This window comes from Lutjanus erythropterus, chromosome 4 (assembly GCF_056507025.1).
Source record: "Lutjanus erythropterus isolate fLutEry1 chromosome 4, fLutEry1.hap2, whole genome shotgun sequence".
In the NCBI taxonomy this organism is placed as follows: Eukaryota; Metazoa; Chordata; class Actinopteri; order Lutjaniformes; family Lutjanidae; genus Lutjanus; species Lutjanus erythropterus.
Window position 1 is genome coordinate 44,307,000 of NC_139320.1, and position 278,079 is coordinate 44,585,078.

General features: G+C 39.0%; 2 protein-coding genes and 55 non-coding genes across 58 annotated transcripts; 2 read left to right on the top strand and 55 right to left on the bottom strand.

Annotated features, from left to right (window-relative positions):
- Nucleotides 1-8,762: 8,762 nt before the first annotated feature.
- LOC146329120 (programmed cell death 1 ligand 1-like) lies at nucleotides 8,763-19,284 on the bottom strand. Its single transcript, XM_084718106.1, has 5 exons — nucleotides 19,233-19,284; nucleotides 15,371-15,399; nucleotides 13,324-13,391; nucleotides 10,830-11,138; nucleotides 8,763-9,661 (listed from the first exon to the last, which is right to left on the bottom strand). Exons 1-5 carry the CDS (start codon nucleotides 19,236-19,238, stop codon nucleotides 9,378-9,380), a joined length of 696 nt encoding a protein of 231 aa, XP_084574232.1. The 5' UTR covers nucleotides 19,239-19,284; the 3' UTR covers nucleotides 8,763-9,377.
- Nucleotides 19,285-26,604: 7,320 nt separating this feature from the next.
- Nucleotides 26,605-191,453, top strand: dync2h1 (dynein cytoplasmic 2 heavy chain 1). Of its 2 annotated transcripts, XM_084718107.1 has the most exons (96): nucleotides 26,605-26,806; nucleotides 27,187-27,360; nucleotides 27,604-27,742; nucleotides 28,177-28,295; nucleotides 28,866-29,010; nucleotides 29,297-29,442; nucleotides 29,610-29,696; nucleotides 30,726-30,860; nucleotides 31,889-32,002; nucleotides 32,106-32,217; nucleotides 37,655-37,779; nucleotides 37,910-38,085; nucleotides 38,283-38,478; nucleotides 38,680-38,775; nucleotides 39,588-39,749; nucleotides 39,926-40,024; nucleotides 40,692-40,831; nucleotides 41,145-41,373; nucleotides 42,079-42,206; nucleotides 44,127-44,242; nucleotides 44,545-44,672; nucleotides 45,070-45,219; nucleotides 45,615-45,820; nucleotides 47,094-47,249; nucleotides 47,350-47,464; nucleotides 47,904-48,074; nucleotides 49,127-49,285; nucleotides 50,688-50,756; nucleotides 50,975-51,129; nucleotides 52,494-52,626; nucleotides 52,723-52,840; nucleotides 53,007-53,119; nucleotides 54,076-54,189; nucleotides 54,418-54,568; nucleotides 58,463-58,668; nucleotides 60,037-60,219; nucleotides 60,466-60,648; nucleotides 61,770-61,993; nucleotides 62,298-62,413; nucleotides 67,950-68,149; nucleotides 68,344-68,475; nucleotides 68,685-68,817; nucleotides 69,012-69,219; nucleotides 69,841-69,970; nucleotides 70,315-70,470; nucleotides 70,695-70,954; nucleotides 72,146-72,392; nucleotides 73,325-73,476; nucleotides 73,696-73,840; nucleotides 75,404-75,506; nucleotides 77,552-77,716; nucleotides 79,698-79,822; nucleotides 81,705-81,953; nucleotides 82,205-82,313; nucleotides 83,402-83,515; nucleotides 84,038-84,180; nucleotides 85,208-85,289; nucleotides 86,218-86,381; nucleotides 87,759-87,896; nucleotides 90,914-91,027; nucleotides 91,171-91,331; nucleotides 93,417-93,540; nucleotides 93,697-93,818; nucleotides 94,150-94,236; nucleotides 96,090-96,216; nucleotides 98,530-98,671; nucleotides 99,867-99,976; nucleotides 101,720-101,740; nucleotides 102,333-102,431; nucleotides 104,078-104,201; nucleotides 107,201-107,364; nucleotides 108,190-108,309; nucleotides 110,741-110,875; nucleotides 112,626-112,769; nucleotides 116,763-116,852; nucleotides 123,901-123,966; nucleotides 124,678-124,728; nucleotides 124,813-124,866; nucleotides 125,181-125,312; nucleotides 125,778-125,850; nucleotides 137,388-137,548; nucleotides 138,921-139,046; nucleotides 150,363-150,473; nucleotides 155,232-155,301; nucleotides 156,069-156,154; nucleotides 162,910-162,985; nucleotides 164,027-164,253; nucleotides 165,601-165,705; nucleotides 172,040-172,156; nucleotides 175,410-175,517; nucleotides 175,907-176,008; nucleotides 182,553-182,642; nucleotides 187,809-187,918; nucleotides 189,552-189,633; nucleotides 190,737-190,853; nucleotides 191,208-191,453. In XM_084718107.1, exons 1-96 carry the CDS (start codon nucleotides 26,624-26,626, stop codon nucleotides 191,367-191,369), a joined length of 12,936 nt encoding a protein of 4,311 aa, XP_084574233.1. In that variant the 5' UTR covers nucleotides 26,605-26,623; the 3' UTR covers nucleotides 191,370-191,453. The 2 variants fall into 2 exon arrangements, with proteins under 2 accessions (XP_084574233.1, XP_084574234.1); XM_084718108.1 differs by lacking the exon at nucleotides 101,720-101,740.
- On the bottom strand, nucleotides 35,703-35,775 carry trnam-cau (transfer RNA methionine (anticodon CAU)). The gene has a single exon. It is a non-coding gene; the product is annotated as a tRNA-Met (tRNA).
- On the bottom strand, nucleotides 132,023-132,095 carry trnam-cau (transfer RNA methionine (anticodon CAU)). Its single transcript has one exon. It is a non-coding gene; the product is annotated as a tRNA-Met (tRNA).
- On the bottom strand, nucleotides 133,339-133,411 carry trnam-cau (transfer RNA methionine (anticodon CAU)). The gene has a single exon. It is a non-coding gene; the product is annotated as a tRNA-Met (tRNA).
- Nucleotides 134,376-134,448, bottom strand: trnam-cau (transfer RNA methionine (anticodon CAU)). The gene has a single exon. It is a non-coding gene; the product is annotated as a tRNA-Met (tRNA).
- On the bottom strand, nucleotides 140,505-140,577 carry trnam-cau (transfer RNA methionine (anticodon CAU)). The gene has a single exon. It is a non-coding gene; the product is annotated as a tRNA-Met (tRNA).
- On the bottom strand, nucleotides 141,238-141,310 carry trnam-cau (transfer RNA methionine (anticodon CAU)). Its single transcript has one exon. It is a non-coding gene; the product is annotated as a tRNA-Met (tRNA).
- Nucleotides 141,707-141,779, bottom strand: trnam-cau (transfer RNA methionine (anticodon CAU)). The gene has a single exon. It is a non-coding gene; the product is annotated as a tRNA-Met (tRNA).
- Nucleotides 143,243-143,315, bottom strand: trnam-cau (transfer RNA methionine (anticodon CAU)). The gene has a single exon. It is a non-coding gene; the product is annotated as a tRNA-Met (tRNA).
- trnam-cau (transfer RNA methionine (anticodon CAU)) lies at nucleotides 145,190-145,262 on the bottom strand. Its single transcript has one exon. It is a non-coding gene; the product is annotated as a tRNA-Met (tRNA).
- trnat-agu (transfer RNA threonine (anticodon AGU)) lies at nucleotides 154,885-154,958 on the top strand. Its single transcript has one exon. It is a non-coding gene; the product is annotated as a tRNA-Thr (tRNA).
- Nucleotides 191,454-198,941: 7,488 nt separating the features above from the next.
- trnat-agu (transfer RNA threonine (anticodon AGU)) lies at nucleotides 198,942-199,015 on the bottom strand. The gene has a single exon. It is a non-coding gene; the product is annotated as a tRNA-Thr (tRNA).
- A 279-nt stretch (nucleotides 199,016-199,294) lies between these two features.
- Nucleotides 199,295-199,368, bottom strand: trnan-guu (transfer RNA asparagine (anticodon GUU)). The gene has a single exon. It is a non-coding gene; the product is annotated as a tRNA-Asn (tRNA).
- A 205-nt stretch (nucleotides 199,369-199,573) lies between these two features.
- trnat-agu (transfer RNA threonine (anticodon AGU)) lies at nucleotides 199,574-199,647 on the bottom strand. The gene has a single exon. It is a non-coding gene; the product is annotated as a tRNA-Thr (tRNA).
- A 440-nt stretch (nucleotides 199,648-200,087) lies between these two features.
- trnat-ugu (transfer RNA threonine (anticodon UGU)) lies at nucleotides 200,088-200,161 on the bottom strand. Its single transcript has one exon. It is a non-coding gene; the product is annotated as a tRNA-Thr (tRNA).
- Nucleotides 200,162-200,524: 363 nt separating this feature from the next.
- On the bottom strand, nucleotides 200,525-200,598 carry trnan-guu (transfer RNA asparagine (anticodon GUU)). The gene has a single exon. It is a non-coding gene; the product is annotated as a tRNA-Asn (tRNA).
- A 205-nt stretch (nucleotides 200,599-200,803) lies between these two features.
- trnat-agu (transfer RNA threonine (anticodon AGU)) lies at nucleotides 200,804-200,877 on the bottom strand. Its single transcript has one exon. It is a non-coding gene; the product is annotated as a tRNA-Thr (tRNA).
- A 440-nt stretch (nucleotides 200,878-201,317) lies between these two features.
- trnat-ugu (transfer RNA threonine (anticodon UGU)) lies at nucleotides 201,318-201,391 on the bottom strand. Its single transcript has one exon. It is a non-coding gene; the product is annotated as a tRNA-Thr (tRNA).
- A 363-nt stretch (nucleotides 201,392-201,754) lies between these two features.
- On the bottom strand, nucleotides 201,755-201,828 carry trnan-guu (transfer RNA asparagine (anticodon GUU)). Its single transcript has one exon. It is a non-coding gene; the product is annotated as a tRNA-Asn (tRNA).
- Nucleotides 201,829-202,033: 205 nt separating this feature from the next.
- Nucleotides 202,034-202,107, bottom strand: trnat-agu (transfer RNA threonine (anticodon AGU)). Its single transcript has one exon. It is a non-coding gene; the product is annotated as a tRNA-Thr (tRNA).
- Nucleotides 202,108-202,386: 279 nt separating this feature from the next.
- On the bottom strand, nucleotides 202,387-202,460 carry trnan-guu (transfer RNA asparagine (anticodon GUU)). Its single transcript has one exon. It is a non-coding gene; the product is annotated as a tRNA-Asn (tRNA).
- A 205-nt stretch (nucleotides 202,461-202,665) lies between these two features.
- trnat-agu (transfer RNA threonine (anticodon AGU)) lies at nucleotides 202,666-202,739 on the bottom strand. Its single transcript has one exon. It is a non-coding gene; the product is annotated as a tRNA-Thr (tRNA).
- A 441-nt stretch (nucleotides 202,740-203,180) lies between these two features.
- trnat-ugu (transfer RNA threonine (anticodon UGU)) lies at nucleotides 203,181-203,254 on the bottom strand. The gene has a single exon. It is a non-coding gene; the product is annotated as a tRNA-Thr (tRNA).
- A 363-nt stretch (nucleotides 203,255-203,617) lies between these two features.
- Nucleotides 203,618-203,691, bottom strand: trnan-guu (transfer RNA asparagine (anticodon GUU)). Its single transcript has one exon. It is a non-coding gene; the product is annotated as a tRNA-Asn (tRNA).
- Nucleotides 203,692-203,896: 205 nt separating this feature from the next.
- Nucleotides 203,897-203,970, bottom strand: trnat-agu (transfer RNA threonine (anticodon AGU)). Its single transcript has one exon. It is a non-coding gene; the product is annotated as a tRNA-Thr (tRNA).
- Nucleotides 203,971-204,248: 278 nt separating this feature from the next.
- trnan-guu (transfer RNA asparagine (anticodon GUU)) lies at nucleotides 204,249-204,322 on the bottom strand. The gene has a single exon. It is a non-coding gene; the product is annotated as a tRNA-Asn (tRNA).
- Nucleotides 204,323-204,527: 205 nt separating this feature from the next.
- trnat-agu (transfer RNA threonine (anticodon AGU)) lies at nucleotides 204,528-204,601 on the bottom strand. The gene has a single exon. It is a non-coding gene; the product is annotated as a tRNA-Thr (tRNA).
- Nucleotides 204,602-204,880: 279 nt separating this feature from the next.
- Nucleotides 204,881-204,954, bottom strand: trnan-guu (transfer RNA asparagine (anticodon GUU)). Its single transcript has one exon. It is a non-coding gene; the product is annotated as a tRNA-Asn (tRNA).
- Nucleotides 204,955-205,159: 205 nt separating this feature from the next.
- Nucleotides 205,160-205,233, bottom strand: trnat-agu (transfer RNA threonine (anticodon AGU)). The gene has a single exon. It is a non-coding gene; the product is annotated as a tRNA-Thr (tRNA).
- A 279-nt stretch (nucleotides 205,234-205,512) lies between these two features.
- trnan-guu (transfer RNA asparagine (anticodon GUU)) lies at nucleotides 205,513-205,586 on the bottom strand. Its single transcript has one exon. It is a non-coding gene; the product is annotated as a tRNA-Asn (tRNA).
- A 205-nt stretch (nucleotides 205,587-205,791) lies between these two features.
- On the bottom strand, nucleotides 205,792-205,865 carry trnat-agu (transfer RNA threonine (anticodon AGU)). The gene has a single exon. It is a non-coding gene; the product is annotated as a tRNA-Thr (tRNA).
- A 441-nt stretch (nucleotides 205,866-206,306) lies between these two features.
- Nucleotides 206,307-206,380, bottom strand: trnat-ugu (transfer RNA threonine (anticodon UGU)). Its single transcript has one exon. It is a non-coding gene; the product is annotated as a tRNA-Thr (tRNA).
- A 363-nt stretch (nucleotides 206,381-206,743) lies between these two features.
- On the bottom strand, nucleotides 206,744-206,817 carry trnan-guu (transfer RNA asparagine (anticodon GUU)). Its single transcript has one exon. It is a non-coding gene; the product is annotated as a tRNA-Asn (tRNA).
- A 205-nt stretch (nucleotides 206,818-207,022) lies between these two features.
- trnat-agu (transfer RNA threonine (anticodon AGU)) lies at nucleotides 207,023-207,096 on the bottom strand. Its single transcript has one exon. It is a non-coding gene; the product is annotated as a tRNA-Thr (tRNA).
- Nucleotides 207,097-207,374: 278 nt separating this feature from the next.
- Nucleotides 207,375-207,448, bottom strand: trnan-guu (transfer RNA asparagine (anticodon GUU)). The gene has a single exon. It is a non-coding gene; the product is annotated as a tRNA-Asn (tRNA).
- A 205-nt stretch (nucleotides 207,449-207,653) lies between these two features.
- Nucleotides 207,654-207,727, bottom strand: trnat-agu (transfer RNA threonine (anticodon AGU)). The gene has a single exon. It is a non-coding gene; the product is annotated as a tRNA-Thr (tRNA).
- Nucleotides 207,728-208,006: 279 nt separating this feature from the next.
- trnan-guu (transfer RNA asparagine (anticodon GUU)) lies at nucleotides 208,007-208,080 on the bottom strand. Its single transcript has one exon. It is a non-coding gene; the product is annotated as a tRNA-Asn (tRNA).
- Nucleotides 208,081-208,285: 205 nt separating this feature from the next.
- Nucleotides 208,286-208,359, bottom strand: trnat-agu (transfer RNA threonine (anticodon AGU)). Its single transcript has one exon. It is a non-coding gene; the product is annotated as a tRNA-Thr (tRNA).
- A 441-nt stretch (nucleotides 208,360-208,800) lies between these two features.
- On the bottom strand, nucleotides 208,801-208,874 carry trnat-ugu (transfer RNA threonine (anticodon UGU)). Its single transcript has one exon. It is a non-coding gene; the product is annotated as a tRNA-Thr (tRNA).
- Nucleotides 208,875-209,237: 363 nt separating this feature from the next.
- On the bottom strand, nucleotides 209,238-209,311 carry trnan-guu (transfer RNA asparagine (anticodon GUU)). The gene has a single exon. It is a non-coding gene; the product is annotated as a tRNA-Asn (tRNA).
- A 205-nt stretch (nucleotides 209,312-209,516) lies between these two features.
- On the bottom strand, nucleotides 209,517-209,590 carry trnat-agu (transfer RNA threonine (anticodon AGU)). Its single transcript has one exon. It is a non-coding gene; the product is annotated as a tRNA-Thr (tRNA).
- Nucleotides 209,591-209,868: 278 nt separating this feature from the next.
- On the bottom strand, nucleotides 209,869-209,942 carry trnan-guu (transfer RNA asparagine (anticodon GUU)). The gene has a single exon. It is a non-coding gene; the product is annotated as a tRNA-Asn (tRNA).
- A 205-nt stretch (nucleotides 209,943-210,147) lies between these two features.
- trnat-agu (transfer RNA threonine (anticodon AGU)) lies at nucleotides 210,148-210,221 on the bottom strand. The gene has a single exon. It is a non-coding gene; the product is annotated as a tRNA-Thr (tRNA).
- A 277-nt stretch (nucleotides 210,222-210,498) lies between these two features.
- trnan-guu (transfer RNA asparagine (anticodon GUU)) lies at nucleotides 210,499-210,572 on the bottom strand. Its single transcript has one exon. It is a non-coding gene; the product is annotated as a tRNA-Asn (tRNA).
- A 205-nt stretch (nucleotides 210,573-210,777) lies between these two features.
- On the bottom strand, nucleotides 210,778-210,851 carry trnat-agu (transfer RNA threonine (anticodon AGU)). Its single transcript has one exon. It is a non-coding gene; the product is annotated as a tRNA-Thr (tRNA).
- Nucleotides 210,852-211,291: 440 nt separating this feature from the next.
- trnat-ugu (transfer RNA threonine (anticodon UGU)) lies at nucleotides 211,292-211,365 on the bottom strand. Its single transcript has one exon. It is a non-coding gene; the product is annotated as a tRNA-Thr (tRNA).
- Nucleotides 211,366-211,728: 363 nt separating this feature from the next.
- Nucleotides 211,729-211,802, bottom strand: trnan-guu (transfer RNA asparagine (anticodon GUU)). Its single transcript has one exon. It is a non-coding gene; the product is annotated as a tRNA-Asn (tRNA).
- A 205-nt stretch (nucleotides 211,803-212,007) lies between these two features.
- trnat-agu (transfer RNA threonine (anticodon AGU)) lies at nucleotides 212,008-212,081 on the bottom strand. Its single transcript has one exon. It is a non-coding gene; the product is annotated as a tRNA-Thr (tRNA).
- A 440-nt stretch (nucleotides 212,082-212,521) lies between these two features.
- trnat-ugu (transfer RNA threonine (anticodon UGU)) lies at nucleotides 212,522-212,595 on the bottom strand. The gene has a single exon. It is a non-coding gene; the product is annotated as a tRNA-Thr (tRNA).
- Nucleotides 212,596-212,958: 363 nt separating this feature from the next.
- On the bottom strand, nucleotides 212,959-213,032 carry trnan-guu (transfer RNA asparagine (anticodon GUU)). Its single transcript has one exon. It is a non-coding gene; the product is annotated as a tRNA-Asn (tRNA).
- A 205-nt stretch (nucleotides 213,033-213,237) lies between these two features.
- On the bottom strand, nucleotides 213,238-213,311 carry trnat-agu (transfer RNA threonine (anticodon AGU)). Its single transcript has one exon. It is a non-coding gene; the product is annotated as a tRNA-Thr (tRNA).
- Nucleotides 213,312-213,751: 440 nt separating this feature from the next.
- On the bottom strand, nucleotides 213,752-213,825 carry trnat-ugu (transfer RNA threonine (anticodon UGU)). The gene has a single exon. It is a non-coding gene; the product is annotated as a tRNA-Thr (tRNA).
- A 363-nt stretch (nucleotides 213,826-214,188) lies between these two features.
- trnan-guu (transfer RNA asparagine (anticodon GUU)) lies at nucleotides 214,189-214,262 on the bottom strand. Its single transcript has one exon. It is a non-coding gene; the product is annotated as a tRNA-Asn (tRNA).
- Nucleotides 214,263-214,467: 205 nt separating this feature from the next.
- On the bottom strand, nucleotides 214,468-214,541 carry trnat-agu (transfer RNA threonine (anticodon AGU)). The gene has a single exon. It is a non-coding gene; the product is annotated as a tRNA-Thr (tRNA).
- Nucleotides 214,542-214,818: 277 nt separating this feature from the next.
- On the bottom strand, nucleotides 214,819-214,892 carry trnan-guu (transfer RNA asparagine (anticodon GUU)). Its single transcript has one exon. It is a non-coding gene; the product is annotated as a tRNA-Asn (tRNA).
- A 205-nt stretch (nucleotides 214,893-215,097) lies between these two features.
- trnat-agu (transfer RNA threonine (anticodon AGU)) lies at nucleotides 215,098-215,171 on the bottom strand. Its single transcript has one exon. It is a non-coding gene; the product is annotated as a tRNA-Thr (tRNA).
- Nucleotides 215,172-278,079: the final 62,908 nt, after the last annotated feature.

Below are 278,079 nucleotides of genomic sequence, written 5' to 3' on the forward strand. Positions count from 1 at the left end.
GATCAGCTCCCCTCTCCCTCTGTGAATCGATGCCTTGTGCTCCGGCTCCCTGCACTAAAACTAATCTAGTTGACTTTCATAACTAGAGTAATCAGATTATAAATCCCCGGGTATGGACTCCACACAGAACAGTGTGGCAGAGGTCACACGCCTCTCGCTGAGAAATGCCAAAGGACTGTGTCCTGACTGAAAAGGTTCTTCATTAAGCAGGAGATTACACACTCTGCTGCGTCACTGGAAAACAGAACAGCCCGCTTAGACCGTTCATAGTTATTAGGTCTGCTTTCTTTGCCTTGATTACTACTGTAATGTCTCTATAAAGACTTTCACTCTTACATGTTTAATTCCATCTGGAAACTAAATCATGAGCTTAAGTTCAGAGCTCAGTCTCTCAAGTTCTTACTATCCTCTAAAACGTTTGTATATTTAATCTCACGATGGATTTGTCCATATTTAAAGTTAGTTTACACTATCTGTGATCATCAAAGAATACAAATGAAATCCAAGGCTTTGCTCATTATTAAAGATAAAAAAAAGACTTTCATTCCAAAGACTTGATGAAGAAAGAACTGGCAAAAGCAAATATTTTGCTTTCATAGATAACTTGTTCATTGAACAAACCAATGGAAAACTGTTTTTTTTATTGTTTTCCTATGGAGTCCATTGTTGTTGTTTTGTTTGATACAGTTGCCCCATTCCACTAACTTTTTTTGTCTTTACTACTATGAGGTGCCTATGAAGACTTTAATTCTTACATGTTTAATTTCATTTGGAAACAAATTTGAAGGCTAAAATTCAGACGTAAATACTATACATACTATTACACTGTTATCGAGCTTTACTTTGAAAGGGGTCAGTGCTGTGTTCATTGGTAATGATAATGAATGGTATTTTTTTTATATTAAACTGTAACTTTATTCATTCATTGCTGTACATCCATGTTGTTTATGTTGTTCTTCTACTTTTGCTGCTACTATCTTTGCAACCTGTATGCAGCATGCATGGTACACTGTAAAACATCAAATTTTGATATTGCCGACAAAATATTAGCCCACAATTCATCACGTGGCAGTTCAGAAAAGGTGCCCAACAGTAGAAATGCTCTATAGAGAACACTTCTGATCGTTCCATTGTTAGAGATTTGGCCATTATTTGGATCTGATATTATTTGTGGCCAGCCCACAGCAACCTGATCAATTTCTCATGTGGCCCCCCATTGAAAGTAATTGCCCACACCTGCTCTCAATTGTGTATTTTTTTAATCTCATAATGGATTTTATTCAATTATGAAGTTGGTTTACATTATAAATGATATTCATCAAAGAATACAGATGGAAGCACTCCTCACTGTAAAAGTGATCAAAAATATTTAACATCAAATGCTGGAATTAAAGAAAATCTGGTAGTACAGTACATACAAATACTTACACGCACACATGCACATATATTTGCAAAGTAATAGATAAATTACAGGGAATATCGTGCAGATTTCTCTTTTAAGAGGAGGTAAGAAATGAAAGAAAAGGAGAAAAAACTGCAGGGGGATTAAAAAGATTATTTAAAGAGGAAAATAAGGGTCATAGCACACATTTGTATATAATGTACACTGGATCAAAATAAAATAACATAATTATCAATTTCCAGCGTCCTTTCTTGGCCTCTATTATGTTGTTTGCAGTTCTTTTATAGGTTCTGAATGTCTTCATTGAACATACCAAGTTTTTTTATTTATTGTTTTTTCTACAGAACCCATCAGTTTTAGTATTTCTTTGATACAGTTGTCCCATTCTAAGGAATATACTTTGCCAATATACACCAAAATATACTGTTCCCTGGTCTGATTTTTGTATATCCAGCGGTGAGTTTTAGCATTAAGATATCATAATAGTAGCTCTATCTCATGTTGAACTTAAGCGCCTCATATCCTTTTCCAGTCCCTCAAATTGACTAATGTTTATGTTTAAACTCAGTCTGACATGTGGTGTGTTTCTTCCACAGCCACCACAGAGGAAAGTCCTGCCTGGTTTGTTTGGGTTAGACAGCAGAGGAATGAGGGAGGGAGGACAGGGAGATGGGGAGAAAAGTGGGAGGTGAGGGGATGATGACAGGGGAATGGGGGTGTGTGTGTGAGTGAGTTTGGACAATGCTCCGTGAATTTTAAAAAGGGGACAGAAAAAGGCGAGAGAGAAGGGGAGTGGAGGGCCGGAGGAGAGAAAGGAGAAAGGGTGGTGTGAGGAAAGAGGAGAGAAAGGTGGCAGAAGGAGAGGGGGGGTGAGGGGGGGGGGTGATGGGGCAGATGGGAGGATAATTAGAGGGAGGAAAGGAGCGGAAGGGAAATGACGGAAGAAGGAAAAGAAGGAAAGTGAGGAGAAGGAGTGAATCTGTGCAACGAGGGAATAAAAGAATGAAGGAGGGAAAGAAAAGAGGTTGGGAGAAGGGAAAAGAGGAGGAGAAGGAGGAGGGCAGGGACCTTGGGGGTTACATTCCTGAAGTGCAACCAGCCTGGTGCTGCTCTGCTGCCCAATGTAAACACGGGGCAGAGAGGTGGACTGACAGCCTGTCACAGTGACTCATGAGAGCGAGAGAAGGCAAGCGAGGAGGAGAGGTGGAGGTGTGTTCTGAAAGAATAAACTGTGTGAAGAAGGAGAAAGAGAATGGGAGCAAGAGAGATATAAAGAAGAGGAAGAGGAGGAAATAATTTGCTCACAGTTTGTTGTGATGTGTATAAAAATATAAACGCAACACTTTTGTTTTTTCCTCTCAAAGGATCTGACTCTTTATGCACACAGAGGGTTTATTTCTCTCAGATTTTGTTCTCTTAAATTCTGCTTGTGGGTTCTTCTCTTGCAGCGGTATGTAGGAAACTAGACTAATGGGACCAGAGCAAGGATGCTCAGCTCGCTTTACCCAGGGGATGTTTTCAGAGTCAGTGCCAGTTAAAGTTTGTGTGAAGGAAAAAGGGAGTTTTTCTTCTAAACACAATATGTTAGAAAACAGTTGCTGAAAGACTGAGAACTATGGAGTACTGAATTGTGGCGTTAGTTAAACTGTTGTTCACAGTTTCTGTATTCAGGATTTTTTTTTTTTTTGGTGGACCTGAAATATTTCTTGGTCACATGCCAGTTACAAATGTACTTTCAGTGACTCTCTCAGTCCAAATCAGCCCAGCAGTTCACTGCAGCTCACTTCAGTTCCTGACAGCCCGACACAGAAGAAAAAAAAAAAAAAATATATATATATATATATATATGTCTCCGTCCTCTGGCTCTGGTGACGCTAGTAATGTTCGACACTGAGATAGCGGAGCGGACAAAACTGCTAATTTTTTTCCAGATTTTGAAGCCTTGTTTTATATACTTACAGAGGATGAACTGTCTTCCTGGGAGAAACATCAATTTATTTTCATTGTGAATTAGAAAATGGGCGGAGAGCCACCTGACACACTGTCAGGGGCCAGACTTGGCCTGCCAGCTGCAAGTTGTTCATCCCTGTCCTAAAGAATACCATGACCTGGACTTAGTGAGCTTAGTGAGCACATTTTAGAGTGACCTTTTATTGTGACCAAGACACACCTGAGCAATAATCCTGCTGTTTAATTAGCATCTGGATTAACTTGGCAAAAGAGCAGAGCTCACCAACAGAGATTTTAACAAATTTGTGAATAAGATTTGAGAGAAACAACAACAACAAAAGCACGAGTGTTGCACTGATATTTTAATGTCGATGATATCTTACAACAACAATCAGACAATATTTTGATGTTTTACCTTGTCGACTTCAATGATTGTTGTTACTCTGAATTTGTATGTAAGAACATCTTTGACTATTCAATTATCAAAACCTTATATCACATTTGTGTGACGGCCTGCAGCAGTCTGATCATGATCATCCTCCACCACCATGTAAAATAATTGCCCCCACCTGCTCTTGCCTCCTCTCTCATTGTTTCATGTAAGCAAATGTCGTCGTACGTCTCTCCTTCCTCCTTTGATGTCATCTCACCTCACACTTCCCTTTTCTTTCAAAAAAAAAACAAAAAAAACAAAGGGCTGGTCTTCCTTTTCCTGGCAGGTGGCCACATACTGAGGTCAGACGGAAACGTCTTCTATGTACCTCTTTTTAAAAGGATTGCATTCACATTGCTCTGATTAAACATCATGTACTGAATGCATAAACACCATTCCATTCCTCGAGCAGGCAGAAATGACGTTTCTGAACTTTTGCAGGCCAGCTGACAAATGTGATCAGGCTCATGGACGTGGTTCTTCAGAATAATATTCTGATGTTACAGCGGACACAACACCAACCACAACGATCAGCCATGACAGCAGGAGATTTGTCTCACGTCTGTGGTGTTACTGCAACATCTAGTGGCAATTTAATTGCATTGCAGCTGAAAAAGTGGTGGGTGAAGTTGTATTTATAGTTTTTTTTGTAACTAAAAGCCTCCATCAATATTCTTTTTAAAAAGTGTAAAATGTCTAAATACAAAATACTGCAGGAGTTCAAATGACATATTCTGACCATATAGGGAAGTGAGAGAAATTCTACTCACAATAAAACACAATAAAATGTAATTACACAAGTTTTAATAATTGTACATCACTAAAGAGAAACAGGAGACATAGTAAGCATAGTAAAGTTTATCTAAATGTCAAACAGACATGACAAAGTTACTAAAGCCTTCAGTGAGGAGTGTTTTGTACAGATTTAGGAAATGAAAGCAGCCTTTTAAGACTATTTGGAAATTCTGAGGAAGGAGGAAGAATCGAGGTCTCCTTCCCATAATGTAAACAGGATAAACAGTATATAGTTAAATATTAAGACAGAAAAATAACACATACATAGAATAAATATATAGAAAAGCAGCATACAAAACATTTATTTCACACAAGAACAGTCACCTGAGAAAAAAATGGCAGAATTATGGAGAAGTCCAAAATCTGAATCGTGAGGGCAGCAGTAATTTAAGGTAATAAATTTAATTTAAAGCTACTACAAGGAGTTTCAACTAGTTATGAAACAGTCTCAGTTTAATACTCATGCCTATCAGATTTATATGTACTACATAAGTTAACAAGTAGTACTTTAGCCAGTTAAAAAAAAAGTAGAAGAGACTTTTATTTAGATCATTTTATTATGTTTATATTATTGAGAATTGGGACAAAGCCATACTTTGAGGGGGGTTTGATTTTATTCTCCAGTTATAAAATATATTTTAAAGACAAAACCCTTGGGTATTAATCCCTGTAATGGGCCAACGTCCTTGTGATTATTTATTTTTTGGTTAAATGATTTTATTGATGTAACAGAGTCGACATTTTTCATTTAAATTTTTCATTATTCATTTTCATTATACAACAAAGATGATTGTAACAGCACATTTTTATACCTATGCTATCAGTAGGTATTATTAGGTTTATATATTTTTTAAACTGTCTGAAGTTGTGAATTCTTGTCTGGGACAAGAATATTTTCTGGCTCAGAGAAAGTTTACAAATTAAACCAAAACAAACCAAAACATTTCAAAAATTGCATAAATGTCATATATAGAAATCCTTAAAGAATACATTTTCACACACACACAAAATAATTAGAATGTTGGTATTTAATAAATTTTAGAGTTTATTTATTTAAGTATTTATGTATGTATGTATTTATTTTTGGTAGGACATGATTTGTCCCAATTCTCAAAAATGGGTGGGTTATTACAGCTTGGAAACACGACCTCTTTTGTCCAAAAGGGACCTCAAAATCAATAAAATAATAACGTTCCATCTAGTAGCTTTAAGAAAAATATAATATGAAAAGAGGCCTCTTCGCTTTGTATTCAATATTGCACCTCACAAGGAACACTGTAGTCTTTCGTGGAAGTAATCACTTAAATAGTAAAATGCATAAAACAAATTCATATGCAAACACATTTTTAGCATCCATAATTTTTCACAGTTATTGCTTATACCTGATGGACAAAACTAAATAAAGCACAAAACCCTGGACACAAATTAGGGAGCTGAAGTATCTTTCGATCGCTTTCAAACTAATGTTGACTGTTCTACCATGTGCCTTAAATAAAATTGAAAAAACAAAACAAAGCAAAAGACAACATGATATTGTAGACAAAATATAAAGAGGAATTCTAAAGTGCAACAATAACAACAATATACTGTTTTAAAACTGTAAAAAACACAGTCCAAAAGTGACACATATAACCTGAGTAACAGATTCCATGTCGCCCCAGTGTCAACAATAAAACATACATGTCATCAAACTTTCCAAACAGTCTTTCATGCTTTTGATTTCACTGTCACAGTGCCTGGAAGTGTTTCCCTCAGAGACTGTTTTCCATTATATAACAACAATCTCGCCACAAGCCACTGGAAAAGTCCTTTTTTTGGGAAGTCAGCCATTCTCAGTATACAGGCGTACTTCATCAGTACCATGATAGTGAATACTTCCCCAAAAACACTCAGAAGTCACAAGTGTCAGTGAAACGTCAGCAGCAGTCAGTCACCGACTCCGGCGGTCACAGGCCATTCCTGGATTGTATGAAGCCAGTCAGTCACAAATGTAACGTACACCTGCGTGACATACAGTCATAGTTCTAGATCTTAGATCCTGGAGTGGTCAGGGTGCTTCTTCACATCCATTTTTGTCATTGAGGTTCACTGCCTCCCTGGAGAAAATGAAAAAAATCCCAAGGATCATTTTGAGACAAATAGGACTGCACACAATCTTGAAAAGCAGCTCCTTATCAGCTTATATTTTACATTACTTTTGAACAAAATCAAAGTATTGCGTGGTGTTTTTCTACTCAAGATCTTGCTCGTCTTGACACTTTTTGACATTCTCAGTCTCATCTTGGAATTTATCGCAGCTTTACTCGATCTCAGACAAAGAGGGCTTTACTTCAAGACCGGTCAAGACCACAATTGCTGACATCATTACTGTGATTGAACATAAAACTTCCTGCTTCAAATGCAACCAATAACTTAACTAATTTCTAACCTGAAGTTTGTGTTACTGCTCATGGCTGTAATCCCTGCCCGCTCCCCTTCACTACCAGAAAATAACTGTGTGTATAATAAAACACACACCAGTGTGTAAATTCTGCAATGAAATGCTCACTGAGACAGCTGGGACCATGTCAGCACTCAGAAAGGAAACATAAAGAAAGATAAGCTAAATGTAAGTGAGAAAAACCAGCTAGGTCTCGTTAGCAAGCTGCCTCTGTGCCAAAACTCTTTAGAAACCTCTTGCCATATATTGTATATATTACATACGTGTACTGTTTGTTTCAGGGCGTTAGTTTCAGTTGCTTGCCACATATTTGCGACCAAGCTATGTGTGCAAGCTACGTGCTTTAGTTAAAATATTGAGGGACATAAGCCGTGTTAGAGATTGAGGGGACAGCGTGGACAAATTGCTTGTGACAAATAAATATATTAAGATATGTTACATCAGATGGGTGAGAGCGCTAGAAATGAATGTATATTTAATTTATTAATTTAATTTAAATTATTACATGATTTTTTATTGTTATTATTAGTATTCAATTATATATATTATTATTTTTATTATTGGATTAATTTATGTTATTTTTGTAATCATCATTATCATTAATGCTTTGGCAATATTGTTCACAAAACATTCATGCCAATAAAGCATATTGAATTGAAACTGATGTGACAGCACTTGGTCTTGACTTGGCCTCGCCCTGTCTTGGTCTTGCCTCTGTCTCAATACACTCTAGTTTTGGTCTCAGTTTAGATGGTCTTCACTATAACACTGGTATTGCCACCTTATAAATGTGGGCAGTTGTGCAGGGTAAACATCCACTCACCCCTCAGATACACTTGGTCTCCACTCGAGGGGCACATTTCTTCTTTGTCCTGGAAACCAGCATAGAAAGTGCTGTGAGGTGTTTGTCCATGACTTTAGAGTCACTCTGGCATCTTTGTACATGCAAGTGTGTGTAGAACAGCGACATTATCATATCTGTCCTTACCTTTCTTGCATTTCCACCACAGCACCATCGCCACAATGATGCAGAAAAACCACACTGTACAGATGGCTGCTATAACCACTGTAAAATCAGGTGGATCCTTGGGTGTACCTACAGTGGAGAATGAATGCTTATCATAATCAGGAATAGATGAAAGGGGTCTGTTCAGTTTAAAGTATGAGGCCAGCAACATTCAATATTTTTCTTACTGTCAATAAATCCCATTAAAAGACCAAAATTAAGACTGTTTGTTAGTCGATATTTTCACTACAATGTCTGTGGTCTCAGCCCCATACCTATTTGTTCCTTCTGAAGATGTAAATCACCACATCTCAAATATATAGCTTCTTATTTAAAGCCTTAATAATTTGCTAAAAGAGCTGATTTTCAGATTTCAAATTGTGCTGTGGCATTCTTAAGTTTGGCTGTCACTTCACCCCAAATACAAGCATAAAAAAAAATCTGTCTTAATGGTTTAGCCATGCAAATAGTGCTGGTGTTATTAACCCTGGTTTTGAGATTTCCATCTTTGAAATTCCTATGTCCTTCAAACTAGTGTACCATGAATGTAACTTTTCTTTGTGATGCTGTCAGTATTATAAAACTATATTTACAAAGTTGCATAGCAACAGTAACAATTTATCACTGTCAGAATCAGTGTAACCATTAGAAAAAATTAGGAATCACATTAAAGGATCTCAAAACTTGGACCAAACCAAAATAATTTGCATCTGACTTAAAGTGAGACAACAGTTATCACCTACAAAAGCACAAAAAAGTATTTTTATATTTGATTACACCAAAGGGCGGTGTGCCGAAAATGGATGATGACAAATCTTACTCAGGGATTTTTTTGTGCTGGACAATGCCTATTTCACATCAGCCAAATACATGTGATCCAGTGGCATTTTGGCAGATTTTAAGTCATGATAGCAGGGTTGGAACTTTAATAACTTTGGTGGCTTTTCTCCTAGAACCATCTTCAGGTGAAAATGTTCGTTTTGTAACATTTTATTTCTCTGATTCACTGCTTTGTTCTCATTAATGCCACTCCTGCTCAACCACTGCTGCTGTCACTCTCTGACTCGCTGAGCCTGGGGAGGAGGGGGCGGCTTTGATTTAGAAACAGCAACCAACAAATCCTGCATAATAATCCTTTAACATTTAAAGTGTCTTTCTGGAAGGTCTAATGTGAAAGTCAAACAGTCCATCATTGATAGGATATAAAAGGTTGAAAAATTTCCCTCACACATTCCTGAAAAAGTAGCCATCAAAGGGGATCTATGTGAAGGGCTTTCCGTTGCCTTTCACACTTCCCAAAACTTGCCCAGCATAAAACATATTTTGCTACAGAAACTGATATTTCTTGAGTTTAATACTCACAGACTGAAAACGGGTCCGAGGTGACTTCGCCCACGGAGCAGCTGAGGTGCTTCAGTTTTCCTCCGGAGCAGTTGACGTACAGAGTGCTGAAACTGTCGAACAACATGGTGGCTAAATTGGGCCTTTCACTGCTGTTCAGAACCTTCACCATTGGATTCTCTGATGCGCTCCACGTGATCTTGGTCTGTGGATAGCCGCCATATGAGGCACACGTCACATGGCAAAATAAACCATCACTACACGTCTGTGTGACTTTAGGTTTACTGTAGTTTGCTGGAAAAGAGAGAAAGAATAAAAAAAGCACTGTCAGATAGTAGACTGCCTTTCAACGTTAATTTCTTTTTGAAAGACGTCTCTTCACCCTCTTTTCAACTCGCTAAAATGCGGTTACAACATCAATGTGTCACAAAACACAAATCTGTTTAATAACAATGTTAATTTTGAAACTTGAAGGTGGTCTGCCGAAGATGTGATTTTGATGCATTGATGATATGAAGTATACAGCTACAAGAAGTAGCCTCTAGAATACTGTAATAGGAGAAGTTCTTAATATAAAATAAAGAAACAGCGCCTCTTGCTGTAGCCTAACATGCGTGTGCAATTACTGAGGCATTTTGGTTACCGCTTCAACCATTCCAAAGGTATTTGCCATATTTTAGGTCCACCCAAAAAATCCTGAACACAGAAATTGTTAACAACAGTTTAACAGTCTAACTCTACAATTCAGAACTACACACTCTGATTTCCCTTTACACAGACTTTATAAGCAGACAGGAAGTGGTTGTGGTTGACTGGATAAGTGACAGCACTTGAGGAGGGTGGGGTGTGGAGGAGCAGCGTTGCTTGTGGAGCTCATATAGTGTGAGCATTAGAAGCAGAGCACTGTGACTCGGGCTAGAGACCTATCTGGACCAAGTAACTTTTCTGGGTTTCAACTGAGAAATTTCTATGTATTTGCCTAATTGCGCTCCAAAGTGAAACAGGTTTTCATTTACACATTATAGAGCATGAAAATTTTCACTGATACAAATAAAACATGGTTGAAATGTCAATGTTCAGTCAATATCTTCAAATAGTTGGCGAAAAACTTTTGAACTAATTCTCAACATCTTTTCACCAGTGGCCATAGCGGTCTTTCAACATCTTGTCATCTGAAAAATGCTCACTGGGTATAAACATTAAATTCATAAGATGAGAAGAGATGAAAATGCTGTTGCCTATTACTATAAAAGTGTTTTTCTGCACTAGTCCTGTAGATGACCTGTTTAGAAAGTTTCCTTGTTTGCTTGATGGTGGGCATGAAGAAGACACAGATGGATGACATAGGTCTTCAGCACTATTCCATCATGGTATTGTAAAGTGTTAGAAACCAAAACTCCTATCAATCAAAAACCTTAACAGTCAAATACATTTTTATATGTTAAAATTAATAGACTCATACCTGTGATACTGAGCTGAACAGCGATTTCAACAATGTTGGCCTCACTGTACCGGATATAGCAGCAATAGTCACCACTGTCTGAGATCTCCAGACTGTACATGTGCACAGTTGCTGTGCCTAGATCCACTCTGGTCTTGTTTTGATTTCGTGGTATATATCTTGATGCATGGTAGCCATCCACAAACTTTTCCCCTGTACTTTCCTTCTTCTGAAGGTAGAACAATGTGATGTTCCTCTGTTTGTCAAAGGGGCAGTCAATAGTCAGATTTCCTCCAACCTCCCCTCTGAACTGGATTGGAGTAGTACTTTCTGCAAAAGAAAAGTAAGCAGGTGCACAATCAGAAACAATTTTGAGCTGCTTAAAAAAAAAAAAAAAAATGTGTGATCGCTAATTGCAAATTGTGTGTCATAGGAAGCCTATTTCCAGCAAGGGATATCATCAGCTTTGACAATACCCCAAATATCTGAGTTAGTATCATTTTACATTACATGTATATAAAAGTGAAAGTGTAGATTGATTGACTCATCTGTGTAGTGAGTAGGAAAAACAAAAAGAAAATTAAGAGGGGGATCAGAGTTGTTTTGCTGTTCTGAGTCAAGCCAAAACACTGATTTGTAAAATCAATGCAGGATGCAAGAGCTCTGCAGGACATGCACAACATCATAATTTGACAATAACAAGCAATGGTGAATCCTAGTCTGTAAGCTGTTTATGACTAGCAATTGTCTGTCGATGTAAGATTAAGCCCATTATCCTGAAAACAAAAGACCCCTGCTTCGAAAATACACACTCTGGGCTTTGAGTTAAGTGGCTGCCTGTCTCACTGCCTGCCAGACTCCATTCACATATCGATGAATTTTACTGTTACAAACATCTACAGCTACTGAAAGATTATTAATGTTTTCTTACTCCTCATAAACAGACATTTACTCATTCAGCGAACATTTGGGATGAATTTCAACTCTAATTAACGGGAAACAGACAAACAATTCTGGCAGGGATTTGAAATTTCAACTTAACGTATTACTTTAGTCTCTGATGAGAAATTGTGAACATTTTCTTGTTCATTACAATAAAAAATGTGACAGATTTGCTGAAATCAACATAGGCAATACATGTTGTGTAAAAAGTCTTAATTTAGGCTGTAAGTGGGTGTGAAGGTCAGGAGTTTATGGTTTTGAGAGCTCCGCTTAATGACGTAGTAGACTGATCTCAGTTCCTCTTCACCCTGTTTACCCTTGTATGAAGTACATTACTAGTGGTGTCCCCTTCATGTTTTACATGCTGTAAAGGTCACAATATCAAAAGTGGTGTTACAGTGAGCCAAAAGTTTCTCTTTTCATTATCACCTTGTGTGTGGGTGTTTCTCGTCACTTCATGAATGTTTTAGCTCATTTTTTTTTTCTCATCAATTACTGAGGAAAATGTTTTTTGTCTTGGTTGACAGATATTCAGCCTTTTTCACCAGCTTGTCACTAACTTTGCCTGTTTGAAGTTTTGTAGGGGACAGGTAGCTTTTAATATAGCTGATAATGAAGATATAAATGGGTTTGATGAAGGTGGTGGGACTGTGAAAGTAGATTTATGGGCCTAAGAATAGTTGAGGAAATATGCTTGCTCACTCTCTTGCTAAGAGTTAGATTGATACCACTCGCAAAAAACTGGAAATGGGGAATCAGCTAGCGTGGCTCTGGTTTCCAGCTATCATGCTAAGTTAAAGTAACCTGCTGCTGGCTGTAGCTTCATATCAAACATGAAAAATGTTTTTACTGGGTGGAAATTTCACCATTATTTAGTCTTTAAATCAGTACAGTTATGTTTTAGATGTGAAAGTGCTGTCATCATCCAAGGACTCAATATCAAATTTAAAGAAACCTTTCACATCAACTTTAGAGGTAAGGCTAACGTTAGCTACATAGACATTCAGTTAGCTAGCTAAGCTGTCAATAATACTACTTCTACTACTTCTACAGCTACTAATTAACAATATTTTGGGACTGTAGGTGATGATGCTGGTGACCAGGGTGGTTTGTGGATAAAAACACAACCAGTGTTAGCAGTTTACCTGAAGTTGGAGTGTGAAGTGAATAAGCATGCTTTAACAAAGTAGGCTACATTTAAATGTGCATAATTACCAATATTAATCTAAATGCATAACAAAGGAAAAAATGCGGTAGAAACAATTAATAAATCTAACAATGAACACAAAACATTAATTTCACCATATTTGGTTTGCAAAACTAAGAAAAAGTAATCAAATCACATTACTTTAATACTGTGATACTTGTGTGTGTGTGTGTATATATATATATATATATATATACATATAATATGTATTATGATATGTTTGGTATTGCTTTATTCATGTGCAGCCAAGCATTCTGCTGTGATACCACAGTTCTCATGCGCAATTATTTAGTTAAATAACTGGTTTCACTGTAAAACAAAATTTAAGGTATGTTGTTGATGCAAGGTTATGATGCAGTTGCTCACCTGTGACCACAAAGTGCCATGTCATCATGAAAACCAGAGCCAGGAAGGGGAGGGAAATCCTTTGGTTTCTTGAAAGACAGAAGGGGGGGGTTAATGAATTGTTTAGGTGATTACCCAGATACCACTATGAGATTACAGCAACACACAGCCATAAAAACAACTTCATCCTCACAGAAAAAAATGATTCTTCTCTCTGGCCTTATGCCCAAAGAAACTGTTAACAAGTGGTTTGGTTGACTGCCTCTTGAGCAACACGTGCGCTCATATTGCTTGATCAAACCTGACTTGAACTTGCCCTCTGTCACCAACCATCATTCAAAAAGCTGAAATTAAACTGTGCCACTCCTCTTTAACAAAAAAAAAACAATTAGTCATAGTTCATCAGTATGCATATGTGAACGAGTTTCTTTCTGAATCCATGAGGAGCGCCATATCAAAAGTTCCTTCCGTTGTTTATCTCGAAACTCAGTTTGAGAGTTAGCAGTGTTATGAATAATATGGTAGTGTGACAACCCCACCCACTGCGGTTGTTCCTGTGGCTTTTCATGCTAAAATGTGAGTAGTTAGAACAAAGTTGCTGTAAACACGCGAAAAGACTGAGAACTATTTAATACTGAATTGTTGAGTTAGACCTGTGGACATTCATGGCCTGGTGACATGCTGGAGACATTTTCCCTCAACACCACGAGCCCCACAAACTGACAGACAAACAACATTGCACTTCAGCTCACTTCAGTTCCAACAACCCAACACAGAAGAAAATAATACCATCCAGTCAGCATCCCCTGGCTCAAATATGTCTGGACATGTCCAGTAATGCTACTAAAAGGAGCATCCATATTTCTGTCATGGTGGTGTCTGACACTGAGACAGTGGAGTGGACACACCCCCAGTGTTTCAGAGCAGAGAAAACATTTTTTCATGACTTTGAGACCTGATTTTATATATTTGATCATTCAAATTTGGCTTGGTGGTTAATAACACATTTGTCTGTGGTGTGACAAGCTCAGAACACACATTTATCGTTGCTCTACAACATCTTTAATGTATAATTCCACTTTCTTCAAAAATCACCTCAAAAAACTTCAGAAATCCCATATCATGAAGTAATGAGGGACTATTTAGTAACCACTAAGTATCACGCAGCACTTGACAGGACAAAAAAAGACTAATGATTAAGTAACCAGAAATTAATGAGTTGTCAAGTTTCTGCAACTTGGGCTGGTTCAGATAGTGTTGATTCACAGATATTTATTTTTAACAGTGATTACCTTCTGATTCATTAGTTTCTGTCAGTCTGTTCTCAGCAGCTCAAATCACAGATCATTATCATGTCGTTCCTGATTAATTCATCACTTGTTCCTAACTACTCACATTTTTGTGTTACAGAGTTATGGATAGAGATATGCATTACAAGAAATAAATTTAAATCTTTCAAGGTATGGAAAAAAGTTACCCCATCAGATCATTTGGATTCATGTTGCTGTCATATCTTCATTGCACTGGAGCTTCAGTTAATAACCCATGACACAGGCAGAAATACCTCCAAGGTCATAGAAACCAGTTATTTGTGCAATGAAAAAACGTGTATGTTTCAGTCAGTTCTTAGCCCACTGCTTATAGTTGTTTCCTGGTAATCTTTTGTGGGCGACTTACAGTAAGAATGAAGACAGCATTGAAAGCATCTTAGATGCCCCACCCAAGAAGGTGCTGGCAGTTGGAAATAAGCTAATGTTATTTGCTGATGATATCATTCCCTGCGTGCAAGCAATGAAAAAGCCTGTGAGTCACAGCATTGTAATGCCCACAGCTGACATTTCAAGATCATAATATTGTAATACTAAGGCCGGAGATATACTTGCTGTTTAACCATGCATTTGCATTCGCGTATGCATCGGACACACGAGGCAGCCATGAAGTGTAGGGGTGCGTAGGGGTGCGTAGGGGTGCGTAGGGGTGCGTAGGGGTGCGTACACGAACACGTAGTTAAAAGCAAGTACATTTCCAGCTTAATACTAATGATGTAGGTAATGATAGGTGTACTTACAGAGAACACTGTGGGTTGAACGGTGATTCCTGTTGAAAAGACAAACCAGTTAAGCATTTGTGTTAGCATTTATTATCTTTTAATTTAATCTTTTAAATCTGTGCACTGAAATATCAGTCATGTAGGAATCCACTGGGCCGGCAAGTTCATAGTAGAGCGCTCAAGCAAGAATGAAAAATGGCCTGTGAGGCTGAGACGATTTGCCTTTGTGTATCAGATGAGGGCAGGGGGTTATTTGTTAGAAATCTAAACCTTAGTCAGGTGTTTGACTTTTAAATTTATATACATTTATACGCAGATACTGACTCTGCTCAGGTAGCTGGGGAGAACTTAAACACCCTCCCAACTGCACTTATTGATCTTAAACATGCATTGAATGCACATAAACTAAGTTTCTGTAGTTCTACAGATCAAGAGATATTTCTACTTCTATTTGATCTAATATTGAGAGAGTATTGATACCATAGTACTTGGGCTGATGACAAATTCGCTTGACCGCAAATTATGTCAAAAAATGTTTTGCTGTACAGATAAACTAGCTTTCCTATGTTTTGTAGGAAAATTATTATTAAATCTTCTTTGTGTTATGGATTGTGATGATGTTATTTTATAGGTATGTCTCTGCTTCTCCTCCAGGTTTACTGGTGATAGTTATAGTGCTCATCTTTGCATTCTGTATAAAGTTGGGTGATCTTCTCTATCTGAGACACAGGATAAGGATATATTTGTAAATTTACGAGGCTCTCTTTGGGAAGTTTCCACCTTACACCTCATCTTTGTTGGTTTGATCCTGTGGACCACATCAAACATAATTCAATGACTGGCTTACATTAAGAGTCCCTTGAGTTTTTCCAAGCAGAGAAGATGTTTTGTCCTCCAACTCCCTGGAACTCTTTAAAAAACACCCTAAAAATCAGTGCTGTTGGTGACTTTAAATCCATAAAAAAGCATTCAGCTTTTGTTTTGTTCCTTTTTTACTTGAATTGTTTTTAGTATCTTGTACTTTTATGAACAATATTGTTTTCCTTTCTTTTTTTACGTGTATCTTTTATTTTATTATTATTTTTACATGAGGGCTAGTCCCATATACACACACACACACATATATATATATACACATATATGTATACATGTATATATATACATACACACAGACAGACAGATAGAGTAGGAAAAATTATTTCTGTCATCTGACAATCACATCCAAAAAAGTGCTTTCAACAGTCACCAGTTAGAGGAAAGTCCCAGTGAGTATTATCAGAAAAAGACTGTTTGTGTTGAGGGGTGTATTCCTGTACCTGCTGGGGGAATCTGGCATCACACACAGACTGTCTTTGAGTTTTTTTTTATTATTATTATTATTTTGTATGTGGTATATTATAAATACCATATAAAGATGTAGTTTTAGTTAGCTCACACTTGTTTTGGTGTGAAAGGGAATCAATTTCCTTCATAAACTAGCAGCCAGCTACATCTCAACTCTCAGGAAACTCCCAGGTGGTAAACAGAATCTCAGTTGTTTTTGTTGAAGGGTTTGGTGTAACAGGAAAGGGACTGTGAAAGCTTTCTGCCAATCAAAATGTATCACACACTTTGTCTTCTGAGACACCTAGTATCACGTTACTCATACTAAACAATGTAGAAATTACATTTCATGCTACTTTCACTCCTTTGAGAGAAGTTCTTTGTATTGAAATGTACTTAAAACACAAATTAACAGAATCTTATAAGCAAAAATAGCTTTAAGACAAAAGAGGACTTCCGGGGAAACACACTGTGATTCATTCTAGTTGGCCTTATTGCAGCAGTGTCTCTGTCCACACCAGAAACCACATCAAGGAAATTCCCATGGGCCGTATAATTACCCAAGTATACTGTGGAGTACAGAAAGTGTCAGGTTTCAGGAAGAGTGATACCAGATGGGCCATGAAAGTGATATTAATAACTATGGAATTCTAGATTTATTAACGTGCTCACATAAAACCACAGACATCATGTGTTTGACTATTAAATGACCGTGGTAATTCTGATTTATAGCAATACCTGGCTCATGTCTGATACACCAGCACCTCTGATATAGTAATTATCCAACATAACAGCTCTACAGCTCTACAAAAGGAGGAGGTCCTTCAGCTGTAGTCTGCCATGTCGTACTGCCATGTTTCTACAGTAGCCCACAATGGTCAAAACAAACACTGGCTTGAGATATGGCTGTATGATAAATTGTAAAAAAAAAAATAACGACCTCATCTATGCAAGCTGATTTCTAAATCACAATGATTCATTTGTTCCTGTTGGACAAAAACACAGCAGAACGCCTCAGATCACACAAACCTCAATAATACAAATTTCATACAGTGCATTGCCATTCTGTATTTTCAGAAGCATTTAGGTTAATCAATTTGATTAAGTGTTCCTGTTTTTTTTTTTTTCTAGTTCTAGTGTTTTGCACTTTGATACATGTTGTCTGTTTAAAGTCCTGTCTAGAGAGTCTCAAACATTTACTTGAGTGTCTAAGCTTGCAGTAAATGCTTTTGTTGAAAAAAAAAAAAAAAAAAATCATGTGAGAGAATGCAGGCCTCGATCTAGATAGGGCCTTTCTCATCATCTTAGGTAGGTTCCCCTATACACTTGGAAGGGGAGGGTGAGATGAGTTGGTTGCAGTTGGATGGTTGCAAGTTCACTGGCACTAAATCCTACACACTGGTCCTTTAACATGTTACACTGCTATTTATTGAAAAGTTATTCCTATTTTTTGTCTTCTTGTATGATGGTGAGAGACGAGTTTTGGAGAAAGACCTCATTGGTATTAGTTGATGTTCGGTTTCTTAAATGAGTGATGAATGGGAATTCCCACATGAGGTAACATGTTTGTACAGAACACGAGTTGCCCTGCTGTATTGTTTCGAGGAAACAAGCACATGCCATTAGTTTTTGGCTGAAAGATAGCCTACGCACATCCCACATCTTTAAATGGGATAGCCGTGTGATACTTAAGCTCACTCACATGGGTAAAGAATAGAAAGGACTGTAAATGACTGTAGGGTGAAACTGTTAAACCTGAGGTGAGAGACTTGCGGCAGGAGAGGTTTAGTTGTTTAGCTGCCGTTGGTACACACTTTTTCTTTCAACAAAGACAGAGAACACAGGCACACTTTCTATTTCCCCTCTCATTTTCATTGATTTCTCATTCGTTTCTACAATGTTAGTTCACACAGTTCACGATGTTATGAATACTGGATAACAGTTTCATAATCAATTCCCATTCCCAGCACTTGTATTGTTAACTTTAGTCACTTGGGCACTTTATCCTTTAACTAAAGCAGTCGTGTATGTAATCAGCAAACACATGTATTTACACTAGTAGCAGTGATTTATTCTGTTAACAGTCCTCCGTTTGTCTTAGTCATGAATGTTGTTACAAATACTAAGCAAAGTGTGAAGAGCACGTTTGTACATGTCACTCCTACTATCAGATAGTTACTCATACACATGCCAAAAAGATATTCTGATTCTGTTGCATGCAGATGTTAGTTTAACTGTGGCTAAAACTTGGTGAAGTATTGTTTACTACTCCTGCTGCATGCTATGATCTAGCGACTAAGATATTTATTTTGAGAAGCTATGATTCCCCTCCCCTCCCCACACACACACACACACACACACACACACACACACACACACAAACCCACACTACTGAACAACATCGCTCCTCAATGCCATTTCGGGTATTACTTTCATTCAGAACTATGTCAATACATACCAGACAGTCTTCGTCTCTGACATTAATAAGATAAGCACCATGTTCACAACAATAAAAGGTATTGACTTAAAAAGCCACGGGAAAAAAAAAAGCTCTTACCTTCATGCTGTCTTGCCTTACAAGAGCCCTACGGAGAATGAGCAGTAACTTCCTCCTTCAGAGACAAGTGAACCACTGGTGGGTGGAGCTGAATGAGTCATTCAGTAAGAGTACATAGGACTTTTTAAACAGTCAGCAGTATAAGAGAACAATCTGGTGTCAACCATACAGTCCTTAGTTTTTTCTACCAAACTTGCAACTTTGAACACAACAAAAGAGTAACAAATATAATACTGTATGTAACTGATGTTTGTTTTGCTGAGATTTAACTGAAATATGTAACTTACTGTTGAGTAACTTGAAAAAGGCTTCCACTGAATTGTGTGGGTGTGAGGATTGTGTGCATGTGTGTTTCACTACATTTGTTGTGACGTCGGTATTACAAAGGTTGACAGACTTCCTTGTTGGCTGACCAACCCAGTCTGATCTGACCAGCGTGACATGAGTTCTCTGGAAGAGACTGCAGTCATTTAATGTCACTAAACAACTGTGTTGTATCCATAACGTTCTGTTGGAATTTGCTTTTACACGTCACAGATACTACAGTTACTACTGCTAAGAAATGCTTAATCAACAAAGAATGCTCTGCAGGAGGAAGAAGAAGCTAAAGATCAGAGTTAACTCAAGTTTAATGACCCAAGCAGCTATCATCCAGTCTTATGCTAGGACTTAGCTCTGTATAAGATATGCCACATACAAAGAAATGTTCCTTAAGATAGAAGTAAAATTGACTTTGTGGGTTAAAATTTGACAAAAATCCCAGACATAAGAGGCAGCTTGAAGAAGGCAAATGCTTCCCCAGTTTGGAAAAGCAGCAGGAGTACCAGTGTAGAAAGTTAACGCTCTGCTGTGGGCAGGGTCAGCAGCAAAACGTATTTTAGCCACATAGAAAAGGTCCACCTAAAAAATGCAATGAGTGCAGCAATCCCTCTCTTCCTAACTTACATACCGACATTGTGTCATCGTCCCCTGGCGTCTCATAGTGAAGCACAAAGTACCCTTTAGTGGCTGTGCCAGAAAATCTTGTTAAGGCTGCTGTCAAATATGCGAATGCATTGGAGTGGCCATCGACTGCCGAGGCAAACGTCACAAATTCACACATATGTGACCACGGCAGAACATGTGGTTAACATTGTGAGACAGTGGTTGCAGTTTGGGTTGGATTACGCATGGTAAGTACTTCAGTAAGTTTAGGATAAGACCATGTTACCACTTTACAGCCTTTTCCAACAGAAAACTGACATTACACAAGCCAGATCTCTCTCTCTCTCTAAAGCCACCAGACTCCTTTTGCAAAAGCAGTAATTTATTTTGCAGAACACAAGAGTTGCTGGTCTAATGCTGCCTTGATGGGTTAGTTAGCAAGTGTTATTGTGTGACTTCGGTGAATCAGAACTAACCTATTAACCACAACAACACAAACAAGCTAGCAACGATCACGGCAGCAGGTGACCAGCAACTCCCATGTTCTGCAAGGTTAAATTACTGTTTTTATCACGGGAGTTTGGTGGCTTTGTGGCTTATATGACAGCTTCAGTTTCCCATCGGAAAATGTAGTTTACCAACCAGGTAAAGCAGTGAAAATATTCTAAATATAGTGTACACTTAAACAGATTTTTTTTAGGTAGCTAAAACATGTTTTTCTGCTGACCATCTCCACATTGTTTAGCTTCTTACACTGGTACTCGTGCTGTTTCTTCCAACTGGGGGCCATTTCAAAAAACTTCTTTAACACTGTAAATGTAAGATTGCACTGTATGCAGTCTGTTCATCCATAAGTATTTCCAGTATCTCTAATCTGTCATTTTCCAAGTTGTGGTAATTGGTCTGAGGAGGATGTATGCCACAAAAACGCCTCTCATCAGATTTTCACAAAACAGCATTTCTCCACTGCGGCACCAAACTTGGCGCTACTATTTACACCATACGTTTTTCCTCAAACTGTGAACTAGAAGACATCTTCCAAATTATGGTTTATCCATGAAGATCGATTTTTTGCGAGTCTTTTATTTTGTTTGAGTGTATAATGGAGTATTGTGAACTGTGGCTCTCAGGTCAAAGTGGCCTATGTTTAACATTTTGTGTCTTAAACACAGGTGGTGTGCTATTTTTTCAAAACCATACAGTACACTCCCACAGCTGTTTGCTTCATAACACCTCTGCTAAACTAACCACAGTGTTTCACATTCAGGTTTGTTCTTTGTTCTTTTCCCACATTCGGTGGTAGAACAACTTTTCACTTCTGTTTCTCACTCCCTTTGTTGTGTGAAATGATAAATACTGGAAAAAACTCTGAAATTATAAATTTTCAGTACCTACTTCATTCCTGTTAAAGGACCAGTGCGTAGGATTGAGTGGACTGGAAATAACTCACTTTACCCTTCCCTTCCAAGCATGCAGGAGAACCTACAGAGGCCACGAAAATCACATGGCCCTATCTAAAGTCAGTGTTTGGTTTGTTCGTTCTGGGTTACCATAGAAACATGGCAGTCTAACATAGCAGCATCCTCAGTTTGAGGGGCAGGGCAAGGCTGAGGGGGCGCAGAGCCACAACCCAGGAGAAAAACATTGCTGCATCACCTCTGATTATCCCAGCCAACTGAACATGCCTCAGTGTAGGAACTGGACAGAATCTCTTAATGTATTAACTTTGATTTTAATCAAAAAATAAAGTGTTTCTCACCCACAGTGCATGTCCACCCAAACCACACAGTGTTAGTCCAGTGATATTCTCTTTGCACTTGTAGTCTTTTCTTGTAAGTTCTCCTTTATGTTCTCTGACCTCATGATGCTTTCCACTGAAATGAAGAAAAAGTGCTTATGAAACAAAACTACAGTATAAGAGCGTAAGAAAAGCCTGAATTAAATAATGCTGCTTTTGAGATGAAATGATTGATGATTTCTGGGAAGCTGTGGAATTCCTGAATTTAGTCACAACAGCAAAATTTCTGGGCATACAACATCAAGATTCCAGGTATTTTCCATGTGTATCCCTTTTAAGACTTTAGAGAAAGAAATGCCTCATCCCACACTTGTCCTTTCACATGACTCACCCCTCTTATTTCCATTTAGCCTGTTCCATCACTTTTTCAATACTGAAGTGCCCTTCTACTCACAGGCTCCCTTACAGTACACCTTTGCTTTGGTGCTGAACGCTGTGGCCAGTGTTTAGTATGTGGGTGGAGAGGCTCTGAGACCACAACCAAAGAGTTCATAAACAAATCACTTCTCATAATTCGGGGGAATTTTTAAACCCAAGAGCATTTAAACTACTACAAGCTTTCTTTAGTAACATTCACTTGTTCATTCAAACTGAAACAAAAGCACTGCATGGTACTGCAAAGTCTGCAGCTGGTGCCTGTCTGCCAGCTATCTGCTTGTCTCTGAAGTACTCTAAATTAAAAAAAGGTGTTATGATTTACAAGCAGACTGTGCATCAGTCTGGGAAAGTTATTCACACTCAGAGTCAAAGTACAACATCACACTGCTTTAGTAAATCGGGGGAGTATGCACTGCACACATTACACAGCTGACAGCTCAAGGGATGATATCAAGGAGATGTTTAGAGGCTTTTATGAGAAAGGCGTGAGAGGAGATATGGCTATCAACACTGTTATTGTTAAACATCAGGTCGGCAATGAAGATAAATGCCATCATGATGACTCCACTAATCTGCCAGAGCTTTAACTGTTCTGTAAGCGTACAGTTGGGTTGAAGACACTGTGTGACAACAGTGTCCTTTCTATCTATATAAGGTCAGTCACAGAAATGAAACTTCAATTAAATGTCAAGGGAATCCCTGAGTGTTTTTTGTGTGAGGCCGAATGAATACTTGATTATTGTGCATGCTTTAAGATCCTGGACTATCTGTTTTTTAAATGTTATCATAAACAGCCATAGGCTTTGGGTAGTGTGGACAAAAATCAGTTGTTAAAGGTCCTGATCTCAGATTGAGAATCGTCACTAAATCATAACTCCATTCTGAGCAGTTTAACGTAGGGTAGTGATGGGATATCCCCCTTCAACTAAGAAAAAAAAAAGATCTAAGTTGAAGCTTAAAAAAAAGGTCAGCACAATAGGATCAGAAAACTCCTGTATTTTTCCCTTGGTCATCCATGTGGCCCCTACAGTGGCTCCTTACAGATGTTATCGGGTGTGTTTGAATTCAAGGAGCAAACTGGTTTTGATAGCTAGTCAAAAGATTACAGTCAACAGTTGTAAACAATATATATTTTGCATGGTTCGTCAATCCTTGTTGACTTTAATAATAAAATGCCATTTCAGAATTGGATCAGTTTGTCTGTCTTTCATATCATATTAATATATTATGTAAAATGTTAGTGAACAGTAGTTGACTATCGGTATAGTCATCAGGTCTCTGAATGAAATCGCCCCACTAAGTTTGTTACTCAAATAAATGTTTAGTTAAAAAGAGTTAGGAGTCACAAAAACTTCATGGGTTGCAGACATGTTCTATTAATTTTGCTCAACTTACCTGGTTTTGCTGGTTATTGAGCCTGCTTATCCTCTTCTTATCTGACACTATCAGGAGCACGGTCATAATGTTAGTGTCATACGCTAATCCTTAAAACACGGTTACTTTACGGCCTGCCACATTTGAAAGAAATTTGACTGCTACTGTAAACATACTGAACAAGACATGAGACACATGTAACAGCTATCTAGTCCTGGGACAATGACAAAATGGCTGGCACTGATTACATTAGAATGTAACTAGTTCCAAGTAATGGTGAGAAATTACCAGATTACCAATATACTCTGGAGGAACACACTAAGCCACAGATCCGGAGAAACTCATATGCTGTGTCTCAATATGGAGTTTGGCAGCCCCGCCTCTTCAAGATGGTGGCCAGTGTTCCATTCACAGCGTTTTTTTGTTTTGTTTTTTGTTTTTTTTTTTTGTTTTGTGCACTTCACACTTATGCACTCAAAACAGGAAGTTTAAGAATGTATGAAGAAGTATGCAAATTGAGACAGTCATAGAAGCACACAACTTAACTTCATTTCCTGTAGCCTCCTGTGTCGAGTTTAGAAGTTTGCAGAACTCTCAAGATCGTGGTTTCAGCTAGAATGATCAATATTTCAAGATTTTTCTTGGGGCTGGGGTTCCCTTCTAGACATAATCGATTGAGGGGAGGAAGAGAGAGACCTATACACTGTTTGCAAATCTGTCACTGCTTGCTTTTTAAAAGTTGCTAAGAGGGTTGAAGCAGGGCTAAATCTGTTGCTAACACGGCCTGTGCTATGTGAGCAAGCACTGCTTTCTGCCTCATAGCTGTGTGCCCATCTATGTGATGACATCGCATTGAAACCTGACCATAATATACATTACATATTTAGATTCTAAATCAGATTAGGGTTGTATACTATTTTTAAAACTTCCATCAGTCAAATTCACTATTTAGGTGTAATCAATGTCCTTGCCAACAAGAAAGGACACAAAAGTGCCCACTGATGTATCAGGTAAGTTTTAATAATATTATGTTTTATACATTATCTGCATCTGCTGCTCATGCTGTTACAGTTAACACTCACATTTGCTTCAGCTGTAATGAACAAAGGGTTAAGTAGGGATTGTGCAGCTCATTTTGTGGATATAGCCTGTACAATTTATTTAACACTCATACAGAATGAGTCAACTTAAACTGTCTATTGTTTATGAATTAAAAACCATGACATGACATTATCTCTTTAGAAGCCACTAGACCACAGAAAAGGAAACAGGTGTCTCTCTCAGCTGCACTGGATCTAAAAGTGGCTTAGTTTGGTAGTGCTAAACGCATGTAAGCTGCAAGATTTGTCACATACATTTGTAAAATACAACCTGCTGTGAGCAACTGGCATGATGTTAAAACCCCAATGGGAGCTGTGGTTGATGAATGCTTACAAATAGATCTTTTTCACAACAGCCATATTGATATAAAACAGTAGGTGTTAAAAGTGATACTGATTAAGGTGGCACAGATCCTTACTTAGTATCACTGTTAACACCCGTGTTTACCATAATATTTCATGTCAGTACAGTTCCTGTGAAAGAAGTCTTTCCGCGTTCCTCTGCAGCTATTCTACGTAAATGGCGTAAGTAAACTGCGTAGGGTTGTCATGTGATACAATGGACCGTAGTTGCTACCTGGTAACCACGCAAGCATAATCCTGGCGAACGCAGACACGAGCAACAGATTGCAGCTTCACCACATGAACGAAGCAACCAAAAAGCTCCGAAAGTAAAGCCTTTGGTGACAAAACGGTATGAAGCTAAGCTCTCTATTAGCCTGAGAACGAGTCTAGCCCGCTAGCTAAATGCTTAACTTTAAGCAGGGGCTATGAGCTAACGGTAGCTAGCGTTAGCTAGCTGATGATTTTAGCCCTCCTGTAGCCATTGCTTAGTTATAATACTGCACTACAACTTTGCAAGCATTATTTTAGCCCTTCCCATGCAAACAGAAGACGTGTATTAGATAAAGTAGATTTGCTAAATGCAGGCTGGTTTAATAGAGTAACACTGTTTCAGTGTGAGCACATTTAAGATATAAACGTTAGCTAACTTCACAGTTTGGTGGCGACATCAGCACAGATAGCACTGCTCGAACGCATCACTTGTCATCACAGATGCTAAATGTTAACTAACGACCTTAACGGCAGAGTAACTATTTATAGCTGGATATAACCGTGAATCTTGAGCGGTCGTTTGGATCGATGTCTGTTCTAAATGCTGGTCTATTGCCGTATTTCTGCGTGGGCATACAAAGTTACATGACGTGATAGATGAAAGCGCGTCCAACGCTATGTTTACCCGATGTTCGCGACATGTGCCTTTTCATAGGTTTTCAGGCACAAACTGAGACAGACTCTGATGCCACAGAAAGTAATTGGCTGGTTCTAAGTTGCTAACTTTAAGTAAGAGAAATAACAGTGTCCCATTTCAGGGTTAATAAATTGTGTGGTATCGGATCAGTGCATAGACCAGCATACTCACCAGTGCCATTTTAGGCAGTAACTGAGGCATTTCCTATTCAGGTATCAACAACCCTACTTTTCAAAATATTAAAATTCACTGTGCAAGATAAGAAAACTACAGCTGACGGTTTTTTTTTTGCATATCACTTTAAAAAACTCCACACCGCAGGCATTTATGCACATAATTAAGTTGCTATCCTATGTTGTGTGAGCAGAAATGTTCATTTCAGGCAGATACTGATACAGATAATTCATTTTAAAGTCTTAATGACCGATACCAGTGGTGTTCATCCCCAATCTGTTTTACACAGCAGCTATCATTAAGCCATATCTTTCCCATAGTGTGGTCCTTCACAAAGTTATTTTTGTGTATTACAGCTTTCTCAGCATCGGTGTGTTATTGCAGCTGAAAGATGCCCCATGGTTCAGATGATGCTCGTAAAAAGTTTATCCTGACCACAACTGGAAACTTCTATGGAGTCAAGCCTTCGTCATCCCTGGCCGACAGCCCAGAGCTGAATAACTTCTTGGATGATGGAAATGAATTCGTCCTGTCCGTCAGCAGACATGACAATGACCTTCACTTGTCAAATAAGGTAGCGCAATTTTTTTTTAAAGCATTATTACTATTATTTTAAGTTGTCCTAATGTGGAGCAACACATGTTATCACTTATAAGGCAAAAATCCCAATCTTAAACTTATGTTTGCTAATTGGTTAAATTACACACCATTTAATCAAACACGATAGAAAACAAACATTACTCCAGGAAATAATCTGTGGTATAGATATAAAATTAACAGTCCTTAACACTTTTCACTGTACATGTCAAATGAATAGCTTGGCAGTATGCACATATACAGGTCATGCAACTTTATGCATCAGTCATAATAAAAAAAAAACAATTAACCATCATATGTTGACTTGAAAATGAAACTCTTTTTTCTCTTTTTAAACATTTAATCTTCCTTTGTCAGATTGAAGCATCAGGGGACAGCAGAGAGAAGGTGTTGGTGTTCTTCAAGTTGCATCCCACAGTGATCACAGAAGACAACCTCCACCAGAGTCTCCTTGTGTCATCCATGCTGGAGTCTCCCATCAACACCCTGTACCAGGCTGTAAAACAAGTGTTTGCACCTGTACTGCTAAAGGTGAGCCTGTCCTCGTACATTAAAAAATCCAATAGACTCATCCCGTATAATTAGTCAAAACATTTCCTATATATGTAGACTATTAATACTGAAAAGGGAGAAAAACCTGTGAGAATTGAAAGCAAATACGGCTTTTTTAATAGGAATTTGGGTGACCAAATAAACCAGGAGCAGAAAACAATACTAATGAACCTTTTAGACAAAATATTCTACAAGTTGTGCCTCTCTTTCACTTCTCTCAAGGATGAGCGGTGGCGTTCAGCATTTGACCCTAAGCTGGCAGGCCTACTGACTGAGCTGGAGCTCGGCCTGGGCTCAGTGGTTCGCCACTCTGGAGCACAACCATCAGCCAAGAAGGGCCGCACAGATGAGGATGTCCTTGGTATGCATAAATGTATTTTTGCAGAAAGAATTACTCAGGTCAGGGCTGTAATATTTGGATTTTGGAGGAACATAACATTATGCATGCTGTTTGATAGAACACCTTACTAGTATGTGTTGAAGGAAAGTATTTAGCATACTTGTATATTATGCACATGTAAATTTTAGATGGAACAGTTCATCTTCACAGCTGGATGCTGTAAAGATTTAAGCTATTAGATAAACCTTTAAGGACAGTTACACAAGAATTCATTTTTGACTTTGAAATTAATATATGCACTTCATTATAATTTGTTTGCATGATTTGCATTAGTTAACTTCACTAAATGAAGTTCTCTAGTTAAACATCAACAACAACAACTCTTAACTGAATCTGATATGAACCAGGTTACTTTCTTATTTTTTGAAGATGTTCTCCGATTATTTTCTCTGCAGGCATTCTGACTCCCAGTGATGAGTTCCAGTACTGGTCCGATCTCTCTGAGTCTGCGGAGAAGAACAGTGTGAGAGAAAGGGCTGCACATTTCACTGAGCAATTTAAAGACATACAAAAGGTATGATTGAAAACATTTATATATCGGAACTGGTTGCATGATGAAAAGACATAGTTTTTTTTAATATACAGCATAGTTTCTAACTGAGTGACAATTATTGAGAAGAGAATTAAGTCTGTAAAAGTACTAAGGAGCGATTCCACAGAGACAGACAGACACAGTCTTAACAATAACGTCATTTTACATATTGTTTTGAATTGTGTTTAATGATTGTTCTGGAAGCTGATATGTCAGTTAGCAGTGAACTCACTGGGAGACTAAGGCTAAACAAAAAAAGTAAATTAAAGGGCCTCTGTGGACAAAATATCCACAAAAATATTTCATAAAAACAAAATTATCTAAATAAAAGTCTCCTTCTTTTTAAGTGGCTAAGGTACTTTTTACTGTAACTTGGTCTGGGAAGATATAAACAAAACTCATTTCATCTGATTTCACAGAGAATCTGACCCAGTGGCAGGCATTAAGAACAACTATATAAAAGGTCTTGTTTGCTCATGCAGGTGATATAGAAGCATCAGTAATGAACTGAAACTGCAGCACAAACTATGTGTCTCTTTGTGTTTCCACCAGGGGTATGGTGGTCTCGATGGCATGTCCATGCCTGACGTTGTGGATCTGGTGGAACAGAGCAGAGAGACTCTGGATTATGTTTGGAGGCAGACTGATTTGGAGCCTTATCTTGAAACACGCATGGTCCGACTCATGGATGTTATTGGTGAGTCTCGCATATACGTGCGCGCACACACACACACACACGCACACACACACAAACCAAAACCAGGAAATGAAAACAAATATTTGCTGATGTTGTTTTTAAGATACAGTGTGAGTCAAATCACCCATGTCACAAAGATGAAAGAAATACACATGTTCTGAGAAATGAAACTGATTTTGTTTTCCAAGGAGCTCAAAAGTACACATTACCCATTGTTTATGCAAAAACATGTCTAGCCAGTGATTAAATGTTTATCATTGTGTTTGTTTGTATTTAAATGTACAAGGTGGAGCCCTGGGAAGATATGTGCAGAGGAAGCTGAGCCGTCTTAAAATTTTTGAAGAACCATTTGTATCGGTGAGAGAGAACCTGAGAACAGGTGTTGCCATCTGTGAACAGTGGGTAGCAGCTTGTGAGCATCTGACTGGACAGGTAAGGGAGATTTCAGAACGTGGGAAAAGTATGCACAAAAATGGTTTCACAAGCACTCCTCAATTCAGTTGGAAAGAATGCAGTTTAACATTAAATTTAGGCGGAAGAGATCACCATTTTCATTTTGTTTAATACAGAAAACATGTTTAATTCCTTTTTTTTCTCAGGTGTGGAAGAGACATGCCCCCCACCCCTGGAAGGGAAACAAGCACTGCCCACAAACCCTTCATTGCCTCGGAAAGAGATTAGATGAGGTGAGATATGGTTCTGATTCAGGGTAAAGGAAACATTTTCTGTAGAGCAGACATAATTTAATAGTGCATATTTCCCCTTTCCCACATAACATCGTGGTGCAACAATAGTTGGATCACATTTAGTGCTAAAAATGAACTTGTAAATATCCTTTTAGTTTGTCTTTCCTTGTTTCTGCTTATTTGTAAAGGAGATGTCACAGTGAAGTGGAATTCCCACCTAAAGTTTATTAGTCCACAACAAGGAAGAACAAGTGCATCATAAATAGACTAAAGAGATAAAGAGATGCACCTTTTTATGAGTTTTTAAAGTCTCCTTAAAATACTTACTCCTTGAAAGGACCTTATTGGTCTAGAAACTAACGCATTCACATTGGAAATTTATGAAACGTTCATATGCATGGATCTGATTCTAATTTTTGTTTTTATAGTATCATTGGTAACGCCTGTATTTACCCTCTTTTGAACTTTTATGGGGTCAAGGGAACCTTCGGAATAGGACAGCTTTATCAACCCGATATGACATGTTTTGTCTTAAAATGCAAACCATGAAGGAGTGAGACTCTACCCCTGGTAGCTGTTTGTATGCATGACAGTGTTTGCGGAACAGGATTGTTCCCTTATCACCTCTCAAGACTACTGCTTCACTGACCTGTCACAGTTTTTGTTCTTTACCACAGACTTGGGAAAGTGGCTACATTGATCCAGAGACATGTACCCACTGCCACATACATGCAGATGCCTCTTTCCTCTTTACAATAAATTGTATTGCTTCCCTTGTGGATGGAATATTAAGGGTGGGAGCTGTCTAATATCTGCCTTGTTAGAATTTTCCATTGAGCATATGGGGTGTGTCTCCCATACCCGAATACACAGCTTCTTAAAATTAGTCCTACAGTCAGATAAATTACAAATTGTAAGTCATGTTGTTGACTCCTGTGAGAATGATAACCAAACACATACATAAAACTATAGACATAGCACTATTGAATACACTCATATGAATACATGCACTCTGTTTATGTCTACCAGGTGGTGACTCTACGCATGGTTCATGAGAAACTGCTGCGTTTGCTACCAGGAGGGAGACAGCAGGCTCTGACATCGGATCGTGTTTTTGAACCTTTCTCTGGACTCAACCCTGTGCATTACAACCCTTACACTGAGGTAAGCTGTGGGAAACTGAGAGTGTGTGTGGCTGCTTGATTTCACTTCCATCAGAGAGAGGGAACCTCCAATCATGCTAGCACTCACTTGTGAGCATTTGGGAGGTGCCTACAGTAAATTTCCACCCAGCTCATCCAGAGTGAACTTTGATCACTTATGTAAACATTATATCACTTATTCTTGTGAACTAGTGGCGTTTTGTTTTTTAAACTTAAATTATTCTGGGAAAATTGATTATTAAACTTTGTAATGGGTCAACCTCCAAGTGTTTACATTATTTATTAAATGTCAATGTGAGATGGAAAATATGATGGATTTGCTTCTCTTAACGCTAATTAAAACACTTTTTTTTAAACCATTATTCTTTTTTAGTTTGATTTAGAAGGGTTATGGAGTTGACATGTTATGGTTGAGACACATCTAATAGTAATATTACTTAATGAATTTGATGAAAAACTGAAATCTTATAAGTACTTGAGCAGTATCCCTGCCCTTTTTTGATCCAGGAAGTGAGACAGGGGAGCTTAGGGTGTAGCTAAAACTGTTTGTACCCGATTAAATCATGTTTTTGTAGAAATTTGACAAGATTGAAGGAAATCTGGAATACAACTTTAAAGGGCAAAAATTTTCATAGAAGATATGTTTTAAAACAAAGATGATTATAATAGCACATTTTACATCTATTTTATCAGTAGGTGTTGGTAGTTTTTAAGGCTTTTAACACATTTGTAAATTGTCTGAAGGTGTGAATTCTCATCTGGGACAGGGCAGTTTCTGGCACAGTGCAAGTTTAGAAATTAGAAAAATTAAAGCAAACCAAAACATTTCATAAATTGCATACATTTCATATATATAAATTATTGGTAGGACATGATTTCTCCCAGTTCTCAAGAATGGGTGATATACTGTACATTTATAATGGTTATTTTGGTTTTAAGTTGCATTCTTAACTCAATCAATGTAGACAAGACTGAAAGATGCTTCTTTAACTTAGGGTACAACTGTCTGTTGTATGCTTTTCTTTGTAGCCACTTTGGAGAGCAGCAGTGGCTCAGTTTGAGCGCCTAATAGCTCCGTCAGAGCAGGAAGTTGCTGGCAGACTAAAGAGCTACATTGCTGACGTACAGGACAATCCGCAACAGGTAGTGAAACTTCTTAGATTTAGGTTGTAAAATATTTTGTGTGGGTGTGTGTTGATGAAGGAAATTAATATATGCATCTGTGTGTGTGTGTGTGCCTGTTTAGCTGTTGCAGGTCTTTGAAAAGCACAAGGAACTGATCAGACGGCCCACCGTCAGCAAAGAGCTTCAGTCAGAAAGAGAGACATTACTGGCCAGACTGCTGGACTACAACAAAGGTACACATTTCTGCCTCAAAGCACCTCTGTCTGTCTCTGCTTCAGACATAGAAACAGAGTCGGTCATTTTTAAGACTTCTTGTCCATGTAAGTTTAACAGCTGACTGTGTATGGTTACACTTGAGGTCGCACGGTCAGGGGCGTTGAGTGCTTAGTCCAGCAGCAGGCGTTCCCCAAAACTGTCAGAAGGCCGGTTTCAAATTTCTGCAGTTATAGAAAAAAATCAGCAAATAACAACGCAGTCCTACGCTCAATAACAACAATGAATCTGCACACCAAAATATTGACACAAAGGCTGATCAACCTCAGATTCTTGTGTCATGATGCATCACTAAATCCATGACAAAAGAGGGGGAGCACAGGCTGAAGGAATCACAACACTAAGAATACAACTACAACAAAGAAATAATAATACACTGCATGTGGTGGTCTGTTTAGTTTGTGGGGAATGTGTGTGGATGGATCATTATTATTATTATTATTCTTAGTTTTTGTTAAACAGTGACCATGCATTAGCTATTTTCCATCTGCTGTTCCAGGGCACACAGAACAATCACCAGAATCTAAAAACACTCATTTACATATAAACCATTTGATAGTTTCTATCACTCAGAACAGTCATACAGACAAATCTCCAAGCACACATCAACTGAAAAGATGAATGTTGAATGAATAATTGGTTTCTCAGAAGCCACTGTTTCACACCGTGGGAAAAGCACAAACATTTGTGCAGGTTTTAGCTCAGATATGAGCATGTTACACTGTTTGATAGTCATATATGAAAAAGCAGATTGAACAAAGGCAGTCTGTCACAGTGTGATGTTTAAGTCTGAGTTTAGAGCAGATCATGAAGTTAAGCTAATTTGCTCAGAGCAGAGCTGAAAAAAGCTCTTCGACTGCCAAAAAACAGATTTTCAAAACTTACAAGATTATATTTGGACAAAATGCTGCAATGATGATGATTTAATGATTTCCTATAAAAACGTTTTAAGGCTTGTTTGAAAAGAATCTCAGTTGGTTTCAGGATAGTCCTGCTGGCCTGGGACCAATTTTACATCTTCATTACCTACAGTAATTATGATGTAAAAAAAATCATAGCATGCAAAAATGTTTTTGATAGTTTTTAGGTAGTGAATTCCGAATATGTTGAAATTTAACAAGATTGCACTTCAGTGTTTTACTCATCTTTTTAATATGGCTTTCAAAAGCCAGACTGGAATCTAAGATCATATGTAAATATTTAACCTCACTGATATTTTTGGTTATTTGTCCACTGACACCAAGCTGTGGATACAGCATTTGTTTTTGTTTATTAGCAAAATACATTGTTACTCTTTTCTTTACATTCAGATGAGTTTTAGGTAGGGGTGTGCGATATGACGATATTAGATCGTGAAGGATTAGAATGTGTAGACGATCTGCCAAAGTGAGGAGATCGTATGGATCGTTCAGGGGTCCCTAACAGGCGGACCCACACGCCGTCCTATACGGACCCGGACCTATAACGAATAAACTATTAAGAGATTTTAAATTTTAACGGGACGCTTCTATTTTAGACAAACCAAACCTGGATGTCCACACAAATAAAGTCTTTGTGTGAAACACTGCAGAGTGTAACATCGTGCTGTTTACAGACAGTCTGCTGTAGTTTGACAGAGAGACAGAGAGGGTCGTGTCTAGAAGGGAACCCTAGACCCGCGAAAGATCGCGCGAGTTTGATTATTTTAGTAGAAATAACGGACACAAATCTCGCGAGAGTTGCGCAGATAAAGCCTTACCTTCTAGACATGACTGAAAAAGGTGTGCAGCTCCAAAAATAGAAAATCATGTCATGGTGTCGATGTTTTTAATGTGGCGGGCCACAATAAATAAAACACTATTCACTGATCCACAGAGAGTCACTGAAACACTGATCACTGACCTGATGTGATGAAAAAAATACTCAGATTCTTTACTTAGGTATTTTTATATTGTAGTATTAGTGTTTTTACTGAATTACAATTTAAAAATCTTGCATGTTATTGTTTCCTTTTTTTTAAAAAATAACATTTTTATTGCTGTTGTACTTTAATGGTATTCTTGTTGGTATTTTTTGATGACTAAATACAGACCTGCAAACTCATAAGAGGAGAAAAAGATGACATGTTGGTAAACCAGTCCTCTGTCCTCTGTCCTCTGTCCTCTGGGGGTCTGGGAGCATCTGTCCTGCTCCAGAAGAAACATGTTGTGATTTTAACATGTTAATAAAACATTCTGGTGACTGTTTCAGTTAAAAGAGTTAGTTCACTCTTCTGTTTGTGGTTTCTGCAAACATTACTACCTTTACTTTTACCTTTGTGCTTGAAAAAAATGTAGAAAGTAAAGTAAAAACAGTAAATGTAAATCTAAATACATAGCATAATACATAATATAAATACATATAAGATCGTGATAAAATCAAAATCGTGATTTTCTAATAAAAAAATCGTGATATGATATTTTTGCCATATCGCCCACCCCTAGTTTTAGGTATGATGTCAGCTGGCTAGCGTAAAACAAAGATGACTTAATTAAGCACTATGGATTTAATTTTTAAGCAACTCTACTGGTTTCCCTTTGAGTTAATAAAACCTCTGCTCCGTGTGAGGCTCGAACTCACGACCTTCAGATTATGAGACTGACACACTGCCTACTGCGCCAACAAGGCTTAAAAAGCTCTTCTTTGTGATTGACAGGAGTTTGCACAGTTGTATCTGTGGATTAACTTGATTTTTTTAAACGTCTGCTTACTGTGCCAATGAGGCAGTTAGAGCTCTTGATACATATTAAAAGGTGAGCAACAGTGATTCAACTTGGCAGTCCATTGTTGACCTTGGAAACAAGTAGTTTTAATCACACATGATGAATTGCTCTGTCGGCATAAAACTGATGTCTGAACCCTTCCAGTCTATGTTAGCTTATGAACTTACCGTTCATGGTTTCACTCAAGGTGGCTTATGCACTTCCTGATGCACCAACAAGACTTTATTCTTTACCGCGGAAATAGCACACACAACATAGCACAGACACAATGATTTTAACACAACATACACTTATTTGCATTTTACATTCTTCAAATTTTGTACTGGGGAAACCCAAGACTGAGAATATAACTACAGCACAGAAATAATAACACAGTGCATGAGGTAGTTAGTTTAGTCAGTGTTAAATGTGTGTGAATGGATGAGTGTCAGCTATGATGTCAGAGACACTGGAATGTATAAACCAAACAAAGATAAGCGGGAGAGACGCTTGACAGCAGCTCTTGGACTTTCAAAGAAATGCAACCAATAATGAAACACTACTGAAAGGATTCTGATATATTGGTAATGTATTTAGACATAGAAAGACAAAGACAGCATGCAGTTCGTGTCACCTCTAGTTTATATTCTGAGGTTATAGAGTTTAATGAGAAAGCTTTCCCATGTGCCTGCCTCATTGTGTTGTCATCTGGATTTAAAACACTCTGCCCCGTGTGAGGCTCGAACTCACGACCTTCAGATTATGAGACTGACGCGCTGCCTACTGCGCCAACGAGGCCTGCAAAGTTACATTTTTGTGATTTAGACAACTTGTCACAGTTGAAACTAACTTTTGTTGAAACATCTGGATATTGTGCTAACGAGGAAGTTAAATCTTTTGATATATAGAAAAAGTTGAGCAATAACCATTCAACTTGACCTCATCCCTGTTAGCTTAAGGGCATGATATGCAGCATTCTCTTTAAAAAAATCTCCTGAGACCCTGTGTGACTGAATGGTCACACTCAGGTGACTGACATGCTGCCTGTTGCACCAATGAGGCTACGAAAGCTTCTCCAATTATGGAAAACAGACTAATAATTCAGTCTCTATGCTCAATAACAACAGTAAAACTTGCACACCAAAATATTGACACAAAGGCTTTGTGTCATAACCCGGCACTGAAGTCATGACAAAGGAGGGGGAAACAGAAGACAAGGAATACAACTACAGCAAATAAATAATAACTCAGCGCACGTGGTTGTTGTATGTTTTTCAGACTGTGTGTACTGCCTTGCTGTCATCTGACTTTAAAGCACCTGCCCCTTTTATGTAAATCTACTGCCACTGTACATGTACCATGTCTCTTCCCCATTGTGTTGTGGCGTCATCTGACTGGAAAACAGCTGCCCCGTGTGAGGCTTGAACTCACGACCTTCAGATTATGAGACTGACGCACTGCCTACTTCGCCAATGAGGCCTGAAAAATTGAGTTTTGTCATTGAGAGTAGTTGTCATAGTTGTAACTTTAGTCTAACACTTTTTTTTAATGTCTGCTTATTGTGCCAACAATGCAGTTAGTGTTCTGGGTGATATATAGATATCATATATATGTTCACGAGAGCAGGTTGGAAAAAACAAAAGACTAAAAACACAATGCACGTGGTCGTCAGTTTAGTCATTGTTACATGTGTTTCATAAATGAGTGTGAAGTTATGGTGCCAGTGATTTACACTGCGTAGCATAAAACAGACAAAGATGAGTGGGGCAGATACTTGACAAAAATACGTAAATCTAGTTCATGATCAGTGATCATAAGTATCTTAAATTCAGGGTTCAGACAGTGTGGGGAGAGTTGAAAGGGGGCATGAAGGAGGAGATATGAGGCAGGTGTTGTTCAACAAGTTATTTATAGAACTTTTTTATCAACATGGTTATCACAGCAGCAGAACATTTACACACAGGTCACTGGGGTTAAAAAGTACTGTAAAACTCTTACTTCCTGAATGTCGCAATGTGAGTCATAAATCACAGTCATAACTGAGATATATTTAGCTTTTATTTGTTGACACAGTTAATTGATTTTGTCTGAGGGGGTGCCAACACTGCCAGACGTTGCATCCTACAGCCCCACCCCTACCACTAACCCTATGGAGCTGCACCTGGCATCTCCTCTGTTTTGCTAGCTAATCACCGTAACTTGCTACATCTGTCTTCTCCTGTGGGCTGGGCATCGCTGCTGATGATATGTATGGTGCTGCGGCCCCCTCGACTAACAGGACAGGTTCCTTAGGTTTATGACGTCATATACCCAGCCTGACTGAATCCTTTTTTTGAGACTAACCTTGCTCAATGCAGTTTCAAAGCAAGACATGCTCACACATGATGTTTACTGCTTATTTCACTCCTGAGTTGGCTTGTAACACATGGTAAACACCACATGGACAGTGGAGGAGCTCTTTAAGAGTAAATGTCTTGTCATGAAAAGACTCTCTGTCTAAAATATATTCTTAAGCTGAGGCACTGGCTGCTCACTCATAATAAATGATTTGTAATTTAAGTGTTACCTGAATGCTAAATGTCAAAATGATATGTGTGAATGATGTAAGAAAAATTCATGGTGACACATTGTTGTTCCTTCCTCTTTGACCCCTCTCTACTCTATTGGTTTTCTTAAGGTCTGAAGACTGACTTTGAGAGTCGCTGCCATGGAGGCCCTGGAGACAAGTCTGGGCCACTCATTGGCAGGAACCTCCCTGAGGTGGTCAATAAAATTGTCTGGGTCCGACAGCTCATACACAAGGTAACTGAGTGCACTTGTCTGCGTACTTTCACATATACCGTGCTACATATGACTGACCATCAAATACCAAAGAGTAGTGTGTACTGACTCCTTTCTCTTTTATTTTCCTGTGCTTGCGTTCTTATGTTAGGTTGAGGACTCTGTCCGCATAGCTGAGGCACTGCTGTCAGACCTGTCTGGGTTCAAAGGGTTTCTGCATTTCTGTGATGACCTGCTGGAAGTTCTGAGGGCGTATGAACAGGAACATTTCGAAGACTGGTCAAGAGATATACTGTCCGGACTGGCTGACCCAAAGTCAGGGATCAGGTTGGAAACACTGCACACTGTGACCTCAACTAGCAAGACATACAAGAAGAGTTCAGAACAACTCTGAATTTCATCTTAAATTTGTCATCATCTCATTCAGCTCATTGATCAAGGGCACTGCAGTTGGAATGGGTTCTGGTTTGAGTGGATTTTACATTTTGTGTTTCTCTAATTTAAGTCTCTCTCTCTCTGTGTAGTCTCCAGGCTAGTAACCGTGTGATGGATCTGGACCACGTGGACGGCAGACTGAAGATCCAGTATTCAGACAGACTGGTCAGTCTGCTCAGGGAGGTCAGGCAGCTCTCTGCTCTGGGCTTTCCCATCCCAGCCAAGATACAACAGGCCGCTAATACTGCAGACAAATTCTACAGACAGGCCATTGTTCTAAAACAGGTGAGTGTAGGTCAGCAGACACACACACGCACGCACACACGCACACGCACACGCACACACACACACACACACACACACACACAGACACACAGACACACACACACACACACACAGACACTTTCCTCATTTATTTGTTGATTTCTGTCTCACCCCTTGTGTTTTAGCTCATATTGTTGTTGTTTAACTGTGTTGTTGTTGTAGGTGGCCCATTTCTACAACACCATTGACCAGCAGATGATTCCCTCTCAGAGACCTATGATGCTTGGTCTTGCCCTGGCCTTCGAACAGGTCATCAAGGTACTGTGCACAGCTGGAAATGGTTGTTTCTACTTTCTGTTCCTTTCATTTTAAATATTGTAAAAATATTACTGTGCTAATTATTCTTTGTAACTATGATGTCATAATTATGACTTGACAGTGCCTATTTTTTATGCTGTCTGTCCCGTTCTCATGAACAGGATATCTCAAGAAAGGAGGAGGGACTGTCCTCAAACTTGACACAAATGTCCACTTGGACTCAAAGATGAATGGATTAGATTTTGGTGGTTAGAGATCAAAGGTTTGGGTCAATGTGACCTTACAAAACATTTTTGGCTAAGAATTCATGCGCTAATCATGCCAAAATTACACACAAATATGTAATAATAAAATAATAAAATGATGAAGTGATGATGATTTTATATCCAAAAGGTCAAAGGTCAGCTTCACTGTGACATTGTAACGTTCAGCTGTACTCCTCTGTAAAAATAGTCTGTAAGTGAAGACAGCGTGTTTCTCACTGGAATCACACATGTCAATATAGTGATATCTTCCATTTTCCAAAAAATACACTTTTAAAAATTACCTTTAATAAATTCCGCCAAAATCTTCACTGTGTATATGAGTGTGGACAGACATAAATGTAAACTGCAACTTGATTGGTTGGCAGAAGCATACAACCACGAGGTGGTATTTCTAGTTGTTTTGAGTATGAATCAGGCAAAAAAAGTATGATCCTTTTCTAGGATTTTAATTTTTATATACTTTGTGTAAAAGTATAGGAACCTGAATTTTCCAGAACACAACAACATATTTGGGTTTGGACTGGACTTTCTGTTTTTCTCTGGCAGAATCCTCGTTCTCAGTCAAAGGAATCAGGTGGTAAACTGCAGATCACTTGGGACAACCCCAGGGAGCTGGAAGTTTACATTACCAAGCTGCAGTCTGCTGCTGAGAAACTCTCCACCGAGAACAGGAAATTACGCAAATGGCACACTGACTTTATTGACAAGGTTGTAAAATGCTCTTTTATTTTACTCCAGTTGTTTTACTAAATCACTGAATACAGACGTACTCATTTGAATCATTATTTGCATACCCATTTCTCTGGAACCACTACCTGTTAGTAGAAACTAATAACTTGCTCTTCTGTGTATTTTTTTTGCATACTCCTGCGTACATTTTGCAGGTGGTGACGCTGATGAATGTGGACTTGCTGAGACATCAGCAGCGATGGAAGGATGGCCTTCAGGACCTCCGCACTGGCTTTGCCACTCTGGAGGCTCAGGTATCAATTAGAGTCAGAAATATACTGGTCTTTTCTGCTTGCCCATGTATAGTGAATAAATAATTTCCAAAAAGAAAAATGGACAGTTCAACCCCAAATCAAAAATACATATTTTTGCTCCTGTCTGTAGTGCGATTTATCCATCTATGCTATTTTGCTTTGAGTTGCAGAGTTTGTTTTTTTTTCAAATAAATTTCTAATAGAATAAATGTAGTTTCTACACGAATCTGCTCACAACAAGATCTGTGGATAGTCTTGAGTAATCAGGTCATGATTTTTGGAAAGAGACACGCATTTTGAATTTTTGACATGTATTTTTTGGTGCTTTGAGCACCACAACCTGAGTGCTATTTTGTGCTATTATGTTGGAGAGAAGGCAGACATCTCTACCATCTTGACTGATATCTCCAAAATTCTGCAATTCACACTAAAAATAAGCAGCAGCAATAAACAGGACTACAGGCCAGGGGAAAAATATAAATTTTTGATTTTGAGACGAACCATCCCTTTCATGACTAAAAGGATCTTTTGTGTTGTGTGATCATCATTCTCAGTAACAATGATTCAGAAAGATTTTAGTACTCATCACTAAGCTTTCATTGAACTTTACACAACTTGTGTGTGTGTGTGTGTGTGTGTGTGTGTGTGTGTGTGTGTGTGTGTGTAGGGCTTCAGGTCTGATGACATGCGAGCATGGCGTCAGCACTGGAACCATCAGCTGTACAAGGCCCTTGAACACCAGTACCAGACAGGACTTGAAGCTTTGAACAAGAACCTGCCTGAAATCCACATAGACCTCACTTTCAAGTCAGTGCACACACTTTCAGTTGTCCAACTTTCTATCTCACTCTCGATGTCTTTTCTCGTGCCTTGTAACTCCCTTTCTGCATGGGTTGTCATCATTTTCTCTTCCACCTACACATTAGTTTCCACTTATCTTAAGCCACAAGCACGTCTGATTTTCTTTCCCCAGCTCTGTCACACTTGGCCATGTTACCAGTTCTCTCTTTGCCGGTCTGTCTTTCTCTTTCTTTCTCCTTCTTACAAACACATGGTAGATTACTGTTGCTTAAAGAAAAAAAAGTACCCTTGTCCTTTTTCCTCTCCTTCTTGTGAAAAGGCAGGGCCGTTTGCAGTTCCGTCCTCCATTTGAAGAGGTGCGAGCACGCTATTTCAGGGAGATGAAGCGGTTCATCTCTATCCCAAACCAGTTTAAAGGGGTCAGTGTCCAGGGGGAGGAGCTTATCTTCAGCGTCATGATTGACAGGAATGCCTCTGGGTTCCTGACCATCTTTAGCAAGGCCGAGGACCTCTTCAGCTGCCTGCAGGCTGTGCAATGCAAGTTCAAGGTGCCTGAATAAAAAATGATTTTGGCATGAATAATGATTATAATTAGATTATCAGTCAAGCATGCTGTGGAAAAAAAACATTTATATAATGTTTGGAGAAATGTTTCATTCTGTGGCAAACCAGCTTTTGTTTGAGGTCAAATTTAGTAGAACCTAATTGTTGTAGAATTTAAATTGGGCAGTAAGTTTTTCTGGTTGATAAGGATTTTTTTTTGATTTTTTTATTTAACTTCTTATGGCTACACTGTGATGCTGTATTGCAACATCTGTCCACATATTTTACACAAATGACACACAATTACACAGTTGATTAACCTTTTTTCTACCTTTTGTTCATTGTATTGAGCCATTGCTGTGCTGTTGTCTTTGAAAGCATGCTACTTGGATTAGTCATGCTTCTCTATTTCTGTACTGAAGCTGTTTGTGTTGTCATCGACAGCATTTTCCCCTTTATACTACCTTTATAGAACAGTGAGCCCAGTATATCGTCCTTTCCCCTCAGTCTGCAGCCATGCATAATTAAATTGTAGGGGGAAGCCCTCCGCCACGACTGAAGTTCTCTTTTATCCCCCCCTTTACTTCTGTTTTTATTTAGTGATCGTGTTGTTTCATGTAGCTTCTGTCAGATTTGACACGGACACAAGTAAAATTAGGAAATGTGCACTGAACCCAACCAGTGTGATTCTGAGTATCTGTATGTTGTAGGAGTGGGTGGTGCTGGGCCAAGTCGATTTAGAGAAGTTAGTGGAGAAGCATCTGAACTCTGTGCAAGACTGGGAGAGAAACTTTAAGGCCCTGAAAGCCAGAGGGAAGGAGTCAGAACGTCTGCCCAGGTACATATCACATGTAATACACACAAGTAAATGTAACAATGTTAACACAGCCTGAATATAACGCTGTTTTTTTTTCAAAAACAATGTTGAATTTATTATACTTTTATGAAATATATATCAGGAAAAAACACACATCATGATGCCTAAAATGTAACCTGTCATTATACTAGCATCAATTTTACATGAATGAGTGAAGAATTAACAAAGTCTGGTCACAGGGTCTGTGGGAACAACATGAGAAGGTTTTATTAATCATAATACTGAAAATCAGACATCAAACTAAAAATGGAATTTTAAAAAATTCCAAGCTCACGGATCACTTCTAATATTTCATTGTCCTTTGCACGTCCCTGTTTTTTTCTGTAAAGACTCATCTTCATCTTGAAACTCGGAGTTCTTCTTAAGCCATTTTTAGCTGACATTTAATTTCCCCTTGAGGGATTAAATTCACTTCATCGGGTCAGTGCTTAAAATGAAGGATCACATGTTGATTGATTGAACAACAAATACAGGAAATTTACTCCCCAACAACTGTCTTACTGACACTGATCCTCACCTTCCTTTTCTGACTGGAGAAAGGAGACTATTTCAGTCGACTCTTAGCCAGTGGAAACCAGTATAAAAGTTTGTGACTCAACAGGAAACAGCATTATGATTTGATGTATTACTGTAATGTCTGTGTAGTTCCTGCTTCCATTATCTGCGGATATTTTGCATGTCTACCTTTGTATGTTGGAGACAGCAGCGGCCGTCTCAGGACGCTCTTGAGGAAATTTCTTCAATTTTGGAACAAATGTCCGCTTGGATTTAAGATGAACTGATTAGATTTTGGTGGTCAAAGGTCAACGTCACTCTGACCTCACAAAACACTTTTAATAATTCATACAGTAGTTATGACATAATTTTACAAAAATGTACAATAGGATAAAATTATGACGTGATGGCATTTTATATCTATAAGGTTAAAGGTCAACTTCACTGTCACATAATAATGTTGTGCAAAAATGCTTTTCTGGCCTTTATTCAACACCAGAACTCAGGAACAGTTGGAGACTGTGACCATATTTCACATTTGGTGGGATACTGAATTGATGACACTAATCATAGGTGCCCACTGCTGGATTCAAGATGTGTGTGAGGCACATTTTAGAATTTGTTGCTTTGTTGCAGCAGCATTCATATTTGAAGCCTTGTAATCCACCATAAGCTCATTGGTTTTGCTAATGTTGTGCTTCAGGTGCACCATGGGTAAAAGCTCTCCATCACTCCTCTGTCAAAAACATCTCAAAGTGAAGATAGCATGGAAATTATTCAGTGGAGTCATACATGTCACTGAATATGATAATCTGGTAATCATAATCTCAGCCCTTCGATTCTAGAAAAAAATACACTTAATACCTTTCATTAAATCCCTTCAAAGTCCATTATATGAATGTGGACAGACATGGATGTAAAATGCAACTTGACTTGCTGGTGGAGGCATACAACTATGAGGTGGTAATTCTAGTTTTGTATTTAAAGCTACTGAGTATTATTATTAGACTAACATGAAATGATGAGAAAAACTGTATAACTCATGGTCTCCTCCCAATTATACTATGGCTCAGGGTAATGTGCAGTGGAACTGCCCCAAACGTGAACTTCTATAAAACCCCCTTTGTGAAATCTCATGCTCTTCTTAGAAGACCTTCAACTTGATCCTGAAAATTCTTTGTTCAACTCGCCTTTAGTTCTCTGCTGTGATTAATCTTTAGCAGATGTCTCAGATTTCTTCCTTAGCCACTTGTGGCTGATATGTACTTTCCCCATTGGAGGATTAAATTAGTTTTTTTGATTCAGTTCTGATGTTGACAAATGTGAACTGATGCCACAAATGCAGGAAATTTACACCCTTTCCGACCTTTCTGCTTCCTCTCTCAGTCAGGAGAAGGTTGACTGTATTACAGTCAACTGTGAGCCAGTGAAAGCTGTCATCGATGATCTCATCCAGAGGCTGTTTGACCTGCTGCTCTTATCACTCAGGAAATCCATACAAGGTTCATGACAGAAAACTCCATTGTCTTTTTACTTTCAGCTTTTTTCTGCCTGTGTTTTACATGTATGTTCTGACTGTATTCCCATGATTTTTCTTGCTCCTTTACAGCACTAAAATGGTATTTTGTAATAAAATCATCCAATCACATATCCAGTCTTTCCCCTTTTCCTTTTCTTTTTCTGTTCTTGTTCGTTTGATTTTTGTTTTCCATTCTCTTGACCATACAACATCCCCTTTACTCTTACTTTCTCTTTCCTTTTCTGCTTGTCTTAATTTGTGCGTCTCCTTCTCTATTTATTGCAGGCCACACACAAGCCATAGACAGTTTTGTTTCAGAGTCAATGGAGGCCTTGTCCAATCGACCAGAGAGCATGGAGGAGATCGGTGCGGCCAGTGGCAAATATAACCAGATACTAGCTCGCAAACCTGAAGTAAGACAAACACAGTCATACACTCTGGCCACTATGTTTTTGAGTGGTAGTACTGATGCTTGATGTTTGTGCTAATAGGTTTGTCCTTCCTCATCATTCAGCATGGTGATTTTCAAAATAAAGTTTCATTTTTCTACATTGGTCAAATCTTTACCTGGCAATGAAATTTAAAATGTTTTTGACATTTTGACTTCTGAAATGTTTGCATATCAGTATGGAAATTATGTTTTGCCACAACTGTCAATAACATGAATGCATGGATTCATAAATGTGTGTACATTTATGCTGTATGTCCTGTTATATTTTTGATGTTTTGATGTATAACACTATCATGTGATGGGAATGCGATGGCCCAGTGTTTGACATTAAACTGACTATACTGTATGTATATGCACAGATCCTGCCTCAGTTCCAGTATGCTGAGGAGAAGAACCGCTTGCTGCGAGCAGTGGCTGGGGCTGGCATGGACTCGCTGTCCTCATTGAGGGCCAAGTGGGACAAACTGGAGCTTGTCATGGAGAGCCACCAGCTCATGATCAAAGAACAGGTGACCTAAACTCACACATCCACACGTTGGGTCATGAAGTTCTTATCACAAATTTCTGCAGTAGCAGCTTTTACTGCTACTTTTACTATATTCTGTTTTATCTGTTTACTGTCATAGGGGAATAAAGAAACCAGAAAATATTCTTATTTAAGAGAATTTTGACTTTTGTCTCTAAAAAATACTCAAACCAATTAATAATTACCAAAATAGTTGGTGATTTATTTAATAATTGGATTATTATTCACTTAATTGTTGCAGCTGTGATTATTATTATCAATACTTATTTGTTTAAAGTCTTTCAGCTCTTTTTTTTCTTCTAACTTTCTTTTTCTTTCCTTTCTGTCCCCGGCTGTGGTCTTTTGCTGCTTGCTTTCTCCTGCCCTGACCTCCCTCAGGTGGAGGCGATGCGCAGTAACGCTGCTGGCCGTATTGACGCCTACAGGGCGGATCTAGAGCGGTTTAAGGCCCGCTGGGACCAGCTGAAGCCTAAAGATGAGATGCTTGAGACTGGTGATCATGCTGCCCTTCTTGCTTGCCTCCAGACCATCAGGGACAAGCAGGAGGAGTTCCAGGAGCTGGAGCTTGTGCGCAGTAAACTGCTGTAAGTTCTCTTTTAACATGCTGAATCACAGATTTTTCCTTAGACTCAGGACAGCTGAGAACGATGTTTATTGCCTGCGTCTTTTCAGAAAATATTGTAATTAGATAAAGATACTCTCAGTTTTTTTCTCTCTGTAGTTCCTGCTTCTGTTATCTATCAATATTTTTCATATTTAATGCTGCTCTGTAATATTATGGATGTATTTTTATCTATGCTCCCAACCTGAAAATGAAGACGCCACTGTTACAATTCACTAGCGGTATTGGTGCCTGAAAGTGATATAAGGCATTCATCAGACATCAGAGGCAACATGGATCCATATTCCAATCAAAATTCCTCAACGCCATGTGTTTCCCACATACTCTACTTGTAAACACTACATTACACATTACATTACACAGTGCAAACTGAGCATTAATTAGCGTTTCTTCCATTCTACTCTGTATGTGATATAAGGGAAACTCATTCCAAATTATTTTGTTACAGTACAGCTAGAGTGAAGAAATTTAACAGGCATCCCACTCATGATGTGACAGTAAACCAGTACAAAAATGACAGTTACCAACATAAACCAAAATAAACCTCTGTGCTCTGGACATAAAGTAACAAACCCTCAGCAATGCTTCATGGCAAATTATACAAATGAGGGCTGTCTCTGACTTTCATAAGCAAGAATCCTACAGCACCATTACAGAAGTTACATTAAAGCGATAGTTCACCCAAACATGAAATTTCTCTCAATATTTACTCACCCCTGTGCTGATGTGAGGAGTGAAATTTCATTTTTGGGTGAACTATCACTTTAAGTGAACTACACAAGCTTTCCAGGCTTACATTTCAGCCTCATGTAATCTTACCAATGCTGCTATGACTACTAATAATATAATAATTCTAATAATAAAATAACAATCATAATCATCCAGAAAAAAGAGGGCTGGTATTAGTATTAGCCAAATTCAAATATTGAGGAGAAAAAAAGTAGATTGGTAAATCTCTACCTCCTCCCAATGACACTATAGCCCAGGGCACTTTGCAGAGCAGCTGCCCCAGGCTAGAAGTTCTATAAAAGTCTGCTTGTGATGCCTCATCTTCTACCCGCAAGACCAAGTTTTATTGCCTTTACATCAATTCTCCACACAGTCTTACTCCTAGTTTTAACTTCCTAACTCAATGAGTATGTCATTATTCCTCTCCTCTCCTCTCCTCTCCTCTCCTCTCCTCTCCTCTCCTCTCCTCTCCTCTCCTCTCCTCTCCTCTCCTCTCCTCTCCTCAGTGAGGACTGCACCTATTTCGACCTGGAGGCTCCAGATTTCTCTCTGGCAGAAGAGACAAAAAGAGACATGGAGGAGTACAGCCAGATGTGGGGTCTGTATGAGGAGTGGCAGCAAGGCTTCACAGAAAAGGCCCAGGAGGACTGGATCACATTCAGGTAGAGGTTTATAATTTGGCCTCTTGTTGATGGATCTCAGTTTTCTTCATTTAGAACTGTTAAGTTGTGTGTTACCATGTATATTTCTGTTTGCTTACAGGAGTAAGACATACCTGTTTGAGGAGTTTCTGTTTACGTGGCAGGACAGACTTAGGAAGCTGGAGCAGCCCACTGCCATGTCTGTTAAACTGCAAGGAGAAGTGGACAAATACAAGGTAGACGGTAGTACGGTTGATGAAATAGCATTTGATTGTCTTTTTTCAGTTTGAGTCTAGTTGTTATAGAGGAACAAGGCTACACATCTACCTCCCTTCAGAAGACAAAAAAAGTTCAAAGCTCAAAATTATTTCTGTCATCCTTGAAGTTTCTGTTTTCCGTCATCAAAGCAGTCAGCAGGGAGGACAAGAGACTAATTAAGGTTGAGATCCAGCACTTTTTGTGTGAGCCACAGCAGCGTTTGTATGGGAATAACCCCAAAAATGATGAGGTTTGAAAGGAAAACAGGGCGCTGCTGGGAGTTACAAGTAATTTAAATGTATGGAAACAATATTGACACAAGAAAATTACATTATTTCTGAATAAATTACAAACTTTCATCTGTTTTTAGTGTTTGTTTGCACTTTTATTTTCACGCTTTTCCATCTGCATTTCTAGAACATGATCCCAGTTCTGAAGTATGTGCGTGGGGAGCACCTGTCCCAGGACCACTGGTTGGACATGTTTCGTTTGCTTGGCCTTCCAAGAGGGACGACTTTAGAGAGACTCACCTTTAATGACCTCCTCGGTGTGGCAAATACCATCATAGAAAAGGCCTTAGAGCTCAAGGTACGCAAACACTCACACGAATATGTATGCATACTGGGTGGAAGCACACACTTCTATAGGGACCTTAATGTGAGGGCTCGATATTTTCACAAGTTTAATGTAAAAAAAAACCCACAATTCATAAGTGCATTTCAGTTTTAAGTGCTGTGACAGAGGTTATTTTACGCCACTGAGTCATTTCTGAATTGTTTTACTGATGTGGTGCACACAACAAGAAAACCCCTGGTCCCTGATGAAGACTGTGGCCAAGGTGAAGCACTTTTGCTGCTGATGGATTGAGAGATTTGTTGCAGAACAGTTTCTGTTCTTGTTTTTGTCTATAGGGACACACACCTCTTTAAATCGATCAGATTATTTTACGTCTTTGTAGGTATTGGACGGAGTTCAATAAAAAATGTAAATCGTTATGGTTACCAGCATTACCGTAATAAGTGAGAAGGGACACTAGGGGGCAGCAGCAAGTAAGAAATTGCACATGTATTGATACAGAATTGCTCATGTTTTGCCTTGTTTTGTCTGTACTTTTTGGACCATATAGGTTTATTCACAAATGGTCTATGATTGTGTTTGGCATGCTGATGAAGTATAAGCGTTTTTTGTGTTTTTAGAACAAATCCTTGTTAAAAAATCAATACCTTTTTTACTGCTACACCTACAAATGTCAGTCATGAGTGCACATCTTTGATTGCAACAGAAAACACTGATATTTTAGACTAAGATACTAACTTTCAGTAAGTCTGGGAAGGATTGCAGGTTTCCTAATTTTGGTCAAAGTAATTTTACAATGAAGTTTCATATCTCTGCATACAAAGGTGTTTCTCTTCTCTTAGATTTCCTGTGTCTAGAATTATATTCCTGGCAAACCATATATAATATCTACATATTTACGGTTATAATTTATTGAAAATCTGACTAAACAGGTCTGCCCTCCTAACCCAGAGGATATAATGTGATGTCTTGTAGTGGTTTTTATAAAATGTGTTTATTATGGTGAATAATTTATAATTTATCTAGGTGTGTGTTTGTGTGTGTGTTTGTGTGCATGCATTTAGGACCTGAACAGTCGTGCTCAGGCTGAAGTGACAATCAGAGAAGCACTGAGGGAGCTGGATTTGTGGGGAGCCGCAGCTACCTTCAACCTCACTGAATACACAGACAGCAGCAGGCGCACTCTCACCCTCATCAAGGACTGGAAGGATATAGTCAACCAGGTAGACACAAAAAAACTAACAGATATAGACTGTATATTAACGCAAAACACACACTTGAAGTAAATTAATGAATTATTCAAGTTTTGTATTACTCGCACTTTTATTAATTGTGCATCCCACTAACTGCTCTCATGCTGACCCATGGATTGCTCAAAATCTGCCTTTTTTGAATAACTTCCTACATTCTGGAATAGTATGAGCCAGATGTGCTTCAATGTCTATTCTAGCTCAATTGTTCCTCCATAGGATCAAGACAATGTAAAAGATGTCTCAGCCTTGGTCAACTGAAGAGAGCTATAATTTAAATGGCTAATTTTATTTTGGAATATTTCACATTTTATGTTCACTTTGATGCACTAAGATTTATTAAGCAGTTTATCACTGCAGTTAAATTTTGAGGGCGCAGTATTTTCCCAGGTTTAGTGGAGAAAACACAAATAACTCTGACGTGCTTTTTGCTTCTAAGTGCTGTGACAGAGGTTTCGATTCGTCACACCACAGACTCATTTGAGTCACGAGGTGCAACAAGAAAACCCCGGTGCTTGATGAAGACCATGGCCAAGGGGAGCCACTTTGTCTCATTCTCTCAGCCATATACCCCAAGAAATTCTTTGCAAAAGTAGTTTCCATTTTTCGTTTGTTACGTTTAATTTAAATATGCAGTTGTTGAACCCATTTTGAAGAAACACTCTCTTGATCCAACAGTCCTGAATTAGCTTTCCTGTTTAGCACATTAGCAACTTCTGCATTTTCTTTTTTAGACTTTTTAGTGATGTTTCAGAGCTGCTTGTGATACAGAGATGACAACGTCATTAAAACGTCATTACTGCAGGCAGCTGACAATGATCAATACTTGGTTTTATTTCTTTTGGATGAGGGAAGCTTGTTGAAGTCATGTTGAACTTTACAATGAGCTTTAGAATTGATTTGAAGATGCTACTAAACACTTCCAAAGTACATGTCTGCCTGGTTCCTCATTATATTTCTTAGTTTTCTTCCCCTCACTTAACAGGTATGAGTGTGAGGGACCACAAGATGGTCTGAAGTGGTAAATTTAAAAAAGGTAGTGGTGCAGATAATACAGATAAATATGATAGCCTGATCACTGAATTATGTAATTTTCATACAGGATGTGTATGTACATATTTGGTTATATATTTATATATAAATAATAAATATAATGGGCCAGAGACACTGGGCTTTGACACGTTTGTCATCACTTTTTACACTGTCGGAATTTCCCCTTGTGTCTTTATTTTTTTGATAGTCATTATGTCAGGCAGATTGACTTGAAAGACACAAAAACATCGTCAGGAAAATGTAAGCCTATCTACTGGCACCATTAAATGAAATCTTAAGGATTAGCAAACATTGGCTTTATCACTTCTCTGTGTCCATTCAGGTGGGAGATAACCGCTGTCTGCTGCAGTCTCTGAAAGATTCTCCCTACTACCGCAGCTTCCAAGACAAGGTCAGGTCAATCTGTGAAGAGACTTTTATAATCTCTTTGTGCTTCATTTTTATTTTTCTAGAGAAGAAAGTCTCCCCCAGACTTCCTGTTTATTAAAACGCAACAAGTGTTCAATTAATCAATTGTTGCATGTTTTTTGTTATTCGTGGTTCACGCGTAAATCATGATTTACAAATCCTTGATGATGCCGCACTAACTAATGTTTCATGTATATTCAGGTCAGTCTGTGGGAGGTTCGTCTGTCAGATTTAGACGAGTACCTGCTGAGTCTGAACGCCATCCAGAGGCGCTGGGTTTATCTGGAGCCGATTTTTGGACGAGGGGCATTGCCCCGAGAGGAGGCCCGCTTCAAACGGGTTGATGAAGACTTCAGGTACTGTACGTGTGTTTGTCTGTGACTGCATCACATCACATCCACAGCTTTTGCTCTATAATTGTAAATTGGTTGTCAGCCAGAGTAATGCGGGTACAATGTGCTGTTAATCTGTTAAATTTGACCTGGCCACTCCCAGATGAGTATTCAAATTCTATACCTATATCCTGGAATGATGGTACATTATTTTTTTTTCACATATGTTTTGGTTTCCTACTCATTTTCTGTGAAAGTTTCAGGATTTTTTTTAGCTGATATTTAGCATCACACAGTGACAGTTTGCTGGGAGAAATGGACAAGTAGAATTTATTTATTTATTATTTTATTTGTGGCGGTCCGCCACAATAAGAACATCGGTTGCCACAAATTGATTTTCTTATTTTGGAGCCATGTGCACCTGTCTCCTGGTCATGTCTAGAAGGGAGCTGTTGATTTTCAAAACTCTCAGGAGATTTGTACTCATTTCCATAAAAAGGAACAGTCTCTTGTTCTGTTATGGTATTGGGGTTCCCTTCTAGACTCGACCCCTCTCTCTGACAAATTCATGACAGACACCCGTCAGTGAACATCACGTAGTTACACGCTCACAGTGTTTTTCACACATAATCTTTGTTTGGATCGCTGCCCAAGTGTATTTTGTGACCCATTTTTGCATGTTTTATTTTTTTTATCCATCTGAGAGAACAGCACCATCCGCGACCGATCTACCCTCAGCCCCCCCCCACCTGTTTACTCTGCTATGTGAGAGGTTCTAACAGTTATATTGCACACGTTCTGCTGAGAAACACAGAGACAGAGTCTCCTGTTTAATGTACACTATAGGCCTACTTGCATTTGTTTTGTAAAAGTTTGTAAGTGCAGCTGGTTGGTGTTGATGTCATTCAGTACCACGTCAGTTCCGATCATAGGCTCGTTAATGATGGAGCCTGCGGCTCAGCTGCTGCTGTGAAACTGAATTGTGGGGGAAAAAAATCCAAAACTGGAGTTGCGTTTTTGATCAACTTTATAAAACATCCTGCTGTTGAAGAAAATCAACAGATCAGACCCATGCAGGGAGAAAGAAACGGAGGGTGTGTGTCTGTGTGTGTCTGTGTGAGTGAGTGAGGGGAGAAGAAGTGAGAAAAGAAAAGTGAACAGACTAAAATAGTTTGGGACTAAACAGTAATGTAAGGTGGAGAATTAAATAGCAATAAGATGGTAAATTAAGAAATAACTTACTAGAAGTAGGATAATGTATTCATTGAAAAGCAGCAGTGAACCCCCACCCCCCACACCGCAGGGACCGTCCCGTCACAGTTACACTGTTATTCTGTGGGAAAAACTGCACATACAGTAACAAAATACTTCCTCTTTATGTGCAACAGGTCTATAATGTCAGACATTCAGAGAGACAACAGAGTTGTTTCCCTGTGCTCAAGAGCAGGCATCAGAAACTCTCTGGTCACCATACTGGATCAGCTGCAGCGCTGCCAAAAGTCACTCAATGAGTTCCTGGAGGTACACATATGTTTGCATTATTTGTGTGCAAAGGGTACATCTGTATAACATGGGAAAGCATCTCTCACTTACTTTTTTTGTGTGCGATTGTTGCAGGAAAAGCGCTCTGCCTTCCCACGCTTCTATTTCATAGGAGATGATGATCTGTTAGAGATTCTTGGCCAGGCAACCAACCCAACTGTCATCCAGTCACACCTCAAGAAACTCTTTGCAGGTCAAAAACCTTTGTTTTGTTCTTTTCTTTTGTCTTATGCTGTGCTCTTTTTTGTTTTTATTGTCCTTTGCTCTGTTGTCTTCTCTCTTCCTTGTATCCTTTGTAGCCTATCACAGCACATTCTGCTGGACAGTGAAGGTAATCTGTGTGTGTCTTATCTGTGCAGGCATCCACAGCGTTGTGTTTGATGAGCAGTGCCAGCACATCATCGCCATGTGTTCTTTGGAGGGAGAGATAGTGCCACTCAGAAAGCTCATTCGCATCTCCAGCCTTGTGGAGGTAGATATATTGTGCAGAGTTTTGTATGAATATATAGACTGAATCACATATATAATTTTAACATTTAAAGATATGTAGTTAAACGAGGCCGTCTGGGTTTTTTTTATGTACTGTGTTGTGTTGCTAATGTCTGTAATAAACCACCAAACAGTGACATCTCACCTCCAGTCGGATGAACTGCTAGTTTTTGCTAAACTCTGTAGCCCAACAGGTTAATTTGGTTTTCAGTGTACAAGAAAGTGTTGTTATTAATGTGATATGACAGCATAAAACATGCATTTTAGATGAACGAGTTGTATACAAAAAAGACAGCATTCGACATATTGCTGCTATTAAATTGTATGTGCTTACGTAGTGGTTTTCCACCTGGAGGTTATCATAAAGAAACATTGTGATTGGTTCTATATACTGTGTTCTGTGTTGGATGTACAGTATGTCTGATTGGACACTTGATGATGATGCATGCAGCCTATTTGTTTGTTTCAGTGTGTTTAAAATAGAGTATATTTTATTTGTTTTTTTAAAAGGAAAGATTGATGCGTATTAAAATGCTGTGTATTTTAGCTTAAAACGTCTTAAACTGTCTTAAATATGACATTGGTAGATATGTAGTTTAAATCATGAAGTTAATGTTATTTTTATAAAGTTGGATTTAACTTTGGTCTTGCTTTCAAGTGTGTTTTTGGAAAAAAATGGTATCTATCACACTGTAACAACTACAAAACAAAAGCAACACTGAACCAATAAACACTAATGCAAACAGTGCCTGTACTTTTTTGCCAGTGTAGGCATGAAATAATAAATTACTTTCACAACAGCCTTAAAAATTAAAAAAAACTCTTGAATTTAACTTGTAATAACCTGCAGAAACACTGTACTAATCTAAGAGTTTTAGACACTCATTTTATTCGTATATTTATTTGTTAATGTGCTTCAACTGTTCTCCTTCTTTTTAGGAGTGGTTAAGTGAACTGTCTGTGGAAATGAAGGAGACTTTGAAGCACCTGCTATATGAATGTATTTCAGCGGGGAAAAAAGGGTCAGTAGACCCCTCACGCTACCCATCACAGGTACATACACACATTTTCTAACAATCCGTTTGTTTTTGAAGATATATGTACAATATCTTTTTTTCTGAGTATTCCTGAATGTGTTTGATGTAGTAAAATGTTTCTTCAGTGGCAGCTCAACTGGAGCAATACTTTGTTCAAGTTGAGATCCAAGACCACATATGCCACAGAACTTTGCAGCAAGAACGTCTCCTTAATTGCTGTGAAACTTTCTTACTTTTGGTGCAGATTCTGTGTCTCGCTGAGCAAATCCAGTTTACTGAAGATGTGGAAAGAGCTCTGAAAGAGCAAAATTTGCAGCAGCTGGAGCTGGAGCTCAATGCCAAATTAGAACACTACACCACGGTGGACACCAGCTCAGATGATAACGCTAACACAGGTAATTCTCTCAGTGTGTGTTTATAGATGTATTGGTGAATGTGTGCTCTTTCAGACTGGTGTCACTTATCCGGAACTGCACCAGATACTAGTTTTAGGGACTTTTACAGTAATTTTTACTTCCTTTAGGTAGGTAATGCTTCTAGAAAGAGAATGTTGGCCACAGTCTCTTAATTTCAGCATGAACAAATTAGCTAAAATGCAATTCTCAGCCAACAGTAGCTATTCTGGGATAAGGTTCCCCTTAAACTGAAAAAAGTTTCTGAAATAAGGTGGTGGTTTTTTTTGTGTTTTTTTTTAACTCAAAGCTCCACTCTGTCTTCAACCTTATCTCATTTGAAATTTGACCTCTAAGGTATTTTTGCAGTCTGTTTATTTGCAGAAAGCAGCCAAACTTAGTCAAACTTAACTGTAGCTGTTAGCTAAATAGCAGCATACCTACTGACTGTGTGTATGGAGTGTCAGAACTTACCAGCATCTTTGTTTTTTGTGGAAATTTCCTGTAGACCTGTCTCCTTCTGTCTCTGTACGTTCATAAAGCGCATCCACACGGCTTCAGGGTTATCTGTTGTTTTTCAAGTTGAAGCATTTTGAACTTGTATGGATTTGCCTTCACCTCAGTTTCACCCAGAGAGAATCTGCATGTTTGTGTTATCTCCCATCTTTTCAGTGACTTTGTACAAGACAGTGCCACCTGTGAAATTTGCTTTATGTTCAGTTTGACTCTGAACACCCAAAGTAGGTCATCGTTCGCTGACATTTTAACCATAGCAACTTTTTAAGATGATACTATGTCGGGTCTGTGTGACTTGTTTTGGTGTTTTTCTGACCACTAGTGGCCAAAATAAATCATTGCCGTTTTAAACCAGTACAGGATGCTGATGTCTGGAAACATTTCACACATGTTAAATAAAAATAGCTGAATGGAAATAGAGATGGCATTAAAGGAGAACTTTGATATATATTTTACTGTAGGAAATCATAAAATGACTGTGTTATATCATAAGCATTAAAAGAAGTAGTAGATGAAATTGTCGCTGAATTGAGCAATATGTCAGTGGAGTCTGGCAGGCAGGAGTGCAGGCAGTTACTGAACTCCAGCTCCAGATTGTGTATTTTCAGAGCGGTGGGCTTTTGTTTTCAGGGTTACGGGCTTAGCTTTACATTGACAGACAGCTGACAGTTTTAAACAGCTGATCAGATTACAATGGAGGACCCATTGCTGTTTGTCAGCGTCAAAATATGACACTGTGATCATCTTGTGCTCCTGTTCATTGTCCCTGCCGCCTGCAGGCAAACCTGAGCTTTGATTCAGGGGAGGAAACAACTCACTTCAACCATAGCTTGTGCATTAAAAAGGGATTCAACCTATTTAATATACCGTCTGTGGCTCCTGTTCACTATTTGGACTGCTGTAGTGATTTTTGAACGCTTTCTACTTTTAGAAAGTAATGTGTGTTTGTGTGGGTTAAATATATAGACACCGAGTTCTTTCGGTCATGTGCTTAGTATCAGTCTCTCTCTGTTTCTCTGTCTGTGTTTGTAGTTTTGTTTTAGTACATGCAAAACTCTCTGACCTCATTCATAAATATATTCAGTCATATACTGCATCTGCCTGTGCTGGTAATGATTAAACTCTGATCATGTCTTTCAACACTGAGAAGATAAAACAACTTCTGATGTGAGAGGCTGAGAGAAGCAGTACCATACTCTGTGTGATGTTTTTTGACCAGAGGTCATTGTTTACACCATTTGCAGCATGCTTAAAGATGCGCAGGGTGTTGTACTCCTCTTTTACTACTGTTTTTTTCTGTGGCAGAGCTTTCTGCTTTTTTTGCTTGCTGATCACATTCCTGACAATATTAACCTCTCCAAATTGCCTTGCTGGCCTTATAAACAACTGCTATTTGACACTTGCTTCTTGTTCCACCATCCGACTCCCTCTTGAGTTGTTAATGATTGAGCTCTGATCAAAATCTTGGGCTGTTACTGAGGACTGAGAGATTAATGCTGAATGACTGCTCTTGTGTGAATCTCTTGATAGCGAGTAAAACACAAGAGGCCGCAGCAGAGGGGCAGTTCCCTTTAAAGCTGCAGATGCAGTAGCCGGCAGGCTAATTTAATAACTTGGGGAGGAATATATGCCTATATAAAGCATGACAGCTGAGTTTTTTCACAGGACTTAAATTTGTAAAAGAGACTTTTAAATTTAAATCAAGGTTTCTTATTCATGCATGAGATGAAAAGCTCCCTCATAACCCTGCTAGTTGCATAATTTCACGGGACATTGCTAGCAAATTCCAGATTTCTGTGTCATATGATAATGTATCTAAGGAAGGAGAGAATTACTGGGGCCAAATTTTCTTCATCAGTTACTTAGATTTTGTACTTTTCTGACACGAATACCAGGTCTTTATTTCGGCTCATCACTGTTATGGAGGCTGTTGTATTTTCAGATAATATAGCTCAATTTGTGACCATCTTGCATTCAAAACTCTACCATCCACACCTGAAATAGCGCTCATCTCCATGATAACATCTCATTAAATTACTGCCCCCCTTAAAACAACCAGGTAGGCTGGAGAAGCCTCTGAGTTGCAGTACTGATTAAAGTAGCTAAAGTAATGGCAAGAAGGATAATCTAATTACCCAGTCTACATTAATGGGCCATAAACTCAGGCGGGGGGAGTGGGAGTGATCTCCCCTTTGGCACAGAGACAAGACAGAATGGTGTACATTTGGCAAAGTATTTTTTTGTGCTCCTGCGGTGAGGCTGACATCACTGATGCACTCCTACACACACAGCAGTCAATGCATCGACCTAACACCTAACAGTTGAACCCACTGGAATTTAAAATATGAATATGAATATGAAACTCAGAAAAGGAACCCACAAAGAATGTGTATGACTCAAACATCTAAGCCTAAAATTTCTGTATGGAAAGTTCTTCCTCACTATATCCTCATTGCAATTTTGCAGTAGTTGGTTGAATTTGGAAGTAAAAAGAAATTGTTTTTATTATATACAGGCCATTAAACTAGTCATTTTATATATGCATATTTATACATTTATACACTTATTTAAGTTTGGAGTCATCAAATACTTGTTGAAGTTATTGTGACCAAGATATGCACGGAGACAGGGAATGTTCAGTCAAACAGTAAAACATAATGTAACATTCCTGCTATATTTTTGTTCCTTTGTATTTTCTCTTTCATTTTTGCTCAGTAGTGGCATCACTCTCTTCTCAAACTGCAGAGGATACTAAATAATTAGTGCTGGCAGACAAGTTAGTAATAATGACACTGTTTCTAAATTGCCACAAGTGCATCAGTTCAGTATCAGTGTGGCTGTATTGATACATGACAAAGTTTCTCTTTATTACTTGTTTAAAAATGACACCTGAGATGTTTGTTTACACAGTGAGTGGTCCCATTTATTCTTCTCACCAATCAATACAATTCAGCACTTTACTTTAAAACAGTTTTTCTACAACTGACAAAAGCTGTGATTTTATGGTGACATAAAACCTATTGCCATTCTGTCTGCCTAAAAGTAAAGCCTTCCATCTAAACAGCAAAAATGACACCTGGTGGGGTTATCTAATAACCTCGGGTAATATTAACACCAAATACGTTAGTAATTAGTTTGCAAGTTTTGAAAGTAAATATTAATAAGAATATTAAATATTTAATTTAATTGTTCGAGAGAAGGGGGGCACAGTAAAGTATATTACAGAGATCCTGGAATGGACTTGAAAAATAGTTAGTTAGTTAGTGTTTACTCCTGTGTATTTTTATCTTTTTTATTACAAATGATCCCCTTTTATGATCAAATTTGTCATAACTTCAGAAATTCTGCCACCTCGATACTGATGCATGTCATCCTGTACAGAGTCCAGTGTCCTGCAGCTGAAGTTGAAGGCCTTGATCCTGGATATTATTCACAACATCAGTGTGGTGAAGCAGCTTCACCAGGCAGGAGTTACCAGCCCTAATGCCTGGGTCTGGAAGAAGCAGCTTCGCTTCTACATGGGAGGAGACAAATGTTGCATCATACATATGGTGGACGCACAATTCAACTATACATATGAATACCAGGTGTGTTAGCATGTGCTGTAGATGTAAGTCGAATGCACTCCTCGTTTGTGATTGAAAAAATGTCTATTTTTACTTGATAAATGAGTAAAAATTATGAAGTAATTGTCAAATTGGATGATCTGTATCATCACCTAGGCACAACTTTATTTTGAAAAAGAGTTCGACCATAAAATTGTTGATTCAAAATTAAGTGGCTTTTGTGAGTTGGCATAAATGTAACAGAATGTGTTAAATGACCACATGATATCATCTGATGACGATTGCAGACCCCTGAATTGAGTCAAGTCAAAATCATATCACCCGTTTTCACCGTCCTTTATTCTGTGAAAATTCTCAGTCATCCAGGTCGTGGTATTCGCAGCAAAGGTTGTCGTAGGCAACTGGACAAGTCCAGTTGTCCATGACAACCTGTGCTATAAACTCCCCCTTACCTGACTCACATTCATGATTCACATTTCAGTGAGGCTGCACAATGAACAGAATTATTAGCGAAATATGCAATATCCAAATTGCAGAAGCTTAAATTTCTTGATAAAGGAAAAATGTGTGACAAACAGTGTTGTAATGAAGTACTGTGGTGCTGCATATGCACTGGTCTACAAATCATACTTTACAGTTGGAAATTTTTGTTAGGTACAGACACCAACAAATGTCACATAATCATAATTCTAATATTATTTTGTGATCCAACAATAATTTTATTAACAGTACCGTGCAGCCATACATTTCAACAACCTGTGACATTTTCCATATAATTAAATACTGTGCGTGCAATTTATATTTTCTTACTGTAATTCGTCAACAAATATGTATTAGGCTAAAAATTCTCATGCATGTCCAATCTATTTTGTCAAACTCTGATAGAACAAAGCAGAACACAGACCTACATGCATACATACCAAAGCCACTTGCAGTTTCACACAAGTTACTCAGGCACCCATATATATTCATACATGCTTTACTTAACTTAATCCGCAATAACATTTTAGATATAGATAGTTTCTTTGTTTCTTTATTTCCCAGATATACTTGAAGTTCTTACTTTTATCCTTTTGAGGGCACTGTTTATACATAGATGAGGAGCAGTGAAGATGTCCCCTCTGCAGTTCCTTTAAAAAACACAAGCTGGTCTCAGTCATTTTCATTTTGCCTGTCCTTCATTTGTTTTTCATTCCTCCTTTTCTTAATCCATCATCTGTCTGCCTTTATCCTCTGCTGGCTTCTTTTCCCCTCTCTCTTGTGCCCCACCACCCTTCCCTCACTCCCTGATATCTTTATTTCTGTCTGGCCATCTCTCTGTGTTTCTGTCTGTTCCTTTCTCACTTTATCGCTCACTTTCTTCTCCGTCCTACCTCTGCTGTCTCCCAGGGGAATGCGGCTAAGCTGGTACACACTCCGCTGACTGATAAGTGCTACCTGACTCTGACCCAGGCCATGAAGATGGGGCTTGGGGGGAACCCCTATGGGCCTGCTGGCACAGGCAAGACTGAGTCGGTCAAAGCCCTGGGGGGGCTGTTCGGACGCCAAGTGCTAGTGTTCAACTGTGATGAGGTATAAAGATGCTCCCAGAGTATGGATATGAGTATGATAGATTTTAACATACCTAAAACTTTATATTAGTGATCATTATTTGAGAGTAACACACATATGCAATGAACATATACCCTGTATGCATATTTCTGATCATTCAACTTTTGACTGCACACACAAACACACACAAAAAGAAGACAATGAGAACACACAAGAAGGTATTCTTTCTGGTTTGCATCTGTCTGCAATGTCTTGTCTCTTTTTCAGGGCATTGATGTGAAATCAATGGGACGAATCTTTGTGGGCTTGGTGAAGTGTGGAGCATGGGGCTGCTTTGACGAGTTTAACCGCTTAGAGGAGGCCGTGTTGTCTGCAGTTTCCATGCAGATTCAGGCTATTCAAGATTCCCTGAAACATCACAAGAAAACATGTGATCTGCTGGGGAAAGAGGTAGGAAAATAAGAATAAATGCAAACACATTAATGTTTCCAAGCCCACTTTCTGTCTTTTTGCAGATGTTTCTCAATTATTATATCTTTCTGTTTAATGCACTAGTTTGGATGCACACACTAGGGATAGCTTGGATAATCTAGTCTTGCGTGTTGTATGAGGTACTTATCAATAGTTGTCAGCGCAACTCCAGTTTGGAGGAGTAGAGAGGGGCACCAATGTGGAAGCTAAGCAATGAACATGCTGTGGACAGTGTCAGCAACAAAACATATTTTAAAAAAATCAATATCAGTATAAGTGTATGCTTATATTTAGAATTCACTTTTTTACCGTATTGTCAGACATTCTTTTTCAATGTGAAACAGTTGTTATATAAGCCAGACATCGCTCTCTCCAAACCAGCCCAACTCCATTAGTGAAATCAGTAATTTTTCCTTGCAGAACACAGGAGTTGCTGGTCCCCTGCTGCCTCGACCTGTTAGTTTGTCTTTGTTATTGTGTGACTGCGGTGAATCCAAACTATCTTTTTAAAACACCAAAGTCACACTATACTCCAAACAAACTAACAGATCCAGGCAGCGGAGGACCAGTAACTCCTGTGAGGTAAAATCCCCGATCTCACCCATGGTATTTGGTGGGTCTGGAGAGAGCAATATTTGGCTTGTATGACAACAATTTCCTGCCCAGAAAGGCTGTGTGATACCAAAGTAAAGTGGTAAAAATACATTAAATACAAAACTGATATTGATTTTTTTTAGGTGGACCTTTTTTTAAGAAAGTAAAATAGGTTTTGCTGCAGACCCTGGCCACAGCACTTCATCGCTTGCTTTCTGTGTTGGTGCCTGTCTCTGTTTCTCCTAACTGTGCTGCATCTACTGTAGGTAATGCACTAACTATAGATAGGTACCTCATACAACCTTGCATTAAATAATCCAAACTATCCCTTTAAACACAGAGAGTGTAAGTTTTTATCTTCAGCCTTGAAAAGTTATTTATTCATCCACTGTGTTAGAGATGGCTGGGTCATTAATCATCAAGCAATCAATCAAACTATATTCCTGCTAGTATAACACATATATTATTAATGAGACTAACATTTCCTTGTTCTCCTCATCCTCCAGGTGGAACTGGACCCAAACTCTGGGGTGTTCATCACACTGAACCCGGCAGGGAAAGGCTACGGAGGTAGACAGAAGCTCCCGGACAACCTGAAGCAGCTGTTCAGGCCTGTGGCCATGAGCAGGCCAGACAATGAGCTCATTGCTGAGGTCATCCTCTACTCTGAGGGCTTCAAAAATGGAGAAATGCTGGGCCGCAAGCTGGTGGCCATCTTCAACCTGGCTAGGTAAAAATTGTGTGGTTACCTTTTTTTTAGAAGGAGCAGGAATATGAGACTTATTGCATCATCCATAAACATTGTCCATAAACTTATCAGCGGACTACTATTCATGCAATATTTGTGTGACCTGTGTTTTGTGTAGGAGTTGAATTTATCTTAAATTATCTACACCGCCACTACAGTCTATTGCAAAATATTGATTTTGTGCATAAGTTATCCTCTCCCTCCCACCCATTAGCACTACATCCAGTACCAGTCAATGCAGAGTATGTGAGTATGTGTGAAAATGTGCCTTTATTTGTGCATCTAGGGAGCTGTTGACTCCCCAGCAGCACTATGACTGGGGTTTGCGTGCTCTGAAGACGGTGCTGAAGGCCTGTGGCAGTCTCCTGCAGCAACAGAGGAGGAGTCATGAGAAGGACAAGAGTAAGACCCCCTCTAGCTATTTTTTTATTTTAAGGTACAATATTTCTGTGAGGCATTTTTACTTTTCCAATAGCAGAGCGTGACAGGAAAGTTAGGAGAGAGTGGGCTCTTCTTTGACCATGACCTCAAGTTACATTCATTGCTACCAAAAGTACATAGTACCATAACTTGTTGTGTTGGGGAAACACAACTGCACAACACAGCACATATAACGCATTTGACAAATGGGACTAGTGCAGAGAGCAACAGGATTTATTGATTGAAATAAACTGCAACATGTCATGATCTACAATCATATATCATCAAGGGCTGAAAAAGGGCGTGCTTTCATCCTATCCAAACACAACACCAGTGTTTTTACTGACGACCTGTGTGATGCAGAAAAAACATTTGGTGCTGATCATGGGTGAATACAAAAACTTTTAAAAGACAAAAATATTTGCTCTCATCTGTCCATGACATACTTCAATGAGCCTGCCACAGATGTTGCATCTGGTCAGAAGTGGGGCTGCACAATTAATCATAATATTATCAAAATTGCAGTGTCACCAGGTGCGATATCCAAATTGTAGAGCCCTGGAATTTGAATTTGATAAATGAAAAATGTGTGACAAAACACCATTATAATGAATCTTGTTCTCCAGATGTAAAAGAAAAACGTTTGTTTGTTGCAGACCCCAACAAATGTCACATCATCGTGACTTTTAATAGCTTTTGGTCAGTGAAAATTAAATTTGTAATGCAAAAATGACCATCCCCACTAATCATATTGCATATTGCAATCACAGTTCCAGTCAGAATAATTGCAGAATGACTTATTTACCATATCTTGTGGCCTTAGTCAAAAGCTTGCTGACAATTTTGCTGTTTTAGGCAGGGAACAATCTTTTTCAGTGACATTAAGGTTTACTGAAGGTAAGTTCTAAATACTATATCCTGACGGATACTGGGTTTTTGAGGCAGATACTTACAGTGATTAGGGCTGTATCTAACTCATTTCAGGGCATACCAAACTCTTTTATCAGCCTACATGAGTTTGTTTTACCGCTAAGACTCATGTTTTAATGCCTCTCTTCATCGTTGGTGATGTAAGAACATGTCTACACAGACAGACAAAGTAAAAGTGTACTTCCTCCTGCTCATAGTTCAGTTTTAGAATCTTATCTCCATGGCGCATCTCTCCTGCCAGACTGTAGCCGCTGTCCAACATCAGCTGCCCCCCATTTCTATCAGCTTCACTCACAGTTAATTTTTTTGTTTGTGATGATTTTGAGACCCCTTTATAAAGTTTACAGCCTGCCATGCATACATGCAAGAGCCGAAACTTGTTTACCAGCAGCTCATTTCATCTTGTCAGTTAACCAGTGCCTGTTGTTACAGGAATTCTTATAAATATGTACACAAGCTAATATAAAAATATACTTATGACTCCCCTTATTTGCAATTCCTCATTGAAATGTATTCCTGTGCATTTTTGTAAGCTTCTGTTTTCTCCTGTTATTGTAATACACATTGATAAAAAAAAAAAACAAGGATCACAGTTGATTTAAAGGTCTCCAACTGATGTTTCCACTGACTGATTTTCAGGGGGAAGCCCTACTATTTATGTTGGGAAATTAACAAAAACTGATAGTGATATAACTGCAGCAAGTTAATATATTGGCCCCGACTAAAAACTGTTATGTTTTCAGTTAGTTAATCCTCAACACAAAACACACAGCAGGACAGTACACACAATCAATTCGTATTTGAGCAGCCATTCCAGACAATTAACTGAATGTTTGTGTAACAAGTGTCACTGTAACTGTCTCCCAAGAGTCATCTAGTGTCAGTAGTGACAACTGATAATAAGAGCTTCTAAAAATTACAGGTTGGTTTGATATGTCTTCAATACTCAATACAAGAATTTATTCATGCTTGATAGGTGGAAACAATAACACAGTAATAGAGTAGATATCCACCAAGTAACACAAGTAGACACAATGGACTAATTGTGCATTTTACATACAGAAATGGTTAAATCATATTATATTGTCATTGTGTACTATTTTACTGTTTCAGAGGATTTAAATGTGTCCCATGATAGTAAGAAAGCATTTATAGACAAGGTGTCTAAAGTCTAGATGTACTAACCCAGCAGTGGTGACTGTAACTGACATCAGTCTGCTGCCTCATAACTCCACAGAAAATCATCCCCATCAGAAAAGCAGGACCATTCAATTACCAGATACTTCATTTATATGTTAAGAGCTGACCTCAGGACATCAGCCATTGAATCTGTTACATTGAATTAGTTCCAAAACACCCCCAGAAAGCTCAGTGGTAATAAAGTAGTATTTTTAGTGATAACTCCTAAAATTATTGTTTCAACATGAGCTACCTGATGAGATGAGCAAATCTTTGAATACCCTGCTCAGTGGTTCAGAAACCAAATTGTTAAATCAGTAGTCAAATAATCCTGATTCCTCCTCTGGCTGGTGACAGCCTGCTCAACAAATCAGAAATAAATATACCACTAAGCCTGAATAGACAGTACTGTACTGTCATATCACATAACACATGGCAGACTGCCAAAAGCTTATTGAAGTTTATCAACGTTTAACGTCTGTGTAAGATTTTTTTAAATTAATAATTCATATTCACACACTTGTTAGTCCACAATGTCAAACTGACTGTACTATATTTACATAGCTTATAATGTTTCTGGAGTTAAGTAAAATGTCCCAATAGACCTTTTTCACAGCAGACATATTGGTATGAAATCGTAAGATAAACACAGGTGTTACCAGTGATACTAATTAAGCTCCCGTTCCATTTAGTCTACCAGAGCCTTTCCAGTGAGACAACATACACAGTATTAGCACCCTGTCTGTGTTTGACCTGAATGGAATGGGACCTTAGAAAGTGTCATAGCAACAGCAGTGTTTACCCTTAGATGTATTAGATACTGGAACCAGTACGCAAAGATGACACACATTCAGTCCATTAAAATTCTTTACCTGATGCGTGAGCCAAAAAAGTGTTCTAGCTCCCTGGTTTACTTCCTGGATATATGACCCACTGAATATGTGCAGTAGTGCCCCCCCCCCCCCTTCCCCCACCCGCGAGTTCTGCCCATTGACTTTACATTGTGATGATGTTGCAGATTTGAAATTGCTTACAGTTACAAATATAAAACCTCCATGGATCAAAAAAGAAAGAGTGTTAATTGACCTTGTTTGCATTTTGAGTTGCCCTGTCATCAGTTTTACAGATATCTCTTTTATAATGGTGGCTTATGGGGGAAAATGCTTTTTGGGCTGCAATACCAAGACTGGCCACAGGGGGAAAAAATGGAGGCAAAACTGACCTGCAGTGCCCTTTCTAGGTTTACATATTACAATCAATGTGTTTTTCCCACTCTTTCATGTCAGAAATGGTGCCGTGGAAAAGGTCTGTTGTTCCACAAAAAGTCAATAATTTTAAAACATACATTAGCGTCTCTAAAAAAGCTGGAACTGTTGCACTGATAGTAAGCATCTGACCTGAGAGATGGAAAGCTGTTGAGCTGATTGAAAGGATTAGAGGATAAGGTGAAAATTCGGCTGGTTTGGAGATGCTTATCCTGTCCCCAACAGGGTCACACTACAAAATGTTTTGATAATCTGTGTCTCTGTGTGTGGACATCTCTTAAATGCTGTCTGAGACACACTACGCATGAGTGTGCTTGAACATCAAAAGGCTCTATTGACCAGCACTTTCTGTGTATACCTGCTGTTGTCCTTGCCCTCTAAATCCTCTAATACAGACATGCCATCAATTGACATTTAGCCCAAATGCTCCCCTTAAAAACTTTCCTTCCCTTGGGCTTTTTTGTACTTTTGTCCTTCTCCATTCTCTCATTCCTAAACACTTTGCTAGAGTTCTGTTGTTTACCTCTTCAGCACCTCTTTCCCCACCTCCTTCCCCCTTCTTCTGACCTCTTGTTAGCTCTCTCTCTGATACCTGGCTGTCGATGCCACTCTCGTCCCACTCGTTCCCACTCGCTGCCCTCTGTTTCTCAACCCCATCTCCCCTTCATGTCTCTGCTTTTCAGCCCCCCCCCCCCCCCCCCCACCTCCTCTCCCTTCATTTTCCTCCGTCTGCCTTTTCTTGAACCCGTCCCTGTCTCTCTGTTCCACCACACGCCCTTTATCTGTCCAACACACACATATACACACACGCGCTACATGCACCTCCTGTCTGGCGATGAGTCCCCAAGGTTTTCTTGTGTTTATCTCTGTGTGTAGTCTGGCCAAGTGTTCCTCCCTGCTGTGAAAAAACACCACATTTGTGCCTGAGGGGAAGGCCAGCATCTTTGGAAAAGAGAACAAAAGTATTGACAAACTCTTAAATCATGACAGGCTTTAGTAATTAGCACTTTTATATCAGAGGGCAGGTGCAAGAGCAAAGCAATAATAGCTGGACAAGTTAAGTTTCAAAACCCTGTGTTTTCCTTTATCAAGCCTGTATTTATTTCTTTGTTTCTCTGTCTGCATCTTTCTTCACCAGCATAAAACAATTTGATAATACTTTACAATATAACTACCCTCATAAATGATTTCTAAAGATTCATAATTTGGTTGTTAATTATGTTGTAAACACTTTATAAATCATTAATAAACACAACATAAAAAGTGCAACAGTGCCCGGTTACTTGCCAAATAGTGAGCCCATGTTTATCTGAAGTTAAGCCTCAGATCTCATTGCTTACTGAGCTGACTTTGTCTTCTACATCAGCAGCATTTAAACCTGTCACCTCTATCAGATATTTGTTAATAAGTTACTGCATTTAACTAGGGCTGCAACAGCTATTTTCATAGTCAATTAATCTATTGATTATTTTCTTTATTAATAGTTGTTTGTTTTAAAACATCGGGAAATGGTGAAAAATGTCAATCAGTGATGCCCAAAGCCTAAGATGACGTCCTGTAAAGTCTTGTTTTCCTCACAATCCCAAGATGTTCAGTTTGCTGTCATAAAGGAGTAAAGAAGCCAAAAAATATTCACAATTAAGAAGCTGAAATCAGAGAATTTTGACTTTGAAAAATTGACACAAACAAACAAGCAATTTTCAAAATTGTTGACAATTAATTTAATAATTGATTAAAAGTTTAATCATTGCAGGTCTACATTTAACTACCTTCAGAATATCTTAGTAGTCAAAAAGTTTGATTTGGCATCAAATTAATATATCAAATGTGCAGATTCAAACACAAAGGCTTTGGCAGTATTGTTTACCTTAATATTTTCAGTCCACACACTGTACAATTGGCACCTTTTTTCCAATTATAAATTTTAGTAAGTTATTAATAAGTGCTCATATATTTGTATGGATCATGATTAATAACCTAATTATAAACCATTCATAAACCATGCATACTTGTTATCAACAATTACTATTTAATTAATCACATTCTTATTGAAGATTTATTAAGATTATAAGATTTTTTTTTACGTGCCTATTCTATTTGCAGCTGGAATGGGAATTAAATTGGTGTTTTTCATCTGCATGCAGTTCAGGAGAGCAGTCTGGTGGTGCAAGCGCTGAGACTGAACACCATGTCCAAGCTGACGTTTGCCGATAGCTCCCGGTTTGATGCTCTTGTCCGAGATGTCTTCTCTGGAGTTAATTTCACTGATGTGGAGGACCAGATACTAACACACGCACTGGAACAAGTCTACAAGGAGGCACGGCTTGAACTTATACCCAGCCAGGTGTGTATGAAAACATTTATATATAAGCTGAATATGCACATTATTATAATGACACATGATGCAAGCTGGTATTCAGCCAGTGTTTGGGATCACCGTATACTACAAAAAGTCTAAACACCAAGACAAGATTTGGATAGTTTGAAAAATGGTGGAAAAGCAGATTAAATGTGGGCTGTTTTTCCATCTCTGCGTAGCTGAAGAAGGCATTGGAGCTGAATGAACAGCTGAGACAACGCATGGGAGTAGTCATCGTAGGGCCAAGTGGAGCAGGGAAGTCTACACTCTGGAGGATGTTAAGAGCTGCCCTCAGCAAGACAGGCAAAGTGGTGAGTAAGAGACAAACCGCCTACTTGGATTTGCATTCATAGGTTCATACTGTGCATAACATTTCATTAAATGTGAAACTTGTAAATACATATTAAAAGCGTTGTAAATCTACCTTGTGTAAGGCTTGGATTGCAATGTTATTTAGCATTTTTTGGGTCAATTAAAATAAAACCTTCCCCAGTTTTTGACGAATGCTGTACTTCTGTAGGTGAAGCAGTACACAATGAATCCTAAGGCCATGCCCAGACAGCAGCTGCTGGGACATATAGACATGGACACCAGAGAATGGGCTGATGGTGTCCTCACACATAGTGCCAGGAATGTGGTCAGAGAACCACAGGGTAAGAAGTCTTGCTTGGCCAGTCTTTTAACCGGAAAAGTTCTTGCACTGCACCCAGCACACTCTACAAGGACTGGGTACAGTTAACCCGAAGTTGTCTGTATTTGTGATAGTCTGCTCTGTATCTACTCATGATAACGTGCTCTATGTATCTGCAGTACAGTATACATGTTTACATATTTTTACGTCTTCTAGAGGTGAGCTCATGGATTGTGTGTGATGGCGACATCGACCCAGAATGGATTGAGAGTCTGAACTCTGTGCTTGATGATAATCGTCTTTTAACCATGCCCAGTGGAGAGCGCATCCAGTTTGGACCCAATGTTAACTTCCTGTTTGAGACTCACGACCTTAGCTGTGCCTCACCAGCCACCATTTCCCGCATGGGCATGATTTTTCTCAGGTCAGTCCAACTATACAGGTTCCCTACAGGTCCTTAAAAAGTCTTAAAAGGTCTTAATTTCATATTTGCTACATAATAAAATGCCTTAAAAGTATTAAATAGTCTTGAATTCAGTTTGAAATAAATATTTAAATATTTATTTATTGAATGCTCTAAGCATGATCTAAAATTCACTTCAAATGTACAGTGTCTGTACATTTAATCTTTGGTGATTTCAGTTATTTTCAGCATAGAAACTGACATTATACCTTGACATAGTCTAATTTCAGACTGTCTGTAGGACAGTTGTAGTGACTAATATCCTTAATAACAAATATATTTTTCTCACACCAATAAATACATTAGAATAAATGTACTTTAACTCAACCAGTTATTGTCATTTTGCCTTACTTACAATACACATATTTAATCAGAATATTATGCTTATATTTTCACATTTGCTGTTTAGTTTTATTTTAGAATTGGTCTTGAATTTAATTAAAGAGAGGCATTAAAATTCTTACATTTAATTTCCAGAGACAGGTAGCAGACACACTGTATGCGGGCAGTTTTTAAGTGTTTCCCAACTAGCTTGTCTCACATGTTTTTGTAACCTCTCCCTTTTTTCACTAATGTGTTTAGCGATGAGGACATTGATGTGGGTGCCTTGTTGAAGTCATGGTTGAGGAGTCAGCCGGAGGAGTGTTGCAGTAATCTTGAAAACTGGCTGGGAGACTACTTCCAACGAGCCCTAGACTGGGTCCTCAAACAGGTAACCTTTGCCCTCTCATACTGTTACACACTGGCTCAAAAACAAACTGTGCTGGATTTTAAACACACTTTGAACTTGTGGTTTTGGCCTGGATGCTGAAACAATGCTGATATGATTTTGCACATAACGGCAGTATAGGACTTTCTGGGTAAATTACCTCCATATATACTCATGAGTGTTTGTTATAATAAGTTTAATGGGTGACATAAAAGCGAAAAATCAGCAGGCTCATTGGATAGAGACAGTTATCATATCATTTTAAGTTAACACTTACATGCTGGCATTCTGTTTTCCACCCTATTTATTCAAACTCTTTTGTACATTTTTCTCTCTCCTTTCTTCAGAATGACTTTGTGGTGGAGACTAGTCTGGTGGGTACAGTGTTTAACGGTCTGTCGCACCTCAACGCTGTGACAGAGAGAGGCCAGTTCCTTGTTGGTCTTCTTCGAGGTTTGGGAGGAAACCTCAACCTTAAAACACGACAGGAGTTTGCCAAAGAGGTAAGGACCCCTGTGTTTTTTGTAGAGGCAGAGAGTGACTACATGCACAGTTAAATTTTATTAATGTCTTATGTCTCTAAAATAAAAAGATGAATCATGATACAACTGTTAATGCAAGATATGCACCTGTTTGAGAACTGCTATAATGTCAGTAATGTACTGACAAAGATTTCAGCCCTTTCTTAGTTCTTAACGTGTGCTCTTATTTCTTTGTACTTCTGCAGCTGCTGAGCTGGGCCAGGGAAAGCCCACCAGACACCAAAAAACCACTGGATACCTACTACGACTCTGACAGAGGCCATCTAGCAGCCTATACATTCCAGCGTCCCGAGGGTCTCACGCTGGAGCATCTCTCTCACACACACACACTGCCTGTTATTGAGACTCCGGACATGCAGAGAGGTCTGCACTGCTTCTCCCCGTGGCTCACCGCTCAGCACAGGCAGCCCTTCATGGTGGTAGGGCCGGAGGGCTGCGGAAAGGGGTAATTACACACATGCAGAAACGCATTCACACACAGAGCACAAACATTTACATCATCAGAAAAAGAGGAGGCGTTTGCATACACACTGACAATATGTAAACAGAGACATAGAATACAGTATGTATACACTTATTCACAAAATTACACACAAGCCCAAACTCAGAATGCATTTTAAAAACATTCATTGCATTATTGTGATTGCTGAATAACTGTTACAGTATGTTACATTCACTCATTTAACATCATTTCCATGATTGTTTCATATCTTTTATCAAATAGCTGTCTGTGTGTTTAAAGAGATAATCTGGATTATTTAATGTATGAAGTACGATAGTCAGTTTATTACCTACAGTAGATACTGGTTGGTGTGCTTCCAGTTTGGGGAGGCAGAAAGGACGACCAGCACGGAGGCTAAGGCTAGAAGAAGGGCTAGTGAGTTCACAGTGGAAGAGTGTGCATTATGGATTGTGATGCAGAGGCACTCAAACGTGGACACTCAAAATGACACAAGCACACAATCAACACTGACATCAAAGCTTGTTTTATTCAAGACTTGACCTTTCATGTAAAAGCACAGACGAGTTAGAGAAAGGCTCAGAACTGCGTGTGCATGTGTGTGTGGCGTATGTGCTCGGGCATGTGTATGTGTACACAGAGAGTCGTTGCCTCAAAAGTAATTGCTTCCCTCCTCAGGGGGTTGAAGAACAAGGGTCACTCAGTTCGCCTTTCACACTCCAGTTGAGTCTCACTCAAAGTCTCCTTTTCCTTTCCTTTTGTCTTCGCTCACTTTGTCTGAAAGATCACTGTGCCAATGAGGCACTTGGTTTGTCAGTTTACTCTTTTGATTTCTAATTAATTTTCACACACATACACTGGAATTAGTCTACATGCACATGCATGCACATCATTTACTTTCCAATTATTTTCTCTCTCTGTTTTGTGCCCTCTCAAAATGTCTCTCTTTGCCTTTGGGTCTGTTCTGACAAACATTGTTCTCTAGAACCAAAGTGGTGGTAAATACAGCACTAACTCTGATCCTTTCCTGTGATATTGGCCCCATCCTAAACATATATGAGAAGTATAAGAGTCACAGCATTTATACATTTGTCTAAAACTGGTCTCTTCACACCTTCAAAAATTAAGTGAGTGTGTGATTGTTGATATTTTATCTATGTATTGTTTTCTGTCTAGAATGCTCCTGCGCTATGCCTTCTCTCACCTGAGGTCCACACAAGTTGCCGTGGTTCACTGCAGTGCCCAGACCTCGTCTCGTCATGTCCTACAGAAGCTCGGTCAGACCTGCCTGTTGCTCAGCTCCAACACCGGCCGAGTCTTCAGACCCAAAGACTGTGAGAACCTGGTGCTCTACCTAAAAGACATCAACCTACCCAAACCTGACAAGTGGGGGACCAGCAACCTAATTGCCTTCCTGCAACAGGTAATGAGGATACATAAACAAAAGACAGATAGGCTGATAAATTAGTGAATTGATGATGTGGATTAAAGGAAGTATTGCAATCCCAGTGCTCAAACTAAAAAGTACTTGTGTCTCCTACCAGACTTGTTAATACACTGATTCTCAACATTTTCAAGTCAGAACCTCCCAGAATCATGAGGTCTGCCTGAGACTGTTCAGGATTACCTTATATCACATGAAAGCTACTAAAGTCACTACTACTAAAGAAATGGTCTACTAAAGAAAGAGCATTTCTTTGACTCTCACACACTCAATAAAATCTATTCTAAGGAAAATAACATTACTGTTATAGGTGATGTAATGTAAAAAAAAAAACATTCCACAGTCTAAAATACAGCCCTTCGCATCATGCTTACTGAACCAAACTGTTTAAATCTGGTATTTTATGTTACAGAATGTAAATGGTAGTAGTTGTAGTAGTTGTTAGTGTCTGTGCCTATTCAGAGCATGATGGGTTATGTTGGTATTTTTCATTTTTGTTCAGGTTTATAGCACTCAGCAGTGAGGGTCCACAAGCGAAAAACCCATTCATAATCTGAATAAAGGATTTAGATTATTAGCCACAATGTCATAACCATCCAAGGTAGACTTACCACGAGCTACAAGATTAGGAAACAAAGGTTTATGTTCTTGTAGAAACCACAAGTCCATATGAGATGAAACTTGTTTCAAGAAAAACATGTTTTATTTGCGATGTCATGGAGAAGTACTACACTACCCGCAATTCTGAAGTGTAACAGCATCGCTTTATTTCCACAGCAACATATTGCACATTCTCTGACAGCATTACGTAGCCTGTGAAATATATAAAGGGCTACATATTGCTCGCAGCTCTGCTGTATCTCCCACCTCCTTAACTTAAACTCTCCCATCTCTTTCTGTCGTTTCTTCAGGCTTTGACATATAAGGGATTTTATGATGAAAATCTGGAGTGGGTGAGTCTTGAGAACATCCAGGTGGTGGCCTCCATGTCAACAGGGGGTGCTGTAGGAAGCCATTCGCTCACCTCCCGCTTCTCATCTATAGTTCGCATCTGCACTATAGAGTAAGTGTGATGTAAATGTAGTTCACACATTGCCAGACTGCCTGCTATTACACATGTATTTGCATGTACGCACCCTAAATTTTGTTTCCCAACACCACCCCTCATCTCTCTCCGTTTCCCCCCTGCACTGTCGGCCTCCCTCTCACTCTGACCCCGACGCCCTCCCTTTTCACTTTCCTGCATCCATCTGTTTCTCTGCCTCTTTGCCTCTGCCTTCAGCTATCCAGACAGGGAGCAGCTGCAGACTATCTACTCGGCATACCTGCAGCCAGTTCTCCAGCACAGCCTGGGCAGTCAGGCATCCTGGGCCAGCACAGGGAAAACACACCAGCTGGCTGGCTCTCTTGTGCAGCTCTACGAACAGGTATTGACTTGAACAGGGTGTTCATTCATGTTCACATTTGTATGTGTAGCAACATTGCCTTGCTGGAGACATTGAAAGCATAAACAAGTCATTGGAGACTCTGATTGGCGTTTGAGTGATTGCACACTGAATCCATGGTTGCAGCAGAAGTAAAGCACACACAGGCTGGACATGGACTGATGAATGTGATCAGGAAGAAATCACTACATCCATTTGCATAACACTGCCCAGGTCCTCGTATGCTTTGATTTCATGGGTTTTGGTTGAGTGCCTACCAGTGTTTGGGGAAAGCACACCAGAATTCTTTAGATAACTATTGCAAGTCTCCAGTTAATGAAAAACATTATATTGCAGAGATTGTTATATATAGAGAGCATGATGCGGTAGATGTTTTCCGTAGGCGGTGAAAATGTCAGACTAAACGTTGTACTTTTACAGTAGATGAAAATCAATTCCATAAGCATGTCTGACTCCTTTATTTAACCTCATGAAATTGATTTTTTTGAGCATCCTACTGTGTGTAACGTCACACATCTCACATAATAACCTGTGAGACATTTTTAAGTAATAATTGGATGCACTTATTGTCTCTCACAGTTCTCTTGCCATCTTCAGTTGTATGTAAATGTCAAGGCAAACTTATGTAGAACATTACAGGTATTGCAGTATTTAAACAAAGCTGCCATCTTCTGTTAAGATTATTAACAGAACCTGTACTGTACCCATATGATGTGTTCACTTCAGACCTTAAAAGTCTTTAAGTCTGTATTAGAATTTTAGGCTTTAACTTGTCTTTTAGATAGTTTGCCCAAAAATTAAAGCAGCAAAAATGTAGGAACTACTTTCTTTCTACTTTTTTTCTGTATGTAACTTCTCACAAGGTGTGTAGATTATCTTGAGTACCCGGGTCAGTGTTTATGGAAAGGGACATTGTTGTTGAATTTTTCGAATGTATAATTTTTTTTTCTTTTTTTGGTGCTTAAGGCATCAGCCGAGACCCATTTAGTCTCATTATAGGGAGAAGAGCAGACATCTCTACAGCCGATATCTCCAAAACACAGCAACTCAGGCCAAAACGATCTAGATGGATAAATAACACTACAGGCCAGAGGAACGATGTGTATTTTAAACCATTCTTACATTGTTAAAACCATCATACTTTTTATGCCAGAATTGTTGTGAAATAGGTCTGAAATTACAATCAAAATTGACTTAAAATGGTCCTAAAAAGTCTTAAACTTAACTCGTGTAGACCTGCAGCAACCCTGTTTTGAGTTTTTTTTTATTGTGTCTAGGACATTGTGCAAGAATAGGCAGTGAATGATGCCAAATATGGTTTCAAATTGCCACAATGACTGACACCAATTTTGCTTTTAGAGGTAGAATATCTGTGTCATGCTTGATTCCTTTTAGAAATATAAACGCTTTTTTTCTATTTATTTTGTGAATTACTGTAAATTTGACCATAAAGTCAACATATTGTCAATTGCCTCTTAACTTTGTGCTATATAGATATGTGTGTGTGTGTGTATCACTTATTTCTTTGTGTATCTTTATTCTCAGGTGAAAGCGAAGTTTACAGTGGATGACCACAGCCACTACCTATTTACCCCCTGTATCCTCACAGAATGGGTCCTCAGCCTGCTGCGATATGACCTCACTGCAGGTAACCAAGCACAAATGCAAGAATGCACACATATTAATATGTGTGTGTGTTTGAAGACTTTTTCTACAAGAGTAAGATTGGTGTAGTAACCAGGGACACTCTGACCTTTTCTAAGTTAGGGAAAGTAAAAACTTTCAGCCTCCATTGAGGCCCTGAAAAATATCACCCTTTTTATAACTTTTATAATGTGGGCAATCTCAAGAATCAGACCCATGGCACATAACAGTCTTTTTCGGTTTCAGGAGGCACTGTTGTATGCAAACAAAAACAGAAAGGTGGATTTAATGACCCACTGGTTGTCTACTAAATCCTTCGAGTCCTCACATAACATAACTTTGCTGTCGCTGAGGAACATAAAGCATTAATAACTCTGTCAGTTTTGATGCCAGAATCAAAAAGACAGCACCAGATGGCTAAGTTTCTTGTCAGTATTCTTTTAGCTCAGAGCAACTGTCGGCAACTCTCACCTTTCTCTTCATTCGATCTCTCTCTCCCTCCCTCCATCCTCTCTCCTCTCTTTCCTCACTTCCTCTCTGTCACTTGTCTGTCTCCCCCTCTTTTATCATCCTCTCCCTTTGCTGTCCTTTCATCTCTCCTTCTGTCACTCTTTCTCTCCTTCTGCAATGTGTTCCTGCTGTGATAGTGAGTCCAATCATTTATTTTAATTAAACACGTCAGCGGACAAACTTCTCTTTTCCTGTGCTCATCATTTTTTAACTTACTCTTTCTTTCCTTCCTCCATGTTTCTCCTCTTGCTGCTTACCTTCTTTTTGGTATGTAAAAGTCCTCCTCTCTTCATCTTTATTCTGTGACTGTGTTGATGTTCCTGGTGAATTTGAGTGTGCATGTGATCACAATGAATATATTAACAACATGTCTAACTTCCATAACTTTATGAGAAGAATGTATCAAATGACAATGTAAATACAATGTGAGAGTGTGAAAAGAATCACTAAGTAAAAGAGAAAGTAATACTATTCAGCCTTTGATTTCAGTTATTTAAATTTAGAGCTAATTTCGTTTTGTTTGAAATTGTCACACCCCTAATCAGTATCAGCATATATATCAGCCAATAAGTGACTCAAAATTACAGTACAAACATGCCAAAGATAAGATATATTTAAGGGTCATTAAGATGTTGCCTTTACGTAAGTTTTTTTTTAACACTTGGTTGCAATTCTCTAATAACCAAATTTAACGGATTCTTTCCAATGTTTTTTTATTTATATTGTATTTGCTTTAATAAAACACAATTTTTATTAACAGATTTCTTAATCTCTCAAATAAAAATATCAGTACTTGTCTTAAAAATCCTTTATTGGCTCTGGTGGTAGAGTCACCTCTGATGTGGCTTTTGTGCAGGGAAATCATTTGAAAGCCATAGGCATAGAAAATGTTTAGCATGACAACTTGGCACTTTAAGTGTTTTCTTTTCCTTAGTGGTCTTTAAAATTTAATATTCCAGGAAAACCCTGGAGTGTCAACTGTGTCTCAGTTTGACTGTCTTCCTCAGCTCTTGCAATATAATGTGACAGACACTGTTGAAGCCAGCGGCCTATGAGACCACGATTTTGGCTTGTCCCCATAGCGCTCTCTTTTTAGCTAGCAGCACTGTGCTGATTCTTGGGGGAATTGAGTAAATTTAGTCTCACCCCGGGAGGTGCTTTTTGTCATGCCCCATCCTGCCAAAAACAGCCCTTTGACTCATGCTGAAGCCTGAGTCATAGTGTGACCGCTGCGCTTGTGTCTGTGTCTGTACTTTCTGAAACTTAAACAACTATGACCGATATGGACAGATTACAAAACACTCATTGTGTGAGTTACGGTGTAAGTGAGAAGCATGTTCTTTTGCGGATGAATCATTGAAGTCTGGTATGTAGCCACTTCAGTAGTTTTTCTGCTGTTTCAAGAGTCTGATCACAAAAAAATTTCAAAGAAAATCAACAAATCTCATCCTGTGTGTAAATGCAGGCATGCCCATCTTAGCATATCCTGCTGGGTATTACTCAAATATGTGTGTGTTTATCTCATACATTCTCTTTTAGCTCAATCTAATGTGACAGACAGCGTGTTGGAGGTGGTAGCATACGAGGCCAGGAGGCTGTTCAGAGACCGGCTAGTTTCCTCCAAAGACCTTCACACATTTGATAACATCCTCTCATCCATCATACGAGGAGACTGGGGCTCTGACGCTCTCGACAACATGACCGGTATGAGATAACTCTATTCTCTGACATTTTCAAATCAAACATACACGTAGAAAACAGTTGTTTTCAGGCCAGATAGATTCAGCAGCCCAACATTGATGCAAAGCAGGAAAAAACTCCTTTCCTGATTGACTACTTAATGCAAGTCATGCCAACATTTCCAGGTTGCCACTTATTCCTAAATGAAAGCAATTTTTGTTTGGCTCTGTTCTTTGGCAGCTCTGTGTTTATGGCAGCTTCTCAGCTAATGGTCTGTTTGCTTATTCTAAACCAGCATGACATTAATAAAATGTTTCCCTTTTTCAATTGGTTTGACTGCTCGCAACCACTTAAAATTGTAAACAAAACTCCTTGTGCTTAACAATGTTTCTCATTCACTGACCAGGAACATAGTGTCACTCGCAGGTAATGACATTAGAATCTCTTGGTTATAGCAGGGCTAAGATGTTGCCAACTGGTTTTAAATCCTGGATGGAGCTGGCTAGATTCCAATGCTGTACTTGTCTGCCAACTCCCAGTGTGACATAAATAAGAACAAAGTCACACAAGACCCAAGAGTCATACCAGAAATGTCTAGTGTTGTGCACACTGTGCAGGAGGTGTCTTTAGTGCTCAGAGAGGGACAAGAGTAAAAGATACAGAACTGGCCCTCCTCAAATATAAATGTACTCACTGTAGTAGTTATACTAATATGTACTATACCTTGTAATAGTCTGCACAGCAGCACATGAAATACTTGCCAAATGCCGGCAAGAGGAAGACATAGTCAGTTTTCTTCATGCAAATTAAGCTCAGAAGCCAGTTAAAAAACATGCAAAGACTCCCCTTTTTCTTTCTTCTTTTTTTTTCAGTTTTCATTTCACCTATAATATTATATTACTGTATTGAGTATCAGTATCTTTTCATGTTAACTGTTTATACCTAAACACTCATAAAATTACTGTTTTTTACCTTTTTGGCTGTACCATTATTATATATTATTCTAGTTATCCTTCCCACAGTTGCTGCCCCTGGCCTAGATGCTACTTGTTTAACCTAAATTACCTTCTGTTTACTATACAAGATTAGATGCAGTGGGGAAGTGGGTCGGGGAACCTAAAGGGCACAGTTGATTGTTTATATTCCAAGGATTGTCATTATGTTGTTTTTATACTGTTCAAATTAAATAAAATTATTAAACAATATTCAGTGACAGCTGGCTCAACTCAAAGAGGTGTAATGATCAAGAATATGTCCTGGTTGCTGAATAAACACAGTGACAAATCTATAATCAGGGGCCTTGAAACTGCCAAACAGTACTGGCAGTTAGACTAAAGACACCAGTGAGACAGAGGCCTAAAGGATAAATTATTGTCATAACACCAACAGGTCCAAAATGTTCTTCTAGCTACAGTGTCATACCAAGAACCAAATTCACCAGCAGTTTAAACTTGAAATCATTGGTGGGGTATAACACCAGAGCTCAGTGACTAACAGACACGAAGCCGCAGCATCCCAGAATGTGGCACCTGGCAATGATTGCAGAGACACAGCGATGCCTTGCAAGTGCAATAGCTTTTTCCTTATTGGTAATGTCTAGACTGCTGAATATAAACATAAGCAGTCTGCATTTATTTTTAAGCTGTGTGAGAATCTCAGTGAAAAGCTGGCACTGTGTAGCCTTAGTGAGGAATTCCTATTCCAAAGTGTGGCCGAACATGCAGTCTGCCTGCAAAACAAACACCTACCTGCCTCTCCGCAACATCTGGGATGATAGCTGTGGGATTACAATTCAAAATGCTCATAATAAAACATTCAGATGCACGTTTGATTTGATTTCTACATGCATTTGACTGGTATTGGTTCATTTTGTGACGGTGCTGCGTTTGCAGTACTAATTTTTTTGTGTTTTGGCTCTCCTCTCTAATCAGCCTCTATGCTGTGTCATTTGATGTGCACATATATAGGTGTGTTACTAACAGTCTAATATTTCCCCTGCATGCAGATGGTTTCTATGTGACCTGGGGAGCCTCTGAAGGGGCTGTAATGGCTCCAGGACAGTCTCTGCCTCCTCATGGTAAACAACTCGGTCGTCTGGATTCAGCTGACCTAAAACAAGTTATACAGAAGGTACGCAGCGGGAACTGTTTTGTAGGGCTCTAGATGTTTTCGGAGCTTTGTTAATAATGTTGACATTCAAATTCTAAATCAACAGTTGAATGCTGCACAGCTTTTCTTTTTGGCATGTCTGTTCATTCTGTTTACACCATGTATTTCTGCACAGTTGAAGGAAAAGATTAGGCTACATTATTATTATTATTAGTATTACACTATTTGTAGAATTAGATTCCAGTGGTGGCTGTATAGGATTATTTACATCTTGTGTGATCCAAAACATTTCCAATAACTCACGGGTTGCTGTAAAGTCCGGAAGTCAAAGTTTATTGAAAAAGATAGATGTACTCATTTCCAAAACTTGCAACGTTTCGATCTGATGAAAATTCTGCTTCAATTCATATTCGTTGCCATGTAGCCTTTCAGAAATTTTCACTGCAGTCAAAAACTGTTTGCTCTCACACTTGAAATAACACAGCTGTCTAGCAGATCTAACAGCAACATAAATTACATTTATATTGATGAAACTGTTGTAGCAATCAAAGAAAGTTGACTTAATAAAAACAGACTAACACATTTAATCCAATGAATCACCTTATTAAAACTGAAGAGTTTGTTTGAGGATTTTTTTTATTTCTTTAGGATGATTACATGATATTTTATTTAACCTTCATTTAGCCAGGGAAAACCCACTTAGGCTGAGGTCTCATTTTCGATGGTGCTGCCTTCTCCTAGCAGCCAGAGATGGCCAGCCAACTTCTTGATAAAAATTGCGATGATATGTTCTAAAATTATCACCAGTAATAAAACAAAGTGCTGACTGATAAACAGTCTCAGTGTGTTTCAAGGTGGTAGAGGTAGCATGCATATAAATAGTCACCATAGTACAGACTGGAAAGTAAATTATTCTAGCTGCTTTCTGATTTGAGTGGAAAAACTTGATCGATGTCTAAAAGAAACCCAAGATTCAGCCTTAACATTGTAGCTAGCTTATCAACATGTGGTTTGAAGGAAAATTTTTCAACAATAAATACCCCAAGGTACTTGTATGAAGACAATTTCACTTTAAGAGCCATCCAAATTTCAAATGTTGCAATCAGCGAAGAGCTGGACTGCATGTATTTTGTTTTTTCCCTCCATTTAACACAAGGTTGAGCTCTTGAAGTTGGCCCTGGAGTAGGTCAAAAGATGTCTGCAAAATCAATAATGCTCCTGTTAACATAGAAGCAGATGAATAAAGCACAGCATTACCAGCATAGAAATGCACCTTGCAGCCATTATCAAAAGAGGCTATGTTATTGATATACAAGGTGAAAAGTAATGGGCCTAAAATTAAACCCTGCGGCACACCTTTTGTGGCCTTCAACATGGGTGAGTAAGTAGAGTCAGCAACAGTGCATTGGATTCTGTCTGCAAAATAGCTTGTAAACCAATGGTAGATATTCTGATCGAGGCCCGTGGAGGCTAGTTTATCCACTGAGAGTGTATGATCATTTATGTCAAAGGCTAGTGACATCTGAAGCAAAAACCTCAATAGAAGCTTTTATAGTAAAAAGAATGTAATTCAGTATAGTGTATCATGTGTGGTCAGGGCTGTTGGAATGAATATGTAAACATGCATATGCATATTTTGTTGTTTAGCTACAATTATGAAATTCTGGTTAAATGCAATACCTATATGGTAATAACACTCTGACAGAGGCTAATCTGTGTAATGAGAACTATTGCTTTTGATGTTTTTGCTGATTAAAAACTTTGATATGTTTAGAAAACTAATATTTTTAATGCAGGACTTTCATGCTATTTAATGAAGCATTGCGGCATTTTGTTTGTCTTTGTGTGAGTGTGTGGTGCACCTCCTCACCTGTGTGTGTGTTCCTCTGTTTTCTTGCTCTAGGGAGTAGTGCTGTACAGTCGTGATAACAGGGAGCTGGATCTCCTCCTGTTCTGGGAAGTGTGTGACTTTGTGTCCAGGGTGGATCGTGTCCTGAGCAGACCCGGTGGCTCTCTGCTTCTGGCGGGACGCAGTGGAGTGGGCCGACACACAGCCACGTGCCTGGTGTCACACATGCATGGATACACGTTGTTCACGCCCAAAATCTCCCGTGGCTATATGCTTAAGCAGTTCAGCAATGACCTCAAGACGGTATGAGCGGATCATCTTTATTGGTTCACACTGTGCCAAGCTAACCACTTTTTGCAGGATGCACTTAGAGATAATTGCAGTGTACTGGCAAGCTCTTTAATTCTTGTTTTTCAAACTGACTGTTAAATGGCACTTGTAAGCAGCAGTTAAAGCAGCAATGTACAGATCGATTTCTAAAGGCCCTTTGTTGTCCATATATATGTGGTGTACATGTATGTATATGTGTATCAAATGCATATGTGTGTGTGTAGGTGATGCAGCTGGCAGGTCTGGAGGGCCAACAGGTGGTTCTACTGTTGGAAGACTATCAGTTTGTTCACCCAGCTTTCTTAGAGATGGTCAACAGCCTGCTGTCATCAGGTTTGTATTGTGTTTGTGTGTCTGTTTTTCCTTACTTTCATTTTGATTAGAAGAGGTTAGGCTGCTTGGACCATAAGCTTCCAACTTCTTTGTAGAGTTTAAGCAAAAAAAAATTGGCACTTTCTATGTGGCTGTCCAGTCAGGGTTGATAGTAAATGTAGTCAATTGAAGAAATAAATTCCTCAGTATGTGCTATATTGACCAAGAAAACTGAGCTGATGAAATTTAGCTGTCTAGCTAACTTTAGGGCATTCTGACTGCCCATTGTCCCTGTGAAATAAACAAATAAAATAAATCAAAGTTCTCCCGCTCACAGGTCTGTGCAGCAGTGCCTGCATGTACCGAGAAGCATTGCGGGTGAATTTCTGATAACCACGCCCATGTTGCTGTGTTATCATCACCTTGTGCATTTTTGCTTTTGTTTTTCAGCAAACAAATTACACTCAAAATATGTAGGGTGTAGGGAGGTGGATAGATACAGTCTGTAACCATAACTGTAAAAAAGTGTACAAAAACTGTATTTACACTTAGTGAATAGTGAAAAATCAACCATATGAACTGATAAAAGAACATTTATTTTTGCGTAAGAGACCCTGGATTATTAACACAGTATTAGCGTATGTGTATTATTAACATGATTTAAGTATTTCAGTTTGTGAGAATCACAGTTATTGTCAGTACTGGTATATCACACCTATGCTACTGTTTTATTTCTAGGCAGCTTAAAGGTGATGACAAAACTCCAGTGAGCAACCAAATTATTCCTTTTTCTTTTTCTATTCTGCCATTCCTCATTCTTTGGTCAATTTTCACCAAAAATAAATAATGATTTTGGAATACTGTATGTGTGCACTGAATCTTTTACATAGTCAACACATTACAACCCTTTGTTTTGGAATATACATGGTCTGCATTTGAATCACTACTATGAACTAGAATGACCACAATAACAATATAAATAATTTTAGCAACAACTAGGCTGTAAACCAGCCATAGTTTTTGCCCCTGCTATGTTTTATTTAGGTTCTTCTGAGAGAAGTGTGTGTAAAGAAACACTGATCATTTCTTTGTGTGTGTTATGTTTTCAGGTGAGGTTCCAGGTCTGTACACCCCTGAAGAACTGGAGCCTCTCCTGTCCTCTCTCAAAGATGCTGCTTCCCAGGATGGATTCACCGGACCACTCTACAACTACTTCTCCTACAGTCAGTACTGAAACTTTATCGACAGTACAGTCCCTCTGTCTGTCTGCGTGCTATGTATTATTTTGTCTGCTCCCATCTATGTGATGTACTGTACGTGGGTCCCTTGTCCTGTTGTCGCTGTAAAAGTCAACTACACGTGTCATTTCTTCTCGCTGATTGTTCTATCTGTTCTCCTCTGTGATTGTGTCTGACTCTGTTCCTCTGCCTCCCTGCTGTGCAGTGGTGTGTGTACTGTTGAAATAGTGTCACTGAGGTTGAGTTTGCCGCTAGAGAATCAAATCAATAGCTCTATTATTGTCAAAGTAAACCCACTAAAGAGCTCCCTGCTCACCTTCACTATCTAACTCTGTCGGGGACATACAAGCTAAAAGGGACAATATCAGTTACACAAAAACTAGTGTCTGTCTTCACATGGTCCCTTACTGTTTTTGATTCCCTCAAACAACATTTTGTGATGAACTCCTCCACTGCTTTTATTCCCCAACTGTTCTGCTGTTCTTTGTGTATCACACCCCCCCTCAGGAATCCAGCAGAACCTCCACATTGTTCTCATCATGGACTGCTCCAACTCTAACTTCACCATCAACTGTGAGAGCAACCCTGCTTTCTACCGCAGGTGTTCTGTCCAGTGGATGGAAGGATGGTCTGAAAGCAGCATGAAGAAGGTTAGAGGAGGAGGAGGAGGACGGGACAACAAGTACAGCAACAAGATCAAAAACCGATATTAAAGCTACTGCAATAAGTTTTTAACTGGCTAAGAAACAGGCTTGCTGATACCTACATAAGTTAACAAGATCATCCATGAGAAGATTGACTGTTCCTGTATAGCTGCTCTTATATCTGCCACCAAATTGGATCCTCTGTGAAATCAGATGAAACAAGCCTGTGTTTATATTTTTCACAGGCAAAGTTACAGTGAGTCGTATGTTAGCCTGTTAGTGTTAAAAAGGAGATATTTTTCAGATAATTTTATTTTTGCCATTATATTTTGTGGTTATGCCAATGCCACTGACACATCTTACAGAAAAAGCTCAGCTTCACCTAGTGCACCGAAAAAGCAAACGATTTTATAATTCTGGTACCAGAAAGTTCAATTCACATTTGCAAAATTGATCATTTATATTATAAAAGATCAATACTTGGCTTCCGTTTATTGATACAAAATTGTCTCACAAAATATTGTGATACTGTGCTGTATTGATTTTCTCCCCCCACCCTTGTATTTGAGGTCATTAAATCTGGCTAAAAGTGTTGAGTATTGAGATTTACACATGCCTGAAAGATTGAAAAGACAGACTTGTGTAACTCAGACTTATAATATTTCTGGCAAGCTAACAGATGCTCTGCTATACTGCCTAATCTGCTGCAGAATATAAATATGTACTTTTATGCTTTACCAGTATCCAGTGGCTCCAGATCCAATATTGACCCTACCACTGTTAGGCTCAAGAAGTAAATTTACTTACCTGCAGCATCTGAAAGTTAAACTTGGAAAACACGACACATTATTTTTAAAAAGCAGGTTAGAGAAGAAAGTTTTTAATATACGCATCAGTGCTTTCTATCTAAATTTCACATCTGGTGTGTGTGTGTGTGTGTGTGTGTGTGTGTGTGTGTGTGTGTGTGTGTGTGTATGTGTGTGTGTGTGTGTGTGTGTGTGTGTGTGTGTGTGATATCTTGTCACATTGTCAGATTCCTGAGCTGCTGCTGGCAAAGACAGAAGGTGGAGGAGAGGAGAATGATAGAGAAACAGCCACAAAGGGGAGAAGCTCAGGTAAGAGCATGTGTTCTCATAGAAGAGGTCTGTAATTATATAGAAAATTACCTACTTTGAATAAATCACCTTACTGAATTCTATGAGTACGTTATTTATAAATATGATGATGTTATTTTTGTAGTTCATCCATGTCACCCCCAATTTAAAAAAATGTAGATTTTTGCTCTTACTTGTAGTGCTGTTTATCCGTCTAGATAATTTTAGTGTGAGACGTCTGCCGTTTTTCAAATATAATGAAACTAGATGACACTTTGTTTGTCGTGCTCAAATCACAAAAATATATATTTGAAAAACTAAAATGTATTTTGATGATTTTTTTTCCAGAAAGCATGACCCAGTTACTCAGGTCTGATCTACAGAATTTGTTTTGAGCAGTTACATGTAGGAACTTTTTTTCTGCCACTCTACATGCACCAACCGCATCACTGTGCAGAAGTACATGTGCAACTACTCATGAACGAGAGGTTTGTGCTTTGAGACAGAGTGGGATGTAAAGATTAATGGCTTCCTCCTCAGCTGAGATGTACCATTAGCACCACTGAGCTAGCTGAAAGAGAGTGCCATCACTGTTGAGTTTTTCAAATGTATTTTTTGGTGGTTTTAGCATCAAGTGCCATCTAGTTCTGTTATATTCAAAAGAAGGCAAACATCTCTATAGCCGATATCTCCAAAACTCAGCAACTCACACCAAAACAATCTAAAGGGATAAACAGCAAAACAGTTAAGAGGTAAAATATGGATTTCTGATTTTAAGGTGAATTATGCGTTTAACCACAAATTCTGCACCTTGGAAGACCTTTGAAATGACCTCGGAAGCTTATTAACATCGTTTCCAGCTGTGTTTGGCCATGTTTCATGTTATGAACTTGACCTCCTGATTTTAAACCAGTTTGTGCTCTCAAGCCTCACCACCTTCTGCTCCCAGCAGGGTCTGGGCAGGGAGACCTGTGTCGTTTGTTCCTGATGGTCCATGAGTCATGCAGAGAACATGGTGCGACACCAAGCCAGTACATGGCCTTCCTGCATGTTTACACTGCAGTATACAGCCGGAAGCAGAGCCAGCTCACTACGAGACAACAGCATCTGCAGGTACAATATCAGCAGTGTTACAATATGGGCCTTGTGTTGTACAAGGTCAGTATGCACCAAGAGCTAAGATGTAAGCAACATGTGCTTCTTTGATTGTGTGATTATTTCCCACATGTTGATTAAGTAGACAGACAAAAAAATAGTCAGGTTTTTTGTACTTTGAAATATAGAGAGTACAAGTATGTTGATTACTAACCCTGTTAAGAACAACCTGTTGTGAAGCACAGATATTGTATGGATAATGCTATGGTGTCAACACATTTTGGATGAATGCTTTTGCTGTTTACACAAAATAAGGACAACTCAGCTTGAGTCTCACTTGTCACTCTGCACGTGTGGCTACACTTAGTGTAACCTGTCTGTTTTTTTTTTTATTTGTGCCCACTGATAAAACAGTGAGTGGGAGGCTAACAGATGAAAACATGCCGGGGGGGGGGGGGGGGGGTGTTGCTGTTTCAATGACTGTTTGGGGTTGGAAATGGATTTTGGGTTTTATTGAAATTTAAGTTATTTGTCCTGTGATTGTTTGAGTAATTGTTTACTGACTCAGCCAGTAGTGTAGCCAGTACCTATATCAAATGCCAAGTCTACTTACAGACAGGTAACACAGTTTGAAACATGAAACTTTATTGTGTTTTCCTTTAATTTGTCATCCCTCTGTAGTATTCTCTTATGAAACATAACTTTGGTTGTTTATAGCACAATAATGTCTGATCTCATGAAAAAAAAAGAAATAAAGTCTTATAATTTTGAGCATATATGTGTATATAAATATGGAATTTTCCACTGCTGTAAGATGCTGGAAAAACTTCAAGAAAAAAATTACTTGAAAAGTTCTTGATTTTGCCTTTGGAAAAGATGCAAAAACCCCATGCTTAATTATTTTCATTTTATTATTTGTATTTTATTTTATAAAATGACTGCTAATAGTTTTATTTTGCACTTCTGCATACATAATTCAAACATTCACTGCCAAATACAATTCATGCCAATTATTTGCACATACTTTGATCATGGCTGTCTACTTCTACTTTATTTTATTAAAGAGGAAAGACAAAGGCACTTGACAGCATGATTTTTCTTTGTTTTTGTAATATCACAATAAATATCATACAATCATACAACATCATATCATGGTGTTATTGTACCTTGGGTTTTCATTATGGTTACGTCCCCAGTCATGTAGCATATTGACAAAACGCCATACATTGACAGTTTAACAATAGCAGAGGCATATGTATTTCAAATAGATTTAACCAGAAAGTTGAGCAAAAGGGTCTGTCTTTAGCATTCATTATTTATCGTTTCTAATTGCAAATGCAGTGTCTGCAAGTGTGCAGAATTACAGTAAGAGCACTGTGGAACTTGTGTCTGCAGGCAGGAGTATCAAAACTGAACGAAGCCAAGGCATTGGTCGATGAGCTGAAGAGGCGGGCTGCAGAGCAGAGTGCACTGCTGAAGACTAAACAACAGGAGGCGGATTCTGCCCTGCAGGAAATCACAACCTCCATGCAGGTATGTGTGTGCTGTGTTTGTGTGTGCATAGGTGTGTCTGTGACTGTGTGTATGTCCGTGTGTGTATCTTTGACACTCAGTGGCAGGGAGGACAGAGGTCCTGCAGGGTTTCATGTCTCCTCCAAGTTGCATCTGTCCTCCTCTCAACTCTCACTGTGGCCCTCCTCCCTGCTGGCCATCTTCTCTTCTCTTCTCTTCTCTTCTCTTCTCTTCTCTTCTCTTCTCTTCTCTTCTCTTCTCTTCTCTTCTCTTCTCTTCTCTTCTCTTCTCTTCTCTCATAGTCTCTTATCTTATTTTTGCCTCTCTCTTTCAGTCCTCTTCTCCTCATCTCCACTGTATTATACTAGCTTTTTTCTAGATTTCCCATGGCTGTGTGTCCCCTGCTGTGAAGACATAGTTTGTTTGTGTGCGTATGTGCATTTGTTTGTTCTGCGACTTCACATCCATTGTTTTCTGTCTCCCAATATGCATGTCTCCATTTCCTCCTGCTGGCTCTGTCTGGAGGATGGATGGATAGATAGATGTGCAGAGGGAAAAAGGAAGCTGAACCCTGTTCATTAGCTATGATATCCTTCTGTCTCTCTATCTGTGGGGAATCTGCTTTTTGAGTGAGATGGAGGGAAAGAGGGAGACAGAAGAAACAAGAGATGGAAAAACTGTCAGCGTCAGTTTGTCAGTTTGCAGAATGATAATTAACAACTAGACTCATCTGTTTGGGCTGTAGCAGCCATTTCTCCTATAGAGATGGAGACAGCAGGGGAGGAAACAGGGTGAAGACTGGGACAGAGAGACGAAGAGTGAAACAAACCAGGTGTGAAAGTGATAGAGGTTTGGTGAAGTTGGAAACAGAGTAGGAAGCAATGGCGAAGGAAGGAAAATAGGATTTGGAGAGGGACTAAGCGAGTAAATATGTGATATATAGAAAGGGGTCAAGGCTCGACAAGGGGGGAATTTGAAGCCTGTGGAGATGAAGAGAAGAGACTGGCTTTGGATGAGAATGAGATGTGTAAGATGGATAGATTGTAGGAATACAGAGCTGAGACAGAGAAAGTGCTGGAAAATGATACTGCCAAATGCTTATCCCCTCTCTCTCCTTTCATCCTCGATGACCAACCAAATCTTTCATCTTAACTCAGAGGAGGACTGAAGCTGGACCATATGTCTGACTCATCTCAGAGCTGAAGCACTGAACAAGAGGAAGTCTTACATTTTGCAGGATTTTTTCCCATTGCTTACACACTTGTTGTGTCAAAACTTTACACATGAAACAAAGACGCCACAACACTCAGAGAGAAACATCTCACTTCTATGCCAGTAGAATTACAGTACAGTAATAAATACAATATGTCCCTCATCATTAGGCCATGATATTGCATTACAGTGTCCATCAAAGTGGTCCTAATGTCAGTGGAAATATGTTTCTATCTATTGCCTGGTATCCATCTTTTTTTGTCTTCGCCCTCCTTTCAGTCTTCCTCCTCCTCGCTCCTGTTTGTGTGTGTGTGTTCCCAAATTCAGGTGTTTTGGATTTTGAACAGAAGTGCTTTCCCAACGATTGCAAGGCGTTTCTTTCTCGAACAAAGTGTCTAATGTCTGAAACAGTGTGTATTTTTGCAAGATCTGTGCTGCAGAATTGCAAACAAAGCGTGAAACAGAAAATGTGTCAGTACTTTGTTGGTGCCTTTGTTCAGGGCCTGGTTGTAAAAGTTTAGATGTTTTTGTCTAAGTATTCACTTTTAGCGTGTAAGCAATTGAAAAAATTTGTAAAAGTTTTGTGTAGAGAGAGCTGAGATAGGACACCTTTATGTCTGGGGTCAAGTTTTCTTGTTGAAAAGCACGTTGAGGGGAGTATTCTGTATATAATATTCCTCTGTTTCAGAATGTGAAACATTTGAAGGCTGTATTTTCAATCCAACACAATTACAGTTTCCACAATAGCTAAGACACATTTCTTGAACCCTTTCACCTTTTTCTCAAAACTGTTCCAAATCTTCAAACTACATTCACAGAATCTGACAAAATCAAACAATGCTTTCACATCATCCACATAGTCAGTCAATGTATAAACACTCACTCATTACACACTACATAAAACAATGGAAAACACAGTGTTCAGAGCATGAAGCTGCAGAAAAAAGCATTTTATCACAGTATAAACACATTCTGCATTTTCAAAAAAATAATAAAAAAAAAAAAAAAGTAAATTCACAGCTTAGTACAGAATAACCCGGATCAAGTCTTGACAAGACTGCACGCCTGTCACCACAGGCCAAGTCACTGCCTGTGAGATATTTTCTGGATGAAGGAGTTCCAGCCACAGATGGTCCACTGCCATGGTGGGGAAAACTATTCTATTGGGTTAAGAAACTGAAATATTCTGTAAGAAAAATGTTATGAATTATTGGTTGATTTTGAAAAACTCACATACTCTACTCTAATAAATTGGTTTAATCATATCATCATTAGAAAAAAGTGTGAACAATTTTAAATTATTGGGTTTAAACGATGATAGTTTTTTGGTTGTCACATTCAGCTTCTACCACTTGAGTTTACTATTTTGCAAAACAGTTGCATCAGAGTGCAAAATGTGTTTCAGTGAGTAAGAATCTGTTTAGAGTTTTGCCAAAATAGTGAATGATTCGATAGTTAAAGATAGATAAAGTTGGTACACTGGTCAACGTCCTCCTTTTCCTGTAAAAGCAACATTTAGGGTCACACATAAAGGTAGCTAATGTTAGAAAGCGCTGGCTAACTAGCTAACTAATGATGTAGATTAGCTAGTCAGCTGGCTATTGTTTTGCAAACAATAGCTAAGATCCCCCAGCTAAATCTTTGAAATGTCAAATTTTGCTTTTCTTCATACGATCCTAGCACATAATATATGTAAGTACAGAAAACAGGAGAGGAGAGAGTTGACTGAGATACGAAGCTTGCTCAACAGAAAAAAAAGAGGCGGGACTTAGGATGGGTCCATTGATTTAAAACTTTAACATCACATGATCTTTTTGGCTATCTAGAATGCCAGTGACCAGAAGACAGAGATGGAGAAGATAAAAGGGAAGATGGCTCAAGAGGTGTCCAAGATTGAAGAGAGAAAGTCCAAAATAGATGATGAGCTGAAGGAAGTGCAGGTAAGTTGTCTGACTGACTTGTGCAGTCAGTATGATTCTGTCAGTTACTATAGATACACATACATACAACTGCCCTCTACAGATGTACTTATCCCTTCTTTACCTCTGTATCCCTCCCTCTTCTTATCGCTGCTGCCCTCCAGCCTTTGGTAGATGAAGCAAAGCGTGCAGTTGGAAACATCAAGCCCGAGGCTCTGTCTGAGATCCGCTCCCTCCGCATGCCCCCTGATGTCATCAGAGACATCCTGGAGGGCGTGCTGAGACTGATGGGCATCTTCGACACCTCCTGGGTCAGCATGAAGAGGTGAGAGGATGAAGGCATGGGAAGAATGTGTAAAAGGATAGACAGGCCAACAGCGAAAAAGAAGGATGGATAGATAGATGAAGAGAAAGTTACCCCGTTGGGAGTAATTAAACTGACGAGGATCTTCAGCACCTTTTGGGTTATCAAAAAGAGGTGATGGGGTGTTAAGGGATTGATGGAGACAGAGGAAGAAGAGAGGAGAAGGACTGACATGCAAAGAAAGGATGAAGAGAAGGAGAAGTCTATCTATCAGTTGGTTTCAAAATGGAAAATCACCCAAATCATCAAACTGTATTCAAGCTAGCATATTCTATTTTTTCATCTCATTCAAACCAACACTATTATTCTTGACCCAGTACAGTAATCCCTATTTTTATGAATATTCTTCCACCACTTATTTACATGGCTGAAGAGAAATTCAATCATACGTCAAATAAGAAGTTGTGGTATATTTAACATAGATAAAAGTAGATATGAGGAACTTTAATTTTGTGTTGATTTTTGAGGCCACTTTGGACAAAATCAGTTGTGTGTCCACTGCCATAGCTGCAAAATATAATGTCAAAATAAAATTACCCAAAGAAAAATCTCTTTCTGCTTTCTTTTAACTGGCCACAGTACTAACTGTAACTTCGCCTGTGAAAATATAGTGTAAACATGGGGTCTTCTGTTCTGCATGCCTCAAATAGTTAAGTCTGATTTCAAGGAGAATCTAAAACAGTGGCAGGCATTAGTCAGTCCCTCCAGGATTTTGCTGGCTTTTTTGCAACTTTTTCAGCCTAAATTACTTGATATCACTTTCAAATTTCATTAATTTATGAGTGAAAATTGCAAATAAAGTTGTGTTTTTTTTCATTGAAGATCAATAAAACTCAAAGGCAACTTATTTCAGGGAGAATAAAACCATACTTCTTAGTGTTCCAAGTAACCTTTCTGACAAGGCTAAGGATTACAAAAAGTCTAACAAAATATGTGTTATTTGCAAATTATGAAGTGTACCTTGGGAATATTACACAAAGAAGCAAAATCATTTCGAACCTCAAACTCAAAACAAAACAACAACTGCAAAGCTATAATTACAGAAATGGACAAAGCATTGATAAATGTCAGTTTACAGTGACAAATCTTGTGTTCTTTTCAGGCGGTTCATTGGGGCATGCATGTGTGATGTTTGTGCGAGGGACTGCTGTGATTGGTGGAGCTTGCAGGAAGCTACAGTGACTGGTCAGATTTGTGGAAGAGTGATGGTTATTGAACCAAATTGTATGGTTGTGCAGAACTGACAGGGATGTGGTTGAATTTGTATTAATTATTGTGATCACAACATCACTTCTTCCTGGAGGGACAGATTAATGATAACTATATAGAAATCACCAGTCCTCTTGCTGATGGTCTTATTTGCTTATGTGGGTCATATGGAGGCTACACTATTAAGACTGTTTCATAACCAGTTAAAAACCCCTTGTCGTACATTTAAATAATGAATAAATGTCTCATGTACTTGTGCATTTACTGCATGACTGTGTCGATGCAGTTTCTTTATGTTCCAGTGTTGATCTAAATTAACTTTTGGTACAAATCACTCATCTGACCATGGGCACCTTTAGAGGGGATCAGACAGACAAAAAAAACATTCTGCCCTGCTAATGACTCGTGTTAATTGGGTGAGCAAACTCCACTCTGAGCACTGCACAAGTAACAAAGAGTGTGTGTGTGTGCGTGTGTGTGTGAGAGAGACAGACAGAAGGAGGGAAGGCTGGTAGAGATGGATTTGCCAAATATGAGTAACAAAGAGAACACGTTTCTACTGTTTGTGCTTAATTAGAGATGAAAAACATTAAGTCTCATAATTTCAGGCTTGAATTAACATTAATGTAATCATTTCTGGGTTAAAGGTCACTTTATTCAGTCACTCTTTAATGATCTGTCTTTCTGTCGCTTCTTTACTTTGCCATGACACGTAACATCAGACTCTCTCATGAACAGCATCTTTTCTGTGTCATTCTTTTTTTCACTGCTTTATTTCTCAGCTGTTCATGTCCAGTCCTCTCCTTTATTGTTTTTTTCCCCTCTTTGTCCCTGTAGCTTTCTGGCTAAGCGTGGTGTGAGGGAGGACATAGCTACATTTGAGGCCAGGAACATCACCCCTGAGATTCGCCAGAGTGTGGAAGAGCTGCTCAACAGGAACAAGGCCTCTTTCGATCCCAAGGTCAGCCAGTCACAATAGCAGAATAAAAATGAGATGTGTGGCTGCTGAACGTTATTAACCCCTTGTTGATTTTTTTTTGTTGCAGTCCGAGGATGGTTTTGTGGCTGTTGTGTTATAATTGAGTGGTTTCTGACTTGCTGTTGTTTTTATGGTCAGAATGCAAAGCGTGCGAGTGCTGCAGCTGCTCCTCTGGCTGCCTGGGTCAAAGCCAATGTCCAATACTCCCACGTCCTGGAGAGGATAGAGCCACTGGAGAGAGAGCAGGCTGGACTACTGGAGTAGGAACACACACAAACGCGCAAAGGCTGCAGAAGAAATCGCCTAAGAATGATAGCGATTGATTTCTTCAACACAACCACACTACTGGCCATAAGCTATATGCAAAACACAATGCACAAACAAAAAACAGATCATTCAAACTCTTCTGATTTAGTTTAGATTAAGTGATTTTCATATTGATACGTTGCTCGTTCGTGAGCCTGTAGTCTCTTATGCACATAAAGAACAATTAAAGATGCATATAGACATATTCTTTTCATGATAAACATACACTCACATGAGATAACGTTCTGGATTTGTGTGTGTCTGTGTGTGTCTGTGTGTGCCCAGAAACCTGAGGAAAACAGAGAGTAGGAAGAATAAACTGGAGAACCAGCTCAACTCTGTTGGGGCCAAAGTCAACGAGTTGAAAGAGAAGTATGCCTCTGTCTTCCATGTCTTCATCCAACTTTTGATTCTCCCATTTTTACTCTGTTTCAAATGTAGAGAAATATTACATTTACCTGTTTAATGTTTTTGTAATAAACCATAATTCCATTTCTCTAATTTCAGATTGTCCGCCATCCCTTTATGATTAACCATGACTTGAAGATTCTTTAGATAAAAAACCAAAACAAAAAGCAAACGGATGTAATCGGGGGCAATACAAGAACTTGCTCATTCTTTCGTATGATGTAGCCAAACCAGAAACAGCAACTCAAAATTCTTGTTCCTTCTAAGGTCAAAAGCAGGCATGACTGGAAATAATACAGCTTTTAATAAGCTTCTGGATTTAATTCGGCTAGCAGGCTAACAGTAGCGTTCCACAAGAAAGAAATCAACACTTTTTTGTAATTGCCTTCACAGTCTTGCAGCATCCCTCATTCTCACTGTGTAGTTACATAAACAGAGATAAAGACAGTCTTTTCCACCCAGGTCAGCATTCAACAGAGGTGAACTTCATACTGAAAGTGTGACTTAGCTCACTCGCTCTCTGTGTCGCTCTCCTCTCCAACACCTCAAACCTTTGCTCTCTTCAAACGTCTGTCTTTCTATTTATCTTCTGATCCGTCCCTGTTCCTACAATCATGCACCAGACATATCCTCTTCTCTACTTGCTTACTCTCTTGGCGTCTCACCTCATCTCAACTCCCCTCGCCTTGCCTCACCTCCAGGGTTCCAATTACACAGTGACTTTCTGGAGAGCCCTATTTTCCGGTGCGCACCGTTACTAAACATGTCACCGGCATGCGCATACATGGAATGCATGGAAGTGTACGGTCAATTGCAGGGTTACTGCAAAAAACTTTCTACTACTGCTACCGCTGACAGGTAATACTGTCAGTGAGAAAACATTAAATCAGCAGGGGGTTACAGAGACAATGTTTTTTCAGCTTCTCATATTCAGTTTTTCAATAGTCACACATCACAGGCTAAAACAATAAAGCTGAACATCTGTTAAACATTGTTCACCAAACTTGCATTTTTTAACTACAGAGAAATAAAGAAATTGATTTTAGAGAGGTTGGTATCAGGTATGAACATTATCATTTGATCTTTGTGAATGTAAATTAATTGAAAGAGTTCTTGAATTACAGTTAAGTCACTTAGACGTTTGTTTTTACATGAGAGGACTTTGCGTTACTTATCACCAGAACCAGCTGTTTGTTGCTTGCAGTTCTCTGTCTCCCTCTGTGTCGCTCTTGTTGATTATCCCTTTACTTCCCTGTCATTTCCCTTTTGTTTGTGTGGGCCGATACAGTGGGAGGACAATAGAATTGATCTCAGAATGATGGACAGTACACATAACAAACAGTGTGCACAACATTATGTTTATTAGTGGAGAAATATGTTTGGAAATTAGAATGTAATAAATGAAAAAAAACATACGACATATTTTTATTATTGTTATTTATTTAAGGAACTTCAATGCACAGAAAATAAAATTTAACTTAAAATGAATGATGTATTAGAACTCCCCCTAAATATCTCAAAGTAGGCTTTTAGGTGAGCTCCCCGAACTCCTTCATAATTCAAGCCATGCTCACCTCACACTGCCTTGTATGATAGATTCCAGGGCGTATATACAGAATTGTATAGTGATTTTACTAACATGTAAGGAGCTACACATTAATTATACATCAGAGAAATGATGATAAGTTTACAGTCTATCAGTCTGTCTTATGAAAATTTAAAAAATATCAGACTCTCAGTCTCTGAAATCTCCACTGATCCCATATCAAAGAAAGAAATGTATCTACTTCCTGATCTTTTACTTACTGTTTCTTCAGGTTCCAGTGTCATACAACAGAGGCGGCCAAGTTGGAGGCTGAGGTGACCAAAGCTCAGGACACGATCACTGCAGCGCAGAAGCTCATATCGCAACTGGATGGAGAACACACACGGTGGAATGCACAGGTAGTTTTGAGATATGGGTGTGTTGATATGTGTATTGTGTGGGAGGTTATACACATTTACTAAGAAAGGGGCTCATTTCCCATGTAAGAGCAACAGGAGGTGTGTGTGTGTGTGTGTGACAGGGGGATGTATCCTGCTGTCTTGAGTCCCTTCTGGCTGTTTTTACTCCTCTCTACAGCATCTGTCTGCACCTTAATTAAAACACTCAATCTCTTCCTGACACACACACACACTCACACACCCTCACACTCACTGCCTCCCCCAAGGCCCGCACCAAAGAGCCAGTTTACTCTCTACTCACGTATTTTCATATACTCGCGCATACGCTCCCTAACTCTTGTGCACACTATGCAGTAACTGTGGTTCCCTATATCCAAATCCGTTAAAGTTGTTTAAGTGTTTCCAACGGAGGAGAACCACATATAGAGAGGGGTACCACCTACAGAGTAAGCGGCGCAGGATAAGACACATGTTTTGAGCTGAACTGTAGAATATGACAGGGTGTTTGACAGTTTCAACAGTAGACCAGAGAGGTATGCATGGTTCCTTACAGGATATTTTTAGATTTCATGTGCCCATGGAGATAAACAAAGTATTCTTTGCACTGCTACTTCAAAAATGGCTGAAAAGAGATAAATAGTTATTGAATAAATTGCTATTGCAAAAAAGGTCCTTATGAACTTTAAATGCATGGATGGACATTACAAGGGAGAACATTACAGCATATGTTAAAGGGACAGTTCGCCCCACAATCGAAAGAATATATTTTTCCTCTGACTTGTAGTGCTATCAATCCATCTAGATTGTTTTGGTGTGAGATGCAGAGTTTTTGAGGTATCGGCAGTAGTGATATCTGCCTTCTCTCCAAATTATGTATTTTTGATTTTGGGGGGGGGAACTGTCCCATTACCATGAAATTAAAATGACATGTGCCACATTGGGAAGAACTGGTTTAATTCTGTAACACCCCGCAGGCCAGAAATCTATGTTTTTACTGTATGATAAGGAACACATCACTCCCTTACTGTACATAGTTTTCTCTGTTTTTGTTTTTATTTTCATTTGAAACTCACTTTGTGTTGGCTGAATGTCAATTAAAAAAATATACTAATACTAAAAAAGAAAACCTGCAGCCTCAGAGATGCGGGCACCCAGGGGTCATAATGCTTGTGAATTAAAAAATGTAAACAAACAAACAAAAAAGTTAATTCACTGAACACATATGCATGTATTTGTGATCCTCTGACATCCACCCACTCTGAGAGGCCCTCAAAGGAATCCTGATCAACATAGAGATTACAGAAAATTTTAAAATAGGACATTTCAGTCAAACAAATGGATGATATATACATATCATATTTGAAACTCACTTCATGGTAATGTGTTTGCTGAATGTAAATTAAAAAAATGATTAAAAAAGAAAACCCGCAGCCTCAGAGATGTGGGCATCCAGGGGTCATAAGGCCTTGCAATTAAGAACAAGTAGTAGACTACAGTCTGTCTTTCATTATCATTTCAACCAGTTCCTCCAGACCTCTGCAACTCACACCAAAGTGGGGTAGACAGATAAATAACACTATGGGCCAGAGGGAAATATGGATTTTCAACTTTGGGGTGAATTGTCCCTTTAAAAAAATGTTAAAATTAAAAAAAAAATGTTTAGGTAGTTGAAGTGCTGTGCATGTAGACATAAACTGCTGTACAAACATTGCAACTCTGTAAAATTACAAGAGGTAGAATAATATAAACTTAAAAACCACTGTAGGTGTAAACATAAGCTATTGTAAATGTAAACATGACTGCTGTAGATGTAAACATAACAGCTTTAAATGTAGACAAAAATGTAAACGTGTAACATTCACCAAACACACGTGTGTGTATATTTATGATCCCCTGACATCCACTCCACTCCTAGACTGCCTCAAAGGAATCCTGATCAACCTAGAAATTACAGCAATAATGTCAAATCAGCTCATATTGTGCAAGTGTGTATGTGTTCCTGCAGTTGTGGGTTACTTTTATCTTGTGTTCATGTCAGAATTAGTGTGAACATTTTTGGATTATTTGGGGCTATGAGTTGGGTTTACGGTTTATCAGTTTGGAGTATGGAAAGTTACTTACCCTTTTCTTTTTCCTCCATCTTTCTCTTCTTTTATCCCTACCTTTTTTTTTTAATTCCTCTCTCAATCCTTGGGGTGCCCTTTCCTCTCTTGTCTCTCTCTTTTCATACTTTTTTTTCCCGCCTTAATTACCTGTCTGTCTAAACCTCCCTCTCCCCTCTCCTGTCTGTTTCTTTTCTATCTTTTCTATCAGATGTCTGAGATTAAGAATGAGTTGGACACGCTCCCTATGAGGACCATGCTGGCTGCAGCCTTCATTACCTATCTGTCTGCAGCTCCTGAAGACCGTAGAAGACAATGTCTGGAGACATGGATGGCTCAATCTGGACTGCAGAGTAAATACACTGCTACTTACCCTGCGTTTACACCAGGCGCAGAACGGCTGCGCCGCGGCATGCAGGCAAATAGAACCCATTCTAATCAATGCTGTAATTTACACCAGAAGCGCCGCGGTGCGTCTCAGCAGCGTCCCAGAAGCGGCTCGGATCTCCGCTCCGCGGAGAATACGCAGCAAGTCTATTTTCGACGGATGGCGCGTCAATTGACACAGAGCAGGTCGAACGGGCAGGAAGTCAGGCACGGAAAACGGGAGAATCCGGTTGATTTTCAAAATAAAAGACCCCGTGCAGACTCGCGATCATAAAGACAGACAGAAAATAAACAATTTAACTACGTAGCCTGCTTATCCATGGTAGAAGCACAAAGAGCAAGGAAAGAGGACTTAATCAACAAAATCAGAGCAAATAACATAATCAGACGGGCAAAACGCTCCGCTGCTGAAATGCTTCTGAAACGCTGCTGGTGTAAATTGAAGTAGTGTGCATGAAGGAGCAAATCCGCGGCACAGCCGTTCCGCGGCGCAGGCGCGCCTGGTGTAAATCCCGGGTTATACTTCAGGCCAACACACTAACACCAGCATATACCAACTCCTATTCTAAACATAACATACACAAGGCACAATGCACTGTGTTGGTACATATGGTATGTATACAGGAAGTGCTGACTGAATAAATTGTGTTAAAATTGCTTCACGAGTAACCGCTCCTCCATCAAAGTAACTAACTGACTAACAAAATATTTTCGTGTTTTGTCTTTAATCCATCACTCAGAAAGCTCTTCTATTCTAATATCAATATTCCAGCCACACAAACCAACCTGTAAAATATGTGCAAAGACTCTCTCAGCACTAATTGTTGTCTCATTAATAAATCTGACCATATAATTCTGCTTGGCCGCCTCTTTCCCATGGGGCGTCAGATGTGTATGTAAATCTCAAACAGCTGAGTCATGCACTTGACTAGCTATCATGCATTGAATGGCTTCTCCACAAGTTGGATGTCAAGATTACTTATTGACCCCGCTCATAGTGTAATATAGCGTTTTTGTTGAAGTGGGATTTGTTTCCAGGTGGCTGTTGGAGTGTCCAGTGTCTGAGGTTTGATTAAAATTAGTAATGCTCTTTTTATTAGTGAGTAAATATAAATTTTTGTGAGTAAATATGAGCTTTCGTGTTGTGTGTGTTTGTATCAGAGTTTGACTTGCGGTCATTCCTGTGTTCGGAGAGTGAGCAGTTGATCTGGAAGAGTCAAGGGCTGCCCTCTGATGACCTCTCCATGGAGAACGCACTTGTCATACTCCAGGTTAGACATTTATTTGCCTGTCTGTTCAATCTTTTTGCTCTCTCTACTTTTGTTTTGATTCCCTTGATTACAAACCTGCGCTGACACAGACGGATCGATGTTATTAAAGCAATGAGTCTTCCTAGGTCCCGCCCCTTTTGCTCTGTGCTTCAGTAACAGTTGAGCAAGCTTGGTACCCAGCAGAACTACAATCTAATTTCTCCTGTCCTGTTTCCTGTGTAAGGCTCATCCATGTTAAAAGGATGACTGAATTTTGAAGATGTTAGTGGGGGACCTGTAAAACATATGCTTTGATGTTATTAATACAGAACAGGACAGCATGACAGCTGCCCAAAAGTGAAGCTAGACCATCTCGATTGCCCCCTGGTGGTTGGCTGCAGTATAGGTCATAAATCCTGCTAAACCTAAAACATCAAAGTACATGTCAATTAAATGTTTCTATAACATGGTTTTCTATCATATTAAGTAGTTCTTATCACACTGATGTTTGTTCACGTGTTCATTTGCTGATCAGTTTCACATCATGATTGGCAGCTGAGCTCTGCTTGCGATTGAGTTGGCCGGCTGTGTGGGCGGGAACTCGAAATGCACCTCAAGTACTGGTTGCTACTGCGCACCGTCGGCCTTCAAATGATGTTTCCAGTATAAGAACGCAATGTTTGGATCTGGGATATTTTGGCTTCAGTTTTGTTCAGTGGGAGAAAAAAAAAGTGAGAGGTTGCGGGGATGTCAGTGATATATAATCAGATCTTAAGTAAAACACTACCTAACTTGCTAGCTAATGATAGATGCAGTTTAGCTCGCTAGTTAGCTTGTGTTTTGCTCACATTAGTTTTCAGATGTAACTTGCTAGTGAAGGATTGATGTAGATTAGCTAGCTAGTCAGTTCCTGTCTTGCTTACATTAACTATCACAGTGGTTCCTAAACTTTTTCCAGCATACCCCTCCTCAGAAGTCAAAAAGAGTTCTTGCCCCCCGACCCCGCAATTATACATTCACACATTAACAATGATAGGGGAAACAACTGATTAATAAAAAAATGCATTCAAGTTTAATTTTTGTGAAACAAAGGTTATCATTATAGCTCATATTTCACATACATAAATCATATTTATTTAACTTGGTTTCATTCGATATTTTCCACTAGTAATCCAGACCCCCTGGAGTGGCTCTTTGTCCCCCAGTTTGGGAACCACTGAGCTATCAGATGTAACTAGCTATCTAATGATTGATGTAGAATAGCTAGCCAGTTAGCTGGCGATTTTCTAACATTACCTAGCTTAAGATGTGACTATATGTGACTTTTACAGGTACCTCAGCAACAGTCTGTCTACAAAAATTGTTTTTATTTTCAACATAGACAAGCCCCGCACATCGTGTATTGAAGTACAGAAAACAGGAAAAGGGAAAATCGACCAAGGGTCCAAAACAGGCGGGACATAGGGAGGGTCAGTTTAATTGCCAGTTTATGTCTCTGTCTCCACTGAGTTCTTTTTGTTTTTGTTAGACTGAAGTTATTAAAACTATTTTATATAAGCTTATATTAAGTTTTTGTCTTATGTGTTAGATGTACTTTTTTTTAAGCAGCTTTCAAAGTACAGTATACATAACTACAGCATTTACTTCTAACAGCCAGTCTCCATACAAACAGTCATGTCAAGAATTCTGTCCTTGTTGCCATTCATCTGTCCTCCATTTGTCTGTATTGAGTTTGTGTGTTGTTTTTACCATTGCTGCCTTCAGATCAATGAACTCAAGTTACGGGTAAGAAATTGTTCCACAATTCATCCTTATAGCCCACGCTCAATTTAGTGTAGACTTTCTTTTTCTGTCACTTTCTCTGTGTGTGATATCGCCATTACAAGTTTATGTTTATGTGTGAGTGTGTAGGAAATTGCATCATCTTGAGAAATCACTTCAGTAAAAGTAGTAAATGTACTAGTTGCTGACTGTTAAAAACACACATGGGATAAATGTGTGGACAACTATGACACACACAACCACAGAAAAGAGGTAAGAACAAAGAGAAGGGTTTCTTCTGCCAGTATGCAGAGTAGGATGAGGCTGTTGAGAATAAAGAGACAAATTAACAGGTGTGAGATGGTTTGAGAAAGAGAATCCTTGAGCAAGACACCTTGAAATAGAAGAGCACAGGATCAAAGGAGGGTGGTGGACTTCATTCCTTTGCCTGACATAGGAGTGACGTTGGTCGATAAGCATGACAGCAGTGAGACAGGACTGAACTACATTTACACACACTCCTCCTTTTCCTCACTAACTGAGCCTCCTCCTAAGTAAAACTAGTCTAAAAGAGTGTAACCTGAAACACGGCTCTTTATCATTGTTCTGTACTCAGAGTGTTGCCTGTCCGTTCCTGATCGACCCATCATCCCGGGCTACAGAGTGGCTACGCACACATCTCAAACAGCATAGACTAGAGGTTATCAACCAGCAGGTAATCACACACATCTCTCTCTCTCTCTCTCTCTCTCTCTCTCTCTCTCTCTCTCTCCTCTCTCTCTCTCTCTCTCTCTCTCTCTCTCACACACACACACTCATATCTTTAAAAACACACAGTTGAGATCATTAACTATTCCATTGCATTTGAAAACTTTAATTTATTTTCACACACATACCCCGGTGATTTGCTATGTTCAGATTCAATCAACCTTAAACCTATGAGCGAGGTAACGTGCAGGAACCTGTAAGAAGGAATTCCTGTTGAACATTTATTTGAAGTGCTTCCTTAGATGTTCTTGATTGATCTTTTTCTTTTTGTCTGATTAATAAAAGTCTATTTCAAGTCCATTATTATATCCTCGGCATTTAGTTGCCACCACTTTTTAACAGAGTATATGATTAAAACACCTTTATCTTCCTCATTGATCTGCTCAGTTGTTGATTTGAACAAGTGATATGATTTCATTGATCAATGTCAGACTCTATTACTCATTGCTTACTAATTACTAGTTAGTAACTACAAAATTAGTGTCATTACTTAGTATACCCTTAAAGCAGTCATTTAAATTTTGGAGCTATTAAAAAGATTGAACATCCCTTTTGTCTTCTGTGTGTCTACTATTTTGTAAAAGCACTGTAATCACTGCCGTAATCACTACTCTGTCTGCCAGCACAGGATACCGTAGGTGTTGGACATGAGCTGTACACCACTTTCATCTCGCCTGTTTTGCTATGTTGATAGATATCTATTGTGGTGAATATGTATATCTAAATTGAAAAATTGTATAAAAAATATATGCATATGCATGTGTTTTTGTTGTAAATGTTGCTTTTAGTATTGGTAATTTTGGTAACATGGTCATCACATAACTGACCTGAACTTGACCTGACCACCATGGAGCCCGGATATATGCATTATTTTTTCCCCAAGATTGTTATGCTTAGTTCTGCCCAACTGTGCTGTGATTGGCAGTGGTTTTTGCCTTGAAGGTCTTTGTAATTGTCAGAAAGGCTTTTTAAACCTCTCCAAATAGTCTTCTTTCCCAAATATAGTTTAGTAGTTTTGGTGCATAAACCTCACCACACTGCAACTGAAACCCAAATTCGAAAAACCTAAGTCTTAAGTCTAAAAAAAAGTGCATGGTGACATTTGATTTCAAGCCAGTCTCCTGAGAGAAAGTCCTGTGCTCGTTCATCCACCACAAGCTCTGCTAACTGCCAGTATCTGCACACACACTCACAGCACAGTCAGGTGGGACTAGCACTCACAGTTTTCACCAACAAGTAGCCTACTAGCCAATCACAGCACAGTAGGACAAGACTAGGTATAACACTCTTGGGACAAAAAAAAATGTTGGATACACACACGGCAGACTGAGCCAGGTGACCTTTAGTGCTTGTCTCAGTTAACTGAAAGGACAATCAGTCATATGAGAAAAAAATCCACTGGTCAGTGATTATGAGCTTTCAGCAAAGCAACCAAAAAAGGGAAACATTTTATTTATTTAATCTGTAACTAATAAGTTGTTTTCTAATTGTTATTGGGAATAGTAATGATATTGCTACAATGTGTTAAAGAGTTCTGTGTCGACAGCTATTACTGGAATTCAAGGTATGCTTGCACTTGCCTGTTCCCTATAGGATAACAACTTCATGACATCGCTGGAGCTGGCAGTCAGATTTGGAAAAACACTTATCATTCAAGAGATGGATGGGGTTGAACCTGTGCTCTACCCACTGCTGAGGAGGGACCTCATAGCACAAGGTGCGCACACACGCACACACAAACACCATTTTCATGCAGAGTGGGTGAGGGAATAACAATTGATGCTGCATAACGAGTCTTCTGAGTGTAATTTAGAGGGTTCACCGACCATTGGTTGCTAACTAAAAAGCTGACCATTCGCCTCTGTCTTACGGCTACTCTTCTCTATCATAGTGAAATCCAATTTTTAGGAATATTGCCTGAACGATAAAAACAAGAATCCTGTTGTTAATAAGTGCAAGCTTATTTGCACCTTGACGTTATTAACACAATTTTAAAGGACAATGTGTAGGATTTAGTTGCATCTAGCATGAGCTTGCTAATTGCACACAACTTGTGCAAAATGTGAAAGGTCCTATCCGGAGCCAGTGTTTGGTTTGTTCATTCTGGGCTAATGTAGAAACATGGCGGTTAAACATGGCAGCCTCTGTGGAAGAGGACCTGTGCTCTCTGTAGATATAAACAACTCATTCTAAGGTAGCAAAAACACAATGATTCTCATTTTTAGGTGATTATACACAATTGAAAACATACTTAGAATTATGATTTTCCATTTCTGCCATATTATTCCAATAAATCCCTGTAAATCTTACACACTGAACCTTTAATTGAACTCTTCTGATCACTGTATTGGAACGTCTCCTGAAAGCTTCAATCTGTGTACCAAGAAGAACATTCAGGTTATGGATATGCTTTAATTCTGCTTATAATTGTAAAATGTCACAGTAGATGAATTATTTATCATTGATGATGTTACTGTCATTTTACTATACCGTCAAACAAAATGCAGCGACGAGTGAAAGCCAGTGAACCCTTGTTGTGGAGTTTTATGGCAGTCGACATTTCCTTTAGTGTGTCATAATGTCAGAGGGTTAAAATATCAACCTTTTCAGTCAACTAGTTTGATGTTAAGACATAGAGGATTCTCACTGTCAGCAAATGAATCGCTTTGAAAAGCCTGCCCTATAAACAGACAATTATAATCAAGCCCCGCTTATTTTTTCCAAAAAGAATTCGCTGTGACTCCATATTTGGGCAAGTCTGATGCCACAGGGGCTATAGAAACAGAGAGGCAAATGACAAACTGTGCACTGAACCAAGACACCCATGAGGAGGATTTTTGAAGCGGTAATGAGCATACTGTGGAGAAGCATTACAGATGACTCAGGAACGAAAAGCATGAATGAAGAAGAGGGTTAATAAATACAAATAATTAAAAAAGAAAATCAAATTAGTCATGCTATCAGCGGTATCATTTAGTATCACTCTTTGGTACATAAATTAATAATTGTTTTTCATGTGTCAGTTTGCATTAGTTGTATAAGCACGAGAGCAGACCCCTCTGAGACGGGTTTCAAGTTCTCAGTTGGAACTCATTTTATCGAGTTTCCCTCAAAGTCTTTGTTCCTCTAACTCTGGAATCAGAGAGCTTTTAGAACGAAAGTGGTAAGAATACAGAGCAAATAAGACACTTTTTGTACATAAAAATACATGTTTTGGGCAAAGGACATAACTCGGCTTGACACAGTGGATATCTGATCCCATTATTTAAAACATGTGGCTCTTCATACCTGCATTGTTTATATATGTGGATTTTTTTAAACTGCTGACAAAAGTTGAGAGATTAGTGCTTTTGTGAAAGTTCAAACACTCCTTCCTTGGTCATTTTAAGAGTATAATCTTGCTAATCCAAAATCCTCAGAGAGAGGTGGGTAAAACATTATTTTACAGTACACTAATAAGATGTAACAAGCTGTACTACAAAAAATAGAAATTATATATTCTTTATTAGACAGTAAACAAACACAACTATACTCTAATTAGACCCCATAGACTTAACGGTACACAAATAGTAATATGAATGTGTAAAATTAGACAAAAACTAGAAATAATAGGTTTTTTAGTAGACCCTTTATTACACTTTAATAGAGGGTAATGAAGGACATGCCACAATAGAACTGTACTCTAAACAAAAGTGCATTGTTGCCCACTGTTGGACCCTTATGAGACTTTATTAAAAGGTAATTAGGGATACATTACAGCAAAACTGTACTGTTTACAGTTCTGTTGTTTTGAGTCCCTTATTACTCTTTAATAAAGTCTAATGAATTGCTAATAAATGATTTTAATACTGGTTAATAAAGACATATAAGTACATATTTATTTGTTGTTTGTTTGTTGCAAAGTATGTATTGTTGTATTGTTGTGTGCCGTTAGGTGTTAAAAATGTCTAATGAGGTTATAACTACTATTTGATGAAGAACATATTAAAATTTGATACAAAGTACAGCTTGTTATGTCTTATTACCATATTGTTAGATGTATTATGTCTACTTAATTAACTGTGTTTGTTAATTCCCTAATAAAGAACATAATATTTCTAGTTTTTGTCTGAATTAATACAACATACAGTGGCAGAGAGTGGACACTTAAAAACAACAGTTATTGGAAATATTTATGATAGAAAATCAGCATTAATAACATTTTAAGAGAGAGAGATTCATAAACATACATCTTATGTTCATGCATGGCTGTCTTTACGTATGTCCTTCTGATTTTACCTGAGATATTTTAGTTTCATGGCGTATAGAATCACATACCAATCATAATGGCAAACAGTTACTTTTAATCATGTAGGTATACGTACAAACAGAAGTTGGAAACACACCTGTGAAAATGAGGGTGATTCATAAGGCTGTGAATCATCCAGGGAGAGGTGGTTGTCTATTTGAAACTGAATTAGAAAGAGTGGGGGCAGAGAAAGTGTGAGAAAGGGCAAGTTATCCACTTAAAAGTGATGTTGAACAGGATGGAAAAAAAGAGTCGAGACAACGGCGTGGCAGTGCTGCATTGCAGACATCTAGAAGACAGAGAGCAGAGGAGAAAGTAAAAGGGTGAAGATGGATTTTATAGTGGCCACAAGCCTGTATGATACAATACATGTTGTTAACAGAGACTTCTTCTTTCTGTCCAACCTTGACACACCCACACCCACACAGGTCCTAGATATGTGGTTCAGATAGGAGACAAAGTTATAGATTACAATGAGGACTTCCGTCTCTTCATGGCAACAAGGAATCCCAACCCCTTCATCCCCCCTGATGCTGTTTCCGTGGTTACAGAGGTCAACTTCACTACCACCAGGGCAGGCTTACGGGGACAGGTAACCTACATAACCCACACTCAAACTCAAACACATGCAGAATACAGTCTGTTATAACAGCCCAGCAGTCTACTGTAGCAGCCCTGCAGTGAATGGTACCTTTGTGAATCTGGGTTCATTTTTGTTGGCACTGTTGGAGCAGTGTTGATTAAACTCCAGTGTGTGTGAGGCCATGGTCTGTGGCGGTGTTTTGTAATATTAAACAATACTATGAATGCACTAAAGGCCTGGTCTCCTCCTATTGTGACCATAGATTCAAATATTCTGCAGCCTTTCTGTTTTTTCAGTTTAGTGCTGAGTGCTTCAGGAGCAGACTAAGTGATTTTGTAGTGGAATAATGCAACATATATAAAGTGGGGATGATAACAATTGTTCATTGATTGAGTAAGTGGTTATTAATAATTTGATCATCACATAAAATTTATTCAATCTCTTATCAAATAAAGATCTGAAATATATTATTTTCATGAGAATGTGCAGCATATTGTCTTGTATGTGTTTAATATGTGTATTCAACGTCTTCATAGGCTATGTGATGCTGTTATAGAATAATGAAACATGTTGCTGTAGATATGAAGTTTTGATTGAGGAGAAAAAACACATCTGACATTGTATGATAAAAGCAAAATTTGTACATTTTTCTGTAATTACAATTAATCGACTCATTGCTCATAAATGTAAGTGACTGATTAAGGAATAAGCTAACAATTTGCACCCTAATATAGACAGTATGTACTGTATGTCGTAGCCATACTGTGTGTGTTTCTGTTGTCATGCTGTATGTCAACTTTAGCATTTGTTTGTCTGTGTGTGTCTGTGCGTTAGCTGCTAGCCTTGACCATTCAGCAAGAGAAGCCAGAGTTGGAGACTGAAAAAACAAGACTGCTACAACAAGAGGAAGACAAGAAAATACAGCTGGCTCAGCTGGAAGAGTCACTGCTAGAGGTACACATGCAGACACGCAGCATACACACTGAGAACAAAGTACTTGTCCAGGGTTCAATATTTATGTTTTTTTTCACTTGCTTGGTTTAGCAAGTGGGTCAGAAATTCACTTGCCTAAAGTCAATTTTTACTTGCCTCTATACATATTGTTTTATTTGTTAACAGCTATCAAATAATGCTTTCAGCAGGCCATATCACTCCTCAGTCCTGTTTTTCTGTTAATAAGCAATTGAACTGGAGTATGCAGTAAACAGCTGGGCGGTTTTTGAAACATGATACTCTGTGGTAATCAGTTTTTGGGATTACCTGACTTGCTTCAACGTTCATGTTTCGTACAGGCATTAGCAAGGCCCCAGAAGAGCGGTTGTTGCAGCCCTGTAAGCAAGATGCTGTCAACTTGACCTGCAACAATCAATCAAATATGAATCGATTATCAAATTTATCGCCAACTATTTGGATTATCGATTAATTGGTTTGAGTAATTAAAAAAAAGTTAGCTAGCTTCTTAATTGTGAATATTTTTTGGTTTCTTTACTCCTTTAAAGACAGTAAACTAAATATCTGTGGACTGTGGACAAAATAAGACATCTGAGGATGTTATCTTGGGCTTTGGGACAGACCGACATTTTTTGATAATGAAAAAATCATCGTAAGGAATATAATCATTAGTTGCAGCCCTAATGTCGGCTGTTGCTGCAGCACTCCAGTAACCTTTTTCTTAAATTTGACATGCCTTTGAAAAACATCTATGCAATACAGAGGAATATCACCCACATCCTCTAATGCAACCCAACTAAAGCACGTTTTAAAGGATAATTGAAACAGTCACTTGTGCATCAGCTGGTAAACTTTGCCTTTACCTGTTGTCATTTTCATGCAAGTGTGTGATCGGTACTGTGCATGTGCAGCTCCCAACAGATTAGGAAGGGCTCACTCCTTAGCTACTTCCAGCTACTCTGGAAAAAACAATGTTTGATTCTTTTACTGTATACTGTATAATGTACATTACAATGCCCACTCAGTTGTGCGAGCAAAAGCACAATTACATACCTCAGTGATAAAAATATATCTTTAATTAATGTATGATCATTTGATAATGTTTAGAAAATCAGTGTGCACCTCACTTAGGAATTCTCAGTTCCCCCTGCACTGCAGATCTTGTTGTTGCTAACTCCCACTGCCGGTCTGAGGAGGTTGTTGTAGACAAAGTAAAACAATGTGTTCAGACGAGACCAAGCAGGAGGAGTTGCTTGTGCTGCAACAAGGATGTGATCTGTCACCAGCTTCCCTCCCATGAACACTGCCAAATGTGTTTGATGGAGCACTCAGCCAAGCCAGAAGCACCGCTGCTGGGTATTGAACTCACGTCTCTGCTGCGGTGGAGAACTGCTTTTGACTCTGCACCACCCAACTTTAATAATAATGTTTAGTTCAGGGTGGAAACTTGAACCTTAAACAGTCTAAAACTATTTTAGAACTTTATGCTAACGTAACTTTAATTTTAGGTTGTGCCAATGAATATTCAGTATTTCTAGTTTGAGAACTAGGTCTCTTTTGTACCTGAAAAACAGATGACAAACACAACTGCAGCAAAATTGTCTCCCTGCAAATGTCCTAATATAAAAGTAATATTAGTATGGAGTAAAATGACAAACTTGCATTTCTTATCACGTATTCATGTAATTCAAACATGACTTCAGGAGAATTTTTAGCCAGATCTTATGGCATTTTTCATCCACGATAACAAGAACATGGAGCCAAAACAACAAAACAGTTGTTACTGTCCAAATAGTTGATGGTGTTTCTTGTACTTCTATGCAAAAACAAAGCTTAATGCATATAAACTTTCACAACAAACACACGCAGATACACACACAGTTGATGCCCATTGTGCCACATAGACACTTGACCTAATGATCTTTTCTGCACACAGTCTATAGGATACACACACACGCACACACACACACACACACACACACACACACACACACCCTTATAGATAGTGCCAAGAGCAGGATGTCAGTGCTTCAGTGGTACTAGACATGTAATTATTCTAGAATTGTAGGAGCATATTCGACTTGACATTTCCATGCTCCAACGCTTTCTCATCTATTTTATTTGAATTTATTTGAATAAATTTTATCGGTTTGTTTCAGAGAATAGATTCCACAGGATGAAGTCAGTGAGTCATGGCTCTCAATGAAAGTTTAAAAAAGGCTATTTTAAAAATGACAACTCGTCACTTCTGCAACTTTTATCAGATCGCAGATTTCAGCTAATTGACAGATACATGACAACAAACTGTTGCCTACATCAAGTGTAACCCCCCCCCCAAGTCTTTCTTTTCTCCTTCTCTCTTCTGTCTAATCCACACAATGTCTTTTGTTTGTACCTGTCTGCCCGTCCGTCTGTCTGCTTTCTCCCGTGTCAGACCCTGGCTACAGCTCAGGGTAACATTCTGGAGAACAGGGAGCTGATAGACAGTCTGAACCAGACCAAGGCCAGCAGCGCCCTGATCCAGGAGTCACTGCTGGAATCACACAGGCTGCAGGCATCGCTCGATCAGGTACCGTACTTCAAGAAACACACACACAGTCACAAAATCTGAAAAAATGCCATGAAAATGTGGGACATCTTTTAAATGTATTTTCGTATTTCACTTAATATGTAAAATTAAACTAAATATATAAATATCAAGCAAAACTCAGAGGAGCTGCTTGTCACTAAAATAAGAGTACCAGGCCTGGTCCACCTTAAAGGTCAGTCCACCTTAAAGCTTCTCCAAGTCATTAACTGGTTGTGAAAAATTCTCAATTTAATACTGATACCTCCATATGACTAAAATAAGTTAACAAGGCCATCAGTGAGAAGTTCAGCTGTTTCTGTGTTGTTATTCTTAATGGTTGCCACTAGTTCAGATTCTCAGTGAAATCAGATAAAAGGAGCCTGTGTTTACATTTTCCCAGACAGGGTTAGTGGGTTAGTGGGTGGGACGTTACCAAGTTAAAAAGAAGCGGGTGAAGATTTTTATTTAGATCATTTTATTTTTGACATTTTGTGGTTATTGGAGTGGAAACACTACTACTTTTGTCCACAGGGGCCTGCAAAATCAACAAAACATTGAAGTTCCTTGTAGTAGCTTGACTTAGGACTTGTATGAAAAAGCCTAAACTGAACACTACGTACTGCTGTGTTCATAGTTCCTTACAGGACTTTGCTGCTTGTGTTACAGGTTTACAGAAACACCTTAAAAATACATTTAAAATAAATCCTCAGTACTTAGGCCTAATGGGCAGCCACAATTGGAATGCATGGAAAGAATCACATTTTTAACCAAGGATTTTTATCATGTTTATTATATCTTATTCAAGCTATATCCTAGCAGCATAAATTTAATATGACCATTTCAAACAGAATCAGTATTAACCATGGTATAATAACTTGGTATAATAACCACTTGGAAGTAGCTGGTTTTCCTTTCATCTTCATATCTGCTGTACACCTCTAGCGCACTGATAAGAGAGGAGGAGGGGGGCTGGAGATTGAGGGCTGTGACGGAGCGAGAAAGACAGAAAGCACATGCACACAGCAGAGAGGCATATGAGAGAGAAGGACACAGATAACGACAGTCAGAGATACAGACAGAGACAAGATGTGTTGAATATACAATGACATTTATGCCTAATCTGCAAATGTAAAATGACTCCACTTTTGTGTAATTTTTGGAACAAAGCATCATCTTATACTCTGTACTAAAATGACAAGATGTGAGCTATTATCTACAATGAGGCAGTTTTATCTAGTATTTGGGTGCAAACATTGCAGCCCATTTGAGAGGTCTACAAATAAACAAACTCACAGCAGCTCACTGCACAAACTGCTACAAACCTCAGATTGCACAGGTGCACAACTATTGTAGATGCATTACATAATCATCCTCTAGGGTGCAGTGTTACACTAGAACTGTGTTTGTACTTTTCTCTGTTGTTTTTTTTTATATTTATTTATCTCTCCCCCGTTTCTGTCTTTCTCATATGCACCTCCCTGTTTTTTTCTCACTTTTCCTCTTTTTTCACACCTCATGCTGTCTATCCTCATTTTGCTGTCTGTCTCATTCCATCTTTCTTGATTATAATTAACATTTTCTCGTCTACTTTTCTGATATCCATACCCATACAAGTCCCTTTACCTGCCTTGCATCCGTCTGTTGTATTTTCTGTAACTCTGAAAAATCTGTGGTTATATTTCTGCTGCTTTTTGGTTTCTCCCTCTCTCTCTGACTTTTCTTTTACTCTTTTTCCGTCTTTAAATTTTAGGAGCGGGATGCCTACCTGCCTCTTGCGGAGAGTGCCAGCAAGATGTATTTTGTCATCACTGACCTGTCGAAGATCAACAACATGTACCGCTTCAGCCTTGCTTCTTTTCTGCGCCTCTTCCAAAGAGCTCTTCAGGCCAAGAAGGTGATTGGATGCCACATAAGTCTTACAGTACTTACATTTTCACCCGGCACAGCTTTAGTGAGACCATATTTTACCTGGTTCCACAGTAGTAGTTGTTAACTGTGAAAGCTGAGTCTTCAAATTTTATTGGAATTTGTCTAAAGAATAATGCTCCTCTCTCTAAATTTATCTTGAACTGTAAACTATGTGTCTAACAGTAAAAAAAGCCTGTTAAGCTTACCAATCAATCCACTATATTTTGTCTGTTCAATTTATACAAATACCAAAGTGTAAAAACAACAGTTCGCCATTTTTCAGCGGTTTATTTGCTGTACCATTTTTTGGCTAGGTACAGCAACTTCATAGAGTCGCTGCTGGTTGCCTGGCAACTGCTCAAAGGCAAGAAATAGTCCCCTATGAAGTAATTCTCAACATATTGCCCAAATGTCAAACTATTCCTTTAAAAGACTGTGTGCTTTGGGTTGGCACCAGGTCGTGAGTTATTCAAAATTCTTTCTAGGATTGGCTGGATAAAAAGAAAATTTATCCATGATGGTGGAGTTAAATGCAAATAACAACATATAACATCTTCACCCTTAGTGATGCATGAATGGGCTCTGAGTTCATCCAAGTCGGCATGTATGCATAAATTATCTTCCTCTTTTTTCCAATATTGAGATCTGCAACGGCACCTCTACTGATTCCTGTAGGCTATATAACCTATTAAATTATGTTGAGCAGAGCATGCTTTCAGGTCATTTTGTTATTGTGTAATTTTGTTATTGGCTGCTTTAGGTAATTGTAAATGTTTCTATGCCTGCAGTAAGGTAAATGCACACAGCGTCTCACACTGGAGAGATGCGTCCTATTTCCCACCTGCACTTCTACCCAGTCCCTGTAGGCTATATTGCCTTTTAAATTACATTGAGCAATCAAAGCTTTCCAGGTGATTTCTTTATTGTGAGTTGTCTTGATGTATGAGTGTTTTCTTTAGTGATTTACATTAATGACTAGAGAGGCTGCTTTCAGCATTTTTCCAATGCGTACAGTAATGACACTACAATAAACATTGTTGGACATTTAAGCTGCAAAAGTAAAAACTGTCATCATAAGCTTGACAGAACAGAGGAAATTAATTCATCAATGAAGTTGTAGTGCTGTGCCTCATGCATAAATGCGCATCAGGGTCTTTCTCTCTCTCCATGGGGAAATGCCCCTTGTTTCCCACTTACAACCCAACTACTATTAATCAGCTGGCCATCCCAACCTGCAGATTAAACGCTGTGCCAGCTATAGAAGCTACAGTCTGTGCATCATTGTTCATCCTGTTGTCACTTGCTGTTAATGTGCTTCACTGTTATGCATGACAGTTCAGCCACCCTTTTGATGTTTGAGGAGGCAACAATGCAAGAAATTGACTTTGTGTAGCTTTCCACATCCATGCTTGTATCCTTACATTGTGCATCTTTCAGTGGAAAATTATTATTCATTTATTTTACTTTTCCCGAGATGTAGACATAAAATCATGTGGTATTATTAGTCCACAGTGTTATTTGTATCAGATGTACAAGTAGCAGTTTTTTTTTTTTTTTACAGTTGGTACAAATATACGTGGGTGCACACGGCTTAATTTTATTTACTTTATTCAGATTATTTGACATGAATTTATTTCAGTTGAGATAAGCTTGATTTATTTCAGCTCTTTTTTGTTTTCTTTTGTGAGTTTATCTCAGTCTGACCTGTGCAGCTGCAGAGCATCATGGACTGTCTATCGCACTGCTGTTCTCCATCTGAGCCCTAAACACTGTCTGATAACCAGAGCCTGCACACACACACACACACACACACACACAGTTACACAGACATTGGGTTGAGAGATTGAGCACTAATTCCCCAAATCCTGTGTGGGTTGTTAGAGCCAGTGCTGTCATCCAAGAATGTCACCAGGCAGCAGCTGGTCACCACTGTTATGTGTGTGTGTGTGTGTGTGTGCGTCTATGTAGGTAGGCTTGTGGACACATTCAGTGAATGTGGTCAGAATACAGCTTTGATTTATGGACTCTCTCTCCCTTTCTATCTTTTGTGTTGCTGTATTGAATGAACAAGTTTAATTTGCAGTGAGTTGCAGATGGTTCCCGAGATGTGGAAGAGAATTTTAACCTCTCGTGTCTGACACAACACACTGAACCGCACTCTTATTTGCTCGCACACATACACAGAGACACTTAAGCCATACACAAAGTGCTAACTTGCACTCACTAAACACAGGCGTTTACAGGAAATACATGCTTGCAGAAAACCTCAAACAGAGGTTCAGACAGGAGAAACAGAAGGACAGACATGCTGAATTGGGAATATGGAACTGAAAGAGGGAAATCCATCTGGAATACCTCTGTTTTTCACCATTTCCCTTCAGTTCTCTGGTATTTTCTTTATGTGTCTGATTCTCATGCTCTAATTCTTCTGTTTCACCATTGCTATTGGATTCTCTTCCTCTTCCTATTTCTCCCTTGTGTATCGAAGGGATGTTTCTGTTCCAAACATTTGCTGACAGTTTTACTGCTGTCCCCACCCTAAAGACCAGACCAACACCAACATTTTGGTGGATATCGGTGCCTGATCTCACTGTGGTCAGTTCTATGTCACATGCAAAAAGAATGAAACCATATGAAAGAGATGAAAAAAATTAAAAATGTCAATGCAAACTTTTTTAATCTACTTGCTACTGACACACCTTGCACATATTTAGCTAGAATCAAAAGCACACAATAACCAGACACATGTACTGTATTGTACTAATGAAGGCTGAGGGAAATATAAGACTTTCACCAACAATGATAAATTATTCTAAGATTACTTCTAATCAGATCTTAGCAAACCAATGTTAAAATGATAAACTGTCCAGATTTATAATTAAGCAAAGCTCTGTTGCGCAATTAAAAAGTAGTCTCAGTTTAGTAAATCCAGGTTTAGTGATGTAAACTGAAATTAAATAAATAGATACATTTAAGAGTTTGATGCAATAGGGAGATGCATACTAATGAAAATTAAAATAAATGAAAAAAAAAATCAACAATCAATAAACAGATCTCCCTCTGCACAGCCAGCATACGGGATCAGGTGCTGGTCAGTTGCAGAAACATCTCAGGTGAAAATACCAACATGAACTGCACGCTAAACTGACTTAACTCTGAATTTGCTGTGAAGAAATTTACTTTGAAATAAATAAATACATAAATAAATTCAAGTGCTGTCTGGACCAGGAGGTATAAAAGAGGGGTGAACCGCAAACTTTCGGCTCCAGCTTATCAACTGGAGTGAAAGATAGAAGAGATGCATCATAAAACTAAAAATATATGCAACATTTTCTTAAGCAAAAACATGTATAGACTCATATATTTGTATAATCCCTGTCAGTTGTCACTTATGACCCCCTAGAAGTGTGTGGTGGCTGTATCAGCTTAAACCCTGCCCTCTGCCCAAATTTTCTTATTTTCTCATAATTTGGCTGTGCTTCGAACGTTTTATCAAACCAACACGTCTGCTATTGATGGCCTGGGATTGAGACTCAACAATTCACTATCTGTCTTCTGTCTTTGCAAACAGCTTGGACAAATCACACTGATTCTACCTTTTAAATTAAGACGGGGTCACATTTTAAATTGGAGTTTAAATTTTTGGTGCAACAGAATAATTTAATTAAGGTTTATCATATTTTTCTTAATTTTTCTTGTTCTTTCTTAATTATAAGTAGTTTAGTTTAAATGTAGTTTAAATGTTTGGTGCAACATAATTTAAAGTTAAACCATAATTTAATCAGGTTTAAAAATCTTGAATTCTTGTTTGTGTAATCCAGCATGTCCCTCACATCTTGTCTCATCAATTTGAGTGCCCCTTCTCTTTTTGTCCTTTTCTGTCTCTCATTGTGTGCGTGTGTGTGTGTGTGTGTGTGTGTGTGTGTGTGTGTGTGTGTGTGTGTGTGTGTGTGTGTGTCTGTACGTGTGTGCATTTTAGGAAGCAGAGAATACAGAAGCCAGGATAGCTGCGTTGGAGGCCAGCTTGAAGAATATGGTGTATGAATACGTCTGCCGGTCGCTTTTCAAGGTACACACACACACACACACATGTGGAAAAAGAACAAATGTGGTTTTGAACATCTCTTAAAAAAATTCCTGTCATTCCTCGGATGATTTGTATAGGTGGTAAGTGGGTGGTGACAGCAGGGTTTGAACTGCAAACAAGATGACCCTCAACAGTTTTATTTCTGCCTTGTTGTTCCTTCTTAAGTTGATTCAAATGATGGGATGTTAATCTGAAAAACAATTTATCATAAACCCATCACTCATCATGAGCCAAAGAAATGTCTCCACTTTGTCTATTCACAGTTACAGAGATGACACTAACTGGCAAAAAAAAAAAAAAAAGATTCTGCAAACAAAGCTTAACAGGCAATTTGGCAGAGCACAGTCTAAACTGAAATATGGGCTGAACAACTAAAATACAACATGTATCTCCAACAAATGTTAAGATTTATTCAATAAAACAAGTCGGTATTATCATGACATTTCCATCGTTGAATACCCAAAGGTAAAGAGGCAGTACACTAGACTTGGGTGGTATCTGTATTTTTTCATACCTTTGTACTTTCTTGACATTTTACTGGAGTATATGGTATTACAGCGGAATTTGTGTAAAACTTGTATAAAATGGCTGAACTCAACTCTACTCCACTGCAGAGTGTACTCCTTTAACGTAGGCAGAGCTGTCTGCCATAGCAACATATTCCATTCCATTTGTGCATTCAAGGCTCAATTTAATCACCACTACAATTGTACTTGTGACAATGAAGTCATTAAGCAATTAAATAATGTAATAGGCACAAAGGTAAGTCAGGTAAGAAGAAACAAAGTGCAGAACATCAATACAAAAACAGAAAAGAGGGCAAACTTAACATGATAATTAACGATAACAAAACAGTGAGTTGACCAGGACCTCTCTCACTTTTAAGTCTACCCACCCACATTCACCCCACTAATCTTCCCTTACTCCTCCCAAGCTCTTTCACCTCCCTCTACAATCTTCAACTATCTCAGTCGTTGTGTAGTGTGTGCTAGAATATGTTTTTTCACAATATGACAGTGACAGGTCAAAACAGGTTAAATGGCAAAACACATAACAGTTAAGCAGTTATAACTGAGGTTACATGTTCTGTTGTATATATTGTGTTCACATGTTTAAGCCAATCACCAGCGAACTCCTATTTATATATTACATGACCTCCATTTTCCTTCATGCTCTGATGAAGGCCACTAGGCTGAATTGTTGCCTTGGCCAGAATAAACTGGTGAAATTGATCTTTGTACTGAATGTCTGTGTGTGTGTGTGTGTGTGTGTGTGTGTGTGTGTGTGTGTGTGTGTGTGTGTGTGTGTGCGTGTGCTACCTCTTTGCGTATCTTTGGGTATTCATTGTTAGAAAAATATTTGTTTGGTTTCAACACCACAACCAAAAATATGGGGATAGTGCATACTTTCAAATATCTATCTCCTGTTAGTATGGTATGTTGATTTCTTCACTTGCATACTCCTGCTTTAATCTCCCAACCCTTCTCCCTTCCTACTATCACAATTTGTTATGTCCGGCCTTTCAGCCAATCATAACGCAAGGTTAGTCTGGCAGGCTTAAAATATTTGGTTTAATTTTTCTAGTAAACGGTTGTTTTTTCTCAAGCAGATGAACTGAAATCTTTGTCATGTTGTAGTAGTTGTGGTATAGCAGTATTCTTTAGTGTTTAGACAGAATGCACAATCAGGTAAACACATACATTTACACACTTACACAATCAAACTCTGCAACTAACACAGTAATGAAGTGTCAAATATTGACCTACAGAGCAATCATTGCATCGATCAGGCAGTAAATGGTAAATGTAATTTCTGTGACTGTGGTGGGGGGTGGGAGAGGGGCATCAACGCAACACTTCCACACAAACACACACACATATATATAGTCAGTCACCCCCCAATCATTAGCACAGAGGAAACACTGGACTACATTATCAGTGCTCCTGTCAACATCTCTGCTGCAAAAGAGATAACTCCAAGCAGGAGGCGAGAGAGGTGGGAGAAGGGGTCCAATGAAAAGATAAAGGTTGATAATGAGGGAGAAAAAATGCGGAAAGCATAATGAGAGAAAAGAAAACACATAATTTGATAGGAGGGAATCGAGATTAGAAAACATCATGATATACACATCTTTGGAAAAAAGAAACAAACCACCCCGTATTTTTCAAACGTCTTTGTTTTCTATGTCAGTTGTAGGTCGTTATTCTGTGTTTGTGTTAAATTCCACCACAAACACAACTGATTCAGCTTAATAAGGTATTGATTGAGCATGGCTGGACACATCAAAGCTGTGATAAAGAATCTCTCTACTAAATATTGATTGTTGAACCTCTCATGAGCAAAGATTGTTTTTTTTTATTTGTCATTATAAACTTGCTAAGCTAATGTGATCTGAATTGAAATGAGACATTTTGTATTTTTTTAAACAGCTTTCATTTTCTCCAGATAAATATCCTGAACGAGAATTTGAAATTAAAATGAAATGGGGTCCACAAAAAACAAATTGCAGTTTGCAATCCATGTGCGGGTCAAAAAATGCAGACAGGGCTCCAACGACTTCCAGTGGAGGCTGTTTTGTTAAAATGGAATCACATTTGGTGAAGAAAACATTATGAAACGCTACGTTTAGGACTTGGGACTTGACCTGGGACCAGGACCTGACCGATACTGGATTTGTGGGGCTGATGCCAATGCTGATATTAGGCAATAAAAAAAAATTCTGATATCAATACATTGGTCATTGTGGTAATGATGCCTCAAATGTGGTTATCAAACACTTCAACAGATATGTAATGTAGACAGGATATTTTACAGTTTAACAATACACTTTATTGTCCAAAATGACATCATTACAATGAAACAGTAACAAATAAACAGTATTTTAATAGTTATATATAACCATAAATAAAAACACAACAATCTAAAAACCAAACAGTGAAACAATCTGTATTATGGTCTTTGAAAAAAAAAAATCAGACAACACATATGATAATACTAATATAAGCCACTGTAGCTTTGACAGGTCAGTATCTTCAGTCTTGTCACTCTTGACTTGGGACTCGAGTGCAAAGACTTTAGACTTATTTATGACTTGCAACAATGACTCAGTCCCACCACTGGTGCTGCATGTATGTACTCTACCCCTGCAGTGACCTGAAGTTGTAACTTACTGTGACAAAATAAGTACTTCAGATGTAATGATATGCAGGCTGTGTCACTTGTCTCATCCACGCGGAGCACCTTCACATATCGTCCTGTTTTTGGAAATGTTTGTCCATAGAGAGCTTGTGACAATAACAACTTGAAGGTTTTTCTTTTCAACACAGTGGAGCACACCGGAGGGTTGTACACTGAGGAAATTGTATTTTTAGAGCATTAAAAGTAGTAAATCATCAAAGATTGTAAACAGTAAGATTTTTTTGGTCTTTGTTTGTTAAATATACATGAATGTATATGTGCAAACACTTGTTATTTTAGGTCTTCATTTTTGTGTGGTGGCCAGTATAGACATTCAGGAGATTAACTGTGTGTGTGTGTGTGTGTGTGTGTGTGTGTGTGTGTGTGTGTGTGTGTGTGTGTGTGTGTGTGTGTGTGTGTGTGTGTGTGTGTGTGTGTGTGATTGCATCTCTTGATTCATGCTGTAGTTTGAGTTGGAGTGATGTGCTCAAGGGTGACATATTCCAGGTTTTACTGTCTACTGAGGTTCCTGTCCTGTCAGAGTGTCAGCATGACAGCAGTTCACACAAACATTCACACACTTTTATCCTCATTGCACTGTGTTTGCTTCATTTCTCCCTGACACAGATACACACACACACTCATAAAGAAACACACACACACACCCTCGAAAAACCAGGACATTGTGCCATTCTTTGTTTGATCAGTCATATCATATCGCCAGTGTGCCTGTGTGTGTGCGCTGTCACTTTGGTAGATGGAGTTGAACTTGGCAGCTTGGTGTAAATCATCCAGACATCGGATCAAGAGACGAACCGTGGAGAGGGTCGGAAAGAGGGCATGGTAGTGAAGAGCTCTAGTCCAAATGTAGCCTGAAGGTTAGCCTCACCGCAGCTCAAGCTGGTTCTACAGCTGTTAGTGAATGTACAGAATATAATATTAGCTGTCAGAGAAAGAGAGGTGTGTTATGAAGGTTTTTAAAGATGTGGAAACTGTAGAAGTCCTTAGACCTCGTTTGGTTTGTTTGTCTGTTTATTTTTCAGAGTAGCAGGGGGTTGTCTAACCATTTTAAATGAAAATAGAATACTGTATTATTTCACATTTTTTAACTTCTACAACCTAAGCACACTTTTATTTTGTTAAATAACGCTACTTAGATCTGCAACAATTAGTCCATAATCGACCAGTCAAACAAAAGAAAATTAATTGCTATTTGTTCTGATAATTAATTAATTATTTCAGTCTTTTTGAAGCAAAAATGTCAAACATTTGCTGGTTCCAGCTTCTTAAATGTACAATCAAATTTTCTATTTTTTGTTATTTATGACAGTAAATTAAGAGCCTGTGCGTTTTTGACTGTTGGTTGGACAAAAGAAGCAATTCGAAGACGCTACTTCGGGCTCTGAGAAAGTGTGTTTTCACGTGATTAATCATGAAAATAATCTGCAGATTAATCAATAAGGAAAATAATCAGTTGCAGCCATGATTCTCTTACACTTTCAATTATAGTCTTAAACCCTCATCACAAGTAAACATCAGCTGTAAGATCAAATCACTTCGAGCTGAGATCTACAAATGCTGGGAGGGAAAAGGAACAAGTAAGGAAACCTTGAGCATAATTAGTGTGGGAGATTGAAATCCATTGTATACCTTGAGAAAAAAAAAATGTGTCAGTGTGTGGGTGTAGGTGTTGGCGCTGACTGAATTTTTATATGACACATTACTTGACCCGTATCGCATGCTCACGTCTCGTGTAAACAGCTTGACACAGGAATATTGTGGGTCATGTGGTTTGGTGTACGTGGGTCTCACATAGCTTGATCCTGTGTTTGGAAACAGATTGAAACACAGGAGGTGCAAGGTTAGATTGCATTGGCAAATTGCACTGTAGCACTACTCCTCAAGTAGTAATCTAGTATTGTTGCTTGTAGTACATAGTTTAGAATGCACTTTAAGGTGGGTGTAAAAGACCAATGGGAGCCCAAATCATCTCTTACGTCCACTACATTACTTTGCATGCTGTCTCTTTGGCTAATGTGGTTTAATCTCATCCAGTGATGCTGTAATTCACCGACTATTGAGATTGTAGCCACAGTGGCTACAAAAGAGGTTTTCTCAGATAGACTACCATCTCTCTCATGTACCTGATTTTTCAGCAACAATGCCTGCATCTGGTAGCAGAGATAGCAGCTACACTGAATACCCAGACTTATTAGATTAACACAGTCATTTGACTTATGGCCACATCACAAAACACAACACTGAGAAGTATTATTGAATTGCATGCTCCTTCTAAATTGGTTGTCCTTGCCAGACAGTTGTTAAGTGCATAAAATGAAATTTGCATAAATATACATAACCGGCACAGGAGCAGTGTGGCTGTATTTCAATGTGAATGTCATGAGGCGCACACTGTCTGTTATTATGTTTGGCAAGTAAGTATTGTGGTATTGTTGCAAAAATATCAGAATCAGTTATGGTGCGTACTGTAACTGTAGAGAGAAATTAGATATTAATATAATGCTTTTGGAGGCTCTTCACACCACACAAGTTAATTTAATTAGTCAGGTATGTAAGGAGGAGATTCATCATATTTTAAAGGTAGAATCAAGACAAGTTGTCAGAGCTGTTCTTAAATGCACCAGAAAGAGAACTGATTGTTGAGTCTTATTCCCAGGACATCACATCCTGATGTTTTGGGCAACAAAATAATGGCAAAAAAAATGGAAAGACAGGTAGAGGGCAGAGTCTCTGCAGACACAGACACCACCACACGCTTCTAGTAGGTCACAAGCGATGATTGAGAAGGATTATGTTTATATAAGTCTGTACATTGTTTTTAGGAAACAGAATTCAAATTAAATGCATTGGCATAATCTATCAGATATCAAATATCAGATATACACTGATATAGCTATGAGAGGCCAATATCAGCTGAAAATTTATCAGTCCAATATAATCATACATCTCTAATGTGTAATCTCTTGAACAGAGCTCCCCAAGAATTTAAAATGAATTTCAGTGTTTGCTGACAATAAAGTTGTTTCCTATCCTATCCTGTCCTAGTGTATATGCCATCCTGTCTCCTGGATGAATCTGTCTTCCTGTCAGTTAATCTTTTTTATGCATAAAGTTGTTTATAGCATTTATTTGATTGTTGGCAGGTTTTTCATGTCCATGAGTTTGTTACAAAAAGGTTGAAACCTGTGAGGAAAAAATATTAATTGAACAAAACCTTCCTGCATCATCCACCTGGCGTGTGCGTGCATGTAAATTTGTGTTTGCATTGCCCTGTGTGTGTGTGCGTGTGTGTGTGTGTGTGTGTGTGTGTGTGTGTGTGTGTGTGTGTGTATTTGCTTCCTGCATTCTTTCTCACTGCTTTTTCTCTCTTTCTCCTTCTCTTTCTACCATATTCCCTGTATCCACTGGAGTCTCTTGGTCACTGTCTTTCTGTGTCTCTCTGTGGGTGGGAGTGGGATAAGCATCTTGATTAGTGGCTTTCTGTTATCTCTCTCAAACTCCACTGGCGGACGAGAAAGAGGGAGAGACAGGCACAAAGAGAGCCAGAGAGATGCAGTGTGCAGGGATGATAGAACAGCCAGTGTACTTCTTGAAGTCCCTGGGGCTTTTTTGTCAGTGTGAAGCAGCCCCTTTACAAGCCCTTCGGTTAGGCAGGCTGAGCTGCATATCATGCAATGGGAATAAGAGTGTGTTTGCCCTCTGTCTGGAAGAAATGTGAACATTTTGTACTCTACCTTGACTTTCTTTGTTTTTCGTTGGGTTCTGAGTAGGACAAAATAGCGGGTTCTCATGTTTGTATAAAGCTCTCTGTCCTTCCTTCTGTCTGTTTCAGGCTGACCAGTTGATGTTTGCAATGCATTTTGTCAAGGGCATGCACCCTGAACTCTTCCAGGAAAGTGTGAGTATCTTTGTAGATTTATCATCTGCATTTCTAAGAATTCATTTCGGTGATAAATTAAAGGGATTGTTTGGATTATTTGAAGTGGGGTTACATGAGGTACTTATCGATGGTCAGTGTATTACCTACAGTAGATGGTGGATGGCATATCCCAGTTTGGAGAAGCAGAAAGAGGCACTAGCATGGATGCTAGATAATGTACTGCTGTGGACACGGTCAACAGAAGGTGTTTCAGCCGCAACACTCTATTTAGAATATTTTCACTGCTTTAGCCAAAAACATCACTTTCTCTCCAAACCAACCTCCATTCATGAAAACTGCAAATTTTACCTCACAGAACATGGGAGTCACTGATCTACTGCTGCCTTGATCTGGTAGGTTGTTCATGCCATTGTGTTATTTCAGTGTTTTAAAAGAAGTTCGATTTCACCCAAGTCACACAATAACACAAGCAAACTAACAGATCAAGGCAGTGGTAGATGAGCAACTCTGATGTTTTGTGAGGGAAAATTGCTGATTTCTCCAATGGAGTCTGGTGAGAGTTTCCTCCCACTGCTTCCCCAAACTTGGGGCTTGCTGACCAACTGTAGGTAATACACTGATTATCCATAAGTACCTCATGTAATCCCACTTCAAATAATCCAAATTAAATTTAAATATAGAAATTTAAGCGTTGTTCCTGCCAAACATTAACACGAATCTTTGCTGTAGGAATGGGATGTCTTCACTGGATCCATCGTAGGAGAAATGTTTAAGAAAGAGGTAAGAGTGCATCTTCTTTTTTTCTGAGAATGAGAGACACCATTCTGTTTCTGTTTTTGCCTCATACCTCTGCCCTTGTTTCAGGAGTTCCCTTCTTGGATTGATCAGGAGAGGCATGGAGCAGTGGCCATTTTTAAAGTAAATTCAATGATACACACTGACACGCACATACACACACAGTCAGCAGAAAATTTGTACATTATTACACCTTCTGCTACATTTGAAATGTGTGACAAAAGCATGTCTTTCATGCTTAATAATGTAAGCAAACATTTTGGCATGTGGACATTTTCTCCAGCCAGTAGACATCCAAACAATGGTTTGATGTTTTTTTTTTTTAAAGAATGTCAGTAAAGCAGTCCATGTTGAGCTTAATATAGGATCTATTTCTCAGCCGTTATTTTCTTGACCTGTCCTTCACCCTTTTAACTTTAGCCATCCGTCTTTCACAGGCTACATTCCCAGCCCTCTACCAGTCCCTGTGTTTGAGTGACTCAGACCTTTGGCTGTCCTTCTCTCAGAGCTCACAGTGTGAACAGGAAATCCCGTCCTCCATTGCCAAGAAGATTACTCTCTTCCAGCAGGTAAGCTTTCAATCAAAACCCAGTCATTTCATCAGCAAGATGGAACAACTTCTCATTATTTACAGAGTATATAAGAAGTCCTCACGGTTAAAAAACTTGGCTGTGTCACTGAGCACACCCCTTCACACAGGGTTTGACTGAAAAAAGTTTTAGCTAATTTCATGTCAAAGTATGAGTAATACAGAAGCCACTTAACACTAAAGTCAAGTGTACACACTTGACCATCAAATCAATGGGCTTACTGATTTACTTTGTATAATGTGTTCTCAAAAACATTTTGAAAAAGAAACACCTCAAAGCTTCTGTGATTTTAACAGTGTGTATTTGTCCAAATAAGGATTTTTGCCTCTTAAAAACAGACTTTTTGGGTATTTAACATTTATGTTTGATATGAGTAGGACTGATCATCTGTTCAACAAGTTTTATTGAATCCTCAGTTTATGTTTTTCTCTTTGTTCTCCCCAGCTGTTGTTGGTTCAGGCAGTCAGACCGGACCGACTGCAGAGTGCCATGGCAGCATTTGCCACCCAGGCCCTTGGTAAGTTTTATTCTTTTCTTTTATTATTTCAGTCAATGTTTCCTAAATGAGCTGGAGTTGAGCTCAGAACTGTTCTGTATAAATTGACAATACACATTTATTATTCATAATTTCTCACTGTAAAACAACAAAAACAAATTACATTCACAACATATTCATGCTGCCCTCTGTGCACCTAGCTGCTCTGAAAATGGGTCTCAGCGCATTGATGTTTTTTTTATAGGTTTCTCTTCTTTCTCTCACTTGGTCAGACCAAAACAAGCATCACGTAAATTAATATATACATATCCACAGGAGCTGACCTAGGTTAAACATTGGTGGGACAAAACAATGTTGGATGACCTCATGTGTTGAGCAGACTCTGTGTTTGCTCCACCTGAGTTTGGGCTGTTTCGGGTTGTAATCCATTATAGCCTAAAGGTGCAGGAAGAGTTCCAGTGTTTCTCATGGTGATATTTTTTCACTGCAAATAAAATAAAGTCACAAGAGAAAACAAAAAAATATGTGATCAATCATCTGATCCACTTCTGCGAGACATACACTGCTGCATGCTTTTGTTGTTATACAACACATTTGTTGCTCCACACACGAAGCCAGATTCAATGATTAACAGGGCTACACATATCATTTATTTTAGTAGTCAAATATTAATCCAATTATCCCATCCATTAATCGGGTAATCAAAGAAGAAATACTTTTGTTTTATTAAACTGCAATATAGTAAATACACAAAGGAGAAAATAAGTCTCATAGAATTAACCCAGAATTTTAATTTTTAGAAAGATCAGTACTTTCATATTACTATACAATATAAGCTAGTAATAATCTACTGTATTATAGTATACCATAACATATTTAATATATAATCATACACTATACAAGATAGTAATACTACACTTACTATCTGATCTTCATAAGTAATTTCACATGTAATAGCCAATCAACACTGAAGCCTCAACACAGACGGGGACTGCTCTGCTCTGCTGAGTGAGAGCTGTGTGTTGGAGGAAAGCAGCAGCAGATATGGTTGAAGTTACAATCAACATCACAATCTTAGGATCTGTTTCTATGATGACAAGCACGACCAGTTTCTTTGCTACCACTACTGGGCTGTATACTTGAGTTAAAGGAGGCTTCGATGCATGATTTTCCTTTGATTTTTTTGAGTTATTCAAGTTTCAGCCCTTGTGATTAACATGATTAGACTATGGCAAATTTGCAACTGCATTTTTTTCTGATTTACATCACGACTGTGAGAGCATTGCTCCCCATCTTAAACTACGGGGGAGAGCAAAGAACTCAATTCTCCCTGAAAGATAGCGTCAGTGTACAGAAATTCAACAAACCAACAAATATATTTGGTGAAATGCAAAAACTGAAGCTGTTTTTTGTACAAATCAAGACAAGCATGATGAGCTGTTGAAAAGTGTTTGTGTTAGTTCTCATGAAGGTTCAGTAAACCTTCGCCCTTCTGAATTTGAGTGTGATTGCTCTGAATAATGAGCTGTAAACATCGTGAATGACTAGATCCTTTTGGTATGGAAAGATGCTTTGTTTCTCACAAGCACCTTCTGCCTTCACGCTCCACTCAAGCAAAATATTCTCAGGCAAGGCTTTTATTCTGGCTTTCTGAGCAATACTTCAGTCATCAATGGTGTGATTTTTTTTTTTTTTCCCGTGATAGTCCTGTCCATCCTTTCTCTTTATGTGTCTTTCGTCACTGTGAGAATGCCACTGTCCTTGAGTAAATGCCACATAGATAAACACAAACACACACTTCTCGCTGCCTGTTCTCGTCTCTCATTGTCTCTCGCTGTCTCCCACACTGACACAAACACACATCCCACCATGTACTTGCTCTCTTTCACTCACACGCACACACACACATGCAGTTATGATGTTGTGAGAGAGTGGTTAGTTTATTGTGGCTAATGAGCCCATTCATTCAGTCCAGATAATCCTAATGGTGTGTTGGCTTCTGACTGCACTATCTGGGACGCTGCTAATTGGTGTCAGGTGAAACTAATATGCAGGTGTTAATATATGGGTATAAAACTAATTTTCAGTTGTGTGTACTGTGTGACAAGACGTGCTAATTGACTTTTGATGGTTTTTAGGTTTATAGGTACTGCTTGTGTTTGCTGTGTAGGGTGGTTTTGTTTGTATGAACGAGAGCAGTACATTCATCTGTCCATCAATATGTCGGCGTTTGTGTTTATGTTTCCGGCTGTTTTTCAGCTGCTCACGATGCAGTGAATAATTGATGCCAAAGGTAATTTTCCAGACAGTTTAGTTGCAAGTTAAAAAAAAAGAGAAAAAAATCCCTAAATTATTGAAAGTTTCTACTCTGTTTACATTTAGAATATTTACAAAATGTAACCATGTGAAACTAATTTACCACAAATAACCCCAGCTGATCATCATGAAGCTTACTTTGCATAGCGATACCAGTACCTGGAATTCAGCCCCGGTATCCAAGGGAAACTTTTTCAGTACTTTAATCTCTCTGTAATAACATGTCATTTCAGTCCAGACTTTTCAGTTTCAACATTGTTATTAATTTAAAACATTTCATTATTTATGTATTTTGAAGACCACATGACATAAAGTTTCTCCTACCTCTCTCTCCCCTCCCCTGTCCCTGCAACCTCTGGCCTGTCAGTCTGTCAACATGGTATTTCACTCTGTTGTTTGTGTCTCACAGGAAGCATATGTGATATCCTTCCTGTTATGTTATTGTTATTACCATAGTACCTGTGACTGTAATAAAACCCTGGTAAATCATATGCAAGTCACAAAAATAGGTATCATACTAAGGTTTCAAACATACTAAGAAATCACATACTGATTTCAGAAGCAGTCAGTGGCTGAGTGTTGGCTAATGCTGGTAAACATGCTAAACCAACAGCAGCCAAACAGTGAAAAAACCCAGTTACCTCCAACAACAACTTGCTGAAGTTGTCTTTGCCTCGTTTTAAGTTCTGTTCTGTCCATGAAGGGTTACTTTATACTGTTTAGACATCGCCTGCAGGTGTGGTAATGTTAGCTGCAGCTGCTGTCAGGGAAAAAACAGTGCAGCTTTTAAATATACTCAGCGTGTTGCCCTCACCAGCTTTGCATCTCACATTACAAATATTGCAGTAAGTGTTGTCTGCATCTTGTTTTGAAAAGTTTAACCGCACCTGCAGTAACTTTGAGCTCAACTTGAACAAGCTGCACAGGTTACTCTCTCTTTCCCTATACTCTGTTAGTCTCTCACCTAGATGTGCTCCCAGGTACACAATTTGTCACTGATGAATTCACTAATAGAGTGAATTGGAATTCTGTAGTACCAATGTAATTTGGTCGTTCTTTAAAAAGTACAGAGTTCGGTACCTAACCCTATCTGCTTCTCTGATCAACTCATTTAAAATATTCAGTGGCATTCCTACTATACTATTATGAAGGTTAAAGGAGAAATATATAAGTCCCTAGTCTTCAAAAATGCGAACTCTAATAAACATGTAACTGAGAAAGAAATACTGTTGTTCCAACCCAGAAATTTCAAAGGAGAACATACTGGCTGTAGTGTTGCTGTCAGAGAAGCTGGTATTTCGGCGTAGCATGTTTACTTAATCTCTTATGACATATCATGGTCATTTTATGATTTAGTACAGTAAAAATATTACATATTTCTCCTTTAGTATTGATTTTTGTCACAGCTTACATAATACAACATTTCTAACACAAATTAAGGTTTCTGTTTACTGTAAGTTGGTTCAGTTTTGTATTTTCAATACACACAATTTCTTTTACACTCTGGTCCTGTCTTTGTCAGTCAAACAGTATACCAAATACAAGCATGCATTTTAAAAAGCCTTTCTGGGTGTGTTAACCTTGGGGAAATCTATGGGCTCTGGACGTCAGCATCTTTGTCATATGAATATTCATGAATGAATAAACAATAACTCAAGGCCAAACATTCTTTATTTTAATGAGAAAACCCACCCCTAAGTAGAATTTACATCGTGCTCTTCCGATGGTTTTTGACAGTAAAGCAAATCTCATGAGTTTGTGATGTCATCAGGAAACAGAGGCTCTATTGATACTGATATGGAGTCAAATACAGCCAAATTAATTTTAGGTACCGTAGCCAGTAAAATCACCATTGATTCCATTAATACTTTTTCTATGGAGCAGCCTCAAGATGTGTGTCTAGTAAACTTTTTCTATGCTACTATATTATATTATATATTATTCTTAAAAACCTCACGCAGGAACAATACAGACAATCATTCTTTAATGCGCATTTTAATTTCTTAAGTTTTGACAGAATGTACTGTGGCTGAGGCAGGACCTTTCTGTGCAGAGTTTGCATGTTCTCCTCGTGTCTGTGTGGGTTTTTTCCAGGTTCTCCAGCTTCCTCCTGCAGTCCAAAGACATGCAGCATAATAGGCTAATTGATAACTCTAAATTACCTGTAAGTGTGAATGTGAGCGTGAATGGTTGTGAACCCCACCTGTAACGAAGTGCATTTAGTTGAGTACTGTACTTGAGTACATTTTTTGAGTATCTGTACTTTACTTGAGTATTTGTTTTTGTGGAAACTTATAACTTTAACTCTACTACATTTCAAAGACAAATATTGTACTTTTGGCTCCACTACATTTCTAGGATGGTTGTCGTTACTTTATTCTGCCCCTGAAGCCTGAAAGAAATCTCAGTTATTTAAGAGACTTGGAGAACTCATTACAGTTGGCTTCAATCTAATTTTATGTGGTGATTTTAATACTGTTTTCGATTGCATTTCTATGTTGAAGTTTTTATATGTGTTTCTATAGGCTTTGTGTAGTAGAGTGGTTCTACAAGCAGGTCAGTGCATCATTAGATGATTTCAGAGAGTTACAAGGTTCTGTAAGTGCACTGTGAAAACTATACAGCGTGTATTGATATTAGAAAATGTACTTTGTAATTTGTACTTTTGAATATTTAAGTATTTTTAAAAGCAAGTACTCTAGTACTTTAACTCAAGTAAAATTTTGATTTTAACTTTCACTTGTAGTTGAGTAATATTTGACAAGGATTATCTATACTTAAGTACTCAAGTACTGGGGTTGAGTACTTTGTCCACCACTGCTCTCGCCCAATGTCAGCTGGGTTAGGCTCCCAGCCTTCAGATTACAAGGCTGATGCGCTAACTATTGCACTTTAAAAACTTGCACTTTAGTGAAGTTGTCACAGTTGCAACTGTGGAGATGTCAGCCTTCTGTGCCAACAAGGCAGTTGAAGCTCTTTTCACAGATTAAAAACTAAGCAATAACTATTCAACTTGACAGTTCATTCTTGATCTTAGAAAAAACTGACAATATGCACTTGTTTGCTTTTTTCACTTTTAAAGCTAACGAGGGCAAGCGCATGTTGAATGTAACAAGAGACTAAGAAAATAATTACGGCGAAGAAATAATAAAACAGTTCATGTGGTGGTCAGTTTTGTATTGGCTACTATTCTTGGCTCAATACTTGGCTTTTCACAGTCTCGCTCAAGGTGACTGATGTGCTGCCTGCTGCACCAACAAGGCTAGAAAAGCTTCCACAATTATGGAAATAAGTCAAGAATAACACTTAAGTCTCCATGCTCAGTAACAAATCTGGACACCAAAAATCACACAAAGGTTGTGATCAACCTTAGATGCTGTGTGTCATGACCCAGCACTAAAGCCATGACAAAGAAAGGGGGGGATGCTGGTTGAAGGAAATAACAGAGATTACAACTACAACAAAGAAATAATAATACAGTGCATGTGGTAGTCAGTTCAGTAAGTCGTGACTGTATGTGGATGGATGACTGTGAGGTATGGGGGCAGAAATTTATGCTGTGTAGCATAGAACAGCCAAAGATGAGCAAGAGAGATGCTGAATGAATAATGAAACAGTGCTTAAAGACTGGTGGCTTATTTGCAATGTTTCCAAAAACAAGTTCCACTCTCTAAAGACAAATTATGAGTTCTTACACCACATAATTGGTACATAACTTTTGACAGTATGCAGTTTGTTGTCACTGCTGTGAGGTGATACATTTTTGCAAAGCAGCTGCCCCACATATGCACTGGTTGGATGTTTTTCTTTGTGTTTTAACAACATATACCATACCTATGCCCCATTGTTTGTGTTGTCATCTGACTTTAAAATACTCTGCCCCGTGTGAGGCTCGAACTCACGACCTTCAGATTATGAGACTGACGCGCTGCCTACTGCGCCAACGAGGCCTGAAAGAAACGTTATTGTGATTGAAACGAGTGGTCACAGTTGAAACTGTGGCATAACTTGATTTTTGAAACTTTGCCTACAAGGCAGTTATTGGTGTGATGCATATTAAAATATTGGATTCGATTTGACAGTACATTGTTGACCTGGGAAACAACAATAGACAATAAAACAATTTCAATAGAATATCTACTTTTTTGTTTATTCTGGAGCTTTCAACCATATCACAATGTCTTCATCACAAGACATGAAACTGAAGATCTTAAACTTTAAGTTATTCCAACCATTTTTGAAAATTCTTGCCCATGTTAGCTGAAGACTTGACTGTTCACGTTATGTCTCAAAGTAGTGGACACACTGCCTGCCGCACCAGTGAGGCAACCAAAGCTTCTGCAGTTTTGGAAAAAAGTCAGAGAACAACAATTCAGTGGACACTGAATTTGTACATCAAAATTCACACAAAGGCTGAGATCAACCTTGGGTGCTTTGTGTCATGACCAGGTTTGGAAAATTGCTCCAGACACCAGCCAAATACTGGTAAAATATGAAAGTGTCTGGTAGATTTGAGGCACAAATTAATGATTTACTATTGTGTGGCTGGTGAATTTGAACCTTTTTCTGTCAGTGGCTGGTAGATGTTCTGATTTAAAAAAACTTCATCTCCAACTCTGGTCATGTACCAGAACTAAAGCCATGACAAAAGAGGGGCAGCGCAGGTTGAAGGAAACACAAGACTAAGAATACAACTACAACAAAGAAGAAATAACAGTGCAGTTGGTCATCAGTTTGATCAGTGGTGAATGTGTATGCATGACTGAGTGTGAGGTATGGTGTCACAGACAGCCAAATACAAGTGGGAAAGATGCTGGATTCACAACAAATAATGAAATAGTGCCTAAAGTGTGGTCATTTATTTGTGATTTTTGTGATGTTTCCAAAAAGAAGTTCGGCCATTGAAAGGCAAATTATGTATTCTTACACCAGATAATTGGTATATTACTTTTGACAGTATGTCTCTCCTAGTGTTTATCGCTGTGAGGTAATATATTTTTTATGGAAAAACTGCTTCTGGTGTGACTTCTGTAAGATTCTTAAATTTTCAGCGTCAGTAACATGTTTGACATTCTACTTTTAACTGCACATACCATGTGTCAGACCTATTGTCTTGTTTTTCTTTGTGTTTTAACAACATATACCATACCTATGCCCCATTGTTTTGTGGTGTCATCTGCCTTTAAAACACTCTGCCCCGTGTGAGGCTCGAACTCACGACCTTCAGATTATGAGACTGACGCGCTGCCTACTGCGCCAACGAGGCCTGAAAATTGCGTAGCATGATGGATGATAGTTGCCACACTTTGAACAGTTGAGAAACAGCTGAAATATCTGCTTACTGGATCAATAAAGCAGAGCTCATCACAAATTACATAAAATGGTGACCAATAACCATTCAACTTGTGATGGTCTCAACACAATGTCCTCCAGATTTTACTTAGAAAGCAAAGGGCTTCAGCTCACAAAGTTAAGATCACATGACTGAGTTGCTTCTGGTCCTGGTCTGCCTCATGTGACCACAAAGCAGTTAGGGTTTCCTGACACAAATTAAAAAGTGAGCAATAACCATTCACCTTGACAGCAATTGGCACAGTGATCTCAACACAACGCCAACTTGATTGCTTGCTACACGTTTACAACTTCTTGTCCAGATTTGACTTAAACTTCCATCTTTCATGAGGCTTCAACTTCCAACCTTCAGATCACAGGACTGAGTCGCCCCTATTCCACCAACAAGTCTTGGAAAATGAGTAGAGATGTCACAGTTGCAAATCATGGCCTGGAATTTTAGTGAGGTAGTTTTTCTCAACCCTCAAACAGTTTCACAAATGTTGTTAGTAGGACATTTATAAGAGCCCCAGATGAAAAAAAAAAAAGTGGATGCAAAAAAGGATGGAAGGCAGGAAATATAAGCAGAGAGGAAGAGAGCACTTTGGTGAGCCAGAGTACCATGACTGCCTTGCTTCCTACTGATAGCAAAAGCTCTATTGACTGAAACTCAGTGTCAGCTGTTGTGCAGCTGCTCCGGAGTGCTAATAATAATACTGGCTCATTGAGGGGGACACTCCAGCCTTTTTGTGCGTGAGTGTGTACCGCCTATGTATAGCTGCGTGTAAGGATGTCCATCAGCCGATCTATCTGTCTTTGAAGATGTGAATTATGTAGTATTTGCATATTTGACTGTGTTATAACGTGCTTTCCTCCCGTTTCATTTTTTTAAAAACACCTGCCCCGTGTGAGGCTCGAACTCACAACCTTCAGATTATGAGACTGACGCGCTGCCTACTGCGCCAATGAGGCCTGAAAACTAAATGAAAGTTGCTTAAAATGTGTGAAAACTGAAACAATAACCACTGCAGCTTTTGTCTGTGTGTCATTGTGCAGTACCTGTGTAGATGTTTCATGTGTGTTATCTGTGGCTATCTGTACTCCTGTACTAAGAGTACAGCACTCTCATTCGTCTATCTCAGCATTTCTACGTGAGCTATATGATTCCCCGAAAGCACAAGTGTCACTTCTTTGTCTCCCCTCTTGTTCGTGTGTTGGCAGCTCTAATAAAACACACACTTGTACCTCTTTACCGATGAAGAGAGTCCTCGCACTCCTCAAACGCCTCGTGAACCCACTGACGAAGGTGCGGTGTATGTACAAGTGCATCATGTGGGTGAGAGTCTGTGTGTGTCAGAATGAGAGAATGAGGAAGAGACAGACAGACAAAAAAAAAAGAACAGGAGAGAAGAAGATTTTGTGTGTATGTGTTTTTGGCTGTAAATCAGTATGCTAATGAGGCATGGTCTGTAATCCTCTTACAGCTAATCTCACTCAATCCCCCCAGTCCAGGCCTGGGCACTGCTCACGCACACAGGCATGCCTGGGTGAACACACACACACACACACACACACACACACACACACACACACACACACGCACGCACACACACTGGATTGCTCACTCTGTTTCTCAAAAATACACAGTAAAAACATCTTTCCCTTTGTCTTATCATTAATCGTCCAGACAAGAGGACACTCTTTCCTGTTTAAGCCATCAATCAGCATTTCAATGCAAGTGTATCCCCTCAATTACATTGATTTTAATAGAAAGATAAAAAACTATATTAATAGAAAAACCTCAATACCTATGTCAAGTGTCGTGTGCTGCTCATTAATTCCAAGCCATTCAGTGTGTCCTTCACTTAGCAGTGTTTTTGAACCATAGGGAGATTGTGGTACTGTCTTTTTCTAGGCTCCTCTTTGCCCTGATTGTGTGTCATAAAAGCCAAGGTGAACTTTGCTATTCACAGACAGAGGATGCTGGCCTGCACCACGAATACTGATTACCTGCCCGTGTCAAAGGTAGTTGTGTTTCTGTTTGTGCACGCGCATGTTCTGTAAATGCTCCCCGTTTTTTTTTTTTGCAGTCAGACATCACAAGCCATGTGGTCAGATGACTGTTTTTCTTAGTGTTGCCATGGCGATGCAGCAAAAGGTCGCTCTGAGATGTTCTCTAGCAAGACCTTGCGCGCGCGTGCTTGTGTGTGTACTTGGGTGCAGCAGATTGCATTTGGCAGCAGACACCAAAAGAATGTTCAGGCCGGGGCGGTCGTCCCAACCAGAGAAGACAGCGCTTTGTGTGTGTGTGTGTGTGTGTGTGTCTGAAAGAGATATATCTGCTGATACATGCGCAAATAACGTCACAGTGGAATTTCTAACACAGCCACTCACCCTGTGTGTGCCTGTATCGCCGCTTGTGTGTCACTATTAACTCATATCTGATACGCGATTCAATATATTACAGCAGGATTAGAGCCTAATGCTCAGCGAGGAAATGCACACACGCAGACACACACACAAAGAGCCTGGCTTCTCAACACCAGGGGGCTGACAAGGTATTCTTATGCTATGCGTGGTGAATACTGCTGCATACCTAGCACTCAGTATGCACAGCACATCACCCTCCTAATCTCTCTCACTCTGTCTCTCTCAGTGTCTTCCTCTTATGCCCTCTCTCTCCCTCTCTCCATCACCGCCTCCCCTCTGCTCTCCGTCTTCTACTTTTCTTTTCCTCATCATCCTCCTTTAGGCGCTGTCTACCCCTCCCCATTCGTGCCCTCCCTCTGTCTCCGTCATCTTTTCCCACTTGATTTGTCTACCCCACCTGTGTCTCCTTCTCTGCCCATTTCCCGTCACCAAATGCCCCTTTGCTGTTCCTTAATAGCACTTTTTCCTGCTCTTTTTAGCCTTTTCTTCTCCCCTCCTGGTGAACCCTCTCGCGGAGTGTAAGGAAATATTGATACACTTAAGTATCGCAATGTTATGTTTTGTGATACTGTATTGATTCTCAGAAACACTGAATTGTGATATTGTGATACATGGCAGTTGTTCGTTTTGTGTTGTGTTTAAAACCCCTGATCACTAGATAGCAATGTTGTCTATCTTAACGGGTATCATTGCATAAAAAACTAAACAGTTGTAACTCAGGTTTTTCACACATGGTGGTATGTTGACAGAATGGCAATTTTCTGAAAATTAGATTAAAACTATACAAATATATCACCTTGCTTAAAGAATTGCAATGTAAAGCAATAGGGTGGTAAATTTTAGGGATGCATGATGAATATTGGGGTCAAAAAATTATAGGAAGAAATTGCCTTATCCAGCTATATCTGTATTGGTATATATTAGCCAGTAAATATTGGCTATACTTATATCTCATTTTTACATTTTGTCAAAGCATTTAATTTGAATACTTAGGCAAATGCAGTTTTTTTGATGGACTTTACTAGGAAGAAACTAAATAAACATTTGAAGAGTCAGAATTGTTGCGTGTTTTTGTTGTCATAGTGATATCAAATAGATTTAAAGTGTTAAATCATCCATGTTTGATCACTACATCTGAGCCTTTCTTACCCTGTAAATTTCTTCTTAAATACAAATGTGAAATTATCGGTTAGCTTTTAGCTATTAGCCATGAGAAGCAGGTAATTATCTGTTATCTGTAATAAGCTTAAAAAAATCTGTATTGTGCAACGCCAGTAAATTTGTGGATTGTCCTTAACCAGTAGTTGCAAACATCAATAATCAATTAATCATTCAAAGGATGTGCCTTTTGCTCAGTCAGTATATCCAGTCACTTTGACTTTGAGCAACATATCAACTTGAAACTGAAATGTTGCAACACTTCTTTACAGATCTGTCTTTCACACCCTTCATTATCCTCCTGTCTCCTCTTTTCTCTGCAGGTATGAAAGAGCTCTCTCCTCCTCCTCTGAACCTGCGGCGTCTCTACACGGAGACACTGGAATGGGAGCCGGTGTTGATCATCATCTCTCCAGGGGCAGACCCGTCCCAGGAGCTTGCAGAACTAGCAGCTGAAACCGTGGGCAGGGACAACTATCATGAGGTAGAGAATAACAGGATTAAATGGGACAAGTCATAACAGATTAGCAAGTGCAAGGGGATTTTTTTTTCAACTGAATACCAAGATCAGATCACCACAATAGTCTATTGTGCCCATAAATGGGGAAAATAAGATTGCTAAAGCTTGTTGAATGTTGTATTGAAACAGTTTTGAGGCATAGGTCTTGATTACGTTCTACCAATTGAGTTCATCAATTGTAGTAAATTTCAAGACAACAAGAAGTCTGAGAAAAATGCATCTGTCTATCTGGCCCATAGACCTCAGCTCTCTTCATTTAACTACACATAAAAGACCTATACCATTGCTTTGGGTGGGGCAGAATTTGTGATTTCATTATATATTCTTCACAATCAAAGTCCCTTGTCATTTTGTTATTTGAAAGCTTTTATTATGAAGCAGAAAGACGGCGAAATGTTGGGTTTTCATCAGCAGTAACTTACTGTAACTCCTATCCAGCTGAAAGCAACATGAAACAGTAAAATAAAGTGCATACCTGAATGTGCAAACAGTAACGCAGAGGAGAAACTGAACTTCTAAATATAGACATTCAGTTAGAAGCTACAAAAGACTTTTAAAAACAACTTTCTGTCAAGTCTCACAAGCTTGTTTGAGGGGGAGACGGCTTGACGGCTTTGGTGTTGACATATATGTTTATCTTTGGTTTTAGATGGATTACATTAGTGAATGACTTTTCTATTAAGCTTTTATTGCACTGCAGTAATGTAACTAACTGTTGTCAACGTGAGTATCGTGACTTGTCTCTTCACTGCTCTGCTCTATGTGTGTGGACACTGGTGTAGCACACAGATGAGAGAAGAAAAAAGGGGATAAAGACAAACATGACTGACCGACAGCAAATGCATTAAGGCTCTCACACTGAGCTGAAATGAAATGAGTGTACATAAATTAGGTAAATAACATAAATGAAATATTTTGTTTCTTTCGGTGGGGCATGTGGTCCTGTTGAGGTTAGAGCTTGAATGTATTTGCTAGATAGCTAATATGTGTTTTATTTAAGAATATTCTGGCAGTTCAAAGAAAATACACTTTTTCATTGTGCTGCAGATGTCCACACTGCAACTCACTCATACAGGTGCTGCATATAAATATAAATGAGATTAGTCATGAGCCACTGGCCTCTACGTGGGAATTCGATTGATAAAAAATCACATTGGGATTCTCGCCTTGCAAGTCTTTCTTAGTTTCTCCCACTGCGGCGAGAAATGAATTAAAATATTGAATCAGATTATCTGCCCCTAACTTCTGAGAAATTACAATGTAGAATCACATTTTCCATCCCACTGCTCCTGTTTCTCGCCCCCTCCTGCCTCCTCCGCTCTCTCTGTCTGTCTAGATCTCCATGGGTCAGGGACAGGCTGATGTGGCCTTAGCTACGCTCAGAGAATGTTCCCGAAATGGAGACTGGCTTTGCCTGAAAAACCTTCACCTTGTCACTACATGGCTACCCCTCCTGGAAAAAGTAGGTATTCTGTCTGCATGTGTGTATGAGTCTGTGTGTGAGGTGAGGCTTTTTGGTTGACAGGGGTTGTTTATAATATACTGCTATGTCTAATTATTGGATAATAGCATTGACAAGGGCCTTGTTGATCAAATTGTCTCTGTTACCCTACAGGGATTCTGTATGTTTAGATATAGATGTGTGTCATTGCAATGAATAGCATTGCGTTGACACATTGTAAAATTGTATTATGCTGCAGGCACATTTATATAAAGAGGCTGTAGCAGGGAAACTGCAAATTACAAAAGATAAACAGAAAATGTTTACCACGTAGTTCCAATACATGCAATGATTCAGCAATGTGACTATGACAAGTCTAAAACTATTAAAATAAATCCATAATAAGACATCCAAAGTAAGTCCAAGACAAAGGTCCACTCAACAAGCGGTTCCTCACTTTCAGACCTGTAGTGACACCAGCAGAAGAGTTGGGTTTAGGAGGAAAGGTCAGTGGAGGGGGGGACCCTGGCGGATGTTGTGTTTATGTAATTTCTTGTTTCACCCCGCTTGTCAGTCTTTATCTATAGTATTACAGGACTGCAACACACACACGCACACACACGAATACAAGAACACATTCTGCTGGCTGCCCAAATTTCCATATCTAAAATTACCGTCTGTCCTTTGCCTGCACACACACATTTTGCTATCTACCTGTCAGCCAATATTAGTCACCGTGCTGTTGTTTATGTGGCTGTGTTTATCATCTGTGCTTGTTTATTTGTCTGTGTGTGTGTCTGTCTTTGTGTATCTTGGAGCATACATTTGTGTACATGTGTGCTTGTATCATGCTTGTTTTGCATTAGGAAGTGCATATCTGATAGTGCTCATGTTGCTAGCCCTGTATTTTTAATTACTGTGTGCTTTTCCACGACATTACACACATCTCTCAATACTGACTTAATTTTTTCAGAACTCCTGGCAAAGTCTGGACAGTATAAGTTTGCGTGGATTTAACTATGGATCACTTTTCATTGCTATGACACAAAAGGCAATCAATGGCCACATCTTTCAGAATTCATGAACTGTTTTCTCCCTCAAACTCGACCAGCGTAACTACATATTTACACCCCATTTTGCACAAGTTTATAGAAAGTACTATTGTCAAAACAGTTTCGTTTACGTGCAAACCTAAAATAACAAAATTACTGTACATCAGACTGTAATTTGTTACATTCTTTTACATTTACATATGAAAGGAAGCAAAGCGAAAAGAAGGGAAGGCAGAATGGATGTATGGGATGATGTGGCATTTCACTCTTCTCTAGTCAACATTAGTTAACAGTCCATCCCATGATGCTGTCACGTCTTTGTTTTGTATTTTTTCCATTCTTATGTTAATGTCCTGCCACTGTACGTGTTGCAGTATGGATTATATCTCGTACCTGTTTTGTGGTGTCATCTGATTTTAAAACATTCTGCCCCGTGTGAGGCTCGAACTCACGACCTTCAGATTATGAGACTGACGCGCTGCCTACTGCGCCAACGAGGCCTGATAAATTATTTTTGACAACAATTTTTTTAATTTTGACAACTTTCAAAATTCATTAATATTTTCTCACTTAAACTCAACCACCACCATAAGCCACTGTATTTGCACTCACAAGGTCACAGACTGATGATGCCATCAGAACCACATCATCTGCAAAAAGCAGCTTTGCAATCTTCATCTAGTCCACCAATGAGATGTCACAGTTCAAAGTCACCCACATTCTTTGAAATGATTAGCATAATTTAGTGTGGAATGTACTGTGGAGCACTTTTCATTGCTTTGATACAAAATGCATTCAATGACCACATCTTTCAAAATTCCTGAACTGTTTTCTCCCTCAAACTCAGCCACCACTGTAACTCTTTGAATTAACATCCTATTTGCCAAATACTCTTGTCCAAACTGCTGAGTTTACATTCAAAACCTAGCATAACATAAAATCATTGTACATCAGACTGCAGTATACTAAATTCTGCAACCTCTATATCAGACTCCAGAATGGATCTATGAGAGATCATGTAATATTTCACACAGTTTTAAGCCCATCCCATGATGCTGTTACTTTTTTCATATTTATGCAAATCTGCTGGCACTGTTCATTTAGCAATATGGACTATGTGGCACCCCCCCACTGTGTTTGTCTCTGATTTTAAAACACTCTGCCCCATGTGAGGCTCGAACGCACGACCTTCAGATTATGAGACTGACGCGCTGCCTACTGCGCCAACAAGGCCTGAAAAATTATTTTTGACAACAATTTTTTAATTTTGACAACTTTCAAAATTCATTAATATTTTCTCACTTAAACTCAACCACCACCATAAGCCGCTGTATTTGCACTCTATTTTTGTTAAAATGTAATTTTGTTCAAAATCTAACACAAAATTACTGTACATCAGACTGGAATTTGCTACATTCTGATACATCTACAGCTAAAAAAATAGTAGAAGCCAGGTGGAGACTCGACACTGGATGAGCCCATGAGGAATTTCACCTCCTTCCAGTCACAGAGTAGTAGTGCATACCATGATGCTGTCACTTTTTTCATTTTCGTGCAAATCTACTGGCACTGTACAACAGGGTAATAGTGTGTCTTCCCCATTGTGTTGAGTTATGACTCTAAAACACCTGCCCCGTGTGAGGCTCGAACTCACGACCTTCAGATTATGAGACTGACGCGCTGCCTACTGCGCCAACAAGGCCTGAAAAATTATGATGTGTGAATGGGAGGAATTGTCAGAGTTGCAACTGTGGAGTGACTTGATTTCTTTTCTAAATTTCCACTCGACATCAACTTGTTTGCTTTTTACATTTTTAAAACTCTAGATTTGACTTTAAAAGCTGCCCAACATGAGGCTTCGACTCACAACCTTCATATCATGTGACTGAGTTATTCTTATCTATAGATGGCCGTCCATCCATACATCTTCAACCGCTTATCCGAAATCAGGTTGTGAAGGTAACAGTTCCAGCAGGGCATCACAGACGTCCCTTTCCCCGGCTATATTAACCAGCTCTGACTGGGGGATCCCGAGGCGTTCCCAGGCCAGGGTGGCGATATAATACTCCTTGGTCTGCCCTGTGGCTTCCTCCCAGCTGGATGTGCCTGGAACGCCTCCCTAGGGAGGCAACCAGGTGGCATCCTTACAAGATGCCCGAACCACTTCAACTGGCTCCTTTCTACGCAATAGAGCAGCAGCTCTACTCCATGTTCCTCACGGATGACTGAACTTCTCACGCTTGTATCCGCGATCTCAATCTTTCAGTCATGACCCACCCTTCATGACCATAGGTGAGAGTAGGGATGAAGATTGGCCAGTAGATCAAGAGCTTCGCTTTCTGGCTAAGCTCTCTTTTTGTCACAGTGGTACAGTAAAGCAAATGCAATAACACTTCCGCTACTCTGATTCTCCGGCCCATCTCACACTCCATTGTCCCCTCACTTGAGAACAAGACCCCGAGATACTTGAACTCCTTCACTCGGGGTAAGGACTCATTCCCTACTCGGAGCAGACAATCCACTAGTTTCCTTCTGAGAATCATGGCCTTAGACTTAGAGGTGCTGATCCTCATGCCAGCCGCTTCGCACTCGGATGCGAACCAATCCAGTGAGCGCTGGAGGTCACGGACTGATGATGCCATCAGAACCACATCATCTGCAAAAAGCAGCTTTGCAATCTTCATCTAGTCCACCAATGAGATGTCACAGTTCAAAGTCACCCACATTCTTTGAAATGATTAGCATAATTTAGTGTGGAATGTACTGTGGAGCACTTTTCATTGCTTTGATAAAAAATGCATTCAGTGACCACATCTTTCAAATTTCCTGAACTGTTTTCTCCCTCAAACTCAGCCACCACTGTAACTCTTTGAATTAACATCCTATTTGCCAAATACTCTTGTCCAAACTGCTGAGTTTACATTCAAAACCTAGCATAACATAAAATCATTGTACATCAGACTGCAGTATACTAAATTCTGCAACCTCTATATCAGACTCCAGAATGGATCTATGAGAAATCATGTGATATTTCACACAGTTTTAAGCCCATCCCATGATGCTGTCACTTTTTTCATATTTATGCAAATCTGCTGGCACTGTTCATTTAGCAATGTGGACTATGTGGCACCCCCCCATTATGTTTGTCTCTGATTTCAAAACACCTGCCCCGTGTGAGGCTCGAACTCACGACCTTCAGATTATGAGACTGACGCGCTGCCTACTGCGCCAACGAGGCCTGAACATATGTTGTTTGATGACGTTTTCTGAATTTTGACATCCTTGACCCTTCATCATAGATTGTACATTGTACATTGTACACTGGACTGGAATTCGCTATATGCTGATACATCTACAGCTAAAATGATAGAAGCCACCAATGTGATTGAGAGGAATTATTACAGTTGCAACTGTGGCGTAAGGTCTTTTGTCATATATTACATAAAAGGGGAGCAATAATCGTATGCTATAACAGTTAATTCTTGACCTCAGAAACAACAATTGACAAATGATCTTAACACAACGTCCAAGTGTTTTCTTCTCACAAATTTTAGAACTTTTTGTCTAGTTTTGACTGAAAAAGCTGCCCCACACGAGGCTTCAACTCACAACTTTAAGCTCAAGCTTTGTAAAAAGTCAGTGAGGGATAACCAGATAAAATCGGGATCATAAGGATAGTTTTCTTGGTGATAGTTAGGGCCATGAGAAGTAATCTACTGTTTGTTTGGTTCAGGCTGATTGTAGACATGTCTTCTAGTATGCAGAGTGAAAGGGATAATGGTATGTGGCAGCCCAAGAAGAGAGATAGTGTATCTGTGACTTCTTTCCAGAAGTGTTGAATTCAACTTGCACAATTAAATTTTCCTAGATGTGTTTTTTTTTTTTACATTGAAATGGCTGTATACCAGTGTCTGTTGTTTCAGCTCACTGTATTTCACACCCCCTGTACCCGATTGCCCTTTTGTATGTTTTACCTGTTCCTTGCTGCATAACCAATTGCCCTCTGGGGACAAATAAAGTTGGCAGCTCAACAGGAAATTTTGACGGTGAAGTGAACAGATTTCAGATGAGAGATGTGGAGTATGAGTCAGAAGACGGTGTTTTGTTTTATGAAGTAGATGTTTTTGCAGATTTGGATCCATAAATCAGCATCAGGTAAGATGGGTAGAGTTTGTTCTCATTTTATTGTTGGTGTGGATAGTGTTTTGTCAGATTGTGTTATTATTCTATATATTTTAGAGAGGAGTTTTTTTATTGGAAGGGATGTTAATTAACTCTGAGGTTGAGGATGGAAGATCTAAGTTAGTGATTGTAATGCTACATTTTGCCTGAATGGACAATTTAAGATGTAGATACTCCAGATTGCTCCTGATGCCATACTTCTGGACCAGGAGGTAAAATGAGACCAGATTATTATTATGGAAGATATGTTTGAGGTGTGTAATGCCTTTTTTGGTCCATGTGTGAAAACGCAGGATTGTTCCAGATCCAGAAAACGAGATGCTGGAACAATGGTATTTGTGATTTTGTCAAATTTCCACCAGGCTGTAAGCGCTGCTGCTATTGTTGGTGTTTTGAAACAGACATGGGATTTGATAGACTGACTGAGAAATGGCAAATCTGAAATCTGATTATCTTTACAAACTGTTTGTTCTATATTTAACTAAGTGCTATCTGATTGATTGGCCAGGGAGTAATGGTAGAAATGTGGTCTTCCGTGTGGTTTTGGTTTTTGCAGGGTGGCTAGTTTGATTTGTGGTGTCTTGCAATCAGATGAGGGTGGATTGAGTTGGAATTATTGTAAATAGATCATTTATTTTTGGAAGTGTTATCATTTTAATGGTGGCTGTTTTTCCCATAAAAGATAGTGGAAGGTTCATCTAGTATATACTATTACATATACTACATTTACACAGAAGGGGTCAGGTGAGACAGATTCCAGGATGGACATATGGGATAAGGTGGCGTTTCACCATCGTTTTCCAGTCGTAGCCTATCCTTTGACACTGTCACTTCTTTCATATGTATGCTAAGTGACTGGCACTGTACATTTTACAGTGTGGACCATGTGTTTCCTCCATTGTGTTGTGTTGTCACCTGATTTTAAAACACTGCCCCGTGTGAGGCTCGAACTCACGACCTTCAGATTATGAGACTGACGCGCTGCCTACTGCGCCAACGAGGCCTGAAAAATAACATTTTCTGACTGAAAGTATTCGTCACAGTTGAAACAATGAAATAATTTTTTTTTTTTTAATGTATACTAACTGTGCCAACTAGAGCTCTATTAGAGATCTTGTCAGATATTACATAAAAGGTGAGAAACAACCATTCAACTTGACAATTCATTCTTGACCTCAGAAGCAAAAATTGACAAAATTCTCTCAAAATAGTGCCCACTTGTTTTGAAAACTTTTTTGTCAAGACTTGACTTTAAAAGCTGCTCTACATGAGGCTTCAACTCACAACCTTCAGATCGCGCAACTGAGTTGCTCCTTGTCCACCAGTAATACCTTGGCAATGACTAGAGGTGTCACAGTTCCAAAGAGGCCTATAGCTTAATTTGTTTTAATAAAACAAAACCAGCTGTGTTCCCCACAATCCCCCATGAAATGACTGGCTGTAATTTAATTTAGTGTGGAGCAGACTGGGGATCACTTTTCATTGCTTTGAAACAAAATGCATTCAGTGACCACGTCTTTCAAAATTCATGAACTGTTTTCTCCCTCAAACTCAACCATCACCATAACTCTGTGTAATTACACTCCATTTTGCACGTTACAGTAAGCAATATTGTCAAAACTGTTAAATGAATATTCAAAACCTAACACAATACAAAATTACTGTATACCAGACAGCAAAAAGAAAGAAAGGTGTCATGTGAGGCTGACTCCTGAATGGATGCATGAGATATTGTGGTGTTTCACTGTTTTCTTCCAGTCACAGAGTAGTTTAAAGCCCATTACAGGATGCTGTCATGGAAATTAAAGTAAAAGTAATATGTTTTCAGATGATCAGATAAGCCGCTTTGACACATTGAATGCTGAATGCCTGACATATCTGTAGAGGATTGTCAGGGATGGATCAGGCATGCAGAAAGATAGTTTTAAAGGCACAGAATGAATCTTACTCTGCCTGGATAGAAGAGAGGGCAGAAGGTGTGATATCGCTTTTAGCCTGACCAGGGTTAACTTTAGCTTCATTTTGTGCACTTGAAAAGATTCTTTACAAAAATAGCAAAAAGCATATTGAAGCATATTGCAGCTTTTCTGATTCCTCTGTGACATGTAATGTAAGGTGAATCCATGCAGAATAGAAGTCCCCTTCTTTTTGTTGTAATGGTATGTTGGTTTATGCTAAATCAATAAATAAACTAAAAGAGGTCACTCAGCAGAGTGCAGATCCCTGCCAGGCAACAGATGGTGAAGCACCTACTGCAATTCCACCACAACTATCAGATTCAACTAGTGAAAATTTGCAAAGTTCAGCCAACATTAACATGACTTCCACGTACATTGTCCTGAGCTGAAACAAGATTTCAAACTGAAGCAGCTGTTGAGAAACATGATACCTTCACTGAGGAGACGAGTACAGAGGACTGATGTCACGGTGAAGTTGATCTTATGGACATAAAGTGTCATCACCTCATCCTTTTATCCTGTTAGATACCATTGGCCGGACAACATTTTTTTAAAAAAAGGTTTTTCAAGGTTTTTCAAAAAATCCTAAATTACAGAGGTCCCTCAGGATCCCCTGGTGGGGATAATAATAATGACAAAGGATGACAAAGGACACTAGCGATGCATAGTGTAATTGCACCAGTTGTTGGTATTTTTTGTTAGGATATTGTGTAATAATTGCAACACGTTACTGTTTGTAGACAAAAGTTGTTCTTGGATGTATATGAAGTATTTTGGTTGCATTAGTGCATTTTGTTAAAGAGTACAGTCTGGACATAAATGTGAATTTGGTATAGAGAGTAGTGTGGGTTAGTGTTTGTCTTCCAGTTTCTTTGTGTTTATTTGTGTCCATGAGCTTTTCCTGGGGTTCTGTTTAGTGCTGTGTCACTGTAGCAGGTCACATCTCACTGGGAGGCACAGCTGTTGGCAGTGATTGGCCAGTGTGTGTGTGTGTCTGTGTCTGTATGTGTGTGTGTATGCATGTGTGATCCCTCACTTGTGTGTATGTTTTGTGTGAGTGTGTGTCCTGGGGTTAGCCAGAGATCGCTCCTGTCCACAGTTGTCTGTGCTCCCAGTGTGACTTAAACCACAGATTATTGCAGTTCTCCTCTTCTACTTTTGTCTTCCTCCGTTCCACTCTCCTTACCTCTCTCTTTTCTCTCCTCCTGAGTATTACATTTAGCATTTTTCTCTGTTTGTCTCCATTCGTTTTCATGTTTTCTTAACCCCCCCCCCTTCCTATATTGTATGTTTCAAACTCTCTTTCCGTCTGTCTGTCCCTCTTTCTCTCACTGTTCCTTTGTCTCGCTCTTTGCCCAGCAACCGTTGAGGTTTGGGTCTTGGCAGTAGAGCCTGAAATGAAAAACTGACGCAACAAGGGGAACGACGGAGACAGGGAACATAGGAATAAAGAATGAAGACACAATGAATGTGAAAGGGTGGAAGTAGGCAAAGATGAACTGAGCCTCAGCAGGCAGGTGGAAATTCTGGAAAAGCAGGATTCATTTTTGTATCTGCCTCCGTTTCTGCTGCTGTGTCCATCTGCTCTGTCTGACTGTATCTCTCAATGCAGTGTATAAATTTTCCAGCTTCTTTTTGCCATCTGTCTCTCCAGTCCTTCCCTCCTTCACTAAACCAGTTGGTCAGTTAGAGAGGGGAGGAAGGAGGAATGAGAGGCAAAGAAGGAGAGCGGTCAGTGTTCATAATTGAAGTTGGCAGTGCAGATGTCCTCTCATCCCTGTCTACTCATATTCTTCCACTTGCACTGCTTTCTGTCTCTCATTTTTTACATCAGTCACTCCATCCGTCTACTTATCTATCTTTCAATCTATCTCCCAATCTAAAAGTCTCTCCATCCACCAATCATATAAAATTAAATTATTGATATATTATTAGTTTTGTATTACAAACAATGAAAGTGTTGTATATCACATTTTACAGAATCACATCCATGATGTAGTCATTATTACTGGGGCTGCAACTAACAGTTATTTTCATTATCAATTACTCTATCAAATAATCTGTCAGGTAGTGAAAAATGTTGATGTTATTTGTTTCCCAGAGCCCAAGACAACATCTTCAAATGTCTTGTCTTGTTCACAACGCAAAGAAGTTTATAGTCACAGAGGAGTAAAGAAACGAGAAAATATTCACATTCAAGAAACTGAAATCAAAGAATTTTTACTTTCTTTTCTCAAAAAAAAAATCTTGGACTGATTAATCAATTATCAAAATAGTTGGTGATTAATTTAATGGTTGAAAACTAATTGATTAAATTGTTGCAACTGTAATTATCATTGATCAAAACACTGATAATTTTGTGTCAGTTATGGTTATCTGAGTTCCAGTTTCAAATTCTGTGTATCTGAACTATATATTACACAATACTATACTACAGCTACAACAATTAATCAATGATTAATGGACTAATAAATTGAAGGCTAACTATTCTGGTAATTGATTAATCGGTTTGAGGATTTTTTAAAAAAGTGAATATTCTCTAATTCCAGCTTTTTACTGGTGAGTATTTTCTTTCTTTCTTCTTTTTTTGTTGCTGCTTTATGGCAGTAAGCTGAATATTTTTGCATCATAGTCTTTGGGAAACATTAATCAACGTTTTTCACCATTGTATAGACCAAACAACAAATCGAATAATCAATAAAATAATCAACAGACTAATCAATGATGAAAATAATTGTAGTTGCAGTATTGTACTGTACTGTGTGCTATACTGTAGTGTAATAAAGATGATGATGTGCTAACACTAAAACTCTCTTTCTTCTTCCTTCTGTTTCTTCCTCTGCGTCTATCCATCTATTCATCTTTGTTAATGTCTCTGTCTTCCATTGGGATTCTGGCTGATAACACATCAAAAACAAACACACCTACTGTATATAAGTACACAATGAGAGGCAGAGGTATTTTCTTCGAAGGGCGTCAGTTTCTGTGTTCTGTGACTTTGTGTGACCGTGTGTGCTTTCATTAGAGTGAATTCTGTTGCAAATGATGCAGAAACACATTGATTACAATTCAGTGTGCGCGTCTATGTGTAGTTGTGTGTGATCACCCAATCAGATGACACAAGACCCGAAGGTGCCAGTGTGCTATTTTTAACCACAAGTCTTAAAGAAAGAGAGGAATGGAAGGGTGTTTACTCTATTTACTCTGTACACAGATACCCAGTCAGCCTTTCTCATTGGACACTGTATAAATAAATATTGAATATAACCACATATCTTTACATAGAGAAAACTAGGAAGAAAGGTTGTCTCAGGGGAAAAAAATATTGTTATCATTACATTTCAGTTAACCAATTAAAAATTTGCTTTTAGGCAATCTATGGAATCTATGGAAGACTGTTTCAATGTTATGGGTATAAAAAAATACAGCAGATATTGCATAATGTGCTGTATTAAGTTATTAATGTACTATTAATGTACTGTGTGAACTTTGTAAGGCTGTGTATTGATACGATACATATCACAATACAGGGGTTATGATTTAATAAATTGCACGTTATTGCATTACCATAAGCAAGGTGATGTATTAGGAAAACTGTCATAGTATAAAGAACACTGCCATGTACCTGAAATCAGAGTTAAAATATACTTTTTATGCAATCAGTTTGAGGTGAGGATAGATAAGTTGCTATCTTGCAGTTGGCTATTTAAACACAACACAAAATGAAGCTCTGCCATGTGTCTTTGTGTGTGTCACAATATCATGATGCAGTTTTTGGGAATCGATACAGAACTTTGTGCTTTGCAAATCAAACTCACAGCAAGAATTCCACGAGTTTAACTCAAATCCAGCATGCTGGGGTCTACCTTTTTGGATATGCTGGGATAATGTACGGCTCTTTGCAATTTTAAAGAAAATAAGCAGTAGAAAATTGGTGGACCTGTGTGATGCAGTGTCTTAACAATGCGTGCAATCAAAGGCTCAAGTCTATTTTAATTGCTTCAATATGAGCTTGATGTTTATGTTCTGAAATACAGCCTGATACTCCTGCACAAGTAGTCTGGTTTCATCTTGCTCCTTTATTCCTACGGTGATCACTTTATTTGTATAATGTGTCTAATATGTTAAATGTCCTTCTTCCACAGGAGCTAAATGTGCTACATCCCAAAGCAGGCTTCCGTCTCTGGCTGACAGCGGAAGTTCACCCCAGGTTTCCTCCCATACTGCTACAGTCCAGCCTCAAGATCACTTACGAGGTATTCACACACACAATCACCACCACACACATTCGGGTATAGAAGCAATAACACCATCACACTCCTGCAGCTGCTTATGATGAAGTTAAGTGTTAGGTAGTGTTCACCTAACTCATATTACACAAATTTACAAACAAACATGCAGCCACACACTCTCGTGGGCACACTGCGCATAAATGCTCATCAGTGTGGGCCGTGTTACTGGGTTATGGCATACTCTTTAGGGTGTGTGAGGACTTTTGAAATGTCATATGAATTCATGACTGTGTGTCTTTTATCCTCTATAACAGGGGTATTCAACTAAAATTCAAAGAGGTCCAGTTAGAGAAAATTTCCTAAAGCAAAGGTCCGGAATATCATAATGTCTAACTTGTGTTATGAGAGTGATTTATACTGAAGTAGTGTCATAGTTGTATCAACGTCTACATCAGGGGTGTCAAACTCATTTTGGTTCAGGGGCCACATACAGCCCAATTTGATCTCAAGTGGGCCGAACCAGTAAAATTAAAGCATAATCTATCGATTATTCTGCTGATTAATCGAGTAATCAGATAAGAAATATTGCGTGTTCTGCATTTTTTTCTATTACATTACTTTTGTTTTATTTAAGAACAATGGTAATATACAAAATAGAAGAGAAGACAGATCTATTAAATGAACAACTATAAATTGATAAAGTAAACTCAGTATAGTAACTTTACTTTTAATGTATTTACTTTATTTTAGCACAAAGGTAAAGGTAGTAATGTTTTCAGAAACCACAAACAGAAGATGGAACTAACTCTTTTAACTGAAACAGTCACCAGAATGTCAGACAAAGACTTTATTTGTGTGGACACCCAGGTTTGGTTTGTCACCAATTTTGGCATTTTTATTTTTTAATCAGTCCGAGAGGACGACGGTATCAGTGATTGATTAGTGATCAGTCTGCCCTCCTCTCCTCCCTCACCTGTTCACTCTGCTGTGAGAAGATCTGAAAGTTTCTCACAGAGAAACACAGACTCTCCTGTTTTACATTTAGGCCTCTTTATACAGTTGTTTAATTTTATAAGTGCATCTGGTTGGTGTCAATGTCATTAACCATCACGTTAGTTTCTGTTGTAATAAACTCCGTCATTAACAACAGTCTCCTCCACACGCAGCTTCTCTGCAGTTGGTCTGTGTGTTTCCTGATCAGCTAAACCAGCGCCGGAAAGACTAGAAAAGTCGCGCCAGTTAAAATAGAAACGTCCCGTCAAAATTTAAAATCTCTTAATAATTTATTGGTTATAGGTCCGGGTCCGTATAGGATGGCGTGTGGGTCCGGACTCGGACCGCGGTCCGCCAGTTAGGGACCCCTGCTCTATAAAATAGTCACATACAGACTGCAGCCACATATACTGTACATTTTTCAGGAGACACAGAGGCCTGCAGCTTGTGTGTTAGTGATGCATGCTTTAGCGCTCAGTGTGTTTCTGATGGGAGTCCTGCTCAAGGGGTTAGCTGCTTCAGCAGCCAAGCATGCTGGACAAACAGCCTCTCTCTCTCTGTCTATATTTTTTTCTTCTCCCTCAGACACACACACACACACTCAAACTTATTGACATGGTTTATGCACACACATCCCCAGTGACAACAAAGTTACTGTATTACTTCTAGACTGCAGGACAAGTACGTGCTGCCAATATGTCAAACCCAAGATAAGCAGTATAAAAGCATAAATGATATAGAAGTAATATGTAAACTTACAATACATGACATTACATGCCACAACCAGACACACATACACCATGACAGATCCTCTACAGCAATGGTTCCCAACCTTTTTTTCTTGGAGACCTCACTACTTGTATCTCAGGTAAGCTGAGGCCTCCCAGCCCACACACACATGTGCAGACACCAAAATTGATTAATTCCAAAGCTTTACTGTCCAAAACAAACATCAGTGAAATTGTTTCTTTTCTTAGAACCTTTGGCAAATTCCTGTTTAAGCCTAACATTTATCTTTTAACAACTCAACAGAGTAGGCTTATACACACGCATCCTTATCAATTCATTCTTTATCACAGAGTAGCGCTGTAATCGTGCCCGAAAAGTTGAGCCCGTCGAGGCCCGATGCCGACAAAGTTCTGTTGAAACCGGCAGGTTCAGGCACAGATTTCAGATCATAGCCTACTAACTGGCGTTCAAAGTAGCCAACTATTTTAAACTGAGGATAAACAATTGTATCTTTTAAACAGTTTTGTACACAGCCTTTTGTATAAATTGTGATTTTTTTTTTTACATGTGCAAATCTAATTTTGATGACCTCAGAGCAGACAAAGTCTTGGGGACCCCCTGTGATTTCTGGCCCCAACCTAAGGTGGGCCCAGACCCCAAGTTGGGAACCAGTACATTATAATGAACCTCTCATCTACAACCCCATGTTTCAAAAATGGCTGAAATAAAAGTCACTGATGTTACTAAGCTACAGTCAAAACAGTTGTATCCCTGCTACTATAGATCCTCAACCCAACCTCTAATACCTCACCCCACCCTCGACTTTTGCAGTTTAGTGATGGAGCTTCAATAAGTAAATATGTTAAGTGCCTTATTGGCACAGCAGTGTATTAGACTTTAAATGTTAACCAAGAGCTCATACTTCTTAAAAGGTAAATATTAAATTCTACAAATGTATTTGCATTGTAAAATACACAGAACCAGTATGCAGAAGCTTCATATGAGAATAAGAAGTGACAAAAACGGTTATTGAATTGTTGGTGTTTAAAAGTAGACTTGTTTCAGGGTGAATAAACACATGAGATGAACTGTGGGGAAACACTTCTGCTGCAGCATAAACGAGTTGGCTCAGCACCTTGCTAATACACTTAATCTACTTAAGTTGGTAACATATGTAGTGATTTTGCCAATTTTGGCAAATTTAGTTCCCATGCATTACTGGCTGTGTGTACTATAAAAACCTCCAGATGGAGGTACCAAATGTTCAGCAGTCTCATAATATGTGAACTGATTTCAATGTATGCTCATTGATTCTGTTATAAACACAGCATATTGTTGCCAGAGGAGTCAAATGTACAGAGAACTGTACACAACATGCTGACTCATGTAGAAAACATCCTGAACTACAGCAGTGGTTTTCAAACTGGGACCAACAGGGGTCCTTGAGCTGGTTGTAAGTGGTCCAAAGGGAAGCAAAGGGAGTAAAAGAACATTTCATCTTTTTCATATGAGTTTTCTGCTTCAATTGATTGTAATTTATTAATTTCTCTGAAATTGGTGGTCTGTGGTCTGTGCATCTCATTTGGGGGTCCTCAAAATGAAAATGTTTGAGAACTAAAGTACAGTTACAAAGGTATACAGCATATGCAGCATATGAACACTATTCATAGACGGCTGTTGTAATTCCTGGAGACACTGGTGGTGAGACACAAAAAGTCTTACTGTAGGCTAGACCAGCAATTCCCGAATACTGGGTAGAGGATTTATTTGGGACCCCAAATAAATAAAACACTCTGGAGGAACTTCTACAAATTTAAGATTTATATCTGCAGCACACCTTTTATAAAGCATTTAAAATTATACCTATTGTTTCACCCATGACAGATTGTCTCATTTATGAAGTAGGCTAAAATGTCCATGGATCGTTTTCCTGATAAGAGGATGTGAAAACAATTACATGGCTTGTTAACTCAGCCTGTATGAATTTATTTCTCATTTCTCGTTTAACATGTATACATGGTGATGCGGAAGTGGCTGTGGAAATGGTCAGGAATGTTCATTTATGCATGAATGACTTTTTCCACCTGTTGTGATTTTGGTTGCGATGGTTTGTTGTTTTTTAAAAAGTGGGCCAGGAAGAAAGTTTGGGAAACACTGGGCTAGACTTATGATCTATTGATCTATTTTCTCTGCCCTTCCCTTTTTCAGTGTCTCTGTGTTGTTAGACCAGTCCAGTGTTTTTTTTTTTGTTTTTTGTTTTTTACTACAGTATGTAACATGAGAAATTTATAATGCGAGAAAGGCTTTTTTTTCCAGCTGTAAAACAGACTGTGAAGAGAAACAACATGACACACATCTCGAATAGCTTCCTTTTGGTCTTCCCAGGCACGCATATTTGATGTCCACATCAAACGCTATCCACTTCTCACAATTCAATCCACCAGGCTGACAATAAAACAAACTGACAAGTTACTCTAAAATTGAGAGATTGTTTTTGCTTACTTTCATGTTTTGAGATGCTACCATACTAAAACTTAGAATCTAGAACTGTAATGTAATCCCCTACATTTTCATTCTGATGTGTCTTGTTGAATGTTCAGCAGGACATAAAAATGCACTCATTCGCTCTACAACCTTGATTGTAAACATGTGGGAAACATGTGAAGCTCACCTCACTGTAGCTCTTTATATTTACAGTGTTGGTTGTTCACATGGCGCTGTGGCTTAGTTGGTTAAAGCGCCTGTCTAGTAAACAGGAGATCCTGGGTTCGAATCCCAGCAGTGCCTTTTCTTGGTGCTACCCAGCACGCCCCTTATCATCTTACCGTGCTGCACTTGAGTCTCACATGTGACTAATGTCCCCCTATGCCTTATCATGTTTCTGTTGATGTATGACAGTACAGTGTTTGCACCTTGCACTTTGTCCTTGTGTTGAACATTTGAATGTTGATTTTGTTATGATACCGTCATAACAAAAGCTTTTCTTTCTCTTACTCCTTCTCCCCCTGTCCCATGTCCCTTCCTTGTCTGTCTGTTGTCCCTTTCTTTTCCCATCCACAGGCTCCTCCCGGACTGAAGAAGAATCTGCTGAGAACGTATGAGTCGTGGACTCCAGAGCAGATCAGTAAAGGTTGGCTCTTTTCTTTTGTCTTGAATCATTTTCTGAAGTCAGTTTGTTGTTGCCTCCAATTTGCTCTTGCTCTTTGAATGCTCAAAGCCTGTGGCATTTTAAATAATTTAGCCAGTACAATAAGGGGTTTCAGATTTTCCCTCCCCATTGTTACAACTTAAATGACTGGATTGCCTTCTTGTTTATCTTGTTTTTTCCCCCATTTTCTAAAAGCACCCAACACATTGTTCATCTGCGGTTGAGTGTACAGAGCGACCAGTCATCTCCTTTTCTAAATGATGCAAACCTTTTGAAAGATGCCATTTTATAAAGTAGTTGCCGTGTCTCAGCTTTTTTTTTTAAAAGAGTGAATATCTTACAGTGCATCTCTCATCTGAACCTAACAACCAGATACAGCTAATGAGCTGGCCATATGTTTTAAGAATGCATGTTTTCTTTTTATTTACAGTAAAATAGTTGTTAGAATTGTTACAGGAATCACTGGAAATGATGATTATTAACACAGTCTAGACCTGTGAACAAAGAAATCTCCACACCTGCAGAAAAAGAACAGCAACAAACGAGGCTACAACACAGCATTGAAAAAAAGTTTAAGCCATCCATAGCAGAATACAGCCGGCATGATTCGCCTCTCAGTCCTCTTTGTTGTATTTTGTTTGATGAATAATAAAAAATAACTGCCCCCAGAGTTTATAGAACACAGACACTGTGATAATGATTCATTATTGTAGATATTTTGGTTGTAACATGCTGTTGGTTGTGTGTAGGAGGCATCCTGGCCAGAGCCCAGTCTCTGTTCTGTCTGGCCTGGTTTCACGCTGTCTGCCAAGAGAGACGCAACTACATACCACAGGTAACACAAACACAAACACCCCAGTATAGACCTGCGTGGTCGGAGTTCTACAATTTAATTTCAGAACAGTTAAGTTAAACTATTTTTTAACACTACGAAGCTTTTCAAAAGAAGAGAAATAAAGCACTTCCTCAAATATTGTTCTAGATGCTTACAGGAGAAATCTTTAGTATGTTTACTGTAATACATTTTAAGATGGCCATGATATGTCATCGGATCAAGGACACGTGTTAAGTTGAAAGACTCGCTTCACTTGACATCAACTCCTGTAGAGCTCCTGCCTGTCTCTTCCATGTCTGGGGAGGAGGGGGCAAGGGGGAACAACTTGCTTCAACCAAAGGCTGCATATTAAACAAGATTTAAACCAATTTAATATGGCTGCAACTCACTATTTGGACTGCTGTACTAATTTTTCCATTCACAATGGTATATTTGTTCCTTTCAGTGAGACAGTGGCACAAACAACCAAACTAAGCTTTTTATGAATGCAACTACCAATGTCTGCTTTTGCTACTTTGTTATTTACAACATAATAACATATTTCAATGCCCTGTGAGATCACAAGCTTTTTGGCAGTTTTATTTTAGGTGCAGTTCATGTTCACAGCGCACATCTATATACAGCACAGCTGCACAAACACATGATTTATTTATTTCCTCACCATCCTTAGCCATTAATTCAAGTACAAGTACCCTACATATTGATATCCACAGGGAGGAAGTTACACTGACACAAAAAGTCAGTCTACACATGAACACCCACACAAAAGGTAAAAACAAAATCCCCTTGAGATCAGTTTTCTTTGTCCTTACTGACCAGCAGAGATAGCAAACCTGTCCGCTATTTGTGCTGTGCCTTCAGCAGTATCTTTGTGTGTGTTTATGTGTATTTGTGTGCACAACTATGAATATAAACCTTTGTTGTAAAAGTGCCTGCTGGTCAACACGCACACAATATACACAACACAAAACACAACGTATAAAACAGACCAGATACTGGTGTCAGGTCAGTGGAAGCTTGACCCACTGCATGTGATGATATTAATTACTCTATTATCTAAACTAAATTGCAGACTCACAGCAGCTACAAATAAATGAAAAGGGTGTATTCTACATGTGCCAGAGTTAACTCAAAATGTTTGGAGACTGAGAACAGTATTTCCTCATTTGAACTACAGCTCCGGTGATAAATCATCTCCACATAACAAGATAGAGGGTGTAAAGATTGACATAATTTGCATCCCTATAGAGAGAACCAGGCTATTTATTTTCTCAGTTGAACCCCCAGGCAGAGATGAATCAGCACAAAATAGATAACAAATAAAAAAGGATTGAGGCAAATGATGCTGAACAATAGCCTGAGTTATTAGGGTACTGGTACCCTTACGTCCAAAAGATAAAGGGACACAGGTTTTATAAATACTCAGATCTGATTTACGTAATAAATTGTATAATTCATGTATCAAAATCTCTATCTGTTTAGTCACCGTTGTAAGTTAATCAGAAAATTAATCCAAACAGAAGATTCTGATTAACCTCATCACTGACACATAATTAATCACTAAATAAATGGATTTCAGATGCAGCTGCTGTGACCCATGAAAACAGATATCCCTTGTGGATTGTTACATAGGGTGGTTCTCTGCCTCTTCCACATCTACATTTCACATATTTTTTTTCTTAACTCTCAGGATGTCAGATAATTTCTGTAACTTTCCAAAAGTGACAGTCCAACATTCATGCACACTTCACAGTGTTTGGCCAGGTGTTCTCTCATGCTCACTCTTTGCATTTTTTGCACAGTAATTCCATCACTTTCCAAATTCAACACAATGAATGCTTTTCAGGAAAGATGAAGTTTGTGTACTGTTACCCCCATATATAAATGATTATCATGGTTTCAATCTCTGTATGACAGCGTATTTTCACCCTACCTTGGGACTGTGGATGTCCAGAAGAACTATAAACACTATCCATCATACTTGGAACACATTGCACAAACTAGTTTGTTTTTAGTAGGCTATCAGCCTGCAATCACCATGCATATTCGTATCTTGGCAGGAAAAGGTTGTATGCCTTTATTAGAAAAAAAAAGAAGAAAGTTTGAAGAATCTAAACTTACTATATTATTATAACAGTGATTCTAGTTTGATTTGGTTCAATCAGTGCTGTGGGATATTAAGTAGACAGGTCACCCTAATGTCAAAAATACATATTTTTGGCCATGGCATGTAGTGTTATTTATCCATCTAGATTTTTTGGTGTGAGTTGCAGAGTGTTGTCAGCCATAGAGATGTCTGCCTTTTCTCTAACATAATGAGACCAAATGGCACAAGTCCTGTGTTGCTTCAAGCACCAAAAAAACATATTTGAAAAATTCAACACCAGTGTCTCGTTCCAAAACTCATGATCTGCTTACTCAAGACAATTCACAGACCTTGTTATGAGCAGTTTCATGCAGGAACCACTTTCTTTCACAGGACTTGTGCCATGTACAACTCACACCAAAACAGCTTAGATAGATAAATAGCACTGTTGGACAGAGGAAAAATATGTATTTTTGATTTTGGGGTGAACTGTCCCTTTACATGATCCGTACTTGCTCACTACATCTTTGCCTGTTGTACACCCAGGTGAATAAACTACAGGTTATATGAATGTAAAATTATATCTTATTGGTATTGGCCATGAAAAGCAGGTAATTATTGTCTTTCAGTGTTGAAAAAATACATATTGTGCATCTTCAAGAAAACCTTTGCATCTGATACCCAAAAGTTCCTTGTGCTTTCAAAGCCTAACACAACAAGATTCAGTCTTAACTAATAATCACATTTTGCTATTTCCTCCTGTGTTCTCACATGATAACTGATGGGAAGGAACACTTTAAAATCCAATAAATAAAGCTTCTTGAGTCTGTGGTTTTTGGTCATAAGTGCTGGATTGCTTGTGATTCCAAACTAATGAGATACGAAGAGGCAGAGACATTTTAACAGAAGCAACAAGAAGATGTATTTGCACCTGTAATTACTTGATACTTGCTGCAGTTTGCTGTGTCATGTTTCCACTTCTCAACTTAACCACTTTTACAATTTGGTAGCCTGAGAGTGTTGACATGCACTGGGACTCGTTTGTCTCTGTGTGTATTACAGATACCTCAGAGTGGTGTGTCTGTCTAATTGAATAATACAACATGTCTGCAGTTACAGCAGGAGGGCGTCTCTTTTTGTCTGCTAAACCAACAGGCAATCGACACACTCCCAGTAAACCCAAACTCTAGGGAGAACTGTTGCAAAGAACATGTCTTTGTAATTAAACTGCCACAACATTTGCGCACTTGTTTTTCCTCTTTCTGTATCTTATATTCCCACAGGCTTGGCCCCAATACTCCCCCTTAGCCATTCCCTTCATTGTGGAGTTGTTTGGAAAAAGAAGTATTGATTGCCAACAGGACCATGTAAACCTACATAACTAACATGCAGTATGCATGTGTCTTGTGAGCCTATTGAGGATCTGTCTTTCTGTTCCTCTTCTCCTCTCAGTGCGTACTTGTTTTCCCTAATTGTCTTTTTACTGCCCTCTCTTCCTAGCTACTGTCGCCTTGTCTCTATTTTTCTTTTTTTTTCCTCCCTCAATCATTGAGCCCCTGGTAAGTGTTTTCATTTGAGATGGTAATGTTGTTCCTCATCCAAGAACATGATCGCCCAATTATTGAAACAGTCACAGCTCCTTTCATCCACTCCACCATCACTTACTCCCTTTCTCGCTTCATCTACTGTCCACCCTCCTTTTCTCATTTATTCTCTCCCTCATTTCATCCCTTTTACATGTCTGCACACAGATCATTTCAAAAGACAGGAATAGACATCGAGAGAGGAAAAGACAGAGAGAGATGAAAACAGACAGGTTTTCACATGCAGGTGGTATACAGCCTTTCTAGAAGAGAACACGTAAGTGTGTGTGATCACAGCACTGCAGCAGAAAAAAGGATTATGACTTTGTTTGATGCCTGTAACACAGAGTGACCAATTACTGTATGACTAGTGAACAAGCAACTAGGTAGCACACTTTCTGAAGTGCTCACAAAGTAACATGTGCATCTACACACACATATTCAAGAAACACACACACGCAGTGGCAGTTCTAGACCAGTTTTACAGAGGAGGCCAAACTGGTGCCAGTTGTTTTGTCAGAGCGTTACATTCCATCGCAGTAATAGTCCACAAAGTCATAGCATACAAAATACCGTGGTAGTGACTGCATTTGTTTCAGTTGCAGTTAAAACAGTTGCAGTTATTTGTTTTAGCAACATGGTATCGGTTTTCATAACAGAATGATAAGTATTGACATTTCAAAATCTAATTATCCTAATAAGCATGTTTGATTACTGTGCTCTGAAAGACTCGCAGTCCATACTGTCCAGCATCAACCAACTTAGCAACAGTCCCCCAGATGCAGGTGCAGCAGCAACATTGGTTTGTTTTGCATCAGTGAAAATACTGATCATAAAGTGCATGATGCAATTTCAAATCGATAAGATGGTGAAATGATTTCAGTGTGTTTATCAGTACAATACCATGATAATAATGACAACCATGATAATTTTGTCACTATAAACATGATGTGAAATACCCAGTGGTCTCACTCATACACCTGTAAGCACTTTTATCAAATGCAGTAAAAACGTACCTCTACACACAGTCTGTGAATATACGCTCAAACACAAACTGACTGAAAAAAGAAAAACGACACAAACACTAAATCATTCAAGGAATTACTGAACATGCCTACACAGTTTTCCTCCACCCCTCACCTCATCCACCCACAGCATCAGTGGGCAGATACTGCTGATTGAATAGCAGCCAAGTGCAACAAACACACACCCACAAACTGAGACTGCCCTCGCACTCAATTATGTTTTAACACTTCTGTGATTCTTTTTTTTTTTTTTTTTTCTCGAGATGGTCAATGCTGTGATACTGTGTGTGTTCTTCTCTGTGTGTGTGTGCATATGTATTGTCTGACAGCAGTAGGCTTGTGTTTTTTTTCCCTCCCAGTGCTAATGTCATGACTGTAACATGGTTCTGTATGTGTAAAAACAAATGCAGAAAATGAACTGATCCTCATTTTGTGATTAGACTTTGTCAGTACATTATTTATGAAAACTGTCGTTGTGTCAATATTTTGTGGAACCACCAATTGTCATCCCTACAACATTCTCACAATAATTATAAATATCAGTATTGAGGTATTTGATAAAAAAAAAAAAAACATTTTGATGTTTGATTTTTTTTTTTATCACTCTGCCCTAATTATATGTTTGCAGGTTATTTTAGAGAAGATGTGTATTAAAGCCTTTCTAAGCTAATATTCTTTAGCAATGCATTTGTTGTGCCTTCAAAGCATCAAAATAATTTAATATTGGTATGTTATTAATTATGACCTGTATTTCCACAGCCTCATACTGTATTTTTCTGCACTATATCTTACAGTCGTTTTATTTCTAACTAAACTAAGAATTGTGAACTATCTAAAGCCCACCATCACCTCCCCTTTAACTGTAGGATGTTGAAAAATCAGATATACAAGTATATAAAAAAATTTCCAGAGTTGACAGGAATAATCTTGGCGCTTTATATCAGTGATTATTTAAGGTAGATGCAACCTTTTTTAAAGTAGAAAACTGTAATATATTTACTCTAATAAATGATAAAATGACAATGATTTGTTATCAGAGATCAATAAAACATGTTAAGTTGAAATACTGGCTTTCATTACATCAATGCTGCAGCCACGGTGTCCCACTTTTAAATTTCTGTTCCAGCCCGGAAAAACTGTTTAGTTTGCCCATTTCATGTTAATCAGAGTTCAAATTAATGCCCGATGTACGCCCACTGAGTGAGGGATTATGGATTTAAACCTTTTTAATATACAGTCTATGGCTCCAACTCGCTATTTGGACTGCAGTACTCATTTTTATACTGGCAATTGCTACATATTGCTCCTTTAACTATGCTGACTGAGCAACTTCATGATAGAAGAAATGTCTCTTTCCTTTGCATTATCTGTGTGTTTCCCAGTGAGATACCAGGTCACGTGTATCCCTAATGTAATGATCAAGATATATTGTAGCATAGCCTAAAAAGTTTGAGATTTTTTTATGCAATATTGCCCAGCCTTAGTTAGTAGCCTTTACTCAATAACTACTGAAGACTTTCCCTTCAGCAAGTTATTACAGAAATTCATATCAGATCTGTAACATTATTAAACCTTGTTTGGCCCTTATTTCTGTGTGTATTGGTGTAAAATTTAAGCAGGTCAATAAAGAGCCAAGTAAATTAACGAATAACTATTGCTGCTTCACCAGATGGTTAGATACCCTGAAAAAGAAATCATACGCAATTGAAAGATTGTGTACAACACACTCTTTACTGATTAGCATTCAGCTGTATTTACTTTCTCAGGTTTGTATATTCCATCTCTAGGATATGGAAATATGGCAGTCATGGTAATTAAAACAACACTTGCATACAGTTAGGATTACATAGGATTAAGAAGACAAGAGGATATGTGTGAGGGGTGATACTTACATCCTCAAACATTATGTGTGATGTGAGATTTTTCAAACCATCTGTTCCTGTTTGGTTGACAAATTCTGAAAGTGTACCATCAGTACTATAGTAGTAAGATAAGTGTTGGTAGTAAAATAAATACATTTTCACTTTTGCACTTATTCCCTCTCCTCTGTGCTTTATGCAGGGTTGGACAAAGTTCTACGAGTTTTCTTTGTCGGACCTCCGTGCTGGTTTTGAGATCATCGACAGGCTTTTTGAAGGTGAGGGGCTGGTAACAAACATTACAATGCAGGGGAGAGCTCTGCTCTGCTGCACATATGGTAATGAGAAGTGGAATCTATGGTTTCTTTGATCAATTACCTCTTTAATTTACACTACCCCTGATAAAGCCTGACCTGGACAACTCAGCATTTGCATTTCTATGCAGTGTGCGAGCATTTGGTCCTTGTTGTATCTCTCTGCCTTTCTGTATGTGTGTGTGTTCTTTTGTTCTGTGCATATTCATTACCACGTCCAAACGGAATCTGTGGATTTTATTTTACAGTTTTCAGCGGTGATCCAGAATGAAAATCAGAATTTAGCAGATTGTTGTTTTTTTTGTTGTTGTTGCTTGTAATGCCATAGACAATATTCATTTTAGATAATAAGGATTGATTATAGCAAAAATAAGCACACCATACATTAAAATAAGTTAAAATTACATCAAGCAGGGCTGAAAGAAACAAGTAGCAGATTTTGGTAGAGCCTATGAATTTGAGGTTTTCAAAACATAGTGTGAAAATTGGTCAACCACCATAAACTGCAAGGTTCAGTGTGGAGCAGAGAAAGCAAAAATCACTTAACAAAACCAACAATCATTAAATTTGACACTTGTCATGTGGATATCCAGTCAGTGTTGATGGAAACGTAGTCAGCTGAAGCAATAAATTCCTCAGTGTGTTATATTTACAGAGAAAGCTGTGCAGTAGTGCCTACATGTACCAGGAAAATGCAAAAATACTCATATAGTACATCCCCTGGCTATTCAGAAGCCAAGACTATAAATATAGGCTAAAATAGCCTGTTGTTCTTCCTGCATCCAGTGACATCACTGAATGCAGGAAGAACAACAGATTTTGCAGCAGGACAACGCAGCTTTCTTGGCCAATATATATATCCCACATTAGGAATTTATTGCTTCAGTTGACTACATTTACCATTTGGAAATCCACACGCATCTTTATGCGTGTAAGATTTGCAGAGGTGCTCAGTGAACATTTTTATAGCTTTCTTTGTGTCTGTGTGTCTTCTTATCTCTCAAGACGGTAAACATTTCCAGTGGGAGTTTGTCCATGGCCTTCTGGAGAGTGCCATCTATGGTGGACGCATCGACAACCCCTCTGACCTCCGCATCTTACGCTCCTACCTGGAGCAGTTCTTCTCTGCTCATCTCCTCTCGTCCTCCTTCTCAGCCGGTCAAAGAAGGAGCAGATCAGGAACACGTTTCTTTCCACCTCAGATCAGCCTCCCAAACTCTTGCTCCATTATGGTAGGTTGCCAGGGCGACACAGTGGTGAAGCACATGCAGTTGGCAGGCGCACACTTGAATTCACAGTTGAAGGTGTGGATACTATATGTGGGGCTCTTATAGGAAAATCTGGTACTTCTTATGTAGATGTCAGTGTTGATGATAAATGTAGTCATTTAAAGCAATAGATTCTGGCTTGAATTCACAGTGATGTCACAGTGATGTCATTGATGTTAAGGAGGAACTACAGGCTATTTTCAGCTTGGATTTATAGTCTGCCTCTGGGCAGCTAGGGGACGTGCTAGATGAGTATTTTTTTTTTCACCTACCACAATGTTTTTGCTAACAAAGTAATAAGACATAGACTAGGATCATAATATACAGCAACATGGGTGTGCATGCAATGCATCATGGTACATGGAGGCACAGCTGGCACAGATGAACTCAGGTTTCTTGGTCAACGTAACATACACAGAAAAATGTATTGCTTCAGTTGACTAAAATTCCCATTGACACTGACTGGACCTCCAAATAAAACTATTGAATTTTCCCTTCAAAGATGTTCAAGAAATAATTTCTTGTTACTGAGAAAAAGGGACACTTCTTTGTTTTTTTCTGTACTTAAAAACTTAAGCTGCATTGTCCTCCTCTGCTCTTTCTAATGGTCTCAGAAGCCCTGGCAGAGAAGCAAAAACAATTCAAAAAAAGGGTACTGAATTAATGCTCCCAAGTTTTTCACCGACTCAATTTACTGTTTGCGGTTTGGTCAGTATTGAAGTTTCATTAGTCCATGTTGTGTTAGCTCCATTTTAAGTCGGTTTATAAAGTAGCCACTACAAATTCATCCAATTAGCTGGCCTCATGTTTACACAAGTGGTTTTGTTCTTTCTATTGCTTTGCATTCTGTTGATTCAGCTTAGTATACACAACAAACAAGTGGGCGTACATGCCCAAAACTGTTCATTAGGTATCTGTTCATTTCAGGTCCGAGACTAGAATCAGTTAGTACAATGCAGAGCCATTTGCTATACAAAAGAAGTCAATATGGAAATTTATACTTTGAATTGGCAGTCTCTGCAATTTAAGTCGGTAGTAAGTGGGAGTGCCAAATGGATACTGCATCAAACCGTACAAACAACACACCTAATTAAGGACAATACAGTATTATTTATCCAATGCTCCCACAAAGCGATCCAACAACCACGCTGCAAGAGTTTATTTTTTTCAATGTAGTAGCACGTGTTGCTTGAAAATGCCAAAATGTTGTCTTGTGTCTTAGAGCCATGATAAAAATAGGCACCACACTGACATTCTCTGTCTGTTTAGCATTTCTGCGTGTGACCTGTGTGTGTCTGTGTGTCTTCCCAGGACTACCGCAGCGTAATAGAGAATCTCCCTGAGGATGACAGACCTGCATTCTTTGGTCTGCCTGCCAACATAGAAAGATCCTCCCAGAGAATCATCAGCTCCCAGGTGCACCCACACACTCAGCCACCTGCTTACACACACAAACACACACCAGCAGCAGCAGCACCGCCACCACCACGACACACATGAAAAAATACAAACACAAAGGCACACACATACACTCACACAAATATGTAGATGTGCACTCTCTCTAACTCACACAGGAAAGCCCACAAGCACATTCATCAGTGCACATGTTCATTCTCACAGAAGCACATGCAATCACATACATGCCTGTATACACATAAACAAACCCTTTGAAATTATTACAGTTACAATTATTCTTACCACACAGTGTTGCAGACCAGTGAACTATTGATACTATTTTCCATAATTGAATGCAAAAAACAAAGACATGAAAAGATGGGGAAAGATTCAATATTATGTTAACTGGGGTAACTGGTAACTCTGGTTAAGGGCTGTGGTCATCACCCTACATCTGAAAATATTAACAGCCATAAGCAACACAAAATGAGTGTTCTCTGGTTGTTAGGACAGCTCACAGCAAGTTCAACATAGGCTACCAAACTATGCTACCTAGAATAATTAAAGAAACTAGGGCTGGGGGAAAAACTCAGTTCTTAGAAACATCGCAATGCGGACATGGAAGGTTCTCAGCGGATTCACAAATGTTAAAAATCAATTTTCCAAATGTTCCATGACAAAGAAATGTTGACAGAGCAAAAAAGGCGGAACTCAGCTGTGAGGACGATGCAGCAACTGGACAGTCCACAGCGTACAGACGCTAGAGTATATTGTAAGGGAGAGATGTGCTTCATATTCACAAAAGACAACAGCTGCAAGTATGTTTGATTTATCGTCTAAATATCATTATGTAAAATATCAGATGCATCAATAATGCATCCTCTGAATCAGAATCGCATTGAATGGTGAGATCTTACAAGGAATGATTACCAAGAAATTTGACTACAGGCTTGTGACATTCTGCCTGTCATTTTCCCTTGTAGTGATGAGGAATGAGTTGGACGATGCAAAATTATTTTTGTAACAATAGCGAGTGTTACCTCGACTTGTTTTGATAATCTCATCGTCATCAAAACCACTGGGATGCTGCACTCAGGACATAACATTAGCTGCTGAGTGCTATATTTTTAAGTGTTTGGTGAGGTTGCTCGTGTTACCCCGTTTACACACGACCGATTTTTACTTACATTGCATTTGGCTTCAGTTTTGTTAGATTTAGTATAGTGAGCCCACTGGCCATGACTGGAGAACACAAAATGTGACCATGCAGTTATCCAGCATCAAACTTAATTGACTGATGGTGACAGCTTTGCCATCATTAGGGGAGAGTTTTGACTCTAAAATGCCAGCTATGCTGGAGCGAATTAACGTTACATAACAACAGCAGCACCATTTGTCCATGACCTCATCCATATTTTGGTTCTGACAGTCAGAAGCTGGTTCCTATTAAGTACTCTCAATATACATTCATACTGGTCAGTACAGATACTGATGTTTAAGATCTTCTGGAGTTTAATACAAAACAAACAAACAAACAAACAAGTACTTCTTGCCAAGAGAAACTCACTTTTTCACTTTGGCAGCCATTTTTTTGCCTTGTCACAGCACTCTTTGTATAGAAAGCCAATTACTGTACAAATTACACAGGTGATTACTCTACCAAATTATAGGGGAAAACTGCGCAGGTGTATTGTATGACATTGTAGTTGATTCAGTTTGAACAGTCTGTACTCCGTGTGTGTGTGTGTGTGTGTGTGTGTGTTTGAGAGTGTGAGTTGATAAATATATATGTATTTGTGTTTTTATCCTTCAAACAATCCCACACCCTCAGTCATGTTATGGGGGACCACCTCTATTCAGGAGACATAAAAGCGGTTTATTTTAGGGTCAGGACTTCAATTTAAGGTTAAGGTATTATACCAGGCAGCCATCCGTTTCCATTTATTTCACTACCGAATAAAATTCACCTTGCAGAGACATGAAACCAGGTTTAGATGGGTAATCCATCACAGGGAATATCATGTCTGCTTTTATCAGCGTCAAGGTTATGTTGTCATTGCGTTTTCAAGTGTAAGCTGATTTTATAAAGTCTACACTGCAGCAATAATGTCCCTTTAACAAATAGAGCAATGGTCAAGAGTCTGCAAACAGGAAAACAATGATTTATTAGTATATTACTGACCAAAAGCTTGAGGTGGGTAGGTGTGAGCGAGTGAAGTTTCTCAACCTTGAACTTGCATAACATACAGGACACCAAAGATTCCTCAGGCTGATATATTTGGATATGTTTTATATAGAAAATTATTTAAAGGAGAAATATTTATCATGAAATGACCATGATATTACATCAGAGATTAAGGAAACATGTTGAAACACTTACTTCTTTGACAACAACGTTACAGCCGCAGTGTCCTCCTTGGAAAGTTTTTGTATGCCCATTACTTAGGCTTCAAATAAATGCAGAATGTTTATGAATGAGTATGTGTCTGTTTATGAGTTATAATAAATAACTGATAATCTTATAGAAGGAGAAGATGTTTATAATGGTTAAAGAGAGTAATATGTTAATGGAGTCTGGCAGGCGATAAGACAGGCAGGTACTGAATTCAAACTCCAGAGTGTGTATTTTCAGAGCAGTGGGCTTTTGTTTTCAGGATAACAGGCTTACTTTTTCACCATAGATTGTATATTAAAAGAGAATCAACCTACTTATCCAAATGGCTATATAGACTGCACTACTTATTTTTGGACAGCAAATGCTACATATTGCTCTTTTAAAAAATAAACATGCACTTTAAAGAATTGTACATCTTGGTAATAAGGATCCTGGGACATGAAAGTGGGGTCATTAACAAAAAAGTTAGATCCCAGATTAGAGGATTGAAATAAGGATCAGCACAAAGATATTGAGACGTGTCAGTGTGTGGAAATGTGTGTGTGTAGGGATTGATGGTCACTGCAGATTCTGATGTAACTCAACGCAACAGTCTCACACATACACAGAATGTGCTCTTTAACTGTTGTGTCTGTGTGTGTGATATAATCATGGGAGATAGAAGAGAAACAGGATGTAGAGTGAAGAGTGCTTCTCTCTTTTTGTGACCAACTTTTTATTTGTTTTTTTGTATGATTCAAACAGAACAGAGCGTGCAAAATTAATTCCTTCTAGTCCTTGTTTTATGAGCAAAATCAGTGTTTTCATTACGCAACTTCATACACCTGTTCATGGAAATAGAGCAAAAATGAAGGGAGGTGATAGGATGGACAGAGTGAGGTGATGTTTTTGTGTTTGTATGTGTCTGTGTGTGTGCAATTATCCTCAGCAAACACACTTAAACCACACAAAACCAGCACAGCTTGTGTGCGCGGTCCCCATGTGGGTGTTAATGCTTTTAAGTCCATTCATACTGTCACTGTGGTCTGCTGATCGCTGCAGCCACCAGCCTAGTTTAATTCACACAAATCCCACAAGGCCGCTTGTGTGTGTGTGTGTGTTACTGTGTCTCTCTCCACCTATTTCCCCTACTTGTGATTGTCTCCCCTCCTGCTGTCATTTGTCACTGTCATGTTCATGCTCCCTCTGTGTCTCTCCTTCCCTCTGTCTTTTTTAACCTTAATTCATGGCTTCTCCTCTCCCTAAAGACCTTTGTCACTTTCTGTGGGTTGGGCACTTGACCACACACACACCCCAAACAGAGCCCAGGGCACAGTCAGCGGTTTAGGTGGATGCCATTTTAAATAAATGCTTAATCTTAGTGTGAATGACCTGAAATGAGTCAGAATGGTTCTAAATGTCTGGTGAGCATTGCATTGGGCTTACAGACACAATGTATGATGTGGACGTGTGTGCGTTAGGGACATCGCCATATACCAGTGCTGAATATAATCATGATATTTAAAAATGATATATTGATATCATGATAATAACACACATATGACAATACTGTGTTTTTTTTTAAAAAACAGAATTTATTCAAAGGTCTGTGTAGGAAACAACTTAAAAAAGATTCATTTTTTGTCCTCACTCAAAAATACTGTATCAGTCTATTTAGTAGGCCAGACCTCTGTAATCTCTCAAGCTCTGTAATAATGAATCATCATTCTTCTTTTCATTAGGATGAGCATGTATGAACCTACTCTGATGGTTGTTAAAAGAAAAATACAAGAACAGAGACATTTACAAAAGGGGGAGTTTATAAGAATGAAAACAATTACAGTTGATGTCAATTTTGAGTGTAAACCTTTGGAATTTATCTCTTTTGGTGTGTGTGCGTATTTGTGGGCTGGGGGGTGTTAAAGTTTCTTCAGGCAGGAGTAAGGAGGCTCCAAAAAAACAAAGTTGGGAACCACTGGTGTAAATAATCCGGTTCCTCTTAAAAATACTGTATGCTCTTAAATCATTTCCACTTTAAGTGTAATTATACTTCTTGTACATTTTTGTAGAGTTATAGTTACAGACTCTCCCTCCACCTCACTATTTTGAGTGTTACTCATTTGTCAAAAAAAAGAGACAAAACGTACAAAAAACAACTTAAACATGGTTTGGCTGATAGCATTTTTTCCCCTCAAACTTTCTGTAGATATCACAACATCATCTTTATTGTGCATTCTTTTGGTCACAATATAATCATGCAGTGAGCGTTTCATTTTTGTAATAGAAGGTGAGTGCCTGGAAATCAGCTCTTGTTTTTTAGCAGTGTCAATGTACACAGAGCAGTGCAACAGCATGGCAAACTGAAAACTTCATAAAAGTCCAAAACTCACTAGAACAGAGGGCCGGTGACGTGCTGTCAGCCACTTCAGCCACCCCAGTGCACTGCAGCATGTGCCGCAATGAGAGAGGAGATATGCTTCCTGGTGCGCTGGGATTTTATGGCTGAAGTACGAGCAGATGACAAAGAAAGGCATCAAAACACGAGTCTCACTTTGAAAACATACTCATGTAAGTTTGCTGTAGCAATATGTTTTATGTGCACTGCAGAAGATGAGTGCTTAAAGTATAAACTGGGACTAACAAGTGAAAATGTATCACTGGGTTGTTATCACAATTAATACAATACAAAAAGCAGAGCATCAAGAAAGTATCTCTCCCTCCATCTTGTTTGAATAAATGAGCTGTCTCTGTGCTTTTATTCAGCTCAGTGATAGTGCCTTTATATATGTGATTAAATAGCATATGTGCTTGTGTCTTCTTTTCCCAGAGTTCTGCTCAGTAGATGTCTTTATTGGACGTCATCTTTACTAAGACCATGAGAAATAGTCCCCTGATTAAAAACTGTGAACCACAATCCTGGATTACACTGAATTAAAGTGAAAGCTTTACCCCCAGTGAAATTAAAACTGAACTTTGCACATAGACATTGTCTAGTAAGGGTTTTTTTTCCCCCCAGATGGTTATGACCGTAAATGCAGTTGCTGCCTGGTAGTCACTGGTTCAGATAAGAATAAATCTTAATATATTTAAATCCCTATATATTTGAACCCCAATATATTTCAAATCTCCATCCTCAGCTGCCCTCATTTTTACTGCTGTCAGGGTGAAGTTCTAGATTAGCTATCTGCTTTTTTATCCTTCCTTTCCTTCTTCCTCTCTCTCTCACTCTCTCTCTTCCTTACAAACACACACACATGCATGCACGTACGCACGCACATACTCACACTTCCCCTCCTGAGCAGAGAAGATAAAGCAGGTGTTAGTAAAGAGTTCTCCTGGCCCAAATGAAAGCCATTTATCAGACGCTTTGCCTTCCTCACAACACACACATATACATGGAAACTCACACAACCACACAAACACACACTCGAGTCAAGATAAAAGCACTATCCAGGACTTTAAGCCTGAAGCTAAGCATGCTTGATTAGGTGTGTAAGGAGCTGTTAGGAGATGTGTTTGGGGTTTGCCCTTTTTTCACTCTTTCACTATTCCAGAACATGAAACAGTGTTGACTGTCACTGTAGAGTGTAGCCACCAGAGATGTCAATGACTTTTTATTACAGCGTTTTAAAAAACAGCATTTTATTCATGCATTGCTTTTGGGTGGAACAAGCAAAAGTGCATATTTATTATATCCCCCCTTTCTTTGCAGTTTTTCAGAGGAGACAGGTGTACTTTAGTAAATACCACACATACCTTTTTTTTGTTATCAGTCACACTTCAGTGTATAATTAGATGAGGGAAGTTGCAGTTACATGGCCATTTATTTTTGGACGACCTTTTTGCTGCCACAGGATCTGTCTCATAAACAAATGCAACGCTCAGATGACTAATTCAGGAAACAGGCACCTCTGCTCCACTTCTAGAACACCTTTGCTAAACTGATTAATTTGTTTGTTTTTATAATTGATTTATTCACAGGTGATTTCCCAGCTGCGTGTTCTGAGCCGCTCAGAAGCAACAGGCTCAAAGTTTGACAGGGAGCTCTGGTCGAATGGACTTTCGCCTGTCCTCCACTTGTGGAAGAAACTTAACCAGGTCAGTTTTTCTCTTCTTATCTGTTTTCTGTAAACTGAAAACTCAAACTACTGAATCTGAGGAAAAAAATCAGATCTTTCTTTTATGTTGCCCTTTTTTTTCCACAAAACAAACTGTAAAGCTGGCTCCATGATTTAATCTTGATCAACTTGAAGTATGTGAGCGGCGAGTTCGATACCTTCTCTACGCTATCTATAAATAATCAAAATGAACTCACAAAGTGTCAAGAAGCAGCAACAATTAGTCGATAATAGATCAGTCGATCAAGAGAAAATTAGTTGCCAGCTATATTGATAATTCATTAATCATTCAGCAAAAATCAAATATTTGCTAGTTGCAGCTTCTTCACTGTGAGGATTTGTGGCTTTTCTTTGTCATTTATGATGGTAAATGAAGAGTCTTTGGATTTTGATCTGTTGCTTGGAAAAAAATGTCTCTGGGAAATTATGATCAGCATTTTTCATTACTTTTGGACATGTTATAGGTTAAATGGTTCATTGATTAATCCAGAAAACAATTAGCAGATCAATCGGTCACGAAAATAATCTTTATCTGCAGACCTACACTTATTTTCTCATTGAACAGAAAAAATACTATTATTCTACCAAGCTAAGAAGAGCTTAATTGCCTTGTTAACTCGTCATAAAACACACTTCATTTAAACTCACCATCTTGGTTAGTCATTCCACTGTTCCAACAATCACCAACCCTGGTTTGTTGATTTAAATCCTTAATTCACATGTGAAAATATTCTGGCTCTACAGGCTGTTTTCCTTTCATTAAATTAGCAAAATAAAATGACAAAAGTTGCCCAAAACCCATAACCAGCAACATAATGACCAAACAGCAGTGTATTCATCTAATTGCCCAACCCTAATTAACTCATTCATAATTGGTAAATACTTACATTTTTTAGACCATTTCATCATTAAATTCAAAGTACCTGGTAAGTATTTACTAATAGATTAGTTTTGAGAACACTATCTAAATCTTTGAAGTTCTTTTCAAGCTTTGACAGTTCCATGCTAGACTTTATTTGTATGCAAAATCATGTTTTCACATTTCCCACACAGCAGCAACTAGTCTAAATTAAAAACTGTGAAAGCTCGTTGGAAATTAGTGTGGTCTAATTGAGCGCTGCGTGTTGACAGCCACTGGCTTCTCTAGTCAGGCAGCTCTCCTGTGTGCGGTTGCTTGGAGACTGGCACCTTTTCAAATCAAAAGGACATCTACCTCTACATTAAATAATTTAGCCACCACACTCCCCCTCTCTGTTTTATTCCCTCTCACGCTGTAAATCACACATGATCTCCCTCTCCTTTTGTCTCATTTGCACATATGGCTCCCTCTCTTTGCAGGCGGGGTTGTTTTGTACTTACTGAGAGGAGACTGATTGACTCTGTTAATTGTTGAAAATTGTACCACCAGCCCTGCTTCCCATAGATCACAATCTACCTCTGACCGCTTTCAATTAACTGGCCCTTTGTTGTCAGCTAACCCTCTGTGCTTGACCATCAGTGGTCTGTTCCCTGAAGTGTAGCTTAAATGCACCCCTTTATGCATGCACATTATTTGTGTGCGTGTGTATCTATAAACTGCGAGTGGGCCTGACTTTGTGTGTGGAGATATTTATGTATTTATTCCGACAAATCTTTCTGTAGTCTGGATCGAGGGGAGAAGCACGAGACAGCAGATACTGTTTATTTGGCTGTTAAGTCACATTTTTGAATAGAGACAATAGCAGAGCTGTAGTCAAGCTGAATTTTTTTGCTCATTGTCTCATTTATCTCCCGCTCTCCATTGTCTCCATTCCTCCGTCCTGCAGTCACACTATCCTCTCTGCCCCTCTTTCCTCCTCTGCCTCTTACTGAGTAGATGCAAGGAAAACAAAATAGGCTACAGGTACAGAGTGTGATATCAGCAACTGAATACAACACAATGTCAGTGCTGGTACACATTTGTTTTTTCTGTATGCATTTGTGTTTGTACACAAATACAAATACAAACGTTTAGTGTGCTTACAATAGATTTCTGTGTTAACTAGTGTAAACAAATTGTCCTCTTGGTTTGCACTGCGGAGAGAAACAATTTCCTATTTGGTTACAGCTTGTTTTTTGTGGAAGAACCAAGAGCTGGACAGTTTAGTGTATGTGTGTTGAGCTACGGAAACCCACAGGGAACAGTAGGAAGATACACTGTAGTAATGGAAGAAATAATTTGAATGAAAAAAGATAGCATGCTGTTGCACAGCAGCAATTTCAAAATGCATTATGCATCTTACACTAAATAATGTTACATCCCTGCTTCTCTGTCGCCAGTTTGATGAGACTGATTAGTTGATGTATTGCCAATAGTGCTCCATTGAAAAGAGGGATGTGAAGCAACGCTAGGACAACTGTACAATATTATACAGCAGGCCTTGAACCACTGCAGCCCAGAGTACAAAAAATATCTATAGCTCTGAGGTTTTTAGAATGATTATTGTCTCATTATTTTTGCTTCCCTGAATGTAGAAAATATAATCCTTCTCCTTCCCTCCCGCCATCCCCTTTATCATCTCTCTCTCTTTCGTCTCAGTCTTCGAAAATTATGTTTTTTAACATGACTCTGGCAATCTATCTGTCTATCCTACGGGTGGGCAATTATTTTTCACGGGGGGCCACATGATAAATTGACTAGGCTGCCATGGACCAGACACAAATGTGATAAAAGGTTCTAATAATGGCTGAATCTCTAATAATAGAACAGTCAGAAGTGTTCTATACAGGGCACAGCGGTACGTAAGTATGTATGAGCTAATATCTGGCTAACACAGTAATGAACTTCTATTGGTCATCCTTTCTGAATTGTCGTGTGATGAATTGTGGCCTAATTATTTTTGTTGGCAGGGTCTAAAATGTGAAACTTTACAGTATGCCATGCATGCTGGATACAGGCTGCAATAATAGTAGGAGCACCAGTAGAAGAAGAACAATGTAAACAACATGGATGTGTGTCATTGACTCAATAAAGTTAAAGTGTAAAAGGTAAAGTTTGTTATCATTACCAGTGAACACAGCACTGACCTCTTTGAGAATAAAGGCCTGATAACAGTTTAACTGTAAACAAAATGACTGACTTTTTGATTTTAGTTGTAATATTTCCAAGTGCTCATGATGACGTTGTGGGTCACATGGCACCAGGTCTGGTCTATCCTGTCAACATATGTATGTGAATATGTCTGTTGTCTGTTTGTCTGTCTACTATCTATCAGGGTTCTACTCTGATCCATCAGAAGGTGCCCCCACCTACAGAAGGTCAGGGATCACCGGTCCTATCATTTATCACTTTGGAGCAGTTGAACGCCATCCGCTTGGTCCAGGTGTGTCGGATAACCTGTTACTCAAGAAAAACATGTTTTTTATTATTTAATTCACATTATTTCTGCATTACATTATAATTGGTTCCACATCTTCATACAGTTGTGTTATGTGTACCTAATGCTTACCTTAATCCAACTTTTATTTGATTTTTTTAAGTTTTTAACATTTTTTAAGGTTTTTTAAAGTAACTACAGTTGTAGATGAAAATAAGAATGACCTCTAACTACATCTTTTTGTTAATGAGCACACCAGTGAGCCCAGTCAGTAAATCGCACAGCCAGTCATAATGAACCAGTTCAAAGCAGTCAGGATGTCAAATGACACCTAAGGCACCGGTGTTCTTTAACTTTGTCACAGTCTGTACACTAAACTGTAATTATTGTCACAGAGTATCCACCAATCTCTGGCTGCACTGAGCAAGGTCATCAGAGGGACCCAACTGCTAACTCCTGACGTCCAAAAACTGGCCACTGCCCTGCTCAATCAAGAGGTAAGAAAGAAAGAAATTGAGATACATAGAGTTTGTATGCTTAAGTTAAAATAAGAAGTTAAAGCTACTACCAGGCACTTTAATATTTTGTTGATTTTGGAGGGCCCTTTGAGAAAAAAGGAGTAGTGTTTCCACTATAATAACCACAATATATAACATCAAAAATAAACTAATCTGAATAAAAGTCTCCTCTTGCTACTTTTTAACTGGCTAACATATTACTCACTGTAACTCTGTTTGGGAAAATGTTGACAGCCCTGTTTTGTTTGATTTCACAGAGAATCTGACACAGTAGTAGTTGTTACAAATAATCATATAGAAATAGTCGATCCTCTCTGGGATGGTCTGGTTAACTTAAACAGGTAAAATAGAGGCATCAGTAATAAACTGAGACTGTTTCATAACCAGTTAGACATTTATTATAGCAGCTTTAACATACTGCAAACACTAGTTTGTGGGTACATACGTGTTGTATTGTGTTGTGTGCACTGTCAAGAAGACAAAGCTAACTTGTAGACGTCTAGCAAACAAGGCATGTATCCTCGTGTGTCTCCAAGATGAGATGAGGACAAAGGGGAAATGATGAGGTAGAACGGAGAGATGCACAGTCAACCTTTTACTCCTTCTATGTTTGTAATCTCCTGAGAGAAGCCTTGGGCATAATCCCCTTTTCACTGCTTTCCTCCTCACTTTAAATTAATCAGCAGGTCTTTAGTCTCATCACCATTTATTTCCCAATTAACTGAATGCACTTTTTGTCTCTTCTGTTATCATCTCTCTTTCCTGGTTTCGTTCCCTTCTGACTTACTCCTTTGCTACAATTAGTGCTAATACAGTACCAAGACTGAGTTATCTACTTGATGATAGGTATAATAACAATGTATAACTTATAACGTATAATTCAATGCATATAACAGATTTCCATTATGATGCATTATATGAGACAAAAAATGTTTCAAATGTGTAAAAACTAGGTGTTAATTGTATATTACTAAATCCCAGATACAGACAGTGGTGGGTTGAAGTTAGAGCCATAAATTTGTCAGAGTGCTAATACAACACTGAAAATACTCTACCTTAACTAGAAGTATGTAAAAGTAAAGTGCTCATTCTGCAGTAAAAAAGGTCCTTGTCAGTGTTTTACTATTATATCTGATGTTTTTGGATTAATGTTACTGCTGCATTAATGTATATGTTGTATTTTTTTGCTGGTTGAGCTCATTTTAACTACTTTATATACTGTTGGGTAGGGTAGGGTTGGTTTAATCTACAGCTATGCATGACATTCCATAAGAACATCATATGTTTGTTGCATCCTATCCTTATTTTTAGCTTTGTGAGCCAAATAAAGGAGGGTTTTAAGTAGTTTATTTGTCTTAATAAGTAACTAATGTAACCAAAGCTGTGAGATAAATCTATTGGAGAAAAAAGTACAGTATTTGCCTTTGAAATGTAGTGGAGTAGAGTTCAAGTACCTTGAATTTGTGCTTAAGTACAATAGTTGAGTTGATGCACTTAGTTACTCTGCAGCAGCCGCAGGTTTGAATCCAGCCAGCAGTCCTTTGCTACATGTTGCCCTCCCTTTAAAAATGTGTGATTTTTGCATTTCTTTTGTACATCTGGTAAGAGTTTTCATATGTGAGGATCCCTCTCAGTACATTTTGACTGACTCATGTAAAGTAACTACTCAGTATGTAAAACAAAGGAGCTATCATTCTTATTTTACAAAATGTATAACTTTTTCCCTTCCTTTAAAATGAATATCCCAAAGTAGTGGGCATAGCTTTTTTTTTTTTGCCTTGATGATCATTTCTAAGACCCAGTTTAAGACATTTTCTCTGCTTCTGTTGTGCTTAATTAAAATTCTGCATTTGAATGAGATTGTTGAAAGTCAAACAGATTCATTTTGGTAGTTTTGTAGGGCAGTGCAGCTTTGTAGAGTTTTACCAAAGCCTGTTTTGTAAATTAAGATGATGACCCAAAATATTGGCACAGGCCTGCTTCTAAGCTAATCTTCTTCAAGAGAGGAAGTGTCTCTGCAGGCCCAGATCACAGCGTACTGAACAAAAACTGCCTAGAGTATCCTTGGTTGAAGAAGGCTTTGGAATCTCAGAAACATATCAGATTTACTGCCAGTGGAATCTAAAACCTGATGACTTATGTAACATCTGGTGACTTTGGTGACCCCAACTGACAATGTTTTACATAACTGGTAAAGATAAAAAATCCTTTATTAGTTCCACATTCGGGCAATTTGCAAAGTGAAAACAAAATTAAATGTAAATTGATTACTTTCTTATTGATATTAAAGCTGTGGAGACAGTTTATTTTTTATTTATAAAAAACAGACTTCTGTGGCTCTGCCTCTTGGCTCTGTTTTCTAGCCTGTGACATGAGACTTTTGCTAATCACTGGTTGGTAAGATAGTTGATTGTTGAGTCTCCTTTCCAAAACATCAGAATTTGACAATCTGGGAATAAGACTGAAGAATCAGCCATCTTTGAGCCATCAGTCCAAAGTGTTAGTAATTTGAACCCTGGAAATGAGACTCAAAAGTCAAATTTCTTTCTCAGGAAACACTTCCTGCACCTTTAAGTTGTCTTGTCTCTGCAGTTCTTCATAAATGTATTGACTTAAACTTGTCATTGTATTGGCATGGCCACATGTGTAGAAGAATATGTCAACAACAGAATCATTCTTACACCCATTTTCTTTATTAACACAAAAACACAACAGTACACCTTCTGAATCCGAGTTTCCCTCTTTTATCAAACAAAGTCAAGCGTAATTGCTTTGTTAACTCATTGTAAAACACACTTCACTCAAAATAGACAGGAAACAAACTCTGTTAAGTCTTTCTAGTATTCCAACAATCACCAACTCTGGTTTGGTTGACATAAACCTTTAATTCACTGCGTTAGATGGAAAAATATTCTGGCTCTATAGCTTGTTTTCCTCCCACTTGTTCTCCTGCTCAGTGGGTGCGCACTCTGCCACTGAATGAGAGTCTGTCACTGAGCAGACCATTACATTGAATTACCCAAATCAAAAAATCGCCCACCAGAAAAAAAAAACAAAACAACTGGTGATGTCTTCTTGCTCTCTTGGGAAAGACTTCCTTGTCTCAGAATATAGCAGAATTAATTTGACAACCCTTCATTGTTAAGTGTAGAATGACTCTGGGGAGGTAATGACAGTAAATTACGGTCTATACCACCACCTCAGACAAAAGAAATGCTAGACAGAAGAAACTGGAAGTAAAGTTTGTGCATCAGAGCTGAATCCCAGCATTTTAATATATCATTCACTCCCATGCAGCCATTTCAGATTAAACATTACCCTTTTGACTTCTTTCCTATAACTTTCCCTCTTACTCAACCAATAGTTCAAAAAAAGGCATTATTAGATGTAATATTAACAGGTGGTTGTTGCTACTAATAAAACAGCAGCATTGCAATACAGAATGTGAATGAGACCAGGAGTCATGGCAAATAATATTAGATACAGCACTGCAGAGTCTCCAACCGTGTACCATTATGTGTTAAGGCTTCCATAACTGATTAGCCCAGTTTCAACCAGAGATGAGGAACAGAAAGAACTGGTGATGTGATTTATATATTTGGAAAACGGATCATTTGAGGGTTGTAATATTGTAAAAGTGTGGCAGGCACAACTCTGGAGGTATCAGCTCCATTGCCTCTCTCCTCAGCTGTGCAGTAAAAAATAATTACATACTTGGAAACTGCCCAAGCATCAGAAGCGAGTGGTAAGCAGCACTGCAAGACAGAAATAAATATCACCACTGCCTTTAGTCAGTGGAAAGATCATTAATATCAAGACATGAGGACTGATGCAGAGATGGCATTTTGATTAAAGGTTAAACAATCTCTAGTATCACTCAAGTTTTCAGTGCCAGTTATAGTAATTAGCATCTCAGTATTGACTGTTATTTTATTTTGTCCTGATGTTTACTTTCAAACAGACTAAGGGTCACAAGCAGGAAGTGATCAAAGGAAGCTTCTTATTCAAAACGCTCATTTGCTAACAAGCTTCACTAGCTACTTGAGAATCCAAAGTTACCTTGGAGACCAAATTTGCACCAATTAAATGTTCCTGCAACAAACCGCAATGCAAAATCACATGCGAGTTCCTTATGAGATAATATGTGTAATTATAAGCAGCGGTTGAGAAGGAATCAAACAAACACAAAGGCTTTTGTGGAAGGAGTATTCACTGATTTCCATGTTTCCAACAAGTTAAAGAGAGATCACACGAGTTCAGTCTGTTTTTTACCATGTATGTAAATGTGTGGTCTGAAAATGTCCTTTAGTTTTTTAGTTTTCACTAAATGCAGCTGAAAATAATTAAGAAATATAATTTAATCTGTGCTCCGGTATGCTTTCAGTGAGTGCCAGTAGCCCTGAAAGTATATTTCTTTTCTGGCAGCATCAACATTGCTAATAAAATCTTAACAAATATTTGCTCATTTCAGTGGCATGACTCAAGCCTGCAGGTTTATCTCCTCACACACTTCAGTGTGACACACACACAGCAGGAGAGCGACTGAATGGTTCACTTGCAGCTAAGTGACACACAAGGTCCCTTTTAGGTTCCATTATGACTTTTAAGCTTGAATAACATCAGATTCTTAGTCCCCAGTCTCCCGCTGTGCGTATTTGTGCGTGTGCGTATTTGTGTGAGGCAGTTCTTTGATCTCTGCTAAACAGTTCAAGCAACACAGACTGCCTAACCTGTCCCAGAGTTAACAGCTGTCTCCTGAGGGAAGCTTTCTTTTGCCACCTACACATGAATATTGCATTTGTCAGTGCCTTCCAAAAGGAACCATTTAAACATTTCAGAACTACACATATGAGCGGTTTGTGATCAGCCACCTCCTTGGTTAAGGTGTGGTGGAAGTTAAGCAACTAAAACGACTTAGTTAGCATCTGGAAAGATTCTCGTCATTGTTTAAAGAAACCAACATTGGCTGTACTTTTGTACACTTCATCCACCCCTTCTCGCCCAAACTTTTTGCTACAATATAAAAAAAACCACCACACTGCTTTGTGCTTTGGAATCGTCTTTTTTTAGAATAATTTTGTCGACAGAAAGACAGCAACATTTGTTGTTATTTGCCAAACCACGGGGGCAGTGCAACCCAGAAGAGTTAAATGTGCTTTTGCTACAGTTTCAACATGAGGCAGAGGACATGGGCTGATGGATAAACAGAGAGAATGAGTCAAAGGAGTCTCATGTCACTGTGGTGATGGGGGTAGCATTTTACTTTACTGCAACACGTCAAATATCTAGATAGCATTTATACAGTATACCATACGATATACGATTATATCATGATTTATTCCTGATTTATTTTCAGTTGCCACAGCGGGGAGACATCAGCTTTCCAGTCATTCAAAAATTCTATGTAAATCCTAAAATATTTGTTTCTTAACTGTAAGGTAAAGTCACTCCAGTATGTTTTAGTGTCATTTTAAGAGTTTTAAAGATATTAGGTGGAGTTTTTAGATGGTTATGAAATGGTTATGAAACTCAATTTATTACTGGTTTTAAAAGATCATCTGTGAAAAGACTGGCTCTTGCTTTATAGTCATTCTTAATGCCTGCTACTCAGTCAGAGTCTCTGTGATATCAGAAGAAACAAGCCTTTGTTCTCATTTTTGGGTTAAAACCAAAGCAGGAAGAGATTTTTATGTAGCAAGTTCTATTTTTTATATCATATTTTGTGGTTATTACTGAGGGAACACTACCGATTTTGTCCACAGGGGCCTCCACAATCAACAAAATTTTCTTCAGTTCCATAGTAGCTTTGAGCATAATTTGATGATTATCGGGATAATGTTGTGAATTGCAATTGTTTTGGCCGAGATAAGCATGACATAAAGTTTTCATACCATCCCATGCCTAGGATATAGAAAGACAAGCATTTTGCAGATTGTGCATATCTTCCAACTCGAAACCTTTGACATCAGAAGTTTAGAAGGACCTCTGACATCACAGAAAACATGGACATGGATTGCGTTTTGGTCTGACCACAGTGCTGGTGCAGCTTAGGAGAGTGTTTGGCTTTTAGTGACTGAAACTCAATGTGTAATAGTATGTTTAGTTTCAAGGTGGCCCAGCAGGATCCAGTGTCATCATGTCTGTCTGTGTTGCATGATTAAGTGACTGTGATAGCACAGGGGACAGGAGACATGACTTTTTTGGACTGCTTTAGCAACTTTATTTTAAAAATAGCTGTGGGACAAATCTAGTGACTTCTTGGGCAGGACATTAGTTACTTTCCCTTGAAGAATGTCTTCAACACAGCTCAGTGAATCTGCAGTCCTCCTGCATGCAGCTCTCTGGGCTGACAGCTGCGTTCAGTCGACCACACAGCAGCCTGACTGGAGCACGTAGCTTACTGATTACAAAATGTCCACAGCGAAAATAGCTTCTTTTTTTTTATGTTTTTTTTTTTTTATTATTATTATTATGGTTCTAAATAAGTCCTCATCCTCTCTGTGTTTGTTTCCCTCTGTCTCAGTGCCCTTTAACATGGCAGAATAAATGGGAGGGACCAGAAGAACCAATGCAGTACCTCAGAGCTGTAGTAACACGGGCTCTCGCTATACAGGTAACACACACATATGTCCACATAAAGAGACATTCTCTCTCTCTCTCTCTCTCTCTCTCTCTCTCTCTTTCTCTCTCTCTCTCTCTCTCTCTCTCTCACTCTCTCTCTCTGTCAGTCTGTCTTTCTTCGTTTCTCCTTCAGGCACACAAAAAATACTTACTACAAGTACATAAGTACAGCTATCTTTAGCTTTGACAGTACATTTTAATCCTAGCGACTGAAATTCACACAAGCCTGCTACTATCTAAGGACCTTTGTCTTCAACAATAAAAAAAAACAAGTTCTCTGTGGAAGAACTGGTTGTAGAGGCATTTACTGACGACCCCACTTGTTATTAAAAAACCCAGATGCCCCTGGGAATCTTCTGTGGTACTACTCTCATGGGAATGAGACTTTTAAGAGGCCTAAGAGTTTTCTAATCAGCATTAGCATAATGATGGAGGGATCCATTTAAATCCATGGTGCATTTATATCCAACCGGGAGTCTTGTCCTCCAGTTGTGACGAATATTACTGGAGGACACTTTTTGATTTCTTTGGTTTCAACGATTTAAACATAGCCCTTGCACTTCACATATCCCACAGTAGCCCCAGACCTTTTTCTGGTGTTTTGCCACATGAGAGGAGTCCTTTAGCTGAGTCCAAGTCAAAGGACCAGAACTAAGTAGTTTAGTTTGGGACTCCCTAAAAACTTGTTATTTCACCTAGGGGCGGTGCTTTATGTCCTGCGCGTTGTGTTCCTGATGGGCGGTCCTCACATTGGGTTGTCTCGTAACTTTTTGGATAAGTTAGCAAAACCTAAAAAGTTGTAGTATGAACCTAATCTGCTCTGTTCCCAAGATTAAACATACAAGAGACCTTACACCTAAGATTATTTTATTTTCATCGTGATCATGAATTTATGTAGATACACTTAGATTTTTACTCCTTGTACTGCTGGTTCAGCTGCAATTGTGATTAGACTTCCCTGCAGATTTTCAAATGGCTTTTATTATAACATTATATTGCAAATATGTGCAACTAAATGGTGCTAAAATATATTGACATTTAGATTGGATGAATTGTGTCAAACAACAGAAAAATTAAAAATAAGAAAATAAAATGCAATGCAAGTTACATGGAGGAGTGCTGAGGATGAAATCAGCAGTCTCTCAGCCTGAAGGAAGAAGCTGCTCTTCAGTCTGCTGGTACAGCCGTGGATACTTTTGTATCTTGAACAGGCTGTGGTTGTGGCGGGTGTCGTCCTTTAGTATCCTCTAGGCTCTGCGCTGGTACCTCAACCCCCCAATATCACTGATGCTCGGTAGTTGAGTACCAATGATTTTATTTGCAGTTTTAATGACCCACTGTTGAGTCCTCCTGTCCTGGGCCATGGACATCCCATGATGTCAGTTTGTGATGTTTGCAGTCAGGATGCCTTCTACTTCTCCTCTGTGGAAGTTAACAAGAACATGACACTGTACCTTTGCCTTCCTAAGGTTCCAAAAGAAATACAGATGTTTTTTAAGCCTTCTTGACCAGGATGGATGAGTGATGTCCATGACAGGTTCCCTGTGATTTTGATTCCAAGGAACCTGAAACACTTCACCTGCTCCACCTCAGTTCCATAGTGTAGACAGAGGTGACTATTGGCTGGTGTTGAGCAGTAGGTTGTTTTATGTGCATCACTCTCCAGGACTGTTGACTTGCTCCCAATACGAAGTCTCATTATTGTTAAAAATCAGCTGATTCTGATGTCAGTGTAAGTTAGTATCTTGCATCAATAGATGCCCAGCCCAAATAGGCTCTGTGAGACCAAATATACAGATGTTTTATTTAAATGCATTTCATACTTTAAATGCATTAAATAAACTGATGTTTTATTGGATGCACATACAGGCTGAGGGGGTCCCGTCCCCGAAGCGTGCACCACCACGTCCTGCAAAACTGCACCCATCCGGGTGGAGTAACAAATTTTTAGGGAGTCCTCTTTTTGGCCATGGCTCAAACTAAAATTATTTATGACTGATCTTGGCAATGTATTAACTAAAACCATGCCAGAAAAATTCTAATGTTGTTTTCAAAAGCACTTCATAAACAAAAGAGGATTATTCTATAAAAGCATGAAGTTCTGAGAAGTGTTTGCCCTAGGTTGGTGCCAGGAAATAAAGGTTCTGGCTGAAAGTCCTCTCTGTCTCCTCTCGACTGTGTTTGACTGTACGCCTACCTCAATATGCTCTGGCAGACTAGAATACACACATATGCACATGCTCAGAAATTATTTATTTCCATGTGAATTTGATGTGTTTGATTATTCGTGTGGGTGAGCCTCGCTGCCTGTATCTGTCTGTCTGTCTGCTGGTCTGCCTGCCTGCCTACCCATCTGTTTGTGTGTGTGAGTGTCTCCCTGTCTGCCTCTCTCTTTCTGCACTCCATCTGTCTTCATGTGTGTCTATCTGGAGGCTGCACTGTCCTTAACTGTCTATTTCTGCCCATCAATACTGAGTGATATCTCTGTTAGCAGCGTGTCTGTGTCCTGTTAGCTAATCAGTCTAATAAAGGCGGAGACGGTCAGAGCTGCTGCTGTGTGGAGCTGCTGCAGAATAAAGAGCTAACAGCACAGCAGTGCACCCCAGACGTGCAGGACGACCTTGAAAACACCCAAATGCTCTCACACACACACACACACACACACACACACACACACACACATACATATGCACACAAATACTATGCATTCCAGCATACACTGGCTCACTGTATTATTAATATCCAAAATTCTTAGAGCACATATCCTCCTTACTGTGTGTGTGTGTGTGTGTGTGTGTGTGTGTGTGTGTGTGTGTGTGTGTGTGTGTTTGTTTGCACGTGCATCTGCCTGCAAGTATGTGCCTGTGTGAACGTTGGTACGGTCCTGCATTTGAGCATCTTTTTTCTTGGCATAATGCTCATCCCAATTTATCTCTAAAGCCAGTACAGACTGATGCTGTGCTAAAAAGGAATCCATCTATAATAGAGATTGGATCAGATGTTTGCTCATTCTGCCTCTATTTTGTCAGCAAATTTTCCTCAGCTGACCTCCAAATCCACTAGTTTCTATGGTGATTTAGAGAAAACTGCCTACCTGTTAAAAACAGAAAGGCAAAAGGGGCTCAGGATAGATCAAGACTTCAATCTCTGGTCAACTCCCAAGGATTCAGTCTGGCCACTACAGCTATACAGGCTTATGTCATGATAAACATGGCTGTAAATGTAAACACGGCAGTGAAATCAGGTGTCGTGCCACTCAGCAACATTGCTCAAACAGAAAGGAAAGACATCCAGACTGAGAACTCCGATTGTGTTGTGAGATATCGTATCGGGTTAAGTCCAGAGCTGTGCCTTTGACAAAAATAACAAGTTTTCGCAGTGACAAAGAAGGAGGCTGTTTACCTGAATAAAGCAGAAGTTGCTGAATAAGGCAAGACTTAGAGGGGTCTATCTCCAGGCACTCAGATCCACAATGTGAACTCGCATCTGAATACAGAATTTGTTGTCTTAACATTAATGTTAATATCCGCACACACACACATTGTTGTTTCTGTGTGCATATTATTGTGTTTGTTTGAGTATACAGCAGACCTATTCAATTGGTGCCCTTTTAACAACCTCAATATGGCCCTTTGATCATTTATAAATATGAAAATAAGTATAAATAAATAATTTTTCAAATGAGAGAGAGTCTAATTAGCCAAATAAATGGTGATGTCTGCACAGAGACATTTATTATTATAAAAGTTTTAACTGAGGCTGTTTAATGAGAGGGAATTTAGAAGAGTCGAACTGAGTGATAAAAGATTTTAAATGTAACATTGCGTTTATTAAAATAACAAACTACTTCTAGTCTTGGATTACAAAGGTACGTTGATTTTTCCTGTACTTTTGCACATAATGTGTCTTTTCCTATCTGGAAAACTAATAAAGTGAAAAAATAAAAAGTTGCACTGTTCTCTTTTTCACATTAAAACAATAACACAAGATGTAGTTTGATGATGTCATAAAGTAGCATGGGATCATGGGAGTTGTTGTCTTTACTTTACACATTATAGCCGATGAAAATCTATCTGACATGACTGAAGCAGAAATCATGTTCATGTCAAGTTAAGTGACATGCACTGACTTCCTTCCTCGCTCTCTGATGTATCCAAAGTATCCTGTGTTTCCTCGAAGTTATAGAAACTAGCACCTAGCTTGAAACAGCCAGCAGGAAATGCACCATTACCTTGAAAAAATGGATCTATCTGCATTAGAACATTGTTGGAAGCATTTGGGATAATGTGAGTACTCAGCTCAAATTATATAACACGTGTATAATTTTTAGACATTTTAACGTGGAAATGTTACATATTATAGCTTTAAATTCCTGACCTTACAGCTCAGACATAGGAAAGGTCTGTGTCCTGCCCTGACACTTTCAAAATCTCACCTTTTAAAAAGGCAATTGAACGGGCCTATTAGACTGTATATACACTCAGTGGGAATCTGTATGTTTATGCCCCTTTCTGTGTGTGTGTGTGTGTGTGTGTGTGTGTGTGTGTGTGTGTGTGTGTGTGTGTGTGTGTGTGTGCACTCACTGTATTCCCATTAGCAGGTAATTGGGGTTCCAGTGTTATCAGCTTGTTGATGTGGTGATAAAGGACAAGGGGACATTAAATACTCTATTGGCCACACATTTTTATTGACTTTATGTTTTGCCCTCTCCCTCTGTAACCCTCTTTATCTCTCATTAACAAATACACACCGACTCAGACAGAAATTATGCTCATTCCACTCACAGATCGATGTCCTCTATGAAAATTTAAAGAGCCAAATACAACACAAACACTGACTATTTGTGTTCTTTTGAACCAAACTATCCATGGTGAGAGGGTGAATATTTGCAGCAAATATTTTGAAGTATTCAGCGCCTCTGCTCTATTTGTGTCAAATCTCTCCACTTGAACTGAAAAAAAAATGTATTCTCATTATCTTTCATCGATCCACTAAATGTTTTGCCTGACTCCTGTGTGAAACTGATTTAATGCCTGAATTATGTGCTAACTTGGAGTGTTTATTTCTTATTTGCTGGGTTTGTGGTTCATTAATCTGCGCGTGTGTGTTTGTGCGTGTCTCTCTGTGTACGTCTGTCTATATGTGTGTGTGTATCCAGAGCTGGGTGGAGCGTGCAGGCAGACAAGCTCTCCTATCAGACACCGTAGATCTGGCTGAGCTCTTCCACCCCGACACCTTCCTCAACGCTCTGAGACAGGAAACTGCCAGGTAACACTGAATGCTTGTGGGTTCATCTGAGACAAAACGAGTATGCATGATAGAGATAGTTTGGATTATTTGATGTAGGCTTTTATGAGATATTTATTGATAGTTAGTGTATTAACCTCAGTAGATGGTGGTGGTTACGCCCCAGTTTGGAGAAGCAGACTACAGTACCACCATAGAAACTAAACAATGAACTGCTGTGGACAGGCACAGCAACAAAGGGTGTTTAGCCACTTAAAAAGAAAGTCAATATCAGTTTAAATGTACCCTACATTTAGAATACTTTCACCGCTCTGACATGAAATTGCTGTTATATTAGCTTAATATAATGCTCTCTAAACCAACCAAACTTCATAGGTGAAATGAGTCATTTTACTTAGCAGAACACAGGAGTTGTTGGTCTTCCCCTGCATTTTGTTTGTGCTATTGTGACTTCAGTGTTTTAAAAGGATAGTTTGGATTTACAGAAGTCATACAGTAACACAAACAAGCTAAACAATCACAGCAGCGCTAGACCAGGAACTACCGTGTTCTGTGAGGTAAAATTGCTGATTTCACCTGTGGAGTGTTTGGAGAGAGCAGTATTTGGCTTATATAATGGAAGCTTCTAGCGGTGTGACGATTCACTCATGGATCCGATGCATCAGACTTCAGAAGGTCTGTATCATTAGAAGGCTGAAAGTGAATCTGAAAAAAAAAAATCGATGCAGCACCAGGATATCGATACATCTCATTAGGACGCGCATATGTTTCATTTTTGGCATCAAGAACCCGCCGCTGTAACTTTTCCTCTGTTTCCTCTCTCACCCTGCCTCTGCCTGCACCGCTCTCGTTGGACACCTGCTGCCTCGCTCAAACAAAACAAGCGCTCCCCCCTCCATCTCCTGCCTCTCCTCTCATTTCCACTAAAAAGACAGTGAAAGAAGTGATGTTGCACCACCCAACTTTCACAATGGACAAATGTGGAATCAAAACCACAGCACTCTTCATATGAAACAGAGTAGAATATCATCTTACTGCAAAAATGCATTTTATAGTTTAAGTTTGTTCACAGATCCTCATTTAGGCTACAGCATCTCATTTACAAATGAGATACCTAAAACTGGATTTAGAAAACTGGGGAGGACTAACAATGCCCTACAAATATAGCATTAATAGAATGAAAATGTGAAGATTCACACATTGCATCATCTCGTATTGCATCGTATCGAATTGTATCATGACAGAGCTGAACTGTATCGTACTGAATCGTTAGCTATTTAAAAAAATTTAGAAAGAATCATACTGTTGAACATGTTTCGAGATGCGCATCAAATCGTCTCAGTTAGTGACATGCACAGCCCTAGATGTTTGTAGACTGTCTGCTGGCAAAGTAATGCGGTGAAGATATTCTAAATATAGCGTACACTAAAACTGATATTGATTTTTTTTAGCTGGACTTTTTTTTTTAAAGTGGTTAAAATACATTTTGTTGCTGACCCCGTCCACAGCAGGACGCAGCCCAGCTTCCCCTAACTGCTGGTGTGCTGAGCTGCATGTACTGTAGGTAATACACTGACTACTGACAAGTACCTCACACAACCCCACTTAAAATAAGTCTAAATAACTCTTTAACAACATCTTTTCCTGGTTGTAGGTCAATGGATTGTTCGATGGATAGTTTGGTGTTTGTCTCATCATGGAGGAGTCCCATAGCACAGGCCAAGCTGCAAGTCAAGGTAGAGTCACGACAAACACACATTAACTTACAGATCATGCGTACAGACACACACTGCTCCCTCTCAGCTGCAGAATGCCGGAGCTATGAGCGAGGCAGACTCTGGCTGAGTGATAATTGGAAAATAATGGAGTAAAAGACTGCAAGAATAGAATACAGATGTAGATAAGAAGGCAGGACCCGAAAGAGAGAAGAAAGTTAGAAAGAGTTTGCTGCATATCCATTAGAGACTAATCTGCTGGCGTTGAGTCACCTCCAATCGCCTGTACTGTTGTCATGCATTTGACGGACACAAATTCATACAATTAAAGGACTGAGAGCTCATGTTCTGTACAATACCGCTCTCAGTCTTCTTTCTTTCCCTTTCATGCTCTGATTTAAGGGTGATATAATTGCATTGTCTTCAATTTAAATACTTTTAGGCATTTGTTTCTTTTCTGTCATGCCAACAAAAACTGGCCCGGCTTGACTTGCACTTAGTTGAAATATACAAAGAGAGAAGAGAAGGGTGTGGGTGCTTAAAAAGAGGCTGCAGCTGCAGGGAGGGAAGGGAAATATTCAGACATCTGACAGAGAAAGAGAAAGGGGATAATTGTTGTGAAGCAATGAGCTTTCTTACACACACACACACACACACACACACACACACACACACACACACACACACACACACACACACACACAAAGACACACTGTAGCTTTTTCTGGATTTGTCTCTCGCTGACTCTCCTGCTTTTTCTTGCCCAGATTATGGTGATTTAGTAGTTGTCTGTGTATGTTTGACTCGACGCCAGAGTTCCCTTTATTGTCTGGCCTACTGTGGAAAATCCCTGAGTCACTGAACTGAATACACTCATGTAAACACTCTCTCATGTACAATGTGCATAACATGCTAGTTAATCTTGAGACAGCAATTTGTGTCTTAACTTTTCTTTGTTTTGGCTTCATACACACACTTTTTGCCTTTGTCATTAGCCCGTCCTTCAGTTTAATCTGCTACTTACAATCTATTTCTCCTTCTCCTCACTTTACAATAACTTTGTTTTATTTCTGGCCTTTCGACTCCATTCATTTTGTCTTCCCACGCCATCACTCTTCTTCCAGGTTGGAGGTCTCCAGTTAGAAGGTTGTAGTTTCGACGGTGTTCATCTTTGTGAGAATCAGCATGACTCTCCCAGTGTGTCGGCTGTCCCTCCCTGCTACATGGCCTGGGTTCCACAGGTAGGTGTTTGTGTTTAAAATAGCAACAGATATGGCTCTGTTTGATTTTTTAAAATATTTTCTGATGTATTCATGAAACTAACAGTGGCAAACCTGTAAATCCTAAGGGTGTGTTTACTCATTCACTCTGAAATGTAACAATTAGACTGACATATTCAGGGTAAGCAGTTATCGAACACTGACAGAATGCTAAACATTTGCACTCATAAGAAGATCTTTGGGAATTTGATCATTGATTAGTTTTCATTTTTAGCTAAGAAACATGCATCATTATTTTAACTTTCTAATAGATGCACACTACATGAATATACAGTAATTTTGCATGCATTTATTAACGTCTGCGTTTAATCCTAGAACTCTGCTGCTGATTCCGCTGTGTCAGAGGAGAGTATCTGGCTGCCTCTGTACACGAGCTCAGAGAGGGTGAAGGTGGTCACGCACATCTGTCTGCCCTGTGGAGCGACCCCCAACCAGTGGATACAGACTGGGGCCGCTCTCTTTCTCAAACAGCAGTGACGAGGTGTCACCTCGGCGAGGGCCAGACAGTAACGACAGGGGCTTTTGTTGAGTACTGTAACACTTGGTCCTAACTGAATGCAATGCGAGCAAGCGTGAGCGACAAAATGCACTGTTTTCTAGGGGAATTACCTAACTGGCCACGAGTGATGCAGTGCGACACGACTTGTATTTTGAGCTGAACTTTTGTCAGATGCCCTGTTTCTATTTATTCTTGTCAATCACTTTGAAAGTACTGCAAAACGGTTGATGCATTGTGTTGAAATGAGGACATATCTGTACGATACCTCCTCATTTAACTAGAAAAACCTAAGTAAGGTGGCTGGATAAAGATCACTGATGAAGGTTTTTCACCATCACTAACAACAACATACTTGTTGTTGGCTATATTGTTCATTTCCAGTAAAGACATCTAAATATCACAATATAAAACATGTTTTTAAAGTGTATTTTTAAAAAGTACAAACATAGTAAAGTAGCAGCTACTTTTTTTTTGGAGTGGTTACATCTCCAGCCTGGTCTCGAGTGCACAGCTGATAGGTTCATGCAGGAAAATGTGAACATCTGGATAAATTCTCAGATTCCTCAGTCATCATCAAATCTGCCCGCCACTTTCATATTTTACCAGCATTCGGCTGGTAGCTGTTCCTAATTTTTCACCCTAACTATGTGGTTCGATTATATAACATTTTCTAATGAACAGATTCGGTGTGGACAGAGAGGCTCTGATGTTACATGATGCAGCACATTCAGTTAGGACACAGTGTAAACCTGAGGTGGAGATAATATTGTTCTGAAAGGCAGATTTGACCGGAGCAACAAAGAACAAGACGAATTATTAACACTCCAAAATGTCAGTCTCTGACACTGACACCACCATTTTCCAATTAAGCACCTTACCTTGGAGACAAAAAACTGAAACACGCTGTTACTTTATGTCACTTTCATTTGCATAGTATAGTAAACGGGAAAGCACCAGAGGGGGAGAAAACAGTTTTGACTTTGCAGCGGCCTGCTTTTTGATTTAAAAGCAACACCAAGACTTGAATGAAAAGTCTTTTCCTTTCATGGACCAGACAGCAAAATGGATCGGCACAAACATCTTTAATGAGGCATAAACATATCATTTGGATCTCTGGTTGAAACAAGCTTTGATGCTTCTTGTTTGTCTTATAAAACACTACACAACTCATCTTCTACGTTTCATAAAGTACTGTAAAACTGTAAACCAGTTAATCTTGTTATTTTGTTTAAAGAGCTTGTGAAGAAAGAAATATTATCCACATTTCATGTTACACTTTGTTTAGGGTTTTTGCCTCGAATGTTTGTTTCACAGTTATTCTGTTGCTGAAGTGTATTTTTGGACCTTATTTATTCAAAATAAAGATGAAATAAATGTTTATTATTGCTATGGTTTTTCGTAGTAGTCATCATTAACATGTTCCAGTATGGTGGTTTGCAGTGGTGGACACAATGAGGGTCCCATTGTTCAACAAAAATGCTGCCCTGTAGGATGAAACATCTTCCAACACAACATGAGTAAGTTATAGTTTAGTTATAGTTCTTTTTTTTTTGCACAATTGAAACACAAAAAGGCAAGAAAATGAATAAAGAAATACAGTCCAGTGGACAAAATGTGCATCACAACTGTCTGCTCGCTGCTGCCCCACCACATACAGATGGTGCTCTTTTTATATTTTTTGCTCCTGCCTTTCAGACAGCCTGACACCATTTTCTCAGCAATGTGACTGAGCAATCAAGCAAAGAGCTGATTGTTTTACTTTTTCCCCAATGAGGACGTCCTCATCTGCTCCATGCGTCAGCGAACAGGCTCAGCAACAAAAACTGCTCACCCTGGCTGTGTTTTAGTGAAGTTTTGCACACTTGCGTCACCTACAACCTGTTTTCTATTGTCAAAATTGATGATGACGTCCTTGACTTTTCTGTTTCCCTTCATCAAAGCAGGCAACAGGAAGGACAAGAGACTGATTAACAAGGTTGAGGAGCAGCACCTTTTTTACGAGCCACAGCAGCCTTTTTATGGGAATGTCCTTAAGATTTAGAAGGAAAACAGCGAGCTGTTGGGAGATACAAGTCAGTAAACTGTCCTCCAACTATATAGAAAGAAGGTCACTTAAGAAAATGACATTATTTTTGAATAAATAACTTAGACACTCGCTTCCTTAGTTTAATTTTAGTTCAGCCTGTATTATTAGTGCAAAAGTTGAGAATGCTATTGACAAAGCACCAACACAGCGACTTGTGTGTGTGTGTGTGTGTGTGTGTGTGTGTGTGTGTGTGTGTTTCAAAGCCTGGCTGAGCCTCCATCACACTATCAGTAGCCACAACTGTTGGACAGTAAACAATACAGATCACAGTTCACTCTGTTCGCTCTGCCTCTCACTCAAATCTGCTGAAACAGGCATGAAACGCTTCAGTGTCTGTTCCCAAAGCAAATGGTGTCTGTCTCTCTCTCTCTCTCTCTCTCTCTCTCACACACACACACACACACACACACACACTCACAAGCACTCAGTCCTTAACCTCTGTGTGATTGGTTGTGAGCTAAGGTTGAGCGGAGCCAGTGAAGCCTTGATGGATGGTCACACAACTACAAGGAGGGGGTGTGAGGTGTGTATGTGTGTGTGTGTTTTTGTATGAATCCAACCAAGAGCATCAAATTTGATTGATCGTTCAATTAAGTCTTTCTTTCCCCCATATCCTCCTGTTTTTCATTTGTGTTTATGCAGTTGTGCAAATGTTTGTGAGCATGTCTGTGTGTGCACTCTCCTGTAAATGTGTGTGTGTTTGTGGAGACAGAGAAAAAGGGCTGGAATGAGGGAGGAGTGGGTATTGTGTGTGCACTGCAGTGTGACAAAATGGGAGTGAAATGGAACAGCAGGTTTAAAAAAGAGAGGGGATTGGATTTCGGCGAAACACGGCCCTGTGGGTCAGAGAGTGAAAGAGAGACAGAGGGATGGAGGCAGAGAGGGAGAGATGATGCAGGGGCCGAGGGAGAGCAAAAAAAAAAAGGCTATAAAACCTGTTTGAGAAAATTGTAGAGAAACAGGAAAATGAGTACAGCACAGAGAGGAGAGAGGCTGGGAGGGTCAGAGGGAAAGAGATGGATGGAGAGGGTTAGGACAAGCTGAGAGTGAGTTATGGAGAATGAACAGGAGGGCAGAGTGTGAAAGAGTGGGAGCAAACAGATAAAAATTCATTCAAGTGATACGACACTGTGTTTATAGCTACTTCAATACTGGACTGACACTTGATTTGTGCTTCACCTTTCCTGCAACAAAAAAAAAGCCCAGAAAACATTTTGTCCTTCACCTTTAAAGCATTTTTTGACCTGGATCCTATTTTGACATGTTTTTCTTACTAAATGACAGTAGTGAAACTAAGCTACAACCTAATCCTTCCTGGTAACTGTGCACATTGAAATTAAGTCCACTATAAGAGCTTGTTTTTACCACTGACAGCTTTTTATTGCTCTCACCAAACTAACCAGACTCCCTTTGCAAAACTTTAATTTTACTTCATTCAAACTCTACAGCTAATCAAAAACATCTTGGCTCTTCGTTCAACTGCTTCATCAATCACCAACTCTTTGTTTGTTTGTTTGTTTTTAAATAATATATTCTTTACAATAAAGGTCCCATGTTATTTTGTCATTCATATTTTTTTATTATGATGCACCAAAATCAAGAAATGTTGAGTTTTTATTAGCGATAACTTAACACGACTCCTATAGAGCTGAAAGTGAGCATGAAACAAAAAAATAAAGCAGATACCATAAAGTGCAAATTGCGATGCAAGGAGGGAAACTATACTTGAAACCTCAGAGGTTCAGTTAGACACTACAAAACTACTTTTAAAAAACACCTTTCTCTCTGCTTTCTTGCACACACCAGTTCACTCTCACATCACGCTCGTCTGAACAGGAGAGAGGGGAGTTGTCACGGGTTGACCACAGCCTGAAGCCTGCTTGGGTCAGACGCACTTTGGCACCGCTCTGGAGAAGCTCCATCTCGGGCACAACTCCCCATAGCTCGGCTTGTTAAAAGCGGTTATGGCAATGGCAAGCGAGTCAGATTCTGTACACGGACAGCACACTCCACCAACTGAGCTATTGGAGCTTCCCATAAAGTGTTCATTTTCACCAAACCACAGTTGGTAATTGGACAGTGCATGGACAAGCCACAATGTTTTTGGTGAGTTTATATTTTTTCTGTCAAGTTTGAATGAACATGGCGATTGTTAAAGTTACAGTTTTGCAATGGGAGTGGTGGCTTTGGCGAAAGGAATAAAACAGCTGTTTCTGTTTAAACAAAAAGTATCTTACTTAAAAAAAAAAGGTCTCTCTCTGTAGAGATCCTTTCCTTATGCTGTCAGACACTTAGAGCAACAGTGTGAGCCTGTCAGTACCAAAAACCAGCACTTTAGTGGATGTAATTTGACAGTTCACAGTTGTCACGAGGGATTATATTGAAACTTAGTTCTGCTTCTGGTGCTGCTGCGGTCTCCCTCAAGACTGGACCAGATTCAAAGACCCATTGTCCCCATTAATCACTCTGAAAAAAATCTTGAAAAAATAGACTCCAGGTTGAAAAATATTGAAGTTACGCTTTAATGCACACTTGGCATATTGGTTAAATGTTGCTGCAGTAAGTATAAGCCTGATTTTACTGACTTGTTTTTGAAATCTACTGGAAGGCATGTCAAAAAGTCTTCATTGAAGAAATTGGATTCAAAACAGCAAGGGTTGTTGCTCAACTCTTCCATAAGTTTTTGATGACTACTAATCCTGCAGGCAGAGGTGGGAAATTAACATCTGCATCGCTGCGAAGAGAGCGCTTTTGCCGAGGGCTTGTTTCCAAGGTAATGTGTTTACAGAGTTTGTCTTTATCACAAATTAGCATGCCAGGTTTGAGAAACTATTGTGATAAAATTCTGACTCCGATGGTGTTCAGTCGCTGCTTTAGTGAGATGTTTGTTTGTTTGGATTTTTGATCACAAACCCACACAATATGAGTCATTTCAGAGCAATGATTTAAATGCAGCACACAGCATATTGCTACAACTCACAGAAAACTCAGATTTCTCTGAAATTAGTGGTAAAATCAAAACAACCATAGAGCCCACATGGAAATGGAGCCTCATACATAATAAGAATATAATTTTAATGCTTGGTCTTCCTCCTGAAATTCACAAAAAAAGAGTGTTTTTCTGTGTTCTATATTCAAATCATTCTCCTTTATTTATTTCCTTGCTATGCTCTTTGCTTTGTCTCCTTCTTCCACAACTTCTTCCATCCATTCTTCTATGACGTCCACTGTTCACAGTGTTTGGGGCTTTTCTGTGTGTTTAACCAACAATGCAATACATTGCTTATGTAAAGCTTGCCTATGTGAGACATAAACATTTAATTTTCAATCTGATAATCTTTCTGAAACACATATTTGTAACATTTCGTCCAAACACGAGGATATAAACAGAAGAGAACAAGACCTTTTCATTTGTTTTCCTATCCTGTAGGTATGTAATCATTCCATCTCGGAGTGGAGTCGGATTTGTTCATTTTGTCTGTCCTTACACGGCTTGTCTAATGCATCTAACCCCTTTTTTTTCTTTTGCTTTTTACCCAGCATGCTAACTGGGCCAACATCTGGTAGATTCCCATAAAACACAAGGGGTAAAATGTTTTGGGTTCCTGCACGTGGCTTGTTTTCTCATTTGGGTTTCCGGATTTAAAATTAAGTTAAACTTAAATTAAGTAAATCATGGCTGCATCAAACTTCAGCCACATTTCAGTGAGAGAACCACAGAAACTTCAGATGAGCCCCAGCCAGCTGCAATGTAACATCTGCCTGACTAAGTGCAGCAGAATTCACTTATAATGCAGCCAAACAGTTAATATCACCGCTGTTCACATCATAACAGTCTTCAAACTAGGAATGGAACGCATTAGTCAGATATGAGCATAAGAATGCACTCCAACAAATGTCAGCAGCAACATTTTATTTTATTTTTTTTTCACTGGACACCGAGTGTGTTGAGTCAGGATTTTGAGCGGGTTTTGGGACCGTTTTAAGTCTCTGGTGCACCAGGTGATGACACCTCTGGTCTCTCCAATCGCTTCCATCAGTTTCACTGAAGACACTCTCTCATTCCCACATTTCACTGTGCTGTTTCCCCAATAAACACCCTGGATTACAAAAGATGTCACAGCATGTCCCACCTCAGCAGAGGGTTTTCAGGGGTGGGAAGTGAGAGGAAAAGCTAACACAGTCCGCAGGATGCTCAGGAGGAGGTGGAGGAGGAGGATGGAAAAGTGCTGAAAATACACTGCAGGGGAGGAAGTGTGGAGCGAGATGGGGAACATCACTGGCAGGATGGCACAATGGAGGAGAGGTTGATCGGAATCAACCTGATTTCCAGCAGGTTTTATTGACCCAGAGACCAGTGCCACACTAAACCCCATTTGCTCAGTGAGTGGTGGAGTGTATAATGCTGGAATAGCTGTTTAACATGTTTATATATAAAATGTATCTATAGATAAGATGAGACTGGTGATATTTCTTGCTGTGAACAAAAAGGCCAAAACCAACATTGTATTGATCCTGTCAGGGGTGAAAGTAACAAATTACATTCACTCTTAGTCTTATTAGTATTTTTTTCTGAAGTATTCTTTATCACAAATATTGTAATCCACTACACCTCAAGCTGAGCTGATGCACAATAATGCAATAAATGACTCATGATGCCATGATCGTTTATGGTTAAAATTAGCAGTATTGTACTGTGACATATTAAAGCAAACTATATAAATGTCTAAATAAAGTTGGTTCTGTTTTAATTAATCATTGGTTGAAGGGGTGTGTTAATGGGTATATTTTGGATATACCTTGTGTATGTACAAACACTCAGTCATACCAGTTTAACTGACAAAAAAGAAATAATAACAATAATAGCTACAGCAGGTAAACAGTCATTTTTAGACATGGCAAATGTAAGGGACTCAAAATAACATTCAGGATCATTGGTTGAATTCTGAAAAGTAGCTTTAGACATTCTTCTTTTAACAAGTGAACAGCACTGCATAGATTGTTATCCATTCATTCAAAATTCAAAATACATGCTGAGTCTGGAAATATGCTATGCTCATGCTGGATCCTCTAACAAGGACTTCAGCAGTCTCTTGGGCACTGTATAGAGACTGTAAGAGTGTCCTTTGAAAGACTCTTTGAACTCAAAATGTTTTGTAGACTTGGAGTGATTGTATAATGAACTCAGTACATGAGCAAAGACGTTTAACAAACAAAATCACTCTTCAGCTCTACAATGGCAGGTGGTAGCAGAAACGTCAAGGCCGTCGAGGACTCCGGAGCCACGCAGGGAGAGAGACGATTCTCATTCGTCCCGTTGGAAAGCCAAATTACCGGCCTTTGTAGTTGCTGACACCTACGTCTTTACCACAGCAAGCCACGCAGATAGGCTGGTGATGTCTGGACCTGAAGGGGGACAAACAAGTTTGGCTGGATGCCATAGCGCCAATAAAAGGCTAACAACAGGCACTGCTGGGATTCGAACCCAGGATCTCCTGTTTACTAGACAGGCACTTTGACCAACTAAGCCACATCGCCTTAAAACCCTGACCTTCCAAGCCGTTCATGAGCATTCCAATTAACTCAACAGCGAGAGAGTAGCAGAAAAGCCACCCGCTTTGAGGCCTGAAGCAGTACCGACAGGTGTAAATTTCTGATCGGCAAGCAAGACCCCTCAAGGTGGACAGACAAGTTTGGTTGAACGGCACAATGCCAACGAAGAACCCAGTCCGGGAAGTGCTGGGACTCGTAGCCTTGCCCTCGAGGTAGACAGACATGTTCAAAGAGATCGCATGGAGATTGTGAGACAAGAATCGTCGTCCCTGGGTGGGCTCGAACCACCAACCTCTCGGTTAACAGCCGAGCGCGCTGGCCGATTGCGCCACAGAGACATGCGTTTATGTGTTTTCGGAAGGCGAGATGGTGGATCTCCAATTCTCATTCGTCCCGTTGGAAAACCAAATTACCGGCCTCTGCAGTTGTTGACACCTACGTCTTTACCACAGCAAGCCACGCAGATAGGCTGGTGATGTCTGGACCTGAAGGTGGACAAACAAGTTTGGCTGGATGCCATAGCGCCAATAAAAGGCTAACAACAGGCACTGCTGGGATTCGAACCCAGGATCTCCTGTTTACTAGACAGGCACTTTGACCAACTAAGCCACAGCGCCTTAAATCCATGACCTTCCAAGCCGTTCATGAGCATTCCAATTAACTCAACAGCGAGAGAGTAGCAGAAAAGCCACCCGCTTTGAGGCCTGAAGCCACAAAAGGAAACAACTACCGAGATCAGTGGACAAATTTGCGTTGACTGGTCTAAATTCCTGCTTGGCAAGCGGGACCACAAAGTGCAGAGACAAGTTTTCTGGACCGGCGTATTGTACTAAACAAGCCGAAGCCGGCAAAGTCAAATTAGAACCCCTGGCCCTAGCGTTTGGGAGGAAACGTCCCACGGAAGGCTTGCTGGAAGAGCCTCCCGGCTAAGGGCCGGGGGCGCTGAGCGATTGCGCCACACAGACAGGCCTTGATTTGAAAAGAGGTTGAGATGATGGATCTCCATCTCTCATGCGTCCCATTGGAACGCCATTTGACCACATAGAAAACTCAAAGAAGGCACTGCTGGGATTCGAACCCAGGATCTCCTGTTTACAAGACAGGCACTTTGACCAACTAAGCCACAGCACCGTCCGTGTCTGGTCTTTTAAAGAGTTTTGGACAAACTTTTCGATTGACTCAAATCAGCTAACTGCCCTCTTTTATGCCTTTTTAAATAGACCAAAAACCAGTGGTTGCAAAGTCACATAGCAAAAACAAACAAACTCAGTCATCAGCTCTACAATGGCAGGTGGTAGCAGAAACGTCAAGGCCGTCGAGGACTCCGGAGCCACGCAGGGAGAGAGATCTGGTAGTTCAATCAGGTCAAGGGACGGAGCGGCACAATGCCGAACGAAGAACCCAGTCCGGGAAGTGCTGGGACTCGTAGCCTTGCCCTCGAGGTAGACAGACATGTTCAAAGAGATCGCATGGAGATTGTGATACAAGAATCGTCGTCCCTGGGTGGGCTCGAACCACCAACCTCTCGGTTAACAGCCGAGCGCGCTGGCCGATTGCGCCACAGAGACATGCGTTTATGTGTTTTCGGAAGGCGAGATGGTGGATCTCCAATTCTCATTCGTCCCGTTGGAAAACCAAATTACCGGCCTCTGCAGTCGTTGACACCTACGTCTTTACCACAGCAAGCCACGCAGATAGGCTGGTGATGTCTGGACCTGAAGGTGGACAAACAAGTTTGGCTGGATGCCATAGCGCCAATAAAAGGCTAACAACAGGCACTGCTGGGATTCGAACCCAGGATCTCCTGTTTACTAGACAGGCACTTTGACCAACTAAGCCACAGCGCCTTAAATCCATGACCTTCCAAGCCGTTCATGAGCATTCCAATTAACTCAACAGCGAGAGAGTAGCAGAAAAGCCACCCGCTTTGAGGCCTGAAGCCACAAAAGGAAACAACTACCGAGATCAGGGGACAAATTTGCATTGACTGGTCTAAATTCCTGCTTGGCAAGCGGGACCACAAAGTGCAGAGACAAGTTTTCTGGACCGGCGTATTGTACTAAACAAGCCGAAGCCGGCAAAGTCAAATTAGAACCCCTGGCCCTAGCGTTTGGGAGGAAACGTCCCACGGAAGGCTTGCTGGAAGAGCCTCCCGGCTAAGGGCCGGGGGTGCTGAGCGATTGCGCCACACAGACAGGCCTTGATTTGAAAAGAGGTTGAGATGATGGATTTCCATCTCTCATGCGTCCCATTGGAACGCCATTTGACCACATAGAAAACTCAAAGAAGGCACTGCTGGGATTCGAACCCAGGATCTCCTGTTTACAAGACAGGCACTTTGACCAACTAAGCCACAGCACCGTCCGTGTCTGGTCTTTTAAAGAGTTTTGGACAAACTTTTCGATTGACTCAAATCAGCTAACTGCCCTCTTTCATGCCTTTTTAAATAGACCAAAAACCAGTGGTTGCAAAGTCACATAGCAAAAACAAACAAACTCAGTCATCAGCTCTACAATGGCAGGTGGTAGCAGAAACGTCAAGGCCGTCGAGGACTCCGGACCCACGCAGGGAGAGAGATCTGGCAGTTCAATCAGGTAAAGGGACGGAGCGGCACGATGCCGAACGAAGAACCCAGTCCGGGAAGTCCTGGGACTCGTAGCCTTGCCCTCAAGGTAGACAGACATGTTCAAAGAGACCGCATGGAGCTTGTGAGACAAGAATCGTCGTCCCTGGGTGGGCTCGAACCACCAACCTCTCGGTTAACAGCCGAGCGCGCTGGCCGATTGCGCCACAGAGACATGCGTTTATGTGTTTTCGGAAGGCGAGATGGTGGAGCTCCAATTCTCATTCGTCCCGTTGGAAAACCAAATTACCGGCCTCTGCAGTTGTTGACACCTACGTCTTTACCACAGCAAGCCACGCAGATAGGCTGGTGATGTCTGGACCTGAAGGTGGACAAACAAGTTTGGCTGGATGCCATAGCGCCAATAAAAGGCTAACAACAGGCACTGCTGGGATTCGAACCCAGGATCTCCTGTTTACTAGACAGGCACTTTGACCAACTAAGCCACAGCGCCTTAAATCCATGACCTTCCAAGCCGTTCATGAGCATTCCAATTAACTCAACAGCGAGAGAGTAGCAGAAAAGCCACCCGCTTTGAGGCCTGAAGCAGTACCGACAGGTGTAAATTTCTGATCGGCAAGCAAGACCCCTCAAGGTGGACGGACAAGTTTGGTTGAACGGCACGATGCCAACGAAGAACCCAGTCCGGGAAGTGCTGGGACTCGTAGCCTTGCCCTCGAGGTAGACAGACATGTTCAAAGAGATCGCATGGAGATTGTGAGACAAGAATCGTCGTCCCTGGGTGGGCTCGAACCACCAACCTCTCGGTTAACAGCCGAGCGCGCTGGCCGATTGCGCCACAGAGACATGCGTTTATGTGTTTTCGGAAGGCGAGATGGTGGATCTCCAATTCTCATTCGTCCCGTTGGAAAACCAAATTACCGGCCTCTGCAGTTGTTGACACCTACGTCTTTACCACAGCAAGCCACGCAGATAGGCTGGTGATGTCTGGACCTGAAGGTGGACAAACAAGTTTGGCTGGATGCCATAGCGCCAATAAAAGGCTAACAACAGGCACTGCTGGGATTCGAACCCAGGATCTCCTGTTTACTAGACAGGCACTTTGACCAACTAAGCCACAGCGCCTTAAATCCATGACCTTCCAAGCCGTTCATGAGCATTCCAATTAACTCAACAGCGAGAGAGTAGCAGAAAAGCCACCCGCTTTGAGGCCTGAAGCCACAAAAGGAAACAACTACCGAGATCATGGGGACAAATTTGCGTTGACTGGTCTAAATTCCTGCTTGGCAAGCGGGACCACAAAGTGCAGAGACAAGTTTTCTGGACCGGCGTATTGTACTAAACAAGCCGAAGCCGGCAAAGTCAAATTAGAACCCCTGGCCCTAGCGTTTGGGAGGAAACGTCCCACGGAAGGCTTGCTGGAAGAGCCTCCCGGCTAAGGGCTGGGGGCGCTGAGCGATTGCGCCACACAGACAGGCCTTGATTTGAAAAGAGGTTGAGATGATGGATCTCCATCTCTCATGCGTCCCATTGGAACGCCATTTGACCACATAGAAAACTCAAAGAAGGCACTGCTGGGATTCGAACCCAGGATCTCCTGTTTACAAGACAGGCACTTTGACCAACTAAGCCACAGCACCGTCCGTGTCTGGTCTTTTAAAGAGTTTTGGACAAACTTTTCGATTGACTCAAATCAGCTAACTGCCCTCTTTCATGCCTTTTTAAATAGACCAAAAACCAGTGGTTGCAAAGTCACATAGCAAAAACAAACAAACTCAGTCATCAGCTCTACAATGGCAGGTGGTAGCAGAAACGTCAAGGTCGTCGAGGACTCCGGACCCACGCAGGGAGAGAGATCTGGCAGTTCAATCAGGTCAAGGGACGGAGCGGCACGATGCCGAACGAAAAACCCAGTCCGGGAAGTCCTGGGACTCGTAGCCTTGCCCTCAAGGTAGACAGACATGTTCAAAGAGACCGCATGGAGCTTGTGAGACAAGAATCGTCGTCCCTGGGTGGGCTCGAACCACCAACCTCTCGGTTAACAGCCGAGCGCGCTGGCCGATTGCGCCACAGAGACATGCGTTTATGTGTTTTCGGAAGGCGAGATGGTGGAGCTCCAATTCTCATTCGTCCCGTTGGAAAACCAAATTACCGGCCTCTGCAGTTGTTGACACCTATGTCTTTACCACAGCAAGCCACGCAGATAGGCTGGTGATGTCTGGACCTGAAGGTGGACAAACAAGTTTGGCTGGATGCCATAGCGCCAATAAAAGGCTAACAACAGGCACTGCTGGGATTCGAACCCAGGATCTCCTGTTTACTAGACAGGCCCTTTGACCAACTAAGCCACAGCGCCTTAAATCCATGACCTTCCAAGCCGTTCATGAGCATTCCAATTAACTCAACAGCGAGAGAGTAGCAGAAAAGCCACCCGCTTTGAGGCCTGAAGCAGTACCGACAGGTGTAAATTTCTGATCGGCAAGCAAGACCTCAAGGTGGACGGACAAGTTTGGTTGAACGGCACGATGCCGAACGAAGAACCCAGTCCGGGAAGTCCTGGGACTTGTAGCCTTGCCCTCGAGGTAGACAGACATGTTCAAAGAGACCGCATGGAGCTTGTGAGACAAGAATCGTCGTCCCTGGGTGGGCTCGAACCACCAACCTCTCGGTTAACAGCCGAGCGCGCTGGCCGATTGCGCCACAGAGACATGCGTTTATGTGTTTTCGGAAGGCGAGATGGTGGAGCTCCAATTCTCATTCGTCCCGTTGGAAAGCCAAATTACCGGCCTTTGTAGTTGCTGACACCTACGTCTTTACCACAGCAAGCCACGCAGATAGGCTGGTGATGTCTGGACCTGAAGGTGGACAAACAAGTTTGGCTGGATGCCATAGCGCCAATAAAAGGCTAACAACAGGCACTGCTGGGATTCGAACCCAGGATCTCCTGTTTACTAGACAGGCACTTTGACCAACTAAGCCACAGCGCCTTAAATCCATGACCTTCCAAGCCGTTCATGAGCATTCCAATTAACTCAACAGCGAGAGAGTAGCAGAAAAGCCACCCGCTTTGAGGCCTGAAGCAGTACCGACAGGTGTAAATTTCTGATCGGCAAGCAAGACCCCTCAAGGTGGACGGACAAGTTTGGTTGAACGGCACGATGCCAACGAAGAACCCAGTCCGGGAAGTGCTGGGACTCGTAGCCTTGCCCTCGAGGTAGACAGACATGTTCAAAGAGATCGCATGGAGATTGTGAGACAAGAATCGTCGTCCCTGGGTGGGCTCGAACCACCAACCTCTCGGTTAACAGCCGAGCGCGCTGGCCGATTGCGCCACAGAGACATGCGTTTATGTGTTTTCGGAAGGCGAGATGGTGGATCTCCAATTCTCATTCGTCCCGTTGGAAAACCAAATTACCGGCCTCTGCAGTTGTTGACACCTACGTCTTTACCACAGCAAGCCACGCAGATAGGCTGGTGATGTCTGGACCTGAAGGTGGACAAACAAGTTTGGCTGGATGCCATAGCGCCAATAAAAGGCTAACAACAGGCACTGCTGGGATTCGAACCCAGGATCTCCTGTTTACTAGACAGGCACTTTGACCAACTAAGCCACAGCGCCTTAAATCCATGACCTTCCAAGCCGTTCATGAGCATTCCAATTAACTCAACAGCGAGAGAGTAGCAGAAAAGCCACCCGCTTTGAGGCCTGAAGCAGTACCGACAGGTGTAAATTTCTGATCGGCAAGCAAGACCCCTCAAGGTGGACGGACAAGTTTGGTTGAACGGCACGATGCCAACGAAGAACCCAGTCCGGGAAGTGCTGGGACTCGTAGCCTTGCCCTCGAGGTAGACAGACATGTTCAAAGAGATCGCATGGAGATTGTGAGACAAGAATCGTCGTCCCTGGGTGGGCTCGAACCACCAACCTCTCGGTTAACAGCCGAGCGCGCTGGCCGATTGCGCCACAGAGACATGCGTTTATGTGTTTTCGGAAGGCGAGATGGTGGATCTCCAATTCTCATTCGTCCCGTTGGAAAACCAAATTACCGGCCTCTGCAGTTGTTGACACCTACGTCTTTACCACAGCAAGCCACGCAGATAGGCTGGTGATGTCTGGACCTGAAGGTGGACAAACAAGTTTGGCTGGATGCCATAGCGCCAATAAAAGGCTAACAACAGGCACTGCTGGGATTCGAACCCAGGATCTCCTGTTTACTAGACAGGCACTTTGACCAACTAAGCCACAGCGCCTTAAATCCATGACCTTCCAAGCCGTTCATGAGCATTCCAATTAACTCAACAGCGAGAGAGTAGCAGAAAAGCCACCCGCTTTGAGGCCTGAAGCCACAAAAGGAAACAACTACCGAGATCATGGGGACAAATTTGCGTTGACTGGTCTAAATTCCTGCTTGGCAAGCGGGACCACAAAGTGCAGAGACAAGTTTTCTGGACCGGCGTATTGTACTAAACAAGCCGAAGCCGGCAAAGTCAAATTAGAACCCCTGGCCCTAGCGTTTGGGAGGAAACGTCCCACGGAAGGCTTGCTGGAAGAGCCTCCCGGCTAAGGGCTGGGGGCGCTGAGCGATTGCGCCACACAGACAGGCCTTGATTTGAAAAGAGGTTGAGATGATGGATCTCCATCTCTCATGCGTCCCATTGGAACGCCATTTGACCACATAGAAAACTCAAAGAAGGCACTGCTGGGATTCGAACCCAGGATCTCCTGTTTACAAGACAGGCACTTTGACCAACTAAGCCACAGCACCGTCCGTGTCTGGTCTTTTAAAGAGTTTTGGACAAACTTTTCGATTGACTCAAATCAGCTAACTGCCCTCTTTCATGCCTTTTTAAATAGACCAAAAACCAGTGGTTGCAAAGTCACATAGCAAAAACAAACAAACTCAGTCATCAGCTCTACAATGGCAGGTGGTAGCAGAAACGTCAAGGTCGTCGAGGACTCCGGACCCACGCAGGGAGAGAGATCTGGCAGTTCAATCAGGTCAAGGGACGGAGCGGCACGATGCCGAACGAAAAACCCAGTCCGGGAAGTCCTGGGACTCGTAGCCTTGCCCTCAAGGTAGACAGACATGTTCAAAGAGACCGCATGGAGCTTGTGAGACAAGAATCGTCGTCCCTGGGTGGGCTCGAACCACCAACCTCTCGGTTAACAGCCGAGCGCGCTGGCCGATTGCGCCACAGAGACATGCGTTTATGTGTTTTCGGAAGGCGAGATGGTGGAGCTCCAATTCTCATTCGTCCCGTTGGAAAACCAAATTACCGGCCTCTGCAGTTGTTGACACCTATGTCTTTACCACAGCAAGCCACGCAGATAGGCTGGTGATGTCTGGACCTGAAGGTGGACAAACAAGTTTGGCTGGATGCCATAGCGCCAATAAAAGGCTAACAACAGGCACTGCTGGGATTCGAACCCAGGATCTCCTGTTTACTAGACAGGCCCTTTGACCAACTAAGCCACAGCGCCTTAAATCCATGACCTTCCAAGCCGTTCATGAGCATTCCAATTAACTCAACAGCGAGAGAGTAGCAGAAAAGCCACCCGCTTTGAGGCCTGAAGCAGTACCGACAGGTGTAAATTTCTGATCGGCAAGCAAGACCTCAAGGTGGACGGACAAGTTTGGTTGAACGGCACGATGCCGAACGAAGAACCCAGTCCGGGAAGTCCTGGGACTTGTAGCCTTGCCCTCGAGGTAGACAGACATGTTCAAAGAGACCGCATGGAGCTTGTGAGACAAGAATCGTCGTCCCTGGGTGGGCTCGAACCACCAACCTCTCGGTTAACAGCCGAGCGCGCTGGCCGATTGCGCCACAGAGACATGCGTTTATGTGTTTTCGGAAGGCGAGATGGTGGAGCTCCAATTCTCATTCGTCCCGTTGGAAAGCCAAATTACCGGCCTTTGTAGTTGCTGACACCTACGTCTTTACCACAGCAAGCCACGCAGATAGGCTGGTGATGTCTGGACCTGAAGGTGGACAAACAAGTTTGGCTGGATGCCATAGCGCCAATAAAAGGCTAACAACAGGCACTGCTGGGATTCGAACCCAGGATCTCCTGTTTACTAGACAGGCACTTTGACCAACTAAGCCACAGCGCCTTAAATCCATGACCTTCCAAGCCGTTCATGAGCATTCCAATTAACTCAACAGCGAGAGAGTAGCAGAAAAGCCACCCGCTTTGAGGCCTGAAGCAGTACCGACAGGTGTAAATTTCTGATCGGCAAGCAAGACCCCTCAAGGTGGACGGACAAGTTTGGTTGAACGGCACGATGCCAACGAAGAACCCAGTCCGGGAAGTGCTGGGACTCGTAGCCTTGCCCTCGAGGTAGACAGACATGTTCAAAGAGATCGCATGGAGATTGTGAGACAAGAATCGTCGTCCCTGGGTGGGCTCGAACCACCAACCTCTCGGTTAACAGCCGAGCGCGCTGGCCGATTGCGCCACAGAGACATGCGTTTATGTGTTTTCGGAAGGCGAGATGGTGGATCTCCAATTCTCATTCGTCCCGTTGGAAAACCAAATTACCGGCCTCTGCAGTTGTTGACACCTACGTCTTTACCACAGCAAGCCACGCAGATAGGCTGGTGATGTCTGGACCTGAAGGTGGACAAACAAGTTTGGCTGGATGCCATAGCGCCAATAAAAGGCTAACAACAGGCACTGCTGGGATTCGAACCCAGGATCTCCTGTTTACTAGACAGGCACTTTGACCAACTAAGCCACAGCGCCTTAAATCCATGACCTTCCAAGCCGTTCATGAGCATTCCAATTAACTCAACAGCGAGAGAGTAGCAGAAAAGCCACCCGCTTTGAGGCCTGAAGCCACAAAAGGAAACAACTACCGAGATCATGGGGACAAATTTGCGTTGACTGGTCTAAATTCCTGCTTGGCAAGCGGGACCACAAAGTGCAGAGACAAGTTTTCTGGACCGGCGTATTGTACTAAACAAGCCGAAGCCGGCAAAGTCAAATTAGAACCCCTGGCCCTAGCGTTTGGGAGGAAACGTCCCACGGAAGGCTTGCTGGAAGAGCCTCCCGGCTAAGGGCTGGGGGCGCTGAGCGATTGCGCCACACAGACAGGCCTTGATTTGAAAAGAGGTTGAGATGATGGATCTCCATCTCTCATGCGTCCCATTGGAACGCCATTTGACCACATAGAAAACTCAAAGAAGGCACTGCTGGGATTCGAACCCAGGATCTCCTGTTTACAAGACAGGCACTTTGACCAACTGAGCCACAGCACCGTCCGTGTCTGGTCTTTTAAAGAGTTTTGGACAAACTTTTCGATTGACTCAAATCAGCTAACTGCCCTCTTTCATGCCTTTTTAAATAGACCAAAAACCAGTGGTTGCAAAGTCACATAGCAAAAACAAACAAACTCAGTCATCAGCTCTACAATGGCAGGTGGTAGCAGAAACGTCAAGGTCGTCGAGGACTCCGGACCCACGCAGGGAGAGAGATCTGGCAGTTCAATCAGGTCAAGGGACGGAGCGGCACGATGCCGAACGAAAAACCCAGTCCGGGAAGTCCTGGGACTCGTAGCCTTGCCCTCAAGGTAGACAGACATGTTCAAAGAGACCGCATGGAGCTTGTGAGACAAGAATCGTCGTCCCTGGGTGGGCTCGAACCACCAACCTCTCGGTTAACAACCGAGCGCGCTGGCCGATTGCGCCACAGAGACATGCGTTTATGTGTTTTCGGAAGGCGAGATGGTGGAGCTCCAATTCTCATTCGTCCCGTTGGAAAACCAAATTACCGGCCTCTGCAGTTGTTGACACCTATGTCTTTACCACAGCAAGCCACGCAGATAGGCTGGTGATGTCTGGACCTGAAGGTGGACAAACAAGTTTGGCTGGATGCCATAGCGCCAATAAAAGGCTAACAACAGGCACTGCTGGGATTCGAACCCAGGATCTCCTGTTTACTAGACAGGCCCTTTGACCAACTAAGCCACAGCGCCTTAAATCCATGACCTTCCAAGCCGTTCATGAGCATTCCAATTAACTCAACAGCGAGAGAGTAGCAGAAAAGCCACCCGCTTTGAGGCCTGAAGCAGTACCGACAGGTGTAAATTTCTGATCGGCAAGCAAGACCTCAAGGTGGACGGACAAGTTTGGTTGAACGGCACGATGCCGAACGAAGAACCCAGTCCGGGAAGTCCTGGGACTTGTAGCCTTGCCCTCGAGGTAGACAGACATGTTCAAAGAGACCGCATGGAGCTTGTGAGACAAGAATCGTCGTCCCTGGGTGGGCTCGAACCACCAACCTCTCGGTTAACAGCCGAGCGCGCTGGCCGATTGCGCCACAGAGACATGCGTTTATGTGTTTTCGGAAGGCGAGATGGTGGAGCTCCAATTCTCATTCGTCCCGTTGGAAAGCCAAATTACCGGCCTTTGTAGTTGCTGACACCTACGTCTTTACCACAGCAAGCCACGCAGATAGGCTGGTGATGTCTGGACCTGAAGGGGGACAAACAAGTTTGGCTGGATGCCATAGCACCAATAAAAGGCTAACAACAGGCACTGCTGGGATTCGAACCCAGGATCTCCTGTTTACTAGACAGGCACTTTGACCAACTAAGCCACAGCGCCTTAAATCCATGACCTTCCAAGCCGTTCATGAGCATTCCAATTAACTCAACAGCGAGAGAGTAGCAGAAAAGCCACCCGCTTTGAGGCCTGAAGCGGTACCGACAGGTGTAAATTTCTGATCGGCAAGCAAGACCTCAAGGTGGACGGACAAGTTTGGTTGAACGGCACGATGCCAACGAAGAACCCAGTCCGGGAAGTGCTGGGACTCGTAGCCTTGCCCTTGAGGTAGACAGACATGTTCAAAGAGATCGCATGGAGATTGTGAGACAAGAATCGTCGTCCCTGGGTGGGCTCGAACCACCAACCTCTCGGTTAACAGCCGAGCGCGCTGGCCGATTGCGCCACAGAGACATGCGTTTATGTGTTTTCGGAAGGCGAGATGGTGGATCTCCAATTCTCATTCGTCCCTTTGGAAAACCAAATTACCGGCCTCTGCAGTCGTTGACACCTACGTCTTTACCACAGCAAGCCACGCAGATAGGCTGGTGATGTCTGGACCTGAAGGTGGACAAACAAGTTTGGCTGGATGCCATAGCGCCAATAAAAGGCTAACAACAGGCACTGCTGGGATTCGAACCCAGGATCTCCCGTTTACTAGACAGGCACTTTGACCAACTAAGCCACAGCGCCTTAAATCCATGACCTTCCAAGCCGTTCATGAGCATTCCAATTAACTCAACAGCGAGAGAGTAGCAGAAAAGCCACCCACTTTGAGGCCTGAAGCCACAAAAGGAAACAACTACCGAGATCAGGGGACAAATTTGCATTGACTGGTCTAAATTCCTGCTTGGCAAGCGGGACCACAAAGTGCAGAGACAAGTTTTCTGGACCGGCGTATTGTACTAAACAAGCCGAAGCCGGCAAAGTCAAATTAGAACCCCTGGCCCTAGCGTTTGGGAGGAAACGTCCCACGGAAGGCTTGCTGGAAGAGCCTCCCGGCTAAGGGCCGGGGGTGCTGAGCGATTGCGCCACACAGACAGGCCTTGATTTGAAAAGAGGTTGAGATGATGGATTTCCATCTCTCATGCGTCCCATTGGAACGCCATTTGACCACATAGAAAACTCAAAGAAGGCACTGCTGGGATTCGAACCCAGGATCTCCTGTTTACAAGACAGGCACTTTGACCAACTAAGCCACAGCACCGTCCGTGTCTGGTCTTTTAAAGAGTTTTGGACAAACTTTTCGATTGACTCAAATCAGCTAACTGCCCTCTTTCATGCCTTTTTAAATAGACCAAAAACCAGTGGTTGCAAAGTCACATAGCAAAAACAAACAAACTCAGTCATCAGCTCTACAATGGCAGGTGGTAGCAGAAACGTCAAGGCCGTCGAGGACTCCGGACCCACGCAGGGAGAGAGATCTGGCAGTTCAATCAGGTAAAGGGACGGAGCGGCACGATGCCGAACGAAGAACCCAGTCCGGGAAGTCCTGGGACTCGTAGCCTTGCCCTCAAGGTAGACAGACATGTTCAAAGAGACCGCATGGAGCTTGTGAGACAAGAATCGTCGTCCCTGGGTGGGCTCGAACCACCAACCTCTCGGTTAACAGCCGAGCGCGCTGGCCGATTGCGCCACAGAGACATGCGTTTATGTGTTTTCGGAAGGCGAGATGGTGGAGCTCCAATTCTCATTCGTCCCGTTGGAAAACCAAATTACCGGCCTCTGCAGTTGTTGACACCTACGTCTTTACCACAGCAAGCCACGCAGATAGGCTGGTGATGTCTGGACCTGAAGGTGGACAAACAAGTTTGGCTGGATGCCATAGCGCCAATAAAAGGCTAACAACAGGCACTGCTGGGATTCGAACCCAGGATCTCCTGTTTACTAGACAGGCACTTTGACCAACTAAGCCACAGCGCCTTAAATCCATGACCTTCCAAGCCGTTCATGAGCATTCCAATTAACTCAACAGCGAGAGAGTAGCAGAAAAGCCACCCACTTTGAGGCCTGAAGCCACAAAAGGAAACAACTACCGAGATCAGGGGACAAATTTGCATTGACTGGTCTAAATTCCTGCTTGGCAAGCGGGACCACAAAGTGCAGAGACAAGTTTTCTGGACCGGCGTATTGTACTAAACAAGCCGAAGCCGGCAAAGTCAAATTAGAACCCCTGGCCCTAGCGTTTGGGAGGAAACGTCCCACGGAAGGCTTGCTGGAAGAGCCTCCCGGCTAAGGGCCGGGGGTGCTGAGCGATTGCGCCACACAGACAGGCCTTGATTTGAAAAGAGGTTGAGATGATGGATTTCCATCTCTCATGCGTCCCATTGGAACGCCATTTGACCACATAGAAAACTCAAAGAAGGCACTGCTGGGATTCGAACCCAGGATCTCCTGTTTACAAGACAGACACTTTGACCAACTAAGCCACAGCACCGTCCGTGTCTGGTCTTTTAAAGAGTTTTGGACAAACTTTTCGATTGACTCAAATCAGCTAACTGCCCTCTTTCATGCCTTTTTAAATAGACCAAAAACCAGTGGTTGCAAAGTCACATAGCAAAAACAAACAAACTCAGTCATCAGCTCTACAATGGCAGGTGGTAGCAGAAACGTCAAGGCCGTCGAGGACTCCGGACCCACGCAGGGAGAGAGATCTGGCAGTTCAATCAGGTAAAGGGACGGAGCGGCACGATGCCGAACGAAGAACCCAGTCCGGGAAGTCCTGGGACTCGTAGCCTTGCCCTCAAGGTAGACAGACATGTTCAAAGAGACCGCATGGAGCTTGTGAGACAAGAATCGTCGTCCCTGGGTGGGCTCGAACCACCAACCTCTCGGTTAACAGCCGAGCGCGCTGGCCGATTGCGCCACAGAGACATGCGTTTATGTGTTTTCGGAAGGCGAGATGGTGGAGCTCCAATTCTCATTCGTCCCGTTGGAAAACCAAATTACCGGCCTCTGCAGTTGTTGACACCTACGTCTTTACCACAGCAAGCCACGCAGATAGGCTGGTGATGTCTGGACCTGAAGGTGGACAAACAAGTTTGGCTGGATGCCATAGCGCCAATAAAAGGCTAACAACAGGCACTGCTGGGATTCGAACCCAGGATCTCCTGTTTACTAGACAGGCACTTTGACCAACTAAGCCACAGCGCCTTAAATCCATGACCTTCCAAGCCGTTCATGAGCATTCCAATTAACTCAACAGCGAGAGAGTAGCAGAAAAGCCACCCGCTTTGAGGCCTGAAGCCACAAAAGGAAACAACTACCGAGATCAGGGGACAAATTTGCATTGACTGGTCTAAATTCCTGCTTGGCAAGCGGGACCACAAAGTGCAGAGACAAGTTTTCTGGACCGGCATATTGTACTAAACAAGCCGAAGCCGGCAAAGTCAAATTAGAACCCCTGGCCCTAGCGTTTGGGAGGAAACGTCCCACGGAAGGCTTGCTGGAAGAGCCTCCCGGCTAAGGGCCGGGGGTGCTGAGCGATTGCGCCACACAGACAGGCCTTGATTTGAAAAGAGGTTGAGATGATGGATTTCCATCTCTCATGCGTCCCATTGGAACGCCATTTGACCACATAGAAAACTCAAAGAAGGCACTGCTGGGATTCGAACCCAGGATCTCCTGTTTACAAGACAGGCACTTTGACCAACTAAGCCACAGCACCGTCCGTGTCTGGTCTTTTAAAGAGTTTTGGACAAACTTTTCGATTGACTCAAATCAGCTAACTGCCCTCTTTTATGCCTTTTTAAATAGACCAAAAACAAGTGGTTGCAAAGTCACATAGCAAAAACAAACAAACTCAGTCATCAGCTCTACAATGGCAGGTGGTAGCAGAAACGTCAAGGCCGTCGAGGACTCCGGAGCCACGCAGGGAGAGAGATCTGGTAGTTCAATCAGGTCAAGGGACGGAGCGGCACGATGCCGAACGAAGAACCCAGTCCGGGAAGTCCTGGGACTTGTAGCCTTGCCCTCGAGGTAGACAGACATGTTCAAAGAGACCGCATGGAGCTTGTGAGACAAGAATCGTCGTCCCTGGGTGGGCTCCAACCACCAACCTCTCGGTTAACAGCCGAGCGCGCTGGCTGATTGCGCCACAGAGACATGCGTTTATGTGTTTTCGGAAGGCGAGATGGTGGAGCTCCAATTCTCATTCGTCCCGTTGGAAAGCCAAATTACCGGCCTTTGTAGTTGCTGACACCTACGTCTTTACCACAGCAAGCCACGCAGATAGGCTGGTGATGTCTGGACCTGAAGGGGGACAAACAAGTTTGGCTGGATGCCATAGCGCCAATAAAAGGCTAACAACAGGCACTGCTGGGATTCGAACCCAGGATCTCCTGTTTACTAGACAGGCACTTTGACCAACTAAGCCACAGCGCCTTAAATCCATGACCTTCCAAGCCGTTCATGAGCATTCCAATTAACTCAACAGCGAGAGAGTAGCAGAAAAGCCACCCGCTTTGAGGCCTGAAGCGGTACCGACAGGTGTAAATTTCTGATCGGCAAGCAAGACCTCAAGGTGGACGGACAAGTTTGGTTGAACGGCACGATGCCAACGAAGAACCCAGTCCGGGAAGTGCTGGGACTCGTAGCCTTGCCCTCGAGGTAGACAGACATGTTCAAAGAGATCGCATGGAGATTGTGAGACAAGAATCGTCGTCCCTGGGTGGGCTCGAACCACCAACCTCTCGGTTAACAGCCGAGCGCGCTGGCCGATTGCGCCACAGAGACATGCGTTTATGTGTTTTCGGAAGGCGAGATGGTGGATCTCCAATTCTCATTCGTCCCTTTGGAAAACCAAATTACCGGCCTCTGCAGTCGTTGACACCTACGTCTTTACCACAGCAAGCCACGCAGATAGGCTGGTGATGTCTGGACCTGAAGGTGGACAAACAAGTTTGGCTGGATGCCATAGCGCCAATAAAAGGCTAACAACAGGCAGTGCTGGGATTCGAACCCAGGATCTCCTGTTTACTAGACAGGCACTTTGACCAACTAAGCCACAGCGCCTTAAATCCATGACCTTCCAAGCCGTTCATGAGCATTCGAATTAACTCAACAGCGACAGAGTAGCAGAAAAGCCAACCGCTTTGAGGACTCTGAAGCCACAAAAGGAAACAACTACCGAGATCAGGGGACAAATTTGCGTTGACTGGTCTAAATTCCTGCTTGGCAAGCGGGACCACAAAGTGCAGAGGGAGCCAGGCAGGGAGAGAGATCTGGCAGTTCAATCAGGTTAAGGGACGAAGCGGCACCGACAGGTCTGAAGTTCTGATCAGCAAGCAAGACCTCAAGGTGGACAGACAAGTTTGGTTGAATGGCATAGCATCATAAATGAACTAAGTATAGGCACCAGTAGGATTTGAACCCAGGATTTCTACTGAATAATCCTCATAGTGTAATTACATAAATAAAACAAATCAAATAATGCCATTATTGATTGTTATAGTTTCATGTGTTAAGAGAATACTCAAGGCCATTGAGGACTCTGGATTCACAAAAAAACAATGATGTGGCAATTCAGACAGTTCAAGGTCCAAAGTGACATAGACTGGTGTAAAGTTCTGCTCGACAAACAACGTATTCAAACGGACAGACAAGTTTACTTCAATGGTGTAATGGTACAGAAATAAATAACTGAAGGAATATATTTTAGTACTCTGTCCATCCTTGGATCTTGTTAAGAAGTACTCTCTGTGTGAACAAAGCTTGATATTCCACTGTTCCACAGATTTCCATTTTTGCACAAAAACTACTAAAACTCATCAGTGAGCTGTAGCCTTAGAGTAAGTGACATGCAATGAAATGTCTTTCTAGTCAAACAAACATACACTGTCCTCTTTCAGTTTTCTCACAATCGAGCCTGAAATCATTTACTTCAACCAGCACCATTTTCTCCTGTTTTAGTTTGCTAAAAATAACGAGTCGAATTCTTTCAAGAAATCCTTTGTCCTTTTCTGACCCATTTTTAAAGATTTAGTTTTTCAATAGGAACAATGGGCTTGTGGCAGACAGCCAACTACTGGCGATGGAAGAGCAAACTGCTGGTTTTGATCTTTTAGAGGGATTTAATGACATTGAAGAAAGTATGAAGTATTGCCTGCCTTTTCGTATAAATTTGCTGATTTGGAGAACTGTTTTCATTACACAAGGACAAATAACACTTTATATACCTTTTGCATATTTGCTCATCCTGCATATTTGACTATGAATAGCTGTGAACACTCTGTGTGTTACACACTGCATACTGTACAGTTTAAAAGATTGGGGTTTTTAGTCCTTATACTTGAGTAATTCTTACATTTTCCATGTTGCTACTGCACACTTAAACATACTGTTTGAAAATGAGGCAAATGAGGCACTGTATGAGCGGTCAGCTGCTGCTTCAGCCAGCATGAAAATGTCCTGCGCCTGCTTGTAACAATGTATGATCCCCATGAACATTAAAATAATTGCACAGCATTTTCACCCACATTGAAAAGATGAAAGGTCCAAATGATCTCACATCATTTTATGTGAGAAGCACCAGCCTCATGCCCCGAGAATAAATACAGTGTAATCATGGCAGAAGAAAATCTTTCCAGTATTGTAGCTGCTTCCTGTGATACCATGCAGAGCTGTTTGAAAGGCCGAAGTGGCTGCTGAAGAGATTATATTGGAGAACACCATGTCAGCATTTTCAGTACGTCAATAAGTAAGTAAGTTGTTTCAACGAAAACTGTTCACACTGTTATTATTTATTTATTTATTTTCATAATTTTTGACTGATGAGTACAAACGAGTTTTCTATTTGTGGATTTTCTGTGGTTTTCTCACTCAACCAGACTCTGTTGGCCAAATCAGTAATTTTACCATACACAATATAGGAGTTGCTGGTCTACTGCTGCCCCGATTTGTTAGCTTGTTTGTACGTTATTGTGTGACTTTGATAAATCCAAACTGACCCTTAAAAACACAGACGTTGCAGTAACACAAACAGAAGATGGGCAACTCCAGTTTTCTTCATGCTGAAATTAATGATTTCACCAATGGAGTCTGGTTGAGTAAGAGACAGTGACATTTGGCCTTTGTAACAGCATTGTCCTGCTGGAAAGGTTGTCTGACAGCAAGGTAAAGCAATGAAAATATTCTGAATATAGTGTACACTTAAATTGATATTGATTTTCTTTTAATTTGGTCTTTTTTTTAAAGTGGCTAAATTCATTCCGCTGCCAACTCTGTCCACAGCAGAGCAGTACATTATTTTGCCTCCATGCTGGCACTCTGTTTCTCCAGCCGTGGGGTGTGTTGAATCGCACCACCTGTGGGTAATACTCTGACTATCGATAAATACCTCATAACAAGCCCGCTTCAAATAATCCAAACTATCCCTTTAAAGTTGAAGTTGGTGATCCAGGTTGTCAAATTTTGACATTCTGGGTTGGAAGCTTAGTCCACGCCACCCGTGTTGCAGACTCCTCCTGGCTCCGGTTATTTTTACTCAGGCATGGTGAATTCTTGAAAATGCAACATGATTTTCTTCATGTGAACATTATTTGTACTGACAACTATCTGGATATAGTGACAGTCTCAGCAAAAATGACGAAAGGTTAGAGTTAGAACAGTTACCTACTGAATCTTTAAGGGAGTATACTTACTGTATGACGTGAGTGTCACATATGTGACAGTTTGAAAAAGGCAGAAGATGAGAAAGTTGAAAATAGAAAAGCTGACAGTGCTGTATAGTAAAAGATGTTATGATATAATATGACATCATCCTGTTTATTGATTGAAACCAACACACAGACTCCCTTCAGTAGTTGAACACACTGCTTTTGTATGCAGTGAGTTATTTCATGCCTTTCCTTTGTTTAGAAATGTGAGTGGGAATGTGGGAAGACACATATGTTCTCCTCAGTGTACTGTACAATTGTGTGTGTGTCTGTGTGTGTGTGTCTGTGTGTGTCTGTGTGTGTGTGTGTGTCTGTGTGTGTGTGTGTGCGTGAGTGTGAGTGTGTGAGTGTGTTCTGTCCCTGGAGAGATATCCTGCCTCCAGCAGAGTCGGAGGGGCTGACAGATGACCACAAGGTCACTCGTCTCTCTGATCTGTGATCCTCTCCGGAGACGCAAACACACTTCAGGGGAATTTCCTGCTCTTTTTCTCTCTTTGCCTGCTTTTGCTTCTGTTCTGTCCTCCTTTACTCTCCTCTGTGGTTTTATTCTATTTGTCTTAAACTCTTATCTCCTCTCAGTGCTTCTTTTTGTTCCCTTGCACCTTTTTCTCCACCTCCATTCCTCACCCTCTCTCCTGTCCTCCCCAGCTCTCTTTACAACTTCTCACTCATCTTTCTGTCTTCTCTGTCTTTTGCTTCTCAGATGATCTCTTCCTGCGTCACTGTGTCTGACTCTGTATCGTTCCTACTGTAATCCATGATCTCCCTGCAGACTAAGGGGATTATTGTATTATTTCTAGATGTTAGACAGTATTCCTTCAGGACTTCTTGTCGTCTCAAATGCAGAATTTGAGACTTCTGGTTGTTTAAATTGGTTGGGATTAAAAGACAGAAATTGTAACCTATAATTGTCCAGTAGACTAGAGTTTTTTACACTGAAAACTGCGCTGCACCGTAGTGGGTTAGTGTCACATTAAAATTATTATTGCAGCCTGCAAAAACAAGCTTGGTGATTATAAAATGAAACTTTATGTATTTAAAATAAGGCACTGACGGTGGCGTTATGTGTAATGTTCTACATGGATGTGCAATGTAAATCTAAAGTAACCATTTTATTACAGTGTGTATTAAGGATGTAGACTGTTGCCTGACAGAAAATGTGGTTTTTGAATCTGTCTGCTCTTTTTTAATCAGCTCTCATTGCGTGTCATAAGCTCAGGATATTTATAGAATTTGTCAACATACTGTAGAGCTTGTGCATTTCAATGAAGGATTTCTTGGATATATATAGTTCATCAAAAAGAAGTGTAAAAAAAAGGGCAAAGTACTAGAACTGTACTTACTTACACACAAAAGTATATTTTTGCACACTGAGTGGTGACATTGTACCACATGAACAGCCTTTTGTATGCTGTTATTTGGCTCAGTATAAACAATAATACTGCATGTGGTGACTAAGTTTGGCTGCATTCCAGGACTGTTCAGTGTTTTGTGAGAGAATTGCATCCATTAAAGGGCACCTCTGTATTTTTCAACCGAGATGTTATATTCCCTTCTTATTCTGTTACTAATGGGGACAACAATTTTTGAAATTATTGAGTGAAAGTGAAACTGAGCTGCATCAGAATCTCTTCAGGCAGCTGCGCAGTATATCCAAAAAGGTGCTTGTTTTGTTTTTGTCACTAACAGGCTCAGGTTGTTACTATAAGTGTCTGACAACATTATGGAGAGGATCACTACAGAGAAAACCTTTTTATGGTAAAGTACATTCAATTTAACCATAAACAGCTGATTTATCACCCCATTCATAGCAACCGGACTCTATTTACAGAGGCAGTAATTTTATCATTGTAAAGAATCAAATAGAACTCACCAAAAATGTCTTGGCATGCCAATGCTCCAACAATCACCAATTCCTGAAATTATAAACCTTTAACTCAGCGAGGTAGCTGGGAAAATATTCTGGCCGTGTACACTGTTTCTCCCTGCCACCTTCCTTTTACTGTTCTCAAATTATTTTTGTATCTATTTCTGTGAATTAAGCAGAGGTTGCCCCCAATGACACAGGGAGGGCAAGAATGGATTTTGTATTCTGGCAGTACTCAAAGGCGAGTTTTAAGTTCTCTAAGCACATTAGATGATCAGGTTTGGCTGGGAAGTACCCAGTGATCCCTGTTCAAAATCTCTCAAATTAACTATTGTGATTTACCTCATCATCAAGTTTTGTACAGGATATTCGCCAGCTTCTCCTCTGAAAAGTAAAAACTCAAGTCAGTTTCCCAAGTAACGCACAGAGCACAAGAGACAACATGACAGAGAATGAAGCCTTGGCTCCACTGGTGCCTTGTGCAGCAGTTTGAAAATATTTGGTTAGAGGTTTCTGCACTCTTCCCAGCATCCTTTTAAAGTTGGCTTCAGCAGTTTTTGTAGTTGTCAGTGCAGCCAGAATTGCTGTCTTTGCAAAAGCATTTTCATTCAGTACAGATGCTCAACAGATGGCCAGGGCTGTTGCAAAGATCACTTAGCACCAGGGTACCATTTTGTACCCAGTCGTTCCAATAGAACAAATGCAGATGCATGTAGGAATCTCATCCTGCTCTGAATTCTTTCTATTGTTTGAGTACTTTTGTTTTTAAAGAGGAGGTGATAAAACGAACCTGTAGACACATTTATCTGTTAATGTGTGTTTGATGTTCTACAACAACTGAACATTCACTCATAGAAATAAAGGTGCTAACTAGAACCACAAAGGTTTCTTCAGAGAACCTTTTTTGGTTCCTGGTGAAACCTTTTGTAAAAGTTCCACTTGGAACCTTTTCAGACAGTTCTAGTGTTATTTATAAAAGGTTCCACCCAGCACCTCACATGAAAGGTTCTACAGAGAACCCATCTATGAGGTAATGGTCCCACTCAGAACTCTCTCTGGAAGTTCTATCCAGAATCTTTTCCACTTTTATAGGGTGCCAACAAGAACCACCCAGGTTTTCTTTTAACGTTCCAAGGATTTTGTCAAGAACATACCCTGGAGGGTCTACCAAGAACCTTTTAATGTTCCAAAGGTTTTATCAAGAACATCCTCAAGGGATTCTACAGAGAAACTTTTCATATTCCAGAACCCACCTACAGGATTCTACTAACCAACTGTTTTTATGTTCCAAAGAACCCTTGACGAAGCCTTTACAAAAGAGTTTGTCAAGGACTTTAAGAATCCTTGGAGAACTCTTTCTTCTAAAAAGGATTCTTTGGATGAAACAGGGTTCTTAACAGAACCCTTAATCTTACAAATTAGCACTGATAAACCCTTTCTTCAAAAAATGGTTCTTCAGAAGCAAATGGTTCTGGCTAGAACTTCAACCTTTCTGGAAGAACCCTTTCCGAACCCTTATTTCTATAATTGTACCATTTCAGTTTCAAAATGGCCAACATACTGAGCCAATAAGATTTTTATTTTTAATAGCCTCAGTGAGGAGTTTTAGAGGCACATCAGCTAAATGCTTTTTGAGAGGAACTGTTTCTCTCTGCTCAGTTGCTCTTTCTATAATCTTGTGCTGTTTAGAAATCCATTTGAAGGCGACAGAGACTTTTATTTCAGATACTGAGGGTTCAGCAGGCTATTTTCAGTGTTTTTCCCCATGCTGGATCGATGTCACCATCACTGGCCACACACACCATCCAAAAGCTGTTCTCTGGATTGATTTTACATGAGGCCTTCAGTCTGAATCAATCACATTTCAACTTCTGGCCACAAATGGTGTCTGTTAACTGATACAGTATCAGTGTTCAGTGTTACACAGCTACACTGGGCAGATTTAGAGCGACTTTGTGGTCCAACAATACAAGAAACTCTCGCCTGCCTTCTCTGTTCTCTAACGTGCTTCCTTATGGATCCTAAATTATCTACTGTATTGTTCACCATCCAGCAAATGTTGAATGTAATACAAACTAAATTATATTCTTTCATTGCAACACAAATGCAGCAGCGGTAAACAGATCCCCTATAGTTACCGCAGGATTCTTCTGGAGAGAAAAACAATCTAGCAGGAGATTGGACTGTCCATCCATCCTCCTATAAAAGAGGAAGGGGTTGGGGAGAAAGATGGAGGAGGGGCGAAAATAAAAATGATTAAGAGAAGGAGATGAGAAGAGGGAGAAGGAAGATAAAAAATATAATTAAAGTGGAAGAAAACCCAACCAACAGCCCCGATCTCTTCCTCATGTCAAAGCTCGCCTTACAAATATTTTATTTAGCACACACAGCAGAACCACTACTCTGCCTTGTCTGTTCTCTGCTTAATACTGTCTGTATTCTGCTTTTATTATAATAAGTATACCTTTAGAATTGTTGTTAGAACTTGTTTCTTAATTCTCAATTTTTATATTGATTTTTAGGCTGCCAGCTTTACATCTGACCAGGAACTACAGATGAAAACTATTCTTTTGGCTAATTCTGGCATATTTACAGTAATGTTTATTAATGTGCAGCGTCCCTGAGAAATAAATGAATAAATAAATGAAAACTATGCACACAGACTGACATTGTCACATACATGCAAACATCTCATGCAACCTTTTAAAATAACTCTTAAATAATTTGACAGCCTTCTGGTGGTTTTGTTTTATTTCCATCCTTGAGGCTACATGATATAATAAAAAACAAATCCTAATGTGATTACTTTGACAGATATTACAATTGCAATATCATTCACAATTTATGGGAATTATTGTATTTGCATCACAATTCTACCTTGGCTGACAAGGGCAAACACACGACATATACAGAAATGTGCTGCAAGTAAGAAAACACATGGCCTTAATCTTTTACAGTATTATGAAAGAGCAAAAAAAAAAAAAAAAAAAAAAAAAAAAAAAAAAAAAAAAAAGAGAAGAAAGGAAGAAAGAAAGAAAAAGGATACGTACCTTTTTATGCAGCCTCTCCCAAACCCAACTTTCCTCCAACGATAACCTTCCTGCAGTCTAAATATGACTTTATTACATTATATGTATAATAGTTTATTCTCTGTTGAGTATGCCATCTAGTTAGATCCAGTAATTGCATTGGTAATTTGTGAATATTGTCAGTTATGCTACATTATGTGTATTACGATGTTGCTGTCTGCCCGTGTTTGATGTTCATGACAGTGCTGTATTGAGCTTACCTACAATGCTGTACTGAAAGCAAATTCCACCGACCCTGGTCGTGTGGTCATTAATAAGTGACTAATTGATTGATTGAAGTCAAGGAGTGAAGAACATAATGATCTCTAACACTTAACCATGATGAAATATTTTGCTGATCAGTATCATCATAATGATTTTGTAGAATGCTGAATGGTTCAGCCTCCTCTGATGCCTTTCAGAGATGAGAGTATAACATGCAGACCAAACAGGCTTAGGCCTGAATTAACAGTTACAAGAACTTCCCTGATGCCCTGTTCAGCTCCGCCCACTGGCTGCTGAGCCAGAAAGAGAAACTGCAGAGAGAACGAAAACTTAAAAAAGCTCTCAACGCAATTTGGTTTGAGAGAGGAGTAAAAGAAGCCATCTTTGTTAACCTGGAACGACAATCCACCAGCAGCAGGTGTACGACACAATCTATCTGCCACATACAGTGCAGTCTTAAGATCACTATCCAGGCAGTTTAACACCCACCTACACTCGTGACTCTAACAACTCACATGATGGCAGGGTGAGTCTTACAAGTGACAAGTTCTCATTCACACCTTTACTCAGGTGACCCTAAGGGTTCACTCCATGGAGGGGTGGGTACATGAGTCATGTGTCTCTCAAGATGTTAACGACCACTGAAACTCCCGACTACTCACTTCGAACAAAAGAAGCCTCTTGGATGAGAGGCATAATGTCTTCAAGAACCCAACCGAGTCCAGCTGGCTACGATAACCCTTTCTACCATTTGAAACACTTGATATAGACCAATCACAGCAGTCACTGCCAAAAAGTGGGTCACAGTAGAATTTATTTAATTCTGCAAATATATATATATATATATATATATTTGTACTGTTGTACTGTTGAGGGGAAAAAAACAAGATTTGTCTCATTCAAAAAAGAGGCTAAAATGTCCTATGTTGTCCATAATTAATTAATTTATTCCTCATTTTTAAAGCTTTGACATGTGTATATTTTTTCAATATAGTAGTAATAATAGTATAAAATAAGGTGACTTCTGTCACAATTCAGCAGATGAGCTGAAAAAAACTTCAGCTCTGTAGGATGTTCGGGCAGTGTTGGGCAGTAATGTATTACTGGAGTAAGTAATAGTAGTAACATGAGGGACTGCTATTTTCCCAACAGTAAAAATATTACAGTTACTAATACAAGCAACTCTGAGTTACATTTGACCTCTGTGAGCTCTTCTGATAACATGTACATCTGTCAGTTCAGGGCAGGTCATGTCAGCTGCTGGCTAAAAAACTAAAGGATAGAGGGCGAGAGAGAGAAAGAGAGGCATACTTTCCACAAGTGGAGATATTTGTCATTATTTTGAGTTTGTTTGGCTAATTTTTTTTCCACCAGAGCTGAGACCTGGACAGCTAACAACAAAAGCTTTCTGTTTATTGACAACTGATGCCAAGTAATAAGTAAAGTGATATTATACTTTTTAAAGGAATAATAAGTAAAAGGTAATTTATTGCAATTTCTGAGTAATTTAAATTAAACACTGTATGTGGGTGATTAATTTAGATTTTTGAAGTTTAGATTGAGAAATCTAGATTTGTTCTACGTCATGCCCGTTTTAATAAATAATTACCAAATATCATGGATTGACTCAGTCAGAACCCAAGATCATGAAAACTGATGTTTGTATGAATCCATGTAGCTGATTACAAGATACAAGCTTTTCATATTTGTGGCACCACCTAGAGGTGAAACACAATGTTCAGCTCAGTGAACACTGCTGAACACGTGTCTCAGTTTTCACACTGATATCTCATCGTGTTCATGAGTTATTACAAATTGTAGAAAATGAGCTAACTTGATAAAAACTGATTGGCTCAAAAAACTGAACTGGACTGATGTATCAAAATTCCTCTAATAACTTTTGAACATAATCCATAAATGATCTTGATGTGTTTTTGTGATGATTGGTCCAATAGTCTAAGGCGAAAATTGGATTTTGAAAAGACTGAGAAAAAGTCATAGTCAAGTTGCCATTTTTAAAGCATATATCTATATATCTGTATCAAGCTTTTTTCAAGATCACTGTAAAAATATAAACTTGTTTGTTATAGCACCACCTTGAGGTCAATAAGTGTTTTTTTTTTTCCTGAGTAGTGGGCGGAATTTAGTGTTTGCCTCTGATGGTTTTTGCAGCAAGAATCTGAAGAATCTTCAGAGGAAAAACAGTGGGGTCACATGTGGCAATTAGCAGGGTCCAGGCAGATTTGGATACTTGTAGGAAATAAGCATACCACATAGGAAGTGACTCCGTAGAGGAAAGTAGGAAGTGGTCATATGGGGATTTGAACCCTTGACCTTGGGGTCCCCAAAGAAAGTGACTTACAGATTGCACCACTGTGAACGCACATGTCTGCACACCTTCTCACAGGCTGAGGCAATGACATCTGATATGCAAAACTCTATAGCATAATATGTATGTATGTATGATATTTTGACGCCTGATCACACTGAGCAAAAAAGAAACATTGTACATACAATACAAATTATACCAAGATATTAAAGCTGTGGTTGGCATCAATGAGCAATAATATAATAACCTTTCAGCAAATTGTAAATCAAGGGGTTTGGGCCAGAACTAGACTTCTGCACCTCCACATGGCTCTGTTTTCAGACCTTAGCAAATCTGTCCCTTGATAGTTGATTTAAACCAATCACAGGTCATCTAGAGACCAGGTGTCCCTATTGGTTGTGCAGCTGTGCGCACACATTTCTTTGGTGAAACCCTGAATCAATGGCAGAAACTCCTGCAGGAAAAGTCACTATAAAGTGGAACTATCAGAAAGAGAATCTTAACAAGAGTTCAGCTAATGTGCAACATGTTTTTGATTTTACCTTCAGTCATGTTTATTAATGTCTATTGCAGGGCTTTTGTCAAGGGCCAAGAGGACTGGGTGGAGCTGAGACACTGAGCTGACAGACAGCCGCTTAGAGCCGGGGAGCTCTGGATGAGAGAGTTGGTGGCAGACTGGAGCTTCTGGAGGAAGAAACACACGTTTGCTTGTAAACCTGTGTGCAGCAGCGACCACAGAGGTGCTGACTGCACTGTTTACAGTAAGAAAATTAATAAAGGGAGGAGAGATGTAAGGGAAGGAATCAACTTTTCTGGTGAGTACTGTCAGTACTGACACACAAACACACACTCACAGCTGATATATACCAGTCGGTACTTGTTTATAATTACCTCAGTAAAGTATTATGTGTCTGCATGAAGCCTGTGCTGCTCGTCTGGTAGGAGTGTCTGAGGATGGAGAAAACAAAACCTAATTCACATCCTGGGGATGAGACTCAAAAATCAACCAATTTTAGGTTTTCTACCTACTGCAGCTTTAAATATCACTATCACTGTTTGACCAATTGGATCACCATTCGATACACTTGATATCCACCATCTAGACAGTGTCTGTGCCACTTTTGGTAGCATGCTGCAGATGTGCAGAAAAAAACTGCTGGCGACTCTGGAAAGGGAGGACTGTGGCGCCAGACGCTTTTGGCAAAGCCCTCCCGTGGGCAGGACATACGATTCCAGTAAATAATTTCCAGCGAGAAACATGCTGTCTTCACTTGAGAGAATACTTTTACAGACGAGTACAGAGAGGACTGAGAGCTGAACATCATGATGTCACAGTTAATTTGATCTTCAGTTTTATATACAAACACACACACACACACAGGGGCTTGACAATAACATATTTAAGCTCTTTTAGTGTATGAAGGCTAATATGCATTTCTCAACTAACATTATTGAACATTAACACTGTGAATTAGAAAATGATTGAAAGGCCACCCAGCACCCGATTTGGAGGCATTTTTATCATAACTGATATTATGGTAATAATAACCTAAAAATGATAATACTGTGATGCTGTGAAACTGTGATACAGTTTTGAGGCAGTGATCTTACCCTGATAATCCCATACCACTGCAACCCCATTTACTACGTGGATCATTTCAAATTCCTGTAAGGTACCATTAACATGCTGTTTCCTACTGATTCACACTAGTTTATTGTTGCTGTTGTACTGATAGGGAGGCAGGTGTGAACAGGATTCTAAAGAGACAAAAAAGCAAGGTTAAAGGCACTTTTCTGACTAGATCATTGCCTCTAAACCCAGCAAATAAATAAATAATCAGGTGACCGTGCCGCCTAATAAAAAACTGTGAGAAACTAAAGGGACAGGACAGAGAAATCTAGCATTTTAGTGAATCCAGTTTGGCCTCAGTGATCCTCTGCGCACTCCATCTAATATTGAAGAATGTTCCAGATTAGAAAGCTGACAGCAGCTAACTGACCAGCTGCACTAACCCCTCCCCTCCGCCGTCACAGCCAATGGAGCAGCATAGATTAATGACCTCAGACCCTCGGCCAATCACCGAACCCGGCTCTCATCTCCGGCAAGGGATGCCCTTGAGCAAACTCATGCACACACACACACACACACACACACACACACACAGACACACACACACACACACACACACACACACACACACACATTCACGTAGGGATACACACACTTGGCACTCACAAACACACACAGCCACACACTCACCACTTAATTCAGCCTCCTCGGAGGGCAACCGGCCGCTCAGTGCCGATGTTTATGGTTTCTCTGAACCTGCAAATCACCGTGGTTACGGCTAGGCGGATTTATGACCACGGCCCTGTCTACCGGCCCTTAGACAAACCATGGATCACCCACACACACAGTCTCACACACACACACACACACACACTCTACATTGAAGATGATACACATGCTCAGACAGCATAAAGGTTCTTTGTTGTGTATTGTGGCTCACTATGTAAAGTGACCCAATCTGTGTGTGTGTGTGTGTGTCAGAGCAGATGTGTCATGTTCACTTTGCTATTACTGTTTAGCATCCAATCTAACCTCAGCGCCCCAAAGGCTGTGAAAAAAAAGCACTAAATCATTCACAGTGTCAGATTTAAAGCTGATAAATATGCAGCTTTTTTAGGTAAATGAATCTCTGCAGAATTGCCTTTTACAAGGAGGAGGACGGTTGGATCTGACAGCAGGATGTCTCATCGCTGAGCCGAGCCTTCATTATAACCAGCCTCTGCAGCACCAGAGGCTTTAAGGTGTAAAATACAGAGATGAAGGTGGAGATCCTTCCTGGATTTTGCAGTTTATTTTGTCATTTGTGCAGCCAAAAAGGGTCAGTTTCCAGCGGGTCTTGTGAAAAATGGACAACTCAATCATTTTGATGATTTGTGGTAAAAGTGTAAGGCTTTGTGAGAAATTGCGAGTTTAAAGGGGATCTATGTTCGTGACAGTGCATGCTGGGCGGTGTTTTTTTTTTTTTTTTTTCACCCAGTAGAGAAACAGCATTTTCATCATTTTTTTTTCTCACCTGTATCCATTTTGTTTTTTGATGACTCATCATGACCTTGACTGCACTTATGTGGGAGGAGAAGCACAGTCGGGAAAGTGTCAGTAACAATCAAGCAGTGAATACCTGCCGATTCAGGCCATGTGTGGGTTGACACTGGCCAATCTGGCTCATATAAATTCTTAAGAAAAAGAAAATCCACCATTTAATTCTATGTAATTGTAATTGCAGTGTGCAATTTTGTTATCATATACAACCATCAGTATACAGCATGAGACTCAGTTTTCACAGACGGGCATCAACTTGGAAACTAAGCAGTGTGCTACTGTGAACAGGGTCGGCAGCAAAACGCATTTAAGCCACTTTAAAAAAAGGCTCACTTTAAAAATTGATATTGGTTTAAGTGAATGCTATATTTTAAATATAAGCCAAATAGTGCTTGCTGTCACTCAACCAGACCCCAGTGACAAAATTCATAACTTTAGATGGCAAAACACAGGAATTGCTGGTCTATGACTGCCTCAATCTGTCGAGACTGTCTGTTATTATGATGTCAGTGAATCCGAATTAAACTTTTAAAACACTGAAGTCACATAATAATACAAACAAACTAACTGATGGAGGAAGCAGTTAACTCTTGTGTTACTCATTACTGATTGCATCTACTAAGTCCAGTTGAGTGAAAGAGAATGAGATTTGACTCAAGTAACCGCAGTTTCCCATCAGAAAAAGCTGTCTGACAGCAAGGTGAAGTGCTATAATTATTCTAAATATAGCGTACCCTTAAATTGATATAGATTTTTTTTAAAGATAGATTTTAGATTTTTTTTTTAGCCTTGTGGCCAAAATAGATTTTGCTGCTGACCCCGTCCACAGCAGCTCATTGCTTAGCTTCTGTGCTGATACTCCTTTCTGCTTGACCACCATCTACTGCACACGGACTAATACAACCCCACTTCAAATTATCCAAACTATCCCTTTAAGGCATTATGATTCTGCACCTTCCACACTACAGAAGGACATCAGTTTCCTTTTAGGAAGACTTGATCTGTTCTGCTCATGACTTCTGAACAGAAGCAAAAAGGAGTTGTTTGATGGGCTATGATTAAAGGTATAATCTGCAACTTCTTAAAGAAAACAATGCGCAGACTCATATGACATAACCCCTTTCAGCCATTACTTATGACCCTCTAAAAGTGTGTAGTGGTGGCTGTATCTGCAGATCTGTATTTTCTCATTGTTTTGCTGTGTTTGAGATTTTTCACTAACCGAAAAGGTTAGTATTTGACATCCTGATGCATTTACGTACAGCTCAGACAAATCAAACTGGCTCTAAAGTTAGATAGATATGTTTATTTTAAACCCACCATGTTTCAGCTACCCTTAAACTGCTCTCTGCACATTTGGATCAATACCCAAAACACAGTTAGAACTGTCTTCATGAAAATGGTCTCAGGACTCGGCTGAAGACGGGGGTTTCCTTTTAGATCTGAAGAGCAGTGAAAGTATTATTTGTAAATGTTGTTTGTCAGTGGTGTCAGTGTGTTCAGAAGAAGAGGTTTTCTGCAGTCACATACTGTAGATTATTTCTGAATACAATCTATTTCTGTCAGAAATGAAAAAGGGCCTTGCTACACACCCTAGAAACTCGATTCTTTTCAGCAAACCCCTTTTTCATTTTTGATTCTTTTGCACTGCCTGCACTTGACCAGCTCCAGACTGAATTGCTTTAGATTTTAACATTCCATCTGTGTTTTTGTGTGTGTGTCTCTCAAATCTTCACTAATCAAAATAGGCAAATAGAAGTGTGTTCCTGTGAATGCAAATGTTTGTGTATGTAGAAAATTACCATGTGTGTGGGTTTGTCAGCGTTCTCACATCTGCTTTTCTCTGTGTGCTCCAAAGTGTTTGTGTATAAGAAAGACTGTTATCTTTGACTTTCGTGTTTATCATCAGCATTGCATCAGCAGAGCAGTGTAGTGTTATGGAGACTCGTCCCACCATAGCTCTTCTCAGTCCTCAGTCTTGAGGAACACAAAGCTGTTGCTACAGCGTCCACATGCCTCAAAAACCTTTGAAATTTGGTAAATACTTGGCATTTAAATTTTGATCACGTCTTGAAAAGATGGACAGCTTTGATGGAATGTGCTTGTACTAACTTGTGCCAATAAAATGTGCCAATATTCTTCTCTATCATATGCAACACATTACCTCCCAAGTTTCCCAATTGGACACACACTTTTTGCAAATTCAGACCAGCGCTCATGTGGCTCCAAGTGTCCACGCAACAAAGTGTCTCTACTCTACAGCGTGTTTATCGGCCTGCTGGGGAGTCTATCCGCTCATTTGTGTGTGTTTAATTCTGCTAAGCGTTGTAGCCTGGGCAGGATTAGCTGAGCGTTTCTGTCACTAACATGCTTCATTAGTAAAGATGAACTCAGCCAAGCAGACAGACAGACACGGTCTGACAAAACAGCTGAACAAATGGGGAGTGTGTGTAAAAATGTGAGTGGAGACAGGTGGTGAATTTAGGGTTGGATAAGGTCATGGCGTTTTCAGCACTGATGGACCATTTCATTCGTTAAATGAAACACTGATTATTGTCTAGATGAAATTAAAAGTGCTTTTTTAATCTTTTTAGATCACATCGCCAGACATATTGTACTGCTTTTTAACAATATATGCCAAAAGAATACAGAAAAATCAACTTCTTTGTATTCTTTTGTCAGTCATGATTTCTTCCCTTAAAACATAATATGATGTGTGCTTATATATACTTGAACTAACAAATAATAACTTGATATCCACCCATCAATCAATTAAGCATCACAGAGCTGAGATGAATCAGTTAGCTAATAGTGTTTGGCAGTTGGGCAGCTACAGTATATCGACTACTGATGATTGGCTGCTTCCACTGTCAGCTGTTTTTGGAGTGGATGGGTGATCTTTTGTGGGGCAATTTTTGTCATTTTAATTAGCTAATTCAATGGTTTGCAGAATGAGAAGCACAGTACACACTCACTGGGCGTGAGGACAAGTTAGAGGAAAACAGCCCGTAGAGCCAAATCATTTTCACATCAAACATTGTAGGATTATTTAAACCAAAACAGTGTTTGTGATACTTGGAATGGTGTACCATAAAAAAAATCATACATTAATTTAGTAGAATCAACTAGTCTTTTCCCGTTAACTTAATGCAAACAAACAAGTTTTATTTAATTAATTTAACTGAACTTAACATTTCTGGTATTTATTTTCAGAAATTCTCAAAATGTATTAACATTAGCTAGTGAAAAACATGATTGGCATATTCACAGACTTCCCAGTATGCATTGTGCGTGAGTTAAAACTTTCCTGAGACCCTTCTTTTTCACTTTTTTGAAATCAAATTATCTGTCGTGTTTGTCAGTGTGACTGAAGACTTGTTAGTTCAGTTTAATATCCTAAACTTATTGAACATGTTTTCTCAAACAATAATTAATATCAAATAAAAATGTTTTGAATGATAACAAAATTACCTCAACTTGTGTTTTCAAATTTAGTGAACTTAAAATGTTAAGCAGCTGACATTAACCTTTTAGTTACTTTTTGGATAAAATAATTTTATTTTGTTAGTTTACTGGATGTAGCAAACATACATGGTGTGCATAACATAGCAAACTTGTCGGCTAGCTACAGCTAGATAGTAAGTAGAAGCAGTGGTTACTGTGGTGATATGCAGTGCTGGACAAAGTACTCAACCCCAGTACTTGAGTCAAAGTACAGATACTCCTGGTCAAATATTACTCAACTACAAGTGAAAGTTGCTCAGTCAAAACTTTACTCAAGTTAAAGTATTAGAGTACTTGCTTTTAAAAATACTTAAGTATTCACAAGTACATGTTTTTAAAAATACTTAAGTATTCAAAAGTACAAATTACAAAGTACATTTTCTAATATCAATACATGCTGTATTGTTTTCATGATGCATTTACAGAAGCTTGTAATTCTCTGAAACCATCTAATGATGCACTGACCTGCTTGTAGAACCACTCTGCTACACAAAGCCTATAGAAACACCTATAAAAACTTCAGCATAGAAATACAATCAAAAATTTAAATAACTGAGATTTCTTTCTGTCTTCAGAGGCAGTATATACATGAATTATGCTGTATTTTTCACCCTTATAAAAACAATTCAACTTTAAAAGCTACCTGGAATAATTAATAATTATAATAACATCTTGAGATTTAATTTTGTCTTTCTCCTGCCGTCACCATTACTGCTTTTTGTTTGAATGAAAGAGGGAGAGTTTGCTTGTTATTGTTACAGAGCGCGCCTGGACGTATTTCTGCTTTTACATCAGTCCCATTTGAGAGGATCTACTGTGATTGGTTTCTTTCTGTGAGGAACACAGCATGTGACCAATTGCATTTTAGAAAAGAAAAAACAGCAACAGCTGACTTCAAAGCTCAGTCGAAAAGTAACAACAACCTTCCTAGAAATGTAGTGGAGTCAAAAGTACAATATTTGTCTTTGAAATGTAGTGGAGTGAAAGTCATAAGTTTCCAAAAAAACAAATACTCAAGTAAAGTACAGATACTCAAAAAATTTACTTAAGTACAGTACTCAAGTAAATGTACTTCACTACTGTCCACCACTGGTGATATGTTGCCCCCTGTTTGTTTGGAGGTGGCCATATTTTACATGTTTCTCCTTGAGTCTCAAGAGTTTATGTGTAACAGTGTCATCATGCAGAAAAATACGTCACGACATGAGGGAAAAAGTTTTTAGAAGGTCTCAGGGAAATAGTGTTTTGATGCCAAAACATACAAACTTAGACCAAAAATTGAACATTTGGATTTGAAGACATCATAAATACCACTGGGAAGTTACAGAATTATATCAACACCTCAAAAAACCAAAACTGACCCACCCTTTAAATACCATATTTGCAGTGTGTGCTGCTGCATGTTAATCTTAGTCAGTTTTATCTGTTGGGTGGAAAACCAGGAATAAATTCAGAAGCAAAGCTGACAGTATTGCAGCTGGGGTTTGGGCCTTCAAGACAGGACACAGAAAGGGAAATATAGGGAAAGTAAAATTAGAAAGGCAGAGAAAGAGGCTTAGGTAGAGATGGAGAAAAGGAGAGGGGAAAATATAGGACAGCAAGAGTGTGAAAAGAGAAGAAGATAAGATGCAGAGGGGGTTCCTTTTGGCAGAATTTAGCAAACCTACTGTAAAGAAAAGAAAGATGGACGGGGAGGAAAACCAGCTAGGAGTGTCATTCAAATAAAAAAGTAGACTTTTGTTAGAAGAAAACAGATCAGAGATGGAGGGAAGGACATGTAAAACAAATGAATTTATGATGCTGTATCCACTACATGGGGAACTAAAGGTTTCATTCTGACTCTTCATTGCATGAAAAGCACAGAGGAAATAAAATATTACAGGTGCAGATAAAAAAAAGCAGCAAAAAAAGGAAGGAAACAACTGAAGAGTGAAAGTGTTTTAAGGAGGACAAAGAAAAGCTTCGATGGAAGCTCTGGCTCAGAAAAGAAATGATGTGCAAAAAAAATAGAGACAGCAAATGAATGTAAGACAGATAAATCTGAGAGAGAGAGCTCCTCTAATGGACAAAGAAGAAAAATGGGGAGCATGTTCACATCTGCTTCAGAGAGAGGAAGATGAAGAGGAGATGGAGGTGGAAAAACAAAGACAGAGTGAGGGATAGACAACTTCTTCAAGGGAGGAGTGTAAGGTTGACTCATCTTCATCCAGCATGATTTCACTCTTTCTATTAGAGACAGATACACAGTCAAAGCACACAACACTGAAACAGACACAGTGTCAGACTGCATTGCTTTTAAAAGGCTGTGAAGGGAGAGAAAATGGTGTTAATGGCTCCAAAATGCTTTTAACACTCCTATCCATACAAGTCAGACTCCTGCCTTCTCCATCACTGCTTTCACTGGTGCAATTACAGTACGAGGCCCCTGTTCGAAATTTAGGGTGACGCGAAATGGTTGCCGGAAAGTGGAGCATCGCCATCAAACGGAGGCAAAATGAGGAGGAAACAAAAAGCGGTGTTACAAATATCTAAATCAAATTTGCTAGAAAAATCTGGAGTGTCTAGCTAAACTTTAGGGGGATTTATGGGTAGATTATAGCACGTATGGATTATAATGTTCTTAAATACTTTTTCATTAGTGTATAATCACTTGAAAATAAGAATTGTATTGTCAATACTTTAAAACGATCCATTTTTATGTGCAGAGGGAGCAGGTCCTCTTCTAAGTAGGCTGCTATATTAAACTGCTATGTTTCTATAATGGACCAGAATAGAGAAACCAAACACTCACTCTAAATATGGACTTTCATGTTTTTTTGTGAGTTTCACAGCCACCATAGGTTCTCCTGCATGCTTGGAAGGGGAGTGTAAAGCAAGGGATATCTTAAACACTGGCCCTTTAAGAAAACATCTTTACCAATTTGAGAAAACATGCACAGTATTTAGAAAAAAAAAAAAGACCACAAGCAAATACAAAAATGCTGCCAGTAGTGTTGACAACAAAGGAAACAGTTTCTGTTATCAACTGTGCTTCATTATCAACGATGAACTCAGCCAAGCAGGCTGACCTTTAGGACACGACTTCTCCACTGCAGACATTTTGATTTGTCATCGTAGGAAAATCACATCTGTGATCAACCACATTAATAATGGTGACATTCCCCTAGGAGGGTTACTGCTAGGGTCCTGCTATTGTCCATGCTGACTCACTTGCATTGCGTAATGGAACAGAGCCATTGTTAATGTTACGAGCCACACCTGCACTTTTCCTGCTTTGACAAGATAAAAAGATCATCTGTGGAAAAAGTCCTATTTACAGATTTGGACAACAGTGTCATGACAAGTAGCGACATTAATAGTTTAACTACAAGTCAAAAAATAGCTTGATGCTGTAAATGATTACTGAAAGAGCACTGACATCAAGTAACTAGCCACTTAGCTCACTACTCTTTCCAAGCAGTTTGCCCAACACCATCTATTTTATGTGTTAATTTGTAAATTTACTGTTCTCAGAGCTCTCACTCTCTGTTAATTTTTATTTAACGTTAATGGTCAATGGTTAAATTGTCATTATGCTTCACTAGAACTGTTTTTTGGATGGTTGAATAGGAAAACCTCTCCATGTAACTTTCCAAACCAGACAATGCAACAATCACATCAGCACACTGTGACTAGTCAGCTGTATGGAGATGAGAAAGGAGCCAAGGTTTGAACTAGTCCCTTAAGCTCTCTTTTTCCATTCTTGCTACAACTATTTCTCTCACATTTTGTGTGAACAACTGAGGGTAAGGACATGATCACACATGTGCAAACACAGGGAAATAGCAATCGGCTGCTGAGGTGAACGGCACACAGATTTCTTTGCTTTTGGCTGAGGCTCTAGCACACAAGTTGAACTCACACATTTTACCCTATTACTGAATGTTTTCCTGGAGATACTGGTGACCCGTTATTCCTATATTTAAACAATATGACATCTTTGCGCTGTATGGCAGTTCAAAACAGCTATAAATACTTCTGATTTCTGATTTGGTTGTCCAATATGTCTCACAGACAAGTTCTTTTCTAGGATCATGTCGTTCTTTATATTCTTCCATAATCAGTCTTGGACCTACATTTTTTAAGTGCAATTGGCTAGGTTTAATAATGCTTCTTGTTGCATCTTCATATTTGACATAATCGCGTGGACAAAGTGGTTGAGTGGAGTGATAATAATACTAGTAATTCCTAGTGTTTTCCATAATGAAAAAAATAGGCAGGTATTTTCATATAAATAAATAAAAATATGGTGCCATGACTGACCATCAGCTGGAATGACAAGATCATATCGAACTTCCCTGCAAAAAGACAAAACAAAGGATTTTTTTGTCTACCGTCTTAGATCATTTGGAGTGAGCAGACAAATACTTGCTCTGTCTTACACTTCTGTGATCATGAGTGGTCTACAGTACTGTAATACTGCATGTTACAAGTGTTAGGCCACTGCCCTGCAGTCAAAACTGCTCCACCAAATGAAAATCTGCTCAAAGACTGTAGGCCAATCTTTTGAAAAACTCTATGAATCAGCCTAAGATAATAACATATTAAGACCGGCCATCAGCACTGTTTCCAACCCCGGCCATGTCCTGAACAGTGAACACAGATTGTTACTGATACAGGGTCTCCCAGTTTAATAAGGTTGGATTGAAAAACTCTTTTGTGCATCAGTCAATCTTAAAATTAAATATGGAGCTTAATCCCAGATTATTGTATGTTTAAGGGCCTTGAATATCATCTTCTGTGTATATATTGTTAAATGGGGTGGACTGTTTTTCTCTTGCCTTAATTTCTTAAATATATCTTTTTTTGTCCTTATGTTTGTTATTGATGATGTTGACGATGCAAGACAAATTTTGTTTGGACAATAAAAGTATCAATCAATCAATCAGTCAATCACTCAATCAATCACTCAATCAATCAATCAATCAATCAATCAATCAATCAATCAATCAATCAATATTCTTGAGTTGGTTCCTACAGTGTAATAAAGACAGAAAAAGGAAAGACCATTTATATAACAATTAAGAACTTATAGTAAAAGCAACCACATATATGTGCTCAGTCATAACAAGCAGACAAGAAATGACACAAAGTTTTCTATTGCTAAAATCATTCTTTATTGAAAAGTAACTGAAAAAAAAGACTTAAATTTACCCTTAGTTGAGCACCACATGATCAAATAGGTGTGGGAGGTTCTTTCAGCATGTCAAATTTATATTATAGAGTGAGACCACTCAGTGCTTTATGGACAAGCAGAAGAAGAATGTCAATTCCAATGAAAGCCAGTGAAATGATTGATTACTGTGGGCTTAACGTCAGATCCTCCGTGAGCCGCGCTGAGAGAACATTTTGGGTAAGTGTTGAGTAAATGTTGTCAGTTTCATGAATTTGTCCATCAATATCCTGACTGTAATTCACTAAAAGTCAAAATGAAGATGTGAAGTCTCTGACACCACTGACTTGACAGAAGTTTTGACACATTTTGACACTGTGTCCTTGTGCAGAATATTACACAGGCTGGTGTGATGTGGATGCTGTAATTTATATTTTTCATCAGCTTCACCATAATTGCAATATTCATAAAATATGGAGCGACGATGCATCTTGGCACTACTGCCCAAGAGATGCATACATTATACATCAGGCATGATATATTTTGTGCTGGAATGTCTTAAAGCACCATTAAATTAAATTTTCAACGTTTATTTTTAATCAAATGTCCTCCTTGTAAGGTAAAATGGTTGTTAGTTCTGCCCATGTGACTAAGAATCAACATCCATGTCTACAGCTGTTTTTGACTGTCCATATTACTGACTCCCCGCACATGAGTCATATGTTGTGCTAGCCCTGTCTGCTAGAAATTACTTGTATATACAACTAATTTTCTATGAATATGATGAGGAAATGCTGTTAATGAATGCACTGGCGAGCCACATTGATACTGATCTTATCAGTAAAGGCTCATTCATGCACCGTTTACATATGAAACTAGATAAATCCATCTCAAACTAACCATCACTACCCACATAGTTCCATACATCCTTTCATGTTGGCATGGATATTAAGCACTGCTCAGAGTCAAAAGTTACCCCAAAGATGAAGAAGAAGAAGAAGATGAAGAAGAAGAAGAAGAAGAAGAGTCAAAAGTTTCTAACAACAAACATGGCGACACTGCAGGAGGTTGTAATAATATACCTCTTGAGAATGAGCCAAAAGCAGAGCCTATAACTAATTAACAACGACTGTCATTTCCAATACTTTTGTGTTTTTAAAACTTCTTTGTTGTGTCCTACGGATGTGTCTCACTTTGACCATTAGTTATACTGCTACACTTCCCTCACAGCTACTTACCACTACTTACTTTGGCAGTGCGCTGTTTCATCCACATCTGTGCACTTTCAAAAAATGAAGAAATACACAAATACAGACGAAACTAGAAGAAGTCACTCAGTAGAGTGCAGACCCATGCCAGGCAACAGATGGTGAAGCACCTACTGCAATGTCACCACAACTGCCCAGATGCAACAAGCGGCGATTTGCAACGTTCCACCAACATTAATGAAGTGACCTACACTGACGACTGTCAGTGGTGCCAAAATATAGAACTGCTGCCTTGCAGTAATATGTCTCCACCAACTAGTCAAGTTACAGTTTACATCAATGTCTGCCCAAACTCATAAAATTTATATGGTTAAGACTTTGAAGGAATTTAAATAGAGCTTACTTCAATATTGACCTCTAACTTTGAAGGAAAAGCTATTAGGTATATTTTTTGGCAAACTGTATGATTCCAATGAATAATTTCTAATTTCCTCATCATTTTACCCTAATAGATATTTATGTGAAATTTTGTCATAATTAGTATTTAAACTCTTGAGTCATGGCCAAAAGGTGTTTATTGAGGTCATGGTGACCTTGACCTTTGACCACCAAAATCTAATACGTTTATTCTTATGTTCAACTGGTCATTTGTACCAAGTTTGAATAAATCTTGAGATATTGTGTCCACAAGATATTGTGTTCACATGACCTGAAAACATAATGCCTCTGGCCATGGCTGTGACCGCCATGGAGCCTTAAAAAAAAGATTTTTCAAAAACTGTGAGTTCCCTCAGCATACAGTCATGAGTCATGTGCACAAAATAATTGGGGTGATCAGCCCAGCAGTATTCAAGATGAGCTGCAGACAAGCTTCAGGTCCATTGATCACTCATGCATGCACACAAGTGTAAGCTCCATGATAATGAACACAGAGTATGGAGAGAGGGCTCCATCTGTATCAGTATGCATTGCTAATGTTTAGCATAAATTAGCCTTAAAATGTTCACTGGGAAAGTATGTAATTTGTTTTCCACCAAAATAGGCAATCTTGCAATACACTATCTACTCATAGTGGCTAGAGCATTATTCAAAAGTCACCAGTGACTTGACACTTTTCTCTTAATACTTAACCAGAATGACAATGTTTCCCTAGTCATAACCAGAGTGTTTTTGTTGCAGGATATAAATGTAATGTTTCAAAGAAACTTTTTCTGTGAGCCTAATCCAGGTAGGAATTATATTGTCACCCCACCGTAATTATGAGAACAATTTAGTAAATATACGAAAGGAATTTCTAGGAGACAGGGTTGGTTGTGCAAACTTTACATACCTGAATATTTATTATCTTGGAAAAATAAAATGTAGATTAGAAGCAACAAATAAGCACCCAAAAGCCAAAGTGACTTTTTTCCCCTCCAGCACATTCTATTGCACTACTATATAAAAAAAAGTGTATCCCTGAGTCAGGATTTTGCACAGACATGAATAATGGTCTGGAAGTTTCCACCAACATCATCAAAAACAGGTCAGACGCTCACAGACACTCACTATAAATTATGTAGCTGAGGGGCATCCAGGGCAGCCAGTCTGGACTTTATTTAGTGACACTGCGTGTGTCTATGTGTGTGTCTATCTATTTGCAGTTGTGTGTTCATTTTGGTGTGTCTATCTGTGATTGCACACATCATTATCTATTGTGTGGGTATGTATCTGTGTGTTGAGTTATGAGTTATGGATGTCAGACTGAGGTGTCAGAGAACAGACTTCCTTTCATTCTGCAGATAGCACTGAGCCTGTGGGTGTCCGCATTCTCACACAAGCGCACACGTACTGCTGTATTCGTGTGGGTGTATTGACATAATGAATTTCCTAGCCCCTAATCCTATCCATCACTACTAAGTGCCTATCCCTCACCCTAACCGATGACTTATTTTAACCAAAAAATTAAACCCAAGTCGTGGCCCTTTAAACCTAAGCTGGCTCCACACTATAAGAGTTTTAAAACAGTAGTAACAGTAGCAGGCTAGCTAACATTAGCGTGAAGAGCTAGAACGTTTACTGCTGCTTGGCAACAACTCTTTTACGTCTGCACTCACGTAATCATTCAGATTTAAACTTGTAAATATCAAATATTTAAAGTATCCGTGCAGCCCTGTTGAGTCAAGGAGCAGCTTGGAGGGCAAAGATCGGATCTACAAACCCCTCAGATTGCTGGATTATTGGGCTGAACTTTGGTACCAGCAGTGATCTGGGCCAGATTTTTCTGATTCTTAGGAGGGGTGAATCTGAGGTAAATCGGCCCCTGTAGGGTGAGCCCTGCATGATGTGGTTCAACATACTGGTCCCCATAAAGCTGTCGGTTTCCAAAAATAGAGCGAGCTTCAGGTGTTTGAACCAAGCCCACATCCTAACCCAAGTCTTCACCCTTAAATGCAATTATTAATCTATTGTTTATCAACTATTGAATTAATCTACATCCAATTTGATAATCGATTAATCGTTTTCAGTCATTTTTTAAACTTAAAAAAAGTCTAAATTCTCAGCTTTTAGCTCCTCAAATGTGAATGTTTTCTGGCTTCTTTACTCCTCTCTGACAGTAAACAGGCTGTTAAACTAACTAGAATAACTAAATAATTGAGAGACAATTTCGCCATATTTTATATTGAGGTAATCCAAAAGTCACAGCCAGTAATCAGAATACAGTTTTAAAATAACCCCCTCAGCCCAAGGTAGGCGAGTTCCAACAATGTGTGTGTAAACAGATTCCTGACAACATGAGTAATACACATCCATCCACATCCCCACATCCACACAAACACACACACACACACACACACACACACACACACACACACACACACAGATAAACAGAGAGCCTTTCTGCTACCATGTGATTACAGACTGATCATCACACTCATAAAACTACACACATTCAGGTACTTGCAAACTTACAAACTCACAAAAAGGTCACACTCGTGCTGCAGTGTGTCAGCGCAGAGCTTCTTGTAACATTTGTGATTACTGACGTGTGTTTTCCAGACCAGCCCAGGGAACTATCCTCAAGTGATGATTACATAACATAAAGTAATCAAGCTTTTTTCAGGCTCTATTTTGGATGCTGAATGCCTTCCCTGTTAAGCGTGTCTTTCCAACTGAACAGCTGAACCCTGAGAAGATTAATAACTTAAGTTTTCTGTCGCTCCACGTCTGTCCTTGTCATCAAAGAGTATTTTCCCAAAGTTAGTCAGTCTTTCAGTCTGACTTTGTTCCTGTAAAAACAACAGCTAATAGCCTGTTTACCAGACTAGTGCCGGAAACATTTTTGTCACGATGACAGAACATAGAACATAAGGTGATTCTTCTGTCCTCTCCTGTCTGGATTTTGTCCACACCACAATGAAATAATTTCATTTTTGGAGACCTCATCAAAAGAAACTGATACTGACAGTGAAGCAAAATCTGTATGACCAGTGTGTTTTGCAGAGGGGAGTGTTGCTCAGAGGTTAACAGTTCATGCTGGTTGTTTACTCAGTGGGTGAAGTCATGTCTGATTTGTTTGGCCTTGAAGATGCTTCTGATTTTCTGGAGGGGTGGTATGTTTGGCCAAGTGATTCTGCAAACTTAACTTTGCTGTATAAACTTTTTTTTTTTTATTTTGTTGGGATTAAATATGAGAACTAAATGTCAAAATGCGCTAACCTTTTAAAGATTATATTCGAAGGCAGACTTATTTTTAGTTCATATTGAATCAATTAAAGTGAAACCTGACTGTGTATTTGTAGGCTCTACAGTGGTGAGAGGTATTTGTGCTTGTAATGTGATGATATCATTTTTTGTCATTACTGTGTGTAAACAGCTTGGTAAATGACAATGTCCTCGACTGACCAACTAACACACGTTAAAATGACCATCCCACGCATAGTGTAAAACATTTACATTTACATTCTTCAGAGGGTAAATGTGGGTTTGTGTTGGTGTGGGCATGTTTATGCTACCAGAGAGACATGAAATACGAATACATGAAGTCCGGAAAGCCCAGAAAGTTATGACAGTGGCAGCAATTTTATCTTTCATCACAGCAAACATGAAGTAAGCAGTGAAATACTTACATTACAAAGTAGTGCACTTCATGGATGTAACTGGACTAAACTAATGATTATGTCCAGTGTCAATTATTTTCTCAATTAATTGTTAAGTTGTTTGGAAAATTGTGAAAAAATATTGATCAGTATTTCCAAAAGCCCAAGATGATGTCCTCAAATGTCTGGTTTATCAAAAGCCCAAAAATATTCAGTATACTGTCACAGAAAACTAAAGAAGCCAAAAAATATTAACATTTAAGAAGCTGGAATCAGAGAATTCTGACTTTTTTTTCTCAAAAAATGACTCAAACCAATTTTTCAATCATCAAAAAAGTTGGCAGTTAATTTAATAGTTGGCAACTAATTGATTAATTATTTCAGATCGGCATTGTACCAAAAGTTGCACAAGGTTAAACTTCTTTGCCAGCCTTATTGTGCCGGTGAACTGTCACATTTCAAATGAATGACAGGGCTGTGTTTTCTCACACAGGGCTCAACTTGGTCTGAATGTAGCCTTTCATCCACTTTTCCATGACAACTGGACAAGTGGACCTTGAGTTGAGACTTTTAATCAAATGGACACAATAGTCATACAGGGACAGACTTAAAGAAGAATGACTTTATTGTAGGACTGCAGCATGTGTTCAATGATCAACTGTTACATGTTTAAATATCTGATTATCAGATTAACCTCAGTGTTATAGCAGAAACATAAAGCCTACACACGCAGATTCCAAGTCGAAGGCAAATAACCTGAATAGGGAACTGAGCTTTTATCTACTGCACTATAGAAGAGATGCAGTACAAGATAAAGTAACTAGAAATGTAGAGTTTTACTACATTTAATTTACAGCAGTCATATTAAAGCCTGTCTTCTTTGCAGTACTTTCATATATTATTTTGTTACTGGTCTTAATAAAACAGCTCTGTCAGCAGATGTGAAACAATCTGTGACATTATACCTTTACACTGAAACTTTATAGGGCCATTATTATTGAGCCTGTAAACTCCAGTGCATGTTTTCATGCATAGCAGCTGTTTAAATAGCAACAGTGGGAAGTTGCAGCTAAACAGGGTGTTTAGTGCGGTTCACTTTCCCGTAACATAAGTGGCTGTGTGTTTATCAACCAATTCAGGGAACAACCTTGGAATGCTATGGTTTTATAAAGTATCCGAGGATAGTGTGATGCTGTGTGTATGTGAGAGTGCTTGTGTAAAGACCACAGACATCCCTCCCCAGCTGTGGTTTAGGTAGAGTTTTTATTTATTGTTTATTTATGTGCTTAGAGGTTTTATATGAGAAGCCGCACACTCATTGGGTCTTATGAGTCGTTCTCAGAGGCAGCAAAACAGCCTCTGGATAAACAGGTATAGACGCCTTTGGATTCAAGGATACAGCTAAAACTTTTGCTGTTTTTCCTTCCCATCACTTGTCTCAAACAGAGACAGCATATTTCTTCTAAATTAAATGTCTTACGACTGAGATGTAAGTTGAGATTTATTGTAACTGTAGTTTTCTTGTGATTGATGGTCCAGTCGGAGACATGTCAGGATTTATTTGACTGTCCAATGTCAGACACTTGTTAGACACTCGTGTTAATTTACACCAACAGTGAAATCTCATCAGCGAAGAAATTTAGCAAGCTCTCATAGGCAAAATGGCAGGTTTATGACCAAAAGAAGACCCCATTTCATTTGTCATCGCTTGCCCATCCTATGCTGTCACATGCAACTGATCAGCAAAGTCATCAGGTTAGTTTGATGCCACATATTTTGTCTTTATGGTCTGGAGATATACACATCTTTAATTAGAAGAGTAGTCAAGTCATGATTTGACTCCAGTGAACGATCAGAAATCAAAGTGCAGTGAGTGTTCAGGTATATACCTTCATGCTTCTAGTAAAATTGTAAAAGTTGCATGTACCTGTTTGTATTTTTGTCCTAAAAAGATTCATGTGGCTGGATTTGAAGTTTTTAGTGAGCGATGGCATTAGTTAAGGTAATGTGTGTTTGGTTGGTCTACTCCTTTGGTCCAGACTAAAATATCTCAACAACTATTGGATGCCTCAGCACCATATTTTATTCAGACATTCATGGTTCCCAGAGGATTAATCCTAATGACTATTATGATGCCCTGACTTTTCATCTAGCACCATCAGCAGGTAAAAGCTTTCCCATATCCAGTGAAATATCTTAACAGCCATCAGATGGCTCAGAGAAAATGTTGTACACATGTCCATGGCCTCCAGGGGATGAATTCTGCTGACGTTTCCTCTAGGTACCATCATGAGGTTAGACACGAGATACCAGACAATCTTAGATTTTTCCACCTGCCAAGCATTCAGGGATTTCTAAATACAAGGTAGCTGCTAAAACAGCTAATAGACCTACACTCCTTCGCCTACATTTTCTCAAGAACACACTTTACCTGAAAAGATACCTGATTCTGATTCTATATGTAATAATTTGCCCTTAAAACTTTGGATTGTTTTTTTTTTTACCCAGTTTCCACAGTTTTAGCAATGAAATGAAAGCTGGGAGACTGTCCTTAACCTTATTGAGTGAAGTGTTGAGAGAGATTTGTGGCTTCAGGTGAAATGTCTCAGCAAGTGTTGGATGCAATTAAATCAGGTACACACTCTCATGTTCCCCGCAGGATAAGTTATAATAACTTTGATGATCCTGTGACTTTTCATCTAGCGCCATCAGGTCAGAACTTTAATTTGTCCAGCTCGGTTTATGACCAGAACTAATGCCGTTCTCACCAGTCTCAGCTGTACTTCTTGTTTGTTGTACACTAAAGTGGTAAAGATTACACCTGATAAACATCTCCTATTAGCATTTACCTTGAAGCTCTGAGTCTAGCCTGACAAAGCTGAAAAACATGGCTGTAGAGTCTATGCCGTGTTCTAATTCACTGTCTAGACAGCAAATTACACAACACATGTAAAGGAATGACTTCTGAACTTACTGATTCTACTTTGAATGTCATTATTTACAGACTGTGGAATCTTTTTTTAGTTGTAGAACAGAACCAAACTGTTCTGCTGCATATCAATGTGTCTGTTACTTGCAGTGGGACATATTTGTACAATTTCTTTCATACTGAACTGATGAAGTGCAGTATTTCTCTGTACTTTGGTCTAATATGAGATTTTATAGCTACTGTAAAAGTTTTTTATCATGTGAACATATCCCCACAAAGTAAATATACAGCCTGTTCCAGTGAAGCATTTGACAGCATCTGTATTCCAATAATGTGATAAGGAACACAACAACCCCACAGCTACTGAAACATCCCCAGAAAACATCTATTACAGTGTGTGTGTGTGTGTGTGTGTGTGTGTGTGTGTGTGTGTGTGTGTGTGTGTTAGATGCTCTTTGTAGCCTTCACTACCATATGTTTCCTGTTTTTTGCACCTTTTTTGGTCTGACCAACCCCACATCTCCCAGACGGGTTTCTTGCACATGCACACACACTCATGCACACACACAAGGCACAAAATAATTTATAATTTACCGACCAACCACAGACCACACACACAGTTTCCTGCTCGGAGCGGTCACCAGGTGAAATCTGTCACTGTGTGATGTTGTTTTCCAGGAGCCTTTTATTTCCTTCTTTCATGTTGTTTTTGGATTCACTGTGTTCCCTCCATCTATTTCAAGAGGTAGACAGGCTTTTTATCTGCGTGTTGTCTCATTTGCTATGCTTTTTTTCTTGTTTTCTGGAGTGACGTCAGGTGTTTTTTTATTTCTAGAGGTTAGAGTCAGGAGTTGGGTAAGCAAGAAAAAAGTGAGCAGGGGAACATGGCGATTTTATCTCCAGCATTATAAGTAGGGAGGAGTAGGAAAGAACATCAACATGTGTGTGTGATAAGTGTGTTAATAATAAATATGGGATATTACCAGCCGTGGCAGAGTGGCTAGTTTTGTTTCCACCTTTCACCTGAATCTGTGCGTGTGTGTGCGGTCATGGCAAAATGTGGTCCTTGAGACATCAGTATAGCAAGAATTACCTCAGAGGTCATTTTGAGTGCTTTGCCAGGTGTTCAAAATTATTAAAACTGATGTAGAAGCATGTCAGTTTTTCATCATAAAACTCACCAAAACCTGGTGAGTACAGTACAGAAAGAGGCAGGCAATTTAAATTATGTACGCAGTCTGTGTCACCAGCCTGTCTCTTGTCCAGGGGACCACTGGTTGCCTCCACTGATACACAGTGAGGAGTTTCACCTTGGGAGTTTCATGCTGTTTGCTGCAGATTGCCCCGTCCCTGCAAAACACATGTCCTGAACAACCTGTAGGAGTCATGCCGGCACTGGTGCGTGATTGGCAGTGTTTCCACCTGTGAGCTCTGCCAACTCTGTTTGTGGCTCAGGCTGAGCCAGACACACTGCTGCCAGGAACTGAAGACTCGTGAAAGCAGGTGATTATTTTAACACTATTCCCTCACAGCACGAAAAACCAGGGTGCAAATGTAGGTTTTTGATTTTCAGTTTATGACATGATGTTCTGATCAAACCTTGTACAACAGGATTGGTCATTTCTGATACACAAGAAACCATTAGTCTCTGGAGTTCTTCTGTATGAAAACATGCTATTGAAACCATAAACTAAAATTGGTCCTGACGCTGGATGACTGCTGTTTGTTCTGCAAGTGTTTCTTAAGTAACGCAAGAGATCCATTACTTCAGATGGTACATATCTATTTTGTAGGGATGTCCAGATTGATTGGATGCCAATTATTACTTGAAGTTAGTGCTAGTAACAGTCTGGGTGGTCTTTTCCTCTTTAGCCTAGAGGACACAACTTCCAAGAACAATCTAAAACATGGACTCGTCAGACCTCTGCACACTTTTCCTTGTGAGTGCAAGTCCAATATTCACTCTCCTTTTATCTCTCTTTTGGTCTCTACCACGTCCCGTCTCCATAGGAGCTAAATGCCATATTATTTTCATCAACTAATTTTGTCCACATGCCATTTGGACAAATGATCCCATTGTGCTGAAAACTGCTCCGAGATGTGTCTGGAAACGGCACTGATATGAGGAGTGAAAGTGAAAGACAAAGTGTCCCAAAAACCAAAAACAATGAGCTGAAAAACTCTCATTAATGGACTCTTAATCAGGTGCAGCTGAGTAACCTGCGACATCTTGTGGTAAAAATTGGTACTACTGGTCAGGTCTGGCTTAATATTCAACTAACCGACAATATGGCAATACCAGCTGCTATAACAAAAAACAAAGGACTGGTATCAGTCAATATGCCTCATAAACAATTGAGAATGGCAAGATCTTACAATTTTGCCATTTTCATTTGTATATGTTTGAACCTCTTTGCTTGTGCATTTTGTTAGCTTACAAAAATCGTAACAACTCATGGAATATTACATCAATCAGGAAAAGTGAAAAAAATGCTAACATTTTATTGGCTGGCTGCAGCTATGTGTACTTATGTTAAAATGCTATGTTATTCATATAGCTGACTGTGGAGGGTGGTTCAGGAAAAAGCAAGTAAGGTCAGTCTAGAGAATGATTTGAATTTCCTGTTGGTACAATGTGGAATCAAACCACATGGAAGAAGCAGGAATCATGCCTGCATTCTCGCTCATAGCTGTGACTCAACATCCACTAAATTGCCATCCAATTATATGTGTGTGTGTATGTCTGTCTGTGTGTCTCTGAGTGTTTGTGTGTATGCGGCAGAAGATCCAGTAGTTTCACAAAGAAAACCAGACCAGAATATGTCACTTGGGAGGCAAAGCTCTTAATCTCATTTAAATGCGGCTCAAATCTGTGTTTTCCTCTGTCTTGTTGATGTTTGCAGTTTTCTTTATGCAGGGTTTGGCGTGTTGTATGTCTGTATGTGAGTGTTATGTGTTTATTTAGGCATGTTTTGTTTCTTTACAGGAATGTGTGTGTGTGTGTGTGTGTCTGTGCGCGTGTTTGGGTAAGCTCTTTAAGCTTGTGTGCCAGGTAATTCAGGTAATTGAATAGTCTGTAGGAATAAAGTGCACCATGAGGTTCCTGTGCTGCCAGAACAAACTCTTTTACAGCTAATACCTACACACGCACACACACACACGCACACACACACACACGCACGCAGACACAGCAGTGAATCACTTCCATCAAATTAAAGTGACTCCGGCGCCTCAGGGCTTGTGTTATTTGTTTCTTCCTGTACCCCTCTCCGTCTTCCTTTCTCTCGCCGATCCCTTTTGCCCTGTTCTCTGCCAATATGATGCTGCTACAAATGAAATTTCCCGAGCTTGATTTTTCAGGACCTGAAAAGAAAAAAAAAAGAAAAAAACTTGTGTGCTTGTCTCCATCCTTTTTAGAAGTCATGTGTAAAACTTTGAAAAACCTTTGACGTTGTTTCATGAATCCAAGGCCCGTAAAATAGAGCACAAAGCGGAATAAAGCATCCCATTCCCCTTCAAAAGCAGTTGTAACATGTCAGTAGGAATAAACAGCAGCCTGTCTCTGCAGTATTTCACAAAGAATTGCACTCTCTCCTTGAATCATAATATGAAGAAGCCTGCAGTAGCCACACACAGACAGACAGACAGACACACACACACACACACACACACACACACACACAGACACACACCTCACTTCTTGACTTGCACTTTAAGTTAATCATTTATTTAATGGAACAGTTTGGATCTGAGAATGTCATTTTTATTGGACTATTTTAAATGTGCGAGTGAGGACCCACAAGTACGACTGTCCTTTTTCTCCTTATGTCTGCAGATTCCTCACATACGGTCTTTCTCCATTATTCAAAAGAAATATCTAATATTCATACCTAAATGAAAGCTGTTCTATAATGTAGTGTGAAAGACGGGGGGAAGATGGGAGCAAGGGACAAGGAGGACGGATGGGACTGGAGGTCTAGAAGGACGGAGAAATGATGGGGTGTGTGTGTGTGTATGTGTGTGTGTGTATTGCGGATGGGCGACTGCTTATGTCTGTGTTTGAGTGAATTTTCAAAGAAAAACTTGAGAGGAATCAGCCAAAGTGAAGACAAAGAGAGAAGCAAAGTTGAAGTGCTGAAGTCAGATCACCCACACACATCTAAACAAACTCTACGCACCTCTCATCCTTGAAAACAAGATGCTGCGTGGTGTTCGGAGCACCGCAGCAAAAAAAAAAAAAAAAAAAATCACATTACAATGATTGTTAATAATGAAACTGGGTGCAACAATACACTGACATGGTGACACATGTTTTCTCTTCCTGCTGTTAGACGTTGACCAGAGAAAAAGAGACAGGGCCTTTCTTTTTAAAAAGAAAGGACAGATTGACAGCGCTCCTCCCATTCGTTCCTGCTGCATGTCTGCTCAGCGCGTGTGATGCAGGGCAGCGCTGTCTTGCTACATCGTGTCTCAGTTATGGGTCATATTCTCACAATTCTTTCCTACACGCCTCAATGACTTCATCAGCTCTCCTCCACCTCCTCATCATCTGTCTGTGTGTCGCTTTTTCTGCGTCTGTCTGTCTCTCTAAAACCTTCTTCTTTCTGTCTTAACCCTCTATGGTACACATTATGATGCCAGTGAGGGAAAAAATGTTTGGAGTGTTTTTATGTCTCAAAATAGACTACATAAATATAATCTGAAGAAATTTTATTTTTATTTTTATTTTTGGAAGTTTTTGGGGTTCGTTGCCTGTAGGCAACATTGTACCATAATGGTGCATAAGTGAAAAAGAACGTTCCTTTTCCAATTTGAACATTGTTTATTTCATAAACATATGCAAAAATATTCAATAACATCAAGAAGTCACAATTCATTTTAAATTTTAAATTAAAAAGAATTTAAATATATATGTATGTATGTATGTATGTATGTATGTATGTATGTATGTATGTATGGTCATATGTATGTATGTATGGTCATATGTATGTATGCATGGTCATATGTATGTATGTATGCTCATATGTATGTATGCATGGTCATATGTATGTATGTATTCTCATATGTATGTATGTATGTATGTATGTATGTATGTATTTATGGTCATATGTATGTCTGTATGTATATATGCTCATATGTATGTATGTATGTATGTATGGTCACATGTATCTATGTATGTATGGTCACATGTATGTATGTATGCATGGTCATATGTATGTATGTATGTATGTATGTATTCATGGTCATATGTATGACCATATGTATGTATGTATGTGTGTATGTATGTATGGTTATATGAATGTATGCATGGTCATATGTATGTATGGTCATATGTATGTATGTATGGTCATATGTATGTATGCATGGTCATATGTATGTATGTATGCTCATATGTATGTATGCATGGTCATATGTATGTATGTATTCTCATATGTATGTATGTATGTATGTATGTATTTATGGTCATATGTATGTATGTATGTATGTATATATGCTCATATGTATGTATGTATGTATGTATGGTCACATGTATCTATGTATGTATGGTCACATGTATGTATGTATGCATGGTCATATGTATGTATGTATGTATGTATGTATGCATGGTCATATGTATGACCATATGTATGTATGTATGTGTGTATGTATGTATGGTTATATGAATGTATGCATGGTCATATGTATGTATGGTCATATGTATATATGTATGTATGTATGTATGTATGTATGTATGGTCATAAGTATGTATGCACGTATGTATGTATGTATGTATGTATGTATGTATATATGTATGGTCATATGTATGTATGTATGCATGGTCATATGTATGACCATATGTATGTATGTATGTGTGTATGTATGTATGGTTATATGAATGTATGCATGGTCATATGTATGTATGGTCATATGTATATATGTATGTATGTATGTATGTATGTATGTATGGTCATAAGTATGTATGCACGTATGTATGTATGTATGTATGTATATATGTATGGTCATATGTATGTATGTATGCATGGTCATATGTATGTATGGTCATATATATGTATGTATGTATGTATGTATGGTCATATGTATGTACGTATGTATGCTCATATGTATGTATGCTCATATGTATGTATGTATGTATGCTAATATGTATGTATGTATGTATGTATTTATGCTCATATGTATGTATGTATGTATGTGTGTGTGTATGTATGTATGGTCATATGATTGTATGCATGGTCATATGTATGTATGAATGTATGTATGTATGTATGGTCATATGTATGCATGTATGGTCATAAGTATGTATGTATGTATGTATGTATGTATGGTCATATGTATGTGTGTATGCATGGTCATATGTATGTATGGTCATATGTATGTATGCTCATATGTATATATGCTCATATGTATGTATGTATGTATGCTCATATGTATGTATGTATGCATTTATGCTCATATGTATGTATGTATGTATGTATGTATGCTCATATGTATGTATGTATGTATGGTCATATGTATGTATGAATGTATGTATGTATGTATGTATGGTCATATATATGTATATATGTATGTATGTATGTATGTATGTATGTATGTATGTATGTATGTATGTATGGTCATATGTATGTATGTATGGTCATATGTATGTATGCATGGTCATATGTATGTATGTATGCTCATATGTATGTATGCATGGTCATATGTATGTATGTATTCTCATATGTATGTATGTATGTATGTATGTATTTATGGTCATATGTATGTATGTATGTATATATGCTCATATGTATGTATGTATGTATGTATGGTCACATGTATGTATGTATGGTCACATGTATGTATGTATGCATGGTCATATGTATGTATGTATGTATGTATGTATGTATGCATGCATGGTCATATGTATGACCATATGTATGTATGTATGTGTGTATGTATGTATGGTTATATGAATGTATGCATGGTCATATGTATGTATGGTCATACGTATATATGTATGTATGTATGTATGTATGTATGTATGTATGTATGTATGTATGGTCATAAGTATGTATGTATGTATGTATGTATGTATGTATGTATGTATATATGTATGGTCATATGTATGTATGTATGCATGGTCATATGTATGACCATATGTATGTATGTATGTGTGTATGTATGTATGGTTATATGAATGTATGCATGGTCATATGTATGTATGGTCATATGTATATATGTATGTATGTATGTATGTATGTATGTATGTATGGTCATAAGTATGTATGCATGTATGTATGTATGTATGTATAGATGTATGGTCATATGTATGTATGTATGCATGGTCATATGTATGTATGGTCATATATATGTATGTATGTATGTATGTATGTATGTATGGTCATATGTATGTATGTTTGTATGCATGGTCATATGTTTGGCCATATGTATGAATGTATCCTCATATGTATGTTTGCTCATATGTATGTACGTATGTATGCTAATATGTATGTATGTATGTATGCTCATATGTATGTATGTATGTATTTATGCTCATATGTATGTATGTATGTATGTATGTATGTGTGTGTGTATGTATGTATGGTCATATGATTGTATGCATGGTCATATGTATGCATGTATGGTCATAAGTATGTATGTATGTATGTATGTATGTATGTATGGTCATATGTATGTATGTATGTATGTATTTATGCTCATATGTATGTATGTATGTATGTGTGTGTGTATGTATGTATGGTCATATGATTGTATGCATGGTCATATGTATGTATGAATGTATGTATGTATGTATGGTCATATGTATGCATGTATGGTCATAAGTATGTATGTATGTATGTATGTATGTATGGTCATATGTATGTGTGTATGCATGGTCATATGTATGTATGGTCATATGTATGTATGCTCATATGTATATATGCTCATATGTATGTATGTATGTATGCTCATATGTATGTATGTATGCATTTATGCTCATATGTATGTATGTATGTATGTATGTATGTATGCTCATATGTATGTATGTATGTATGGTCATATGTATGTATGAATGTATGTATGTATGTATGTATGGTCATATATATGTATATATGTATGTATGTATGTATGTATGTATGTATGTATGTATGTATGTATGTATGGTCATATGTATGTATGTATGGTCATATGTATGTATGCATGGTCATATGTATGTATGTATGCTCATATGTATGTATGCATGGTCATATGTATGTATGTATTCTCATATGTATGTATGTATGTATGTATGTATTTATGGTCATATGTATGTATGTATGTATATATGCTCATATGTATGTATGTATGTATGTATGGTCACATGTATGTATGTATGGTCACATGTATGTATGTATGCATGGTCATATGTATGTATGTATGTATGTATGTATGTATGTATGCATGCATGGTCATATGTATGACCATATGTATGTATGTATGTGTGTATGTATGTATGGTTATATGAATGTATGCATGGTCATATGTATGTATGGTCATACGTATATATGTATGTATGTATGTATGTATGTATGTATGTATGTATGTATGTATGGTCATAAGTATGTATGTATGTATGTATGTATGTATGTATGTATGTATATATGTATGGTCATATGTATGTATGTATGCATGGTCATATGTATGACCATATGTATGTATGTATGTGTGTATGTATGTATGGTTATATGAATGTATGCATGGTCATATGTATGTATGGTCATATGTATATATGTATGTATGTATGTATGTATGTATGTATGTATGTATGTATGGTCATAAGTATGTATGCATGTATGTATGTATGTATGTATGTATGTATGTATGTATGTATGTATGTATGTATAGATGTATGGTCATATGTATGTATGTATGCATGGTCATATGTATGTATGGTCATATATATGTATGTATGTATGTATGTATGTATGTATGTATGGTCATATGTATGTATGTTTGTATGCATGGTCATATGTTTGGCCATATGTATGAATGTATGCTCATATGTATGTTTGCTCATATGTATGTACGTATGTATGCTAATATGTATGTATGTATGTATGCTCATATGTATGTATGTATGTATTTATGCTCATATGTATGTATGTATGTATGTATGTGTGTGTGTATGTATGTATGGTCATATGATTGTATGCATGGTCATATGTATGCATGTATGGTCATAAGTATGTATGTATGTATGTATGTATGTATGTATGGTCATATGTATGTGTGTATGCATGGTCATATGTATGTATGGTCATATGTATGTATGTATGTATGTATGTATGGTCATATGTATGTATGCTCATATGTATATATGCTCATATGTATGTATGAATGTATGCTCATATGTATGTATGTATGTATTTATGCTCATATGTATGTATGTATGTATGTATGTATGCTCATATGTATGTATGTATGTATGGTCATATGTATGTATGAATGTATGTATGTATGTATATATGTATGGTCATATCCCTCTATGGTACACATTATGATGCCAGTGAGGGAAATGTGTTTTTATGTCTCAATATAGACTAAATAAACGTAATCTGAAGAAATTTTATTTTTTTATTTTTATTTTTGGAAGTTTTTGGGGTTCGTTGCCTGTAGGCAACATTGTACCATAATGGTGCATAAGTGAAAAAGAACGTTCCTTTTCCAATTTGAACATTGTTTATTTCATAAACATATGCAAAAATATTCAATAACATCAAGAAGTCACAATTCATTTTAAATTTTAAATTAAAAAGAATTTTAAAAAGAATTTAAAAAGTTTCTTGGCTAAATGTTGCCTGTAGGCAACATTGTACTATTTAGGAACAACCCATTGAAATAAATGTGTAAAGTATAAAACTTTACACTACTTAAATCAACAAAGATAACCATTACCATAACCATTTGAAAAACAAAAACAACAAATTCCAGTGTTTGATCATCACTGCTTCATTTCAGTGCATGTTTTGTGTCAGTCCCCTGTGTCTTTCCTGACATGTGTTGCCATCACTTGTGGTGTTGCTGCTCAGTGCTTATGGAACTCCATGAAGCAGTTTTTTTCAGGAGTGAAGCACAGGCAGGTGACACATTTTGTGCACTGTGGTTTCACTATACCCTTACATCCAGGGTATCTGCATCTGCCTTTTTTCTCCACCCAAATAGGCCAGTGGTCAGTGTTGTGTTTGCTATAGTGATTCCATAATGGTTCACTGTTGCAGGCAACATTGCAACTTTCCATGATGGCACGTTGTTGCCTCAGGGCAACAGCTGCATTTTAACAAGTATCCACTATTAAATTAGTAAATAAGTTGCATGAAACTATCAAAACTTAAAGTTTACTCACCTATTAGTGTGAAGACATTTTTTTCCAGGAGGAAAAGGGACAAAAACTAACTTTTTGAGAGTCTTTTTTTTTTGCAGCAAGATAGCAGACTTGTCTCCTTAGAAAAAGCGCGCCAAGAAGGGTTTCAAAATCGCTTCCTGGAGGTCATGTGACAACTTAAAGCATTGTTAATGGTTCCCTATGGTTTTACGTCTTTTTAAAGTATCGCATCATTTAAAGGGATGCATTGTGGAGATGTGACAGGGCAAAAATGGGTTTGTTGCCTGAGGGCAACATGGTACCATAGAGAGATATGCTCATATGTATGTATGTATGTATGTATGGTCATATGTATGGCCATATGTATGTATATATACTCATATGTATGTATGTATGCATGGTCATATGTATGGCCATATGTATGTATGGTCATATGTATGTATGTATGTATGTATGTATGGTCATAAGTATGTATGAATGCATGTTCATATGTATGTATGTATGCATGGTCATATGTAGGTATGGTCATATGTATGTATGTATGCATGTATGTATGTATGTATGTATGCATGGTCCTATGTATGTATGTATATATGTATGTGTGTATGTATGTATGGTCATATGAATGTATGCATGGTCATATGTATGTATGCTCATATGTATGTATGTATGTATGTATGCTCATATGTATGTATGTATGTATGGTCACATGTATCTATGTATGCATGGTCATATGTATGTATGTATGTATATATGCATGTATGTATGCATGGTCATATGTATGACCATATGTATGTATGTATGTATGTATGGTCATATGAATGTATGCATGGTCATATGTATGTATGGTCATATGTATGTATGTATGTATGTATGTATGTATGTATGTATGTATGTATGTATGGTCATATGTATGCATGTATGGTCATAAGTATGTATGTATGTATGTATGTATGTATGTATGTATGGTCATATGTATGTATGTATGCATGGTCATATGTATGTATGCTCATATGTATGTATGTATGTATGTATGTATGTATGTATGTATGTATGGTCATATGTATGTATATATATTTATGTATGTATGCTCATATGTATGTATGTATGTATGTACGGTCATATGTATGTATGCATGGTCGTATGTATGTATGTATGCTCATATGTATGTATGTATGCATGGTCATATGTATGGCCATATTTATGTATGTATGTATTCTCATATGTATGTATGTATACATGGTCATATGTATGTATGTATGCTCATATGTATGTATGTATGTATGTATGTATGTATGTATGTATATATGGTCACATGTATGTATGTATGTATGTATGCATGGTCATATGTATGTATGTATGCTCATATGTATTTATGTATGTATGTATGTATGCATGGTCATATGTATGTATGTATATATGTATGCATGTGTGTATGTATGTATGGTCATATGAATGTATGAATGGTCATATGTATGTATGCTCATATGTATGTATGTATGTATGTATGTATGTATGTATGCTCATATGTATGCTCATATGTATGAATGTATGCATGGTCACATGTATGTATGTATGTATGCATGTATGGTCATATGTATGTATGCATGTATGCTCATATGTATGTATGTATGTATGTATGTATGTATGCATTGTCATATGTATGACCATATGTATGTATGTATGTATGTGTGTATGTATGTATGGTCATATGAATGTATGCATGGTCATATGTATGTATGGTCATATGTTTGTATGTATGTATGTATGTATGTATGTATGGTCATATGTATGCATGTATGGTCATAAGTATGTATGTATGTATGTATGTATGTATGTATGGTCATATGTATGTATGTTTGTATGCATGGTCATATGTTTGGCCATATGTATGAATGTATGCTCATATGTATGTATACTCATATGTATGTACGTATGTATGTATGGATGCTCATATGTATGTATGCTCATATGTATGTATGCTCATATGTATGTATGTATGTATGTATGTATGTATTTATGCTCATATGTATGTATGTATGTATGCTCATATGTATGTATGTATGTATGTTCATATGTATCTATGTATGCATGGTCATATGTATTTATGTATGTATGCATGTATGCTCATATGTATGTATGTATGTATGCATGTATGTATGCATGGTCATATGTATGACCATATGTATGTATGTATGTATGTATGTATGTATGTATGTATGTATGATCATATGAATGTATGCATGGTCATATGTATGTATGTATGTATATTTATGTATGTATGTTCATATGTATCTATGTATGCATGGTCATATGTATTTATGTATGTATGCATGTATGCTCATATGTATGTATGTATGTATGCATGTATGTATGCATGGTCATATGTATGACCATATGTACGTATGTATGTATGTATGTATGTATGTATGATCATATGAACGTATGCATGGTCATATGTATGTATGGTCATATGTATGTATGTATGTATGTATTTATGTATGTATGTATGTATAGTCATATGTATGCATGTATGGTCATAAGTATGTATGTATGTATGTATGTATGTATGGTCATACGTATGTATGTATGCATGGTCATATGTATGTATGCTCATATGTATGTATGTTTCTATGTATGTATGCTCATATGTATGTATGTATATATATTTATGTATGTATGCTCATATGTATGTATGTATGTATGCTCATATGTATGTATGTATGTGTATGTATGTATGTATGTACGGTCATATGTATGTATGTATGGTCATATGTATGTATGCATGTATGCTCATATGTATGTATGTATGTATGTATGTATGTATGCATTGTCATATGTATGACCATATGTATGTATGTATGTGTGTATGTATGTATGGTCATATGAATGTATGCATGGTCATATGTATGTATGGTCATATGTTTGTATGTATGTATGTATGTATGTATGGTCATATGTATGCATGTATGGTCATAAGTATGTATGTATGTATGTATGTATGTATGTATGTATGGTCATATGTATGTATGTTTGTATGTATGGTCATATGTTTGGCCATATGTATGAATGTATGCTCATATGTATGTATGCTCATATGTATGTACGTATGTATGTATGGATGCTCATACGTATGTATGCTCATATGTATGTATGCTCATATGTATGTATGTATGTATGTATGTATTTATGCTCATATGTATGTATGTATGTATGCTCATATGTATGTATGTATGTATGTTCATATGTATGTATGTATGTATGGTCACATGTATCTATGTATGCATGGTCATATGTATGTATGTATGTATGCATGTATGCTCATATGTATGTATGTATGTATGCATGTATGTATGCATGGTCATATGTATGACCATATGTATGTATGTATGTATGTATGTATGTATGTATGTATGATCATATGAATGTATGCATGGTCATATGTATGTATGGTCATATGTATGTATGTATGTATGTATGTATGTATGTATGTATGTATGTATGATCATATGAATGTATGCATGGTCATATGTATGTATGGTCATATGTATGTATGTATGTATGTATGTATGTATGTATCTATGTATGTATGGTCATATGTATGCATGTATGGTCATAAGTATGTATGTATTTCTGTATGGTCATACGTATGTATGTATGCATGGTCATATGTATGTATGCTCATATGTATGTATGTTTCTATGTATGTATGGTCATATGTATGTATGTATATATATTTATGTATGTATGCTCATATGTATGTATGTATGTATGTATGTATGTTTTTATGCTCATATGTATGTATGTATGTGTATGTATGTATGTATGTACGGTCATATGTATGTATGTATGTATGTATGTATGTATGGTCATATCCCTCTATGGTACACATTATGATGCCAGTGAGGGAAATGTGTTTTTATGTCTCAAAATAGACTAAATAAACATAATCTGAAGAAATTTTATTTTTATTTTTATTTTTGGAAGTTTTTGGGGTTCGTTGCCTGTAGGCAACATTGTACCATAATGGTGCATAAGTGAAAAAGAACGTTCCTTTTCCAATTTGAACATTGTTTATTTCATAAACATATGCAAAAATATTCAATAACATCAAGAAGTCACAATTCATTTTAAATTTGAAATTAAAAAGAATTATAAAAAGAATTTATATATATATGTATGTATGTATGTATGTATGTATGTATGGTCATATGTATGTATGTATGTATGTATGGTCATATGTATGTATGTATGCTCATATGTATGTATGCATGGTCATATGTATGTATGTTTTCTCATATGTATGTATGTATGTATGTATGTATGTATGTATATATGCTCATATGTATGTATGCTCATATGTATGTATGTATGTATGTATGTATGTATGGTCACATGTATGTATGTATGTATGTATGCATGGACATATGTATGCATGTATGTATGCATGTATGCTCATATGTATGTATGTATGCATGGTCATATGTATGACCATATGTATGTATGTATGTGTGTATGTATGTATGGTCATATGTATGTATGTATGTATGTATGGTCATATGTATACATGTATGGTCATAAGTAAGTAAGTATGTATGTATGTATGGTCATATGTATGTATGTATGCATGGTCATATGTATGACCATATGTATGTATGTATGTGTGTATGTATGTATGGTCATATGAATGTATGTATGGTCATATGTATGTATGTATGTATGTATGGTTATATGTATACATGTATGGTCATAAGTAAGTATGTATGTATGTATTTATGTATGGTCATATGTATGTATGTATGCATGGTCATATGTATGTATGGTCATATGTATGTATGTATGTATGTATGTATGTATGCTCATATGTATGTATATATGTATGTATGTATATGTATGTATGTATGCTCATATGTATGTATGTATACATGGTCACATGTATGTATGTATGTATACATGTATGGTCATATGTATGTATGTATGTATGTATGTATGTATGTATGTATGTATGGTCATACGTACTTATGTATGTATGTATGTATGGTCATATGTATGTATGTATGGTCATATGTATGTATGCATGGTCATATGTATGTATGTATGCTCATATGTATGTATGCATGTCATATGTATGTATGTATTCTCATATGTATGTATGTATGTATGTATGTATGTATGGTCATATGTATGTATGTATATATGCTCATATGTATGTATGCTCATATGTATGTCTGTATGTATGTATGCATGGTCATATGTATGTATGTATGTATGTATGTATGCATGTATGCTCATATGTATGTATGTATGTATGTATGTATGCATGGTCATATGTATGACCATATGTATGTATGTATGTGTATATGTATGTATGGTCATATAAATGTATGCATGGTCATATGTATGTATGGTCATATGTATGCATGTATGATCATAAGTATGTATGTATGTATTGTCATATGTATGTTTGTATGCATGGTCATATGTTTGGCCATATGTATGAATGTATGCTCATATGTATGTATGCTCATTTCAATCAGGAGAGACTAAGAGTAAAAGAGAAATGGTTTATTGGCACATGCATGATATATGAAACATGAACAGTCTTTGGCGGTTAGACCCCAATGAGGTGAAACAATATGTATATATAAATGGGGGTGATGAAGCTGTAGTGAAGAGATCCCCCCCGGGATCTAGACACTGGTGGTGGTGGTGAAGAGGTGCAAAGCAGAGACTGGTGAGGTGAAGTGGCTCTGGACTCCTGCTGCCTGTACCTGAAGGCTGGAGGAGAGGGTGTCAGGGAGGATCGAGGTGAACATCTTCTGCTACCTGGGTCTAATGACTGGAGGAGAGAGGGGTGGAGGAGGGTTGCGCGATTGACTGAATGACAACTGATGGAGCAAAGACAGAGGCGATTTAAAGATTTGGCAGCAGCAAATTGACTGGCTATCGCTACCGTGGCAAAATCTGAATGGATGGTAAAGACAAAGGTGAACGCCCACAAACAGCTGATTAGAGGGAATAGGAGGAGAGAGGCGGAGTAAAGGAAAGTTGTGAATGAAGGCAGCGTAATAGAAGGTCTTCCTGATTGAATTTACGCTGAGCTACATATGTATGTACGTATGTATGTATGTATGGTCATATGTATGTATGTATGTATGGTCATATGTATGTACGTATGTATGCTCATATGTATGTATGTATGTATGCATGTATGGTCATATGTATGTATGTATGTTTGTATGGTCATATGTATGTATGTATGTATGTATGTATGTATGTGTATGTATGTATGTACGGTCGTATGTATGTATGTATGTATGTATGTATGTATGTATGGTCATATCCCTCTATGGTACACATTATGATGCCAGTGAGGGAAATGTGTTTTTATGTCTCAAAATAGACTAAATAAACATAATCTGAAGAATTTTTATTTTATTTTTATTTTTGGAAGTTTTTGGGGTTCGTTGCCTGTAGGCAACATTGTACCATAATGGTGCATAAGTGAAAAAGAATGTTCCTTTTCCAATTTGAACATTGTTTATTTCATAAACATATGCAAAAATATTCAATAACATCAAGAAGTCACAATTCATTTTAAATTTTAAATTAAAAAGAATTATAAAAAGAATTTATATATATATATGTATATATGTATGTATATATGGTCATATGTATGTATGTATATATGGTCATATGTATGTATGGTCATATGTATGTATGTATGTATGTATGTATGGTCATATGTATGTATGTATGTATGTATGTATGGTCACATCCCTCTATGGTACACATTATGATGCCAGTGAGGGAAATGTGTTTTTATGTCTCAAAATAGACTAAATAAACATAATCTGAAGAATTTTTATTTTATTTTTATTTTTGGAAGTTTTTGGGGTTCGTTGCCTGTAGGCAACATTGTACCATAATGGTGCATAAGTGAAAAAGAATGTTCCTATTCCAATTTGAACATTGTTTATTTCATAAACATATGCAAAAATATTCAATAACATCAAGAAGTCACAATTCATTTTAAATTTTAAATTAAAAAGAATTATAAAAAGAATTTATATATATATATGTATATATGTATGTATGTATGGTCATATGTATGTATGTATATATGCTCATATGTATGTATGGTCATATGTATGTATGTATGTATGTATGTATGGTCATATGTATGTATTTATGTATGTATGTATGGTCATATGTATGTATGTATATATGCTCATATGTATGTATGCTCATATGTATGTATGTATGTATGTATGTATGTATGTATGCATGGTCATATGTATGTATGTATGTATGCATGTATGGTCATATGTATGTATGTATGTTTGTATGGTCATATGTATGTATGTATGTATGTATGTATGTATGTATGTGTATGTATGTATGTACGGTCATATGTATGTATGTATGTATGTATGTATGTATGTATGTATGGTCATATCCCTCTATGGTACACATTATGATGCCAGTGAGGGAAATGTGTTTTTATGTCTCAAAATAGACTAAATAAACATAATCTGAAGAATTTTTATTTTATTTTTATTTTTGGAAGTTTTTGGGGTTCGTTGCCTGTAGGCAACATTGTACCATAATGGTGCATAAGTGAAAAAGAATGTTCCTTTTCCAATTTGAACATTGTTTATTTCATAAACATATGCAAAAATATTCAATAACATCAAGAAGTCACAATTCATTTTAAATTTTAAATTAAAAAGAATTATAAAAAGAATTTATATATATATATGTATATATGTATGTATGTATGGTCAAATGTATGTATGTATATATGCTCATATGTATGTATGCTCATATGTATGTATGTATGTATGTATGTATGGTCATATGTATGTATTTATGTATGTATGTATGGTCATATGTATGTATGTATATATGCTCATATGTATGTATACTCATATGTATGTATGCTCATATGTATGTATGTATGTATGTATGCATGTATGCTCATATGTATGTATGTATGTATGTATGTAGGTATGTATGTATGCATGGTCATATGTATGACCATATGTATGTATGTATGTATGTATGTATGGTCATGAATGAATATGAATATGAATATGAATGGTCATATATGAATATGAATGTATGCATGGTCATATGTATGTATGGTCATATGTATGTATGTATGTATGTATGTATGGTCATATGTATGCATGTATGGTCATAAGTATGTATGTATGTTTGTATGTATGTATGTATATATGTATGCTCATATGTATGTATGCATGGTCATATGTATGTATGGTCATATGTATGTATGTATGTATGTATGTATGTATGTATGCTCATATGTATGTATGTATGTATGTATGTATATATATATGTATGTATGCTCATATGTATGTATGTATGTATTTATGCTCATATGTATGTATGTATGCATGGTCACATGTATGTATGTATGTATGTATGTATGTATGTATGTATGGTCATATCCCTCTATGGTACACATTATGATGCCAGTGAGGGAAATATGTTTTTATGTCTCAAAATAGACTAAATAAACATAATCTGAAGAAATTTTATTTTTATTTTTATTTTTATTTTGGGAAGTTTTTGGGGTTCGTTGCCTGTAGGCAACATTGTACCATAATGGTGCATAAGTGAAAAAGAACGTTCCTTTTCCAATTTGAACATTGTTTATTTCATAAACATATGCAAAAATATTCAATAACATCAAGAAGTCACAATTCATTTTAAATTTTAAATTAAAAAGAATTATAAAAAGAATTTATATATATATGTATGTATGTATGGTCATATATATGTATGTATGTATGTATGTATGTATGTATGTATGGTCATATGTATGTATGCATGGTCATATGTATGTATGTATGTTCATATGTATGTATGTATTCTCATATGTATGTATTTATGTATGTATGTATGTATGTATGGTCATATGTATGTATGTATATATGCTCATATGTATGTATGCTCATATGTATGTATGTATGTATGTATGGTCACATGTATGTATGCATGGTCATATGTATGTATGTATGTATGTATGTATGTATGCATGTATGCTCATATGTATGTATGTATGTATGTATGTATGTATGTATGCATGGTCATATGTATGACCATATGTATGTATGTATGTGTATATGTATGTATGGTCATATGAATGTATGCATGGTCATATGTATGTATGGTCATATGTATGTATGTATGTATGTATGGTCATATGTATGCATGTATGGTCATAAGTATGTATGTATCTATGTATGTATGTATGTATGTATTTATATATGGTCATATGTATGTATGTTTGTATGCATGGTCATATGTTTGGCCATATGTATGAATGTATGCTCATATGTATGTATGCTCATATGTATGTACGTATGTATGTATGTATGCTCATATGTATGTATGCTCATAGGCATGTATGCTCATATCTCTGTATGTATGTATGTATGCTCATATGTATGTATGTATGTATTTATGCTCATATGTATGTATGTATGTATGTATGTATGTCATATGTATGTATGTATGTATGCTCATATGTATGTATGTATGTATGTATGCATGCATGTATGGTCATATGCATGTATGTATGCTCATATGTATGTATGTATGTATGTATGTATGTATGTATGTGTATGTATGTATGTACGGTCATATGTATGTATGTATGTATGTATGTATGTATGTATGTATGGTCATATCCCTCTATGGTACATATTATGATGCCAGTGAGGGAAAAGTGTTTTTATGTCTCAAAATAGACTAAATAAACATAATCTGAAGAAATTTCATTTTTATTTTTATTTTTGGAAGTTTTTGGGGTTCGTTGCCTGTAGGCAACATTGTACCATAATGGTGCATAAGTGAAAAAGAAAGTTCCTTTTCCAATTTGAACATTGTTTATTTCATAAACATATGCAAAAATATTCAATAACATCAAGAAGTCACAATTCATTTTAAATTTTAAATTAAAAAGAATTATAAAAAGAATTTATATATATATGTATATATGTATGTATGTATGTATGTATGGTCATATGTATGTATGCATGTATATATGCTCATATGTATGTATGTATGTATGTATGGTCACATGTATGTATGTATGCATGGTCATATGTATGTATGTATGTATGTATGCATGTATGCTCATATGTATGTATGTATGTATGTATGTATGTATGTATGTATGTATGTATGCATGGTCATATGTATGACCCTATGTATGTATGTATGTGTGTATGTATGTATGGTCATATGAATGTATGCATGGTCATATGTATGTATGTATGTATGTATGTATATATGGTCATATGTATGCATGTATGGTCATATGTATGTGTGTATGCATGGTCATATGTATGTATGGTCATATGTATGTATGTATGGTCATATGTATGGTCATATGTATGTATGTTTGTATGCATGGTCATATGTTTGGCCATACGTATGAATGTATGCTCATATGTATGTATGCTCATATGTATATATGCTCATATGTATGTATGTATGTATGCTCATATGTATGTATGTATGTATGTATGTATGCTCATATGTATGTATGTATGTATGTATGCATGTATGGTCATATGTATGTATGTATGTATGCTCATATGTATGTATGTATGTATGTATGTGTATGTATGTATGTACGGTCATATGTATGTATGTATGTATGTATGTATGTATGGTCATATCCCTCTATGGTACACAATATGATGCCAGTGAGGGAAATGTGTTTTTATGTCTCAAAATAGACTAAATAAATATAATCTGAAGAAATTTTATTTTTATTTTTATTTTTATTTTTGGAAGTTTTTGGGGTTCGTTGCCTGTAGGCAACATTGTACCATAATGGTGCATAAGTGAAAAAGAACGTTCCTTTTCCAATTTGAACATTGTTTATTTCATAAACATATGCAAAAATATTCAATAACATCAAGAAGTCACAATTCATTTTAAATTTTAAATTTAAAAGAATTATAAAAAGAATTTATATATATATGTATATATGTATGTATGTATGTATGTATGGTCATATGTATGTATGTATGTATGTATGTATGTATGTATGTATGTATGGTCATATGTATGTATGTATGGTCATATGTATGTATGCATGGTCATATGTATGTATGTATGCTCATATGTATGTATGCATGTTCATATGTATGTATGTATTCTCATATGTATGTATGTATGTATGTATGTATGGTCATATGTATGTATGTATATATGCTCATATGTATGTATGCTCATATGTATGTATGTATGTATGTATGTATGTATGTATGTATGTATGGTCACATGTATGTATGTATGTATGTATGCTCATATGTATGTATGTATGTATGCATGTATTCTCATATGTATGTATGTATGCATGTATGTATGTATGTATGTATGTATGTATGTATGTATGCATGGTCATATGTATGACCATATGTATGTATGTATGTGTGTATGTATGTATGGTCATATGAATGTATGCATGGTCATATGTATATATGGTCATATGTATGTATGTATGTATGTATGTATGTATGTATGTACGGTCATATGTATGCATGTATGGTCATAAGTATGTATGTATGTATATATGCTCATATCCCTTTATGGTACACATTATGATGCCAGTGGGGGAAATGTGTTTTTATGTCTCAAAATAGACAAAATAAACATAATCTGAAGAAATTTTATTTTTATTTTTATTTTTATTTTTGGAAGTTTTTGGGGTTCGTTGCCTGTAGGCAACATTGTACCATAATGGTGCATAAGTGAAAAAGAACGTTCCTTTTCCAATTTGAACATTGTTTATTTCATAAACATATGCAAAAATATTCAATAACATCAAGAAGTCACAATTCATTTTAAATTTTAAATTAAAAAGAATTATAAAAAGAATTTATATATATATATATGTATATATGTATGTATGTATGGTCATATGTATGTATGTATATATGCTCATATGTATGTATGTATGTATGTATGGTCACATGTATGTATGTATGCATGGTCATATGTATGACCCTATGTATGTATGTATGTGTGTATGTATGTATGGTCATATGAATGTATGCACGGTCATATGTATGTATGTATGTATGTATGTATGGTCATATGTATGCATGTATGGTCATAAGTATGTATGTATGCATGTATGTATGTATGGTCATATGTATGTGTGTATGCATGGTCATATGTATGTATGGTCATATGTATGTATGTATGTATGTATGGTCATATGTATGTATGCTCATATGTATATATGCTCATATATATGTATGTATGTATGCTCATATGTATGTATGTATGTATTTATGCACATATGTATGTATGTATGTATGTATGCTCATATGTATGTATCTATGTATGTATGTATGTATGTATGTATGTATGTACGGTCATATGTATGTATGTATGTATGTATGTACGGTCATATGTATGTATGGTCATATCCCTCTATGGTACACATCATGATGCCAGTGAGGGAAATGTGTTTTTATGTCTCAATATAGACTAAATAAACATAATCTGAAGAAATTTTATTTTTATCTTTATTTATATTTTTGGAAGTTTTTGGGGTTCGTTGCCTGTAGGCAACATTGTACCATAATGGTGCATAAGTGAAAAAGAACGTTCCTTTTCCAATTTGAACATTGTTTATTTCATAAACATATGCAAAAATATTCAATAACATCAAGAAGTCACAATTCATTTTAAATTTTAAATTAAAAAGAATTTAAAAAGTTTCTTGGCTAAATGTTGCCTGTAGGCAACATTGTACTATTTAGGAACAACCCATTGAAATAAATGTGTAAAGTATAAAACTTTAAACTACTTAAATCAACAAAGATAACCATTACCATAACCATTTGAAAAACAAAAACAACAAATTCCAGTGTTTGATCATCACTGCTTCATTTCAGTGCATGTTTTGTGTCAGTCCCCTGTGTCTTTCCTGACATGTGTTGCCATCACTTGTGGTGTTGCTGCTCAGTGCTTATGGAACTCCATGAAGCAGTTTTTTTCAGGAGTGAAGCACAGGCAGGTGACACATTTTGTGCACTGTGATTTCACTATACCCTTACATCCAGGGTATCTGCATCTGCCTTTTTTCTCCACCCAAATAGGCCAGTGGTCAGTGTTGTGTTTGCTATAGTGATTCCATAATGGTTCACTGTTGCAGGCAACATTGCAACTTTCCATGATGGCACGTTGTTGCCTCAGGGCAACAGCTGCATTTTAACAAGTATCCACTATTAAATTAGTAAATAAGTTGCATGAAACTATCAAAACTTAAAGTTTACTCACCTATTAGTGTGAAGACATTTTTTTCCAGGAGGAAAAGGGACAAAAAATAACTTTTTGAGAGTCTTTTTTTTCGCAGCAAGATAGCAGACTTGTCTCCTTAGAAAAAGCCTGCCAAGAAGGGTTTCAAAATCGCTTCCAGACTGATTAACTGTGATGAGCCTCCACCCTTCATTAGATCATGCTTTGTGCTTAACTTTTGTCTTTTGCCCGATTTTTCACTACAAAAATAACCCAGCTCAACTTTTGATGGATGACAACATGCGGCGGGTGGCCAAATTCAACCATAGGTCATATGGGCACAAACAATTTGATAATATTGCATGATAAAAATTCATATTACAACAGCTGCAGAGACTGTGGACAACCTGAGGGAGGAGGAGAAGGAAAATAGATTTCTCTTGAGGGTTCCTTTTTCTGACCTTTATCTAAATTGATCTCTTGGTGGTGAGCTAAGCTGTGGTTAAAGGGTCAGGTCACCCAAATTACAAAAAGCATTTTCCCATTAAATGTAGCTTCCTCCCTTCCCTTGCTGTTTCCATACAAACAGTCTCCTTGAAAGGTGTTGTCCTCCTGACAATCCATGCTAAAACTACCCAGTAAACAAAGGGTACAGTATAATACCCTTAAAAAGGCTTTTAAGATCTGTAGGCCTTCAAAGATGAGACAGTTAGCCATGTCATGGAAACTAGCACACTCCCATACCATCACAGCTGCTGGTGCTAGAAGTTAGTGCCAGTAACAGTCTGGGTGGTCCTTTCCTCTTTACCCTAGAGGACACAACATCCAAGAACAATCTAAAATGTGGACTTATCAGACCTCTGCACACTTTTCCTTGTGAGTGCAGGTCCAATATTCACTCTCCTTTTATCTCTCCTTTGGTCTTTACCAATTCCTGGCTCCACAGCTGCTAAATTATGTTCACCAACTAGTTGCTATCTTTGTCCATGTGCCGTTTGAGGCTGGGCAGAGAGTGTTAAGTGGGTTTATCTGATCACTTTGTGCTGGAAACTACTCCCAGATGCGTCCGAAAACAGCACTATAAGAGCAGTGAAAGTGAGCTAAAACAAAGTGGTCTGAAAATGCTCTGTGAAAGTGAGGGGAACTGTAACATCTGGTGAAAATTCTCTGGGGGTTGATCACAATGAGAGACACCTTTCCCATTACAAGTAGTCATTTGATCTATTGTTAATATAAAAATATTAATTTTAGCTTTAAACTTTGCAGATGTTAGTCCAGTGGTTATAACATACAATCAGTGAAGTCTTAAGCAACTTAGCATATTAGTCTTCATATTCCACAAAAAAGGCCTCACTGTAGCACAGGCTCCTCTAAAGTGCAGCTTGTGTCCCCAGAGTAAATTCTCAAGCCTTTCCCACAACCACCAACCAAAGAGATATGAAAGTGGGTTTGAGAAGCACAGTAAGTGCTGGAAGGTATTATGTATGTTAAAGACCACCGCCCATGACTAATACATGATGCTGAGATTGAAAATCGACAGTCCCTTGAACATTACTTCCAGAATTGCACTTAAAGTAACCATCAGAGAAAGGGAAATGTGGGAAATGACAAATGGGATATAAAAAATATAAGAAGATAGAGGCAGAGATATCAAAACAGAGGTTGGAATAAAAGTCCTCAGATGTTTCCCTCCATCTTTTATGGTTTAATTTCCTGGTTTCCTGGGTAACAGCATGGTGGCGATTTGTCCTGATAAGAAATACAAAGAAAGCATCATGGGACAGAGAGGATGAGAGAAACAAGGAGAAATCAATGAGGAAAAAAAAATGGAAACAAGAAATTCATGTGAAACATGTCCTGATCAAAAGAAAAGATGGATAGTAGCACAAGGAAGTATAGTGCCATTTAGAATTCTGTATGTTTAAGAAAAAAAAAAAAAACATGGCCTGAGATCAGCATAATCTGTAAGACAAAGCGAGTTGACATTTTGTGTGTGTGTGTGTGTGTGTGTGTGTTTGTGCGTTTGCCCTAAAGGAAAAGATAAGAAGTTGCTGACAGACACAAAAACAGCCTTGTAGGAATGATGGGTTCAAACCCTCTCTGTCTCTCTGACCTTCTCTCTCTCCTGATTGAGCTGCCTTTCCCCAAAGTCTCTCTCCATTTACCTCTCTTCTTTAACCTTAATCTTAATTCTTCTCACTGTTGTTTATCTCGCTGTATGTTTCTTATTCAGTCTTTCTCATCTCCTTGGGGACTGAGAGAAGGCTAGTTTGTTTTGTTGCATCTTGTAGAATAATTCAAAAACTAGTCTGTGAATGGACAGACAGACGGACGGATGGATGGACACATGACTGGCTCGTTGGCAGCCTATGAGATGTGACTGGATGGCTGTATGAGGGAGACTGCGGTGTAATGATAACAGCCCAGGAAGTGTTGCCACAGCAACGACTGAGACAGGAAACAGCCTTGGGAGATATAGAAAAGGACTTGAATGAAAAGAAGATGATATTTTCATTTTAAATGATGACTCGTTTTGTATCCTTTTCAATCATCTTGCCACTTACCAACATACTTTGTTTTTACCCTCATAGTCTGTGGCTTTGTGAGAGAGCGTCAGTGTATGTGAGGGGTGGTTATGTCACTTTAGTGAGCCACAAAGTGTGTGTTTTTCACAGTCTGGACCAACTCTGCTGTGAAGACTGCAGGAAGACACCATTGTAACTTTTTTTTTCTTCTGTGGCAGTGAACACAACACAAGGCCTTTTACTTGTTATAATGCTGCAACCTGAGATTCTTTACACACTTAACAGTTGACTTAACAGCTGAAAGTTAAACTTAACTACCCCTACATATAGCATAAAGCACTTTTATGTGGATGTGTGCTGATACTTCTGTCACTGACACCTCCCACAACAAACCTGCTAGACAGCATCACATTCACAGGTTTCCCACATCTTCCTTAAGGCAAAGGGGGGGCAGGGTGGGCCAGCAGATCATAAATGCAACAAAACATGATGGTGATGGCTAAAGTAATGAGATATTGATGTTTTTTGTGTTTTTTTAAATTCACATGAACGTGTGTAATTATGTGTGCATGTTTGGGTACACATACACACATGCGTGTATGTATGTACAAATAGGTATATAGAAATATAGGTATGTATAGTCATGTGTATCTATGGTACCCAGTGGTTGTATAATGTATCCTCCAACCTAAACCTAAATCTATCAGTTTATTTAATTATATCCTGTGAAATAATACACAGGTAATTAGCTACTTTTTTATTCATATTATTTTTATTTTATTATTATTTATTTTCTAATGTTGATACTGTTGTTGTTCTTGACAGTTTAATTTTCCTTCTACATCTTTTCTTTTTCTTTCTTGGAAAAGCAACAAAACACACAAGATGCCTCATCAAGTAAATTCAATACTGAGATTAGGTTAACATATGCCATAACTCTATTTGTGCTCCTTTGAAACGCCAATGGAATTTGTTAGTAAAAGGCAATTTTCCAACTGTTTTTTCCTGCTTTGTCACAGAATTGTCTCAGGATTGTGGGGGCATTGGTAAAGCCCCTCCTGTATATGGCACCTATAATAATGTCATTGTAAGCATGTTAGCATGCTGGTATTCAGCATTTAGCTTAAAGCACCACTGTCTTATACAACCTCACCCAGCTGTTACCATGAATACGAAAAAGAGTTTTAGTGTTCTTAACGCACATATGTCAAACTCTGCCATCATACAACTATGTTCAGCTGTCTGCCTTTTTGAAAAAAAGTTTGAAAAAACTGTCACTTTCCAGTCATCCCATAATGTGACATAAATCAGCTAAATCGCTGCCCACGTTGCTGATTTTTCAGCAGTTCTTATATAGGTGTGGTGTTGTGCTTAATGATGGCTGTTTTTCGGTTTGAAAAAACAACCAAGCCAATCGATATTTATTGACAGTATTAGCAACTGGGGTACCATCTTTGCGAGTCAGAGCCAGAAAACTGGCAGCAAGCATGAGTGAAATGGACAACTCTTAAATCAGCAGGTTTCTTCAATTGATGAAACAGTTGCTCCAGGCAACCGATAATGCAACTCTGTGTTGATATGTGTCTGGCCGCTCGCTACTGATTGGTTAGGGAAAAATAACTCTGCTCCCAAGCAGAAACCCAATAATATGGAAACACACTCAGATTGAATGACACTTCAGTGTGATTATGAGCCTACCTTAACCTTTCCCATGTGGCTGAACTGCTGCTGACGCACTGGATCACAGCAAAGACTATAATTGGTAGAAATCCGAGTGGCACAATTATGTGACCTCTCCTTAACTTAACCTAAAAGTGATACATTGGTCTTAAAATCACATCTCTGGTTTCCATGGTGACTTGTTTGCTCCATGCGTGTTGTGTGCAAGAATGTATCCGGCAGCAAACGCTTTCTTTTACTCTTCTTCTTGTTCTCTCTGTAGTTGTTTTCATTCTTTGTTACTTCTCTCTCACAGCTCTCTTTTGCAGTGTGAGGTACCCACTGTAACATAACACATTTCCTATTACACTCCACAGTTGATCAAACACAATCCTTCCACAGTACCATATAAAAGCACTGCACAGTCAAATATCTGATGAAAGCATTTTTTTGGTGAGGAAAAAAAATCAAAGCACTGTAGGCAGTAATGCTAGAAACACTTTATTTATCAAGACAACCAGCTGATATTTTTAATAAAACAACAGAGAAAAACACAATAAATTATTTAAGTAAAGCATATATTTTTGTCATGAATATTTTTCCAAATGCAACAAAGCAGGTTGACTTTTTTTTTTTGCTAAAACTAACATCAACAACTCTTCTCTGAGTTGGAAATATGACAGTACGTCTCCACAGTCCTGAAGCTGAAACTCTGGATAAAATTTTATTGAAAGCATGATGATCAGAAATTTCCCTTAATGGTCTAATGTAGGTGGTTTCGATGCTCTCAGCTGATGTGAATAAATGGGAAAAAAAATCCAAACAGTTATATGAGCAGGTTTAAATGTCTGATATTAAAGTACATGTGGTTCTATTGTAAAGAAGTGGAAGTGAAAAAAAAAACGGTTATGAGGAAAAAGAGGAATGTCACTTTGAAGCACGCAACAATGGAATGTGCTGATAACACCAGAAAACTGGTAGACACAGGATGCACACACACACACACACACACACACACACACACACACACACACACACACACACACACACACACACACACACATCCCTCACAACCTTGATTTTAAGGGGCATGCAAAAGTCTGTCATTATAATCATGTCATTACACCTGTCATGTCATTTATGAATACTAATGACTGTTGTCATTAGGTGTCATTCATAACCACTGTCTCTCCATCAGCTTGAATTAACTTTGTGAGCTAAACCACCTTGGTACTGTACTTTGTTGTCAAACTGGCATTAAAACATTTAATGACATCTTTATGACAAGTCCAAATGGTACCACTTTGGTTAAAGTCCAGGAGACTATTCATGACACCATTACAAAACCATCTGACAATGTAATAAAACTTAATGACATCTTTATGACCAAAATGTACCACTTTACTTGAGTTCAAGGAAAATATTAATGACACACTTATAATGGTCTCATGATGGTCAGTGTCAAAACCAACCACATACGAATTAATGTAATGTTAAGCCATCTAAAAAAATGTAAAGTTTAAAATTAAGAATAACATAATTGACTAAATGACACTTAATGACAATAGTCATAAACATTCAGACCCCTTCATATTCATGGCAAGTCTCATGACATGAATATGACAATGTAATGACAGTTTTATGCACACTCTAATCATTGATACAGTAACTAAACATTTTGCAGTAAAGCATCTTGGAAAATGACAAGTTCCCTAATCACCATCTGGCTTGTTTGCTACTGAAGTTATAACAGGGTAATTTACCTGCTAACGATCCTTTGAATTTGAACAAATCACCAGCTCTGTATGAGTTTTGTGTTTATATGTGTGTTTCAAAATGCAGAAATGAAAACAGACTTTTGCAAGAGATCAGAAGACAACAAGCTTTACAGCAAAAGTGAGGCTGATTTTTTAGATGAACAGCAGCCAAAAACAACGGTCTGGGCTTGTTTCACTACATCTGTGGGGTCTTAAAACTCATAGCCCACCATGAGGTCCAAACAGCCTTGTGGGAACCAAAATGCTTGACAAGTGTAAAGGCCTGTTTGAGTGTTCAGAGAAGAACATGTATGACTTAAACTTAAAAAGTATGACTTAAACAGAAATGAAAAATGAAGTGTACTTACAAAAATCTTACTTTGACATAGAAATGGTCTGATCTCTAGGCAAAGTGTAGACTTGACATTGGTGATTTTCGTGCTGGTCATAGGCACACATATGTGCCCAAGGCTGTGGTGAATTTTAAATTCACTTTATGAACAATGTGATAGGAATTATAAATTAAAGGTGTGAGGAATTAATAGCACCACACCACAGTTTTTATTCCGCTGAATAATATATGTTGCCCTGCTTCAATGTCCTCTATCAATCGTCATGGTCTCAACTTCCTAAAAGGTTTGCTTTCTCTTTTGGTCCATAGTCACTTCTGACTAAATCCTGAGTTTTGGAGATGTCAGTTGCAGAAATGTCTGCTTTCTCTTAAATATAATGGGCTAGATGGCACTTAGCTTCTGTTGCTCAAAGAAATGCAAACATACAAAAAAGAAAGAAAACCTGAAACATTTAACACCAGTGCCTCTTTCTGGAAATCATGACCCAGTTACTCAACATATTAAAGGCTTTGTTGTGAGCAGTTTCATGTGGGAACTATTTTCTTTCTTTTAGAAAGAAAGCAATTCTGGTAGATTCTACTGTAGAAAGAAAGTAGTTCTTACATGAAACTGTTCAGAACAAGGTCTGTGGAATATCTTAAATAAATGGGTGACGATTTCTGAAAAGAGAAATCCTTTGTTGAGTTGTTCAAATGTATTTTTAGACCACTTTGAGCATCACAAGCCAAGTTCCATTCAGTCATATCTTATATCTGAGAAAAGGCCAACATATCGATGGCAGATATCTCCAAAACTTGGTATGTTTTATAAATCAAACTTAAGCACACCATTGGAAATTATCTTAAGACTAAGTTCAAGCACAAATTTAAGATCATTTTTAGAAACAAGGACCTTGGTTTTAGGGTTAGAATTAGTTTTAGGTTAGGGTAAAGGGCTAAGGAATGGATTATATGAATGACAGGTCCCCACAAATATAGTAAAACAAGTCTGTATATGTGTGTGTGCAGGGTGTATTACTTGGATTGTCACTACTGCACAAGCTGACACAACTTTGGAATATTTAAGAGTGTTTTGTATCCCACGCCTGCTGAATAACACCCGTGACTTACAGTACACACATGCACATAAAAGCGCTGCCGGCAGACAGCTGATCGGGTTTCACTGTGACCGAGGAATCGTCTCAGTGTCCAGTTAGTCTTTTTTGTCTCTCTTTAGAACAAAAGTAGTGCGTAAAATCCCATTTTCTCTGTGTAAATCCAGCGTGTAAGCGAGTCTTAGCATGTGATGGTGGGACACACGGGAGGTGATGATGGAGCGATGACAGATGACGGTGTCTTTTATTTCTCACAGCTGGGTCATGTGTATGGAAATGATAAGCAGTTTGAATTCTCGCTCTTGGGCTTTGATACTCTAGCTACCTACACACACATATGGATGTGCACACACACACACACACACACACACACACACACACACACACACAGTCACATGCTGACCATTCTCATGCTTGTATTTGCTGCCAGCTCTCACAGACTGTTGGTAACCCTCCACCCCTTAAACAAAAGGACCTCTTCCTGATGTGTTACAGGCAGACTCACACACACATACACACACACAGTCATGTTTCCATCACTTTAGGAGACATTAATTGACTTACATTTTTCTCGAATACATAATACGACTAGCTAGCATTCAGCTTGTGGTGCTCAAGGCGGCATACTAATACATTTAAAAAACTCAACAGGAATTTCTCTTTCCGCAAACCATGAACTAATTACTGAAGATATTCCACAGACTTTGTTCTGAGCAGTTTCATGTAGGAACTCCTTTCTTTCTATGGTGGAATCTACCAGCATTACTTTCTCTCTACTGGAAAAAAAAATAGTTCCGACATGAAACTGCTCTCAACAAAGCCTGTGGAATTTTTTGAGTAACTGGGTCTTACTTTCCAGGAAAAAAGACACTGATGTATTTTTCAAATGTACTTTTTTTTGTTGCTTTGAGCACCAGAAGCCATCCCATTATTTTCAAGAGAAGATCCACATCTCTATGACTGATATCACCAAAACTCAACAACTCACACTAAAACAATCTAGATGGATAAATAGCACTACAAGATTGATTTGATTTTGGGGTGAACTGTCCCTTTAACCTAAACCTGACCTTACTCTGATCATTAACCAAGTCTTCACCCTGACATTCATGATTTATGTTATGGGGACTTGCCTTTGGTCCCCATAAGGAAGGCAGGTCCCCACTATGTGAATGTGTTAACAGATTTATGTCCTTACAACATGAGTAATCCACACACACACACACACACACACACACACACACACACACACACACACACACACACACACAAACACACACACACACACACACACACACACACACACACACACACACACACACACACACACACTTAAGTATCAGTAGAGATGAAGAACATCACTCTAATTCCCACAGATCTCTCTTTTCAATGTGCTGCTGCTGCAAAGCAGTGGGTCACATTGTGATACATACAAGCATCTACATGAGGAAAAAAAGAAGCGTGCCCAAAAAAAAAGAGGAAAAATCAGGCGAGCTGAATACATGAACATGTTGATTGAACCTGCTGAAGTAGCTGCAATCTTTTATGTGCTGTATCTCGAAAGTGGCTCCTCTCTCAGCTCTCATCCAGGAGTGCTGGTAATCTACAAATAGGCGGCTTGCTTGATTGTCCCTTTTCTGTCAGTCCCCTCTTCTAAAAAAAAAAACAAAACAAAACTCTGTCTCTCTTCCTGAAGGGCTGTCTCTTTTTCCTCTTTAGCGTTTGGGGGCCTAAGGATCACAGTTTTATCCGTGTTAGCAGAATTCCGGTCAGCAGTTGG

Bases quoted from the DNA above. Each gene is read 5' to 3' on its own strand.
- LOC146329120 (XM_084718106.1), bottom strand. The intron at 13,392-15,370 runs GTAAGTACACCT...CTGTCTTTCAAG, and splicing joins TTCAACCCACAGTGTTCTCT to AAACCAAAGGATTTCCCTCC. The intron at 9,662-10,829 runs GTATGAGTCTAT...TCTCTTTTCCAG, and splicing joins TGTTCAGCTCAGTATCACAG to CAAACTACAGTAAACCTAAA.
- dync2h1 (XM_084718107.1), top strand. From the start codon at position 26,624: ATGCCCCATGGTTCAGATGATGCTCGTAAAAAGTTTATCCTGACCACA. The intron at 40,832-41,144 runs GTCAGTGCACAC...TCTTGTGAAAAG, and splicing joins CACATAGACCTCACTTTCAA to GCAGGGCCGTTTGCAGTTCC. The intron at 87,897-90,913 runs GTATGTGTGTGC...TTGGCTATCTAG, and splicing joins AAATCACAACCTCCATGCAG to AATGCCAGTGACCAGAAGAC.